Below are 256,268 nucleotides of genomic sequence, written 5' to 3' on the forward strand. Positions count from 1 at the left end.
ACCAAGTTCAATCAATAGTATTTTCTCTTAACAGCTCACTTCATACTGGAAGGTGTTAGGGTGTGTTTTTAATTCAGTGATACCAGAAAGTCATTGATGTACTACGGTATCTGAAAAGTTGACAACAACATAGTTGTATATCTTTCCTGTTGAGCATGTTTGACAGCATTTCTAATAAGAATAATTAAATGTATTCACTGCTTAGACATACAAAGCACCAAAACTGAGTATTTTAAGGACCTATTTCTGATTATTTTTCATACTTTCAGACTGATTACACAACAACAAATATTTTGCTTGTTTTCTAGCCCTGAAGAAAACTGGCAGAGAGACTTAGAAATGGCATGTAGATACTAACCTTACTCATTGCAATAGACTTAAATTGACAAAGTCCCTCTATGGGCAATGAAACGTGTCCAGCAGCCAACAAAAATCTGACTGCTTAAGAGATGTGCTTTCCAACAGGTATGAAGCAAAATTTGAGGAAACAATTAAAAACCTTCTGTCAGTTACACCTGCATCAGTCAGGAATAATTTCACTGACATACTGCATCAATTTATAAAAATGACTGCAAAATGCAGCACATTTGTTTCAAAAAGCCTTGAAAATATTTGCTTTATGAAAGTCATTTTCACATGGATTCCACCGCAGTAAGAACACTCGGAAGAACAGCTCTTGGTGTTGTTGAAGAAAAAAACACGGAAAGAAAAGAAACTCTCACAGCTTCCCACACTGTCTAATCTTTTAATCTTTGAGAAGATTAGAGCTTGTAACTACCACCTGATCAGGATGATGAAATTCTACTAAGGCAATTGATTATCAAAAGTGCAAAGCAGAACCAAGGCTTTCATATTTATGAAAAGCATAAACCCCTCTGCTACTAAAGCCTTTTCAAAAGACTTCTCAGTTGCACAGGAAGGTTCTAAGTCCTTACAATTTTAATCAAAAGAGTAGCAAAAGCAATAGAAAAACATTGGCTGACCAAGAACCCATGTTTCAACTGTTGTTTTAGAAGTCTGTTAGAAGTTAAACACACTTAAGACATATTATACTACTTCCATGAATTCATAATAGAACAGGTGCTATAAATTCCAGACCACAAAGACTGAAGTATTGTACAGTCTTAATTTGCATCACAATACAAGAAAGAAAATTTTTGAACCACTGACTGTACATCGGTTGGACACTTAATTTAGGCTACGGATTTTCCAAAGGACTCTTTCATTCACTAATTGAGTAGGCTAACAATTTCAGCATCCCAGTTGCAGAAAATCTATTAGAACACCAAAAATGAAAAATTACCAACATGTAAAAAGCCTGTGATCTCTTTCTGATCTGTTTAAACGTTAATTAGGAACAGTGAGAAAAAAATCTGTGTTAGGTCATAAAATTGCCAGAATGACAGATCATAAAGTCATTGCTTCTGTATGCCAGCTTAGAATTTAAAAGACATTTACTAATTCACAGTCATGAGCCTCCATACAACACTTAACAGCTTAATCCTTTAATTTCTCACATCACTTTTACTTAGTTATGAGGTGTTCTGGGTTGGAGCCCTTGCGAGCAAGGATCTAAAGGATCAGCGTTGAACAGCAACGCTTGAGAAGAGGCTAAGAAAGAACGAAAGGCAGCCAGCTGCAAGGAGATACTGCTCATCCTTTCAGACGCAGAAAGCTGTGAGTACAGACGGTCTTTCACCCCATCGTACTTCACAAAAACTAACTCAAGTCGAGCAGACGAAAGGCACAAAGGAACTCCGGGAGGTGTACGGCAATTTAAAAAAAAAAAAAAAAAACAAAAAACAAAACAAAACAATCCCCCCCATCTTTCTGAGGGGGTGTCTGTTCTCCGGCCGAAGGGTACACGCACCCCGACGGGCTTGGCTAGGCGCGTCCCCCTCCAGCGAGGCACAGGGGCGGCCAGGACCTGCACACTTACCGCACTCGCCAGCTCCGCGCCCAGGCAGAGGAGCAGCAGCACCAGCACCCTGCAGGGAGGCAAAGGGACGGAGTCAGCGGCGGGGCCGGGCGGGCACCGCGGGGAGGGGGGGAGCCGCGCCTCGGCACTCACCCTGCGGCCGACGGGCCGGGGGCGCGGCCCATGCTGCGGGCACCGGCTCCGCGCCGCCGGAGGAAGAGGAGGGCCCGGCGCCGTCAGGCCCCCTGCGCGGTGCGGCCGCTTCGCCGGCTCCTTCGCCTCGCCCTCCACAACGGAGGACTTCGGGTGCGTCGCCCCGAGGGAGCGGCCGGGCTGGCCACGCCGGCGCTGCCCGTGCGGGGGTCGGTCACCGCTCAGCCCCCTCAGGGCGCCCGCGCCTTCCGCTCCCCCGTGCCGTGCCACAGCGTGCCCGGGCAGAAAGTTTGCGCGGTCTTCGCTGAGGCGTCGCACCTGAGCAGAGCCGGGCGGGACGCGACCGGAAGGGGCGAGCCTGCACCGGGCGCCCCTCAGCCCCACGCCCCACCGCCCGCCCTTCGCTGAGGTGCGACCCGGCACTGCCAGCAGCTCCCCTCTTGCCCTCGCGCACCGAGGTGCCTCCGCCGGAGAAAATAGTCCGGGGTCTAGCGCCCGCCCGCCCGGTGGAGGTATGGGGCGGGGAGAGGCGGGCGCCCGCCCTTCGAGCCGACAAAACCCCGGCGGCCAGGAGGAAGGGTAGTGGCAGCGGCGGGGAATCAGAGCCCCCTTGGAGCGCGGCGGCAGCCCTGCAGTCCTGCTCCGCACACCACGCGCGCACCCTCCGCCCGCCCACGGTGCGGATGAATACAGTGGGGCAAGTAGTCCCGGGAGGACTTGAGCTGGGAGAAGCGGGCGAGCGCGGCAGAGGGGCGGGCGCTGGCGTCGGGGCGGCCGGCGGGAGCCGCCTGGAGGGAGCCGCGCTGCCCCGCCGGGCTATGCCCGCGCCGCAGGGCCAGCTCCGGAGTGCCTGAGCGGGCAGGATGGAGCCGCGGTGGCGGAGCCGCAGCCTGGCTGCCAGCTGCCTGGTGCTGCTGCTGGGGTGCTGGGGGCCGGAGGAGGCGGGAGCGGCGGTGAGTGCGGGGCGTCCTCCTTGTTCTTCTCAGGCGCCGCTGTCCCCGCCGGGCGCGGCGGCAGCGCGGAGCCTCGGGGGGAGCTTTCGGATCCCTTCAGGAATGGGGAGGCTGGGGGGGGGCTCCCCGGTGGCCGCCGGCCGCGCTGGGGCTGGGGGGTCGTAGCGGGCCGCGGCCCCTGACAGGAGCGCGGGGAGACGAGCCCGGGCTGCGGGCGGGGGGGTCTCTCGCCTCGCTGCCCTCAGGTGTTGGGGACTCCTGGCCGGCCCCGCTCCGGGCAAAGGCTCCTCGGCGCTGCCGCCGTCGGACCGGCTGCCCCCGCTACCCGCCGGCTCGGCTGAGGAGGAAGCCCGGGAGAGCTTTGTGTGCGCTCTGGACCCGCTGTTCCTCCAGAACAAAGGAGGGAAAAGCCCCTTCACCTCCCCCCTCCAAAAGACCTTGGTGAAGAGGTGTCTGAGCTCTGGCCAGTGAGCCTTCACCTGCAGCTGTAAGTCACACCTGGGCGCGGCAGGGAGCTGGAGGCTCGCGGGCACGGCTTGCTGGAGGGCTACGGGCTGTAACTTGGTTTTCCCGAGGGCTGTATTTCTGCTCGCCTAAAACCCGAGTTGAGGTGCGAGCCGGGACGGTAGGTGCGTGCGGTGTCGCAGAGGGCGCGCAGTAGGTGGCCTGGAGGAGAATATTGTTTTCTCTCTTTGGGAGAGGGATGCTCTCCCAGCTTCCCTGGAGCGGCTGGGCCTTGAAACCGAGAGGAGGGAGAGGTGGTCGCTAGCTTCCTGCTTCACCGTACTTAAGACCTTTGGCTGTTAAAAGGCTTGTATTTTACCGTGGGTTAATTTCAGATTTTTACAGTCCCTGCCTCTGACTTAACTTTTTTTAGTTTTACACAGAAGGGAAAATGAATCCGGATTTCTGTTGTTTAGGATTACTCTCTAGTTGAAAAGTCATAATGGTATGGTTATGGGTGTAGAATATCTTTGTGCTACTCCCCCTCTTCTGATTTTGTAGTTAAAGCTGACAAAATCTTATTTGTCTTGAACTCTCCTTTGAAGTGCATTCCTTTACAGTGAAACTTTGTAGACCTTTCATCTGCCCTTCCAAAAAGCAAAGACTAGCCATAATATGCTCCTTTCTTCTTCTACCCCCCCTTTTTACCATGTCCAGGTGTGTACCCAAGTGTAAGTGATACTGCTGTGCCACCAGTGCTTACCGATTTGGAGAACAGCTTGTCCCCATGTTGTCTGTAATGCTAGTTCTGCTGCTGTTAAGTAGCACATCACCCTAGGCTACCTCCCATAACTTTCACCTCCAAAGAACGATCCAGTTGGTCCCACCTACAGGACTTTGCTGTTTTAGCAGGTGGGGGTTGAAGTTGGTGAGGTTTGTGTATATAAATGTGTCACCTTTTTCAGGAAAGCACCCAAGCAGTTTTGTGTGTGCAGTTGGTGGGAATCTGTGGGGTCCAGGAGGGGAACTGTTCTGGGCTGACCATGTGGGCAGTCCTCAGCCTTGGGAGAAATGAAGAAGGGAGAAGAGACAATGGTGGAGTTCCTGGTTCTCAACACAATCTTGTGCTACAGCCTCGCATTTAGGATGAGTCCGCCTGGGGATTTACTACACCATGATGAGATGAGATGAGATTAACTGAAAGGTCTAATGGCTTCTCAATACTTTGGTGTTCTGATGTCCTTGAATCTCCTGTGATGACAACACTAAATGATGCTGATCCGCAATAAGGATTTATTTTTCTCATTGTTAGAAAGGGTTGAATTAACACTGTAGCGCTAGGCTTGGTACACGCTGTTTCTTCTGTGAAATTCGTTTTAGGACCTTGTGTCAGAATCCTCCCCTTTCCCCCAACAGGATAAATCCAGAGGGATGAGTTCAAGTTGTTCTGGTGTCCTTATTAAAATAATATCTGAAACTGTTATTCAACCTAATAATATACATTTGAAATGCAAAAGTCATAATTTCTTTGCTCCGGATTGATCACATAGCCATATACACTATTTGAACAGTTACAAGGTGACAGAATATAGTTGAGAGTCATCTGCCAATATGGACATCCTAGGGGAATCCCAATGACTTCTTATAAAAAAAGAAATTGCCAAAACATGATACTCAAGTAAGGATGAATTTCGTTGTTCAGACTTTATTGCTCAGTTGCCATAGCTCATCATCTAACCTTGGTGAGTAGTATCTGGACTATGGTATGCACTCTTGTGCAGACCTGTTGTGGATGTAGAATGAAGCATGTAACTGCTGATGAACAGTGTAGAAGTAGCTGGGAGTCTGAGAATGGTCTGTCTTTAGAGTTGGAGAAGGAATGAGGTAGAAGATGGTGTCATCAGTGCATGCAGTGGGTTCAAGTTCCAGTGTAAAAAAAGGTGCTCATTTGTTGTATGCTTTCATCAGAGGATGTGAGTGCTTATAATGTATTTTAAGGGACAATAATATTAAGTGCCCTGGTGTTTTTAATATAAATCTATATACATGTTATATAAGCCAATTAGCTCTTCCTATAAGCAGATTTTTTTCCCATCCTAGCAGGTTTACACTTGCACCATTATAGAAAAGCGGTTGCAAGTTGTAACTGGGAAATCTATTTAATTAAAGAACCTAGATGGACTAGGTTCTTGATTTGTGCTAATTTGTGAAACTCAAGTGAAGTTTGTGACTGTCTATTGGTTTATATTGAAGAAAGTTTCCCTCATAGTTAAGGTTGAAGTTTTTAGAGTGTAAATAACTTTGTCAGCCCAAAAATTAAAGATGAAGTAACTCCTGTGATGTCTTTTTTTCTTTGCTTTCCATTATAACTCCAATTTGACTGATAATGTGGGGTTGAAATCAATTGTTCAAATATGGTAAGGCAGGCTGTCAAGACGGGTACCACTTGTGTTTAAGAAAGTAATGTACTATTCATGAAATTTCCCTAAGTTTGGTAGGAATTTTTTTCCTTTTGGAGGTTACCATGTATATAAATACATATATGTTACTATTTCATTACAGTGTACTTGATTAAATGGTTAATTTGTACATGATGGTCGTCTGTGTTTCTGTTTGTCCAAACTTTTTTATGGTAGTGGTGGTTATTTCCCATTTCATAACTGCCTATGGCTCTTTCTAGTTACAAAAGCTAGGTCTGTAAAAGCAGGAAGAAATGGATGCTGACTTTTAGGATTCAAAAAGTGTTTCATCCTGAAATTCCGTAGATGTGTCTTGATCAGTCATGCACAAGACTCAGTTTTGTAACATCAAGGCTCAAGCCTTCCTGCTTCCAACTTGTCATTTGTCATGTGTCTTGCTTTTCCTTAGTTAAAGATATATAGTATGAGTTGTATCTCAAGATGTGTTCTGGCATGTTCTAAAATACAAATAAATCAAAGGAGTCCTGAATGAAATCTAAGAGCCATTTGGATAACAATAGGATCTTTGCAGCTATGCATGCAAAATCGTTGTGTATCTTGTTCAGTTTTTCCACATGATGGAAACAGACTGATAGTTCAATGGAAACTCCTAGGCTTTAATCTTCCTGGTCATGAATGAATTGATCTACTTTTTTTTTTTTTCTAAAGTAGAAAGGGAAATTCTCCTAGGACAAAGTGTTAGTTTATTTAACAGGAAGTGTAAACTTGCATTGGTTTTACTAGAGCGTGTGGAAACTCTTCTGTTTTATAAAAGAACTGAAATCAGTTAGAACATCCCAACGGATCTAATATGCATATTTTCTGTCTGGGGCAAAGTGTGGTAAGGCATCTGTTCCGTACATACAGCAAAGATGTATTGTGCATTTTTACCTTTCATTCACTTAGATTAAAATGCTTCCTTCTCTCATTGTGCCAATTGTGTAAACTCTCCACTGATACCACCACGTAACAAGATACCTAGATAACACTCACTTATACGTTCTAGGAATAGTATTACGCAAGCATACTGAATGGAAAACAGCCTCTGCCAGCAGTGATAATACCAGACAAATTGCCTTGAATAAAGACATTTTTTGCTTATCTGTTTCATAAGGCTGTACGGACTCAGTAATGTTTAAAACCACTGGGGTGCTTGTAAGTTCTTTCTATGTGCAGTGTTTGGCTCTGATGCTGACTGCAGACTGTTCTGTGCTGTAAACCATCTCTTCTCAAGAGTACCTAAAATAAAACGTGTTCAGAAGATATAGTACTGGTAGTTCTAAGGATCCTTAAGGAGTATCCTTTACGCTCCTGTGAGAAGTTAGCAGTGCAATTAAACCTTATTAAGTGTCACTGGTACAGCGCAGTTTCTGAAAAATGAAATGTGCCGAGCATCCTGGTTATGTGATTGCTAAGTGTGTGGTATGTGGAGAAAAAGCTTCAACGTGATGTGACATTGTTAACAGAATAAACATAGCTGAGCTGAAGAGAAAAGGATCCTGTTACAATAAAATAATTGTAATATTTAAAAAAATTGTGTTGCAGTTGTCTGAAGTTTTTCTTGGAGAACTTGTTGTGAGGAGATGCAAGAAGCAAAAACTGGAGGATGGGATTTTAATTTTAGGAGAGATGGGTATTGGGCAATTAGATAATTGCAAAGCTATATAGCGAACGAAACATCTGAGCTTAAACTTGTTAATGCTTTAGTCTCCATCCCTCTAAAAGGCACGATACTTACAGTAATGTGTTAATAGACATATCTTTAATCTGCTTGTAAAATACTTTCATAAATGGGAGTCACACAATATCAAACTCTGCATTTCTGTTACCATGCTTTCAGTGGGAGGCTGGACTGAACCTCCTGAGGCCCCTTGCAGCCTGAATTATCCTGTAAATCTGAAATCATGCGAGAGTACAGTCATGGTCTAGGTGTACTTTCTGTTAAGACAACTTACATATCCTGTAGTCAAAAAGTAATCATAGTTGTGTAGTTAAATTGTGAGCTGGAAGGTTCATATTTACTTAAACGCTTTTTTAGCTGCAACTAGTCAAGAAGTCATCTCTTAAGCTGTCAGCACAGCAACATTCAGAATGTTAATTTTGTATTCCCCTTTTGTGGAGGGTGTCTTATGCAGTGTGTGTGTATGTATTATTCTGTTACAATGTAACAAAAAGAAATTGTAGTGGCAATATTGACAGTGAGGTTTTTTGTAGCTGAAGTGTGTGTGTGTGTTAGGACTCAAAAAGAGAGGAACTCTAAAGCTAAGGATTTCAGCTGACTTGAAGGCGATAGCCTTCAAGGCTCTTTGTTATTGCAGCTCCGTCGTTGGATTTCTGTCTTTGTCTCCTTCTCCAGTTTGGAGGGGAAGGAAAATAGCTTAATCTCATCTGTATTTTGTTTCTTTTACCTAATCTCTACAGAGAATTAAAATGTCAGAGTTTAATTTCAATCTTATTTCTCTCCTGTCACTGTAAAAGGCATCTGTGTGCAATGCACTTAAACTAGAACCAAAAGTAAAATAGCTGTTATCTACAAAATGATTCTTTTTATTGAGGTATATAGCTAGACCCGCAAAACTGTCCTACTGTGGTCTAGGATGACCCCACTGATAAGCTTTGCTGCTGCAGCACTGCTGAAAGCACTGCTTTTGCTCCTCTTAACTTTCCCTGAGATAAGCAAAGCTCTATTTGCTTTCCTGGCTGAAAATAGGCTGGTAAGTCTTTTTGCCAGCGTCTGTATCTGTCAGGACTTTCTGACGAAATATATTAAATGTGTCGGAAAGTGTTTTTATTCTAGGACTAACTTTAGTTGTTATCAATGTGGATTTTAGTTTTAAACCACACCATCAATTCAGAGAAAGATATTTATGTGGTACTGCTTCCTAGGGAATTTGAATGCTTTTAGAAACCAGACTTACGCAACCCTTAGTTGCAGCTGAGGTGTATGTATGTGGTAAATGCCACTTCTCGAGAGGGAGCGGTGAGCATGGAAGAAATCCTTGGTTTGTGTTAAAATGCTTCACTGGTATGAAACTAAGACTTTCATCTCTTTCCATCTCTTTCTCTACTGTAGTAGTTGTGTGTCTCATCTGCTTGTGTTGTATTTGGAGGTGTAGTTGTGGTAGAGAAGATCACCTTATTGTCTCTGGTAGAACAACTCAAAGGCTGGCTGGCTCATATGGGCCTCTTGCCTGAGGTTGAGGTAAGATGCTTCTGATTTGCTTCAGACTCACTTGAGACCCATGGCAAGTAATCAGTAGAGCTGTATTGGAATGGTTTCATTTAAGAGCTTGAGACTGTAGAGCAGTTCATGATAAAGGTAAAGCTTGGTAGAGGTCCTTCAGCTCAGAGTGTTTTGGGAAACACTGCTCTCGGTTATTTAAGTTGTAGTATCTTTTTAGTATTTTTCCATAGAAAACTAAGTAGAACTACATAGACTTTCCTTTTTAGCTTAATCTTCAGTTTGACTAAGTGCCTTTGTGTGGTTACTGGGCTAGACAAAAATACAAGAAACTTAATGTGCTAAACATAAAATTTGGCTTTATTTGGCAACCATGGTGATAAAGTGAAGCAACTTGCCAACATCTGTACTGAGAGAAAGGCAGTGAGCTCTGAATATCAACATTGTGTTTTGTTGGGGTTATTTTTGGTTTTGACAGAATCCTGCTTCTACTTAGAGCCTTTCAGGAACTTCAAGTACCTTAGAGGATTGGCAGCATTGAGTGGAAGGGCAGAAGCTTGTAGAAGATGTCAGAGATGTTGCATCTTTCATTTTTATAATCAGAGTTACCCGTACGCCACCTATAACTGGTAGTTAGGTGGCTGGGACGTCCAAGCATTCTTATAGCACCTGCTCAAATGCAAAATAGGTTTCTGATACATAAATGTGTGCACTGGTAATAAGCATTGGTATGTTGTATTTAATATAGTAAAGTGGAATTTGTATCCTTCTGTCAACAGGAGGAAATAAGATAACTGAGTTTCTCTTGCAACTCAAATCTTAAGAAAAATCTCTAAGCACTTGATAACAATAATGGATTTTGAATGATGTTTCAAGTTATTAATAAAGTGTTTGGAATAATCAGCTGCCTGGGTTTCATTCCCAAATTCTGATCTGGGAAGGTCATCACTTTCTACCCTATTACTTTGCTGAAGAGCCTCTGAAACCCTTGTGAAGAAAGGTGCTGGGTTTTTTGCTTGCCTGTCACACTATAGGCTGACAATCTTTTTTTTTTTTTTCTGTTATCAACTCCTTCATGCTGCTCTTACAGTAGGAGTTCTTTACTTTGCTGTTTTGATCTAGAAAGTTGTCACTTATGCTTCTTAGTTTGTATGCTAGTATAAACAGTGTGATGCGAAAATGGTGACTTGGAATCCAGGATTACTTAAAGACCAATGCCAGATACGCTTTTTTCATTCAACTGTGGACTTAACGGGTCCTGCTGTTTTAATAACTACTTGTTGCTTAACAAATTGATTTTATATTAAACACTTTCTGGCAGTATTTCTCATCTCCATGTGTTGAAAATAGTTCTGAGTCCATACATTTAACCTTTATGATAAACATTGTTTTCTTTGCTGTTTTCCTGGTAGTCATACTCTTGGCCTGCCCCTATTTTTTTAATCAAGCTAGGGAAATTCAGAGTAATGATTTTGAGGACATATGCTGGACTTCTCTGTATTTCTCCAGTACTCTAAAAAAATGTCCAAAGCTTACAGTGTGTTCAGAATAGTTAATTGTATTGCTGTCCATTCTGCTTCCTGGACTCTCTATCTCCTGTATTCTGGGTGAAAATATAACCAGCATTAGTTATTAATTACGTAAAGCTGTCAAGCTTAAACAACTGCTAATTCACCACTTGCATTTGATTATCTTTTTGGCTTCACCTTGTTAGCAATGAAGGCTAATGTTCCTTCATTAAGGAAGAAATCTGACAACTAATGAGGAAGAGACTATCTAGTGTCAATCTGGGTCTAGTAAATGCAGCATTGATTCGTCAGAACCAAACCTTTCTCTTTATGCGCTTAAGTCCTGCAGGTGTCTGAGAAAGGAAGAAAATGACCACTCTGGGCAATGAACTGCACTCTTTCTGCACCTTGAATTAAAGTAGCAGTTATTAAAACCCACAATTGAGAGGCTTTACTTCAAGCAATGAAAACTGAAGTGACCTGCATGCAAGGCTAGGCAAGCCTTCAGCTCCCAGAAAATTTGACTTCCTGACAAGAAATGCCACTGCAGAAAAACACTTGGGTGAAGGAGCTTATGAACTCAGTTTAAAAACCTTTTACAAATAATCCTTTTTGAGACAGTGATTTTTCTTGAGTCAACTAACTTTGAATCAACCTGTAATACCGAATGACAGCAGAAGCCATTCTTTCTGAAAGGCAAAGTAACTTCTAGCTTTCAGACAATACAAATTGACTTAATCAGGGAAAATACTTACTTTGAGTTAGTTTAAGAACACTTCTGCTGTATATTGAACCTTAAGGGGCAAAAGGTATTTGGAAGGAAAAGGAGGCTTCTTCACTGGACTGAAAAATAAGAATTTATATTGAACTTCTCTTATCTCTTTTCATCCAGTCACTGTGTAGTCAGACATGAGGACAAAACCTTGAGGTTTCTGCAGAGCAATTACTTTTTGTTAATTCTTAGGTCTATAAATACTTAAAACAACAAGCAGATGATCTAGAGAGGATGAGAAGTTGCAAGGCCCAGGTGTTTTTTGTTTTGATAGCTTAACTTCCAATATTTATTTGGCCCTTTCTTAATGGGGAAAGTAGTGCCATGAAGATCTCTAGAAGCCTGGGACAGTCTACCCAAGCAAACAGTGAAAACATCAGTACAAAAGCTGATATTTGTGTGGGTGGGGTTTTTTGTATTTTTGACTGAAAGTGTGTGTGTGTGTGTGTATATATATATGTCATCTTCTGATCCAGAAAGCTTATGGAAACTCCTTGGCAATAGGATTGGTGACATGCTTGCACATGCACAAAAAATCTTGAAAGTATCTCTTCTGTTCTAAAAGCTTTCAAACTCTTAAAGCAATAGTAGTAACAAAGTGTTAAAACATCTATGTCTAAAGTATGCATTTTTGTATCCTAAGTGAACCTAGAAAATTCCTCAACTTTAGGCTTGAATGAGAAAATGGTTGTTGACAGGTCTAGTCATGCTCAGAAAATATATTTTTAGAACATGAGCATACTATACCTAAGAGCAAGAATAATTAAGCAGGTCTCTTTAAAGAACCTTAAATTGCTAATATACTACAGAAGTAATTGTGAAGGAACAGCATAGCCAGTCACGTCAGTGATGGAAATAGTATTACTTTTTTCTTCTTTTTAAACAGCTGGACTAAGCAAAGGTGTGCAACATCAGTACAATGATGGATGGCTGCAAATGTATTGTAATAAATGTCATTGTAAGCTTCTCAGTGACTTTTTTGCCTTGATGACAGAAAATAGTAGGTTGTTAATTTTGGTAAAAGATTATTTAAAATAGCAAGGAGACTCTTAAACTTTCTGGTGTTGTTCCCAAGTGTACTAGAGACAAACTCTTAAGTTACCAAACACTGATCCTGAAAGAAGGATTGTATTATCGCCAGTTGCTAAAAGGATTCAGAAGACAAATACAGAAGGTGGATGTTTAAAGTGTAAAGATGAATCTCTGAGTGCTAATCATTATAAACTGATAATGAAGTCTGGAAAAATATTCTTCAGTTGTGCAAGATTTTGCTGCTCTTGAACGGCAGATTTTTTTTGGTCATCATAAATATATTGCATAAGAAGCTTCAGTTACTCGCCTGAGAACACTGTCATGCTGTGTCCTGGGAGAAAACTCATGTCCAAAAGAGTGCGTATATTCAAAATGCTGTAATCTTTGTACAGGTTTCTCTAGGTTTTTGGCTCTCTGCTTCAGACTAAGCATTTAATTTCATGTTTCATATTGTGATAACAGATACTGATCAAATGTTTGACATTACTTGATATCTGAAATGTGAGCTAAAGTTGTATCTTGGTAGTTCTTTCAGTACTGATTCTGCATTCCATTCAGCTTTGCAGAGCTGGGGACTTTCAGTAACTTTACTGTCTTCTCCTACGCTTGACTGGCGAGAGTAAGCATAGGAAACTGTACTGGGTTTGCGTGGCAATGTTTTGGTAGCAGGGGGCTGCAGAGGTGCTTTCTGTGAGAAGCTGCCAGAAGCTTCCCCTGTGTCTGATGGAGCCAATGCCAGTCGGCTCCAAGACAAACCTGCCACTGGCCGAGGCTGAGCCCATCAGCGATGGTGATAGTGCCTCTGGGACAACAGATTTAGGAAGGGGTGGGGGGGTGGAACTGCAGCACAACAGCAGCTGGGAGAGAGGAGCAAGAAGCCAGAAGCACTGGAGCTAGGGGAAGAGGGTGAGGAGGAAGGAACAGCAGAGACAATGTGTGAAGAAGTGGCTACAACCTTCATTCCCCATCCACCTGTGCCACTTGGGGGAAGGAGGCAGAGAAATTGGGAGTGAAGTTAGCCCAGGAAGAAGGGAAGGGTGGAGGGAAAGTGTTTTTAAGATTTGTTTTTTTCTCATCCTATTCTGACTTTTGGCAATAAATTAAACTAGTTATTCCCCAAGTTGAGTCCATTTTACCTGTGACGGTAATTGGTGAGTGATCTCTCCCTGTTCTTACCTTGACCCACCAGCCTTTTGCTATATTTTTATCTTCCCTGTCCAGCTGAGAAGGTGGAGTGATAGAGAGGCTTGGTGGACACCTGACATACAGCCAAAGTTAATGCCCAACAAAACCACTGTTGGATTAGACTCTGAATACTTTTGTTTACATATACGGATCAAATTTAAAACTGCTAAAATTCCAAGCTTGTCATTTTTTGCAGACTCATAGAAAAACTTTGATGGCAAGTATAATTCTCCTCCTCTGGAGGCTAGATTAAGTGACCTCTTGCTTGAAGCAGAGCTGTTCTCGAAGCTCTGTATTTGTTCTTCTGATAGTTGCAGACTAAGAACATTGCAACAGCATCTTCCATTCCAAACCTTGCTTGCTGTAGGATTACAGTTAAAACTTTGTGGAAATCCTCCATATTGAGTGTTTGCAATTAACCTACTGGTTACTGCAGGATGCAGAACATGCATCACAAACTTGCAGCAGGTTGTTTTCTTGGCATATGTTCAGCTCCAAATAGCACTTGTGGGAGTTGGTATACTCCCTGAAACAGAGTGCCTCAGGGAACACTTTCCTTTAGAGAAAGTGACTTTCTGTTTTGGAATGTGTACAAACACCAGGGGCTGTTTGTTACTCCTGCCAAGCTTCAGACTGAACTGCTGCTTGAGTTTTAATAATGCTTCAGGGCTATTTCCTATGAATGGATCTCCTCACTCTAATTATTGTGATAGGGTGTTGGAACCATGTCTGTGCTTTCCTTGCCTGCTCCCACCTTTTTTAAACTGACTGCGGTTTAGTGCAATGTTGCAAGGAAGTCAGCTTAGTGACATCCTCAGAAGTGGTCAGAGAACCATCTGAATGAGATACTTTAGGTTAGATGTGGTTAACTTGCTAATGAGTAACCTCCAGAGAGTGACCAAATAAAATCAGTTGCTGGAGAAAGTAATAAATAAATCTACATGTGTCAAAGCGAGGAGAAGCTTAATGCTACTGCTGAAGACTTCCTTCTTTCCCAAAACAAATGTTATTGAACTATTTACACAGCATCAATTGACAGTGACACTTTGCTTGCAAGTTTTAAGTGGATGCTATCCCTCTAACTATTTTGAAAAAGGAAGATTTGTGTTACACATTTCAATTTGTGTCTTTACTGAAGTACTATCTGGTAAGTTTTTTTTATATATTCATCATATTCCACTGAAATGTTTTTGTTACTGAACAGTTTAGGAGGAATACTCCATTGTGACTGCTTCTTAAAAATGTATCTTTTTTTTATGGTCTGGGGGGCAATAGAGACAAAATATGGAAGAAATTATTATAAAGGCATAGACATCAGTTTCTGTTTGAAACAAAAATGTAAAGTGTGTTTTCTTTCCCTCTGCACCCTCTTCCTCTAGCACTAGTCAGATTTATTTTGCCTTTCCTACAACTGGTACAATGTTAATACTTAGAAAAACTTGTTGGTTTTTTCAATGCTTTTTGTAAAGATCTTATCTGTAGTTCTTTTAGCTAGTTCTTTGTCATGGGTTCAGGGTTTTTTGAAGGTAGCAAGTCTGACCGGAGCGACTTAATTCCCAGGGCATGCTTTCTGTTTCATTATGATCAGTGCAAAGCAAATGCAGTGATTCTCAGGACAATGTAATATATAGCCTCTAGATGTAATTTCTCTAGTGTAAGGGAATGAAATCTATTTCTTCTAATCAAGTTTGAGTATTGAATTCCAAGATCTGTGCGTGCTAGATAGAATCATTTACTAGCGCTAGCCTGCAGCTGTCTCTTCCAGCATTTTAAAGGCAATAAAATACATTCAGGCCCTCTTTTGTTCTGCCCCTGTGTAGTAGTCTGTGGGACATCGCTGTTGTGATCCTCCGTATCACTAAAGGTCACTTTTTCATAGGAGGGTGCACCTTGCTCTGAAGCACCTCACTTGGTGACAGGTGCTCTAAGGTGACCCTGAGCTATTGCTAGCACATAGCCAATGCATTAGTAAATGAACTCGAGATGTGAACACTGGGGGCTACTCTTTATCTGCTGAAGTTAAGTATGTAAGATGTAGGCATCTGAGAGCTCCTGCTAAATATCCAACTCCTCAGCTTTAGGGATTTCTGAACCCATGTGGATAAAAGAAGAAAAGGGCCTCCCAACTGATAACGTCTTGATGCTCTGTTCTTTTGAAGTGCCTCTGACTTACAGGGACAGGGCAATTGCTTTGTCTTCATTGCCTTGCTTGTTTAACTGGGCCATCTTTAGTGCTGCTTATTCAACTTTGATTACCTGAGACTGGAGAGTAGCTTTTTATTAGTAGTAAGCAATATAGAGAAAGTGCTGCTTATAGCACTATCTTCAGATATTAAAACACAGATGCAGAGTATGCTGATGCTACAGGCATAAACAAATGATAAAACAGCTTTAACTGGAAGAACCTTGGAGCTATGATACTTGGTCCAAGAACTAAAGGAGAAAGAGTTGATAATCACCTCCACCACAAAAAAATCCCCCAGACACCCACCAAGTCTTAAGTGAGTTAAATCTTGTTCTGACGGTTAAGAGGGTGTGTACTTCTTCAGATAACATCTCAATGTGATATCACTGTGCACAGCTCTATTCTTTTTAGCATGTATGCTTGCTTAATCTTTGGTACTAATTGAGTGCTTTCAGGAGTTTAAAAATAGATGACAGTGGGGCTAGATTAATCTGAAATGCTGTTTTATTTTGTCTCTCCTTTCTTAGAGGTAGAAGTGGATTTCTGTTTTTGTGTGGTCTGCTTCATGCACTTGACACATGAAGGTGCAGTTGTCAGTGACAAATGACTGACATCTGTTAACAGGACTCAGGAATTGAAGCTTCCTCTATTGCATATTATATGGATGAAGGTGAGGAACAGGACATTTTCTGGGGAATTAGTCTGGAGCATGTATTTTTATTCCATTTCCTTAACCAGGAAAGTATTGAAAACAGACTGTCCAGAATGAGTGGTGTTACGACTGTATAATACTTGGCTTGCAAGCATATCTGAGGCTTACAAGCCTAGCTGACAGTTAGGTCTAGGTTTGTGTTACATGTGGACATGGTTATAGAAAGTGGCAACATCTAACACCTGTCACTTGGGAAAGGTCCTAAATGACTAGTAAATCTTAACCTGTAATCAGTACCATATGGCACTTCTTATTTGCAGCTGGAAAAAATCAGGAAGCCTCAAGAGGCTAGTGATTAGAGACTTGTGTGTAAAATTCAAGTAAAACTGAGACTTCCTGAAAAGCAAAGTGGCTTACTGTATACTGCCACTCACTGAATGTCAGGTACTTAATGCTTGTGTCTTAGTGCTAATGTTAGTTGCAGAAATGTGCAACTGGACAGAAAAGGATTAAGGCATGCCTAAAACAAAACATTCCTCTAATTTGCTATGTACTTAAGGAGTTCAGTTATGGTCTGTATAAAAGCTAGAGGATGGCTTGCACTCAGAGTTCAGCATTTAGAATTGAAATGAGTAGTAGCGAAGTGTAGACTGCCGATAGAGGTGGTATAAAACTTGTCCATCCCCAAAGCCTCCAATTCCAAAACTGAAAAGCCAACCAGAGTTACTATGTTTAGGTTGTTTCTCTATAATGCTGCCTACTTAAAGTTTCATGCAGGTGCTGTACCGCCTGCTGAAGAGGGAAATGTGGTGTTTGGCATCTGTCAGTTCATGAGCTTAGAGATGAAGTGCGCTAGAAGACCTCCTGGTAGTTTATATTCTGTCTTCTGTGCTATTTGTGCTATTTACCAAGAGGTGTACTTGCCAAATCTAAACATAGGTGCTTTTTAAGATACTGCCTCTGGATGGCAGCATAAAGGTAGTACTTAACCTGAGTTGCTATTAAAGGAAATCTTTGCAAATTCATACAGTGTGATGTGGAGCTGTTTGGAAGTTTGTGATCATTAGGACAGGAGTAAAAGTACTTGGCTTCTCAGGTCTCTTCAGTTTTGGCTTTGAAATGCTTGTCAGAAGGGCAGTGGAGCTTGATATGATTATTTTGCTTTCTGTGTGTCCCACCCAAAAAATGTACTACACTGAAGCCTATTCCTTGCCTTGTAAGACAGACCACAGAAATGTTAAGAGTTTTCAGAAGTGATGAGAACTGTCCATGTCCTTTTCCTTGCCTACAGCTGAGTGCAAGGCTGGCAGCACTCAGTAAAGCAAAGTGGCAACAATCATTTCCGAAGATGGAAGGCTTCGTAGAAAATGAGAACGAGCTACTGTGAGTTGCAAGGGCTAACTCTATTCCTTGTACTGCCTGCCTGCAGTTTCTTCATGTCCGGAAGAGTTCTGCCTTCCCCGTCTTAAAGCCAAGTATGGAGAAAGGGAGCAATGTCTGGGATAGCAGGGAAGTTGACTGCATGTCCAGCTGGGCTCTTGCACTTTCTGTCCTCTTCTCCGATTTAGGAATTGGATACAGAAAGATTCTGTCAGGCTGCAGTACCTCCTGTTCCAGGGGGGTAACTGCTGTCCGTGTTTGCTTGTTGCTTTCACCTTAGCTGTTAAAGGGAGGTGGGAACCTCTGACTTCTGGGAGGTTAAAAACTGTTTCTGTGTAAGCCGCTTCTTGCTGACTTGCAGCCCCTCCGGGGCTTGCTAGGATGAGTCTTTCCCCTTTTTTCTGTTTCTAGAAACACAGATCAGCAGTTCAGGCATCTGAATAGCCTGCCCTTCTGCTCCCCTTGTTTGCCAATTGACTCTTTTGTGCAGCAGCAGCTGCATGGCAGTCACTCGGCCTGCCGAAATCTGTAGGTGAGTGCTTCTACAGATCTTGTCTCTGAACTGTTCTTATGAGCTTCCAGGAAAGGAGAGAGAAATTGTTCCCTGTGTGGCTCTTAGGTTTATAGGGAGAAATCTTTATGGGCAAATAGTTGTGGTTTGGGCATGAATGAAAGTTAAACAAGCTTTTGGATATTGATTCAGTAAAGAGATTCTGACAGTTGTCTGTGGTTAGACTGTGTCAACTGGTCTAAGGAAAGATCTATTGCTCCAAATGTTGCCTTTATTTTAACTAGAAACTGCTGTGAATGATAACCTTTAGAGAGCTGTGTGTTAAAAAGCTATAATTAGTTCAGTTTAAAGCTGTAAAATTCTGTATCATTTTAGTACAAAGTACAGGCAGAAAAAATCAGTATTTAGAAAAGAGCTCACCTATTTCTTGTGGCACAATATCTTTAACATAGACGTACTTGCCTAAAGTTTTGCGTGTTCTGAAGGTAGTTCTGCCAAGGTTCTTTTTCTTATATTTTTGGTTTTTTAAAAGGTAGCCCTTTAATTGCAATAAAATCATAGTAACTGTGTTCTAAGAGAAAATTTATTGATCTGTAAATTTTCTGTATAATCAGAACATTTGTTTGGGCTGTAGTTGACCGACTAGATTTATTTGGTCTCTTACAGTTATGTTTCATGTTACTGCTATAACATAAACTATTTGGGTGTCTGAATAGCAAACAACCTAGTGCTACCCTTTAAGAGGAAAAAGTGTTGTTTATCCATCAGGTGTCTCAGAATCTGTTTTTGACCTGCCTCTGTTGTGCACTTATTCACAGTGGCCAGAACCATGGCTACTATAGCTGAGAGCTTCCTCTGCAAGCCTGAACAGATCTTGTATTGTGCAGACTTCAAAGAAAGATAGTACCTCAGGGTGTAACAGGTTAAATTACATGTCAGAAGTTCCCTTAAAAAAAAAAAAAAAGCTGGTCAAGAACTTCTGCAAGCATGTTTTGTCTCTTACATTTTAGACCATGAAACTTACTCTCTTAGTACCTTTAGCTAAGTAAATTGTGGGAAATGATTACTTAAAAAAGGGTATGTAATAATCTTTTAATTCAGATTGAGCTTTAGAAATGTTACTGCTAATAAATGTAATACTTTAGTGAGAAAAGAATGGCCATTTGCATTATGGGGGTGTGATGGCTTTGCCGTAGTTGACTTCATATAGATACTTGAGTAATAAACTTATCTACAGACCTGTACTCTTCTTAAGCCTAAAGAGCATGTGTGTGAAATCATGACTAGAACTCACAGTAACAGCTTTAACTCTGCTTGTCAAATCCCCCCAAAACCTTTTGTTTCTTGGTTATATTCATGTCCAGGCAAGTGAAAGGAAACTTGACTTGCTCAAGATAAATGGTGAAATCTTTGACCTGGATGGGTAGTAAATCCTTAGCTAGATAACTGTGTAGGTGTTTTGTTACACAGATCTTGGCAAGCTAATAAATGTGAGTATGTTCTTCAGGACCACCACCAACATAAAGCTTAATCTTTGTCCGCTTGGAACTTAAAGGCTGAATTTCTTTTCTGTTATAAATAGAGGTATGAATAATTGAATTTGAGACTTTTGCATGATTACAGCAGAAAGAGTACTGTAGGGCAAAGGCATTTGTAACTGATGCTTTCTGCATGTTGAATTTGCTGATTTTAATCAGAGTGAATTTCTAACAGCAGGGTCGGTCTTTATATTGGAAGAATTATCTAGAGAAAAAGGGAGCATAAATATTAACGTTAAAACATTGTTATGCTCCGGACTGGTAAGCTGTCATATTGGAATGCAGAGGGTGATGTTAGTAGCATGTAGGCGACTCCTGTAGCAGCTAGAATAACTATGCAAGGTATAGGATTTGAATCAATCCCAGTGGAGTCATTGAAAAAAAGTATGGGAACATACAAATACAGTACACAAACAGCAATTGCTGCATAATATGGCTGGAGTGCATATTAACATTTTTTTCTAGCCTTTGCTGCTTGTTCTCTTCCCTCACAAGCTGTGAAGTATTGTGCCACAGTTCAGTTATGCTTCTGTGATCAGAGCGTGTTGCAGAGTTTTAAAGTTGCTTTAAAATTCTGGCCAACTTCTCCTTGGCAGAATGTATTTCAGTGATTTCTGAGCATCTTTTTCCAGCTGGAGGGAACTTTTCTCACCTGTTGAGGTAGCGTACAATGTTGTGGTGTCAAGTAACTGTCTGGTTCCCTTCAGGACAACATCTGTTTATGAAGCTGGTGTGTGCCTACTAATCCCAACAGATGTTGCATGCTGAAGCTTGGTGTTCATTTAAATATGTCTGAAGGAGTCTTAATACATTATAGGCCATGCCAGCATTTAAAATCAGCGGCTGTACACAATCAGTTTTTGATTCTTACTTGACCTCTTGCTGCCACCGGAACTGAGCTGTCAAGAAAAGCATGTAGACTGTCAGTACAAACTACGTTGCTAGGTAGGTTTAGTAATGTCGCTATGCTGCTCTGGAAATGAGAGGGGTTATCAAATGGCAAATTCTGGATTCATGATGAAATAGTACATAAGGAGGATGTTGGAGCAAAGAAATTGCCCACTCTGTAGCTGTTCAGACTGTTTCTTGTTTCTTTCTTATCCAACTGTTAGATATCTGAATTGAGAATTTGTTTGTGAGCAATTTTGGGTCATGTCAGAAGTGATAATTTGCAGAGGCACCTTTATTGATTCACCTGCTGTGCTTCTGTAAGAAGTTGTGCCTCTTTCTCGTGATTATTAATTTCTAATTTGTAAATTTCAAGCTCTGTAAGTGGCTGGCTTCCCTCCCCATCCCTGTAATTTTTCTCATGGAAAGAGCGTTAAAATATTTTAACTCCTATATGTGCAAGTACTTATACATTATTTGAGTACTATTTTATACTTTAGTTTGGGGTTTTGGATATTCTCGACATGCGCACAAGTAATTGTTCAGTTTCCCTGCAGCTGCAAGTGTGTAATAATAAATTGCTTCTGAAGCACAACTAAATTTCCTATCTAAATCTTTTTTAGTTAGGCAGGTAATGTGTTGCTTAAATTGCACTGTGTTACTTTGATTCTGAGAAATTAAGGTATAAAGTCAGGCTAACCTACCTGAAGCCATTAACTAGTCCTCTATAACTTTTATTAACATGCTCTTAATAATCAGTGAAAGTGTCTTTTTTCCCTTCACAGTTTAGGAAGTCCCGAGTTGCTGTTCTCTCCAGGAACAGCATTCGTCTACCTGGTGGTTTTTGGACATGTTTTGTCTAATACTGTTGTGAATGGCAGCTGGGAGGTGGGGAAGGAGTGGAGTATGCTGAAGTTGCCTTGTAAATGGTATCTCTAGGTCTGCTGAGAAAGGAGGCGAACGTGCCCAACATGAGGCAGGCTTCTAGCCAAAACAAATTTTGAGCAAAAATTAGGTTTATTCCTTTCACCGAGCTGACTGTAACAAACCTGTGTCCAAGAGTAAGAAGTGACTTTGAAATCAAATATGTACTTTTTTCTTCAAACTGAAAAACAAAGAAACAAAAAAAAACATTCTGTTGGTGGCATAGAGCAGTTTTCCTCAGTCCATGTAAGGCACAAAAGACTGAGTTCTTTCTGGAAGAATTATCCTTTGACCAGTAAACCAATACCATCCCTCCTTTTATATACTAATGAAAAGAACTTGCACTGCACACATGGATTCAATGGGATAGAAGCTGTCAGGAAAATCCAATGAAAGGATTAGCTAAACTCAAATAGATTAATTAGAGCCCTTGATAATGTCTTGCTATGCGAAAATCACAGCAATGGCAATGATAGCAAGTTCATCTTTACAGGTACATGGTGGGGAGTGGGGGTGAGGCAACAGGAATACAGTAGGTAAGAAGCAAATCTGAGCAGTTTCTGTCTTGTTCTTAAAAGCTGCCTCGATTCCCTGTCCATCTTTGTGTCGCTGAAAATTGAAAGATTTTAATAGACATGGAGATTGTGACCAGCTCTTTATGATCAAACCACAGCTTGCTGTTAACAGGAAGTGTTTTATCATCTTCCCTGCCACATAAGACAATGTGTCCTACTGGCCAGAGCTAGGAATTGAACCACTATTGAACGCTTCTGGCTGCCTAATACAAGACAGGTAGCTTGTTCAGTTCCCCAACCTTTAACAAATGTACGAAGTGTAATTCAGAGTCCCACTGAGGTTTAGAATCACTTAATTTTCCATGTCTGGAAACCCAGTAAGTCACCTAACTTTCAGAACTAGTGATGGTTAAGCTGTTACAAAGGGCAAAACTACTGATCGTAGCTATCTAAACCTTGTTCTTAATACTTTCTAATGCTTGAAATTGTATCTGGTTTCTTTGTTTGATCAAGGTGTAGATAGCTTGTTGCTCCTGTGCAGAAGTAGTTCCAAGTGTTGCTATGCATAGTACAGAGCCTGGATTTTCTTTGCATTAATATGAGATACAGAATTAAATCTGTGACATCAGAAATCTTTAGCCTGTGGCTGCTGAGCGATTTTCAGACTTGTACTAGCTTGTTACGCAGTATGCATTCTCCTGTAGCACAATTTTTGTGTCTGTTTTCCCAAGTAAAAAAGGCCTTGAGATTATTGAAAAGTCTAAACAAGAAGAAAATTTGCACTTAGAATAGGTCATTAAGTATTAAGCTTTTTTTTTGTTGTGCCAACATGTTTTACTTTGTTTTTACACTATACTGCAATATGACCTGTACAAATTCTCAAGGATTTTCCTCTTGAAGCTGTTTAGTTAAAAAAAAAACACTTTAATTTGGTGGGGGTGGAAGTTGATGCAAATAAGAAACACAATCTGCCCAACACAGCTTTTGTACAGGAAGATAAGTGACTGCTGAGGGAATACTTCTTGATAAGCTTGTGGGTGAACAGATCTTCCCAGGATTTAAGCCAAGAATTACTACCGTTTGATTACAGTGGGTATTTGAAGAGTTTTGTGATTACAGACTTCTTTAGTTTCCCTTCACTGCTGTCTGGGAAAGACCATGTTCCCTTCCTGCAAGTAGTGCATCTGAACTGGATAGCCAAAACCATCTGTCAAAGAGTGTTCAGTGAGTATGCCTGACTCCTCAAGACAGGCTAATTGTATATGTTAAGAGGCTGCTCAAAGTGTAAGGAATCCAGTCTGAATATATATATATATTACTTTGGAAGACAGTCACAGGTTTTTAAAACAAACAAACAAAACTCCACATGCTATATTGATTGAATCAAAGCATTTTTTTTTAAACTACAAAGAGTAAGGAAGAGAAGCACTTTCCTGAAAATCTTTATACAATAAAATTTAGACACATTTTATCTTTCGGCATCGTATCCACTATTATTTATTGCCAGTGTATGCAAGAAAGGTGTTCCTTTGTCAGCTCTTTCAAAACTGTCAAAAGTCCTTGATTCTGAAGAAGCTGACTTACAGATCACTTCTCTTTGCTTTATTTTGGGGCACCCAGAGTTGAGAGGCTGAGTGTATGGGGAAGTGCTGGGACTTGAGAGAAAAAGGCTTCAGGGAGGGGGTGAATCTTCTGGCTGTTGTCTTGCTGCGTAGGAGGGCGTAGCAAAGATGGAGCCAGGCTCCTCTCATCCTACATAGGGTAAGAGGCAATGGATGCAAGTTGCAACACAGGGAATTCTGGTGAGATTTTGGGGTGGAGAAAAAGCTTCACTATGAAGGCAGTCAGACACCAGGATCAAGGGCCGAGAGAGGCTGTGGGATCTCCACCAGTGTAGTAACTCAACATGCAAGTGGACAAGGGCCTGTGCCACCTGCCCTAAATTGCCCTGCTTGGAGTGATTCCTTCCATAGCAAATTATTCCATGTTTCCATTTTGTTTATTAATTAGATCTATTTTGTGTAGTCTTCATGCTGACAGGATCAGTGTCAAAGATGCCTTAGCACTAACAATGTAGTTTTCTGTAGTTTTACTGTAGAGATACTATAGCAAAGGGTAGAGACTCAATTTCACTGTCTAAAAACTCACCTTCACAAAATTGTGTATATCTAATTCTTTTGTGAAGGGGCAATGTAATCTCAAACCATATTTTTCCCCTCCAGTTTCCTTTTTTCTCTGTTCACCCCAACAGTTCTCTTGTACCTGAAAACTCAGGAAATTTCTGTTAGAAGCATGCTCTTGGAGCTGTGAAGAAGACTCTTCTGTTCTGTAACCTAAATAAATTCTCCTTATACTGTGTAGGATCTTGGTCATGCTGTCTCTGTTTTATTTTAGCCTGTGTGTGTTTTGCCACTGCACACCTTTTTTGGTGGTTTTTAATGAGTACGGATTTATTTTTCCTCCCCCTGCCTCTTGGAGGCAGCAAAGGCTTCCATGTCACTTGCTGTGCTCACCTTGGAATGAGAAACGAGCACTACTGCACGGTGAGCTGGGTAACTTGCTTTGTGTCAGGCTTCTGCTGTAAGGCAAGGGAATGTTGCATGTAACTAAGGTTAATCCCTTTTAAATGAAGCTTTGTTAACAAGATTATTGCTTAAAACTGGTTCACAAGGAACTTGCTTTTTAAAAATTCACTTTTAAAAGCAGAAATGCTGATACCAGCTTCCCAGGATAACTTGAATTGAAGGGGAGCAGCAGAAGGGCATCTAGCCTAATGCCCTGCTCCAGACAAGGTCAGCTATGAGGACAGGCCATGTTACTCAGGGTTTTGTCTAGTCTGATCTCTGAAAAGCTAAACTGGCCCGTAAGATTCAATTTCACTTGAACCCTGTTAACTAAGAATTTTGAGTTTTCATGTACATGGAGATACCCTAATCATGTTGTGTAGTACTACTGCTGTACTGGAAACTCAGAGCTCTGCCTTTTACTGCAAGATGCTTTAGTTGATCCTGGGTTTGTGTAGCCCCAGGTGAATTAAGCTACTGTGGTGTTTTCAGTCTGATGCTTGGTGTAGTGTGTTTAGGCTGAGAGCCAGGACATTGCTAATGCCAGGTAGGTGATGGGTCATGTCTCTAAATGCTTCTGTGATAATGAAGACTAGAATTAAAGTGTGGGTGTACTTTAGATCTGACACACCAATTGGTCTCCTGCTAGACTGAAACTTTGTACATAATGTTCTCTGTAGAATACTGGAGGCAGGAAGGACTCCAAAGGATCAGCTTTTCAAACTTGTATATGCTGATTTTTTTTTTTTATTACAATGTCATGCATGTTCTCAGAACAAGTTAAACCCTGAAGTAATTCAGGTAGTGTATCTTCTAATGTGAGTCATGGTTTTAACTACAGATTTTTAAATTGATGACCACATGTATTATGTAGAGACGTTCTACAAAAAATTGTAATTTATTCTAGAAACTTTGCTTCTGTAAACACATCTGCTGATCTTTGAAATTAACATGGAGCTCTAATGAATATCCAGTGTTGGGGTGGGAGAGAAAGAATATAAGCTAAGCAAATGTAGTATGGAAATGTTACCAAACTTGGATCATCTTTGTGAATCAGGCTTCCATATCTCCCCCCTCTGACTCCTTAACATCTGGTTGTCACTCCCCTTATGCTAGGGACTCTTGTAGCTGACTTGTCATGCTTTGTAATGGCGTGTGAATACAGCTAGATGAAATTTAGGGGATTTTAAAAACCTTGTCTCAATAACTGAGCTGTGGAGGGAAGAATTAACTGTGTAAGTATTTTTCTATTAACTATCACAAGTATGCTCATAAGGTTCAGACTTGGTTAAACTCTTGTGCAAAACCTGACATCTACTGGTGGGAGCCATAACTGGACTCTTTTCAGTGTGGAGGCGTGTTCTGAAGAGCCTGTGTTATTGAAGTTCTGTCCCCTTTGGCCATAGGTGTTGGATTCTACCTTGCCCTAGATTAATTGGTGTTTAAGCATAAATTTAAAAGTCTAAAACTTCCAGGGAAACTGTAACTGTAATATATGTACAAGCATAGGTATTAATAAAGGCGATTGAAATTCCAGTTAACTGTATCTGGTTTGAACACATGTATAATGGATAGATGACAAACTTTGTAGGCTGACATTTTAGACTAACTTTTGTAATAGTGTTAAAGACTTCATATAGTCTTATGCTGATTAAAAATATCTAATTTTTTCTTATGTCTTTAAAGGCTTGTCATGGATGTACATCTTTATCCAAATGTGACTGCAGTGGAGTAAAAGGTGAAAAGGTAAATATCTCTCTTTTTATTTTTTTTTTCTGCTGGCAGGCAAACCCACAAACCACTGAGATATATGCCAACTTCAGATAACTGAAGCTTATGGATGATAGCTTTTTTCTTGTTTGTGTCTTGTTTTCTTTGACCATAGTGTGGGCATGCACCAAAGAGCACAGCTGTTACAGCAGCTTCAGGTATTGAGTCAGACTGACTGGTCCATCTGATGGTGTACAGAATTTCATATCGTTATTTTCTCAAGAATGGGGAATGATGGCACAAATTTCTCCAGATGTGTGGGAGTAAAAAACAGAAAATACACAAATTCTAGTAAAATAGAAAGAATTCCTGTTTACTGCCAAGGCCTGCCTACACTGAGTAGTTACTGTGGACACCCAAGGTGTGGATTGTACAATAATTGCTGGCTAGTAATGCTTCAGAGGGAATTTAAAGCCAGAGCATGTGTGAGTTGCTTTCCCACTTTCCTTGCATTGCCTGCTCATAAGTAGTTGACATTCACTAATGCGCTCCGAACTTGCGCTGTTCTTGCCTCAGAACTTGTATAGCTGTATTCTAAGATGATTGCTGCTGTTCTCTAGATGCTCAGCTGGACTGTGGAAGTGACACAATTCATGCACATCTTTCCCAACTTACATAGCTGCCACCCAAGGAAGCAGCTAAAGGCCAAACGTATTTTCGGATCAAGCGGAGTAAAAACCATCCCCAACTCAAAAAACAAGCCTGCATGGTTCAGTGCAACAGGCTGTTTTGGGCTGCTCAGCTGGTGTCCTAATGCCAACAGATGCATGTTGACACCTCGGAGCTTTCCTGCTTCCATGCAGCTTTGACTTTCCATCTCACTGCCTGAGCTTGATACATCTGCAGTACTTCGTGTTTCTATCACTGTTATTTCTTATTGTTTTACAATTTTCTCCTTTGAAGAAATGGCAGGTGCCCAGCATCTCTCTTAGTTACAATACAATGTAGATACACAGCTTGGTACTTGCCTGAATTGAGCCTTTGCTCAAGTGTGGGAGCCTAGTTGTAAGGAAACTGTGGTTAAATAGTTCCCATGTAACTGCTGCTGTCCCAGGGAATGCATGCGTTGTGATCGCTGCAAGCGGGAGAAACTGCTTGAAACGCCTCCACTCCTAGTCTTGTAAACAGTTTGCTTGAGATAGAATGGAGTCTTCTTAAAGATGTGAACAGATTAATAAAGTTTGAGCCTGTCTTATCAAACCACTTACCCTATCTTAGCAGATTCTGTAAGGGCTTCAGTGCTCTAGATTAATTTCTGACACATTTCAAAGGTGATTTTTGACATTGCATAAACAAGTATAACCTTGAATGAAAGAAAGTAATACAAAATAATCAGTCACTGCGTTGGCACCATAATGTGCTGACAGAATTTTACTGTTGGCTGAGGTTAAGCAAGGCAGATGTCCAAAATTCAGAGTAATGCCTGGTGCCACACCTGCCATCCAGATAGCTCCAGACAGATGAGATCATGCCTTGACATTTCCTTGCTTTTAGTTTGAGTATATTCCCAATTTACATAGCTAGTGAAGAACTGCACCCTGTTGATAGCAGACTTTCTGAGTTAGATTTGGTTAGCCAAAACATGAACCTGTCTGATGCATTTCTACAGGATCTTCAGATGCAGGTGGCCAAATCAGAAGTGTCCTAACACTAGTCACAGGACTATTTCAGGTTTAGTCTGAAGGCACATAAACCATTAGGCTTACCTTCCCAATACAGTTGTTGAAGGTACAGCTTTGAAGAACCTTTCTGTAATCCGGAGTTGGCCTTTTTGTGGACTAGGCACAGCTATTTTGTGAATTCAGTGAGCAAATGGGTATTGTCTGGCTAGTGTGGATAAGGAGAACCTAGAAGTAAATGTTCTGCCTTTCCAAGTAAAATCAAGTAATTATTTTCTCCCTGTGATTCAGCTTTCTCTTTATACTACTGTTACATATGCAGGGACCATGACCCACTCGATACATTCAAATCCTTCAGTGTCATTTAATGAAGTTGAGATAGTCACCTTTCTCTGGTAAAGAGTACCTTGGGACTGTGTGGAGTCAGAGGGACCTTTTTGTCCAATTACAGTCAACAACCAGAGCGTATGAGCCTTGTTCAAGATCAAGCTCTCAAGTGTCATGTATTGTGGGTATTGTTTCTACTCCTCCAGGCTGTCCTAGCTAATTATTAAGGAGAACTATACAGGAGAAACTCTTCTACATTTAGTTTCCAACCTCTGTTGGCCTTTTCTGGAGAGAATTGTAGCAGAAGAGTGACAAGCTTGATAACCTTTTGTGAAGAGAAAGTGAGGAAGCAGTAAAACGAGCATGACATCAGACCAAATATTTATATAATGATTCTGTATTTTCCTGGAAAATTCTTAGGGGGCTGCAAATTGATCAAAGTGTAACCTTTTAATAAAATAAAAAAACCAAAACACACAAACAGAGCTTCACCTCTAAGGCTGCTTTCTCTGTTTTTTTTTTTCTTATGTCTGAGCCCTTTTAGGGAAGGGATTATATGTCTCAGACTCCCACTTATTAAACTGATAGATGTAGGACAAGTTTCCATCCTTAAAATGGAAGATTTGCTATGAAATCTGAGAAGTGTGCTGCGTTTTCCACCTAAATCAAGGTAAACACAGCGTAATCCTGAGGCATGCCAGAGGGGTTTTGGTGGGTTGTTTTTTTTAAACAGTCCTTCAGAACCTTGCATACCACCATGCACATTATGTAAAGGAACAATGAAAAGCAAAGCCCGTATTTCTCAAGTATGGTGTGTTGCTAGTGGAACTGGTTTGATCATATGTGCACACACCCCATTATGTTAGTTGCCCTGTAATTATAAAACCCTCAGTATTTGATGCGTTGATGGATTCAGCAGTTCAGCTCTGGGGAACCACAAGAGTTTTCTGCCACTGCCATCCATAATGCTTTCTCTTATAAATTCTTTGGTTTACTTTTTTACAGCCCTAGAGTCTCATACTACTACAAGGCATCAAGGGCTATCTAAAGATGATTAGGTTGATCCATCACAGTTTACCACTTACACACTTGATGTAAGTTTCCAAACCTGATACTGTCTTCAACCCAACTTTCTTTATTCCACTTGAGTGTAAACTGTTGCTACAACAAGTTTCAGGCTTTGCTTTGTATTTGGCACTTGACATTTGGTGTTCCTGTTTCCTGTCTCCAGTGATCTCTGAACTAGAAGTCAAACTCTGTAGTTCCTTGCCTAATTGATCTATGAAGAGCCAAGGAGCTGTGTAAATGATCTTCCTGCTTTGATTCTCCCTTTGGGAGTATGACTATGTACTTCTAGAACTGCTGGAAGTCAGGCGTACGGAACCTGGTTCTGTATGGGGAAGACAGGAAAAGCCTTGTCAAGTGCACTTATTTGAGTCCTGTGCTTCTGTTCCACTGTTTCACATCTGGCCCACAACCAGCTTCCACATCCAAGTTGCTGTCCACTTGCATTAAGTCAACCAAGAAGTCCTGCTTTGCTCTACTTAGCAGAGCCTGATGCGTTCCTTTTGAGACTCAAAAGTAGCCTTCTTCCTAAGCATCCTAGCATTCCTTCGAGATATCCAAATTTCAACAGATCAAGTACAGTAATATAAATTGAACTGTTAACAAATAGGAGAACTATTTTCTTGTCTTGCCTTGGGGAGCCACAGCTCTTATGTAATCGCTTGTGTGCTGCCAGTGATTCCTGTTTAGCTCTGCCTCTGCCATGAGCCTGTATAGCATCAGTAGCATGTTACCTGTTGGAGAATCAAAGCACAGTAAGCGGCTTTCTGTTTTTGGAAGCCTGTAGTACAATAGCTGACAAAAATCAGTGCACTAAAGTTTTCTTCCTCTGCTCAGGCCCACCTTACTAAACTTAAATATAAAATGGGTAGTGTAAAATTCAAACATGTCTAAAATGGTATAACAAAGAAATTAGAGGAATTTACTGGAGAAGTTAATAATTGATTGCTGTGGTGTTACAGTAAGCTCCTCAGTAGTGAATTAGAGCTAGTAAGTATTAAAACTGAAGTAATTTATTAAGCTGCTACATACAGGTGCTTATAGGAATTGCTCTCACTTTTCAACTAGAAGTGTATAATTGCTTTTCACTTAAGGAACCAGATGATGATTGGGTTTTAAGTAAATATTGCTCAGCACTTTTGAGATTAACCTGCTTTAATACTTAAAAGCTGGTTCATGAGTAAAAGCTAGCTAAAGAAATATACACACACCATAAACACTGCACATGTAGGAATTTCTAAGACAAACCAGTAAGACTTGTAGATTATTGGGCTGGTTTTACCTCACCTGGAAACAAGATCCAAAGATGCCAATAAGATCAGCTCTACAGAGACTGGGGAGGAGGAGGGGGGTGGTGCTGAATCTCAGCTGCTCCAGCTGATGAAGGCAGAGCCAAGGGCTACAGCAAGCAAGCTGCATGCATCTTGGTGACAAAGAGGGCATGTACCCCAAGACTGCTGTGGTTTTGCTTTAAAGTAGTAGTATGTGCTGCTGCTGAAATAGGCTTTCATACCTTCCCTTAGCAGGTATTCCTGTTTCTCCCCTGGGGCTTGTGTGGCCATGTTCAGAGCTGTCAGTGAAGTGATCTCACTGAAAGCAAGTTTCTTTAACTAGGTTATTTTTCAGCCTGATCAGTCCCCTTGTGCAAGTTATGTTGCAGTACAACTATTTGTGTAGCTGTGACAGAAAAGTGTGGCTTAAGGTGGGGAGGGACCATGTTTTTCACAGCACCTAAGACACCGTCCCCCCCCAAATAACTGCAAATACATCATGCTGGTTTTGATGAGCAGGACTATGGGGTTCTACCCGTTCAAATTAAGTTAAATTGATTAAGAAGCTGCTCTTTAGTTATTACATATGGTTAGTCCATGGCCTTTTAAAAGAGAATTTCAGAAGGTGCTGAATTTACTGGGTTTGTTGATCACAGTGTAGGGGGTGCAGCTCCAAAGACTCATCTGGGTTGCAAGTTCCTGATATACGGTCTCATACAAGCTTGGTGCCTGGGATTCTCACACGAACAGCTTGTGATATCTGAGCTCTGAGGGCATTTCAGAAACTTTGCCTTTGAAGCAGATACAAGAAATCCATACCCCTAAAGGAAGAATATCTTCTTCTTGGTCTCTTCGGATGTATATTCTTGGAGCTCTGAGCCTCAGAAGAAAATTGTCAGTATATGTCCTCAAGACCCCTATTTGCTTCTGCCTTTATCACGCTAAAATTTAGTACAGATGTGACCCAAGCTCAGCTTTTCTTTTCAATGTTGGATACAAATTGCTAAGAAATGGTTAAAAATTCTCGTATTTTAACCACTTTGTCAAGAATAATTGGTGTTTGTGCTTCGTAAATGTTGGCCTGAACTGCACTAATATATGGCCCTGTTTTCTGAAAGGTTTACAACCCCAGCAAATGAAGCACTGACCATTAAACCTTGACTGTTCATCTTACAAAAGAAGACATAGATGGTATTCTGTAGAAATGTGATGTATTTTGAAGAATACAGGTTGTATCAGAGGGTATTTCTTTATTGCATTAAACTATATCTTTACCATTTGTGGCTGGTTGGTGTGTTTGTTTTGAGCAAGTGTCTTGATTCAATAGTATAGTTCTAATTCTGTGAAGTTAGTCGGTGTTCTTTAAGTTGAGGTAGAATTTATGTTGACTAGTATTAGAATCCGAGGCAGCTGTTATTTTCACCCTTATCGTTTAGAAAGGGAGTAAATAATACGGCTGTCTGTTGCATTACTTCTTCCATGCTGTATATCTTTTAATGTTGCTCTGGCAACAGTTTCTTCATGCAAAGCTCTCATTGTTGCTGCTCACTTTCAAAGTGGGCTTGGAAAATACTCATAGTTTCAATAGTGCAGTTTTCTAGCAGCATCTGTTGCCTCCTGTATTTCTCTTGCTTAACTGTTTGGCTTCACATGTCTCTCCTTCGCTCTAAAGGCCTTGGCTTCTCAGTTCTTTTACTGCTCAAAGTGGAGACCTCAGAGTAGTTGCATTTTAGAGAACAGTTCTCTAGCCTTAGATGACACACAAGGCCAACCCTCTGCTAAAAGTCTGCTCCAGTAACCATTTGCAGATGTTACTTTCTCTAACAAAAACGTGAAGAAGCTTGACCAAATTGAGATTAGTGGGCATTGTGTAGCCTAGCTAGCACGTGACACATCTGACATGCCTCTTGTGCACAGGTGTGTTTCCTTGGTGTGCGAACACAGCTCTTGCTAGAGCTTGCTCCACAGTTTGGCTCTGTCTAATGTTTTCCTTATTGGGCACTCCCAAATTCCTCATTCTCTCTCCTTCAGGGACACACTAACCCTTTCATATCCTGGCCTGAGATAGTAACACTCCTCCAGTCTTGCTTTTCAGATGAGGTCACACACCAGCTGCATAGCTGCATGCAAGAGCACAGTCTGGCACTCTGTGTGCAAGAACACAGTCTGGACCCTGACTGTCAAACTTAAGCTAGCCTGAATTTATGGTGCAATTTCAGCATTTCCACAGGGGAGAAAAGATGTCTATTCTGTACAAGAGAGCAGTATGTTTACATTTTAATTAATAGGAAACCAGCTTTAGCAGACCAGTTAATGAGCTGTCCATTCCTATACCCTAAATCCTTCAGAGTCTCACTGTATAGGTGGGACTAAGTACAGCTTAGTTGTTTCTTCTGTAAGGTTGCAGCTCTTGCTCGCACACACCCTTTTGTCTCTCATCCACAAGGTTTTCCTTTTGTGTTTCCAAGAAAGCAGTATAGCAGTTACTGGAAAAGAAGGCAGGAAGCCCTGTTACTTTCTCTGAAAATTTTTTTTGAGTTCTCAGCATCTTGTCAATGTTTTGAATGCAACTTCTAATTTCCTGTCCTGTCCCCCACAGTAGAATACAGAGCACCTACCTAAGTAGTGTAGTGAGAAAATTACGATTTAATACTGTGACTTAACACTACTGTCATACTGAATGCCTGCTGTCATGCTCAGCATACAGCTGCTTATAGGAAGTAAAGAGGAAAGGAGCAAAGCCTCAATATTGCCTTTTGTGTATTATGCTCAAGGCTGCAGTTAAATGCTTCTGTCTGCTTGCAATCCCCCGTTTTCAGTTCTCTGCCGCTGTCTTGAAGATGCGAGATCACTGGTTTGGTTCTTTCAGCTGACTGAGAAGAGCTAGGTGGGACCTCACAAGTTCCTAGAGAGTGCCATAGCTGGAAGACTGCCAGATAATAGATGTGGGAGCCACTACTCCCATTCTTGCTGCAGTGGTGCAAGAAAATAATAATTCAGGATGAATTACTTTAAAGAGAATGTGCAAAGGCCTTCATAATTCTACCAGTATGATTAAGGTGCTTGTTAGGATAGAGTGTTTCTTTGGCGGTTCCTGTAGCTGTCATTAAAAAATAATTGGGGTAAAGAAACAGAAGGCTTTGAGCAGGTAGGGACCAAACTTACCAACCAAACCCATCTATAGAGCAATAAGGAATACTGCTGAAAAACTGCCTGTTTCATAAGCAGTTATATATACTGGTGGATGTAACAGAGCTGTAGGAAATACCTGTTTACTCAGTTGAAAAGTGTGCCATAATATATATATATATATATATATGCACAAAAAGGTGTGTTCTGATATTTCTTAATGTTTCTGTATCATTTGAAACCCTAATATATATTGATTTTTGTTAATCATGACATATAAGGAATAAAAGTAAATGTTTTATGAATTTGCAGCTATGCATATTCTGAAACTGCAGGAAAGCGACATTGGTAATGTACACTAACAAGTTAGAGGGCAGCATATGATGGTAAATGTTATTTTTTACACTGCTGATTACCATGGCTAATTATTGCATAAATACTTAGCAAATATGGTTGCTGCTTGTGAGCTTAGATTTTAGTAGGAGGTGACAAATGAAGAGAAGAAGAAACCCTGTTTCTTTGCTGTCTTGTGTCTGTCTCACTTGATTTAGATTGTAAGCGTTTTGGGCTGGAACCCTGTGCATGTTCTGTGTTGGTACGCTATTTAGCTTACCGTGCATGACCAGGATCTTAGTTGGTTTTATATTTTGAATAATAATCTTACAACTGAAATAATAAACGTCAGTTAGTATAGCAGCAATCTACAGCCTTCTGAGAGTTTTTATAGGTATTGCAGCAGAGGTGAGTTTTCAGGAGAGACTTAGTAATTAATAAACCTATGTTTTTATAGGAAGAGAAGGGAGTTCTATGTATTTAAGCAGCACAGGAGAAACAGATGGTTGAATTATTTCAGTAAATAGGTGGTTTTAAATACTGGATAAACATCCTATGAAACCTGTTTCAGTGGTGCAATTAAAGTCAATGCATGTGTATGTTCAGGAATTTCTGTAGATGAGCAGGTGAGATGTTTAGTCACAGTGTTAGTTTGCCTGTTTTCCTACAGAAAATCAGAAAAATAATGTGTTTTCTGAATTTTTCTATCATAACTTGTGCTTTTGTCATGTTACACCTCCACTACCACCTGTTATTTTGTAGGGTGAAAGGGGATTCCCAGGCTTGGAAGGACAGCCAGGTTTGCCCGGATTTCCAGGACCAGAAGGACCAGCTGGTCCAAGAGGTTCAAAGGTAAGTCCCAATTTACTTGGTTAGCATGAAAATGCTAGGTAGCATTAGCTTGTTTGTAGTGCTGATCCTAAATCATTCCAGAACTCTTGGTTATCGTTGGTTTAATAATGAAAATCTTTAAATGTTGGCATATGACATAGGTGTTTGGTTTTGTTGGTTTGAATAGTCAACCGTAGGAAAAAGATTGCTGTAAGTTTCCTGTTCTTCAGCTACACACGTGCATGCAAACACCACGTGCGTGCTTGTATCCTTTCACTTGGTGCTGCAGATTAAGGTCAAAGAACAGGTTTGGCAAGGTGCTGTAATGTCGTTTTATTAGTCCTTGCAATAATGCACTCCATGGCTTGGTTTACCGAGAAGAGTGGTGTTGGGCCGTCAGCTGCCCGGAGGGGTCCCACCACACAGGTAAGCTCTGTTCTTTGCGCCTGGTGGCATTCCTGGGCTGGTGTTGGGTGGGGGATGCAAATGAAGGCCTCATTAAACCTGTGCAGAGACAACTGAGGAATGCTCCTGGCTTTCCCTGGAGGGTTCCAGTTTGTTTTTATTTGCTGCTGTATTACATCATTACACTCAGATGGTGTAATATAGCATTAAAATGTTAAAAAGCCTTCCTCCGAATGCATTTATATTTAATATACACAAGAATATCCAGGATCTGCTATTTCTTTTGTAAATGCACACAGTATAAACTAGCAGAAGGACATCAAAAAGAAGCAAAGAAAAAAATTTGTAGGTAATAAGAAACATGAGTGTACACTAAAAGGAAAGATGAATTGGATAAAACAAGAGTGAAACAACAGAGGGGTCTTGGACTAGAAATTTTGATTATATTTTTATTCCATAAATGCCATTTCTTCTCAAGATTTTGGTACAAAGTTCTGCATTATCATAATACAAAATAATGGTACGGTATCATTCACACTTAATCGTGTATCTCTTGTGCCCACAAGAGGTCAATGTAGGATATTTGATGAAAGCACATGACTGGTATCTGCTTACAAGCCATATTACACAGCTTTGATTTTTTTTTTAAAGACATTTCCTCTAAGTCATGGTTTATCAGCTGTAACAAATACTTTTCAATACAAAGTTCAACACCCAAAACAAAATACTTTTGAACTCTTTTACTCAGGAAATGACAACTAATATAAATTTTAGTTCACTTATAAACATGTAGAAGAAATTTTATCATGCTTACAGTTTAATTTGATAGAAAGGCAGACTGCAAACTTCAGTGTGGGGTTTTTTTTCATTTTGTTTGTTTTTTGGTTTTTGGGGTTTTTTTTAGGGTGATGATGGACTTCCAGGGCCTATTGGACCCAAAGGAATCAGAGTAAGTAATGGTGCAGTTATAGGATGATATATTGCAATTATGGCTAAAGACTGCCAGGCATTGAGTAGTGATTGATGGGGGGGGGGGAGGGGGGAGGGAATTAACTTAAATCTGAAGACTAATTTATCTACCAGCTAGAAGATATAGCATTACTTTTAATAAGTAATATAAGATTGCGTAGGTAATACAATCTTACATATTACTTGTATTACTCATTAGGGAGAGTATCCCAAATATTATTTGATTTGTTTTGCTATGCAGGACCTAAACGCAATCCAGTAACTTTGCTTCATTTTATTCTGAAGTAGACACAGTATACATAGGGTCGATATGGGAGAAGTTGATTTGTCTGGAAATCCTTTAGGTTTGCTTTTGCTTTTTTCCTTTTGTCAGACCCCTCAGCTGGTGACAATTGATACCTCTCTGACTTCGGTGGGACACATCCATTTTCCACACCATGAGTGTTCATTTATTTTCTTTATAAATCTACATACTATTACTTTAATTGTTCTGAATTGCCTTCTCTATGTTTTTGTGGATATTTTTCTGAAAGAAGGGTAAGAACCTTGATGGCTGTCCAGCATGGCATTCTTTTTTTACAGGTGATTCAGATGTTTCTATTTTTCTTTACTTACATATACACGAATATGTTGCATTTAGTAAAATCTTGGTAAATCCTTTTGCACATCCATTCATTCCGTACTGTTTAAGACGTTTGTGGTTAATTTCCTTCTAGGGACCGCCAGGGCTTCCAGGATTTCCAGGAACACCAGGACTTCCTGTGAGTAGGAAAGAGCTGTATAAATACAGATCTGTTCCATTTTGTCTTTCAGGCACAGAAGACAGTCCTACAGGCTAACTCTTCTTTGCTCTTTTCTACTTCAAAGGGATTGCCAGGACAAGATGGGCCACCAGGACCTCAGGGTATCCCAGGATGCAATGGAACAAAGGTGGAATCCCTCTAAAACTTGTAACAATGCAACAATAAGATGATAAAGAGCTCTTGTTCTCCTGGCTGCAGCCAATAGATTTAATTTATTATGTGCAGCAGTACTTGCTGTTACTGAGTTGTGCAGGTAATTCCCAGATAATTCAAACACACATCTGAGAGGTGTCGTGGTCTGGTGCTTAAATCACGAGTATTGCCAGAATTGCCAGCACCAAGACGCAACATTTATACTCTGCAGCCAATGTAGTTAAATTCTTTGTTCTAATCCTTATCTTTACAGCTAACAACTGAGAGGAGTGTCTGATAATTAGATCATATACTGCATCTCGTCTTTGTAGTAGACTCTTGCTACCAAGGAAAACTCGTTACCTAGCAGTGGGATTTTGTAATTATTAATAATATTGCATTGGAAATACTGATTCATTATCCTTGTTGGAAGGAGTACCTTTCATTCTAATATATTACTTAGCTTCAGGTTATGATGTTTCCACACAAGAAGTCAATCTTGCTGTAGCACTATGTGTGTTTTCCATCTCTGTAGTAGAGTACTTTACATGGAGGTATGTGGAAATATCTGAATATGGAAAGTTCTGTTTCAGTCAGTTGTGTGATTTAACAAACTGTTTGTCCTGTAGCTTGTTGTAATACAATTCACTACTCTGGAGCTATAAGCTAACAATGACACTGGGCTTTTCAGTCAAAATTCATTTATCTGTTTTTGTTATGTTTTGGTTTGCTTTTGGCTAATCGTTTTCCTCATCCCTAAGGGAGAGCGTGGATTCCCAGGCAGTCCAGGTTTTCCTGGTTTACAAGGGCCTCCTGTAAGTAAAAGATTTCCATATTAGCTGTAATACATTGAAAGACTTCTACTTAGATCTGTGAAAGATCAGATAAATATCAGCTTCTTTTTGCAGTTGGAGTTTTAATAAATAAGAATATAATAATTTTTTTATGGTTAATCAGAATATTTTAGTTGTCTAATAAGTGAGCTTTTCTGCTGCGTGCTGTGGTAAAGCTAATAAAAAGCGCTTTGAATTCTCACATGCTGAGATGCTTTGCCACCTGCTGAAAAATACGAATACATGCATATGTGTCAGAGAAGTAAGATCTTGATACTGTTATCCAGTACATCTAAAGGGTCTTACTGGTGATTAATGGGGCAGAAAAAAGTGTAGGGTGTTTTCATTATAAAACACAGGGGTGTACAGCAAAGTGACTGTCAGAATCAAAGTACAAAAGAAAGAAATGTAGTAGACAGGATGGATAGTAGGAGGCAATAAAGAAACAAATTACTGGGAAATGGAATCCCTTTAATGCTCAGCATTCACTATGAAAGTGTTTCTGTATTTTTTTCCATTTGGTTTTGAAGATCATAAAAATGTTATTTTCTCCTGTTTCATATCTTTTTTTAGATTGCTGTCTTTAATGCTTGCCTCATGGTATAGATCTGATTAATGTTTTGCAAATAACACACCAATGATTTGTTTCTATTGATATTTCTTTTGTTTTTTGTTTCTTTTAAACAAAGGGCCCCCCTGGTCTGCCAGGTATGAAGGTAAGTGTTCTGTACTTGCTCATCGAAGTACTAACCAGCCATGGGTGTGCAATGTGATCTGGCATAAGTAACCTGCTTGCTTTTATGCATGTTCATCCATTGGAATCTGGAGTGACATTCTGCAAAAAGCTGAGTGTTTCTAGGCAACACCAGTGCAACTAACTGGAAATTCTGTAGTAGCTTTACTTAATTAGGGTCAGTAGTTCAAGAAGTAGCAGACTGTTTTCTGAAGCTGGGTTCCTTGGGAGTGTGAGGGACAGTGTCTGCTTGTGGTGTGAGGCATCAAGTTAGAAAATGCCTATGAACGTGCAGATGCACCAGTAGTCTACCTGTGCATACTCAAGGATACTACTACAGACTAAGCAATAATAACTTAATATACCCAGTGAAGAGAATAGTCCAACGTCTTATGTTCCTTTTGGAAATGTGCTTTCTACTGTATAGTTCACTACATAGATGGCTTTTTCTCCTAATGTAAATAGTCTCATAATATGATTTTGGACCTTAAGGATCCCTTTTAATTTTTAAGGGTTTTTTGATTGTATCCTTGATCTATGTGAGCATGGGCCAAAACATCAGTTTTGGTTCAAATCTATTTGAAAGGAAACTTGACCCACAGATTTATTCCAGTAAACTCCTGAGAGGACAGCATAACACTGGTGCTGGGAAATGGTGACTGTTAAGCTGAATTGTTTTTCTCAGCTCCTTCTTTTCCCAATTGTTTTAAAGATACTAAAAGGCAAGCTGATCAGAACATACACTGTTAAAACAAAGATATTCCCTGAAATCAATAAGAAACTGTGCTTTGATACAGAACATGAAGCACAACTATTGTAACAGCATACTGTTGTGTCCTATCCGTTGCTTTCACATGAAGCTAGAATGTCTTTTTCTTTTGTGAAGCATTTGTTTTTCGATCCCCCAGTCTTTTGGAATTTAAATCAATGCTGATATATTTGTACATAGAAAAAGAGAGCTTTTAATAGTTGGTAGTTTAGCCATTTAAAGAATCCTCCAAATATGCAAGGATCTCTTCTAAAAACATCTATTCTTGGAGAATCTAGTACTTATATTAAAAAGTACTGCTAAGGTGTAGCATACCTCTGAGTCTTCAGAGCTACTGTGTGTCCTTTGGAGTCAGGTTTGTGACAAAGAATTGTAAAATGTACTATTTAGTAAAGCCAGCTCTTTTTCTTCTAGGGTGAAGCCGGTGAAATAATTACATCCTTGCTGCCAGGACAGAAGGGTGACCCAGGATTTCCAGGTCTTCCAGGGATACCTGTGAGTTGTGTAAAGTACTGTTAGGCGGTGTTTTGCCAAAAAGATAACATGAAAAGTATTTGCATTACAGCACAATTGGAACATTTGGTGCTAGGGGATCCAAATGTTTACATAAAGAAGTGGGGCTCGCATTTAAGGTACCTATAGTTTATAGCTTGAGGGAAAGTAAGGGCTTCCATATTGCTCTTAATTGGATGACCCACAGAGGCCAGAAAGGTCCCCTGGTCAGGAAAGTGGTATCCAGCAGACAGCAGTACTCGCAGTTACTGACTTGCTTTTCCTGTTTACCCTGCCTGTTCCTGCCTCCTAGACATTCTTTGTATCGGTTCTGGAGTTCCCTTCCCTGCTTCACCCTGAGGTCAAGCAAGTAACATCTGCCTTTCTGGGCTATAGCCACTATTTTGGATGGTGGGAAGAGAGGGTAATGTCTCAGCTGTTCTTCTCATGTTGCACCTCTTGAACAGCGTTTCTGTTCTCCCAGCAGTCTTCTGTGAAAACAGCTAGTGACTCCAGGCCCTGTGCTTCCCCACTGAGCCATTCATTGCTTTAGTGGAAGAACAAGGGGAGCAGAAAATGAGTCTATCGGCCTGGACTGGCCAGAAGCCAGAGACTCTCATTTCCTGGTACAGAGAGGCAAGCCCCAGGCTATTCTGACCAGACTGAGCCTGTTAGCATTTCTGTTCCTCTGATCTGTGCTTCCCTATTGTCTGTTTCTGGCTGGGAGAAATCACAAATACATAGTGTTTTGTTGTTCGCTCTCAGTGCATGAAGAGAAAGAAATAGCAAAAGTAGTTGAAAACAAACAAAAACGCATTCCCTTATCCAAGCCAAAGAGATGTGTGGATGTTGAGAGCAGAACACTCCTAACACGATGTAAACTCCTTTAGGCCTTTCCACAAGGACAGATTGGTAGGTTAGTGGTCAACTACTTTGATTTGACATGTATGGGGTGCAGCTGTTGGGTATTTTGACCTTGAAGGTCTCAGTGTTTTTTTCATAAAAAGGTGCCTTTCTCTCAGCCTCCTCCACTTTCTCAACAGGGCCCGCCCGGCGCTATGGGTGTACCAGGTCCAACTGGCCCTCCAGGGCCACCAGGTTTGACAGTAAGTTTCTTTATCCTGTTACCCATAAAGTGTTCAGTGTTGTTTCATGTCCTCAGTAGCAGGTCAGTAAAGTGCAAAGGTCTTGTACTCAAGACTTGTTATGAAGACAACAGCAACCATGCATTCAGTTCACCCTGGAGCTGCCACAGTGCACATTTAAATGTGATACATTTGAAACACTCATTCTGTTTCCAGGCCTCTTTTTGCTTTAAATCAGGCTGAATCTTTGTGCAGGCTCCTTATTTGTGTGAAACCTGAGGGACGTGTTTTAGCCTATTAGACCAGGATGATTCTTTTCTTAATGTTTAATACCTGACTGTTCATTTGGTTCTCTCACTCAAAGGAAGAACTAGTTTCTTACGTATTTGTGAAGTTGAATATGATGAGGAATAGCTGTCAGAGGAAGGCAAGGTGCCTTGTCAACATGGGTATAATGCACAGGAGTCAAAGTAGTACCATTGTTTTTTCTTTTTTTCCCCTCCACAAGGGGGCATGTAAAGTGCTTGGAAATTACTTTTTTTTTTTTTCCTGTTTCCTTTTTTAATAGGGACCTCCTGGTCCACCAGGGCTGCCAGGACCTAAGGTATTTTCTTTCCCTCGTTAATGGTGGTGGTGGACTGTTTTGTTTTGCTTTCTGTTCATTTGTGACTTCTAAGGGCTGACAAGTTATACTTTTTGCAGGGTAACATGGGTTTGAATTTCCAAGGACCCAAAGGTGAAAAAGTGAGTAGGTGATCAGGATGATATTTTTGCTTCTTACTTTCAAAATACTTGCGCGTGCCATTTTGGCTTATGTTGTCTGTAATAAACTGTCATCTTCTTGCACATTAGGGTGAACAAGGTCTTCAGGGACCTCCAGGGCCACCAGGACAAATTGGAGAGCAGAAGAGACCAAATGACATTGAGTTTCAGAAAGGAGATCAGGTGAGTGGGAAACTATATCCGTTTGCAAGGAGCATGTGACCAAGCTGCAGCCTCCATTGGTTTGGCCCATATATACTCGCATCCCGCTTACTGCCGAGGTTCTATTATTTTTCTCAAAGTACTGACTATTTCAGGCCTGAGCAGTTTTCCTTTAACAGAAGGCAAGCCAGTCACATTAGCTCAGTTACTTCCTTTAGTAAAATAACTATGCCTAAGAAACCCTCTTAAAGGAAGTTCACAGTAGCAGTAAAAGCAGTTAAAATATTCTCATTCCTTGGAACACGCAGACTGCAAAGCTGTCTGGGGATTTGGATTCCCGTTAAGTAACCAGCTTTGTCATCCATTGTGAAGAAGTCTTTCAAAAATTTTGACTCAATTTCTTCTTTTTTTTTTTTTTTTTTTCTTTTCTGTCTTTCATGATTCCCAAGATCTTTATTTCTTGTGGTCTGAATAAAGTGCTTTCCTTATTTCTGGCCTCTCAAAAGTAGGTATCAAACCATGTTATGACAGTAATCTCAAACTGTTGGTTTGATTTGTAGGGATCCTTCCCCACCCATAAATGCCAAGGCAGAGACAAACCAAACACTGAGACCTTTCTAGGATGACTGCACATTGCAAATGTACATCAGTGGATAGCCCTAGGGTGTGCCTTAGTGGTGCCTAATGTTCCTCTGAAAGGAAGGGTAACAAATGGTTTTGATCAAGATGGTGGGTGGAATTGTCCTACACCCTGCCAAAATAAAGTACTGCTGCGTACCAAAGCAGTAGGACAGAAGGTAAAGAGCAGCATTGTGTGTATCCTAGTTCTAAGAAAACTCAAGGTGACCTTTTGACCACACTATAGTTGAAGCAAAAACTCATCTGACTTTATTAGGGTCAGAGTCATTTGCTTCTGCCATCAGGGATCTCTGAAGGACTAATTATACTGGCATTATGTTACATAAATGTACATAATAAAAGTGTTCTAACTACACTTCTGTTAAAACACTAAGACTTCCAAACACAGTCTCAGTGCATTGCCTTTGACCAAAATTAAAAATTATTTCAGTTTAAAAATTTGTTTTTATTTCAATAAAGGTTATGCTTGGTAGTACACAATCAGTAAAAAATTTCAACATTACACTCATTTTTTTGCAAAGTACACATGAAGTTCTGGAGTGTACCTCTGCCTATGATCTCTTACTGAAAAATCAAGTGTATAGATGGGCTTGTAAATGTCTGGGAGGCCTCTAAGAAAGTAACAGAATCCTTTTGTGGATTCAATACCCTGTAACTTGTATTTAGGTTAATGATGAAGAGATTTAAGAATTTGTACAGAGGTGTAAGAAGACAAAGTAGACATTTTAACTTTTTAACACAGTGATCCTGTGACACTTTTCTGACAAACACACTATTGATCCTGATGGCCTCACAATTTCAACAAGTACCAGTGATCTAATGACTGTTGCTCCTGTAATTTCAGCAGGATCTGGCATTTGTTCTTTCTTTCCTTTTTTTCTTCTTTCTTTTTGTTATTATTTAGCAGCTGCAGGCCACTAAACCAGCTGCTGCAGTGCACGCAGGAGGCAGTTGTGTCTTAGTGAAGTGAATCATCTAAATAAACAGGATGAGTGGTTAATAAAATTATAGATGCACTTGAAGTTCCACACAAAGAAAAATAAATTTGAACTTTTACTGTTCATAGTACTTGGAAATCTAAATGACAGCAAAAAATGTTTCTATATTAAAAAAAAAAAATCAACTGAGCTGCTAGGGAGTGATGGAGGCTTTAATCCTCTTTTTCTTTGCCCATGCTTGACAGGGTATTCCAGGTGATCCAGGCCCACCAGGACTTCCTGGGCCACAAGGCCCTCCTGTGAGTAGTCCTCTTTTAGTACTTTTTAGTTGCATCTGTATCAGAATTGTAAATTCATTCTGCTCTGGCTTGTGGGCTCAGTTTAAGATGATGTTTGTGTATCCAGGGTCCTCCCGGTGGCGTAAAAGGTGAAAAAGGTGAGCAAGGAGAACCAGGCAAAAGAGTAAGTAGTTTAACCAAACATTTATCTTTCCAGTCAGTGTTATCTTTGAGAATTAAGCAAATGTTGAATTCACGTGGGGCCATCAGCCTCTGGGTAAGAGACTTCTTTTTGTTTTCCATAACCTGGCAAGCTTGTAGATGACACATCTGGTTCACGAAAGTGCTTCTAGCTATGGATCTCTCAGTGCTTTCCGCTAGAATTATCTACATGTCGATCTTAGTTTTGGGGGCAGGAGAAATGAATTGGAATGATGTTATCTGGTTACATGTGGAAACATTCTTCAAAGTTGTTGGACTGCTTGACTGAAGCAGTAATTTTCTCCTTCCTTTCGGAAAGGGTCTGCATTCAGTTTGCTGTGTACTGGATTAGCAAGCAGCATAAGATTGGTATATATTTAAGCTGGTCTATGTATACTCATTCTCAGTGGGTTTACTTGTGAGGTGAGTCACAAAACCAAGTCTCTGAACACTGCATTAAGACCAAAAGCCCATTTGTCACTTGCCAAGAGTCTACTTCAGTTTGTGTGCTATCTGGGGAGGGGATGAGTCAGGATAGCTGCATCTGAGGATAGCACAAGTCACTTTGTTCCTGTCTAGACTCAAATCTATCCTGGATATCACAGGTCAGAAAAGCTGAAGATGATGGTGGAAGTGCTAAGAAATAGGATGAAAATAATATGGGCTGGACCAGCAAAGAAAAGATAAGCTGCTCAAAGCATTCTGTATCTTCACTTTCACAGCTACTGTAGCTGTAGTTTCGTCAACATAATGGGCCCCTTTGAAAATAGAGACACAAGTCTTGCTCAGGTTAAATGGACAAAATATAAACACTGTTTAGAAGCATGTTGGTTATAGGTCTTCCGATTTCCATAAGAAAAGAATACAATGGAAATAAATGTTTGGTATTCTAGATAAAAAACTTCTTAGTTGCTGAGATTTATAGTAGAGTTTTCATTTGCCTTCTTTAAGGAACATAAGAAACGAGGCAGGTTTAAAAAGCCATAATTCTCATTCTATCTTGAGTAGGTTTTCAGTTGTATTTTCCAAGTTGCTTCTCTCTGCAAAAGTAAATGTGAACTGCATAAATTTGCAAAGATCCGAGAGGATAGAAGTCCTGAGGGGATATGGCAGATGCCCTTTGCCAAAAGCTTGTTTACCAACATTTTTGTTTGGTTTTATTACTCTGAATTTGGGCATGTTGCATACTTAAAGTGCAGTTTAGCTATTCAGTTACACTAAAGCTGCCTTTTAGGGCAGGACTCCATATGATTCTGTGTGGCTCAAACCCATTTCAGATACATTCATAAAAGTGGCAGTATATGTAGTCAAACAGGTAGTTCTGCAAATTCACAGGAAAGCTTACAACCTCATTTTTGAGAATCAGAACTCATCACTAATAATAAAGAATTCACAAATAACGTTATACTCCCATATGCTGTATCTGCGAGGTCTTACTGTCACCTTCTTGGTGACTGAGAGTTGATCTTGGCACTGTGGTGAAACTTAATCGTCTATTCTAGTTATGTTCCAGCAGGTGTCCCCCTTACATACTGCTTCTGTAGTGCTAACTGTGGAGTCCTATTTGTTTTGTCCAGTGAGTGCTCTGGAGTAGAGTGGATCTTGCACTACTTTTATTGGAGCAATGACAAATCTGTTCAGAGTATATGGTTTTTAGAAGTTACTTCTTTGAGCAGAATTGCACTATTTTTGTTAATATTCTTCAGAAAATTGCATTTGGTTTAAAGGAGAGTTAAAATTCAAACACAGAAATGGTTGTATTTAATTTTACCAGTCACATTATACTAATTTCCTAATTAAATATAGTGCTCTAGTGTTTAGGGAGTTAGGATCTGTTTTCCAGATAAAGAATTTCTCTAATGTTAGAATAAAGGGAGTTATTAAACACAGCAATAGTTAAAATCAGCGATAGTTAACTGGAGATCAGTTTGCACTGTATTCATACAACATTTCTTTGAGTCTTGTCATTGTTTTTGCTCTGGTTTTCTAAATGAAAATGTCAGTTTAGATAACGCCCATCAATTATACTTAGTTGAGGTCTGATGTATTTGTCACAAGGACTGCATTCTAGAGGAAGTTTTGTTTATTGAAAAATGGGAAATAAGTAATACTATTTCCATAAGAATTCTTCGCCACCAAAGCATTTTATTTTAATGCATGTTTATGTCTTTGAAGGGAAAGCCTGGTAAAGATGGGGAACCTGGTCAGCCTGGTAGGGATGTGAGTAACTCGTACATTTCTAATCTAAGCAGACTTCTTACAAGCTTTTCTGCTGATACGAAGAAGATTATCTTTCTCTTTTCTTGAAGGGTTTACCTGGTGGGCCTGGAATAGATGGTGCTCCAGGAAGAGAGGGTGAAAAGGTAAGCCAGGTGTTTTATCATTATTGTTACAGTAGCTTGAAAATTTGCCATCACTGAGTTCCATTCTGTCTGAGCAGTAATTGCATTGCCTATGCTGTTACAGTGTTGAGCAATGTTTGCAATAACTTTCTTGTGTACTAATGCACAGTATAAAAAGTGCTCTAAATTTCATTGGTAGGGTGAAAAAGGTGACACTGGTCCCCCTGGTCCTCCTGGAATTGTAAGTTGCTGATCCCTTCTTTTCTTTCTGCATTTGGTTGACAGTGTTGTCTCACCATAGTTCTTGGATGACTGTGAGTCCTATCTCCAGGCATCACAATAAAAGAACCCATAAAGATTTCATATATTTACTAATAGAAATGATTGTTTCCTTCTTTCAAGATAGATTCTGTGCTCTAGGATTTGCTAGGTTACAAACGCAAGGCTAGATTATAACCTCAGACCAGCAGAAATTCACAGCTTCACTTGAAGCCTATTCTAACCATGTTGGCTTGGCAGTAAAAGTGCCTCCTACTGGGGAGTGCTCTTTACTGGAATTTTACCTGGTAATTCAGTGGAGTGGGAGAAGCATCTGTCATTGGTATAAGGTTCAAAGTATGTTGAGATTTTTCTCCCTCGCATCTCTTTACCATTCCCATGACACTTTTCTTGGCAAGTTGTTTCACATGAACATGAAACATTTACAGGTCATTTCAAGACCAGGCATTGATGCAACAGTGGGACCAAAAGGTAGCAAAGGGTTGCCAGGACTTCCAGGAGCCAAAGGGGAGCGTGGATTCTCTGGTAGGCCAGGCCCACCTGGCTTGCCAGGTTCTCCAGGTAGGAGTGCAAGCGTTAAAATAAGCTATATGCTCAAATGTTTGAATGGATATTTAGCTTCAGTCTTTCACACTCCTTTTGAGAGACGGACTTGAGCAGAAAGTGAAGGCAGAACTATTTAGAGCTACTTTTGAGCTTAAAGGGTGGTCCTTAGCTTATGGGATTAATATGAGGAATTCTGAACATTCATTGCCCTTGCTGTGGTGAACAGAGGATGCTAATCATCAAGGCTGTTGAACAGATATTAGCTTAACAGTCTTAGAGGTAATTTATCTCATATCACTTACCTTGCATTCCACAGAGATAGTATTGTGTACCAGAAGTCTGGTACCTGGCCATCAAACCTAGTCTCTGCTGTACATTGGCCAGTGCTAAAGGAGGAGATGATCTGAGTCTACCTTCGGAGGGAGCGGTGACACCTGTATTTGCCTTATACATGCACAGAGAAGAACATTATGATTCTAATGTTACAGCTTGTAAATGTTCTTTTTTCCCCCAAGTTCTTCTTTTCATTAGTCCTGTTTTAGTATTTTTCCTTCGTAAACTTAGTTGTGGAGCCTCAGGTCAGTTTTTCAAACAAAAAACTCTGAGAATGCAAAATGTGCATATGTCAAACACTACACATCAACATGTAGTTTGATTCCATAGAAGAAATGTTATGGAGTACTTACATGGAAAGACACAGTCTTATCTGTAGCACATTATTCATCATTTATCATTGTCATTCTTGCAAAAAAGTGATTTAAATCTTTGAGCTAAGCAACTAAGTTCTTCCCATCTTAGGGATCACTACTGTTGGACCTCCTGGCCCACCTGGCTTACCTGGTGAGAGAGGACAGAAGGGAGATCCAGGTTTACCTGGAATTTCTATTCCTGGGCAACCAGGACTTGATGGACCACGAGGACCTCCAGGACCACCAGGTCCCCCAGGGCCACCTGCACCATCTGTTCCTTCTGGTAAGTGATGACAACATAGACATAAAGTAGAAGACACTGAACAGCTTTGACATTCATTCTTTTTTTTTTTTCTTTTTTCTTTTTTTTCTTTCTTTTTTTTTTTTTTTAATTGTACTTGCGAAAATGTAGTTTATCAGCAGCTGGAAGCCCATGAGATTCCAAGCTGTTCGTATACAGTCTCCAAGTCACTCCCGTTGCAAATCAGGACATTTGTAGGAGAATTCTAGCCTTAAGGACAATTACAGAATTTGGGTATTCAGTGGTGGGAGTTGCAGCCTGGCCTTATCATGCCTCCTTCTGCCTCAAGTGAGCCCTGCTGTGACTAATCTGTGCAATTCAGCTAGAGTGGAGGAGAAGAAATTGTCAGACCTGAGGGGCCTTTGTGCTGACTCGCAGAATAATGACAGTGCTCTGGGGCCAAGCAGATTTGGCCCAGATGTACAAAATAAAGTATTTTTCCAATTTATGTTACATCCTGTTTAATCCAACTAATGAAAATTCTATTAAAATTTGTGTGTAAAGCAGTAGATAACTACTTTGACACTGTCTTCAGTACATTTAGCTTTCGTGATACGGCCTAATAAAAGCTTGGAGGGACTATTCCCTTCTAAGAGTTATGATACCAGAAGAGTCAAAGGAGTAATTTTTCACATAATTCCAGTTTCATCTGATAAATATTCTAGTGTGTAGACCACACAAAATTAGCTTGGGAATGGACACTTTGGATGAAGGCTCTTAGCTCCTTTTTGGTGTAAGGGAAATGGGAGATGGAATATGAGAACTGGAAAGCTCTAGTGGAGAGAGGCTAACACGGTTCAGGGAGGAATCTGAAGTTCCCTCACTGAGGATATTTCATACGCATGCTTTTATGATATCAGGCTGAACAGCAGAATGTAGTGTAGAGATGGAAGTGTGCAGGCTGTGGGAAGTAGTCAGAGTTGAGGTTGTGAAGGAGAAGTGATGATAGTTGGGTAATATCACTGATTGTTTCCCTTTGAGTTTGGATTATATTGGTGGGTTTTCATTAGCAGTCTTCTGTCTGAAATGACAGAATGTTTGGTCTGTAATTGTGTGGGTATATTAGAATATCCACACAAATACTGGGAAGTACATTTGTGTACTGAATTACATGTAATAATTGATCATGTCAGTCTAACACAAACTGATCGTTACTCTCCTGATTCTCCTTAGGTGAAGGGTTATGTGAGCAGGGGCCGCAAGGTCCTCCAGGAATTCCAGGACAACCAGGCTTTACAGGGGAGCGAGGCCAAAAAGGTGCAGTGTCATGGCTGTCTTGTTTTTTCTTGTTTCGTTAAAGCTTGTCAAACAATGTAAAGCCTGCATTAAATAAGGGTAAACAGTCTGTTCCCAGTAGGACTGAGTGTGGGTATTTTCTGTTTCTAAGCAAGAAAGCTGTTTTATTTGGGCGTAGGATAGTGCCTCATCTAGTGTTAAAGCACAGGAATCTCTAAATGACTGAGGATACAACCAATGCTAGGGTCTAGCATGAATCATGATTAGCGTAAAATGGAACTTCACGTTTATGAGTATCTCCCAGGTAGATAGAAACTAAGTGCTTTGTAACAGCAGTTGCCAACTCTATGTGAAAAAGTTTATACTTCATTCATGAATAAATTTGACAGTTTTTATAGAAAGCAATATTGAAATTATAAATGCAAGATTCCTAATTTGAGTTGGTCAATCTACAATGAGTTTATTTGTTTGGTAAGCAAAAGAAAGACATCTTTAATGTGTATCCTTGTTTCCAAAAAGACAACCTTGCAATGAGGATGCTGATATGGGTAAGTGAGAATCTTTTCCTAGCTCAACCATGGACATCCTAGATGACTTTGGGCATCTCACTTAATTTTGTACTCCTTTCAAACAGAAGTCTTTTTTCTTGTGGAGATTGTAAAGATTAATTAATTAAGCTACATGAAGTGCTTAAATACTACATTGATGAATGTAAGAAAAGTCTGTTTGTGAAGGAAATTCCTAAACTTCTGGAAACCATTCTTTTTTTTTTTTTTTATGAAATAAGTTTAGCCTATTGTGAAATCAAGGAAACATTCCCAGTATTTATTTTGCACTCTAGGAGTTTAATTAAAATTTGAGATTTTGATATATGTGGTTTAGAGTTGTAGTTTGAAATGTCAAGTGCCTATTTTAGGAGAGGACTCTTTTGCTGAGAATAAGAGTCCAGAGTTTTATTTTTTATTATTTAAAGCATTTTTTTGTTTTAATTTATTTTGCACTATCCGAAATAAATTCTAGTCATATCTGGTATTGGTTGTCTGACTTCTAGCAACTGAAAGGCTTCAGTCTGGCCTTCATGGGGGAAGCTTTATAATATTTAAGAAGCCACATAATTATATAAGATAGTTATTTGGGACTTGGTGTTATAGATCAGTAGCAAGAAAACAATTGCTTTTGCGCTGAATTCTTTTAGTGTTTTTGAAGATCTGATGCTGAAGTATGCTTTTTCAATGCAAATCTTTTTAGGTGATCAAGGAGACACATGCTTCAATTGCATAGGAACTGGAATAACTGGGCCTCCTGGGGAGACAGGACCACCAGGACCTCCAGGTAGTCCAGGTAAGGCTGTAGTTTTCACTGTTTTGCTTAATATAGTCTATAAAGTCACTTTTGTATCTGAGTACCTGTGTATAATGCTAATGATATGCCTCTGTATTCTGTACAAATTCAGATGCATGGTTGCCAGCTCCGGTACATAGGTGGTGCATGTCCTGTTTTGCACAGCTGGGGAGTGTTAAGAAGAAACAGGCTGGATATGTGTAAAACAATCACTCTTTTTTAAAAAAAAAAAAAAATCTGATCTTTCAAACAAAGTTTTCTGATCAAAGACAGACTTGCAAGCATTCTGCATCTTTAAGTTTTATGGTCTGCTATAGGTTTAACTCAAAGAGAGAAATTAACTTGTACTACTTGCAGTTCCTGAAATGATAAAGGAGCTGGAGCTTTTTAAAAGTGTGAACATTTTTTAACACTACTGATTTAAATTAGAGCTGCAACTTTTATTCTGCTCAAATAAAATCAAGCTCTCCAAAAAACCCAGACTAAACCTTGCTTGGTTTTAAAATAACTTAGCTATTATCTTATGCAAACAACATGCTTGGTATTTACAGCTTCTATAGTTTTATGTTTTTCTTTTATGTTTTTCCGCATTACTCAGGTTCTCCTGGTTTTCCTGGACCAAAAGGTGAAAAGGGGCTTCCTGGATTAACTGGCCTTGTAGGGCCACCAGTAAGTGGTGGTGTTATGTTCTGGTGGGAAAACAGTGTCTCGTTTATCTTGCGTGTGTAGTAGATCTGTGCACGGTAGATATGAATTTTTGTCTAATACTTCTGGTTTTGTCCATAACTTCCTTGAATGCATAATTCTTATATTGTGTCAAACTCGAAGAGGGAGTGAAAGAAAAAGTAAAATGCTGATTTTTCTCTCTCTCTCTTTTTTTTTTTTTTTTTTCCTCTCCCCCCTTCTCAGGGATTCCCAGGGTCCCCAGGTGCTCCTGGGAGACCTGGTCCGAAAGGAGACCCAGGGGATGTCTTGACTTCTCCAAGAATGAAAGGTGACAAAGGGGACCCTGGCTTCCCAGGACCTCCAGGTCTTCCTGGCATAGATGGCACTCCTGGACGAGATGGACTGCCAGGTCTACCTGGCCCTAAGGGAGAGCCTGTGAGTTCCATTTTATGCTGTCTGATTGGACAGATATCTTAGGAAGTCCTGGATACATTTGACATAGTGCAGATACTGGCAGATGCAATTTCTTCTGGATGTGTCTAACGCAGTAATTTTCTTCAGTAGATGCCAATCTATTGATTATATGCAGACATACTTCCTGAATCTGTCAATGCTTCTAAAAATAAACTGAGACTTCTCCTGGGTAGTGTCAGATGGTCCCTTCTGCCATTGTCTACATTTCATCTATGTAGTATGAAGAATTAAGTAGCCAGATTTAGACCTTATCTCTACCGTGCTAGTAAGATGTAGGTGGCTAATGACCTTGAGAGCTAGAAGGATGGAAACTGCCAAAGAGTTTCAAAACAGAAGCAATGAAAGACTTTACTCGTTTGCCTAGTAAATACATGTTCCTCTTTCTCATCCTGCTGTTCCTTTTTTCAGGGCAGTGTTGCATTCAAAGGAGAAATGGGTATTCCAGGTGATCCAGGAATACCTGGTCTTCCTGGAGACAAAGGACTTCCTGGACCTCCTGGTTTTGGTCCACAAGGTCCACCCGGTGAAAAGGGCATCCAAGGTGTATCAGGCCGTCCAGGGCCTCCTGGAATTCCTGGTGAGTTGGCCTCTGTGTGCTTTTGAACAAAAGCTGTAAAATGAAGTTTTGCTTTTTGCTCCAGATAGTTCTCAGAGCATAATGCTGATTTTAACCTTTTCCCAAAGGCATTGTAAGACCTAGTATTTATAAGCTCTCTTACTGAAGGTCGTCACAGAATCATGAAGTGAGCAGAATTTGTGCTGTATTACTATAGGCACATGACTGGCCCTTCTGCTCTGACCTCCTTCTCAACTGACTATAGTGGAAATGCGTTGTAACAACCATCTGGCTTATGCTTGATAATACTGCAGCTACAACAGTTTTTGAAAACAAGGGTTTGCTTTGAACAAGTTTGCTTTTGTTACTTTCTTGTCCACTACGCAGATTCTGATCAGGTTGTGCTGGTGTCAGCTATGGAAAATACTATTTGTGTAATGGTACCTAGGAGGAAGCTAGAAAAATATAAGATTTCAAGAAAACCGTCTGAACATTAAAAAGTGCCTCTAAGCTTATAAATGCTGTATGGGGCTCAAGGACGGATAGCCTATTGGGTAAATTGTTGCTGGTGTTTATGTTCTTTGTAAGCTTGGAATGTGGCTAGCATCTTTTTCTGCTCAAAGGAAAACAGCAAAGAAACTCCTACTGAGTGATACGTATTTCTTCTCTTCGGTTCTAGGTCCAAAAGGTGACCCCGGCCAGACTATTACAGAACCAGGAGTTCCTGGCCCCCCTGGTTCTCCAGGAAGAAATGGTGACCCAGGTCTTCCAGGTAAAGCAGCAACTATATATCCAGGGAATTCCAAGAACTTTTTATTCTGACTGATTCTTGATAACTATGTTGATTTTCTTCTTTTTACAGGAGAACCTGGTCAGCCAGGTCAGCGTGGCTTACCAGGCATCCCAGGTGCAAAGGGAGAGCCGGGTATTCCTGGCATTGGACTTCCAGGTCCACCAGGTCCAAAAGGTATGTTTACAGCCATGTTACTGTATTGTACTGGCTGGAAGGAGGGACATAGAGAGTTGTGTCACTTTTTCGTAGCGAGTTGATTTCTGTCTCTAGAATCCTTTAAAAAATCTTTGTCTTGAATTTATACATCTTTATGATAGTTTCAGAAGTATCAGGAAGAAACCTGCTGAGCTCTTATTACTCTGTTCACTGTACTGCTCCTTCATGGTAGCTTACATTTTTCAATAAACCAAGGACACAAAACCAAAGGGTAAAACTTTGGGAAATGATGAATGTTTGAGCTTGAATCAATAAGTGATCTCCAAATGCCACCTCGAGATGTTAATGTTTCTGATGTGAACTGTTTGTAATTTTTGTTAGACCACAAACCATGCGGAATGCCCTCCTCTGAGAGGAGTCCCAGAGATCTTCTGTGGCAATGACTGTATACTCAAATGTTATCTCAGCCAAATGGGTACCCCTTAAGTGTGCTTGTGCAAGCACAGACCCTCTTTTCAGATATTACTTTTCATGGGCCCTAGACTTGTTTTAATGCTCTCTAGTGTCCCCTCCTCTGCTGCCCTAACCTTCATGTCATGTGTAGGTTTCCCAGGGACTCCAGGCCCCCCTGGAGCTCCAGGAACTCCGGGTCGCCCTGGTCTAGATGGACCTCCTGGACCACCTGGTTTCCCAGGACAGAAGGTCTGTGTTTGCTTGTTTAATATAAAACTTCACTTTCTTAGAGGTTGTTCTGTGTCAGTGGGAAGTTGGTGGGGACAATTTAATCTCCTGTTGTTAGCTTTTAATTGCGGGGAAGTCCCATTCTCGATTTAAGGTTTGAGTGAGGGTAGGAAAAAAGAAGTTGAACTCTAAGGTGATGGAAGTTTTTTCTTTGCTACTTTAGCATTTTTAGGAGAGGCTAAACTCAGAAAACCCCCTTTTAAAAAATTGTTAATTTGTTACAGGGGGATCGTGGTTTTGGAGTTCCAGGACCACCTGGACCCCCAGGACCACCGGGCACAAAAGGAGTTCAAGGACCTAAAGGTGATCCTGGCTTCCCAGGAAACCCTGGTCTCCCAGGCCGGGCAGGTTTCGATGGAACTCCAGGGCCCAAAGGTATGGAGTACTGTCCCCTTTTCTGTTTCCTATTAAACTTTAAAAAGTGTAGATGTGCTGGGAGTCATATGGCAGTTAAATACAAGCAGCGCTGACTTCAGAGAAATTACTTCAGGTCCGTTCTTCCAAATCAGAGACACCTGTGTAAATGGAAGTTTGTGTTCTCAAAAGACAAGCAAGCAAGGGAATAAATACCAATCTGTGGGTCAGTATCTGAAGGTCTGTATTCTACACACAAATCATGTTGATGTGGGGGTAAAACTTTTTCAACAGAATCCTTGTCATTTAGATGCGCTGTGCTTCAACAGGCAGAGGGATAGCAATTCACAAATTGCTACTGTTAATCATTGTCTGTATTGAACTGCAGAGTATGCCTGCTTTGCTGGAGAGCATCTGTGGAGTTTGATGTGGATTATGATGCAGTGACATGTCTCTGTGTAGCCTAGAAATAAAAACTGCATGCATTCCACACAGAATGAGGAAAAATCTCTGGCTTTCAGAAATGGCCTCTGAAGTGTGTTTTTTCCAGTGTCAGATCCATATTTGTTTGCATGCAAGGATGAGATTTCAAGTAAACATGTAGGCTCTCTGCTTCTGAAAGCAAGTACGCCTGAACTGAGTTCAATATTTAATTAAGCAAGAGTGTTCTTTTAGGTGACCCTGGACCAAGTGGACCACCAGGACTCCCAGGCCCACCAGGCATCCCTGGCATTAGTGGTCAAGGTCCACCTGGATCTCCAGGACCTCCGGGTCCTGTCGGCCCCCCAGGTAAAATTCGCGTGAATTGTACCCTTAGGTTACTTCTGACATACACCAGGCAGGTACACAGGACACTGAAGGTCCCACTGAACAGAAGGGCAAGGAAAGACAGAGGCTTCATGTCTATAAGCTTGGCTGTCTTGCCAGTCAAGCGGGCAAAACTTGGTGTGCTGTTTTTTTTACTGAAATCAGAAGTGGAATTACATTCAGCCCTGCCATTTGCACAACTTAGACAGGTCTCGGGGTGTAGAAGCCCACTTTGGAGAAGACTTTGAGCCTCAGCCAAAATTCTAAAAAGTGTTGTGCACAGATAGTGACAAAATCTCGGAAGGGGTTTATCGCGATGCTCTTCAGAAGACAGAAGGGAGCACAATGTCAGTGCAGAGGTTTTGGGGATGCAGAAGAGGAGGAAAACTGCCTTTAGCTGCCTATACTGTGCTGGCATTACATTGCTTTAAAATAGCAAGGTGATTCTTTAATGCCAAAGCAGTTTTCTAGCTTACAAAACTGTATTCCAAATTCACTGGGTGAGAGGTATTTTTAAGTAAATTTTTTACGTTATTATCTAGGAAATTAATTCCTGGTTTGGAAAAAAGTGGACTAACTCAATCCCCTATACAGTGCTATTTGTCCTCCCTCTACTTACATGGCGAGTGCAAAATCAAGGGAGTAATACAGGTTCTCCCTGATGTCGCTAGGCACTTTTTTATTGCGAATGGAAGCTGAAGCACAATTTAACTCTGTTAAAGTGGAAAGGAAGAAAGCATGATTATTCCAAACTATCTAGTTCATTATTTTGTAGAGGAGAAAATGTTCTCCAAGTAGTGCTGTGACACTGTTTCAACAAAAACCTGTCAGTAAAAGAGGTCATACACATTCATCTTGTCATAAGCACACTTGAGAAAGAACTTTAGAATTCCTCTTACAGAAATCTCTGAGTTCTGCGGTTCCTGATTCCCTCACACACTTTTTTCTGCAAAACCAACAAGTTTTATGAGTCCTGATAGGTTTAAAGTAGATTAACAAAGTAGAATCTAAGTACAGTGATAGTTAGGAATATGCTCTGAAGGGAGTTTGTCTTTTGTCTAAAATGACTGGTGACTGATGAAGATATGAAATTGTTCCATCTCTGTGCTCAAAGGGTACATGTGCATGCATGCACATCATTCTGTTCATAAAGTTTGTTCAGGGAAACTCCTTTTCCCCTTCATTCAGTGAATGGGCTTGCTGTGCACCAAATCCTCATGTTGCAGATGTGTGGCAGTCGCCACAGAGAGAACATTCTCTGTGGACTTGAGCATGTGTGTTGCTGGAACATTTCAAAACCCATCTGATTCTTGCCATGCCTGTATGACTGTTTACACTGCATGTTTGTGAAGCTACACTTTTTGAATTTGTTTGTATGCTAACACTGGGATTGGCATTGCCGTTTGTATGCTGTACTGGGACCAGTGCTGTTTAACATTTTCAACGATAACTTGGACAGCGAGATTGAGTGCACCCTCAGTAAGTTGGCAGACGACACCAAGCTGAGTGGTGCAGCTGACACACCAGAAGGATGGGATGCCATCCAGAACGACCTGGACAAACTCGAGAAATGGGCCTGTGTGAACCTCATGAGGTTCAACAAGGCCAAGTGCAAGGTCCTGCACCTGGGTCAGGGCAACCCCCGCTACTAATACAGACTGGGGGATGAGGGAATTGAGAGCAGCCCTGCAGAGAAGGACTTGGGGGTACTGGTGGATGAAAAGCTTGACGTGAGCCACCAATGTGTGATCGCAGCCCAGAAGGCCAACCATGTCCTGGGCTGCATCAAAAGAAGCGTGGCCAGCAGGTCGAGGGAGGTGATTCTGCCCCTCTACTGTGCTCTGGTGAGACCCCACCTGGAGTCCTGCATCCAGCTCTGCAACCCCCAGCACAAGAAGGATATGGAGCTGTTGGAGCGGGGCCAGAGGAGGCCACAATGATGATCTGAGGGCTGGAGCACCTCTCCTATGAGGACAGGCTGGGAGAGTTGGGGCTGTTCAGCCTGGAGAAGAGAAGGCTGCGGGGAGACCTTGTAGCAGCCTTCCATTATCTGAAGGGGGCCTATAGGAAAGATGGGGAAAATATTTTCAGCAGGGCTTGTTGCGACAGGACAAGGAGCAATGGCTTTAAACTAAGGGAGGGTAGATTTAGACTAGATGTAAGGAAGAAATTTTTTACAATGAGGGTGGTGAAACCCTGGAACAGATTGCCCGGACAAGTAGTGGAGGCCCCATCCCTGGAAACATTCAAGGCCAGGTTGGACAGAGCTCTGAGCAACCTGGTCTAGTTGAACATGTCCCTGCCTACTGCAGGGCGGTTGCGCTAGATGACCTCTAAAGGTCCCTTCCAACCCAAAGCATTCTAGGATTCTGTGATTGTTTGCAATGTGTGCTGAAAAGTTCATGGCCAGCTGTAAGACCATGGGTCACAGGTTGGTTGATCGCATTCAGATCTTTATGAACTGTGAGCTGAGATTCAGCAAGTACTTAACTTGGAGGTAGGCAAGCATTTGAGTCAGCAGGCCCATGGAGTTTGAGTTCTACTCATGTAAAGTGTGGGTCGTGTTTAAAGTATACTTTTTAACAAGTTTCCCAGTGGGGAAAGGAAAGTGTGATCCCTGCACCAGCACGCCTTGAATGGGTCCAGTGTTAAGGGGTAGGGACAGAAGGGGTTTGGACAATGTGCACAGCAGTTCCCTGAGCCAGCAGGTGGGTCCTCTGCTTGGCTTCCTGTGCTTACTATACTGTCCTGAACCTATGGCTGCACTTGAGGCTGGACTGAAACAGAAGGCAACAGGGTGTGTTTGAGGGGGATGGTAGGATGTATTGGTATAGTTTGAATATTCCATCCAGTGTGTGTTAATTTGTCTTCCTGTAACATCTGTTCTGGTGTTAGCCAGAACTTGATTTCATGAGATCACTGATTCATTCTGCAAAATACCAGTTTTGACAAATTCATAATTATCACTAGAGTAGGTGGATTTGAAATGCTTACATTTTTGCTCTTCACGTCTGTACTGACTAATCATTGTGGCTACTAACAGTGTAGTGGCTCTGAAATCTAGTGCATGGTTGAAGGTCCCACTTGAGAAGTCCTTGCATTTACCTTGGCACTGCTATTTCTCTGTTTTGTGCATTCCTATCTGCCATCCCTCGTTTGTTTTACTAGGCTGTTTTGATTCTGTTCCTTTATGCATTGTTAGGTAAAGTTTCTGGGGCTCTGTTTTCCAGGTAATTTGGAAAATTCTTGAAAGGGTTTCCCTGTTCAGAATTTCCTTTCTCTGCACCACCATTTCTTCAAACAGTTTACAGTAACTCAGTACTATTCTTTTTTTGGATGTGTAACAAATTACTTTAGAATTGATTGTGTTGTCTATGTTGTTCTAATGATGATATGGTTGCATTTTTGAGAACTAGAATTTCAAGTGGAATGAATTTCTATTTGAAAAAGTATCTTTACCATTGTAGATACGGAGTTTGTCCTGTTACTGGGTTATATATTGTTTTCTCTTTTTTTTTTTTTTTTTCCCCCACTTGCTGATAGAGACTGCTTAAACACAGAGCATGTGCAGTCCTTATCCATCCTCTGGTAGTGTTTTTTTCTCTGCAAAGTAAGCAGTTCCAGGCACATGACACCATAATTTTATGCAGTGATAAGCTGTTTCCAAGGGGGACCATGCTTATCATTAAATAAATGGAAGTCTACAGCCTATGCTGTCAAGAAATCTCGATTTGCCTGTTTAGTGTGCAAAGAACAGATATGACATCACTCTTAAACTTGTTCCTGCAGTCGAGAGCGGGGCTCACTGTTACAGAGTAATACTGCCTTGTAGTTAGTTACGAGGTTTTGGCGTGGTCTTGTCGTCATCTCGGTAGACTATGCTAGGGCACGTAACATGCTATTTGCTGTCTCTGTAGGTGTAACAATGTAAATTTGCGTCATAGAACTAAAAGAATGGGAAAAAATTATCTAGGGGCTTTTTGTGTTATAAATAAGCAGCATCGTTTGAAAATCTGTATTTGAAGGGATTTACCAGCATTGGTAGGGTGTACTCTGGTGTTCAGAAGGCTTCCAAGCCAGTATCAAGTAATGACAGTTTTGTGTAACAAACAGTTCAGAAAAAGCTTGTGCCCTAGTTGCAAAGAGAATACTAGACAAGGAGAGAGGGTAAAATAATTTTATTTTTAAAACATACCATCAATATTTGAAAAGATCTCACTGAGTCTCTTGTTTCTGCATACAGTGGTGGCTGCACTTTGAAAAAGATCTCCAAGTTTCCTTGTAGTCTGATTTCTCTTAGCTGCATTAGTGTTGTGTTCTTTGTACTTAAATCTGTTTTCGGTAACTGTAGAGTAGATTGTTTTCTTTGTTCTAACATGTATGTGCTTTATTTTGTTCCCTAACTTAACGACTGTTACAACTCCTTACTGCTACCTGTCTCAACTTCCTGATGAGCTCTAACTCCTTGGCTTTTGAACCTCAGGTTCCCCAGGTACTGTGGTTTCTTTACCAAAGCCTTTTCTTAACTTCAGATTTTAAGAATAATCCGTTTTTGTCAGCTACATTTCCAGACTGAGCATCTTCACTGGTACAGTGCACTGGAGGAAAACAAGCTGTCTGCTTGCTTCAGTAGTGCCTCAAGCCTCGGTATCATTAGCGTTAAACAATCTTAAGTGTATTTTGACACTTCATATTTTTCATTCAGGAAATGTAATGCAATGCAGAATTTAGCTATCCTTCAAAAATATTCAGCTGATGTTATCTTAGAATGTAGTAAAATGGAATCATTAATGGAAATATCCTTGTAAGAATCTCAGTACTGAATGATAAAATACAAACCAGTCTAATCAATCTTGACTTTTTGTTTTGTTAATCAGACTTAAAGGGTTGTTGAAGAGAGTTGTTGTTTTCCTTTTGAGATTTTTTTTAATTGTATTTGCCAAAACTTGGCAAAATTTTAGTAATGCTTCTCTTCAGGAGAATATGGCCTTTTAACACCTGGAAGCCATTAAAAAATAAATGGCTTTAGCAGAACCAGTGCTAGAAGTGGACTGCAGATAAAACTTAGCTATTCCTACAGTACTATGCTCAGAGACACACAGATCTCAGCCTTGCCTTACTTTTTGCTAACAGGTTGTGTCTTAACAACATTGTCTAGGGTTGCAGGGCATTCCAGGGGAGAAAGGGGATCCAGGTCCTCCAGGCTTCGACGTTCCTGGTCCTCCAGGTGACCAAGGAGCCCCAGGATATCCAGGGCCCCCTGGTCTTCCAGGGCCTCAGGGTTCACCTGGACCACCTGGCCAGGATGGAATACCTGGATTTCCAGGTAAGGTCACATTTTTTTACCTGTGGACAAAGACCAAAATGAAGTTGCAGGTGGATGCTCCTTATGCTTGGGCATGCTAGCTTAATGAGTTTCAAGGTTTATCCTATCCATTTAAAGTTGGTTACATGTAACCATTACATCTCATACTTTTTAAAAAAAATTGTAACAAAATTTGTTGCATTAAAATCCTTGTCACCTCTCCACTCTTCCCTGTAAGTTGATTTTGCACTTTATTCTCTTTCATAATTTTCAGACGTGACTTTGATCATCATCATTATGACGCTTTTCTAATTTATTTTGTGATTGTTTTTTTCTAGTCATTGCTACAATTTAGAAATAGAATTTGTTTAAAGGAAATAATTACAAATGCTATCAATTGGATCCAACACATAGTTTTAAATATTAATTTCCTTATTCTGTGTGTTAGACTATTTAGTTAAGACAGTCCATTTTGCCTGCTGAAACAGAAATCTCAAAAGTGAATTTTGAGATCTCTGTCTTTAGATAGAGAGGGTGATACAAAAGATTCTAAAAGTAGTGTATAACTAATTGTCTTTTTGGCTTTCAATAAATTCAAGTTTGCTTTCCAACAAGTATTTATGTTTCAAACCAGGGAACTAAACTTATTGGAGGTATAAAAATGCTTTCTACCATAAAGAACAGTGCACTGCACATTTTCTTCCCAGGACTTGACTGTAGAAAATTTGCCACAATTTTCAAGTGTCATTTTAGCTGATTTATATGTATACAAGAACTGGGTGCTTGTAATTCCCTTAAAACAGGCTTTATGTGCATGTTATTAAATACCATAAAGATGCGAGGAAGTGAAAGTTAGTTACCAATAAGTTCTGAGTTTTTGTTCAGAATGATAATGGTGATTCAATGTGTTTAGGTGCCAAAGGCGAGATGGGTGCCATGGGAGCTCCTGGTCCTCCAGGGCCTCCAGGAACTCCTGGAAGAAGTGGCCTGCCTGGATTGAAAGGTAATGTTTCTTTTATCTGCCCTGAAGAGAATGCAGAATGCTGTTTTCTGTGTCCTGTGTGGAAAGAGGCTTTGTAATACTAACATCTAGATCTTCACTACTGGGATCTGCCTGGGTTATCTTCTTTTGACAGTGCTGCTGTTCAGAATTGCTTTGCAGTTTTTTAAGCCATAGCATTCAGTCACTCTTTTTTCTTAATTGATGCCATGAAATGTTAGCTATTTTTAAAATATTACCTTTGGATTGATGGCATTGAAGTAGGGAAATATTTCTGAAGTATGTTCTAAAGTCTGCTTTAAGCAGCAGAAAGAAGAAAATCGGTAGCTTTGGGTTATGGAGTCATCCAGAATCAGGCCTATAGGTATCACAGAGAAACTGTTCTATCCCCATTTTCCCAACCCCCTTATTGGAGATGAATTTGGAGGAATTTGGTAGAAGAAAAACCCACTCGTCTCCCCAGAACAAGGAGGCTGTGAATGGAAAGCTGCTGTAGCTGTTGTAACTCCTCTGTGCTAGTGGCACAGTGTGGTGGGGCTCTGGGAGCTCGCTCGGTGTGGGTCACACAGACAGCTGCTTCCTCCAAGCTGGGCTGGTCAGAGCTGACAGACTGCAGCATACAGACGTGCCCATGCAGTCCGCTCACTCGGCTTTGTTCCAGGGCTTAAAGTGCCTAAGGTGGAGAACCTTGCATAAACTAACTGATCATTTAGTGAATTCCAATTTCATGAATAAACCATGGACTCCCTGTGTAAGAAAAAGCATTACAAATATATTAGCCTACATTAAGGATTGTATTTTTTTCCCTTTTCTTGTCTGTACCTACTGTAGGTAATAATGGATTACCTGGTCCGCCAGGGCCTCCTGGGCCGGTAGGACAGAAAGGCATCAAGGGTGAAGCAGGCCTGCCAGGTCCACCTGGAACAGTTGATCCGAAACAGCTAGGAGCAAAAGGAGAAAAAGGCGAGCCAGGTGTTCCAGGTACAGAACACTGCATATGGGTCTGGGGAGGTGGTTTGTCCTCTGCTGATGACAGTGACCTGTAACTGAATCCATTACAGATCATTCTTTCTTACAGAAAAATATAAACTCGGAATATAGAGGTGGCTTAAGGTTCTCTTATTTTAGACTTTTTTTTTAAGTGGTTCTAAGACCAAGTTACTCTGTATGCGTAGTTTGCAATGTCCTTGCTTGTTAACTGTTACCATTATTTGGCATATGGTGGTATTGCAATAGCACTAAGGTGCTTTCAGCAGGGTCACAGTTCAGTCTGCTAGGTGTTATTCCTAAGTGTGATGAGAGAGAGTTGTCATGGCTGCTGTGCTGGCTGCATTCCTGCTGTATCGCAGGCCCTTGGACCTTTGCCTGTAGGACGGAATTGCACATGTCATCCGCTCCAGATTCTCCCTTTGGGTATCTCTATAAGCTTACCCGCCCCTGAGCTAAATGTCATCTCTGTGTGTGTTTCTGCTCGGCAAGCTGGCAGCCTGGAAGGTTTTCTCAGTTCACTCAAGTTTGTTTTCCTTCCCACTTGCTTGCTCCCCCCCTTCAAGGGGTTCTGGTGTCTGCTTTGAACTCTAATTTAGTCTTGAGAAGAGTAAAAATATTCTACCCTAGAGAGAAGCAGAATGCCTTTCTCTAATATTGGCCCAGCCATTATTGTGCTAATTTGTCTATTGTATTAATTTCTGTGAAGCCTAGGTAGGATCTTAAGACACTTACCTTTTTTTTTTTCTTTTTTTTTTCCCCCTCTGTTAAGTAAGAGCTGTAGAGGGCAGTTTTTACTATGCCTGCACGGCAGCATAAAGTTATTGTATTGGGTAACACAACGTAGAATTTGTAAAAATCTGCTAAAACACCTGGATTACATTTTATAAGAGATCAGTCCCAAAGTGCTTCTGGTGTGCAATGTAATAAATATGTGTATAAATAATCTGGATGAATAGAGAGAGGTTAGCATGGAGAGGTTCGACCGTCCCTTCTGAATGAAGTATATTGGCATTAGTAAAGTTACTTTTTCCTCTGCTTACTTATATTGTTCCTGTTCCATCATAATTCTTAATTTTCCAGAAGCAAAATTTTGTGTTCTGCGATATTTCTCTTTGGTAAACTTAGGAGAATTATATTTACTGAAGAAAAAAACGTATTTGGATTTTTATTCACCTGTGGTTACATCTGATCTCTTAAGGTAAAAGAAAACATACAGTAGTAGTAATAGTAGTGAAAATACTGTGAATCTTTTTCCTTTGAGGTATTCCCGGTTTATCAGGACAGAAAGGTTATCAAGGTCTCCCAGGTGACCCAGGCCCACCGGGAATTAGTGGCCCACCGGGTGTGCCAGGATTGCCAGGTAAGTAAACAAGGCCTCAGATGGACAGTTTGGATGTGTAAGAATTTGTGTGCCTTTTTATCACATGGGCTCGGGATGTTAATCCAGGTATATCTAAGCAAAGCCTAGGGATTTACACTTAAAGCTGCAGCATTTAAAATCATTATCCAAACAACATGCTTTGAGCTCTTTCCTTCGAACAGACCCAGAAGCAGTTTTAAACTGATCCCACTGAAGATGAGGATAGCTTTTAGGATGACTGGGAAAGTGCTTACCCCTTGAGGGAGCAAACAGCGTGACTGCAGGATCTGCCTACAGGACTTGCCTGTTTCATATGTTTATTTCTAATATTGTTAGTCATTATACTCATACTTTGCAAATGGCCAAATGAATGTATTGCAACGGCTTTCTGGATGTCACGTCTCTGCTTTAAAGAATTGCAAGGATCCAGCAAACGAACTCGGTTTAGCACTGCTTCTTCCTACAGCTGTAACAATTTATCTGAAATCTTGAATATTTTCTCACTATGTCTAATGTAGGTCTTGCTCTAAATATCTTGTCAGGCTTGGGGAATTTTTTAACCATCCAGGACTCAAACTAGTTTGAGCATTGTAGGTTGCATGTGATTCTAGAATAGAAGCTACTGAATGCCTATTGCAGATGAGAAAGTGATAATGTGTTCGTTCTGCAGAGCAGCTCATGAGAGACCAAGTCGCACCAGTACTAAATTGTTTCAGATGGTTAGTAGATCATGGACTGAGATTTGACCCGTTTCATTAGACTAATCTTCAAAACAAAGAAGTTGTTGCCCTAGTCAAATCCTGGCTTGGAACAAACAGAGGATGTTTAATATTTCACTACAAATGGGTGTGAAAAAGCATGTAGGAGCAGTATGAGGCCTAAATCAACTCCAAATCCATCACAATTGTAACTAGATGACAAGCATATTCGTATGAGAATGCATGAATATCAGAAACTTTTAATTATTGCTGTTAATTAACTAAACACACAACTTTCCTAGGCATCAAGGGAGACACAGGCCTTCCTGGGCAGCCAGGACCAACAGGACCTCCAGGGTTAAAAGGTGCCATGGGAGAGATGGGCCTTCCAGGTTAGTTTCTGTGCTTGTATTTTACTTGATTTGGGCCAGGGTTTTCCTTTTGTATAGTACAAAGGTGGATCTGCTTGTGTGCAGTATCTAATTTAAATGGCAATGCAAATGAGGAATACAGAAAGCCCTACATGCACATTTGTTGAAATAGTACATAAGAAACTGGAAATACCTGTTAAAACAGAAAATGCAAATAGCAAATATATTGTAAATATATATTATTTTAAAGTGCTTATGGATGTAGAAGCAGAATGATCTACATTTTGTAACTTTCATACTTTTCTAGTTTCTCAGATTCTACTCTGTAAAAGTTCAGAAAAAAGATGATTCTGTAAACCCACCTGTCAAAAGACAGACATCAGACACAAGCAAAAGGGGAAGGAGAAAGTGAATTCCATTACTTAGAAAGATTGCTGAAACAAAAAAATCCAGTTTCTGAGGATTCTAATGTTAAATTGTGCCTAGATACTACAATGAGATATTTGGATTCGTGTAACTTAAGAATAAAAAAAGAAAGCTTAGAAATGGCACGCAAAAAGCCATGAGAAATTTTTAGATAACTGTTTTAGTTTGTTTTTAAAAATAAAAACACATTGGGTATTCAAAGCCAGCCAGTCAATTTTTTAGTCATTTCTAGTTCAGTTGCTGTAATTTGAGTGGTTTCTCTAAACCTCTGCAGAAGTTTTATTTATATTTATAGAACTTGTGTTTTGTCTTCTGGACAGGTCCCCCAGGGACTAAAGGCAGCCAAGGAATAGCAGGACGTCCAGGGCAGCCTGGGCCAGCAGGATTTCCTGGATTGAAAGGGGAGAAAGGTGACCCTGGTCTTTCAAGCCTCGGTATTCCTGGTCCCCCTGGACCAAAGGTACATTTACAAAATTCTTCAACAGAAAATTTGATGAGGAAATTAGATTGTGTTAATTTTTTTTAAACTATAACTTAATATATATTATGTATAACTGTCAATATGTATATAAATATATTAACAACAAGCAGGGTTGACTGGGGTTAGTTCTTTTCAGGTGGGAGCAAAAATTTCTAATTTTAAAGGTGAAAATATTTATATATGATTTAATCTGGTTAAAGGAGAAGATTTTTTACCAGACCTTTCAAGTTGGGTTCAGTTAGTAGCCTACTCTGCACTGTGACACCCACTGACATTTTGGTAGTTGGTAGTGATTTATACAATTAATATAATTGTTCCCATGTCTAATAAAGTAGTTAATGCTAAAAAAAAAAAGACAATATGCATTTAAAAATAAATGACTAAGGAGCTGATATATCATGATTATGCTGCTTAGAATTTTTAAGTCTATATAAAACATTTGCATGAACATGTACCTATATCATCCTTTCTGTCACCCACAAAAGTGACAAAAAGACCTACAGAGTACCTAGCAGCCTTCACTGATGCCTTACAATTGATGCTGAGCAGCAATTAATTTTGCAAAAACATGGCATGATTAAAGTTCCACAGATTTCTTTTTTCCTTCTCTATTACCACGGGATAAAAACCTCTGTCTCTTCTGAAAGAACACTTTTTTCTTTAACATAGGCCAGTTCTGAGGAAAAGCTATGATAGTCTTTACAAAATTGTAGGGGAAAACTGTTAAAATCTTTACAATTGCTGGTTCCAAATAGTTTTCTGTGTGAGGTGGTTAACATTAACTGGATATAAGGAGAAGTGTACACAATATAATAGTGACCTGTTTGTGATGGTGAGACTGGGAACATACAAGAAGGGCTTACTCCATCTTACAAAGACTGGTTTCTTATGTCTGCTTAATGTTTTCTAGGGTGATCGTGGTTTGTCTGGATACCCAGGTAGTCCAGGCAGTAAAGGTATAGCTGGAAATCCTGGTTTGCCTGGATTTCCAGGCAGTCCAGGTGCAAAAGGAGAACCAGGCCTTCCTGGATTCCCAGGTAATTCTGAACAAAATTTTTAAATTTTCTATATACAGTGGGTACTCGGTGGAGGGCTGCAGCTTCTTGCAAAGTTTCTAGCAGTCTGCTGCTTCTAAGTTATGTGCTGTTGGAATTGTCACTGCAACAGTAAGTCTGTGAATGCATGCAAGAGTGCCTTCTGAAATTATTCATCTGAGGGAATGTAGCAGTTGTGTTAGCTAATGCTCTCCACTCCCCACAGCAGTCAGACTCTCACCTCTTCTGACCCACAAAATACCTGTGTTTGGCTCCATATTATTCCTTCATGAATCAATAAAAAGTGTCATCAGGAAAACCGGGCTTTTTAAATAGCATTTATTTTGTAAAAAGATGTCCTAAAGGGAAATCTATTTTTGAAACATAATGAAATTAGGTCTTGCACCCTTCTCTAAAAACTATTAATAGAGATTTATTGATGGGTATATGTCAGTTCTTTCATTCTCAATTTAAAGAAACAGGGTTTTTACCTACGCTGCATTTGCAGCAGTAAAGACTGTTCTACAAGCATGCTTGAGCTGCTTTAATGTAGGAAGTTAGGAAATTTATAACAGTGTAGTCATGGCAGCAGGATGCTTAGAAGAGTACAAAACCAGGCTGTGAACCTGACAGTGTTTAACCTCTGCTTCATGTCATGCCTGAAAGTCTGCGAACAGTCAAAATGATGTGTTGAGACGCTACCTTGATCAGGCTCAGATCCTGTTCCGAACAGGCACACTGCAACAAATCGATTGTTTTTCCTACCTCCCACTCAGTGGATGCTGTAGGGGTGAGAATCCAGTGTAAATTCTAAGACCATTTTTATTAAGATCCTTTTTCGGGAAAGGAAAAAGAGGATTGGGGAAGGACTATCCAACCACAGTTCATAATGTTTTCAATTTGCTGTCAAGCAGAACTACCTGTCTCTGAAATGATAATTTCCTAGCAGGGTGCCAGGCTTCCTGTGTCCTTGGCCACGGGCACTCAACAATTGAGAAGACAGTATTGAGAGTAGCAGTAAGGACAGTTGTGCTACCATGTTTTGTTTCTGTGCATTCTTTGCTTTATAATTCATCTCCTTGATCAGCTGTACATCTGCAAAATGAGCACAAATATAGTATCTTGATACAATGAGCTTATTTGTTACTCAGCATCTCAGATCATAGCATTTCAAGATCTGATGAAAAGCCAGCTTTGTGCTTAATTTTATTGAAATGCCTGTACTTTACAGGGACGCCAGGAATTCCAGGACCAAAAGGTATCGAGGGGCCTCCAGGTAATCCTGGCCTGCCTGGACCGCCTGGGCCTGCAGGTGAGCATGAACAGTGCAGTGAAGGTCAGCTGCTTCTGTGAAAAGCATAACACAGGAAGCCACTTCCTTTCTTCTTATCTTTTTAACATCATGAAAATGCATCTATATGTGTATGGATGCTCAAACACCTTTGCACAGACATAGTTCACTGAAATTAAACAGAAAAGAAAGAAATTTTAACCTGCTCTTGACAACTTGTGTCTGCTGTCATAGTCATACCATTAACTATTGAAACAAAAAGTTAACTGTTTCAATATTTACCAGCTTGATTTATGTTAAGTATTCCAGTGGTCTAACCTGGTTTTATAGGAGCAAAATTCTAATTTATCTTAAAAGGAACTATTACATTATTTTTAGCAAACACTAACTGCTTAAAAGGTCACAGGTGTAAAAGCCTTTTCTGATTGTCGGGGGGAGAGAGAAAGGTTTTAATTTCAAGATTACACCCTTGTGAATTTGTTGTTATATTGTCACACTTTCAGATTCAGATGGTGGGCAGGGGGAGCTTTTTTTATTGCAGGTTAGGCATTACTGTGCTAATGCGTTCTGTCGCCCTTTTAGGTGATATTGGTCGTCCTGGCCCTCCTGGTCCTTCAGGGGAGAAGGGACAGCCTGGTCGAGACGGTATCCCTGGACCAGCTGGTCAGAAGGGCGAGCCAGGTTAGGTATCCTTGCTGTTTGTTTTCTCCTCTTCACTCTGCATTGTGTTGTTTTGCTTTCTCTATTCTATTTTTCCTATAACTGCCCATACACCCTCAAAGCTGCCTCTGTGGTTCCTAGCTGCTGAATGGTTCACAAAGCGTGCTGTCAACCTGCTAATGAAGCACAGGACAAGAATTCAATCAGCTCTTAGATTTTCATTACTAGAGTTCCACACCAGCCCCTGTTCCTGTATTCCATGATAGCTATATTGCTTCAACTCGGTTACAGAATGGATAAACAGTGTAATGTCTGCCTTGAAGATCGAACCCCAACCAAAAATACAAATGTATTAACTCTCAAAATCTGAAAGAGGATCTTGTGAATGGATGGAAATACTTACGAAAGTTACAGGTGCATTTTGTAGCAAAACCTGTCGTTTTGGTGTAGACTGGTGAGTGAATGAGAATCCTGGTAGTCTCAAGGAATCAGAGACTTGGACGAACTGCACTTTCATCATTTTCAGCCTCATATTCCTGTTCCTGGAGACCTGAAAGCTAAATGTTCATTATTTGCTGAATCTGCTTCTTTTCAGGTCTACCAGGTTTTGGGCGCCCAGGACCTCCAGGACTCCCAGGGTTGTCAGGTAAAGTTTCTCTGTTGTTCTTTGTTAAAAAAAGTGAATGTAAAATGTATCTATACACCAAAAAGAGAAGGGCATGTTGTAGGTTCTGCAACAACTGAATGCCATAGCAACAACTAAAACAACTCTTTTTTTCCCTCAGCAGACCATTTTCAATTAACCACAGTAATAAAGACACTCATTACTGACTACTGAATCTTGTAAATTAGCAGTTATGCAGACAGAATACATCCACACAGGATAACAGTCTACTGCATTGTGTGGAACTTAGCTGGTTTGTCTCAGTAAATAAAGCATTCATACAACAGATGACAAATGAAGCTGCTTTGAAAATAGAGCTGCTTGCTATATTTTGAAAAGCAACTTCACAATCTAAGTCACATTACTTTCCAGTAGCATTAAAGCTCCTGAATTCCTCAAGCTTATCTGAAAATTTTGCAAGTATGTCTTAACTTTCAGCAGTTACCCAAAAAAATTGTGAAGTCTTAATATTGACAGATTTCTTCACAGAAAGCGCTGCCTGCAGGCTTACAAGCTCAGAGGATGTTTAGGAATTACAGCCTTACTGAGAAGTAAAGTAAGACTTAGTAAGACCTTCTAACGTGTCAGAAGCTATAGCACTTTCTACTGCAAGAACTATTAGCCCTAACTCTTTTCTGAATGTTAGACCAATTTTATGCTGTCTCACTGCGCAAATGGGGTGAGTTGTGGCCAGACTTGCACCTTCTGCAGGAGAGAGACAATGGCTCTGCAAACTGGCATTTGGACTTTTTTGCATACCTATTTGTAGCAGCACTTATAAACGTGGCTGGTTTGGTTTTACAGGACAAAAAGGAGAACTGGGTTTACCCGGCCCACCAGGGCCCCCTGGACTTCCAGGTCTGAAGGGCGAACCAGGTTTCCATGGATTCCCTGGTCTACAGGGTCCACCAGGTCCACCAGGATTACCAGGGCCACCTCTGGAAGGTCCTAAAGGTAGCCCTGGCCCACCAGGTGTTCCAGGAAGGCCGGGTAAGAGCGTGATCCGTACCTATCAATATCTGCCAGTGCTTTCATATTTTGCTGGTAGGTTATCAGCCTTTAAACTTTCTCAATTTATTTGGATGGAGAAGTTCAAGCCTCATGGCATAGGTCTTAATGTTTGTGGGCAACCAGAGGATCTTGTTGCCAAAAGTAAGAGTATCTAAAAATAGCTTCAGTCTGATACCTGGCAGCAAAAATCGAATGCGTTAATAAACGGGAGATTCTCCGCATGCTGTCACAGTAATCATCTAGTGAGCACGATACCGACTTTTGAACATCTGATACCTTTGCAGTATTGTCACATGATCAGCAAACGTCATCGCGCACAAAAACCCAAAAGTAACAAACCCCATCATTTTAAGAGTCATGAAAATCAAATTCACGCTAGCATCACAGCATGATCAAATTGGATAGCTGCCTCTTCATCTTCGTGTCATGTAACATAAGTCATTGCTCCATTGTGTCATGTGGCTCCCACGGACTCAGTGCACCATCATGCCGTGCTCATCTTTCCACTCCACGTTTGCATTTTGTTCCTGCACCAACTAATTCTGGGAATGAAAAAACACTATACTGAGTTAACATTGCTGAGCAGCTCCCTGGCATGCATTAGAATTTGATTTATATTTTGTGTCATAGAATAGTTATTTGCATTTAGACGCTGCTCTTGAAAAATCTAACTTTAACGAACCTGTCGCAGCTCTGGCTCAAGCTTATTGCTGTATTGTGAGTCCAGAAGTACTTTGCCACCAAGACGACTCATCTCACTTAACATGCTTGAGATTCTCCTTCAAGGAGACTATTTTCAAACCAAGCTAGTGGTTGATTACAGTATTTTTTTTCTTTGCGTATTAATGGAGAAGTAATATTTTTATTTATTGCCCTCAAACTCTGACCTCAGATTTTTCTGTAATTCAAAGATTTGTTTGGGCAAAGTTAGTTTGGGGTTAGTACACTTGTAAAATGGCAAAGGAGAGTTTGGTTTTGCAGTACATACTTGGAAAGATTTTAAGATTCGCTTTTTCCTCATTCTTGCTTCTGATGCAGGAGGAGGCAATCCCACTGAAAAACGTTTTTAGAATGGAATATTATAAAAATATTTTCACTAGAACTGGAGTTGAGTAATGTTTGATTATTCTCAGTGTCAGTATGAGCTTTTCTCTTGTGCAGAGTAGGCTATGAACTCATCTATCCTAACTGTGTATTTAGAAATGAGTGATTCTAAACAACATTTGGTTTTAATTTATAACACCTTAAAACTGGGATGCTGCTTGCCAGTATAATGAGGTTTTCTTTTAGTCCTAGTAAAAATATTTGAATTGTGTTGTATCCGAAATCTGATTTTTATGTGACTGGTGTGGAACAATGCAGTGGGTTAATAATTCACTGTCAGTCACAATTTCTTCCTGGTTTGGTTAGTGGAAGGAGGAGTGTGTGCCTTCCTTTCTCCTGGAGGAACTTACTCCCAGGGGCTCTAACCAGTCAGTGGAGCATCCCTGCAGCCAGTTGGTAGTCCTAATTTGCTTTCCAATTTCCATGTGGCCTTGTCCTCTTCTGCCTAGTTGCTCGCTGGCAGGTAGGAGTATGGGACAAGTAATCCCTGCTCTGCTCACTGTGGTTAGAGTTGCAGCTGGGTCAGATGAGAGGAGTAAAGGGGTAAGAGATGGTGGGATGCTGGGCTTGAGCTTTGTAATTTAAGTGTGCCCAAATAAAGGCCTAAGACATCCTACGTGTCTTCCAGAGATAATTTTCCTGTATGTAGAGTGGTACAGGAATTAAAATTTTGGCACAGGAAGCTGATTGGTCCGTAAGGGCGTGGCTGATTGGTCCATGAGAATATAGGCTTTTGTTTTTAAAAGATTCTTATACAGAGGATATCTCCAAAGGCTAAAAAAAAAAATAAAAATAAAAATTTAAAAAGTGGTAAACCAGCTAAGCAGCTCCTGATGTATAATAAAACTACCAGCTGAGACACTGTGCTCTGCTGTAGTGTTGTTGGTTTTATGAAGCCTCTCATCCTGTTCAGTTCTCTGTATAAATTAGGTGCTAGGTGCTTACTGACTCTGATCAGCTGGGGAGGCAGAGGAGTGGTGGGGCTCATTTTGTGCAGTTTTATGTGTATTGGCAGGGAGGAAACAACCAGTGAGGTTCTGCTCAGCCATGTTCTCTCTCTCTCTCTCTCTTTTTCTTTCTTTCTTTATTTCCATTTTTGTTGCATGCAATGTATAAAGTAAAGCATTTGTTTTGCTCAGTTATGCGTGAACTAATGTGGATAAACCAAACTATTATTGCAGTTCTGGTACAATCAGCACTCCAGCCTTTTGTTTCAGAGGATAACAGTCTATTGTTGGAACGCTGATTTTGTAACATTTCAACATAAGGCAGCTAGTCATAAAAGCAGCTGTGTGGCTGTCAAATTACCCCCCTCCTGGGGACGTACATAAAACCAGAAGCTGTATACATATACTGTTTGTTGTTGGCTTCTGGATATATTCTAAGATTAGTAAAAGCGATGGAGTCAAATGTGATGTAGCGCTCTGACTTCAGTTGAGTTGTCCCTAAAACAAATGCTGATAGATGATGTTGGGACGCATTTATTAATTGATTATTAAATTAAGCCAATTTCCAGGGCAACACAACATTACTGTTACTCCACATGTCTATTTTCATTGCAATGAATAATAATAGTTTGGTGTTTTGCATACTGTATGTAAAGGAATATTGAGCTAAATCTAAAAAGAAAGGTTTAGTTGAATATGTTAGCTTGTTGATATTTCTAACAATTTTGATGTTTTTCCCCTTGTTCTAATGATGACCTTGGTGAACTCTGACCCCCTACTCCCAGGTCCCTCAGGTTAGCCCCTTAACTCCAAAATAATAACTTTGCATGAAAATGAATGTATATACTTTTGTAGCGTCTAAATGTAGATATGCTGAGTCATGTTTCAGACATACCTTTTAATTTGTGGTAGAAAAGAAAAGCTCAGAGTTGGTTTTCAGACTCTTCCTCCAGGTTGTTGTAGGACTGACAATGGAAGGGCAGAGTGTTGCTCTCCCCATGGTGGAAGATCATGTGGGTCCAGATCTGCAAGACTTTGAAAACTTGTTTTAGTATATTTATTCTTGGTGCAGTTGAAAACAATAATATACTGGTTTTCATCTTTTTTTAAAAAGCATCTTGCGCTGTCCTCCCACGTCTTTGCTGTATAATTGTGTTTTGCAGCTTGGGCAAGTGGCAGTATTCATTTTTATAACACCTGCTACTGTTGATTTTGGACACTCTCAAGTGACTTAAATAAATTAGATGTTTCTTTTATACCAACAGTGTCTGCAGGAAAATTTATACAGAATAACAGTGACGCTTTACGTTCCCAACTTAGAGCATTGTAACTTTCCAGTGCAGAGAAATCCTTATTTCCATTGTATTGCTTCACCAGCACGTTTAGAGAGAATGAGGAAAGCTCTTCCTTTAGTATGCATTTAATGAAAACGAAGCATACAGCCCTCCCCGCCCTAGCGCTAGGGCAGTGGAACAGGATTGATAAGAACATGGTGATTTTCACAAGCTTATTGTCATTTTAGCAGATCAGCATGTAGCACAAGCCAGCTCTTGGGAAGATTGTGAACATCTGTGTCTAGATTGAAAATGACTTGGTATATCTGTTTAATAAGAACGATGTCTTTAGGTTTTGCTATGATGACTTTCAAGAAGCAAAGAGCTGTCATGAAAATTCAATAATGGAATAAATTTAGTTTTTAGTATGCTGTCCTAAGCACTGTGAGGTGGCAAATGTGGTAGCCCCTGACGTTTGAATCCTAGCTTTATGCCGTCATACAAAAAAATGAATGTGGCTTTACCTTTTAATTTAACTGTGGCCACACAAGCAGTAACCACACTTTCAAAGTGCGTTACCATCATGGGTATGCAGAGGGCAACTTCTCAATTGCTTCATGTTTTGTTCTACCCTGTGACTGTGATCAGCCAGCATTCAATGATCAACAAGTACAGGACAGATTTATAAATCACAGCAAAACTTATCTCACTGTGAAATATAGTTTATAAGTACTAAACAGTAACAATACAATGTCCATGTCATTATTTTTAACAGCTGTATTACAGTTAGTATTTAAAATAATTTACAGAATGTGTAAGAAATAGTGCATTGAGGTAAACCTGATGTATTTATTATAGTTTTTAGCTGTAATTTGCATGGAGATATGTTGATATATTTCAATCATTTCACTGACATGAAAAATGCAAGTGGCACAGAAGCTAAAATACGTATGAATTCAGGAGCATGGTAGGGACAACCAGCTCACCTTTTGAAAGAGGACATTTAAATGATTTTTTTCTAAGGATGTTATCACATGCCATTCTCCACAATAACCTTAAAGAGGTAAATTAGCATCAACAATTTATTAATTTGTAAGTTCTGCTGTATTTTTGCTTATAGCATTTGCAACCCTTTTGATCCATATCAGTCCTGCTTACCATTATGGAGCAGGTATAAGCCTACTTTTCAGTCCTAGAATTGTAGTCATAGATAGTCAAGGCTCATACCCAATTACTGGTGCTAAGTCCTTCTGTTATTCACACTTTCCCCCTGCCCAAAGCAGAATTTTGCTCAAGAGCAAGCTGTCATTCACAGTCTACCTGCGTATCTGCCAGGCTTCAGGCCCTGTGATGGTGACTATTGTCAGTGAAATGGTTACACAGTCCAAACCCCGTTGTGCGTAGGACTAACCACTCGTAGGCCTCAGCTGTAATGTTAAAGCAATAACATATTCTTTAGTAAAGCTTTAAGTTTGCTGTTAAATGAAGTGTCAAATTAGTCTTAGCAGAGCCTAGTCACCAGAATAACTTGTATCTGAAAATACATATCATTGTGTATTCATGTCTGGTTTTATGCATGCATGTGGATTATATTGTAAATACAAAATATGCTGGTGAAATGGGTTGTTGTGTAGTGTATATGCTGTCATCTGTACTATTTCTAACTAGTAATCTTGTTTTGTACTGTGTGATGTCTGACCCTTCTAACATCGATCATTGGGCTTTGGTGAACTCTGATCCTTCCAGGTCTTCCAGGTTAGACTCTTAACTCGGTCAATTTATTTTACTACATTGCACTTGATGTAAGGGAAGCAGATGTTTTTCTGTAATTCTGTTAGTATCTTTTTAAGGACTGTGGTTACCCTGCAGACTGTATGTGTTTGATTAGCATGCCTCAGATGGTAACCTGTTATTATTTTGCATGTGTACAGTACTACACCAGTATAAAAGAGCAAAATGAACACAAAAAATCCTTGCATGATGGGATGTTTTCTGTAGCTGAAACTGCTACAGGATATGTGTGAAATCTGGTACAAAATTGCTGTTGATTTAAAAAGAAAAATTTTGGAAGGAATTCTATACTTAGATTTGCATGCAGAAGTACAGCTCATCAAATTTATCCACTGAATGTAGACTATGAGGATGTCAAAGGAGATGTTAAATTATTCAAGGTTGCAGAAGAATTGAAAATTCAGCACACTGATATTATTAGATTTGTTGTGCTACAAGGGAGAATGTCATGGCACTATCCTGCAAAGAGATCCTTCTGTTAATCCAATTATGAGATCCAGCTGGTAAAATGTTCTTAGCTGTTGCTGCACTTGCTTACAGTTTGTTTCACCACAAATTAATATCGGTTACATTCTGTTTAAATGGTGGCATAAAGATAGGGGTCTCATCTTTCAGTTCTCCAAATACCTAGGTTTCTTTTAAATCCACTGCTTTGCTTTGGATTAATGTGGCTGTAGCAAAGGGGAACATATTTAAAGACCAGCCCAGTTCTTCTGTTGGATATACACAGCATAATTCTACAAAGATAGACAAATCAGTTGCAGGGTGAGTCATTCAACACAAGTTTCTGCAACTCAGATGATTGATTAAGCAAGGCAGAATGATGGGCTTTCTGCTGCCCAGCAGTCAGTAGACAGCATAGACCGGGCTCCTCAACAGGTATGTCAAATTCTAACAGCAGAAAAGCAGCAATATTTTACATTGTTGAGACTGGATTTCAAAAGGAATTTGGTCTTTTAAAATAGCACTTAAGAGATGGTGAATGTGATGCAGATCAGCAGAGGGGATATTTGTACCATCTAATTTGGGGTTTCTTGGCTCCTACTAAAGGCACCAGTATGGTCATTGGTAAGCTTCTGACACAGGTGAGTTGCATGGCCTTCTGGAAGGACCTGCTTCTCTTCATCAGCTACATAAGGAGCCTTGGTTCCTGATTGGGGTAGTGCAAATAATCCCTCTATTTGTTTTCCTTTTAGTTTATCCTGAATTCAGCATTGAAATAGAGCTGGGAAGTCAAGCCAAAATATTTCTTTTTTTTTTTTTTTTACGCTGAAGGCACAAACTTGGGGAAAATGGTTGATGTGAACTGATATAGGTATATTTGTTCTGCAATGTTAAGGTCCGCCAGGCCCAGAAGGTCCACGAGGGCCACCAGGCAGTGGAGGACTTAAAGGGGAAAAAGGGAACCCGGGTCAACCTGGTCCACCTGGCCTGACAGGTCAAAAGGGAGATCAAGGACCACCTGGACGCCAGGTAGGACAAGAAATGGAGTTTTCCCCCAGTTTATTTTTAAATGCAATAAAAATGGAATATCTCTGGATGGAATATGCAGTTTATCATAGTAAAACTAAAGCCAAAATGTGGTAGCTAACACCCTGTCTTTTGGCAAGTAAGAGGGTCTTTTCCTTGATGTATCACCCAGCATCTGGGCAGGGTGTCCCAGTCATATTTCTGGGGGAGCTGGAGCTGTCACTGCACGCTTCATGTTACAGCGTTCTCTGACAGTGCCCAGTGCAGTAAGCAGAAGGCATGGCCTCAGCCCTTCAAAGCACTGGTTCACAGCCCCAAAGCGTGCTTATTTGTCCCCCAGCCACCTTTTCTGTCTATTTTTCTGAAACTGCTGAGGAGATGAGTGAATAACGTGAAGCTGTTCTGTTCAGGGGGATCCTGGTCGTCCAGGGCTGAATGGAATGAAGGGCGACCCCGGGGTTCCAGGCGTTCCAGGATTCCCAGGTATTCAACTGGGTATTCCCAGGTATTTAACTGGCATCTAAAGTGAAAACCTCCAGACACAGTAACAGCCCTTCGGGAGAAAAGTAGCCTGATTTTGTCCATTCTTGGGGCAGATTTTGTAAGACAGCATGTTCTTTCACTGTGTAACTGTGTGAATTTGATGTTTCAGGTATGAAGGGTCCCACTGGACCTGCAGGACCCCCTGGCCTCACAGGCAGTCAAGGACTGCCAGGCCCACCAGGTAGGAGTCCTCAGTAACCTCTTTGCCACTCTTGCTCCCCGCCAGCAGAATTTGTTACACAGATGCAGGACTGAGTCGGTCTCAGCAATGAAAGTAAAGAGAGCAACAGCTTAAACACAATTCCAGGCTATATATTTTAGCACTACAAGTAATCCTACCGTATTTTATACTCTGTATCACAGACTAACCACTGCAAGAACTGTCCTTTGGGGGAGGGGGGGGTGGTGTCACAAAGAGCACTTTTTTGCCTTGTATATACATTTATTCTTTGCATTGATAGAGCTCTTGGCTTCTGACTTTGCAATAAAGAATGACAGAAACTAATCCTCATGCTCTCTTCCACCTTGGTTTCTCTAATACTAAACTGCTTTTTCACAGGTCCACCAGGTTTACCAGGTACCATTGGACGAAGCATCGTTGTCAAAGGTGATGCTGGTCCCCCGGGTCCTCCAGGACAGCCTGGGTCGAAAGGGCCACCTGGATTGCCAGGGCCACAGGGTTTGCCAGGTACGATCCTAGGTAGCTGCAGACTAATGACTAAGACGTATAGCTGACTGCAGGCCGCAATGCGAGTCACTTGGCATAGGCTGCAGAGACAACCTACTGAATTCAGCAAGAGATAATAGGTAAATATGTAGGGGTCTACCATATAAATCTGATTTAATGTCTGTTCTTCTCTAATATATCATGAAGAAACAATAGATGAGTCCCAGACAATTTAAAGATGTCTGCAGTGAGATTTCAAGAGCTTTTATTTCACTTACGCATTTGTCTGTTCTAGGTCCAATTGGTCTCCCTGGTGACCCAGGGCGAGATGGACTACCTGGTTTTGATGGTCCAGCAGGACGTAAAGGAGAGAGAGGCCTTCCAGGCCAACCAGGTATGGTGCTTATCCTATGAGGACCCAGTGGAAAAAGAGTTGCAGGCTAATATTGGGAAGTGGGAATTCATGTGAATAATAATAAAATCATAAATTTAGGATTTCTTAATGCAAAAATATTACAAGCAGCTGAACGTACTTTGGTTTGGAATAGTCCTGTAACCAACACATTGCCGGTCATTGCTGAATAATATTGTAGAGTGCTTTATCTCAAGCTTAATGGCATCCCCTTTGCAGCACAGAAGATAATCAAGCTAATAAGAAAGAGAAGAGAGAGATTAGTAAAATAATTTTAATTTTGCATGGAAATCATGAATGGGGAAAACGAGTCTTCATAAAGGAGAGAATTTCGCCAAAGGCAGAGATCAGGCTACCGTGCAGCTATTGCTTAGATTTACTGAATTATGATTTGAGAAAAGAAATCAGACTGGGCCCTGGGGAAGTTTTCTAAAGATGATGATACATATTAAGTAGCTATATATTGCAAGCTGTGAGAAAAAGTATTAGAATTTAAACAGTTAAAATAGTACAAAAATCCATAATGTCTCTTTTTCCCTTTTCTCTGAGAAGCTCTATGATCTGTGAAATCCATTAGCATTATTTTTGTGAAAAAATTTAAATAATAATGGCTGCGGAATAACACAGTCTAAATATTTGTAGTTATGTTTCCTGATATTTTTGCTGTTCAAGAACAAATGCCTTTTTTGATGCCTTTCTCAGTCATACGACTCATTCTTGCTCTCGGTCAAGGTTGTTCTAGCCCGTTTCCACTTTTTGTAACCTACTTCAAAACTGACTGTAGCTTTTCTATTCATTTTGGTGGGCTTTGGCTCAGGTGCTATCATAGCATGCCCTAGAGTGAGACTTGCTTCTGTTTCTGGCTCTGCCATTTATTTTGTGATCTTGAACATGATGTTTCAACGTTATCTTATTAAGCTGCATACACAGATCTGTGGATCAGATGGAATTGGGAAGTGGATTTGGACTCATTTCTGTGGCTGTCATGTCCAATGCAGTTGTTATCTTAGTGCCTCATGGCTCTCGAACGTATTGAACTTCGCAATACCTCTACAACACAGGGAAGCTGCACCATTATTTTATAACTAGCTGTGACAGCCTCAGTGATTTAACCAAGCTTACGTGAAAATATAATTTGAGGAAGATAGTGTTAGCAGATACCCAACTCACAAGCACCTTAATCACAAGACTGTGCTACCTCTCAGAGCTACATTAGTCCTAAAAGAACAAGAAGTGGTGTTAATAAATACTGTGTGTTATGTTTCTCTTGTGTGAACAGGTTCACGAGGAATACAGGGACCTCCTGGCCCTGATGGCTTACAAGGCCCACCCGGTCCTCCTGGAACAGCTTCTGTTGCTCATGGATTCCTTATAACTCGGCACAGCCAGACCAGGGATACACCACTATGTCCACAAGGAACATCGAGAATATATGATGGATTCTCTCTTCTATATGTGCAAGGAAACGAGAGAGCACATGGCCAGGATTTGGGTGAGATATTTTGTGTGTTCTGTCTTTAAGGGGAAAGAGGTTGTAGCTGCTTCTTCAAATGCTCTGGCTTTCTGAAGATACGAGTCTTAGAGATTTTTTTAGGTGAGGATGGGGATTGCATGCTAAGATCTGCTACCTCCAGAAGCTGCACATTTTAATTCAGGATGAAAGAATGTAAATCAAAACTGAGAAGTTAAGTTTTTCCCACATGTGACAATCTGATAGCACATGCTGTGCGCTCACAGGTGGAGAGGAAGAATACACAATTACTGTTCTCAAAGAATTGCTATAAAAACCAATGAAGTGAAAACTTTGCCGTCACCTTTTATGCATCTTACTCTGTAGGTACTGCTGGGAGCTGTCTGAGACGTTTCAGCACCATGCCCTTCATGTTCTGCAACATCAACAATGTTTGTAATTTTGCGTCAAGAAATGACTATTCCTACTGGCTCTCAACTCCAGAGCCGATGCCGATGAGCATGGAGCCGCTGACTGGGCAAAGCATCCAGCCATTCATTAGCCGGTGAGACAAAGCAGGCTATCAGATCTCTCAGTATCTGGATAAATAGCACATCTTATCCGTGTATTTCCAACGTGTGGGTTGGATATTAGGAGATGAATCTGTCATGTTTTGCTCTGGGAAATACTAGGAAAATCGCTTGTTTTAAAGCATTTGTTGTCTGAAATGGTGTGTCTGCATGCAGCAGTGATAATTAGAGGCTGAAAGGCTGTAAGAATTCTCCTCGACTGAGGAAGCTATGTAGTCAGCAGCGCAAAGCCGCCATGGACAGGAAAGAGAAAATGAGAGCCATTAGCTCTAAAATAAAGGCATTCACTCGGAGACTTTGAGCTTCCAGTTTTTGTTTCAGGAACTGCTTCAGTATTTTACCCAATGGTTGTTAGTGGAAATACAGGCAGATTTTTCACTCAAAATACTGTCTTACTGCAGTTACAAAATACGTGAGAAGCAGAAGTCTAGATTAATAGGACAGCCTCTCACAGGCCAATTTTTTCTCCCTTTCTCTGGGTAAGAATTCTCACTAAAGCCTACTCCGATCACGTGTTTCTCTGATCCCTCCCCTGTGTCCAGATGCATTGTGTGTGAAGCTCCTGCTATGGTGATAGCTGTGCACAGTCAGACCATTCAGATTCCTCCGTGTCCTCAAGGCTGGGACTCCCTTTGGATTGGTTACTCTTTCATGATGGTAAGAACTGCTGCCTACTCCAGAAGTGTCCTCCACGAGCTGCTTTAGGACTTTGTTCACAGCTGTAACGGTTGTCATTCAAAAGACTTTACCTTCAATTACTAACCATGGCAGCCAAGATTAACAGTGATTTTTCCACTGCACAGAGCTCATTGTTACTGATATTTATGGAGGTGCCTGACACCACGTTATCTCAACCAAGAATGAACAGTGGCTCTTTTAGTAGCTGAATGCTGTGCTACTTAATTTTTAGCACCTACTGTAACATTCTTGTTTGTGTGTTTCCTTCTTCCACCCCTACACCAGCACACTAGTGCTGGAGCAGAGGGCTCTGGACAGGCCTTGGCATCACCTGGGTCCTGCTTAGAAGAATTCCGCTCAGCTCCGTTTATTGAATGCCATGGTCGTGGCACTTGTAATTACTACGCCAATTCATATAGTTTCTGGCTGGCAACTGTAGAGGTGTCAGAAATGTTCAGGTAAGAAAACTTGTTTCTGTATTCCACAATGAAAGCTTTGAAAACTGAATTTATTCCAAAGATCAAAAGAAATTTGTTTACCAGGGGTATAGGGAAATAATTTAGTGTGTTTTCCCCCTCACAACCAGTTTTTCAAGTGCTTCCTTGGTAAGCCTTTAATATTATGTAAAAAACTTGCTCAGGCACATTCTGTTTTGCAAGCAGTCAGATTCTTTTTATGTCAATTCTTATTCACATTTAGTAGTACCTTCTCTGAAAGCAATCCTACTGTAGTTACTGTATTTGGAGCCTAAAAGATCGATTTTGTTGGGTTTCTTTCTTGCCAAGCCTTTCAATTGAGTCAAATATTTGAAAAGGTAGTTCACAGACATACAAGGGACAGGTATGAAGGGCAAGATCCAACTCCACTTAAACCTTTTAAGGCAGACATTCCTATAACCTGTTTTTAAAAGTCTTGTGTGAAGGTTTCATACCCTCCATGGCAAGCATTTTTTCCAGTACTTTGCAGAAGAATGAGGATGACATTTTGGTGGCGAAGAAGCCAAGTGACATTCTTTCGTCAGCTTCTCTGCAGTCAGCACTTCAGCTGGAGTCTCTCAGCTCCTCAAACCTTTTCCCTTTCAACTTCAGTAGCAAAATGGTTTTTTTTCTTTGAAAAATCATCTTCTTTCATATAATAAATTGCTAGTGCCCTGTTTGTATATTGATAAAAACTTTGGAAATATTCCCCAGTGCCACCAAACTGAAAAATGTAGCTTTGTGGTACAGGACTGGCAATGTGCACTGTGTTTACATAGCAGTAGTGGCCCCTAAGTTGGTTTTGTCCAACACCTACAACTGTGATACTTAATGCAGTCATCACTCTAAGTTCTCAGGGTAGCTCATGAGTGGTAATTCCCTGGTGAAGACTGCCTGCTAACAACTACCCCACCCCTGCAAGTTTCCTTTCTCCCATAAACACAACTTCTTTTTTTAATTCTAATTTTTTTAAAGAAACTTTTAAGAATTGGACTTACTCTGTGTACACACATATTACGCAAATATGTTATATTGATCTCCCACCTCCCTACCCTTTTGGACTACAAATAAATAGTTCAGAAAAGCCAGCACTGAAGTACCAATCTCACTATAGTGGTATTTTTTATGGGTTGTTAAAGTACCCTTCAACTGAGAAGCCCAAAAGCTACAAAGACAGATGCCAGAAATGCTGTCTCAGATGTACAAAGTTCACCTTCCACTCGGTTTGGTGTTTGTGCTACATCCAGTGCCGAAGTGAAGCAGCCACTTAGCAGTCCTTGTGTGTGCGGACACTGGATGAACCTGCACATCTGTCACCTGGTGCTGAGGACACACAGAAAGATCACTCACTCATAGGGAGAACTCCTCAAATACAGGACTAGTTCCCCACTTACGTACTTCAGTATTACCTTAAACTGTGAATTAAGCAGAAGTTTAAAGGAACAGTTCTGTAAGCACAGAAGCAGCTAACCTAACCTTCCTTTTGTGTCTGTCACCCAGTAAACCTCAGTCAGAGACACTGAAAGCTGGAGACCTGAGGACGCGTATTAGTCGTTGTCAAGTTTGCATGAAGAAGACGTAACGTCTTGGAGAACGTTTATAAAACAGTTGAAAATTCCTAAGATGCACTGTCTTCCAGCTGCAACAATGGTGCTACTGTGCAGAAAGAAAAGAAAAAACAAATCCAAACTGTTTTAACCGTGCAAATTTAAGTGTACCTCACTCGTGCCAAACGAAGGGTTGTTTGGTACATATCTGACAACCGGACTCAGATGAAAGAATTGACCTCTTGGAAACAACGAAGAACACTTGAGGTTCAGAAAGGATCAGAAGATGAAATTTTTCATTTCTCTCCCCGTACCAAAATGGCACCTTTTTGATCAACCAAGAGAAGAAAGAAAAACGCGACGCACTGAGTATGTTTAAAATAACAAGACTGCAGTTTTGAAAAACATTTTTCATGGTGCTACTAACCTTACTGTATCCCAGGTTTTTAATATGAAATTTTAAGCTTATTTCTCTTTGTAAGTAATGAAATGTGTATATTGTGTAAACACCTTTTTAGTTGAAACTTTTGGTCATTTAGAAACAAACCAGACTGACATAAAAATGCTTATATCTAAAATTAAAACATACAGCAGTATTTTATTATGAAACTTGTGGTACAGAGAGAATTTACCCCTTATGCCAGTTTATTCAATAGTTCATTTCCTTCCTCGGTCGCCAACCTGATGTATTTTGGGGAATGCGCAATTATTCTGAAGTCATTTTGATCAGGGTTTTCAATGTTGTACACCATGCTATTGGTGGTTTTATTTGTGCTTAGAAATCCCAATCCACTTGAAAAGGGTTTTTTGTATCTTGTGAAGACATGTGAAATAATTAGCCATATTCTATATCCTTCTTTTCTGAATAAAAGTCACATTCACAGTTTAGTCATCAGTTTGGTTTAACAGAACCTGTTCCTTGGGAATAGCCAGTTACCAAAGCATTGAAGATTACGCTTACGTGAAACCTCTACTCTGAAGTGGTGACATGCATCTTATCCAAAATAGTATACACGCTAAGAAACCTTCTGAATAAAGTAAAGCATAAGCTGGTGGAAACTGATCTTCTCCTATTTACAAATTAATCTTTTAATCTTATGTGAATTTCTACACATCCACAATGTATTTACAGAATATACAGCAACTCTTGTGTATGTATAGTTCACATACGGCCTTGAAAGATGGTGCATGCAGTCTTTCTGATGTCACTTTGTAAGAATCCTGCTGTGTATGTCTTAAAGAATGTCACTCCTTGTGCAGTAGCTGGAAAGTGATCACTTTTTGTACGCATGACTCTTCAGCTTCTCTGGTCAGCGCTGTTTGATTTACCCTTCTGTTTAAACAGAGCTCCCTGACAAAGCCAGACTATTTGCCAAGTGATGGTACTTCAGTATTTGCGTTGTATGTTGCCACCTCAACTATCAATACAACTTAACTTGTGCATTAACATATGGCTTTATACAGGTGAGGTGTATTTGTTTATTGACCACTGTAATTTATCTGCTAATGGCTATCCATTCTTACCTTTCAGTTATCGTTGTAAACACAGAGCATCAGAAATCGCCTTGCTTTCTGCACATTTGACAAAAGACATAGGACTGGTGACTGACCAGGTGGCAGTGATTTATACAGTGAGATTGGTGCTGATTTCAAAAGCTTTCAACTAAGTATGCAAGTGAAGTTCTTTAGTTTAAAATGCAAAACATTAATAGCTTAGTCTTTTTTCAATTAGCTGCAGTTATACATGTTGGTAGAGTGGGCAATGCAGCAGTGTGCATCCTTCACCTCATTTTATTTTGGTTTTCTGATGCATCTAGAAATAAACTGAACCGGCTGCTACCTCCAAGTCAAGAACTTGTTACCAAGGCTGAAATAAAATAGTAAGTCTCCTCTTGTAAACACAAGCCCTTAACTTACTGCTGGCTCCCCAGAAGCCTAAAATGAACCTAGCAGCCTACCCCTAGCCCCAAAAAAGCAGAAGGGGAAAGGGCAGAACACATTTGTTCCAGTAGTGCATAAATGGTGCATCTTCCTAAGCTTTAAGCATCTCTTGCAGCACATAAAGCAAAGCCCACTGAATTGAAAAGAGAGGCAATCCCATTCCACTCTAAGGCAGCTAGCACCCAGAACAGCTAGTTTTGTGGCAGCTTTAGGTCCCAGACCTGCCAAGATGACGCAGAAAATGAAAATATGTGAGGGAGCTACGCTTGTGAAAGATATGTTCTCTGTTCTGTTCCTGTAGCTCTCACCCTGACCTGGAGGACAGCCCTGAACCGTAATCTGTTTCAGGCTGAACTTTCCAAATGGTCTGGTTTTTATTAAGAGAAAAGTGTCTAGAGAGGAAGCAGCAGAGATTCAAGAGATGTTGGTTTAATTCCCGTGGCACACTCTGTGCCTTAGAGCAGGTAAATCGCTTGACCTGGGTTGGATCGGAGTTACTGATCTACAAAAGAAAGCATGGTTGTCATTTTCGCCTACTTCTTCTCAACTGCTTAGACTGTAAGCTCTTTGGGGCAGAGACACGGAGGGGGCTCAAATGTTGGTTTGGGCCTCTAGGTGCTATCCATCAGTATATAAATATTAAACTACAGGTAAAAGCTTGTCTTTGCAGATTTGTTATTAAAAAAGTAAAAAAAAACGTGTTGAACATCAGAGCTTTACAATAGTCTTTGCCACAGCCTAAAGGTGCTCTGGCCCAGAACACCGCTTCTTCAGCTACCCCCAAGAACAAACCAGACTTCAGGAAAAAGAGCCTTAACTCACACGTTTCTTCCCTGACCGAATCATGTCAAATTAGCCCGGTTTAGTTAATCCTGAGCGGGAACCCAGCAGACAGCTGTATCTGGAAGCTGTACGGGGACAAGTTGCAGAGTGCGGCCACTCGAGGGCACCGCAGGGCTTTGGAAGCCGGCTGGGACAGGCACGCGGAGCTGCTGCAAGGCCCTGCACGCAGCCCTGACTTCAAGGGGACAAAAGCTCACTAGAAGGGGGAGCGCGGTTGCCTGTCTTTGCTCACTGCCCGGTTCTTGCAAGCTTGCTGCAGATGCTGTACGGTCAAGTGCAACTGGGCTGATGAGCGAAAAATGCTGTTCTCAAAAGGAATACAAGTTTGCAAAGCCTAGAAACAGTAACCTTATGCATAACTTGTTTTTTAATGAGCATATGCTGCTCTAGTATTAAAAAACAGGAGTTCTGCTTCAGAGAGGCTTTTCAGTATCTTCCTTCGCTCTGCTGAGTCCTGTTATAATCCTTGACTAAAAGCAAAAAGCTTCCTTCAACCTCAAATTCATTGCTAAGGTGGGATGTAAACTTCTGAAACAATTCTGCAGTCAAAGTACGCCCTATAAACCAAAGTGGGCCCACAAAGCAGTGCAGCCACGGCTCTACACGGTGACCCGGACCGCGACACGCAAGCTTTCTGCTTCAGCAGCTCTCCACCATGCAGCATCCCATCCTCTACCGTAAAGGTCAGGCCCCTCTATAGCAAGGATTTCTCGCATCAGAAAGTGCAGGAAATGCATATTTTTTAAAGTAGTTTCAGAATCTGAAAATGTGATATACTGAGTTTGCAAGCAACAAATGCTTGAGTTCTAAAATTTGATCTTCTGCAATTATTTTCTATATACTTTAATGCCTAGTTGAAGTATTTTGTAGTCAGTACTGCCTGAACTGTACAGCAGTGCCATCCCAGGGACACCACTGAGGGAAGGTCATTTTGCCAGATGTAGGACTGCACCGCAGTGAGCAGCATTGCATGTTTTTAACAGGTCCTTCGAGGAAAGTTACGCTTTAGACAACCCCGCGGTGCTGCTGGACACGTAATACTGCTCCTGCTCTGGCTGCTTCCACTGGCAGCACAAGCTGAAGACTACGCAAGAGACCAGAAGCAGGACGCTAGCGCTAATGCAAGGCGGCAGCAGCGAGGAGCTCCGGGGAGCAGTAACAGTGTTCCACATTTTAGATATAGGGTAGGTATCTACAACTATTAGCTTTTGAACAAAAGATTAACTCAACCCATTTTCAGCAGACAGGTGACCACTGCCTAAGAACAGCCTGAGCTGGCGGCGAGGTGAGGAGTAACTGGTTAGTAAAGCAGGCAGACTGCTGTCTTTAGTAAGGGTACTCGCTACAGCCCACGGGTGGAGTGCAGAATGGCGGCTGAGGCTGCTGTGCCAACGAGCAGCTTCAGTACCCCCTGAGCTACAGCTCCTCACACTCAGTCTCCTAGAACCATAACGCTTCTTTAAAGAGTTTTAAATTAACTCAATAACTCAGAAGAAAACCAAAGAAACTGAGCTTGGTGTTTCTTTCACAAAAGCAGAGTCGGGGGAAGAAGTTCTTACCTCCCAGATACACACAGCAAATTCAGTGCTCCCGCTCTCCCCCGAGACACGTTGCTTTGCAACCCTTCATGGAAAAATGAGGGGAGAAACTGCTTTGTATCTGCGGGAACGCTATCGCTATAGCCAAAAGAGGATGGAGGGATGCAAAAAATGCAACAGATTGCACTGTTACCTGGTAACCCTGAAAAGGTCCTTCTTCCCTGCTGCGAACCTCTCGTCCCCAGTTACTTCACTATTTCCAGTACCATATTGCTCAGTGAGATGTGAGATCCCTTGGAACTGGTCAATGGATTTCAGAACAAAAGACTTTTACTGTGTATACCAGTGACTGTATTCAAATTCAGATAGGAAGTCTAACTTGCCTTCTGGTTTTAATTGAGGGCTTTCGCCGTGCTTCAGAAGCAAGAAGAGAGTTCTGCCAATGATTCACCCAAAGGGGGTTGAAAAATTAGTGCAAAACTATGCCCTCCAGTCCCCCCGCCCAGAAAAAAAATCCCCCTCGAGCAGTCAGCCCATTTCAGACCCAACGCGACATTCAGTCAAAGGTCTCTCCAAGCAGTTACTGTGAGACTGCTGCAACAGTCCTGACAGTGTTTGGATAATTTTCACTGTTTGTTTACTGCTGGTAGGGCTGTTTCTGCCATCTATAAGAAGCGCTGTTTTCTTTTTCTTCCCAATACAGGCTATAAAATGAGGCCCTGGCTAAGGGGGCTGGTTTATTTGAGGAAAACCCTATTCTGACAGCAAACTTGACTTTTACAGGGCACTGTTTTAATGCGCTACTCTGAGTAACAGGGCAAGAATTAAATTGGGTACTTTGAAAGAAAGAGAAGCCTGATCCAAGACATTTCACAGTGATCACCCGTATTTATGGAGATCATATATGCTCACATCTATGGATGAAAACTCTTTCTACACAGAATTATTGACATATCCTTCATGTCAGTAAGGACTTTGAAAAGGCATTGTGTTTTGTTGCTATGTTCCAACTTCAGTTGTTTTTACAAGTGGGTGCATGACCTGAAATTACGAGATATCTATACGGGGTTTGCTTTTACATACCGAGACCTCATTTAACACATCTCAAAGCAAAGCACTGCTACAAAACTGAAAACAGCAAGCCACGCTGCTTCCCTTCTACCCTGAACTCTGAAGACAGGAACCCACGCGATCCCACACCGCTAAAAATTCCTTCCAAGACTAGTACCTTTTGATCATGAAACTTCCATACCCGGTCACGGACAAAGTTATGAACAAAAAATGGCCACAGTTTTCCACATTTAAAGCAGAAAAGGAAAGTATCGGGCACTGGTATTTTTTTTCCTTCAGGACCTCAGTTGTTTACCAGCACTACGAATCTGAGACAGAGAAAACTTCTGGGTGTTTTGCTGTATGTTACCTTTCACACCAAGTGGCAGAGAAAACAGGACAGACTGGGAATCACTCCCCTGGAATACGCTAAAAGCTTCTCCAAACCTTCAGGGACACAGCGTGACAAAACCACTGTAAGAAAAAAGCAGCCGCAGCAGGAGGAAACACGCTTCTGAGAGGAAAACACAAAACTTTGTTTAAAAATCAAACCCAGACATGGAGCTACATGAACACGTATTTACTGCAAGTAGCTCTATGGAAAGCCAAGTCAGATAAATATAAACACTATACAGAGCTTCAAGCCAGTCTCCCAGAACCGCAAACGCGATGTGTTTTACAAAGAAAACAACATAACAATATTTACAATGGAAGACAAAGCCAGATCAATCAGCTCAACTTTAAAACAGATCTGTGAAGCAGAAATAGCAAATATAATGAACAGTTTCAACCATATATGTTTTAGTTTGTACAGACAATAACTGTCCAATATCAAATTAAATTTACAGGACAAACATTGTTCTATCATTGGTATTTCTGTACTATACAGCAGCATAAACGGGTAGCTGGAAGGTAGTATATATAGTGATATGTTTTACATCACCTGAAAATGTTCTTCCAGCACAATACTGAATAAATTAGTTGCTGTAAACTAAGAGATTCAAAAAGATTGCATATTTATTATGCCGTACCTATTAGTATTTGTACCACTATACTTGAGGTTACCCATTTACTTATTTATTCAGCATTTAATAAATCAGTGCTGTATATTGTACAATGGCAGCCTCAGGGATCTAATAGGAAATAAGTACGTAACAAATTTCTTCAAAACAACCTTTTCCTTTCACATTAAATGTTTAGAACTGTCTTCATCCAAATTTTGATTTCTTAGAAAAGATGTAAAGCTTTATAAAAAGCTGTCTACATATTGCATTCTTAATTTACGAGACCAAACAAAAGCTATATGGCAAGACAGTATCATGGTCTGTAAGAGTGGTCGTATTTTGAATTAGTGTACGTTTAGCAGCAACGAGTAACTGTACCAACTTAAACTCCTCTTCCAGAATCAAAACCAGGTCTGTGCTTTTAAACCCTGTCACAAGTTTTCCCTGTCACTAGACACTGCATAAACTGATCGGTACCATGTTTCCAAAAAAAAAAAAGTCTTCATATTTTAGTGACATGTACATTTTAATACTACTCAAAAATAGATTTGGGTACACATCACCAAACAATCAATGCTGACAGTGTCTCATTTGTTACACGAACTGTACCAGCAATGTCAAGGTTGTATGGTGGAGGTGAGGCAGCCTGACCATCAGTTGTACAATATACACTGTGGAGGATTACCAGCTGTGTGGTGCAGTACAGCAGGAGGATTTGCATACCACTTCTAAACCCTTCAGTCATCGTCAGTGCCTTTTATTATGCATCGCATGTACCAACAACTAGTGTCATGCTCTTGAAGTTCATAGCAGTGTTAAAATCCTAAGTTCATTTCAACCCCAAAAAAAATTTCAGTACAAGAGTGAAGCACTTAAATTGTACAAAAATCAGGGCTTATTTTAAAAATGTCAAATAGTCATTGTTTGCATTTCCGTAAGTTGGATAAAGACAACTGATGAGCCGACATTTTACTTTTTTCCCCATTATGCCAGGAAGAAAGAACAAAAATAGTCCCAAACTAAAAGTGGGGCTTTGGTTGAAAGTAAGATCAATCAGGGGTGGTTTCCCTTTAACAAGCTACAGCTGAGAAATGTAATGCAGAAGTCACAAACGCTGGGTACAACTCTGCAGTTCTCTATTTGAATGCATGAACAAAAACCTCATTTTACACAATTCGTATTTATAAACAAATATCTTGAGGGTAAGAACAAAAACAATCTACAAGACAACCAGCCCATTAATCCTACTTTGTACATACCAAAATTCTGAGCAAAAAAAAAAAAAAAAATTCGGTTTAAGCTCTGACAGACATTTGATTTAAAATATTCTAGCCTATGATCAAGAAATACCTCTTGTACCATAAAAGCAAAACCTTAAAAAAAGAAAAAGAGGCAGAGGAGGTCTCTCCGTCTCAGACCAGTTCAGTCCCGCGGGTTCGCCCCCCACGCTCGTGTGCGCCTGTCCCTCCCTCCCTCCTTCCGCCCAGCCACCTGAAAAAATCCTGAACTGCCCAAGTATTTCTAAACAATACATGTTTTAAGCTAACCACTTGTTAATGTACCAGAGAAGCAAAACCCATGTTAAACAGACAATCAGAAACCAGCTTTGACTTCTCAGAATATAAATTAAAAAAACCAAAAAACATTAAAGGGAGAGGCAGGAGGAAGAAAGGGGCACACAGGGATCTCCCATCAGCATCCATGCTGCCTCCCGAATAGATAGGGCATGAAAGACCAAATTCCACCACCAAAGCACAGCTATGAAAAAAATCTCAATTCAAATTAATTCAACTGTAGAGAGCTGATGTCTATGAAGAAATTAATTAAAAGGATGTGTGTCTATGTCCGTGCTGGTGGAAATGAAAGTAGCCGGCTGGAGCTGAGCTTTGCTTCCAAAAGCACCACACAGTTTCTGGAGTTACCCGCAGAAAAGTCTTCTCTTCCAACAACGGTTTCCATGGCAATGCCGTCAGTCTGGAAAGGAAGGAGGGGGGGGAAAAGTCAGTGACATTTGAAATGCAAGTTATATTGGGAAAAAATGTTTTTTGTAGTGAGAAGAATCCATGGAGCCTCTCCATTGCAGAAGCGAGAGCTGCCGCCTGCCGAACACAGGCCCCTGGCATGGGCAGGGGCACTACCCAGTGACACCCCGCTCCGAAATCCGGAGCTGCCGAGCCCGACGCAGGCACCGAAGAGCCGCTGCCACCCCACAGCCGACACGTGGACGCCGGCCGGGAGCTCGGACCGCAGCCAGCACCGCGCTGCTAGCCCACGCGCCGCGGGGAGGATCAAAGCTTACAGCTACCCATCACCCGTTCCACTATCAGCATCTCATTTAACGAGATCTGGGTCCTCTCGGCGCGACGGGTGATGCAGCAGAGGCCACTCCTAAGCACGCAGCGCAGGATGGGCGCGGAGCAGCTCTCCTCGCCCCCATGCAATTAAGGTTGTGGCGAACACTCCCATTCACAGCAGGCACGGAACTGCAACATAAACACTCCCTGCCGCTCCAGCTCCAAACAAGGAGTGGCAAGTCATGACAGCCGCGTGCCCTGTCCTCAACTTTTCAGGAAAAAGCTCAATTTAGCTCTGATAAGAAACACCGCAGAGCATAGTTCTCCCTTTTTCAAGAAAGTGTCAGGAAAAGGCAACAGGTGGTACAAACGCACACAGCTATGGCGGACAGCAACTTGTACTGCTGTCAGCAAGAACCAGCGGCTTCAAACTGACTGGAAAAGGCAAAATACGAAGCACTCGGTAAAATGAGGGAGAAAAAAATCTGATCTGGTATCACAGAAAGATACAGTCGGGTGGCAAGGCAGAAGTGGAACCAGGAGACAGGATGACCTCAAAGCAGAACGCCAGCTCTGCCATTAGCCACACACATGCCCAGGTGCGAGCGACTCTTAACGGTTCCTAACACAGAAAAGCCTGGTGAAGGGATGCAAACGCTTTCTGCAGCGGCGGGAATGCCAGCTGAGGAAGACACGAACAGTCACTTTCCAGCTCACTACAAAACCCCCTCCACTCCCTAGAGAGCCAGTGCGAGCCCTGGTTTTCAGCCTGGAGGGGCACCACCAGCCACACCATCCGGTTACACCCTCTCCCAGCCCTGGCAGGCTGCCCTCTTCCACCAGCTTTGTCCTCTGGGCCAAGACTGCGGGCACTGTCCTCTGCCAGTCAGGTGGCTTTGGTCACCTTCTCTGCAAGGTCAGAGGTACGGGTCTGCGGGATCCAACTCCTGGTACTACAGGGAAAGAGGAGACAGCAGGTTGCTCTCATGGAGAAACAACAGCTGGGAAACCAGAACCACAGTCTACTTTTTCCCCTGGAAGCCACAGTACAAGCTCACTCGCTGCTCTGGGAGAGCTCGCTGCCGTTGAGAAGAACGGCGGCACGGGGAATACCTCACGACGAAGCACGGCGATGGCAGCATGGCCTGCTGGAATGAAAGAAGGGGTTTCGGAGCTTAATCCTGCCCGTGCTCTTCTGCAGGGTCACAAGGAAATCGGTTAAATCTCATTGCTAAAGAACGCAGAGTGCTCCACTACCTCTGCCACAGGAACATGCCGAGGAAAATGTGACCACCTACAGAACAACAAGCATTATGTATAATAACGCAAACCTGTATGTTCACTTACATAACCAAAGTACGCACACACAAACTCCACCCTGAGTTACAGCAGTTCTGCCTTCCGTCCAGCTAAAAACACTGTCCTTACAAAAGAATAAGAAAGAAAAAAAAATAAAGAATAAGAAAAGAACAAAGCTCAGATGAGTTGCACGGAGCAGCCCTGCCCCTGCCACTGCGGCTGGGACAGCCCCAGCTCCAGGCACAGGCTGCCCACTGCGCGGGGGAGAGAGGCGAGACCCCGGCAGGGCTGGAAGCGTGCAGAGGGGTCCTTCAACCTCAGAGAACACTCGTTTGTATCCCTACACGACCCACACCAAGGTCTGGGTTGCCGAGTTTCATTTTTCAAACACATAGTGATTTCAAAAATACAGTGACTTGCTTTTCCACAATTTGAGGAAGAGACAGCCAAAATACACCCGCAAGTCAGGAATCTCCATTTGTATTATTTCACAGACACTGTAAGATCACTACAAAAAGCTATTGCTCGTTACACACAGAGCGTGATGTGGTTAGCGATGGCTTGGTTTTCACAAAAGCCAAGTGAAGCTATTATTTTTGAAATGCTTTTCCTCTTTAGAAAAATATTGTTTTGTTGTAGGACCAAAGGATGAAAATATGCACCACAGCTTGCAATGAATCACGCTCAGCAGTGCATGCAGGTCAAACACTAAAACGGGTAAAGCTTCTACACTAAACTTATATTCGGTAAAAGTTAACATTTACCAGCATCCCCCACCCTTTCCTTGCTGTGGACCCACGAGCTTACATAAAAGGAACTTCAAAAACTGTCTCTGCTTTTGTCAGGACATTTTTCCTCCACGCCTAACATGCCAGGCACACCTGAAAGCTGTTGGACAAGTTATTCTAATCTCTCCAAGCACATCCCCAAAACATTCTGAACGAAGAGCAAAGGCCCAGCCATTTGAACCAGACACTCCCACGTGGCAGAACTCAGTATTTAAACCTAAAACTTTTTGAAGACTTCCATGAACTGATGGAAAATTACATTTAAGATACTTCAAGAGGAAGAGCTTAAAAGCAAAAAAAAAAAAAAACCTGCTTAACTCCTAAGGTTGATTCTCTGAGCAAGCCTGACGTAAGTCAGAAGGCAGCGTGACAATCAGTTCTAAAGCAAGCTCACCAGGTACCTCTGATCAGAGCCCAGACCAACACAGATTAACCTGTAAGAAACCAGCAGAAAGCAGCCTCAACTAAGTGTCCCTACAGCTTATAAATTCCTTGGATGTCCTGACTCAAATACAGAGTTTTACACCAGCGTAACGGCAAGCTCCCTGCAGAACCCCTCCTTCCCGAAACTCTGTGCTTGTTAAACAAGGTCTCATTAATTTGTCCCCCCTTCTCCCCATGATTATAAACCGTACTTCAGCATGTTTCCTCTTCATTTTTAAGCTAAAAAAGAATTGTGGGAACTGGAAATAAACACAAGGGAGTTTCACATAAACATTACCTACAAGCTGATAACAGTGTCATAAAGCCTTGAGTCTTTCAGACATGGAGTTATTGGTTGTCACCACTTCTCTAATCCCCTTATTAAAGCTGAAAATTTCAATACTGTAGCTGAAGCAGTACAGCTGGCTGGTGCCCTGAGTCATCAGCTCTTTTCTGGGATAAAAGCATCAAGCATTTATATATATATATAGGAACAGATATAAATTGAGAGATATACACGTATGTGAACACAGATATCTGTATTCGATAGAAAAGGCAAAAAGAAACTCGTGAAACTGGACCACATAAAAAGAAATCCCCTCTACAATCTAGGATGCGACCGAGCTCCTGCAAGCTCCCTGCCAGACAGCGTCTGCAGTCGGCACCACCCGTGAAGGTGGCACGCAGGAGTCTTCTCCTCGCTACAGCAGGACCACAGCCACCGGCCACCCACCACCAACCTCCAGGCACCAAAGCAACCCCGTGTCACCACTGGTGAGGTCGGTGTCCAGGTGCGAGCAGGGCCTTCAGCAGACCCAGGGACGGTTCCTGCGGTCGCAGCCACAAGCCCCTTCTGTGCCATGAAGTTGTAGGAGCTCCAGCTGAGGTAGCTTCCCCCAGCACGTCCTCCCGAGAAGATCTGCGCTGAACCCCTCGCCGAGCTGCACCCCACCTTTCAGTGCCACCACTGCTTGCCGGGAGCGAGCGGGAACCTCGGGGCTGCTCACACAGAGACAGCCCTACCCAGCACCACATGTGCACACACACCACAGGAAAAGTTGTTGGCCAAAGAGGTGTAAAATGGGTTTATGTGAGAACACCGCCGACGGCTGCTCTGCTGCCGATACCCGGACCTAATCTGTGGATTCCCACCTCTGTGGTTCCTTGCCATAACGATCCTTAGGAAGTGACATGGGTTTATCTAGCGAGGCTGCCAGACTGCTCACGTGTTTAGCTCCTTGGTGGCTCTTCTCTCCCAGCCCTGATCTTCTTCCATCTTTTGACTAGCCAGGGGGTGAAGGTAAACTAATGGAAGACATGAAATGCTCAAAGGAAACGACACAGCTCCCGTGAAGCTGGATGATCTGATTTCAGACTGCACAATGTAAGATTCATCCCCCAACAATTTTCTATGTTAACAGTACAAATATGAGAATTGATTGATAATAAAAACCAGATTATCATTTCATTACGGACACCATACAAATGTATTTAACTCGGCACTGGCTGAACAGCAACGGAAGCTGTCAGAGAAATGGATGAAATCACTCTTCTAAAAGGAAAACAAACTGCGTGATGCCAACGAGCTGGGAAGAGAGGAACAATGCCCACAAAGTAGCCCACCAGTCCCTTGGAGTTCTCAAAGCATAAATGCCACCAAACAAAATGCAGTGGCCAGATCGGACATGACAAGTTTGAAGATAACTTTCACATGCCCTGTAAACACACTGCTGTTCCTGGTCGGTCACGAGCTCTTCCAAGAAAATCTGCTCGGTCTACCAAAAAAAAATATATGCTGATAAGTGATCATTACAACAAAGCAAGGAGCAAAAAAACCCCTCTGCACTTTTGAAGCGGCCTAGAAATCCACTATTCTAAGGAGTTTTCACAGCACCCTACACTGGGCTTCTCTTGTTTATTCAAACTTCAGCTCCGTTAACAGATTCTACACAAAAGCTTCAGCCTTTATTCAAAATGGAGCTCCACCGCTTCGGCCCACCGAGAACAATACAAATCCAACTTCCCATGAACATTTCATCTGGGAAACGAGTCCAGAAAGCATCCAAACATTTGCACACATCACCTCTCAAAATATACAAGCAAAGTTTAGAAAATTAAAACAATATTCTCTTCATTACACAATTCTATTTAAATTCATCAGTTGAAGATGGGATCAGATTAGAAAACTACACGCAGCTGTCCGAATCTTTCTGAGGAACAAACAATCAGAGGAAAAGGATCGCAAGGGCAGAAGAGAAACTAAGAGGGCAAATATTTAAAATAGGATGGCAGTGTGCCATTGCTCAAAAATGTTTTCTTTAAAATTAGGGAACACACTGAGAAAGTGCTCTTCAAGTTTTCTATGCACAAACAATCTATAGTTTTATAAAAATTAGGGGCAGAGGATTAGATTAGACTTCATTCATTAGACTGCAAACCCAGTGTGTTCCATTTGAAGAGGTATCAGATGAGGCTATATCCAATTTACACTTCATTTCCTGCATCTGAATTATTACGGTCACACAAGTCAGGCCACTTTGAAACAAATCAAGAGGTTTCAAGAACGTAACGGACATACCCTAATTCTCTCAAAGAAACCCATCCTAAATAATATCTCTTTTTACAGGAAAGGCTTTTACTGACATAATTCTGCAACCAATTCCTAAAAGGATAAAAGCTTTGCATACAGAAGATATTTAAGATAATTAAATGATTAAAATCTCCATGTCAAAGACTAAGACCGCTTAATGCCTTCCGGAGAACACCGCTGAAGCTCTCCATTTCCTGAACTTCAGGTTAGGGGGAAATCAGAATGAATCTGACTTCGGCAGACCAAAAGCAGCAGCGCAGCCCTAGGCTCTCTCCTGCACACGGCCACACAATGTCCCCGTCGCTCAGGACGGCACCAAATCCCAGCACAACCCCAGGACACAACGTGCGCGTCCAAAAGCGTTTGGGTCGTGCCGCCAGAGCAGGGCAGGGGGACGGCAGTGCACGGCATTTCCAGCCTGCGCACGGTGTGCAGCTCAGGGGGACGGAGGCGATTTGCTCAAATATATTCTTCACAAATTAGAGAGAGCTTTTTTTTTTCTCCCCAAATCTTACCAAATACATAGTTACTATCCTCTGTCATTGTCCTATTTCTTCGAGTTCTCATTTTAATGGCATAGCTTTAGGCCTTGCTAGAGGCAAGCGGTGTTATTAGAGAAAAGCAGCATTCCTTCTTCACTTGCACACGCAGAGCCCAGGTCTGCAAACACAAATCCGAACAACCAACACATTTACCGTGGCCGCTGCATCTGCCGCTGCTGCACGCGGGCAGCCCGAGCACGGCCCTGACACACACAGACAACCTTGCTCAGGAAGCGTGTTCAGCTGCACGCTCACCATTAGGCACATATTTCACATACTTTCCTCATTCAACAACAAACTAACGACGCTTCAATTGAGCTAATGAATTTATTTTGTACCTACAATTTTACTGACTTTCCACAAGTAAAAACAGCAATTAGTTTTTAAAAAATCTGTTACATGACCCACTTTTCATTGGATAAACTATTTAAACACGGCGACCGGTAATAACACATCCCAGTATATCAGATTCCTCCTCAAGCTGTCTTTCTGAAATTTAGAAGATACTCTTCCCAATAATCCTTATCCACAACTGTTCATTCAAAACGCTTAGCAATTGCATGAGCGAAAATCCCCTCCCATGCTGTAAGATCATTTTTATTCCCTCTGCAGAAATGCCTTATCTTTTGCAACAGTGGCTGCTTTTTCTGTTTCAATAAACAGCAGTGTTGTTTCTAGGAAGGCCTTAAGCACACTCCCTCATTTCATCTCTTTTACTGATACTGTTCCTAGAACTGGGAAACTTGCGCGCAGTTTGGCAGTGCCTTAACACCAACTCTAACTGCGCTGGACAGCATGGCAAGAAGTTGTTGGGGGGGTTGGGGCTTTGGGGATTTTTGGTTGCTTGGTTGTTTTTAAACTAAATTTCTATTACAACATAACAAAACAATAGTAAAAATTAACTACTCTCCTCTTAAAAACACATAGAAGTTCAACATTTCAGATATTCATGTTGCAGGAGAATGAAAAAAAGTCCTGCTTTTTCAAAAGCACTCTCGTGGCAAGCGCGTGAGGTACTCCGACTGACCTCCCAAACTGCAGAAAACACAGCAAAATTGTACTCCCCCCAAAAATAATCTTGTTTGTGTGGCTTCTGACAACACCACCTGCTACAGCTCACCCTGCTCTCGCGACAAAGTGCAGCAGCCCCGGAGCACCGACAGGGAGGAACACGTTTCCCGCCTGTGCTCGTGCCGCGAACTGTTCGGGAAGAAAACAGCCATGACAAACAGCGACGCGGCACAGCACGCGCAGCTCCAGTGCCCTCGTTCAGAGAGGACGCGGAACAACCTGAAGAGTTTCAGAGTGGTGCAGAAAAACTCATCAAAGGTGTGAAACAGCTTCCCGGTGAGGAACAGCCAGGTAACATGGACCCTTCAGCTGGCAGAAGTATTGGGACATATCAGGAAATTTTTAAAAAGTCTCATATGGCAGGTCCCTGCTGCGCGCAGTACCGGAAGCTGCTGCCAGCACACTGCCCAAGTGCCTGGCAGGGGAGGATACAGCATCTACACAATCCTGAGGGGCATGCAGAGAGAAGATAGGGTTCATTATCTCTTCCAATACACAAACTAGGGGCTGCCAAACAAAGCCAGTACGGGGCAGGGTCCAAAAGAGACAGAGAGGTCTGCATGCAGCGCGCACTGCCTCTGGCCGCAGGCTGCTGTGGACACAAGGGGTTTAACACAGGATCAAAGAGAGATTGGAAAAGTACGTGGATTAAAGATCCATAAAGGATTATAAAACAGACAAACTACATCAGGCTCAGGAAATCCCCCAAGCTGAAGGGGAAAAAAAAAAAATCAGAGGCTGGGTGTATGTTTGTGGGGAAGTGTTATACACGCCTGCCCTGCTCCTGCTCTGCTGGGCGGTGTCTGCTTGCAGGCACAGGTCTTCAGTTCGAGTGAGCAAAACCATGGCCATAAACACAGCGAAGAGAAACGACAGTGTCACTCATGACTAATGAAACTGCTCCCCACCCTTCACATCACCTTTCCTGATATTTCCTTCCTGCAGAAAGTTTCACATGTTCTAATTCATCCGTTCACTCTTCCCAACCACTTCAGCCATCGGCGTTTGAAAGCATTCAGCACTACCTTTTCCTTTCACCTCTTTTCCTTTCACCTCTATTGCCATAAATGACTGTCAAAGGCAAAAAGTTACTACGCAGCCACGTACTCCAATGGTTACACCCTCCTCAGCCACGCTTTTTGCCTGTGCGTGCCTACACAAAAAAAATGTTTGGGATCAGCCGCTATCTGCTGCCACACACAGCAGTGGCACCCATCAACTTTTTACGTTTTCTAATCTTCACATTATTGAGTCTGCGTTAGCATTAGGATACCCAAACCCCTGGCTTACGCACGGGAGGAAGAAGAAAGGCTCAGATTGCATTGCATGCGCGAAACAAGGTCGCCTCAAATCACAGCACGCGCACAAGGGCCAAGGACAAGGCCTTCGGCCTCCAGGAGCAGCCCCAGAGCTCGCAAGGGACAGAGTTAAGGTGTGTGTCTACACGCAGACAAGTTTTAATCAACAGCGTGCAACTCCTGTTTAGTGTTTACCTTGTGGAACACGTCAACATTAATATTTCAATCATTTATAACCTCAACAGTGAATCAAGCCTTGCTGCTGCCACCACTTCCAGACTCACCCGCAACCGCTACAGCGTCTGTTCAACCTGCTCTGCCAACGCAGAAACAACACGACCTGCCCCCGTCAGAGCGATCGCCCTGCGCTCCCGCTTCCAGCAGCCGAGCGCAGCGCAGCAGCCATGAGCAGGCACCATCCGGACCTCCCCGCTCAGCGTCGGACTCCAAACACTGACACGCCGGTTACAAATCCTGAAGGTGAATGCATCTCCCAAGCCACACTGCCAGGAGATTGCCCAAATCCCAGAGACGCCACCTAAAAAGCCCTGCAAACAACAAGAGGGAACCAGCAGCAACGCCGAGGCAGGTCCATCACCCCAGCTGCCGCTGAAGCGGAGCCTCACAGAGGAAGCAGGTCCACGCGACAGTAACTGCCCAGGGATGCCGCGCAGGGTGATCCTGTGCTCTGGGACACCTTCCCGCACCCCTGCCTGCACCAAATCTACCAGTCACGTGGCTGCAGGAAAACTAACTCACAGAAAGGAAGAAGGAGAAAAAAAAAAAAAGAGGGGAAAAACCCCATCACGTTCCACAGCTAAAAGGGAGAAGTAAACACTGGGACACGCTCCTAACTCAGAGATACACATTGGCCTACATTGCTCTTACCAAGATTAATATCCTGGCCAGTGTTCTGACATTTACCTCATCCTTTTCAAGTCACTTAAGCCATTACAACCACTGTATTTATAGCTCGCTGCCTTCCATCGCTCCCTGCCATGTGCATACCCTTCCCAGTGCCTCTACCAGCTTCCTCTCCTGCAGCCGCTCTCCGGCAGCCTTTTATCTCTCTGCGGTTGACTCTTATCTTCACTCTGCCACTGGCAGCAGCCTTGATCTCTATCTCACTCTCCACCCCAGCACATTAAGTTTCATCCATCTCTCTAGTTTCATCTTTTAAATTGTAAGCTCCTTGGGACAGGGACCAACACATTTACATTTGCGGCAGGGTACACGGGACCTCCATCCCGCCTACCTGCTCCGGTTCTACAACCACTAGAAATCATGTCTGGAGCTACAAACTTCCATTAACTGATTCACTGTCGTAATATTGTCTGAACAACCTCAAGATCAAATCTGTTCATTTTTTCCAACTCATTTCTAACTGATTCCCTGTTCATCACAACCTGCAATTTAAAAGCATCTTGTTCTAAAAACAAGCAAACAAAAAAACCCACCCACCCCAATAAACACCACAGAGTTAAATACACATGGCAAATACCTCAAAGCGTCTGACATAACAAAAAAGCAAATATTCTGGAAGTTTGAACTCTGTGGATGTTACTACTGAAAACCAAAATAGCTTACAAATTTTTCTAACAGAATACCTCAAAATAAAAAAAAAAAAAAATCCATACAGCGAACAGTATCTTTTTTGGTCCTCTAACCCTAAGTTTCGACTTACGAAACTTTATTTTTAGACTTCCAGAACATAAAAGCATGTTCCTTTATCTGCATTGATGGAAGCTTTACCTGCCTCCAACCTGTGCTGAAGACCGCCCTCGGCCAACCCACCTGCAACCAGGCTCCGGTGACGTACACCAGGACAGCAGAGCTGCCCAGACGCCAGGAGAAGGTCTTCTGCACCGTCTGCCGGTTTCTCTGGGCCATTTTAGCTCAACTCTCGATCAGGTGCCGCAGAAGCGCCAATCCCTGTCCACAGCTTAAACAGGGGTTTCACACAAATATCGCATGGCTCACATCAATAGTTCTTCTTGGTGTAGTATGCAATAGGTCCCGATTTATCTAATGATGCGTCCGCTTCACTGTCCCTTAGAACGCTCCAAATTCCTGGTAGCCTGAGAGATCTGTGTGACAAGAAGCACTAGTTCCCAAAAAATAATCCAGGCTCAGCCCTTCCAGCATCAGGGAGAGTTACACTGCAAACTCAGCTGTTCAGCAAGAGCCACAAACAATCAAGCAAGCTGGTCTGGTGCAAGCAGGGGAACGGAATCACGCTATTCCCTGTGGAAGGTGGACAGCATTCATTAGTGCCTCAGTAAACTCAGAGGCAAATCTTACCAGCTTTCTTGCACACCTTTTGGTATTATTTCCCATGATTTTCAGAAAAAGAAAAAACCAGTTTGATATCCTCAGACATTCCACAAAATACTACTCTGCTAAAAGGGAAACCTTTCTCCAAGTAGGTAACATATTTATGAGCCTTTCACACCCTAACAAAAAGGAAACACTATTCTTACCTATTTTTTGCCCTGCATAATAATTCAATTTGATCCATACATTAGTTCGTAGTGTACATATGCTGTACAGTGAACACAAGCGCTAGTCACCTTTTAGCAGTAAAAGTTTTCAGTTTTCTGGAGTCACATTAAATTGGATCATCATATTGGAATTACAGCCAAATCTTAACTATATTAATTTCAGTATAAGCCATTTCATTCAAAAACCCCTTTTCCTCGGAGGATTAAAACACATTAGACCTTATACTTCACTCACAAATCACTGGCATGCAACACACGTGTACACACACACAAGCGGTCTCAATTGTTAGCATCCAACCACATAGCTAAATTAACAGAATAAAATAATGTTTTGAAATAAGCAACCTTTGCCCCTTAAGATACAGCTCAGGACTGAACCAGGGCAGAAAATTCTTACTAACAGTCTACTACGCTGCTGCTCTTGGGGTAACGCTACACCTGAAGCAAAATCTCCACAAACCCGAACACTTTCATGTTCAAGATCATTTAGATAAGATACTCGGCAACACCTCTAAAAGCCTTTGATGAGTCAGGGTAATTTACCCTCGTCTTCCCACTGCCCTCAACTATGTCACAAATCCCTGTTGATCAAGGTTCTCAACTACATCGTCAGGTCCCTAAGCCGAGTGACCTTTACGGAGACCCGGGGCTCGATTAAAACTAGAACGACTTTTTCCTTTTCCCCTACTTATTGCTCACTGGCTTGCTGTTAATATGCAAAAGCTAAATGTGAAAAAAAGTCAAACAGCGAATTTGCAGGGTGGGCCACAGGACAGCTCTTCAGCCAAGTCACTACACACCACCTCAGGATGAGTCACAAGGTGATGCTACATTTCTGGGACAAACAGCAGCGATAACACAGCCCCAGGCTCCAGAAAGCTGCACTCTCTCTCACCTGCCTTTCAGTTTTATCGCTCCGTTTCCCTCCCAGTTGAAGAATGCCACATCTGATCACAACAGTACTTAAAATAAAATTGTAGAGTTTGTTTCCTGCTTCGGACCAGAAAAACAAACTTGTTAGTGCAATCAACATACTGGACGCCATTCAGCATGTTTTTGGGCGCACCACAGATCCACAAACAGAGCACACAAGCACACACCACGGTACAACCCAGCACTACAAGCTCTTTTTAGCACCATCCAAAACCTCAAGGTATAAATCCTCCCCCCAGCAATCAGTATGAAGAAAACTTCTTAAAGATCCTTTCATAAAAAGCAAGCACACGCAGAGAAAAACACAAACCCTACTGCTAACATGCCCCCAGACATACAAACACCCCCTGAGAAACACCTGGTGACAAACCACCCCAGCAATCCTGGGCTGGACGCGCTGAACGAGCCCTGCACCCCTCCTGCTACTCCCACTGCCCCCCAGGCGACGGGGGCAAGGAGGGGCCCGCTGACAGCGGCGCAGGAGGTAGAAATGTGAAGTCTTAGAGGGAAAACTAAAAGGGTAATAATGCATTTAAGATTTTGCTAAAAGATTTAAAACAAAAAAAGGCAGTTTGAGTCAGTACCGGATTACTCCCAGAACTCCCCGCGCCCGGCAGCGGCGCTTCACCCTACCAGACAGCCACAAGCAGAAAGTTTCAGCCTTCCAAAAAAGACAGCCATGGCCATCAGCTGCAGCTATGGATTTACAGTCTGGAAAGCCAATTTCCAAAAGTATTTCAACACCAACTACAAACAAGCTTTCTCCCTCAGCGGCAGGGAAACATTCTTGTCTCAGATTCTCACCCAAGCCCAAGTAAAACCCGATTGATTCTTGGTCAAATAAGTCATAATTAGCTCACTCACGCTGCACGGCAAAAATCTGTTCTGCCTTCATCAGCTCATACACCACTTGAGAAAGTTACCCTGGGTATGTTTAAGCATAGCTCTAAGTCACTCAAGACAGTTAAAGCGGCATCTGTTACAGTAAGATTAGAATGGTTTGGGTTGTTTTTTTTTTTCAGCATTATTATCCCAGCATCACTCCAAAGATGTAGGGCACACAGCAGTGCTCGGATGTGCTTCAGTGGGGCTCTTCAAGTTATTTTTAAAAGGGCCTGTGCCTTAAGTATTCTGCTGATACAGAAGAGCCTCAGTTGGAAGCAAACTTTTAAAAACCACTAGTCTGAAACCCAAAAGGGGCACCAGTTATTTGCCTGGTATCCAGTAAACTGTAATTTACTATATTAGTAATAGCTAAAGCTTCCAGCTTCTGAGTTTCTCAAAGCATATATTGTCCATTATGTTCTTCAAGATTTTGCCTTTGAAATACGCAGGCTACCATAAAGGATCTGGACAATTCCGAACACAAGTTCTGCTTTACAGCTGTACTTGTCTTCCTTACTCTCAGCTCCCCAAAGCGTACACAACACTCTCGCCCAGTGCAGCACAGGAGGAGATTAAAAAGGTGAAGAACATATAAATTATAATCCCGCACTTTAGAGAACTTCTGAAAGAATATCTTAGCACAGCATTAGAATATCAGGTAGAGATAAGATTAAAGAGTGGGTGTAAAATAGGTAGGTTGATATCAAGCTGAAAATTACACTTACGCTGAACAGTCTGTTTTGGTGTCCAAGGTATCTTTGCAGGCTTAATATTTCTAATTAAATCTGAAGAAACTTGTACTATACAGGACCCATTATGAAGTTTATTACCGCCCCATTCTCATTATCCTCCTCAGTTTCTACAAGGTCCAATAACAAGGTATACATTAGCTAAGCCCTGTTTGAAGTAGCTTTAGTGTTCTGTACTCCTAGCACAAAATGTCATGACTCAGATTCATGCAATCAAAACTGTAAACCGCTTGCTTCAATATTGTGTAACAATTCTGTGACGAAACTGTTTTACTAATGACCTCCTTAAACTTCAAGCATTAAAAATCAGAACCTTATATTCTTCTTATCATCATCATTATCAACATAAAACCTAAGCTCAACTTTGCCTAAACTTAAAATAAAAGTTTAACAAGTCCGGCCTATTTACTATTTCAAGTTAGTGCCCTCCCCCTCCTCCATCCCCTCCTCCATCCATGTCATGAATGGAAAACGGGAAAAAAAAAAAAGTTTGATTCAGATCAGTGAACCTGAACGCGAAGTCGTTTGGGAATTGCAATGAGGGGGCAGCGATGCACTGGGAATCACTCCACCACCCTCCGAGTCAGGAGACGCGGAGTCACAGGACATGATATTCCATTTAGGCAAACAAAAACAAAACAGAAAAAGCAAACAATTGGAAGTTGGGAAGTGTTTTCCTTCCAGTAAAGAAGCAGTTTAGGGAGAAGAGACAAAGCTCTCTACCTGACAGAATTTCACACGTGTGGGATAGCTCCTTTCTAGGAAGTAAAGGGTAAAGGCATCTGCTAAGTATTTGCCTTAAGAATGGATTTAACCACAGAGCATTTTTCAGGCAGAGAGACCAAAAGAGTGGGGTGTAGAAGGAAAGAAAAGTCAGCACTCAGTTCTGCTAAAAGGCTCCAAAAGTACTAAAAAAAAACAGTTACACATAGGCACACTACACCCCTTCAGGATACACAAGGTTTAAGAGCAAAGTTTTATTTTCACCATTCAAAATGGAAGGTAAAAGTGTTTTTCTGGATTACAGGAAAACTTCTTCAATATTAAAATAAAAGCTTTATTGCAGCACAAACTGATAAACTGTTTAAAGAATACAGACTTCTAAAACTGTGCTTGCTACAGCTCAGACACGCTTTAGCATGTGAATGAAAACTGGTATCTTTCTAACCAAAAATTTTAAGTCCTTACTAAGAAACAGATGTACACCACCAAATTACCACACTATATTCAAGTTTGGCAAGCTGCTTTTAGCCAGGACTGCTCCGAAATCTGCTCACCGCTCCGTGAGCCACCCACAAGTGAGCAACCCCCACAGCCCACCTGCCCTCCCACTCCATCCCGCACACACTCCACGCTGCCTCTAACACGCCGCCAGGCCTTGGTCTGGAGCAGTGTTTGCTAATTTTGTTTTTCTTTTTAGGACTACAAAGAAACAACCAACCTAAGCTCTTACTATTCTCATGCTTAATTTCCTGCCAATGCCCCTGTTTTTATGCACAGAGTTTCTTTCACTTCACTTTAATACATGTTTCATTTCCAGAAAACTGCAATTCACAGCAAAAAACAGCAGCTGTGAGTCTCTTGCCCCCCTGCGACTTGTAACAGACAAGGGAAAACCCCCCAAGCACAGTGTACCAGCAGTAAGCAAAACGTTTGACATAAATACAATTTCTAAACACATTATCTCTTCAAAAAATATTTTTAAATGCAATATTTACAGTACAACTGAAATGAAATCAGCTCTCTTCTTTTTTTCCCCCCTCCTCCATTTTGTAAGAAGTTTTACCTCATAACACTGATTTTAGTCATATGAGGGGAATAAGATAAAGTAGCAATTCTACTGGTTTTGGGGTGCTTTACAAAAAAACCCAAAAAAACCCCACCCACAAACGGGCTGCAGCAATCAGTGAGCCTCTGACCTAGCAGACAAATCTTTGAAGTGCTGAAAGACTAACTCTGGAAAAAAGTACTTATTGGACTGGCAACTTTCAACGTCTTCTAAATTTGATTCCAACCAACAAAACAAAGCAGAGGAAAAAAAACCACTGAGGCAAACCACACATTTCTGAGCAGCCCCAAGCAGCGCTGCCAGACTTCGAATGGCATGCGAGCTGAGTCAGGCTTATACCTTCCACTATTAAAGGCTACACAATTTTAAGCTCCTGCGATACCTTCTGCCTTTAGACACTTCATTTTAGAGCGAAACTAGAAAAAAAAAACAACCTATCATTTCAGTGTTTAAGATTGCAATTAAAAATATAAAAGCCAGCAGAGCCTGCCCCTTTATTGCTTTCTCTGTTGACAGAGAAGTAGACAAATACCAATGTCCAACAGTGATTAAATATTTCCTCCTCGTACTCATCAATTATTGACTACACGTACGCTTGCAAAGAGAGGGAAACACCATTTCCAAGACACACAGTTTTCTATCGGGGTGGGTGAATTACTGTAAGGAGTTCAGTGGGTCACTAACACCAAAATAAGGATTATACGTCTAAAGTTACAGCCCAGCGCAGCGCTCGCACAAACACTGCTGCTCACTCAGCAGTCACGCGTAATACCACCACCAGCTAATTACTGTTTTTTGCTCCCGCCATGAGAGCACAGAGCTTATCACATGCATAGGAACGTCCCTCCTCTTTCCCTGTTCTTTCCCTCCACCCCCAACACCCCTATTTTTTACGCACACCTCAAGCTGTGTTACCTTGAGCCGGGTCAGACCACCGATCACTTGCAAGCTAGCAGCCTTCTCGCTCCGAAGCTTCAGGCCCTGGAGACCCCCCTCGGCCCCTGCCCTTTCTCTGCTGCAGGCACTCCTCAGCCGCAGACCCCTCCGCTCCGCTGGGCAGGGTTACAGCTCCGCTGAGCCCCTGGACGCTGCCACAGAGGGTGACGGTGGGGGGCTGCAGGAGCCCCCCAGCCCGGGCAGCCACCAGGACACGGCTCCTCCTGGAGACCAGAGCTCCACAGGAGCACACCAAGCCCTCAAGGGCAGAAACTGAGTTCTGTTTACCTAAGATTCAACTAAATAAATGCGAGCAGATTTGCACATTAAAAAAAACACCCTAAAACATGCATTTCACCTACAGTTATTGAAAGAAACAGATCTAAGCCCCAAATTTTTACGTCTAAACCCAAATTCGCAATTTGCAGCTTTCCCTACCCATGACACAGGTTACAAAGTATCAAGTTCATGAAAAGAAAAGAGTGAAGAGTCATCTGGTTAGAAGAAGGGAAGAAGAGGAAAACAAAAGTGAAGGGAAAAAAAGGAACTACCATTACCTCAGGACAACAATTCATAATACAAAATACAATTAATGTTTACGCTAGCAAAATTCTTTCATAGGAAGCCAGGGCAGCCGACGGTCTGACAACACCTCTGACTGCCCAGGAGAGTCACCTAAACCCTCCAGGCCAAAGACCACGTCCCCCTCCTCCACGAGGAGACTGGTTGTGCTAGAAGAAAAACAGTTGCCCCACTCCGCAGATCGCACATTAGTATTTAGTACAGAACCCAATTTCTACGGTTAAACAAGTACGAAAGGCAAGTACTGCCAAAGTTACGAACCTTTTCTCGCAGCGTGACACTTCAGACCGTCGGGTCTGCTGAAATCGATGCTCACGTAGGCTCCACTGTCCAAACCTGAAGTACCATTTTGGAGGTGGCAAGCGGGCACCGTCGTGCTTGCCTCGCAGCTTATGGGGTCATCGCGTAAATTCAGAGCGATGTAGTTTAAGCCATTCTGAAATCCAGTTGAGGTATCCCTGGACATTTTGCTTTCCTGACCATCAGAAATGTTTTCATCCGGTTTTAACCAAACATTGTCAAATGAGGCAGAGCTGTGTCTTTTGCTACTATCAGTAAAGAAAGAGGAGGAGGTCGTCACAGTCCCAGCAGAAGAGAACGTTTCAGAGCTGTGCCTCCTCCGGCCTTGAGGATCGGCTCGAATCACTTTCGGTCCCACGGGAGGTTCAGAGCCAGGAACAGAGAAGCTACTGCTACCAGCGTATCGATCGACAATGCACAGCCTATTAACTATGGAAGAAGGGCTATCAATCTTCACCCCGTTGTCGGATTCGGCGGCAAACGGCCGAGGCGGTGTTGCTGCCATGTTGAACGTCATCTCCGTGTAGTCATCAGTCCTGTTACTCGCCGTGCTAACGCAAGCAGTGCCAAATGACAGCCTAGCGTAGTCAGGATTTGGTTGGTTTCTAGGAATACTGGAACTTGCATAAATCGAAATATCTGTCAGAGAGTTAGACAGTTCCTTTGCTGCTTTCGGTGACTGCACATCCAAGTCAACACTCATATAATCAGAAAGCGGGGACTGTCTGTGGTCACTGCTCGAGCCTAGAGACGATGGCGATCCTTCTGCAGATAAGGAATATGGTGTATTACTCGCCTTTTCATTAAAATCAATATTGATGTATTCACCGGGACTCGCCGGCTCGGGCGGAACTGTACGATCATACATTCTTGGGATGGTATTACTCCCTCTCGTGCCCAGGGGGAGTCTCGTGGGCCTAGCAGCCCTGTTCTGCACAAGTCCTTCGTCTGCAGCCTTCACCGCCGGCGACTTGGAGATGCCGTTAGCCAGAGCCTCACTGTTGACCCCTTTTACATTTTCTGGTCCACCATACAACAGCTTTCCAGGTGAAGACATCGGAACGTATTCACTGTGGTCACCGTTTTGTCCTGATAATGCCTTAAAGCTTCGGGGCAAAGAAAAATAAGAACTGAAACCTTTGGAAACAGAAGCGGTGTGGATATAATTCGAATCACCGGGGTGCTTCGGACCCGAATTACCGGGTGACATATCCATATACTCATTGTTTACGATCTTCTCGTTACTTCCTTTAGAATTAAATCCAGTCAAAGGACTTCGTACGGGTGAAGAGCTAGCCTTTGGAAACATCATCATATATCCTCTGGAGTCAACCTGAGACGGCGACCATGCATTGTTAATTTGTTTTGGAACAGACACACTTTTAGGGGTCATTGGCAAATAATCGCTGTTGCTGGATAGAGAAGACGCAACTCCTGGCATCATTGGCATGTACCCATCATCCCTGGCTTTACTCCTGCTTTGGTTACATACAGAATCAAGGTTAGCATCACTGTACTCCAGTTCATGGCGATCTTTCAATTTAGATGTTTCAGAGTAAAGTAGTCGCCCGTGATTTCCCGCAGAATCCTCATCTAACGAAGCTGTGGTTTGTGTCATCTTCTGCTGCACTGCTACAGAAGTCGGTTTTGTCAGCGAGTAAGTTCTTTTCCTGAAACATTTTTCAGCCTCCATATAATCATCTCTTGAGCTATCATCTGCCTGTTGCTTACTCATGGACATGTACTCACTCAGACAGTTCTCTTCTCTGATGGGCGGCGTGTTTCCCAGGGAATCCGGTGTATTGCTCCTGACCCGAAAGTACCTGAAATCTCCAGGGCTGGAGCCATACTCGTCAGAAGAGATGAATCCCCCATCGCTCGGGGAACCACAAACGGATGAGCTAGAAGGCCTGGTCAACATGTCCGAGGCAGAGCCATGGCCACTACTGGAAGAAACGCTGATTGGACTTGTAGTGGAGGGAAAATGAGAAACGGGCAGGGAAGCAGACCTGGTGTGGTACGACGAGCTGAAAGCTGCCCTCACATACCTCCCACTCCCTTCTTGCCGGCCCAGATTCATCCTCGCGGTATTCAGGTGGATCAGACTCCCGGTCACTGACCTAAACGGTCTAGTCATGGTTCCTTCTCCTTCGCTGGATGTTCTGAAGCGATAGGAGTTGCTGCTTTTGGTGGTGGGAGGAGTCCCTCCAGCAACGCTCTCAGTTCTAGACCTTCTCTGCAAGCCCGTCTGGCTGGGGGGCAGGTTGCCCAGGTGCCTCCTGGTGGTGATGAAGGAGATGGGGTTGGTACCACTACCACCACCAGAAGACTGGCTCTTGCTTCGGGGCCTGAACTCTGCAAAGGCCTTTAGAGCCTTCATGGTCTCCAGAAAAGTCTCGTGCATGTTCTGGGCAACCACTGAATCGTCCACTTGCATCCAGAGCTCTCCCGGTCCAATGGAGGCAGATCTGCCCACTTCGATGAAGAAGAAGTTCTCCGAGTGTCCGCAGCGACGAATGTTCATGAGCTGCAAGTGGACGGAGGGCACCTCCGAGTTCAGCTTGACGAGGTGGATGGCCTTGCTGGAGAGGCACAGCCTGTACACACCAGTAAGGTTTTTCGTCTGTCCCAGCCCTTTGGGCTTCACATTGACCTGCCACACCTCCTTGAAGACGGTGCTGGGCCTCAGGGCGGCCCCGTAGTGCTCGTCATCCTCGTCCACCTGCTGATCAGCCTGGTCCTCCTGCTCCAGGAAGCCCCTCTTGCTGTGGCTCATGAGCTCGCTGATCGCCTGGTACCAGGCCTCCTGCTCGGCTTCGCTCTCAGCCAGCATGGCAAAGTACTCGTCCTTGGTGTACAGGGCGATAATGTGCTTGTGCTTGGCATCCGCCCGCCGGCTGACAGTGAAGCACTGGTAGAGGGGGATGACGCGCTTGGGCGGCGGGCAGCACAGCGAGGCCGCCCCGCCAGCCCCCGCCGCCCGCAAGCTGCTCTTGAACTTCTTCTCGCTGTCGTAGTATTCCAGCCGGGCGGGGGCCAGGTGGCTCTCGGCCCGCAGCACGAAGTACCGCTTGTGCCCGTGCTTCTGCTTCCGCAGGTACCCACGCTTCCTCACGTCCTCGCCGGCGGCGGGCGGCGGCGGCGGGGGGGGCCCGCGGCCCGCCGGGGGGGGCTGCCCGCCGCGGCCCGGTGCGAGGGGGCCCTCAGGGGCCGGGCCGAGCGAGGCGCTGGGCGAGCGGCGCAGCAGCAGCAGCAGGTGGTGGGGCTGAGGGGACGGGCAGCGGCCGCCCTCGCCCGCCGCCGGCTCCCCCTCGCCCGCCGCTGCGCCGGGCTCCTGCTGAGGCGCGGCTCCGCCTCCCGTGTGGCGGCCGCCCGGCTGCTCCTCCTCGCCGCCGCCGCCGCCGGGGCCATTCATCCCGCTCGCCATCTTAGGGGCCAGGCAGGGTCCGGAGCGCCGGGGAAGGGGGGCAGGGGGCGGGCGGCGGGAATCCGCCCTCACCGGGGAAGCGCCGGCCGCGCCGGGCCGCGCATGGGGAGCGGGCGGTGCCGCGCGCTGCCTGCCCGTGCCCACCCGTGCCCCCGCCCGCGCCCTCCCGCCGGCCCGCGCCGAGTCCGGCTACTGGCACTCACGCAGGCGGCCTCGGCGGCACCGCGGCGAAAACATCACGTGACCCCGCGGAGGGCGGGGGCGGGGCCCCGGGCGGAGCGAGGGCGGGGGCCGCGGCGGGGAGCCGGCCGGGCGGCCCGGTGGAGTGGCGAGGGGGGGGAGCGAATAGAGAACGGCGGCGCTTTCCCAGCGGCCCAATCAGCGGGGCGGAGGCGGTGGGGAGGCGGGCTTCGCCCCGCGCTGCCCGGGAGAGGCGGGGCGCCGGCGGATGGGCGGCGCGGTGGGCCAATGGAAGGCGGCGGTAGCCCCGGCCTGGCCGCGGTCTAGCGGGGTGTTTCCTGCGCGGGGGACGGGTGAGTGGGGAAAGAGGCGGGGCCGGCGCTGACTGGCGGGGAGGGATGAGCGGCCGGGGCGTTAGCCAATCCGCGCCTCACACACACAGCTAGGGGAGGCGGGGGCGGGGAGCGCTGCGCCTTCGGCGGCGCGAGTAACACGGAAGGCGGGGGCTTGGGCCGACGGGCAGGCCCCGCGGCCAATCAGCGGCAAAGCCCCGTCCGACGAGCGCTACCGGTTGACGTTGCCTTCGCCCGGCTCCTTTTCGGAGGGGCCTGCCCACCCCCGCGCGCGCGGCCGGGGGCGGCCCCGATTGGCTGGCGAGGAGCGGGGCGGGGGAGCGCGGCGCAGGGAGTAAACAACCCGTCAGCGCGCGGGCGGCCGTTGGGAGCCGCGTGCGGAAGCGGCGGGCGCCGCCGGCGGGGGAGGGGGTGGCGGCCGGGCGGGGCCGGGCCCTGCTGCGCGCGGAGGGGCGGTGGCGCGCGGGTCGCGCGCGTGACACGCACCCCCCCCTCCCCCGCCTCCGCCTGTCGCGTGCCCCGTCACCGCCCCGCCGGCCGGCGCTGCCCGGCGCCGACCCCGAGCTGGGGGCCGGGGCGAGGGACGGTGAGTGCGGGGCCAGCTCCTCCCGCTCCGCAGGCGGGCGGCGAGCCGGCACCCGCGCGCCCTGGGGTCCCCGTTCTGCCCCGGCGTCGGGCTGGGCGTTGCCAGCAGCGCGCGTGCCCCGCCATGTGGGAGCGGGGGAGGCCCTGGACCCGGCGCAGGCCCCGCCGCGCTCCTGTCGCCCTCTCCTAATTGATTCTTCCCTTGGCCGTGCCCTGTCCCGCCGCCCGGGCCGCGCAGGTGCCTGCTCACCTTCAATAAAAGTATACCTGATCTGAGTCAGGAGTTGGTGCGTATCGGTCACGGAAGGGTAAGGATCGTCTCTTGTCCCTAGCCAGTCGTTCTGACCGTACGTCTCTTCCCTAGTTCTCCCTTCTCGCTCGCGCACCACGCGCTCGGTTGCAAGGTCATTCTTTGTCTGTGGGGCGTCGTTCAGGTGACAACTCTCGCCAGTCCCCGATGCCGACTTCCACCACCCCCTCGTTCAGTTTCTGGATGAACAGCCCGCGTTTGCTTCCATGCTGCCCCTCGGATGTGGGAAAAGGTGGGGTGTGGAGTCCCCAGCACCTCGGTTTGGAAGCGGGGATGCCGAGTCTTGTGCCTGCCATATTGGTTGTTAACGCCTCGCTATTCCTGTGTACATCTCTGTTCCCTGTCTGTTTGCCGCCTGCTCATGCGTTCGAACGCCAATCCTGTCTTGTTTTGTGTTTTTACAGCGTCGAACACAATACGTTCTGGTCTGTGATTGTAGCTCCTCAGTGTTATGGCAATACAGTGAATAAATTGTAACTACAGAAACACAATTATTCCCAAAACAAGTAGGAAACTGAGATTAAATTTAGTTTCTAAAGAAACTTTTAAAGAAACTCAGACATGTTGGTATGACAACACACAAGTGAACACCCCAGTAACCTTCATTCTGCCGTGCGATGCTCTCACGCAATAGCTGGATGATTATATTGCACTATATTGTTGGCAGCCCTTGGCAGAATTAAACTGTGTTTTGAAGACGTTTTGCTTTTATTTTTCATTCTTTTCTACCAGGTCCATCAGTTGGGTGGGGCTGAGACTGCTTGTGCCTTTGCATATATTATTTGGATTTCTTTCTATACCTTTACATGAAAATTTAAAGTGGTTTTAAATACATTAAAGCCTTAATACTATAGAGCCAGGTGAACTGTCCCCGTCACATGCTTATTCCAGCTGGTTGCTGCAGGATACATGTGGGAGGAAGAAAGGAAACAATTTGGAAGAAAGGGCTTGGGTTTTCTGTTTTGTTCATGTTTTTTTTAGTCATCAACCTCTGGGCTTGCTTGACAGTAACTATGAATAAGCTGTCTCTGTACGTAAGAAGAAATGTATCGGTGTTTTCTGGTCTCTTGTAAAGTCTTTTGCTGTTACATTGCACTTGCAATGTCTTCACGAGGGAGTTGAGAAAGCAACCTGTGCATGATTCAGGCACGCAGAATTTTGGGGTGGTGGACGCGGTGATCAGACCCACGAGCAGCTGCGAAGAATAGAGCTAATAGAAACAGGTTTTTCTGATCAGCCCTCTCTGGCTTAAAAAGAGTACTTGGCGTTCCCATAAACTTAGATTGTTCATGCCTTTCTCTGTGGCTATTAGGAAATAATTCCCCAAACTGCAAACTAATCTTTAATTTGCATACTTTCATTAATAGGAAGAATAACTAATTTGTTTTATCTCTCTTCAAATAGATGTTGTTTGGAGTCTTTGATGCAGTCATTGAATCGAAGTTATTGATTTTCTGTAGTAACTATTTTTTATTTCTGTAGCTCATACAAAATATGTAAGAATACCCTGTTAGTATACGAGATCCTTGCATTCCTGAAATAATTGTCTAGATATGGGATAGGATCTAATTCTACTATCTTTTATGTCACAAGTGATTACAACTTTCACAAACCTTGGTAGGATTCTGTCTCACTGTTTCTCTGGCTGCTGGTCTAGCCCATAGTCGTAGTTTACTCTAGGAAGTCAGTGCCCCACTGTTACATGAACTCAGTTTTGTGTTCTTCAGTTTTGCTTACAGACACCAACACAGCCTGAGTATGAAATGCTTCCTTAACTGTGGTTGCATTATCGTCCAGCAACTGTAAAGGGAAACCAAGATCCCCTCTTCGTGTCTCTTGATCTTCATCAGACTTGAAGAACCTGTAGTTCTTCGAGCTGGAGGTGTGTTTGCTTTGTGTTTCATTTATTTGCTCCTTCTGCCCTACCGGGTGTCTGCGTGAGGCAGGCACTGTCAGAGACCAGAAATTTGAAACCATTTCTTTCATTACAGTTTCCACAAGTGCCTGTAACATCTATAATACGAAGTAATTAAGTGATTGGTAGTTGTGCTGTTGAGCTAAATGGAGGGCCATATGTGTCACCTGCTGTAGAAGTGTTGAGGGACAAGTAATGGGTTCCTGTAGGTGCTCGTGAAATTCCACAAAGAGCAATGTTATTAATTCAGTTAAGATGCAACAGGTAGATGGTTTTGGACACAATGCTGCGTGATTTACTGCTCATCTCTTCTAATTTCACCAGCCTATATTATGCCCATCCTCAGCTGCATCTACAGGAGTAATTACCTGATAAAAGACAATAAAGAAATCAGTTTTGTGGAGTAGTAAAACACAATCCTAGCTCAATCTTATACATGACGTGTTCATAAAAAGGCAAGGGACTCCAGATTACCTCTCTGTAGAAATTTAGAATAAAAATATCTCAGAAGTATTTAGCAACCAAAGGATGATGAGTGAAAGGTAAGCTTCCCAGTTTTTTATTTGACGTGTTACACTGTTTCACTAATTATAGATTTGTGTATGTTTCTAACATTTTATGAACTATTATAACTTAGTTCCCAAAATAAATTAACATAATTGTTCATAATGTATATTTACGGCCCAAACTCTTCCCCTAGAAGTCTCATTTTATCTTTACATCTCTGAAGTAGTCGTCTCTCGTTAACTGCTTAGCAGTTCTGTTCTCAGTATGGACATATTGGATTTTTACAAGGGGCAGAGTTAGCTCATGAAATCAAATAGAACAGCGGGTTTAAATAAATCAGTTGCAGCTAGGTTATTCTGCAAACAGGGAGACTTCCCAATTCATTGTACGTCAGTGGAACAAGAAAATGAAATGATTGTGACATTTCTTAACCAAGATCTGGAGGACAAAAATGCCTTCTGTTTAAGGCACAGATCGGGAATTCTAAGCTGTCGCTTCCATTTGCGGCAGGTTTGCCCTGCATCCCTGGTTGAATCTCTCAATCTATCTTGTTCTTCAGTTCCTTAGTCATTGAACGGAAATAAGAACTCCCCCCTTTCTCAAAAGAGTGTTTTTGGAGATAAAATATGCTAATGACTGAGAACCTGAGGTATTATGGTATGAAGGGTTATATAAAAATCATTGTCAAAGCCAACCTGAGGGCTTCCTTTATCCCTCGGAAGGCATAGAACCCACCGTGGGCCACGAGTCCCCTCAACGTGTGTTTTCCAAGCATGAGCTACATGAACGCTTGTTTCCCTCATCCAGGCCTTCCTTGCTGCGTTGAAATAAGATACCGGAACCTTCACAGCATTTATGATGATGCTCATTTATGAAAATGTACAGATTTGAATTTAAGATTTTTAGGCACAAAGATTAAAGGCAGACATATTAAAGAGTTGCCTGATTTAATTTAGAGGGAGCTGTAGGTGCTCGGCACCTCTCTGGTACTGAAGATGTGGCTGTTTACTTGTTCCACTATACCCCTTTCACCATCTATCTAATCCTCTCACAGAACTGTCTACAGAAAATACTCGGGCGCTTGGTGTCTTTACTGTTCTGTATAATTGGGGATAGTGTCACCATGCAGTGAAAAGAACCACAGAACGCTGTTTTTCACAGGCATATGCTCAAATTTGCAAAACGTTTTCTCACTGGTTCAGGAATGAACAGTGAGATTATTCTGCCTGTTTGTTTTCCTATTGATGGGTAGTTGCTATCTGGGCTGTATAGTCCTGATAGCTTCGGGATTATGTGAAATATTATGCAGCTACTTCAGGGAAAGCAACATTTGCGAAATGGTTTGTGGCCGTATGTCCAGGTCAGTAAGATACGGAGATCGCTAAAGCAACCAGACTTTTATTCACTAATTTCACAGATTGTCTTTGGAGAATAGCAGAGTGCAACAGAAATTAAAGATACCCGTTTATATAACTGGGAATAAAAAGTGGTATAATTAGTGTCGGTTTTCAAGTATTGATGGTAATGAGCAAACAGGACTGTTTTCATAAGGGAAAAGCATTTTTTCCTCAAATTGAGTGCAAATGAACCTTTCCTTTTACCTTCTTTGCTAATACATCGTATCCCCCAAAAAGGTGTTATATATTGATTAGCCAGCATGTCTTTAATTCTTTGACTTTAAAAAATTACTAGTGGAAGTTAAAGTAAATGCCCTCTAGACAGTTTGTAATTTAGAAATTTCAGCTTTATACTGGATGATAGAGCTGCTGCAATTATTATCTCCATCCTCGCTTTTAAAAATGCCTTAAGTTAAAAAAAATATATATATATTTTTGCCTGTCAGTTTTGGTTTTTGAGTTGGGAAGTTGCAAATAATGTGTGTCTTCCTCTTCTGGTGGAGGTTTCTTTAGCAGTAAAGGTAGGGAATAGAAGGTTGCAAACCATGTTTGTGTGTTTTATGTACTTGCTTTTTCCGATGACAGCTTCAGTTTTAGAGTGTCAATACCCGAATACCAGCGGAGGTCAGACTGGTTTTAACCGTCATTTCTCCAGCAGTGTCTGTCTCGGGGAACGAGTGCGCATATGCTTGTCTTAACCACAGCCACACCTCATGAATTGACTACTACATGTGCAGTTTTATGTGGTGCCGTTTTTTCGTTTAGCTTCTGTGTTTTCTTTTATTGTCTAATTGACAGAAATTGTCCTTTCTTTTAGGTATAAGAGAGCGAGAACGCTGTCTCATCAGTACAGTAAGATATATTGGATTTTTAATCTAGTCATGGCCAACAAAATAATTTTCTGAAAATAATTCCTGTGGAATCTCGTAATTGTATCTGAATTATCATTCTGTGTTATGTAAGGGCATGCATTTTAAATATTTATCAACAACTGAATTAGAACAAAAAGTTGGAATGCACAATTGTTAATTGACTAGCTCTTTATTTAGATTTCTTGTACTTTCTGATGCAAAAACATGGAGTAGATTCAGGTTTTGTTAAGATTGTGGTTGTGCGTAATGGAGCAACAGATGATCACCTGAGCTTAAGAAAAGTATCAGAAGCGAAAAGATTGTCTAACTTAAGGGAAAATATTTTAAAGAAGGAATCCTGGCATAGAGAATCCTTTTCTACATGGAAGCCAGTACTCCCATGTGTTGTTTTCTTTTTCAATTGAGTCTGAGCTTTCTGTTGGAAAAGTTGGTCTGGTATTTTTGCTGTATGATGTCTTTGACTGACAGCTCAGAAATGCCTCCACTTGTCATACAGAGGCAGCATCATCCGTTTGTGAGGATACCTGACCTCCTGTCAGTAAGAAATAATACTGTAACTTCACCATTAGTTTTTTCTTTTTATAAAAACAAACAGATGCGGTCAATTTGCATTGCAGAGCAAGTGCCAGCTTAGGGTAATGTTTCAGTCTTCTTCAGACAGTAAATATCTGTGGTAACTGCAGTAGTCAATGCATGGAAAAGTCAGGGTGAAGGTGCCTTTGCTCCTGACTGCATGGAGCCATTTTTACACATTTGCAGGAAAGGATGATAGTGCCTTTGCACATGTTTCTCTTACCTACACACTATTCTCTAAACACAGGCAGACAGTAATGGGGTTTTTTATGTCTCTTCACTCTACTGAACTGGGAATGATACAGGTTATATAGTAAATGACACCATGCCAAAAAACTTACCATTCTACAGCACAAATGCCTACAAAGAAGTAAGCTAATTGCCTAGAGCTCTGCAACAAAGCGTAGAGTGAAGCAAAGAACAGAGTTTCTTTCTGCCTGGGCTGCAAAGGGGATGTCTGCATCAGCATTTTAGGTTTAAGATCTCGCTTTTGAAGAGGACAGTCTTGGAGCGTGCAAACTGAATTCCTTTTTGATGGATCTAAACCAAAAAATGCATCCAGGAGTACAATCATCATGCATCTACGTTAGTGTTTTAGTTTGGATTCTAAGTTAACTTTTGAAATTCATTTTTTCATTTGTCCCTACCCACCTGCGTTGATTTGCAATGTGTAGCAGTCTTGGAGTGCACAAACTGAATCCCTTTCAGATTTAATTAGACCAAAAGCTGTGGTGCAGCAGCATGATGATGGATTATCCGTTCACTGAACCAGCCTGGAGCTCCTGTCAGGTAAACTGCAAATGCGTGTAGAGGGGATGTCAAGTTTTCAGCACCAACTCTTTGCCCTCCAGATCTGCTCCGCTGTCCCGCAGGCACTCCCGCAACAGACATACACCCGTAATGCCCTCCAGCTGCTAATGAACAGTCTGTCTGCGGGACCAGAGTAAAGTCAATATACAGTAAAACCCGGGAAATCTGTGTCGCGTGGAGTTGGTGTCCTCAGCACTGTGTTTATTTGTGTTGTACTGCATGGAGTGATGAGGAAGATAGCAGTGGGGCAGTTCAGGCTAGCAGGGAACCTCAGAGGGAGACATGAGGAGTAAACAAGGCAAATCACATTTTTGTTCTGTCCTTTCTGTGATCCATTGAAGAAAAGCTTTGCTGTGGACAAGCTGAAACCTTTGGTCTGTCGCGTCTCTTGGCAGAGTAGTGTAAACATTCAGTTTGTTGAATGCATTATCATTAGCTATCCGTCAACTATCCTGTGGGTTGGATACCTCAAGAAAGAGCTTTGTCAAAGTTGGTTTTATGAGGTCATCTAAAAATGTAGGTTTTGTTAAGCGCCTGGTCACACCTCACACCACTCTTCTCACCGGCTGCCTGCTGCTGTGGGAGCCCTGCCTGCGTCGCCACGCCGCTGCGGCGGGCGCAGAGGACGTGCCTGTCTGCCGGGCGGAGACCACCGCTGAGCTCCTCCTGGGAGCGAGGACCGCCGGCTGCACCCGCCTCGGGACCGGGCGGGGTGGAGACAGCCCACCCTTCTTCCCTTCCCTTCCCTTCCCCCGCGCCGCCGTCTAAGGGGACGGGGGTGGCGGGCGGCGGCAGCGCCCAGGTCTCGTCAGCGCCTCTCGCGAGAGCCGCGCGGCCGCCTGCCTGCCTGAGGAGCGCGGCGGGGCGGGCTGCGCGTGGGCGATGGAGGTGGGCACAGCTTCTACATCTGTTGTTAATATCAAATATATTAGTCGTGTTTAATTATTGCAGGAAATAATGCGTGGTGGTGCCCCTCACGGAGGCAGCGGCGTGAGCTCCATGGCACATTTCAGGACGCAGGGTGCGGTGGGATCTCTGCTTGCAGTCCGGAGGATCGGACAAAGCGTGGCCTTACCAGTTCAGAAGGAGCTCAGAGAGAAATGGTGACTCAGGCAGTCCTCTGAATCATATTTCCCCTGAGCCGTAGCATTGCACAAGCGGGGAGTGTGCCATCAGCCCTTTGCCAGATGAAGCATGTTCCCTCCCTCATGTCCAGTCAGCTCTCTCTGCTGACACAGAAGGGAGCAAAATGATGATTATGTTTACTTCTGATCCAATTTCCCCCAATATCTCCACTAGCTGATGGAAGGAAATAATGTCTCTTCGAGGCACAAATACAGGCTGGGCGGAGAATGGATTCAGAGCAGCCCTGAGGAGAAGGAGTTGGGGGTGCTGGTTGGCAAGAATCTCAGCATGACTGGGTAGTGTGTGCTGGCAGCCTAGCAGGCCAACCGTGCCCTGGGCTGCATCCCCAGCAGTGTGGGCACAGGGCGAGGGAGGGGATTCTGCCCCTCTGCCCTGCTCTGGTGAGACCCCCCGGGAGTCCTGTGCCCAGCTCTGGAGCCCTCAGCACAGGACAGACCTGGAGCTGTGGGAGTGGGGCCAGAGGAGGCCCCAGCCATGATCCGAGGGGCTGGAACCCCTCTGCTGGGAGGAAAGGCTGAGAGAGCTGGGGCTGGTCAGCCTGGGGAAGAGAAGGCTCTGGGGAGACCTTACTGTGGCCTTTCAGTACTTGAAGGTGCCCTATAAGAAAACTGGAGAGTTTTCTCCAAGGTCATGGAGGGATAGGACAAGGAGTAATGGCTTTAAACGGAAAGAGTGGAAATTTAGATTTAGATTAGATATAAGGAAGAAATTCTATACCTTGAGGGTGGTGAGGCATGGGAGCAGGTTGCCCAGAGAAGCTGTGGATGCCCCTTCTCTGCAAGTGTTCAAGGCCAGGTTGGATGCGGCTTTGAGCACCCTGGTGCAGTGGAAGGGGTCCCTGCCCATGGCAGAGGGGCTGGAACGAGATGATCCATAAGGTCTCTTCCAACCCAGACCATTCTGTGATTCTGTGAGGTTTGCTCATTAATAAACTGCCATTAGTGCAGCTTTCAGGAAGGATGGCGTGATGACACAATAGAACACAAGAATGCGTTACAACTTCCATACAGAACTTTGTGACCATCAGCTGCCTGGTGTATGTTTTACTGCTCATTTGTAGGTAGGTGGGACCCTGTACTCGTTTGTCAGGTCTGAAACTAATGCTTGTTCCTCGGGCACTCACTTTTCATCCTTTAGGAAGCAAATCTGTCACAATGAGAAAATATAAAAGCAACACCTGCACAGCTTGCAAAGTACCATTTGAGTTTGATTCCAGGCAGATTTGGCAACACTAATAATCACCAAGTAAAATACGTTTAAACAAATCTGAGTTCTTGGTATTTTTTTTCAAAAAACGAGTTGTACTCACATGCAGACCAACAAAACCAAATATTTCATGTGTATTAAATTTAAGAATTTAAGAATAGCATAAGCTAATAATCAGCTGCTCAGCTAATTAAGCTCTGCAGTGACTTTTAACAGATTCAGTCAGCAGATTTTACAGGTGAACAGTGATTTACATGCAAATAATTGAGATTATTAATTTTTTAGTATTAGGTCAGCTAGCAATGCAAAGGTCCATTGTTCTCAATGGTTAAAGAGATTAATGATTCTGGTAACCTACTGGGAATCAAGCACTTAGAATTCCTAATTCGGTAGCAACAGTAATTTTGTGTGAAGCCTGACAGTGAATAGTATTTATTTTCTTTCCTGGTTTATGAAAGAGGAGAATCTAAAGTAGATAGGATAGCACATGTTGAAATTAGTCATTTCAATATTAGACATCTATACTTTTCTAGTGAAATGTTAAGAAAATTTTAGCTGAACTTACAGGACAAATTATGCACCTATCAATATAGGAGGAAATGCATGAGGAAATATCAATTTGTTCAGCTTAGCCTGTAGGACTGCTTGGGTAAGCAGCTGCTCACCAACACAAATATAGATTGTGCAATCTAATTTTGAGCATGTAACTTGAAATTCCATTCTGTATGATCCTTACACCTACGTTTGTTCTTCAGAAAGAGCTTTCACAGATTCACAAGTAGTTTTCACAACAACTAAAAATTTTTACAAAAGAAAATAGTTAATAATAAAGCCAGGAAAAAAATTACGTTGCAATAAATTGAAACAACAGGAGATTGTCATGGAGTATTTGCTCTGTCTTCTGATCCTCAGTTGTCAGGGCTGTTCTGTTATTTTTGTTAGTATTTTATGCTTGCCAAGCTTTACTGTCCATCACTTCACAAAAAAAGCAGAATAGACCGAGTAATAAATTATCCTAATTATAAAAATTATTATGTGCCTGTGTTTTTTAGGAATCTGACAGTTATTATTAAAGCTATACCCTTACAGTGTAGACGGTAAAACTGATAAACCTGATCTAGGCCATCTCTATGAGTGGCATACCATGTGGCCAGTGAACCAGTGTTAGTCTGCTTCCATGGTATTACTCGCAGTTTTGCGGAGTTCTGAGAAGAGACGTTATCTATAGTGCCTTTTTAGGCAATTGTGGCATCACTTATGTGATTTGTTTTATATTGTACTTATTTTTAATACATCAGTATAGACTAACTCAACACTTTCATCCTGATGCATTATGGAGAATAGAGTAATTTTCCCCTATACCCACGGCTTGATGTGCGTGAGTGGGAGAGAGGAAAGAGTGTGTGTAAATATGTTGTATCAGTGCAAAAACAATCCCTTAATGCTTTTCCGGGCTTCCCTTACTACTGCGCTTTCAGTAATAGAATATTCTGTTACTTAGTACTGTTGGCAGTTCAGTGTAATTTCTGTCTATTTGAACAATAGGCAGCATAATGCCCTTTACCACAATATGAAGAATGAATAATAATACAGGGGCTCTGGGTCTCTAAATTATATTTCACACTAGATTAGAACAGACTTACCTCTTGTTTTTCATAAAGGCATTTGAAGTATTTGAAACAAAGTACTTCTTCATTTTTTTGAATAAAAACTTCTCCAAGATTTCTGTCCTAACACAGCTAAAATGTACAAGGTATGCATTTGTATCACTCCATTCCATAGCAATGTATTTCTCATCTCCAGGCAGTTTATAAAGGAATAGTGTTCAAAGGATTTCAAGATCTTGCCTAACATTCTGCTGTTGCTTTTTAAATCAGATTCTGAAGTCTTCATGTTCCAAATCGCAATTATTTTGGAATCTTGCAAAGTGAACATGGCATTGAATGCTAATCCCTGCAACATAAAGCACTGTATGATGTAATGAAACTGTATTTCATACAGTCTTACAAATAAATTATGTCCCAAATAACTTTATAAAATTCGTTATTATTTTTGTTTGTCTTTTAGATGGGTACTTACAGAACAAAACCAAGGGCATACATGTAAATGAGATAAATAACTTTAAAGAATGAACAAGTGCAACAGATAATACCCCATGTTTATCCTAATATACATATTTAAATGCCTATTGTTAGTTTGAGTACTTTTAGTTGTTAAATAAGTCAGAATATAAGCAGGTGGCAAGGAAGTACGCAGAAAAAGTCGTATTTTGATGTGATTCCTTCATAGTGATTACGCATTTGAGGGGTGTTGGCCATAATACCTTCTCTAGAAAATAAATAAAATAGCAATAAATAGCCACAATATTTCTCTGGAAAATTATTTAGTGACATTAATATTTCAGTTTGAATCAAGACATGACCATGTGCTTGTTCTGTAATAGGCTATAATTAGAAGGAATGCTAAAGCCTTCTAAATGCCTACTAAAACAGCAGGATGTGTCAAATGACCTGAAGCAAAGCAAAACAAGTAAGGAAGGCCATTATAAAAAGGCAACTAGCATACTGTTAGAAGAGGGGAGCAAATACAGGCCTCATACAGGTGGAAGTAACTCAAAATAGCCTTAGAACAACACTAACTTGTAACTGACAAGTGGATCGGGTCATCTTCCTTCTCCTTCCTTCCCTAAAGTTCACTACTTCTAGCCTTCGGGTTATTTTTATGTCCTTCTCTGTGGACCCACATAAAAGCGTTAATACAGCTGTGTGATTCAGAGACATCTGACAGTTTCTTCCAAGATGTCTCTTGCAAAGTTTTTCTCCAAAAAGAACCCGGATGATACTATTGGCTGAAGAGACAATTTGCGTTAGGGTATTTTTCTATTTGGTTTATAGATCTATATATCTATAGATCTAAAAATATTTATACAGTGGTAGTAACTTCATTTTCACACTCTGTTGCAAATCCACTGAGTTTTGACATACAATGTAAATTGTGTGGATTGTATTTAGATGATATACAGTATACAGACTGAAGAATATACCACATAAATTCCAGTCATTATATAATTAACAATACGGATTCACACACACATACATTCACATATATATATACACACACTAAAAATATATGTACATCCAGTAAAAGAAACGATATAGCCCAAACAATCAATTAAAAACAGGTCTGTGCAAGTGAGTCACTTGTTTAGAATCATGGTAAACTTAGAATCACCATGTACAGTCAAGTAAAGCAGCTGCCCTAATTGTGCAAACCTAGTTCTCAGTTTTGCTGAAATTAAAAAGCAGAAGAAGTATTTCCAATGACTGAAAGGACAAAAAATAAAGTAAACCTTTTGGTGTAGAAATAGTCAACGAATTAAGAGCACAGCTCAACCGATTGTTTAGTATGCTCAGAGTTTATTCAGCTCAGGCTGCTAACCCTGAAGTTTCTCTGTGGCTAAGGGAAAAAATGTAAATCAACATTCAATCTGTTATCATTTCTTTCATTCTAAAACCTAGTTCTTATTTGAGGATATTAGAGAGGGTACGCCTAGTCAATTATTTGCTCAGATATACAGAGACTGCTTTTCTTTCAGAAATTTGCACTGAAGTTACCTGCACCATTTGAAGATGTACCCAGGTACTCTCTATGCAGCAATCTGGAGCTGACTCAGAGCAGCTCAGTGCAAAAAAACAAAGTGACTAATCTCTTTGTAGAGTTGAGGCTTTGCAACTTTGCTCTGAGTCATCGTGACAACTCGAAGTGCCTAGACTGAGTACAGAAGTAAACAGATTCAAACAGAGCACTCGATTTCAAAACAAACATTACTTCTGGTCCTTCTGTCAGAATGACCTCGGTAATGCTATTTAACATCAAAATGTCGCGGATACGCAGGGTAGTTTAGAATCTCTGTAAGGCTATCAAAGTGGAATCTGAGAAGTTAAGGGAAAATGAGGAAAGAAAGAATGAAAGAAGGAAGGCAAAAATATTTTCTTATCCATTATGAATGCCACACGTGAAGAGAGTGGGAGCAATCATTTGTCTAGTAGTACAATCGGAACTGGAAGAATAAAACTGGAACTGGGAGCATTAGGATGTGCAGGGGAGAGGTAAGGGAGATCTTTAATAATTTGTCTGTTCTTGACACATTCTAGCCACCCTTAATTAGTCCTTCACGTTCTAAGATCAAATAAATAACTAATCAGTAACATCATGCTATCTTATTCAGTAAATCTTTCTCTTTGTGTTAAAAATTTGTGGTCCTCTATCTTAATGCTGCTATCTAAACGGTAAATATTAGCACGCTGGAATCTCTTCTGAAATGGATGAGTGGTTGGTCCTGCCACCTCCAAGTTACAGGAGCAGATCTTTCTTTCAGTGGCGCTAGTGCAAATAGGGAGAAGCAGACCTGAAGTTAATGATCTGCAAATTCAATATGGAAATAATGAGTTACTCTTGATTTGCTCTTGTGTAAGTAAGGGTAGTATTAGGCCCTATATATTTATTGAAAGATCATAAAATATATCATAACCATTTTGAAATCTTTACTAGAATGGGTCTGAGCATGTCTGTGCAGACCAACCCATGTTTTTCTGCCTGGAGTCCAAGATAGCCAGCCACGACCTAGCTCTGACTCAGAAGCGTTCGTTCTGTGCTGTCGCAGAGCTGAGAAACCCTATGTGGCATCCAGAAGCCATACAGGTATGTTAGTGTGATAGCGTGCCTGGACTAAGAAGTCCAACCGTTCAACAAGATTGCTTATCCCATGCACATTTTTTGTCCAAAGTTGTTTTCCCCCAGCGTAACATACAAGCAGCGCATGTTCGGGTCTGCCAGCGTGACTGTATAGTAGCGCCCAATATCCACATGCAAGGCATCTTCACTAGGGAACAAGTATTCCAGAACAGCAAAAAAACTTCATATAGAACTTACAAATAATGGGTATCTAAATTAATAGATTTAGTCATTAGATAATCAGCAGTAGCACTGAGTATATTACAGGGCTTGCTGTAATAATTGAGTTTATTACACATATACTATGACATCTCTGTAATTACAATATATGTATTTAGGTATTGAAAAAGATTTTTATAGAAATGGTGTCTCATTTAGTGTCTCACTTCATATAAGTTACAATTGCTGCAATAGTGAAAAAAGTAAATAAATCTAACAAAACTCCAGAAATGAGCAATGTTGAACGTCTTGTTCTTTGAGTCACAAAATTAGCAAGAGGTAACATGTTAATCACTTTAATGTTAAGAAAGCTAATAGGCATGTTAGTTTAAATGCTTTTGTGCTTGAGGTAGGATCATGTAATATCTCAGAAACAAAGCAGAGCTGGTCGTCGTCTGTACTTGAATGGGAGATGTGTAAGAAAAAGTCATCGTATTACGAGAAAGGATGTCGGTGGTTTCATCATTAGAGCTGAGTCAGTACTGAAGTCATGCTTGCTGTGGTGTTAAGGAAACATTCCACTGCCAGAATTGGATCCCAGATTCTTTCAGCGTTAGGCTTAAATTTGGATCCATGGTCTGGAAAGCTTTTTGTCTTGAATTTACATCAGTATCCTCATGACAACATTAGAACATGTGCAAAACTCGACAATGGGATGTAGCATTAAAGTAATATAAATAGACCAGTTATTATTAATTGCTCGATACCTTTTCTTTTGTCTTCAGCACAGGTCAGTAGGAGGATATGGTCATTATTACACTTTCTCTGTCGTATTTCTCTGTTGCTCCTAAATCTTTTACATGTAAAAAAAATCAAGAGGAAAATTGATGAAAGGAAAATGAAAAAAAAAGGGTAAATATTTATTGTCTCATAGATACAATACAAATATAAAACCCAGAAATAACACTTCAAATGGACTGAAAATTAGAATTGTAGAAAACCGTGATGGGAAGATAAAAGGACAGTCTGGTAATGGAAGGACTAAAGAAGATTTGATGGCATTTGAACAGAGTCAGTCCAAAAATTGTTTGAAATCTGTTAGTACATTAGTCAGTTATAATACAAGAAAGACAAACCTTTTCACGGAGAGTATAGTCATTGCACTTTTGAAATTGCATTCTTTCTGAAATAAAATTTGCTCCGAGTCTGAGCACTAGAATGTGATGTAAAATTCACCTTTGTTGATACACAGTTTCAGAACCACATTTTAGTCCAGAAATGATTCGTGGTTTTATTAGAATGAATTTGATTTTTCTTGGTTTTCCAAAGCTGCTTTGAAGTCCAAAGGATTTAAGTTCTGTGGATGGTTAGCTCTGTCTCTGACGTAGCTATCAACCTAATCTTTCAAACAAAAAAAAAAGCAGAGACAAATTTGGGACATAAATATCTTCAAGTAACATTGAGATTGCTGAAGATAAAAGGGAAAGTAAATTTCTGAAACTTTGGAAAATAAAAACTGCATGGAAATTTTCAATACGAAATCTTTTCCTCTATTCCTGTTTACTTTGCTCCTATTGATTAAATCCAAACTCCTTTATCTTCATCCAGAAAACTCCTGTTGCTACTCAGTTGAGAAACATATCCTCCACTGTTTCATCACATTTCTCTATCTTGAACTATCATTCCCTCCGTAGGAAATCAAGGCAGATTCCTGAAAGAAGAGGTCATTAATATTTCTTTAAAGATAGTACTGTTTACATCCTCTACACAGTGTTTGCTGTATTATCTGTTGTATTTCCTGTTGATGTGAGTAACTCAAAAGACAAGGCATGTAATACAGTGTATAATTAACCATTTCTGGCGTTGTTCTGTTTTTACTCCTGTGTAGTTGTTAGTGGGATAATGAAAACACTTTTTCAATCGTGGCCAGAGCAAATGCTTTATTATTGGACCCAAGAGACACTCTGCCATCCCAGTGTTTGTAGGTCTAAAAAGCACTCGCCTCAGAGGAATTTTGTCTTTTAATTACAGAAGACTCAGAATGTCTGAGATCCAGCAAAACCGCTCTCTCTCGAAATTGACCACATGTTTTTGAACCAGTGTTACACTTCTTGATAGAAGAGCAAAAAGAAACCATAATGTATAGTTACAAGGTCTGCGAATCAGTTTGTATGCACGTGGCAATAAGAGTTAAATATCATTAATTAAGTTAATTAACACTGTTATTGATCGTAAATCTGAAGATTTAAAAAACAGAGTAGTGTTTCATAATATCTTTTGGGAAAAGCATGACAAATACATCTGCAATCGGCTATCATTTCCTGACTCCTTAGGTGCTTTCTGGAAAGGTAATGTGATGTTTATAATGGGTTGTTGGATTATATTCGCACTTAAATCACTTAAACTATCTTTGCCTCTGCTTACTTACTTGGAAAGAAAAACAGTACTTTTATTGTTCCCAAATTTTTGGAGTGAAGGAAGTTGCTATATAGTAGGAGAAATGTTACTTTGACTGGGTGGGGTTTATTCGCAGACACTCTTTATTTCTTCTGTTTCATGGGAGAGCTGACAGAGATTAGTTTTGAAATGAATGCCAGATAACATTCTGCAACAACATCATGTCATCGTGGTATTTTTAAAATAATTATGTGTTGGAGTAATGAATAAGAACAGATAACAAAGAAGATTGCTGAAGGCTGCTCACATTTGCATGGGCAAAGCTAAAATACGTGTTTAATTGTACTAATTTGCAAACTTCTTGTAAGCAAATACTACATTTCTTAGGTAAACACGCTTGATTTTTTTATCCAATTGTAAATTAAAATTCATATTTTTACTATTCACACAGCTAATAAAATCGTCTCCTTCTGGTGCTTACAGTCCATTATAAAAATCTATCCACTGGAGCTGCTGCTGAGCGAGCTGACATGGAGTGGCAGAAGCACTGCTATTTTGGGAGTGGGTGCAGCCTCAAATGGGAGGCTAGGGTGGAGTCATGTGCTTGCGCATGGTAGTTAATTTTCCTTCTGCAAGCTATGGAAAGAGAATTCTATCTTACAGTTTTAAGAGCAAAAAGGGAGATAAAATTGTGCTTTCATCGCAAAAAAAATTACTTATAGTATGTCAGAGTGTATGAGTGTACTTCATTCTCCTTTCTGTGAGACTAATTCTGTTCTTAGCTGCCTAATCCATCTAGAGCAGCTTCACAGAAAGTCAGACCACTTAATAAAGGTAGGAAAGGCTTTACAATTGCTATTTATACTAAACTACAATTTCTGTACCTTGAAATTTGGTGTTTCTGTCAGTTTGTCACCTGCCTTATCTCTGCACTTTGGTGTCTTCACAGAAATACGAAACTGTATCTTTTTTCTAGGATCATATTTGTGAAATGATTTCTTGACTAATGTTACAGGAAATATTTCTGAATATTGTTTGACAAGCTACAACTGGTTACGATATCTAAAGTTGCTTTGCTAAAACTCAGATACAAATTTGCTCGAAAGTGAAGAACAGATGACAGAGACTGTAACTTTCTGATTCCAAATACAGTAGGGAAAGCCTACCCTGTTGAGCTGCTGATAAGAGCTGTATTCTTCACGAGCATCTTCTAAAACATTTTACACCCGTGGATGTTTGTATACAGTCTAAATTTGCTTGTCTAAATTATCATGAAAAAAATTGGTGCACTTTATTTCCATAGCTGTCGATAAATTTTTGGGCTCGCTGTTGAATCTATAGAATGCTAAAATAATTGGTTGTGATCTGTCTGCATGAATTTAAATGTTTGTGCATAGGTGACAATCAATGCATGAAAAATGTTAAGATGAAATTAGTGAAAGTGGCAATTTAAGAGGAATTGGATATTTAGAATTATAAAAAGGAAAGATAATAGAGTTTTTGTAAATGGCCTTCATTTTTCTGTGTTCCCATGTGTTTAGGATTTCATTTTAAGGGGATAAAGGGTGCCAGAGCCTGCCCACACAAGCAGAAGCAAGAGTGCCAAAGATTTAACACATTTCTCTAAATTTTAAAGCATCTAATAGAGCTGTTCTTCTGGATTTCCAGAAGGGGCAAGAATTTGGCCCTTTGGCAGTGTCTGTAATGAGAGAGACTCCTCTTGTGTACATTACCTGACCAAGAGGTGGTATAGTGCACTCTTGAGTCAACACAACTGTTCTGGCTTGTTTTTTAAATAGTTGCAGGGAGTTCACAGATGATTAGCTGACAACCAAGAATGAGACTCTAGAAATTATTGTTTAAGAGAATCCTAAGCTTTTGACTCACACACAAGAACAAGGTTTTATAAGAATAACAGAGGGGCACTGAGTTCATAAGTCAATCTATTGGGCTGGAATGCAGCGAGCTGTAGTCAGGGAACAACAGTAGCGCGCTCCAGAAGTTGATTGCTTTCTGTGACTTTGTGAAATATTTCAGATATTTCACAATTTCTTTTTTCTTTTTTTTTTTTTTAAAAAAGGTCTCTTTTATTAACAAAAAGCCAGGTATTTGCATCGAGGCTCTTGTGTAATAATGTATGTATCTACATGTGGCCTGTCTCCACTAGCTGTATAACATAGAGATAAAGCCCTAAGAAAAATGCATCAGAGAAGGGAAATAGCAACAGCTATTACTGGTTATAATGCTTCACAACTGGACAGAGCTGAGTAAGTGTGCAGCTCACTCCCAAGGCAGTCCAGAAGTACCTTTAGCAGAGTATTTGAAACACCTGCATTTTTATTGCCAATCCAATGATGTAGGTTTGATATGGAGCCACACTCAAACTGTTTACAAGTCATGTGTGACTCCAGAGCTGTATATATGTTGGTAATAATGTCTTACAAAGACAGACCTACAATGTTCATGACTATAGTGGATTAGAGCAAAAGACAAATAGATTTTTGTTGTTGTTGTTGTTGTTAATTTCTATCCTTTTAGGGACAGATCCTGCCCAGTCATTTGCTAATTAAAGGTCCGTAGTACACAGTCTAGTGTTAGTGATGCATGTCACAGAATCAGAATCACAGAATGGTAGGGGTTGGAAGGGACCTCTGTGGGTCACCCAGTCCAACCCCCTGCCGAAGCAGGGTCACCTACAGCAGGCTGCACAGGACCTTGTCCAGGCGGGTCTTGAATATCTCCAGAGAAGGAGACTCCACAACCTCCCTGGGCAGCCTGTTCCAGTGCTCCGTCACCCTCAGAGGGAAGAAGTTCTTCCTCATGTTCAGACGGAACTTCGGAACTAGACATTAAATAATTTTATAAAAGACTGGAAAAATATGTTAACAATATGTAAGAATGCAATTGTAAGCTTTCTGGGACAGTTTTTATTCAGGCAAAGCTGCAACTGAATGGTTTTCTAATCTTCTGTAGACAATAAATATGAATAGTTAAAAGATCAACTAAAATCAGTCTAAACTAAACTGTAAATGAAGATCAATATAAATAATTAAACTAAACAGATAAAGAATCTTGATTTCTAAATTCCTTTTAGATACTATGCAAATACAGACAAACCTTATTTTGAGAGGATATGCATGTGTCCTGTTAGGGAGATCCCATCTTATCTGCTGTAGACGTATAGAGAACATGGCACTTACACCTTATGAAGTGAACTTAATTCACAAAGATGCTGTGCTCAGCTCAGACATGCTGATAGGATCAGTCTCTCCAAAATTTTTAAGTGCATTTTATGACCATTTGCTTTTCCAGCAGTCCATCGGCTGTATCACAGCGCTATTTACCTCATAGTGAACTGAAGAAGTAATTTATTTTCAGTTGATAGAAAAGATTGGTATTTTAAATGCTGTATTTATCTTGCATTCAATCACTGGAATGCAAAATTTTATTTTCTGGGATGTTTATAATTTGTAAAATACAAAATATCCATATCTACTCTAAGAGAAAAAATGGACTTTTGTTTTTGCAGGAAGAGGATACAAGTCCCTATTTACAATAATATACTATTTTCCCTCTTCCATCCTGTTGTCAAGTAAGGCTCATTTCCCTTTTCATACAAGCTAGTAACTTTAAAGATATCATTTATCCTATCACAGAGGCAAACAGTGTTTACAATGAAAGCCTTTAGGCTAAATTCAGTTGCGGATCGGTTTAGTTGTATTTTAATAGACTACTTTTTGTGATTAACTGTAAATCACACTAGTTTAGCTTAAGAAAATGTTATATATGCTTCTTGAAATACTTCTTCCTTTTTTCTTTGCTGAAGGTATATCTTTGCTTGTAACTAAACTGTTAACACTGTATAATTTCAGTTTTGAAAACTAAAATAGTTTATAGATTTATTCATCATGAATTGAAATCACAAAGGAAAAAAGAAGTGATCCTGATAATTTTTATTTTCTTGCCTGTCTTTTCTAGAAATGGAAGACAACATGTGTGAAATTATTACATTTCTAGAGCATAGGAATTCGTCATTCTTGTTTTCTTTTACTTCCCTGTCAGTTTAGCAGCAACAGCAGGACTAAATAAAGTCAATCTTTGGATATATGAGATCTAACATTTATTGAATCATCAGTCACAATTCTTTGTTCTACATCAGCTGTGATTCTGTATTTTATGATCTCCTATCTAAATGTTAACCAGGGTTAGTAATGTTTAGTTTCCAAGATGGAATGTGATTGAGTGCTTTTAGTCTGTGTGGGCAGACTACCAGGAGAAAAAAGATAAACACACATGATAATACTAGATTGACTATTTTGCTTACAGTGATTTTGTTTGTTTCAGTATGTACGGGCTGGAATATCTGTTCACAAAGTAAGGTAGTTGTAAGTTCCAGAAGGAGAATGTGTCTATGGCTAAAAAGAGTGTGTTAGCGAAGTTACTGCACATCTGGATGAATAATACTTGTGGGTACTGGATGCTGCATAGAGCAAACAATGATTCATTCTCTTCTAATACACCTTTTCTTAAATAGGATGATTCATATCAATACTTCCCTACACTGTATTTTTATTTGTTACCGAAACCAGACTGCAAGACCCAACAGAAGATCGTTTCTGTTTGTCTAAAGACAGAGCTCTGTAGGAGTTTTTGTTGTTGTTTAATAGAACACACATATGAAAGTTGACAAAAATTTAAGTGCAGGTCTGATTTAGATTCTTAGCTGACAGAAATGCCATTTGCTTTTTTTCAGTACAGGCATACTACTGAATCCAAGATAACAGATTCTGCGAGTTAGGCTTGAGAGAATGCAAAAACTCAAGACCGTTTTACAAGTGCAGGCTGGGATTTAAGCAACAGAAGCACTAAGAACCTTTTTTTTGTCTGTTAATGTCCTACCACAGCTAAAGGAACAATCAAATTGTTCAACACCTTGTTGCTAGTTGCTACAAGACAAAAATGCAGTGCACCCGAAGGGCTAGATGAGGCAGTGGGTCTGTGATTCCTTTACCTTTTAGTCTAGAAATATGGTTTATGGGAAAAACGTACCTTTTATTCAGTTCTGTATCTAGATTTGAACATCACCAGGTCCATAATGTCAGTTCACAATGTACTTTTTATTTTTTTTAATGTTCATTTTACAGGCTTTGGCAAGGTGTAATGCTCCTTCCAGTTATCTTTCCCAACTTGAGAGTAATTTTTGCTTTGAGCTGTTACTGATGATTCTGCCCAGTAAGTACATCCTTCTTCTACAAATAATAAGCTGTTGTTAACAAAAAAAGCACAAAAGATCACTCTAAAAATGAAGAAGCAGTGCTTATTTTAAAATAGTGTTTTGCTGATTATGCACTTTGTCTCCTGTATATACTCTCAACTTTTCCCTATGCAATTCTCTACATATAATCACGGCGTGATATTAACCTTGGAAAGATGTCAGTGTTATGGGAAAGGAATCAGGAACAGAGGACTGAGAGTGCATAATTGGAAGCGGCATTTTTTCACAAAAGTAGCCACTGTGATGTCTGATCAAAAAAATAAATACATATTTGTCAAGCAAGGCTAGCCTGTGATTTCACAGACCTGATGGCAGGAAGGTTCTCTGCTGATACGGCAGCAGAGATTGAGCAAGACCTTCTACTTTGTAAGTACTGGAGTTGTAAGACACAAGCAAACAGTTTAATTTCTACAGCAGGAATTTGGAGATAGGATGTCAAAATTTTTAGGCTATTCCGTGACACAAAAGAGATTGGGAATGTGGGGGCAGGAGCTGACGGGCAGGGACACCAACATTTTTTGCCACAAGCTAATGGTAAGTAAGTTTAGCTGTAACATTAGGCTGCCCCTCAGCTGGTACACATCACAGTTTGGCTTTTCTTGAAAAAGCAGTTGGTAGTCTCAGTGGAGAAGCCTGATACTGGGTGGATTTAAAGCCTCGGTCTGCGTTCTTGCCTACAGAAATATTTCATCTGAAGGACCTTAGGGTATACTAGAAAGGTGATCTGAGAAGCTGGCGTGGTTGTTATGCTTGCCATGCCTAATCTGTGAGTAAACAGAGGGTCTCAATGATGTTTGCATGGTGCTGTGCAGTGCAGCGATAGCTCAGGTCCTGAAAGCAGTAGAGCTACGTTAACAGAGCACTCTGCTCAGGCTTAGTAGGTGAACAGCCTTTGAAAAACAGCTATACAGCTGCTTTGCCCAACGCTGTGCTGTGTAAACATGCCCTATAACCTCCAGGTCAAGCATAGCATAGGCAGTGGCAGGTATTTCTGCAGCGCCCTACATTGTACTGTGGGCAAATCTTTGGTTTCAGAAAATCTTAATTAATATGTTGTTATTAGATAAAAAAACACGATAGCTCCACTGTAAACTGCCCAGCATTCCTGAGTTGTTGTTATAATGGATGATTTGAGTCATCTTAAAACAAGGGTAGGGTTCTATTTGGTAGATTGCCTAAATGAATTCCCTGGCACCCCAGCTAGACTGCTTTTGGCACCTGAACTAACCCTATAAGACAGGTCTGAGTATTTTCATGATATATTTAGCCTGCAGGTCAGAGATACCCTATCCTTTTGACACCACTCTGATTCTATTAAACTACATTCCTTGTAACTAATAAATAAATAAATAATGAAACTTATATAATAAATAATAAAACATATAGAAAATATTCTAATTAACTTATGCTTGTTCATGCGAAGATTTTTCTAAGTTTTTTTTTGTTGAATTCTCTTACCTTGAATGACTTCCTGCACTCTGTCTTCAGTAGCTAGAACTGCTTTTTGTAAACTAATACAGCATTTTGGAAGTTCTCTAATCAGCCATCTACCATTCAAGTGCTCACGCAAGATCCCAGCTGCTAACTGATGTGCAATAGTTATGGCTAAATGAAGGTCTGTCTTGGAAATCTGTCTTAGTGATATGCAAGAGAAAGTATGCATAATGTTTCCCTCTCTTAGGATAATAATCCTACTGTGTTGAAAACTGTACCAGGCAAATTAATAGAAACTACTTAGAGTGGAGTAAGTTCACACAGTAGTAAATATTATATATTCAGGAAAGGTCAATTCAACTTTTGTCACAAATCTATTGAAATCTTTAAAGAAGTCATTGAGAATGTGAATGAGAAAAAAACTGTTGATACAGTCTACTTCTCTTTGTAAAAGCCAATTAAAAAATCCCACATGTCAAAGGCTCCTGTAGAAGTTCAACTGTCAGAGGTTAAGACAGAAGAAGAAGATCCTCACTTGGGTGAATAAGTGGTTAAAGGATAGAGGAAGAATCAACGATCAGTTTTCACAGAGGGTTGTAGCTGTAAGAGTAGGTAGCTCAGTGCTGTCTAGCCATCTGATTACTTACTCAGTTTTTTGAGCAGGTTTCACATATTTGTGAAAGACAAGGCCTTCCCTGAGATTTCAGTTTCTTGGACTGGGGGGAGTTAGACTAGAATTTGGAAAAGAAGTGCTACTCGAACTTTGCATCCTTAGATCTACAGAGAAAAACTGGCTCAAGCAGTTGCAGTAACAGTAATTAAAGTGTAATAAATGAGAGAACTTAATCATTTTTTTTACTTCATTTCTAATGTTTCATGTTTGTGAAACACATTAGTTCAGGCCAGTGTAATAGGAGATTCAAATTTTAGAGAGTCAAATTTTAGCCTTGCTCTAACTGTGCTTTAAGAACATACATAAACATGAATATAATTTTTAGTTGTGGGTTGAATCAGTGTACTAGACCACTTTTTCACAGAAACAGGATGAAGAATTGCAAGCACAAGAGGAGAATATCTTTTTTATTTGTACTGCTGTGGTAAGAGTCTCAATTAATAGTATATAGTATAATATCGAAATAATACAAATTGATAATACCTTTACTTGAGATCAAAAGAAAGGCGTAACATTTTTAAGGCCAACATTCAATTAAAAATAGCTGATACAGGTTTCTATTATGGTTTCCAAAACAAAAATGATAGTGATTACTTACTGATTGATTTGGAATCCCACTTCCACAGTAGGAGAAATTTTCACTAACTAAATTCCTAAATTTACTGCAGGGAGTTGAAAAAAAGACTCTGGTTTTATTTTAATATTCAGCTGCCTTAGGGCTTCAGAAAATGTATCAAAATAGAGGAGATAATCCATGGAGATACGGAAACTGGTAAGCAGCCAGCTCCAGTACGAACACCAGTGGGTACAATAAACAAATGATACAAGTAGTCAGGGGAAAGCCAGCTTGTGCTGGTGCTGTTGATAACTGTAAATGTAACAAATGTAACATGTAGGGGATGTTATCACTTCAGGTTGTCAGAAACAAGTCTTGGTTCTTTGTGAATAATTCCGACGGTTGCAAGACAAGGGACTCCTGAATAATCCCTTTAGGCGCCTGGGCCTTGGGAGAACAGGTATGCAAACTACAGAGATAAGGAGGCTGCAGGGTAATCTGAAGACCCCTGCCGAGAGACGCCAAACAAACATGTGCGATGGACATTACCATATATTAATGAATTCTCGGAAAAGGCATTACTATGATAAACATTTCTTGGAAACGTAATGAATATGTATGTTAACATAGCATAAATACCTAGTAACTGTGTCTCTTCGGTGCACACGTTTGGAGGAGAGATCCCCCGTGTGCCCGGCGCCGCAATAAAGAATACCTGCTTAATAGTCTGCTGACTATTGAGTCTTCAATTCCGGCTTTTCACGGCATCACTGTACAACTAGACTACAGAAGCATGACAGAAATGAAATTTTTAAAAAATCCAAGAAGCTGACTGGCTAACCAATGTATGTTCTCTCTCCTGTGTTCTCCAACATCTTTTCACAGTTCATTTACTCATTAATGTAAAAATAATGGGATATAGATGATGGTGCATGATTAAAATATTTGCATTCATACAATGCTGTTCTTTACTGAATGGCCTACTGAGGCTTTTGCTGTTTCAAAAGTCTGTTTAGGAAGCAAAACCATCCTGATTTAGATTTTTATTCTTTCCTAGATACTGTGGGCTGTACCTGCAATTGTGTGAATTGATCTAGTTCTGATTGTTTTTTAAGAATTTACTCTCCTTGGTATGAACACAGCACATCTTTGGGAGAGAAATCTAGATAGCTGGAAGCCTGCTGGAACAAAATCAGTAGTCAGTCCCCTGTGTGTTTTGGCATACCCTCTTCTGAAGCATCATATGGGATGTATCAATAGTAACACCGATGGACTGCAATTTAACAATTTTAGTCTTCTGTTTTGTATCTTTGTAATCACATTTTCTAACATTAAAAACTAGATAATTTTTGCAGGTCAATTTATTTGCGTGCCAGTCTACTCATTCATACTTAATATTCAGACTTCAAGTATTGGTTTTGCTTGTGTGATCTGAAAGCGACATTGAAATTGATCTGATCTGAAAAGAAAAAAAGCCTTTCTCCAACATTTGCTTAAGTATCTTTAAGTGCATTACTAAGCCAAATAGTTACGAATACGGCATTTCCTACTGTAGGACAATTTACAAGACAATCCAGGCAGTACTAATTTACAGCCAAAATACTACTTTACATTTTTTGAATATTTTACAGCAAAAATAAATCCTTCAACTGTATAAAATGTTACAAAAGGTGTTTTCGCTGATAAGCAAGCCAAGAGAAGCCCCCGAAGTGTGTGTTGCTGGATACTTGTGTGTTCCATCCAGTACCGCCGGCAGAGTGAGGCCACCCCCGGCAGCAGGGCACTGCTGAATTGGTATTCAGCTGTTATCATCCTAAAGCTAGATGTCTGCTCATTAAAAACGATTCAAATTCATTACTCTGCGGCCATTCTTTCCAAACTCCAGGCAGCTGTTCAGTGTGGCCGGGTGTCTGTGTGTGGGAGAGGTGCAGTCAGGAGGGGGAAGAGGGAGTTACCCAATTTCCCTTTAACTTCGGTGTTGTAAACAGAGCTTGGTTCTGCATACTGATTTCAGCAGGCAGCCAGTGTCAACGCTGACATTTTCAATCTCTTTTATGTCACATTAGCGGAAAGTGACCTGTTGTGTTTGTGGAAGCTCTGGAGTCCCGCGGGAGAGAAGGATCACTCAGTGCCGTGGCAGTCTGCCAAGCACAACTTGTTCTGAAACGCGGTGGTGCTGAGGAGTTGCATTATCAACTGAAACGTGGTGTCGGCTTAGCAGGAGATAGGTCTGACTGGTGGAGAGGTGAGTTGTTGTGACCGGCTTGTCCTCCGGGGTACATCACACTGCTGTGGCCTGGCTCTTCCCTCTTTCTTTTCTACTTACATGTTTGCTCGTCCTCTTCTTGGAGGTGGCCGCTACAGAGTTCAAAATTACGCCCTGTTCTAGCACTGTTCTGTATTCAGCATCTATTGTGCACACTGGGAATGGGGACCTTCGTTTATGAGTAGTTTCTTAAACTGCTAAATTGTTCAGCAGTCGTACGTTTTGTTCCAGTGATAACAAATGCTAAAAGTGCAAGATACTAACTTAAGTTTTATTTCTGGTATCCTATTTCTTTTGCCTGTTTTATGGAGGCCGAAGTACTGATACCATCTCATACACTAATAAGAATATGACAATAAATCCATCTAATCAATCAAGAATGATAAAGTAGTTTAGCCAGTAGGAAAGGGAAGTAGCTTAAATAAGTGTCTTGCAGGTGGAAAAGACATAATGTGTGCTAAGAATACAAATGCATTTGTATTGTTCCAAGAATTCCTGATTAACAAGAACAAACTGTGAGCAGACTAGGATTTACATCAGGAGGTCTTGAGTACTAATAGGAAAGGAGGTACTTCAACCCACAAAAAAAAAAGTGCTTACTACAGAAAGATGATATAAACCAAACTGTCAGGGAGATCAGAGTCATCTGATCTTTGTCCAAAGCTCCTCACATTTAGAACTTCTCATGGGCTTACTTTTATCTTCAGTCCTCGGATCTGTGACTCTACTTTGTAGACAAAAGCTGGACCGTGTATGCAGAACATAGGCTTTTATCACAGGGTGGGCAGTGAGACTCTGGCACCCAATACTTCACTGCTGCATGGGAACCACGGAAAATGGTGGCAATGTGGGGAAGTGTAAACCCTCTCTGTGTGATTGCACCGGGAGTCTGAGCTATACAGAGCTTGGCAGGCTTCACTGGCAGGAGCGGGCAGCATACCCTGCTTTCCCATCCCTGCTGGGGTGAGTTTGTGACTTACAAAGTCCCCTCATCATCCTCTGCAGGCTCTGGTGCTGCAGGACCAGGGCTCCACTGAGCTGAAGATGTAGAAGGGAAAGATGGGAGTTGTGGCAGAGGGCAGCGGCCAAGAGCCGAGTATGTGTTGATATGGTGTCTACATATAAAATACGTGAGTAAATACACTAGAATAAATTGGGTAAGGTAAGCAGATGGCTAAAAAATCTGGAGTTGAACAAATCTATATTAAAAGTCAGTATAAAATAAAAGGACTGAACATGTGGAGTAGACTTTCTGAGGAGACAGAATGAGTATTTGGGTGATATGCAAATAAATGTGGTTAATACACATTTATGCATAATATAACCTTCAGGACCCAGACAGAAGAGAAGAAAGGCCTAATCTGAAAAGAATGAGGCAGGTTAGTATGCCATTTTAAGGAAGAACTGATGGCCTCAGAATTGTTTGGAACAGTTTTTACAGATTTTGTTTGAATGCCTGAGTTAAAGCTTATGGAAATTCACATGAGCTTTTTCACTGACTGAGCTAAGCATCATATTTTACCGTTTGTTCACATTAGTGGCAAATACTAGATCATGAGCTGTAGGTTTCAGTTTAAAAAATACCTTTGCACTGTTCAATTATTTAATACTTTCTTAAATGAGGCAGTAAAAATGATGAGAAGCAGCTGGTAAGCTTTAAGCAATGTTAGCATATTTTTTGTACTGCAATTGCATACAGTGTCTGTCATTATTATCTGGATATGGGACATTCTCTGCTGGAGACATCTTTTTGAGGATCAAAATATCTTGTTAATATGAGGAATATTGTCAATGATAGAAAGAATATCAAAATAATAATTTTAAAGATTATCATAATTGTTGCATCATGATCTGAGTCCTAAATATTTACTCGTATCTGCACATTATGTTATAGAGACAGGTAATTTGCAGTGTTGGAAACTTCAAAAAATACTAAAGAAGAAAGATGATAATAGACATGTATAGAAAGAACTAAGCAGCAGAGCAACTGCAGCTGTCAAAGGCTGCAGGACTGCAAAATCTGTTATTTAAATTCAAGGACCTCAAGTGCAATAAGAAAACAAACATACAGAACACTGAAATACTAAAAATGTTGCACTTGATTATTTTTTACCTATTGTGCAGTTTTTAACAGGCCACATGAAGTCTGCAGAACCTGCAGCTCTAAAGACTGTTTTGTAAGGCACATTGTAAACGGGTTGGACTTTGATTTTTCAGCAGGCCTGTGTCTAGATATTACTTGTTAAAATCTCAGGCAAAGACATCGTATTCATCTGAGATTATAAGCGTATATTTATTTTGTAGCTTTTAAGTGTTGGCCTAAAGTGCCCTGCTGAAAATTGAAAGCAGTGAACACATCTTTTGCAAGTGCGTTGTGCCATTCTTATCAGAAATCTTATAACAACAATGCTGTTATTTTATATGTGTAAACACAATGGAAAATGCAATATTAATAAAGAACAATTTCGATTTAAAATTTTAAAGAATATGTTGTGAAGTGCAGTGTGGACTAAATGAGAATATAAATTATATGTCAGAATTAATTTTTATTTTCAAAATAGTGATTAAAATCAAACAATAAAGTGCAAAACTAAATCTAGCAATTACATAACCGTTGTGTTTACAAAAAGTGTGAGCTGACTCTGACGCAGTTTTAGTGAAGAATGGAATGTACAGACAACCTTGAATTCTTTACTTTCATTTAGTTTCATTTGGCAGTGTCGTTTTGTTCGTTAATTGTAGTCTTCTTAAATCATTGTTCTCTCAATCTTCCATAAAGTGTAACACACCCCACTTTGGGGTGTTGAGGGGATGACTGCATAGCTCAAACACACATACCCAGGGCTACGTGCACAGAATCCAAGCAGCCGAGGGGTTTCTGGAAAATGAAGTTGGAGCAAAAGGAGCACTTCATCAGGTCTGATTCCTCAGCCACACCCGGCGTGGAACTTTTCTTGAAGTCACGCACATTTTTATGAGATTTCTTGCCCTCATTTGCAGACTCCGGAGACCTAGAGAAACATCCAAACTTGCATGTGTTTGGATGAACTGAACCGTTTAATTTCTTAAGGTCTCAGACTAGAGGAGCAGATTATTTCTGAATTACGGGAAGCTTAGATCTAAAGTCAAATGCTTATATCACATTGAATTGTATCGTGTGTGGATAAAAAATGCCTGTTCTAGTGTCCTTAAAGCCAAATTCCCTCATGATCTAAGTCTTAAATTTTGATTGCCCTTGGAGAGTTATAAAGACACGCTGTTGGTAAACTAAGGGAAGTCTCCAGAAACACCCAGATGCACAGACTCCTCCAATATGTCCTTGCAGACTTTCGTGGTGATGATCAGCCATGTCTCTGCTGCCTGTTATTACAGATTCCACAAAGCAGCCTGCATTACCGCACCATCTTGCCAAAACCGCTTGCATTGTGCTGTGTACGGTCTGGCAGTTACTGAGGTGACATTTGGAAGCAATGTTGATATAATCCAGGAGTCTAGCCAAAGCCGATAGAAATCATTATATTTTCGTTTAAGCTTGAAACTGTTTTGTGTTTTAGTTTCCAACCTGTAAAATGGAAAAAATGCCACCTTTCTTCCAGATTTCCTTCTGTCTTTTTTAGATTGTATGTTTTCTTGGGCAGGTATATTTGTCAAATATTATCTAGTATATTAACTGCATAGTACCTGTGAAGATTTGAATTCCAATCTCAATTAGGTCTGCTACACTTTATGGTAATAAAAAAGATACTTTACTAGAGGTAAGCTGTAATGTATTTACAAGCTTTGTGTCTCTGATCTGTTCAGTCAAATACCAAGTTTCACCTCAAACTTGGAGAGCGGTTGTAACTGTTCTGTGTGATCACTACACTCACTGTGATGTGCTTATCAGCAATCTTCACTGCAGTCACGCATACTTCCTTTATTTTTTTAACTGTCTTTTTGATCTTTCTCCAGGCTTGCAGTTCTGTGACCGTTTCTGTTTTTATACCTAAGAGCAAAAGCTAAACAGGAGGAATATGATTAAGGATTTAGCATAAACCTATTAGATACTGTGTCATTAAAAGCAAAAAGCACTTCCCGTGAATCAGAACATCTATGCTATTAAAATGGATAAAAGTACAATAGAATTCTCAGATTTACTTAACATTTTTAAAAGAACAAAAATCCAGTGCTCTGTAGAGATAATGCCATGGGAACCAAAAAAAGGGGTATTTTATCTTGTTAATCAGAGATGTTACTATACAAATTCTTATATCTGATCTTCTTGGTACAAAACTGTATTATAAAGATTAGATGCTAAAAGCTTTGTTTAAATAACAATAGGGTCATCTTGCAAGCTGATACCCTCCCACCTCCCAGATGAAGAAGACAGACACTGAAGTGGAGCAAAACCGCTCTTACTCGCAAAAAAGGTAAATTTTCAAAATGGATTAAGTGTATAAGACCTCATCAGCATCATGTTCCCCCAGCTTCCTGCCACTGATACTGTGATCTTTCGTGGCATTACTCCAGTTCCATTGGGAATCACCTCTGGTGAGATCTTGAGCTATTAACTGCACTGTGCTGGCTTTGTGCTGATATTAATTAACTAAATCCAAATATTTTCAGCTTGCCAATATAATGAAGTTTAATTCATTACTGATACAGTGAAGGCAGCAGTCTTCTTATATATGTACAGCTTCATAGCTAGGCTTGTTTATGTTGTAAATTAGTAATTAAACTTAGTTGAGTTTCTGAATGATCAACCCTTCAAAGTTCAGCCTCTAACTACCTATAGTTGCTCTTAATTTGGAATGTTGGCATGTAAATTTAGACATGCCTCTCACCATTCCTTTCTAAAAATACATTGCTGTAAATCACTTTACCAGTCTGTCAAATGAATACTTACCTTTTTTCAGCCTAAGCATAATTTGGGAAGCTTAACTAACACTCCACAGTGTGGTACAACAGGTTTTTATTAGAGGTAAAAGCTCAAATAAAGAGTTAAGGATGAAACTCTGAGTGATTAAAAAAGCACCTTCACGTGGAAAGGACTGTAAATAAAGTGAGGGCATAAATGAACTTACTTTCATTCAGGTCTTCTTGCTGCAAGGGGCCTCGAGCATATCACATGCTTTTTCACTTTTAGAGGCCTTCTACGTAATACAAATTAAAACCAGGGCATGCCTTTTCTTAGAACCTCCGCCAGGCATTTTATTTTCATAGCTGTCAACTTTAAAATTGTGCTTTCCTCTTGCTGATGTTTTGATGGAGGTGGAAGAAAAGAGTGTGCGAGTGAACTCCGATTACTTGCAGGAAAAGCATTAGTCATTTGGACCGTTTTCTTTCTGTCCTGCAGGTTCCTGGCTGACCCTTTTACATGGAGGTGGGGGTGGGGAACAACATCAGTCTAGACAGAAGAGTCCGACAACTAGTTGTCCACTCGGGTTTCAGATTAGACATGAATAGCATTCAGCTTCTCACAGATGTTTGGCAGCCACTGTGCTTTCGGTCTGATTGCAAGCAGGATTTCTTCTGCCTGAAGAATGCAGTGACCAATAGACATACATAGACTCATAGAATAATGATTCCATCTGCTGTGGTTTAGATTTATCAACCAGAAAACTACAAGTTTTTAAAAGTGAGATCACTAGGCTTATAGTCTTAGTAAATATATTAAATTATTCAAACCTGGCAGATCTTGTTTTAAAGTTTGGGGGCTTGAATGTTTGTCTTATGTAGAATGACATTTGTCAGTAGATTTGGTCCAGGGATTAAATCAGTCGTTTAAAGTCAGGCTGTATCTGTAAAGGCTCTGCAAGGATTAGGAAAAACATAGAGTTAAAAACTATATGTATGCCCAGCCTACAAATAAAGGAATTGTTCAGTTTTCCATATATTACCTAATTTCAAAGATGGTAATCTAAAACCTGAGGCATTAAATACAACACTCTTGATTTCTCTTCGGACACTCAGAGCTTTACAGTTGCCAGTTACCATGTCAAATGAACAAAATGTTGTAGCTCAAGTTCAAAAGCACATCTCTTTTTTTCCCCTGTATCAAAGAAGAATCTAACTTAACAGCTAGGTGTTGAAAGGCTTTGATCTCATCTGAACACAGACAAAGGTGCAGGCTATCTCCATCTTCTCCCAAATTACAAGCCAAAAATAAATTCACTTAATGTTCACTGAAGCGAAAAAAAGGAGAAATAACACAGGTTGAACATCTTTTACTGAGTGTCTGAATATCATAGAATTTCCACAGAAGATGATGCAAGAATGATGACAGCAAAAGCAGTCCAGTGGCAAACAGGATAGTATATAAAGAAAATCTTACAGATTAAGCCTGGGATAGGGAAGTTTTACTCCATATGTAACTACAAGCTGATACTCTTCCATTGCTCAGCGTCCCAATAGCTCATTATAGTGGTTTATTTAGTTTATACTTCAAAATATACAATGAGAAAATTATGAGAAGCATATTGCTTCCTGTAAAGTTATCCCAAATGGGAAAGAACCCAACCATCCAAACCCCACTGTGGCCCTTAACAGGGATTCTGTGCTAAGAACTGTATTGGGCAATACAAACAGAAACAGTGCGCTTTAAAAAGGAAACAGAAAATGTAGGCTGAATGGCAGGAAGAACTTTGTGACAGAGAGACCTATTAGATTGTGAAATAGTCCCTGAGAATAACTGCTGGAAACAAAATCACTTGGAACATTCAGGAACTGATGAACAAAGTCTACTGGAAATACAAGGAAGGGGAGCATCATGCCTCTGCAGAGCAAAGAAATGCTTCTTTAATTATTGGGGACTATCGTTTATTACTTTGTACAGGTGATATCTCAGTATGTATAGCTGAAGTTTCTAGGTACTGTCACAATTCAAATAACACTAAAACAATTGGAAATGAAAACTAGTACAAGATACTCAAAGAAACTCATCAATGTGTTGTTCACAGTCAGGGTACATTCAGGATAAGAGCAGGTTAGTAAGGCATAAAACCAAGTAAATGTCTTAGCCTCACTTTTCTCTGTCCATCTTTGTTTGAAAATGTTTGCATTGTAACGGAAAAGAGGAGAGACTGGTTTAAAGAAGGACGGGGATTGTGTTACTTTGACTGACTTTTACAAACTTTAGACAACATTCTGAAAGGATAGAAATGCAAGAGGAGGACGTGGGTGAGTGGATACAAAGGACTGATTGGAATAACACTTCAAAGAAAATCCCAGCACTTATAAAATCAATTTTCCATGCTTACATACTATAATTACCTAGCTGTGATTTGTCAACAAAGCAGCAAAAACCTGTCCGCTGACCTAATTTTATGGGAACACCACTCAAAATACACGTTTGGAATGGCAAGTGCTTAAAGAATTATTCAAACAACAGACTAAGAATTATTCTGCTAGAAATGTGTAATTTTCTTGCATAATTTTCAATTATTTAAGTCAAGGAAAACCACAGCCTCCACAGGTTTTCAAGCTGCATACAGATGGAAATAGTTAAATAAGCAGTTTCTGATGTGTACAGTTGTTCCATTTTCCAACTTTTACATTTATGCTTCTGAGGCTGAGAATGCCATACATTCCTAGCCAACATGTGGCTGGAAAGGCAACATGTCCACTTCATCTGGAGTTGTGTGGGCCTTCTGTAGCTTTCAGCTCTAAGCAGGACTTCCAGAAATGAGAAGAATGGTGCCAGAATACAAAGAATATGTTTATTTATCTATATCTATAGTTAGTTAATTTTGGAGCATATTTATCTGTCTCCATAGTTAGTTAGTTTTGGAGCAGAACTAAATTATCAAGAAGTTTCTGGCAAAGAGAGGCAATAGGTACAAGGTCATCTAGGAGTCCATTCACAATTTTAGATGCTATTTGAGATAAGGCATATCGTAACTTACATTAAAAAATAACAGGAGGAACGAGGTTGTAATTCGAAGAAAGAAAATCTCAGGTTCAGAGAATCTAATAGTTTGTAATTTGAAGAAAGAAAATCCCAGGTTCAGAGAATCTAATAAACTAGCTTTTGAGCTAAGTTTCTTCAGTTTCATGACTTTTGTCAGGGGTGTGATCCCATTACCCTACAGTACAGTACCCTGTTAAAATGCTGGCTAACTTCATAAAAGCAGAGGCAATCTAATGGGTTTGATTTAGTGTTTGATTTAATGTTTAATTAAATGAATGTGGCAGAATATATACATTAAGGAGTGGTATAGAGTTAGCTTTCTAAATCTGTATTTTTGAAAGTATATGAATTTGCATTTATCCAGCTGTGATCCGCATTATTCTTCTGCCACTGAGTTCACACATCTATGACTCGTCTGAGGCCCGTCTCTGATGCCTAATAGCAGTGTCTTTCAAAAAACACGGGTGTTCACTGATAGGTGAGCAGATGCTCTGTGGAGCTGGAGGGAGCAGAGGGTGCTGCATCAGCCCTGGCAGAAGCGCTGACTGTTGGATTGCCCGTGCTTTTAGAATTGGTGTCAAAATAACATCCTGTGAAGTGGCAACACAGAGGAGCAAAACAAAAATTAAAAAATGGCTCCTAATCCTGTAAGATCAAGAGTCAGTTTCAAACATATGGCGATGTTAATTCATCTTCTATAATTACATAGTTACTGTATGTTATATTGAAGTTGCCAAGTATAAAAGCAAGGGCAAAGAACTGCCTAGGTAAAATTTTCCTGTAAAGTCTGAACAGCAAGAAATATACAGCTTCAGGCATGGAAGTATGATTCTTTCTTTAAAGAATGTCATTCCAGTTCTAACAGAGAATTACAAGCTATCTATAAATATCAGATCATAATAATTATCATAATAATCAGTATAGACAGACATTGATATTTCTTCTATAAATTTGTAAAATTTCCAAAGAGAGGCTCTGAATCTCTAGAAAATTATGTAGTTGTTTTAGAGAAGTAATATTCATATAGAACATTTTTCTGTTTCTCCAGAACCTGTGTTTTTTTAGTCTATGCCACATTTTTTAAGCCTTTTTTGCAAAGGTCCAACTGTTGCTGCTATCCACAAGTGAAGCAAATATTTCATTCTGTTCTTTTTCGGTATTATTCCGTAACGGACCGATTTGGGGAAATCTTTCGGTCCCATATAGACCTCTTCCTTTGTAGAAAAAATTTCATTAGATTATTATTACTGGTTCTTACTGAACTTTCTCCAGTCTGAAAAATGAAGGTAGATAGGTCACAGAGCTTTCTTAAGGCCATTGATTGATCCAGGCAGGATTGGAAATATGAAATTCCTGGCTTTTGCTACTGTACCCACACCACTAGACCACATATTTTTATGTCATGGAAAAGTAAACCAAATTACTTTGCAAGATTTGTTGATGTGTTGTTTCTCTTGCCCTGTTTGCATTGCTTTTTTGCTGTGGCAAGGTACAAGATTCAGATTTCAGAGTTAAAACTCAGCTTTTAATGAATCTGAAAACTAAAATCTTTTGAAGAATAATGTTTTTAATACCCCCAATATTCAGATTACTGCCAGATCAATCAGCATTTCAGCATAGGATGATACTGTTTTCTTCTGGCAGTAAGTAGCCCACATTATGACTTCACCTCTTAAATTTCCTCAGGAGGTTGGTTTTCACTAGAAGTGCAGTTTTTCCAAGCCATATTCGACTTAACCATATCATAATTTAGGAATTTAATTTGTTCCATATTCTTGCAACTGCTGCTCTCAGCAGTTGAGTGGATGGCAGTATTTTTTTGAAGCCTGGGAGCATAGTTTGTTTGCTTAGACTTTTATAGAATTTAAGAAATTAAAAAAAACCCAAATAATGAATCCACTTCTATATAAGTACTTACATGTGTGTGTGCATGTATGTAAGTACCTATATATATGTGTATTTTTTCTTCAAAAGTAACCTCTTTAATTTTTTATAATGTATTTGTATTATCATGCAGATACAGCCATTGCATGAAAAAAATTTCTTGTGTTATATGACATAGGCATAGGCAGGCTGTTCCACCCTTCCTGTAATAGTTTTCTGGGCAGGATGTTTGTCACAGGTTTTCTGAGACAATCGTAGCTATGCCCAGAGCTCTGCAGTATCTCAGCGCTTGTCGGAGCCGAGATGGTGAGTAACTACAAAGGGTATCACGGTAGTTCTAGTACAGCCTCATAAGGAAAGCATCTGAAGTGCTCTGCATGCACTGTGCTTTGATACAAATGTAGCTAAGAAAGAATTCAGAGGACGGGTGGAGGTGGACACGAAGACAGGTGAAGTCACTGGGGAGAGGCAAAGAGGAGCAGAGGACTGGAAAATGGTAAGAACAAGGAGCCTGGAGACCAGAATACAAAAATTTAAGAGAACTTAGAGGAGAAAGGGGGGAATGTACCGACAGGAATGTAGGAGGGGCTGGGCAGGGACCTTGGGGTTATTCTATCCGGAGGAAGATGTGTAGTAAGCTGCACGAAGTAGCTGCCAGGTTGGGCACATGTCTCGGGGTGGGCAGACAGCACCAACTAATGGCTCCACTGATGCTGCTGCAGCTGAAGCAGAGAGATCCGAAGGAGCAGGGCAGTGGAAAAGCCCCGTTTTATCACCCTTGCGTTCCAGGCTGATGAACTTTGATGCAATAAGGGACTGTGTCATGTCCATGTGAAGAGAGATCACTCCTCAGTGAAATATATCCTTTTCCGGAGAGCAAACATGACACTCAGATTGCATTAAGTGCTGCAGAAGGTGTTTTTGGCAAAGAAATGAGAATGCTACACGAGACTGAGGCAAATTAGATTAGAAGACTGTCTCACAAATTCAGTATGGCTCAAACTGACTCCAGAAAGCTATGGGAACTTTATTTATATTAATTGGTGGGGGTCTTTTTTATTTAAAGCAATATATGGCAGTTCAGGACTGATTCTTTGGTTTAGGTCCAGGAGGATGTGATATTGTTTATCACGTGAAAACAGCTGCTGCCTTTCTGCTTGTGTTCAGGAAACAGATAACTTTAATGATTCACGCCTCTTCACATTTATACACAAGAGCTGTGTCAAGCTCCTTGTAGCTGCTGCGCTCTCTCACATGTTGGGCTGAAGGCCAATATGGGATGCAAGAGCATGCATGATAAATACTGAAGATTCTGTGAAGTCCAAAATTCGTCTTCCTGCTGTGGGGATGAAGTGGGAAGGGAAAGAGCTTTCCCATTGTGCCACAGAAGTGCAGAATCACTTTTGGTTGCAGCCCTAGAAATTCTCTTTCACAGGAGAGGTACAGTGCAGGATTAAATGAGGTCATGCTTTCATCTCCCTCACACCTACTTCACTCTGGTGTGCAACAAACTGATAAGAACAGAGCTCTGTATCAGAAGTGTGTAATGGGGAAGAGGATGGAAGAGTGGAATAATAAGGGAGAGGCAGGAGGAGAGTTTAGGACCCTTGGCACCTCCCTCATGAAGGGAGTTCACAGTAGTTTGCAGTCAGGCAGTCTTCTGAGAAGAGATTTGCCTCTTGGCACTCTTGCAATTGTCCCTATAGCAGGAGATTGCTGGAGGTGCAACAGCGGAGGATTTGAGGAGCTCAAATGCAAACCTGTCTCTCGGTTTGATTTCCTGTTGCTTACGTGAATCTCCCAGAGACATTTTATGAATGAAGCTAGCCGCCTCCCACTTGTTGCTTCTACACAGGACAGGAAAGCAAATGTATTACTTTCCAAGGCGGGGATGGCAGAAGTCCAAACATATCTAACAGAGGAAGGAAGCAATCTTATCAGCCTTTCTGGCCCATTGCTAAAACCATAGAAGGAAATAATTCAGCTTTAAATGAGGAAAAGGAAGTCTTAGATACAATTTAGAAGTTGCCTTGGGAATTTTCATATCACATCAATGAAAAGTCACATACAATTAACCAAGCATTCCAGCCTGCATGAAGTGCTTTATTTGTGATATCAAAGCAGAACTATTTACAGTTTTTGACAAGCTTCTCCACAGTGAATCAGGTGATATTTTTCTGGCCTGTCTGCTTGGTCATATGCCTTTTATCTAAGCTCTTCTTTATGGAAAAAAAACCTGCAGCAACCATCCTGAAACATGTTTTTTTGCTCCATTCATGCCACAGAATCTAATTTTTAGTCACCATTACACATGGTGTATTTCGGCATGCGGGTCTTATTTTTAATTTGAAAATCTAATTATTTGTACTCAAAGCAAATAATAAACACGGTCACTTGGGTTTTTGTACCTAAACTGATATCTCTACTAGCACTGTGTCATGCCATGTAAAAATACTAGTTCAAGGTAGCGCTAGCTCATGAATCTCTGCAGTATACCTTATTTTACAAAATAGGCATATCCAGTGCCTCATGTTTTTTTCTAGCAAAGTAATCTATCACACTGTGATTGCTGTGATAATGGAAAACAAACATAATCCCAGTTTAATTAGTTGGGTTTAGAACTATTGCGAGTAGCTCAGAAAAGTCAGGGAAAAAAGGGACTCTGACATTGTTTGTTTAGGTCTATAGTCTGCAATAATTTGAGGCAGAGTAAGTTAATTTCAGACTAAAGCTTGAGATAAAGAACAAAATACAAATTCAGTCGAAACCAAAACATCACAGTATTTCAATTATATGGGTAGTTTGGGTTATAGCATGGGTTGTTTAATAAACAAATATTATTCTTTAGATGCTAAGATCCTGGTTAATGCTGAATACCTGTATCATCCTGCTAAAGTAACTATAATTCAGGGTGTCCAGTATTTAGACGTATTTTACAGTAGTCGTATAAGAATAAAATTAACCTAAAATAAAACAGAAGGCTCCACAAAGGCAGGACTTTCAATATATGGGTTGTATTTTTGTAATGAAATTCTTATGTTTGAACTTAGATAAGAAACTTCAAAGTTTGAGCAAGCCCTTGTCGATGCAGTGTGTTCCCTTCTGGCTGCTGACACAAACAAGCAAATTGAGTATGCAGATAATGCTGGGTTATATAAATTAAGTGTGAGTCTATGCATGCTTAAAATACACAGCAAGGAATAGTCAACAACACTATACTAATTTGAGTGTATCTTGAGAGTAAAACACATGTTTATTGACTCTCTGTGAAAGCCAGAAGCATATTCTTGCCAAACTCTTTCACTTGTGGACTTGATCATCTAGCAAACATTGCTCTGTTATTCCAGAAGATCTGATATTTTAAATTTCTGTTTGAATGTATTTGGTCTCATCATTCCATTTTCAGTCTTGTAATAGGTGACAACTGCAGTTACCATTGTGGGCAGGAGGTTTGAAGCGTAAATTTCTTTTTAGGAATTTAAATGTTTTTCTCTGAAAAAATGAGCAGATTGTCTACATGTACCTAGTAGTAAGTACATGGGATAGAGACCTGTATGCAATTCCTTCCCTCCTGGAATTAATACTGTGATGGGCACCTGAAAAATGGCCCAGATAGCAGAAAATGTGCTGCTTTCCTACTGATGTATTTTTCTGTTCTAATCAGGCTAAAATAGAATTCTGGCTGTTCTACCTACTTCATTGTTTACTTATTTGAAAGCTTCTTGTTTTGTTATCATGGACCCACTGTGTGGTTGTCAAGCCTGATTTATCAGAGCCCTGTTCACTGTGACCTTTAAAGTACAGCATGTTACTGTAGCAAAGTCAGTTTTCCAGTAACAGAGAAATTAATCAGTTGACATAGCCATGGCCTTTTACAGCTTGCAGAATTTATGGGGTCACAAGCTCTCTGTAGTGCTAGGCTGCAGGTCAGGAATACATGAGCTAAGTCAAATCTCAAAATGTCTCTCGTCTGTCCTGCTCCTACCTGTTACAATGTGAACGACGCTTTATATACAGCAGAGCTAGAAGTATATTGTTGAGCATCCACCAAAACAAAAAGAAAACCTTTAAGTTCTTACAGAATCAGCTGAACAGTTGTTTTCCATCTGTCAAAATGTGATAGTCCTGGTTGCTGGTCATTTTTCAGGTAAAAGAGGTAGAAACCAAAATATTCAATCATCCCATGCAGTCTCCAGTGTAGTCAAAACAAGCTCTACCAGAATGACAAATGCCACAGACCTTTGTCCAGTCAAGTGATTCCTTCTGCTCTGACAAGCTGCTGCAACGTATAACTTTTTTTTTTTTTTAGATGCTCAGACTGCCTCCCACTTTTGGTTGTCTGTAATTTAGGGCAGGACTCTAAAATAGAAAGGGGACACATCTGGGCAGTCTCCAAACAAGCTCAAATACATAACAGATGTAGTATAGAAAAGATCTTTGAGTTGTTTATAGGTGTAACATTTTGTCGTGTACATACATGTGTGTATATATGTCCTGATTGATTATTCAGCTTAAATGCTGAACAAGCTATGCCTTTAAATAGAAGGGATTTTTCAAAATACTTTTTTTTCAACCAAAACACAACACAAATTACACACTGAATTTCTGACAATATGTTTTACCCTAGACTGAAAAAAAGGGATGAACTATATAACGTGGAATTCCTGGTCACACTAATTCGGTTCACAGGAGCATGTAGTTGCTTTCCAAATACGTCTCCATACCAGAGAGTGATAAACAAATGGTAGAGAGCGCAAGACCTCTGTGTTAGTGCGGTTGCCTGAAACCCTCAGAAATCAGTGGATTGGAAGCTATTAAAATACAGCTTCTTTGTGTTATTTTTGGATTCTGGATCATTCCTTAAAATTAGATGACTTGTTTCACTTGTAACTAATACTGGTGGACATCTGGAGTAATTTCATTGACAGTTACTCAGGGATAGGTTAGAAGAGACCCATTCTATGCATGCTAATATCTTTATCTCCTGGAAATACTTAGCATCCCAAACGCTTATCCAAAAGCGTAGCAGCCCCTCATTTGAGTTTGTTTAATTCCTCTGTGCACAGCCTGTTCCAGCTGTGATGTTTTTTCAGCCTCAATAGAAAAAGGTAATTCGGACAGGTGTAGCACAGGTTTTAGTCTTCAATTAGGTCAAATTACAATTAAATCTGACAGTAAGAAATAGGTTAATTGCTTTAGACTCAATTTAACAAGATTTAGCCCTTGTATAAAAACACTTCTCTTATAGAAAAAAATAGCTTTTTTTATCTAGGTGAAGGAGGAGGGAAACTTTATTTTTAATATCACAATAAGAAAACTTTTATTTTTAATCTCTATAAGGAGACATTCAAATATTCAGATATTAAATAGTCAATATAAACCCTATGTCAAACCTGGCAAGGTATAATGTTTTACAGCTGACAGAAGACTTCTTTCTGAGCCATTCGTAGGAGCAGCTCAGGTAACCTATGGAAGAGACAACAGTCTTTTGCATGCTTTCAAAGACTGCAATTTTGAAAAAATCGCATTTATTTCACATTTTGCTTGAACTCACACAGTCTCACAAATGTTCTAGTCATTAGTAAGGACCAAGGACTGACCCGCTGTCTGCTTCTCTGCACTTCTTGTCTGATTGGGGAATGAGAAGAAGGAACATGGCAGATAGTTCTTGCTCTCTCATGAATGTGGCTAAGCCAGTGTAGGTCTCATTGTACCACAGCGTTACTCCCCAGTAGTTCATGCTTTATGCAATATGATTTTCATCAGGACTTTGGCTCTTGGTAATCAAGTATGCCCAATAACACACCCCAAATCTTGTTACATAGGCAGTTTAATCTTTCATATAATTGCTGAAGTGACTTAAACTGTGGGGGGAAAAAAAAAAGGTCTTAATAAGCCTGATAATTTCCTGTTGGACTTCACTGTACCATTAACTATCTCAGTTGTTTATAAAGCCTGCTTGACTTGTTGGTTTTATTGGAGACGAACCTATGCAGACTTCATGTGCTGCTAACTGAAATAAAAGGAATAGTAAAAATGCAAACATTTAATATGTCTTCTTGTGGACTTGCACATAAGACGTTTTATAGTAGGTGTTTCCCAGTTTATTGCTTCCCTACAATCAGTGCTGGAATAGCTCTGCCAAAACATTGACGGGAGATACGTTGTAAAGTATTTGCAGCTTCAAGAGCTAAAGGGAGGGTCGTGTTCTTCTGATTGATTATATATCCATTACACAGGAGAATGTGGCTCTCCTCTCTGAAAAAGCTAAAGCTTTGTTTCCCATCCAAGACTACATCTAGGTACCAGAAAACGTTTGTAATAATATATGAGATTAAGACCATATAAAAAAGGAAGAAGAATGAGAAAAGGTTGATGGGGGGAAGAAGAGGGTAGTTTGATTTCTCTGGCATGGAATTACATGTCTGGACTTTATCTAGCAAGCAGGTTTGACATTTATACTGTGTTTATCTCAGTGTGGCATCAGAGATCTGGATTTCTGTCTGTGTGACCATAGGAAAGTCACTTTGCTCCTCTGTGCCTCCATTTCCACCGTAACCTCTTATTTGTCTTCATTTAGAATTGAAGTTCTGTGGGGTTGGGTAGTGTGTTTGATTGTGCAACCCCTCAGGCATATATCTCAGACGCATCCTGATTAACTGATTACTGCTAATGAAATATTTTTATTTCCTCAGAAAGCTTTTAAGGACAGCAAAATATTGTTGAGGAAATGACAAATGCATTCTGTTTGTTTTTCATTAATTTACATATGCTATATGATTGACTTAAAAAAAATGCACTTCTGGTCAATCACATAGAATAGTCGAGCTCATGGCAGAAGTTGGTGAAGTGTTGTAGCCGGCTTTTTACAGCTTTGTGCAAGGAAGTGGAAAGAGGAAGGAACTGTGCAGAAGTTTGCTTCAAGAATACCAGGAATTTTAATAATTTCCTGTGTCAAGCCTGAGGGTCCTCCTCTACTATTCAGCAGTGACACTGTGTAAACAACAGTAGAGTAACCTCGAAAGACTAGTGAGCTCTCTAAGAATTAAATCCAAACTAGTATGCGACTTTTTTCAAACTATACTGGAGAAGCATACCAGAACCCTGTTCAAATTTTGGTGAAGAAAATGAAACCATGGTTCATATCAAAATCTGACTCATTTTAGCAGTGTGAGGTACTGAGAGCTGGGCTAGCAGTCTAGTGGTAATGCCACCACAAATTCACAAGGAGCCATTCAGTCTTTTGTTCTCCCGAGTAGCCAAGAATAAGGGAACCTTGCTACATGCAGTGTAAGGAACACGGAGAATTCCAGCACAGGAAATTATATGGAGAGGCCAATATGAAAGGGTCAGAAAAGCCTGTTTTTCCCAGGAATCCATGAAATAAAAAGTGAGAGAATAAATAAAAGGAGAACTTGCAAGCCTTTAACACAGATGGAGGATAAAAATCCTTTTTTCCAGAGCATGTTTCCTAGGGAATGGTAATAAGCTCTCTCTGTGGATAGCTTCCTCGGAGATGCTGGTGAATGGCCAGGGGACTTAGCTTGCAGTGGGAGTGTATAAGTAAGAAAACAGCTAGACAGTTTTTAATTTTAAAAATGTTAATTTTCATATTTTTAGAAGATTTAAGGTCTGGCTGGAAACATTATTTTTGTTACTGAAATTACTTGGCAATTCATATGGCTCTCTTGACTTCATATATGTATGTATTAGAACCAATAGCTGTTCAGTGATAGAATGCTCTGTAAAGGCTTTTTAAGTCAGAATTGTTTCATATTTGTTTCCAATTTGCATGGCAACAGGAAACTATCATGATCTATTTCTGTTTGCATGTGTATGCATATATGTGCATACAGGGATCTGAGAAATCCAATCACCCTGGAGGGATGCTGAGTATGTTCAGACTGCACAAGAGAGAGAAAGAGGCTGCCTGATAACTGGAGAAACCGTTTTATTCTGGGCAGGCAGGCAGGAAAGGGAGTGCAACATAAGCAAGACATTTCATTTGTGGTTGAATCCACAGATGAGCTATTGTAGAAAGTATTCTCCAAAACATGCTTACATGAGAGACGGGGCACGTGGTACTGATTAGATTTAGTACCAGCAGGGCAGTTTTATTACACAGAAACATTACAGTTTGAAAGCTGCAAACGTATTTTGGTGTCGGAAGGCTGTGCCTTTACTGTTACACTGCCTTAATGGGAATTAATGAAGCTTTGCACCTTCTCAGGAAGGGCTCAGCACCTTTTAGTTTTGACCAATGTTATAGTTGGAAAGATTCAAAGCTAGAGACAATGTTTTCTTTTAATACTCAAACATGCTGGAAAACAAAGGAGAAAGCATGCCTTGCATTCCACCGAAGTCAGTGGTTTCTGTCTCTTTTTGCACTTCAGATCACTTCCAGTCCACTTTGGCAGGAAAGGAAGAGCCTGTGTTTGAGCCTGCATTGTCTGCTTGCACACAGGGCTGTGACCTATCGGACAGGGATCGATGCAGCCCTTGTGCTACCATGCTGTTTCTGGTCTGTCTAGTCACCAGATGCCTTCTTGCCTATTAGTTGATAGATTAGCAATAAGAAAAAAGAGATTATAAAAAAGAAATGTACAGTCTTTTTTTTTTTTTTAATTTGGTCTTCTCCTGGCGTGCCACTGATTTGATTTACACTCATTTTATATAGAATATATCTAGAAGTTTAGTCAGTGGAACGTGTCGTTGGATTTATTCAGATACATTAGATCCATAAAAACACGAGAAGGAAAAAATCTGAGCATTCATTTATCTGAAAATGTCAGTAATTAAATACAAGCCTGGAAAACACAATGCCCAGAGGTTGTCCAGTATTGTTATTCTCAGAGAATCTTCTGAGCCTTGATATAACAACTGTTCTGGAAAATGTTGAGCACTGTTCTTTGTAATTATTTTTCTGCTAGAAACAGGTTTACACAGCAAATCAAAATTATTTTAGAATCAGTTTAATCAAATTAAGAAGGTTAAGAAATTAAATTTGTATATGTTGGATTTAACACAACATTTCAGCCTTTATTTGTCTGTTTTCTGCTTTTTACCTCCTCTCTTTTTTCTAGATTATAAATCAATGGAAGGCTAAATTTCCGGTCTAGACTTTGTTTCAGTGACTCTTTTTCCAAACCAGGGAGAATAGGAACAATAATAAAAATACAATAATAAAAAACACAGAAGACTCTCCACTAAGCATATAATTATTCCTCCAGTGTCAGTAATTCCTGATTGGATTCATGGTGATGAATGGAAGAATCCCTAACCGACTAACACTTTTTGATATAATTCCTCTTCCAGATGTCCCTTTATCCTTCGGCTTGTGAGAGTATTCTGCAAGATAGACAGTACCAAATCAGCATTTAATATATGACATTTTACTTGTTTTCTCATTGTTTGGGTTTACATATGGATTTAATTTGTTCATCTAACAAAAGTCAAGATAACATGAACACATATGATTTAGCAAATATGCAAGACTGTGTTATAAAAAAACCCTACGCTGCTTGCTAGAAGGAAGTGCCAGGGGCCCTCCCAACGTGAATTGTTAATTACTTTCCTCTTTAGCTGCCATAAAGAACTCATTAAATGCCAAATTATTTCCCTCAACAATGAGTAGCACTGGTTCCTCTTTGGTCTGTGTGCTTATTCGTTAAGAATTACAACTTCCTTAATTGATACATAGATTCAAAGGAAAAGGAAATCCAACAGTGAAGCTATTTTGGAGTCAGCTGTGGTCAAGGAAAACATAAAAAATATTCTTTAATGATGAAAACACAATTTAGTTTTCAGGCCCCAGAATCTAAAAAACAGCAGTATGAAACTTCCAAATGTCCTTACATTTGATTTTACTCTTCGGCTGAGGACATAGGAAATATCAGCCTGATGTGTCTGTTACTTCTTAAAATTCGAAATACTTTATAATGGGAGAGTCGAGTTATAGCTCTTCCTCCACTTGAATGAAAGCATTGCTTGAACAGCATTAGCACTTGTGTTTGTGAATGAGAAGTCTGAAAATACATTATTTGGGAAAGGTGGAGCAAAGATGGCATTACAGGAAGCATTTCAAAAGATACAATATAGTAGATGTATTTTGGGAAAGCACAGAAACTCAGAAGTCTGAGAAGTTAAACACGAAGAAAAATAAAGTAGAAGAGAAAAAATGAAAGAAAACAAAATAAAAGAGAAATAGTTTCATTAAAATATTTGCTGTCAAAGCATACACCTGGAATGTCTAAAGAAGAGCACATCCTGACAGTGTAACAGCTTAAACTCATTGAGGGTTTGCAGGTGCAAAGCCTGTGTACACTGAACGGGTCTGTCACACGTAGCGCTGACCTCTTCATGTTCCACAGAAGCCAAGAGGAATCGAAAGTTCTCAGTATGTTGCAAAATCAAACCCTTGAAAAGTCCAAGAGAAATAATACATGCTGGGAAAAAAATGAAATAGAAAAAAGAAACAGTCTTGATAGTAAAAAGATAGTGAGACACAGTACTGTGACAAAAAGTGATGTGGTGCTGCTCCTGAGCACAGCTGAAGGCAGCTGGAAGGTGGTGGGAGGACTTTGTCAAGGTTGTCTGTAGAGCAGGAGGAGCAAATGCCGTGAAAGGCCTTGTAACACAAAATATCTGCAATGTGAAAAGCTGGGCAAAGACAGACATAGCTCAGTGCCACACGAATAAGGTGAATAAAATACATACTGAGTCAATGGTAAGTTTTGTAACAGCTGGGCCGTGCTGGGATCGGATAACAGACTGTGGAGGTCACAGGATGGCTTTACACCCAACAGGCTCCGGCGGAAATCAGTGGCAACATTGTTAATAGCATGACATCACATCATGAACTTCGGCAATAACCCTGCCTGAGGTGCTCCTTGTTTGGGGTTTGTCAGGACTGACCCTCACCATGCTCTTTCACAACCCCAGACAGGAACTGCTAAATTGTAGTTACTGGTTTTAGCAGAACTTCTCTATATTGTACTGACAAATGTGCATTCGCTTCCTGTGCAGAAAAGTTTATTAAGGGGCAAAATAACAAACCGTGTGATTGTCAACATCATCATTTCATATTCGCCATGGCTCTGGCCACACCTCTGTTTTCTCTAGTCACACCAATTTTCTGGGTGTTGCTTTTGGGAAGTACAAAGACTGAATGCTCTGCCTGCACAATAACAGAGTGCTCAGGCCACTGTTACTGTTTTGATTCATGTTGCATTGCTTTTGTAAGTACAGTCAGTAACTTCCGATCTATTTTCTCACAGAACGTACAGCACAACCTGAGCCTGATTTTCGGGAGCCTGCATTGCTAGTAGACAATAGCATATGGTAGATTCATCTGACATGTTGTTATATTTTCCTATACTAACCTTTCTGGGGAGGGAAAAATAAATAACTGTTTGACACACACACAAGGAATGTTGGTCTGCAACCCAGGTCAATGTAAGCCTAGAAAATTCCTCTTGGTTTTATTGCTGGCATTCTCATGAACAGCGTTCTGTGCCTGTTATCTGGTCAGATGAATACTTTTTCTGTTATTTCAAGACATTCCAGTACATTAAGCTTAAAGTTGTCATTGATGTGTATGCAGTTTATAAAATAACGTTACCATTACCTCACCATTTCACTTTGCAAGAAGATATCCTCCCTCCTAGCGTTCTGCAGTACACAGTGTGATGTACTCCTCCCAGTGATTTTCCCTCAGTAAAATCTATGACTGTGGTTTTCTTAGTAATTGAATTACTATGCTGAAACAGTTGCTGATTTCTTCACATTTCTGCTGAGGATCAGTGTGAAAGGTTATTTGGTTAGGTGCTCTCTGACTTAGAGCAACGGAATCTGTACACAGTAGTTCGCTATCTACTTCATTTCAAAAGCACCCAAAACCCCCATTGCTCTCTTAACAGTCTGGGCCTCTGTAGCAAAATTTTGTCCCAAAACTGGTGATCTCAGCAGCTGGACTCCATACTAGCAACCACTGCCAAGGGCTGGAGTGTAGGAGCTGCTTCTTGCTGATGTTGAGAAGACGGTGTTGCTTGTTGCTGCTGCTCCCCCTGTTCCTACTTTCTTGCTTTCCATCTGTTCCAGCAGTGGACCGTGTGGCTCTTAACACATCCCCAGCCATCCTTGTGCCTGGATGTGGATGATCTTTTTCACCTTCCCAAATTTTCATACTGCAGTCATCAGTGAAGCCAGGAGCATGGTCAGGCACGGGTGCACTACAACATCATCTTGCCAACCTGCTGTCCTCAATTCCAGAGATGAAGAGTGCAAACACAATTTCTTCTCTGCCAGCTGGAGAGAGCAAGGATTTTCTAGTTCTTTTCCTTCTGAAGATCTTGTCTGTTTTGTTGTCGCATGGACACATCTGACGTGGTGGGTCTTTGGAACAACGATTTTGATTTTTAACATGGCAGTGCTGTGTGTTCTGATGAATCCAAACAGCAGGCAGCAGGCAGCCATCGCCTCCTGAGAACCCTCACAGCTAAAAGCCCTTTTCTGTCTGCTAACGCAATGCAACCAAGCTGTTTGGCTTCCTGCCTTTGGGGAACTGAGGCTGGGACACTAGCAAAGACATGTGGAAAAGAAGAAATGTAAACAAAATGCAGAAATGTATGTGAATGAAGGCGGGGGATGAGGTGCTGAAAAGAAGAGAGGGGGCTAAGTCATGAAATTTCCATGAGAAGGCAGGCTGAGAAGGAGAAGGCACAAAAAGCACCAAAGCTAAGGAAGAAAGTTAAAAGAATCAATGGAGAGATGTAAAACCCAGTTCTGGCCAACAAACTATCAGGATGAGTAAAGAACACCAGGCAGAAGCAGCTTACCTTTCGATTTTTGTGCTATGCTGCTGAGAGGTCTTTGCAAAGTGGAGAGTCTTGAATGCGTACCTGGTGCGCTGGGTAACTGCTGGGAGGATTCCCTCTTGGAGCAGTGTGAAAAGGGTGTCTCTCCTTTTTTGGTATCACTTTCATCTGGAAAGAAACCTATGTTTCTGTTCCAAAAGTGCCTCAAGAATCGAAATACCATGAGGTAAGTAGAAACAATTGTGAGATGAGAGACAAGTACCTGGAAGTTTCTTTGCAAATCACTGGTTTAGACACAGAAAGCAGGTTGGTCCTCATCATTAGTGTTACCATCTTCCTTCCAAGTTCGTCATGAAACTTAATTATTGGACAGAGGCTTCTAACTTTAATCCTTATCAGGGAACAAATAAAAATAGACTGTACTCCAGGAGCTAGACTCCCAGCTCAGTGAGTAATTACTTTGATTTCAGGATTTACAACAATGTAACTGCTCGCAATATTTTCTCTCTTCCTGTGTTCAGATTGTTTTGTCTATGCAAGCTTCCATGTTTGGACTTACAAATGCAAAGGCATATTTTATTACGGGATGCAAATTAATATTTTCTCCTACACTTTCAAGGCAGTGGCACAAGGCACTGGCACCCTCTCATCTGTTAGGAAGCAGCCTCGTTGCCCGAGTTTTCAGGGGCTGGATGTCCACCAACCAGTGCAAACAAGAGAGAGGGGTCAGTTTATTTGGAATAGCTGCCAGTGTTGCGGCGAGTAAACCTGTGCCATTTCAGGGCCCCTGCAGTGACAGATGTCACGCGTCACACAGAGGTCGTGCCAGCCAGAGGATGCAGATACAGGCTTAGGTTCAAAACATGGCAAATTTATTATTGTTCAAGGGGCTGTGTTATTTCACAACTCTCTTGCAGCTCGAATTTTCCCAAAATAGCCTATCCTTATGCCTATCGCTTTAGTCTAAGACACATTTAAAAAGCTGTATACAGACTTGGGGTTACGGGTTGAAAACTTAGCTAAAATTATTTATTTTGAAGCATCATCACTACATGACCCCAAGGAATTGACCTGATTTTTTACAGGACTAGTGAATTCTTTTCTAATAGAATGGGTGGAGGGAGGGGGGGCGGTCAGCAGAATTTATTGCTCACATACAACCTGTTCAGAGCTTGACTGTTATATCTACATCCTATCCAGGAAGATGGAAGTGTTGTTCATGTTAATAAATTATATTTTGTCTATAAACTTCCATTATCAAATGAGTAGACATTACATGCACCTACCCTAAGCCTAAAATCCTTAATCATTTAATTTGTTTTAAATTGTACTGCTGATCCATAGAACATCCACACAGGTTCACCAGTGTAACTCAGTAGACTTTGGGTCTATCGCTGCAAAATTCACAGAAATTTATCTGGAAGGTCATGTAGTCCATGTCGGACTTTTTTAAGCTTCTTGCCATTTTATACAAGCATCTGATTTCTGTAAAGAATCCGAACGAGCTGCTATAAGAAAACAATTTGAAGTAACCTGAGAGCATCGACAGAACGTTGCTCTTTCTAGGATCTTATCCTCTAAACCTTCCTCCATGTAAAGCAACGTGTTATCATTATAGTTAAATCCTTCCCTGGGAGATAAGCGAAATTATAATTTCTCATTGCCTGCTTTAGGATGCTGTATAATTTCTGACCTGCGTACACGCGGTCTCAAAAGTCAGACAGACATGTAAAGCAACTCACACGAAGATTTTTCACAGTAGTAGGCAGATGGTATCTACAGGAGACATACTCTGACAGTGCAGAAATGAACAGAAAGCCCCATGCATTTTACTTCACAGATCCTTTGCAGTCTCCTGACCCTACTGTCTGAATTAGAATTGCCTTAGACTTTCTAGTTCAGAGTTTGTTTACAGCACTGGCTTCTTCTTGTTCTTGATAGCTGTTCAAGGTTGTAAAGATCTGTCTAAAAATAAAAATTAGAACATGTCCCTTGTGCACATTTCTGTCTCCTTTCTCAAATGAGACCAACCAGAAAGCAACTGACACTCATTCTCAGAGTCTTGGTTGAATATAGAGCATTGCTGAGTACACCGGGGCACCAGTGAGCGCTGCTCTCCATGCACAATGGCTGCGTGACTCATTCTGGCAAAAGACTTGCAGTATAACCTGAGCTAAGTTGCTAGGAAGAGATGTTCTTTTTGCGGAACTCTTTGTGACAGGAAAAATAGAAGTACGTACCCAATGCGCATAGAAGCCTTCAGAGATCAGTGATAGAATTTCCTTGGTTCTCAACAGTCTGCAACGTCTGGGGCATGTAATGTAAATACTGCCAAAATTCCCTTTCCGTATTAATCTATCGGGCTCTTGCATGTTCCAGAGCCCACTTTAAATTATTAGCATCATTGTGAATTTAAGCGTATTTTGTTCTTTTTTGGCAGCTGAGTGTGCTAAGATGCCTGACATCACTGTCATTTTACCTTCTTGTCTTTCCACTTGAAAATTAAAAAGAACTTGGAAGCATTTATTCTGATTATGGACGTGCCACACAATCTTATTTCAAATATCTGTGAATATAAAAATAATTCACTTTTTGGGTATTTTCTTACACTTTTGCATTAATTGTGTTCATGAGACACTCAAAGGTACTGTCTGTGTTTGAAGAGCCTTTATTACAATATGATTTCCAAATTTCAGTAATACTATTTTCTCTTGTTTTCATGGCTAGGATGTTAGACAGAGACCGAATATAGTAAAAAGCTGTAGCTCTGTGTGGGATGTGTGTAGCCTCTTTTAGGTAGCTTAAGAAAACATTTTGATATTCAAGAACATTCCCCCACAATGTTCTTGAAAATATCTAACATTTTGTACAATCTGCTGCATTCCAAAAGGAAAAAATATTCCATAATGTTGTCTGACCTTTACATAAATGTTCTTCTTCCCTCTCCTTTTGTTCCTTCTATCTCAAGAATAGGTGTTTTAATAATGAGCAGGAATAATCACTAAAGACACAAGTATCATCTCTTTCTCCTTCTAGAGGAGTCTGTCGGTTTGATTTTTTGCAGGTTCTCATCATCATTTCATCAAAGATCTACCAGATTGCACCAGACGCCCCAGCTGGACCCCATGCGGTTGCTGGTTCTGTTGCTCTCCCAGTTAGAGAGCTGTGATGTTTAATCAGATCCCATTTTTTGAGGAATAACATTTTGGGTGACTTGTTATGATAAGTCCACACTGTTCATCCAAAAAGGACCATTTAAAAAATTGCCTATGTAGTATTCTTTAGCTTAATCCAAAAAAAATAAGCAAACCTGTTAGGAGGCATCAGCAAGCCGTGGATGCGTGCAGCTGAGAGGAGAGCAGGTCATTCCCAAGGATGGAGCTATTCTGCTTGTGTAGCGGACGCTCTCTGCCCTGGAGTTTTGTAAAACACACATGCGTCGGACAGGGCCCGCTGTTAGTGGAAAGGTTGTTTGAAGAGAGCTTTCCTGTCTGTTGACTTGCTGTATGTTATGAGCAGCTTAAGTTAACATGCTGAGTATTTTCTCTCGTGCCATATTCTCCTGTGCCACAAACAGTGCTTACAAAGAAGTAATTAGGTGGATAATTGTCTGGCAGGTACTCTCTCTGCTAACAAGGTTTCCCATCCATTACGTGCTTTACTGATTCTATTATTACCTATTGCAATATACTTTAAAAGCAATTTTTTCAGGATGCATCTTGATCTACTTTTTTCATTACCTTCACTCCTAGTGCTCATCTCTTACAGTTCATTAAACATCAGTTTTGATGGGTACACTGCTGTTCTCTCAGTTCTTCAGAGATATTACATGACTGTCTTCAATTTCCACATTTTCTTGTTACTCACATTTGTATGGTGATTTCATCAACTCTCATCTTCAAAGCTCGTCTGTGCTCAGAAGTTTTTCAGGTCTACCTCTCCATTTCTAAGCATTCTCCTATCACATAATGTTGCTTCATTTCCTGTTGAGTATCTCCTTTGCAGGAAACACCACCACAGTCCTCCTTGTTGCTCAACCCTGTAATAACGCACTGCTTCATTCATCTAGTATTCAAATTCCACTGCTTCATGCAAAACTTTCTCTAATAACATTTCTAATAAACGTACTTGTTCTTTCCCCACAGCTGTGACTCTCTAAGGGCACTGCCCAGCCCAGACTGTTGTAACATATTCCATACTTTCCATGATCCGGAATTTCTCTCTCCCTTCTCCCCCATAGTTTGTATAAAATGTATTTGTTAGTCTCATGTTCTTAGCCTTGCGATTCAACCAGATCCTTCCATCTTCTCTGCCACATGATCTGATCAGCGAAACACTACTTTCTGCCTCCTCTTACTGAGGTGTCCTTAGCTCACAGTGAACCACCTTGAACTTGACCTTTTTGGAGATGCTACAGGACCTGTAATTTTAACCAGAGTTGCACAGCTGCACAAAATCCCATTCGGGAACCTTGCACATATGTAAGAAAAAATGCTCAAAACCTAAGGACAGGAACAAAATGTAACATTTTCCAGTATTTCTAACCCCGCAGAGAATCCCTGATGACAAACTTAACAGGCAATGGTTTGTGTCAGACAATATGACAGCTATTGAGCAAACAGCTGTTGCTCCAGATGGAATATGTGTGACAGCTGGTGGGTCCAGGTGCATCGCTCTGGAATAAATCAGCAGAGCATTGGCATGTTGGTTTATTCTTGGCTGCTTTGATGGCACTTCCACCAGTTTCTTGGATGCTCTGCTCTCAATCCTTAAGAAACCACCTTTTGCACAATGGTGTATTAATGTGTTGAGATTTAAGTAATAGGGAGAGGATTTACAGTGATGATTAACAGATAAGAATTTAGGGACACAGCCTAGTCTATGAGCATATTCATCTTGTTTTTTTAAAACATGATTACAGGAGATGTTTGCTTTTCCTGTACCTTGTCTTTTAGATATTCTTAAGTTGTTCAGAAGCAGAGAGAACCTTTTACCTACTGATTGCTTATCTGTATCCTCATTTTCCTGATCGGGACACTGAGTCAGGTGCAGCAATGGCTGAACCTCTATGGAGGAAGCTGTCTACTTTCTGAGAACTGAACTAGAATCAGTAATAAATGCCACCTAGGTCCCTGAATAAGTTGGACGGATTTGACTGGAGGTTTAAATGTGTAAGGTTCTACAGCCTGTTACCAGCACCCTGAATCATCCTATTATCTGATCTGTTTTAGTGCCTAAAAGGGAAGAATATCTCCCAGTATCCCCACAAAATAATCTTGAAATATAAATCCAAAGGTTATCTAGGAAATCCCTTGTGTTTCTGACTCATTTGGTTTGGTCGTCTTTTTTCTGAGGAGAGACTGCATATCTTTGAACAACTTCTCAAGAGAACAGTGACATGGAGAAACAGTATTTTTAAAGGTGATAATCCCTTTCCTTGCTTTGATATAGACTGTGAGGGAATGCAGAAAAACAATTTACAAAATGTCTTACGGCTTGTTTTTTTCTGAGTATTTATCTTTCTTGGCTGTTTGGTGATAAAATTGTAAAGGTTCTTATAAATTACTCACAGCCTGTGTTCCCCCCATACTTACTACTATGCTTTAAAAATATATTCCTCACTAGCAGACTAGTAAAATCATGTGAGTTAAGAATCAGATTTAGTGTTCTTTGGTGAATCAGTACTTACGCTGCAGCAGTGCAGATTTTGTTTTTAATAACTGGAGTGGGAATGAGAATTCATCCTACTGAGTGTTTGATAAATGCAGTAAAAATGTTGCAGGAAGATTCACATGCTTTCTTGTACAAGAGATCCATTCCCAAGGTTGTAGCTTGTCAATAGAAAAACAGATGAGGCCTTTCTGTAAGGGGTTACACACTGACCTAGCTTTGGGTCTCCATAAAGAAAGAGAACCTGTGGAAGAGCAGGGGTAAAAAGGAAACTTGTGTCTGGGCTTGCTCTTAATCCCTTCTTCTCATCTTTGGGACCAACCATCATTATTTTAATGGATATTCCTTAAAATGATTGGAGGGGGAGGGACACTCGCAGTCAGACTTTACATTTTACTTTTGGCTGAGGGCTGAGAATATTTGGGAAAAAGAAGATCAGATGGTATCCTCTGTGCAAGTCTTCACTGGCAAGGATGGCAGACTTAGTGTTTTGTCACTGAGGAGCACAGAAGAGCGGCAGCCTTGGTGTGACACTGACATCTGACAGTTCCAGAATCTCCATGGCTATCCCACCTCTACACTGACAACTTCAAAGGAATGTAAAGAATTCACATGCCAAGAAACCTGCATTTAACATATGGGGGTTATCTGTTTAGAAAAAGGTTTATCTTCTCCCCATGAAGTGTAGAAAGTAAGTTGTTAATGTACTTCACTGCCAGAGAGCAAACTGCTCTTGCAACCAAGGAGAACTAGGCTGCTGGCCAGAAGTGTGACAATGATTTTGTGGAGCTGAGACAAATCCCTGGAAGTGCTTCTGCATGGCCTACGTCTTACCTGAGTAGATCTGATTGGAGGGTATATTTGTAGTATAAAGGAAAACACAAATGAGAACCAGCTCATTTTGTACAGTTCCTCTTCATTACTGACAACCCTTCCTGTTAAAAGGCTTGTGAATAAGCAACTTTTCTTATTGTTCAAGCAGCCATCTTTTTTCATATATGTTTCACCAACATGGTTACTGTCTCCTTGAGCCATTTATAGGTACAAAATAGCACACCCTCTGATGCTAGAATTTACCCTTTGGGCTCCAAGCTGAGTCTCCCGTTGTACAAGGCTAGAAGGAAGAGCGGGAGAAAAACTGCTTGTGAAATACAAACAGAAAAATTCCAAATGTTCAGGTCTATTCCAATTGATCTACTCGGAGAAATCCTAATGCATGGTTCCAGTTAACAGCTGTTGTAGGACCAACAGGGGGAACTCGCACCTGTTTTGCGAGTTGTCCCAAAATGACAGTAATTATTTTTATTTTTTAAAAAGTGATAACAAAAGCAATGATATGTTGAAATTGTAACTGGGGGAATATCCTGCCCAAAATAATAGAGCTATTTTAAGTGGCAGTACATTTGGTACCTAACCTGCTTGATATTTTAACTTTGTCTGTATTTGTCTTTAATTTGAAATTGCTCTGATGTCTATTGATTAGTTTCATCTGAAACGCAAGCATCTGTTACAAAATATTGACTTTTGCATCACCTTTTAGCTAAGTAGGTTAATTGAATGGTGCTTGGGGAAATTATTTCAAATGCAGCCTCTGGCTAGTATTTGTCTTCAAAGAGCTGATGGAATTGTTTGACATTTAGCCAAGATAGCTGCTAAAACTGGAGCTTGAGCAATGAGGCTGTGTAACTGAGGTCGTGATTAAAGTTACATTTTGAAGAAACTTCGTTTATTCCCTATTTAGACAAAACAAACCAAAGGCCAGATCTGGCCTCCATTAGAGTTAGCAGGAGTTTTGCCATTGTTTTAACAGTTGACTGCTGGACTATGGATATCTTAGGGAACACTCGGTACCACTGTCCTTGCCGCTTAAGTTAGCACAGAGCACTGAACTGTCATACAAACCCACCTGTATTTACAGTGGTGTTTTGTGTTGTACATCTATGTGGTACTCAGGTCAAAATAGTTTCTTTTGGTTCCAGGTTTTAGTACAAATTCAAAACCCAGTCTGGGTTTCAGTCAACACTTAGCAGTGTGCTTATATACCAAGTAACAAGTGTTGCCTCATTAAAATGAGACAGCAGGTTTCTAACACTTCACCTTCTCAAATATCGAAAGGAAAAAGAAAGAATATTTTGTCAGTTGAATCCCACTGAATATTCCTAGTAGTTTTACATTTATTTCTGAAACATTCTGGAAGAGACAATAATGTGATAAAGCACTTTTTAAAAATTACCCCTTTTCTAAAAAGTGCCCTGTAAAATGTTGATGACAAATTGTAAAGAATAGATCCTTGCTGCAAAATAATAACAGTCTCCCACCATCCGCAGAGCTGTATATCTGCCAGGAACAATCAATATTATCGAAGCATTGAAAATACAATCAGAAAAAGAGGTGCTAAGTGATTCGTTTCTCCTTTCTGTGGTCTGTGTTTTTGTAGCTCTTGTCTAAGTGTTCCACTAACATCAGGTTGCATTCCAACTACCTTTCTTCAAATATTTGTGAAGCAAAAGGTGTATGAGTCAGCATTTTGGGGTGATAATGCTTATCTTGTGTTGTATGTCCCTTAGTGGATGCTTGCTTTCGGTTGTCATTCTGTTGCAGTTAGCTAGGTGGTTCCAGGCATTCCTACACCCTGTTTGTCTTTGGGCTTTGCCTTTGCTTTACTCTGCACATGAAAAGGACCGCAGAAATGGACTGCTAGATGAGGATGAGTCGGTTTCAGTGACGATTTCTTTTCCTTCTCCAGACACTGAAGACTTTTGTATATAATTAATATGCTCCACTTATTTAGTTTGTTGATTTCATTAATCTATAATTGAAAGATATATGGATGAAGCTTGTGGAATGTAAGTTAGCAAGCTATCACGATAAGAGAAGCAGGTTGTAAAGCCCAATACAATATTTTTTCCTATATAATTTAACAAGTAACTCGATAGATAAAAATAGGCGTACTGGCTTTGCCAATGAAATTTAACTGTTTTCCAGTCAATGTGTCATAATCTATATAATGAAGAAGGATGAAACAGATTTCATTTTATATCTCTGAAGCAATTTAGTTGTTTATACTTGTAGTGAGAAGCGAATTAATCTACTTTAGTGTTACCTTTCATCAGTACTCTGCTGTCCACATTCCCCAAGTGAAAACAGCGAGCTTGATTCTTTCCTCACATTAAGAACTGCATTCCAACCTCATTGCTTTTACTATGTAATTCCTAATTAGTCTGATGTGAGATTAAAATTATCAGGTCAGTGTGTTCAACATTTAGGAGAGACCACCCTAGACTTCAGTGAGTTTATATATGCTCTCAGTGTGGGTTGTTGTCTCATGATGGAAGAGAATTTTTGAGCAGAAGACGTGCCAACAAGCATCATGGTCTATAGTAAGTTAATGAGTGTTCTTTCGCTATATTGATGCTATCCCATTAAAAGTATATGGCTTCTCAGGTATAAATTTAGATAAAATAGGCTTCCAGGCAGTCAGATATGCTGTCAAAATAGATTTCATACATACATAAATATTGAAAATACCTCGCCTGTCTAACTAGAAGAGCTCCCATTATACAAACTGGAAGAGTGTTTAAAAAATCACTACAATACTGCAACTACTTCTGCTGCCTGCTTGGTGTTCACAGTTTTCCCAGCTTGGCTGTAAACCTCTGCAGTCAGTTTTGTTTATTCACTTTTTGACTTGCCGGGTGTGCTTCCACAGCTGCTGTAAGCTCACCTAGGTGCCTGCTGCTGCCAGAAAGGGCAGTCCTGCCCTAAGCGTATGCTTCCATCACCTTCCTTGTGCCAGTATAGACGAGGGGAATGGACTGAAACTCAGCCCAACAACAGCATGGTTTTCAGCCAGATCAGTTCTGTGATCAGTCTCAGCAAATATCTGTCCAAATGCAGGCAGAAAGGAAGCAACGGGAATGCACAGCCGAGGACAGCACAGGAGAAAAAATGGGACCACAGGTTTTTGGCAGTGGGTTGCATCAGATTCCAGTGGCAGCCACAGGGTATCGCTTCACAGCATGGCATGAGCTGGCAGAACAGCGCGTTGGTGCTCTTCTCAGCTGTCTTCCCTCCCTCCCTTCTCATCCCAGTTACTTAGGTTTATTTGCCAGCTATCGCTTGCAAGACCGCTCTCTGATCCATTTGAGCTTGCCAAGTATATGGAGGGTATGAAAAGGTGGCATCTTCCACAGTTTTAGTTAATTAAATTAGCTCTGTGAAAGGTCGGAACAGAGGGGACAGATAGAGAGCAAGGAAAGTCCGAAAGAAAGGTATGCTGCTTTCACTGCCACAGCTGATTGTAGAACCACAATTCCGATGCTCAGACAGTGCTAAATATTTGATGGTATTCAGGGAATAAACGTAAAACATCTTCGTACAAATCTGAATTAATGTACTCCATTAATAATCATATAGGATTTTCTGAAGTCTTCTATTTATACAAAAAAGCAAGTGACAAAACTCTTTATTTCCAGCTAGAAGTAAATGGTTCTTCACTGAAAATGATTCCTTAAATGGTCACAGGTATGTTTGGCCTGGAGAAATATTAGTTAGCATTTGACTGTTGTTAAGTCATCCTACTAACCGGTTAATTGTTGTGGCCTACCTACTGATGCCCAGCATTCAAGTCTGAGCCAAATATAAATGGAGCTCAGAATATCCTACAAGCTGACCTGAACTAACAATTTCAGACAGCAAATAGACCATAATCCTAGCCCTGCAGGCCGTTCCCAGCTGAGTGAACTTTGCTCAGTAGTTTTATTAAATCTATAATGTGGAGTGGTTAGTGCTCCATCTATAGCTGATCCAAAAATTATTCATAAAAATTTGTTTTTAATGAAAATTGATTTTAAGCTGAATTAGACTATTCTCAAAAGACGTCTCTTTTCTGAAGGGGAAAAGATATTGGGGGAAAAAACCAGACACCTGAAAATTGGGAAGACAAATTGCTTTTGACCACAAGCATATGAAAATTTGTTCACAAACAAAACTTCCTTATTTCTTGTTGGTGTTTCTGACTTTAAAAAATGCTTTTTTAATTGAAAGTAAAAATGTTCTGTTACTCCTAAAGATCTGATAATCTGACCTGGACAGAAGGAGGGGACAGTGATGGCCATAAGTCTCACAGTGCCTTTGTTTTCAGATTCTGATGGTCCCCGGTGCAATTTAGAACAGGTTTAGATGTTGTGTTGTAGCTCAGATTTTTTATTCTAGCTTTCCATAAGTTGGGAAGCAAAGTGCTACTGCCTTCGAAACTAAAGTTGTCTTGTTCTGCCTCCGAGCCTGATAAACATCTCCTAGGGTGAGGTCTAGAACTGGGCTCATTTCACTAGGGCTCCAAAACTGGAGATGCTTCCCAGTATTTTATGTACCGAATTTTTCCTCAGAATGCAATCTGGCTCTGTAAAGGCAAGTTATGTAAAGGGAAAACTGGACACAAGAAAGACATTCTTCTTTCCAGGCATTAGTGAAAACTGAGCAGTACTAGAGGGAGACAGGAGAAAGGACCAGCTGAACTACTGCAGCTACAATGCTTGCAGCCCCGATGAGAAGTGATTATGGAGCGTGCTTCTTCAGTGCACGTGGATTAAAGAAAACCATGGTCATGTCCTGCAAGTGATGCTTGTTAAAATCCTTCCCAGCTGATATGTATGATGCAAGGCATTGTATAGGTTATTTTATACTGCAGATATCTTGATAATAGCTACCTGCAACATTTTTGTTCTGTCTATACAGGACACAGCTGGGAGCTGATACTACACTCCCAAGCGATACAATATACTGCTGAAGCTGTGATCAAAATTTCAGTCTAAAATTTTGAGATAAAAGGACAAGTGCAAACAGAAGTACCTTACAAACCTTAAAGGCAAGACTGTAGGCTCCATCCCTCTAGTATATAAATATGTCTGTGTGCATATATACACCCTTCAGCTATCAGCTTGCTACATTTAACTATCATGGAGTCCACTGTAATACAAATACATTTACCTAGATTTTACTTATGTATGGCCAGATTTTCATAAGAGCTCAAATGCTGTTTCATTACCTAATGAAATGGATAGGATTTAAATATTTCTTTAGCAACTGTGGTGACACTTTGAACTGACCTGTTCTGAAAATTCATCCCCACTTGGGAGTGCTTTGGCACAGATTGAAGTAGAACAGTTATTTGTACTTGACTTCACCATATCCCAGTGGGTCAGCGGAACCGTTATCACTTCAATATACAGCAAGTCCTGTTTTTCTTTAAAAAACAAGAGGGTATTTGTCAGGATAAGAGTCATTACATTCCTCCAGTTCTGGTATGACAGGAACTGGGGGTGGTGTGGTGCGTAGTCCAGAGTCCCCACGGGACTGTAACAAACACAGGTTCTGCCTGGGTCTATCCAGAGTAATACGCCTTGTATGTTGAGAATGAACTGGCCAAACTGGGCCTTCTCAAGTCCACTGTAGTTTAACAAATCCAGCCTCCGGCTTTAGCAGCACTTTTGTATCCAGCATATCCAGCATATACGTTGAAGTGTGAATGTGCTGAGCACCTGAGACCTACTCCCAGTTCCCATTAAAATCAACAGATCAAGTCTTTCAGTTCTCGTTCAGCCTGTGCTCAGGCAAAACCCTCGAACAGTGAGTCATGATCCCACTTCATAGGCATCGCGTTAATCAGAACCTGTCTGGATTTGGCTCGTGTCAGTTGCTTCCCTTGCTTTAGGAGACAGTTCCTTAAACTTCTGTACATCTGGGTAACATTACTACCATTTTGGTAACCTTAGCAAAAGTTGAGAATACTGTGTTTCACAAGGACCATTCGCTATTCAGAAAGATTCATGGTCTTAGAGAATAGCACACCTGACCTACATGATTGCATGAGAGCTTTTAAAGATTCTGCTTTACCAGCTGGAAATCTGAAGTGTTGTGTGAATCACTGACCTTGAGGGAATTCTTCTGGTAAATGTCACTGTACCTGCTAAATCTTTGAACTGTTAACTGGACATTGCTAACAAGGATGCTGTGTGTGGCGTGTGATCAGTGAAGGCTGATAAACCTAACAATGAGAGAGTGAACCTACCAGGTTAATTTTAATCACTGATGTAGGCCATGGAGCATTTCTTTGCAAGAACTTTGTCTTCTGCTGCCTCCTGGACTTGCCCTTCAGTGTCATGTACAACATCGCAGTGAGATTTTGAACCTGCAGAGTTCAATTGTCTTATGATTTCAGTAACATTACATACAACCTGAATCAGTAAATTAAAAAGCATAGTAGTTTGTTGGGTTCTTTTAATAGAGGATACTCTATTTGAAATCAGTCAGTGTTAATTATGTAACCTTAAAAGGGAATAAATTATAAGCTCTTGAAAATGATGAACACATTACTCTAAATCCAATGAGATTATTTGCAAAACTAAGGACTATTCATTTTATCAAGGGTAATCAGGATGTATAGACCTCATTTTAGTCTGTTACTGAAGTCCTTACAGAAATATCACAGATTTATGTGACACAGTACAAGGTTAGTTTGAAAAGTGGCCTAGCAATATGCAGTCTGGCTTCATTTTTGCATAGATACTAATGCAAGTGCACATAATTGTCATGTGAGGATTCTATGGGAAAAATGTGAACTCTTTTCATCTTGTTGGAGATTGAATTCTTCTTTCATTCTGCAGTCATTATTTGCCCAGTATCAAAATAATTCACAATAAAAATTATGCATTTTGTCAGTGATTCTGAAATTACCCAGCGCTTTGCTATAAATTTTAATTTATTTTAATTGATCAGCTGATGAAAACAAAAGAAAATCTGGCCTAATCTTGATGGCTGAATGCATTTCTGAAAGATGAATACATTTTTACTTAACATTAGTTATGGTATTTTGCAGTCATTTCCAAGAATTACTTCCTGTCTCCGTGCAGACGTGGAGATACGCCATCCTATTTACCATTTCATTGTGATTACAATTTTAATTCATTGTTCTTAGCATCGGCTGTTTGGGAAGATTTGCAGCAACTAATAATTTTAAAGGTTAATATTATTGATTAGAGAATCAAAAATACCCCAGATGTCTAAGTTCATCTCACAGGTGTAATAGCTGATCCAAGCTATTTCAACAGAGCTACAATTTTTGCCTCTGATTTGGTCTGCAAGACCTAAACTAACTCAAAATTTCCCTTCCATATGGTAAGTGGGTGTAGTAGAGCTGCATATTCTGGGAGCCATCTTCAGATGTAAAGGTATTTTGATTAGTTATCTTGCTGTAAACTGTTTGAACTCTGCACGGGAGCTCAGTGTCCTTGCTGCTGAGTCGTCCTGGCATTTCTATCTTACGTGTTCCTCCTGGAGTACAACGCCTTGGGGAGCACGGGTAAGTTGGCTTGAGCTATTGGAGATAAAGGCTGAGAAAGTGTTAGGAATATCTGGGCTTCTGAAGAAAAATTACGAGTTGCACTTGGTTGTTACTTGAGCTAAATCCGAATGTATATTTAGGGACTGCTTGGGCAATATATAGTATGGCTATAATTTGTTCAACACAAAGTGAAATTCTGTCTGGTCAAACTACTGTTAAACACCCAAATTAAAAGTTTGCTCAAGGGAAAGCAAGGGAAGGGAGGAGTCTTGCAGAAAATCTTTGCTATACTTCAGACGGATTCCTTTATTTCCTCTGCAAATGATACTTTCTAAGTAAAGAAAACGTGTTTTCAGAGAGTCAGATTTCGGTGTTAGTGTTCTGGAATTCTAATTGTGCTCAATCAGAAAAAATGCCAGCAAAATGCTACCAAGTTTTCTAGTAGCTGGGTTGGGTGAAGAAGTGAAAGAACGTGAGCAGAGACTCTTATTATTCCACTAACGTCATTTGGAATGGTACTTAGAGTTACACGTTTAAATAAACTGTTTCATATAAAAACTACTTAACTGCTTCCAAGTATGGTAATTCTAGAATCATGGATTAGCAAAATCTGAATTTTTAAGGAAATCACTTAGTGGAAGAAGAACTGTTCACTAGCAAGGCTCTTTACCTCCACGATTCTTATCTCTGTTGAAGAACTAATAAATTTGTGAAGAATAACTTCTCCTTAAAGAACTGTGTTGAGTCTACCCTAATGTGTTGTGTTTATCCAAAAACCTACCAATTCTGTTCTTTAGTACAATTTCTACCAATTTGCATAGGGCAGCCATCAGATTTACAGGTCCATCTTGGAGATTTTTTTTAGAAAGTTGGCCTCAAATTTGCCACCTTCCATTCCTTCAGGACAGAGCCTATCGTAAATAACAGACTTGACACCATGGTTAGTGTGTCCCTTAGGAGCACATAATCTTGCGTAGAACTCGTCACTCTTTGTTTTATGGGTTTGTTCCAACACCTTTTGTACTGACATTCCACTTCACGACAGAGACGCTGTTTCATTCCCTTTTAGGCAAAGCTCTGATATAACACACTTCAGAAACTCCTTCCTGGTGATCAAAGACATGAAGGGTTTGTTTAGCTTCCTACTGCAGCCTTGTCTTTTTTGGTGCGTACTGATCGCTTGTTGGCCTTACAGACTTTCTGGCAAGATTCCTTGCCTTTGATGTGTCTGAAAACGGATTTCATTCGTAGTGTTTCTGCCTTAGTAAAATGTTTCTCAGAACTATTTTTTATTTGCCTTACTTCCTTTTAAAATCTTGCTAGCCAAACTTTATGGGGTTTTTTTTCCTCTATTTGGAAACAACTAGATTTTTTGGAGAATGTCTCTGTACTTCTAATTCTCCACATGAAGCAGTCTGCACTTTTCTGGTCTTTTGTAAAGCATGTCCGCTAAGTAATGCTAAGTAATTTGTCCTGAGTATCCCATATTTCTAATGCTGTTAAGCAGTTTCCACACCACCTGCAAATATTGTACAGTTCTTGCTGCTCTTGTTTTTTAATTAAATACTGGAGTGATGGTTTTATTTTTTTTTTTTAATCTCTGTTTTTCCAAGAAGTTTAGACTGGAATTTTGGCCACTGTTGTGAGCCATTGAGTGCCTCTTTCACATAAATATTTTGAACTGGGTCTTGCATACTGCTTGGTGTTAAGGAAGAATTTTTCATCTTGTTGTTTTCCCCAATTAGCTGATCTCAGCAAGAAGTTATGAGTCTAAAATTATATCCAAAATTTTGTGTCATCTTCAGAAGTAGCTGAGAATGACTTTCACACCCATGTTTTCACTTCACCTTCCTTTTAACATATTGCTTCACCGAGTAATAACTGGTGCTAAGGCAGGCAGGTAATAAGGCATAGTCAGTCTTCAAATTATCTGCCTCTCTAACGTGGAGAGTCTGCAGTGAATCCTGCTGAGAAACGTTCTTCTGATTAACTGTTGCCAAAGAAACTGTAATGATCCCACTGTGTCAAGTATTTCTGAATGAAAAAAGTATACGTAGAGAAAAATCCTGACCTGACAAAGAAGGCTTGTGAACTAATTAGCTACTTCAGTTTCTACTGTTTCTGATTTTGTTCTCTGTATATGAATTCTGTTGTTTGCGCAGCCATTGATAAATGAATTTATAATCTTTTTCCCTCAGATGCCCAGTTTAATGTGTTTGAATAATACAAAGAAGTTTGCACAATCTGCCAGCAACGAGGCTTGTGCTAAGCCTGTTGCTCTTCCAGGTTTCACAGACGCACGGGAGTAAATGAAGAGGCTTTTGCAGATACTTACCTCACACCTATTGCTTTGCCCAGATTGGTCACAGTCTCTGTGATAACACAGACAAAATTCCTTCATTCCACTAGGATTTACAGTGGTTATTTCCTACAAATCTGATTTATAGAAAAGGAACATGACACTACCTTTTTAGACATTGTTATCAATACGATGAAAATAAACATGAAATAGATAATCGACACATCAGAATGGAGTGATTTGTTTTGTGTTTTACACTGATAGATCTCAAAATGGAGTAAAGATGTTGATATGATGAACGTAAAAGATTAGAACTGCAGTTTTCAGTTCTGCGATTGTGTCCCTTTGTGACTTTCAACAAACCATATATAATGTCAGTGCCTTGCTTTTTTATTTGGAGATTGATGATTGCTCTTCTTTGTAGAAGAGAGGTTTTATGAAGGACTTTTATTACTTTGAGGCAAACAGATAATATGGTGATATAGTGACACTTGAGATTTTACAGGGGAGGATGTTTGAACTTTCGTATTAAGCAATCTTTGCTGGGATATGCTGTTTCATAGCGATACAACCCCTACACAGCAATGACAGATGAGGATACAGCTGAGACTGCTGGATGTGATCCAATATACCAAAGGGCACAGCCTCAGATGCCCGACCCTACCTCAGCCCACTCCCAGCAGCCCTGTCACAGATGCACCTTCCATTCCCGGAGTGTTTATCACCGTCAGGACATGATTTCTTCCCCGTCAGCTCCACATCATCTTTAGTAGTTAATCACCAACCTCCTGAGTCTCATCCAGCCTTTTCCTGTTATGCACTGCATGATGAAGATTTAACCAGCCAGCCTTACGACCCAGCGCGTTCCAGGAAAACATCCCAAGTTTCCTTCATGCCCTCGCTCGGCTCCCTCCCCACGGCAGGAGCGTCCTGCTGTGCCGGCACAGCAGCCGGGGACCTTGGGAAGCCTCTGCCTCAAGTGATGGCAAACACTGGGAGAAAAGGTGTACGTAGGAGAAGCACAGAGAGATCTAAAACACATAGGCAATCAGGGGCACAGTGCGTAACTGACCTATTTCTACATCCACGGTGTTCAAGACACAGTGTATGGTACCTATGGCTGTGTTCTGTGACAGCAAGTTGCACGTGAGTAACTAACCTGTGCGATTTTCCACCCCAGTTATTGTATGTTAGGCATCTTTATCCTTGTTTGCATTCACAAGTTAACATGTAGACCACTTCAATAACACCAACTGCTTGGAGCAAAGCATGCAAGACTTCTTGAATGTTTTCATGACTCTGGAAGATGTTATAGAATCACGGAATCATAGAATGGTTTGGGTTGGAAGGGACTTATAGATCATCTGGTTGCAGCACTCCTGCCATGACCAAGGACATCTCCCACCAGCCCAGGGTGCTCAGAGCTCCATCCAACCTGGCCTTGAACCCTGCCAGGGAGGGGGCAGCCACAGCTTCTCTGGGCGGCCTGGGCCAGGGCCTCACCACCCTCACGGTGAAGAATTTCTCCCTAATATCTCATCTAAATCTGCCCTCTTTCAGTTTAGAGCTGTTCCCCCTTGTCCTGTCACTGCACACCCTTGTGAAAAGCCCCTCTCCATCCTTCCTGTAGCCCCTCCAGGCACTGGCAGCTGCTCTAAGGTCACCCCGGAGCCTCCTCTCCTCCAGGCTGAGCATCCCCAGCTCTCCCAGCCTTTCCTCACAGCAGAGGTGCTCCAACCCCCGGATCATCTCCGTGGCCTCCTCTGGCCCGGCTCCACCACATCCACGTCCTCCTTATGTTGGGACCCCAGAGCTCGAAGCCTGCTGAAGCACCCGAACTCACGGGGGTTCGTTCATGAAAATATTAATTGACCCCCGGCGCGCCGCACAACCGCCGCTGCAATCCCCCATCCAAAATGCGTTTCGGTTCCGCCCCGGGACGGACGTCGGGCCCCGGGCCGCGGCGGAACGTTTCTCGCGGGGCGAAGCGCAGGGCCGGAAGTGGCGGGCCCCGCGCGCGGCGCACATCCGGCGTCCTCCCGCCGCCCGAGCAGGCCCGCGCGTCCTCCTCGCCGCCTCATGGCCGCCTCCGTGGTGAGTCGCCGGGCCGGGCCGGACCGGGCCGAGCTTCGGCTGAGGCCGCCGACGGGGAACCGCCGATGCGTTTCGGAGGGGGAGCCTGGAGCGGCGGAGGGTGGGAGGCGGGCGGGGAGTGGAGTGTGCGCGGCCCCGCCTGCCTCTTGGGCCCCGCCGCTCCCGGGGTCCCTCGGCGGGTCCCTGCCCCGCGGCCGCAGCATTCTGTGTGGTGAGCCGGCGTAGGCTGCCTGCCTGCTTGGACGGGTCCTCAGAGGATTCAAGGGTTTTTTTCTGGTTTGTTTGGTTGTTTGGTGTTTCTTTTTAAATTATGCCTTTTCTGTGAAATGCTAGAGAGAAGGATTCCCGAGTGAGGTGATGAGAGATTGGAACAGGAGCCCGAAGAAACTGTGAGATCTCCATCCTCGGAGATGTTTAAACGTGACGGGAGATGGGACCCTGAGTAGTTGGATCTGACTTTGACGTTAGATCAAGCTCTGAGTTTGGCTCTGCTTTGAACAGGGATTTGGAGCGGATGATCTCCAGCAGTTTCTTCCAACCTAAATTATTCTCAGAATTTAAAAACATATTCCAGGCTATGGTTATTAGAACTTGTCTGGAGTAACAAAACTAACGAACCTTATTTTCCATTTAACGTACATGGCAGGTACCCTAACAGCTCATTCCAGTCTCCTGGTGTTTCTCTGATGCTCTCCCTCACAGCCCTTCTCTGTGTGGCAGCTAAATGATGATACGTTTGGCTGCGGGTTAGGAAGTCTAGGTGTGCAAGTGTGTCCTGGTTGAGAGGTAGCAGCCGTCTACTCTGAATAACTTAACAGGCCGAGTTACAATCACTGTTCTCTTACTGGGAGGTCTAATACTCTTTGTTGCCCAGTGCCAAAGAGTTTCTCTTGGCACTTGCTGGACTACAGCATCTTTAAGACTACTTTCTCATATTTGTTTGGAATTGGCCTGTGGATTCAGAAATTGCTGGAAGATAGGAAGGAGAAGAGCAGGCTCATGTCCTTACAGAGGGAGATCAAAAGAATAATCTGTAATAAGACGAGAGTATTTGGTTTTGTGGAGCAAGCAGGGATAGTTTGATAGGCTGGTAAGTGTTACGCGGTATGGAGGTTTCTCTGGATAAAAGTGTTTGTTGTGGTAATACTGGAGGATTTCTTGGTAGTTCTGGTGTATATTCATTAAAGACTGCCAAGAAAATATAAGTAGTTAAATTGTGAAGTACTGATTTGCAAGTGTTGAGAATATAATGCTGAAATAGAACAATGATAAATGGTAGTACTTTAAATTATTGTACTAGAACCAAATGCAATTCTACAGATGTATGGACAGGAAATACAGAATCGCCGCTTTCCAGGATGTCGCAGCTTAAGGTCTGTAGGAGACAAAGGGCCAAACAGCTAAACAAACCAAACAAACAACCAAATGAGATCACCGTGCGGTGGTGTGACAGCCAACGCTGTTACTTTTGGATGAATAGAAACAGAGATGTAAGGAAGATAGCAAGATGTGAGGATTGCTTGGTTTTCACCTGTGGGTATAGCATTTAAGTGACTGATACTGGAATGCATCCAGCGTGTGGGCATGTTCTCTCATTTTAATATCTATATGTCCAATTATGTATATTATTACCTGTTATATATGTATGTATAAAGGTGTTTTAAAAAATTAGACTGTGGTGGCAGTGTGATGGGGCTCTGCTGATTTTCAGAAATACATTGAGTGAATCTCATTCCTTAACTTTGTTTCAGAACAGCCACCACAGCAACAAGTGTTTTCACTGAATGCTTGCATGTTCACACCACTTGCAGCCAGCTGTAGCCCATTTTTCAATGTAAATATTTACCATTTAAATATGAGAAATATGTCAGCGTTCAAAATGAATGTTGAAACAGTCACCTGGCTAAAAGCTGATACCTCCTGCAAGTAGAAAAGGAGTTTGGAATCAATTTCAACATTATTTGACGTAATCTTTCAGTGGAGATGGAAAAGACTAACCAAAGTGACTTGTTGGAGAAATTGCACAGATGACTAGGTTGCATAAAATCACCTAAATTAACTAAGTATGATTAATTAAGTATGATTTCTTCTCTCCAGGATTTCAAAACGTACGTGGATCAAGCATGTAGAGCTGCAGATGAGTTTGTCAACATTTATTATGAAACGATGGATAAGAGAAGAAGGGTATGTAGATATTTTGACAATAGTTGGAACTGTCTTGTGCAGTTTTTGCTTGCTTTTCTAACTAGCATTGCTCTTGAAAACACGGGACAGTTGGTTACCATGTGTTGTATTGGCCAGGTTGAGACCTCTGTTCCTCTTGGACTCCCCTGTAGAGGATTCTTTGTGTTACTGTGCAGCATTGCTGTAAAAGGGGCCCTTGTAGAAAGTGCCTTAGGCTTCTTTATGATAGTAGTTCAGCTCGTGTCCAGCTGTGCTTTACAGGTGCAGGATTTGTCAGTACAGGCAGATAAAACCTACTTTATTTGTCTCTGAGGTCAGGATTTAGCTCTTTTTTTTTTTTTTCAAGCTTCTTTTGGTAGCCGTTATTACACTTCTGTTTCTGGGAGTCTGCGGGAGTGCCTGAGGATAAAGTGGAAACAGCTCGATCGGGCTCTGAAAGTCTTCATGGACCACATTGATGTGGTATCATGTAACAAATATTTGCACCAAAAGAGAGCTGTGGAGATTGATGTATTGTAATTGTAATTTAGTAACTCTTAGATTATGTGAAAATATCAGCAGTTGCGTGTTACTTCATTGTCACTTTGAGCATTAGTAGGTTAGGCGGAGATGTATCAACAGCTTGAAGGAGAGTTAGGCTGTTACTCAGCTGCCTAGGGAACATTTGGGAAGTTTAGGTCTGCTGCTGCAGATAACTGTCCTTTGTAAGTTTCCACTCTTACTGATCTTGTTCACTTTTTTTTTAAACCTGAAATTACACTTTCCTGACATAATCTGTTCTGCGTGCACCACCACCCCACCCCCCAGCAAACCAGCAATAAACTTATTATGGAGAGGTAGCACTATCCTTTTGTTAGCAACTAGTTCAGTTCTATCAGCAGCTTTGTTAAACGAATCTCATCAGTATTTAAATTTGGAGGCATATGAGTCACCATGCAACTTATAAAGAAGAATGTGTTTCAGTTAGTTTTAATTCTTGGTCAGGAGCACTGATTGTTAAAAGGAGGTGATATTTCAGGAGGACATTTTATCTGTTGAAGTAACGGCAAAAATCAGTAATTCACAACATAAGGAGCAGGTTGAGGGAGGGGATTCTGCCTCTCTGCCCCGTTCTGCTGAGACCCCCCCGGGAGTCCTGTGCCCAGCTCTGGAGCCCTCAGCACAGGGCAGACCTGGAGCTGTTGCAGTGGGGCCGGAGGAGGCCCCAGTCATGATCCGAGGGCTGGAACCCCTCTGCTGGGAGGAAAAGCTGGGAGAGCTGGGGCTGTTCAGCCTGGAGAGGAGAAGGCTCCAGGGAGACCTTAGAGCAGCTGCCAGTGCCTGGAGGGGTCTGTAAGAAAGCTGGAGAGGAACTTTATACAAGACCATGGAGTGATAGGACAAGGGGTAATGGCTTTAAACTGAAAGAGGGTAGGTTTAGATTAGATATAAAGAAAAAAATAATTACCATGAGGGTGGTGAGGCCCTGGCCCAGGTTGCCCAGAGAAGCTGTGGCTGCCCCCTCCCTGGCAGTGTTGAAGGCCAGGTTGGATGGAGCTCTGAGCACCTTGGGCTGGTGGAAGGGGTCCCTGCCCATGGCAGGGGGTTTGGAACCAGATGATCTGTAAGGTCCCCTGCAACCCAAATCATTATCTGATTCAAAGAATATTGTTTTGTGTGTTGTCCATTGTATGTGTTTACACATTTCCCTCAAATATATCTTTTCATAATCACTCAGGCTTTATCAAGACTTTATTTGGACAAAGCAACGTTAGTTTGGAATGGTAACGCAGTGTCCGGGCCAGAAGAACTGAACAAATTTTTTGAAATGTTGCCATCTAGTGAATTCCAGGTTAATGTGTTGGACTGCCAGCCCGTTCATGGTAAGGTTGCGTTACAATTTACTTAATTATTTTTCAGTCTTTTTATAACTGTTGAAAATGAACTGCAATTATTGCAGTGCTTAGTATTTCTTTTGGAACAAGCTTAGAGAAAATACTGAGTTGTACATAAAGCACAAATGAAGAAATGCAGCAACTCCACACTTTTTCTCATGTCTGGGCAGATATTTTAAGGACTTTTTTGTTAAGATCATATTCAGATGTGATGTATTTCCATGTATTGAAAAAGTCTGGCTTATCAGGTTACGTTGTCCTTGACGATGTCTAAGAGTCAAGAGACCTCTACTGTAGCCTCTGATAATGACTTGCAGTATAATGTGGAACAAATCATTAACCTGTATGTACTTTGATTTCTTTACATGTAGAATAGATGATGTTCTTGAGATTTGTGGTTAACAACTGCTAAAAAAAAGGCTTACATAATTGAGAAGTTAAATTACTTCTAATGCATATTTTGGGAATATAAGTAAGCAAAAAGCTTGTGGTCGAGCATGCTTGCTTTGCTCTGCTGTGAAAAAGATATAATCTCTAGTAGTGGGGGGAAAAAGTGTATGCAACTTTACAAATATATATATGTGTGTATCTCAAACAATGAGAGCTTATTCTAAGCAAAAACTGAGGTGTTTGTTGTAGTCCTCCAAAATGAAAAACGTGAGATGCCAATAGAAAAGCCATTAAAAAGCAGTGCTGGTGAGTGAATACACCATTGTCTGTATAGAAATGATGCAACAAAACTGTACTTTCCATGAACGTGTAACCAGTTGTTACCCTATAACTAGCATAACAAGAATCGAATGAAACTTCTGTGTACATTTCCTACTTCTTTACCTGTTAGTCTTTGAGTTGTTTTCTTTATACTTCTCCTTGTGAAGAGCAAGCTACTCAAGGCCAGACAACAGTCCTCGTGGTGACAAGTGGGACAGTAAAATTTGATGGCGACAAGCAGCGCTACTTCAATCAGAACTTCTTGCTGACAGCGCAAGCCACACCTACCAACACAGTGTGGAAGATCGCCAGTGACTGTTTCCGCTTTCAGGACTGGGCCAGTTAGTGAGGGTTGGCTACGGGGAGTGACCTCTCTCATCCGACGTGTTGAAGCTAGCTGTACGGACAGCCGTTCTCCACGCATGGGAAACTCTCGCTCTTCGTGTTGCTTCTGTCCTTCTGGAAGGTCTACAGGTGTTTCGGGGTAGATCCCAATGACCATGGATTTAATAGTCAACAATCTTAAGATGTGAGAGGTTGCTCGCGTTAGTTGAACCTAATAAAATGCTGAAGGCGGTGAGCTGTGTTGGAATCATTCCTAAAATGCCTTACGTGGCAGCTATGCTGCCACTTCCAGACTTCTTGTATGTAATGCTGAAACGCTACTGTTTGAACACAAAATACTTTTCATGTACAATTCTGACCAAACATGTAATCTTTTCAATTTGAAAAGATTCGTTTTTACAGTAGCATCTTCTTCCCTCTTTTGAAGAAGATGCTTATGGCATGTAGATAGAATTCTCAAAGCTACCTACTCTTGGTTGTAAGAGCCTAGGAAGGATTGACAATGATTTCTACTGCTTGTGAAAGTAGCAAATACAGCTTCTGAGTATGTAATCTGCCAAATAATCCATTGGAAAGCTAATGGCACTTCTCTGATACAAAGGGACTAAACAATCTCATCAGGTTTCCTTTTGGCTTGAACTTCTCAGGCTTTGGTTGGGGTTAATTTGCATCGATTTGTATGTAGGGCATGCTGAATGATTCAGAGCTCCTATGCCAACAACTCTTGTCTCATGCATGTGAAGGACTTCAAACTGGTGATTTTTCTTTTGAAGTCTTACAGCGTAAGAAATTGGTCAGTTACATGATTTCTGTTTGCTTTAACTGTTAATTCTGTTGCTATAAAGTTTGGATTATTTTTCCCGTATTCAGTCTACAAGTTTTGAATCCCTACTCTCTTTTCAGGGAACATTGTAGTAAAAAAGTGGCACTGAAAGTGTGTATTACTGTGAAGCCTTTGATTTTTCTCTTCAGTACTGTTATTCAGAACAGGTGTTCTGATTCTTTTCAGCTTAGAAGAACAGCTCTGAACACAAATACCATCTTCCTCTCATGTAGATTTTTACTGTAGTTTTCGTGTTCTTCTTAAATATTACCTTTAATTTGGGGGGTGTGTGTGTCTTGCTTTAAATTTGCAGTTAAAAGCTTTCAACTGCTTTAAAATAGTTTTCAAGACTGCAGGTTAAGACTGTTCATCTTTACTTAGGAACATAGCAGTAAATCTGAATATCAGCAGATTGCTTTCAAACTGGTACGTTTCTTTTTTAAGCAGTTAAAGAAAATCAAAATTTAGCTATATGTGTGAGAGTACACTTGCTTGTAACTGAAAATACGTGAGGGGAACTTGTAACTCTGGTCTTAATATATGTTGCAATGGCAGCAGCAGCCTGAATACAAAAGCAGTTATGACTGCAGCTCACTTGTTTTTATGACTTAAATTGGGAAAACTGTGAAAATGAGCAATATCTAACTGGCGTAAAACGTGTAGTTTGTGATATAATCCCACAAAGAATGGGATGTTTAGGTGAAATGGATGGGTTTATTTCCTTTTAAGGCACTCTAGTCTTTACATCGTTAAGCTAGAATTAGTAAACTGTCTCTGTTCGGAAGCTGTTTATGTTCTGAACTGTTGTGTAACTATTTTTCAGTCTGACAAATATGAATTCCTGTAAAACAATGCAAGAAGCCCAGAATTTTTGAAAACTGTAAATACTGTAAATACATTGTTATTTCTGTATGTACTGAAGAAAGGATTGCTCTATTTAATTACTGTTTGTTCTTAACAGAATATGCAATGTTCATATATTTGTATTTCTTCTACAAATTTGAAAAGAAAACCATAAATTTGCCTATTACTCATACAGCGTTGTTGAATGGTGACACTGGCATGGTGTGCTTTTCTGTTTTTTGGGTTTTTTTTTTAATTTGCTGTTAGTTATATAAGTAGTGTTACAGATCATCTTTGTATACACAAGACACATTTTGATTTTTGAAATGTGGTGATGGGTGCAACTGTAGCATTTGCTTATTGAACTCTGAGGGCACTCACCAGGCAGTCACACTTGTATCTGTACCTGATAAGCTGGTTCTGGGAATAAATACTTACTGGATATTTTTATTAAGTTTTGGTTTGTATAGTAGTTGTTAAGCTTTTTCTTAGGCAGATTGGGAGATTCAGAATATATGAGTCAATGTTTCAGTCAAATGTTGTTCTTATTTTCATGCTATTCAAATGCAGGCTGCTTTTAAATCTGACTTCTGCAATTAATACTAAAAAAAACCCCAACGGAACAAAAAAAGCCACCACTACCTGGAACATTACTTGGGAAACATGCTAACTGGTCTAGCTGGACAAACCCAGTTTAAACTCTTGCTTAGTAAGATGTGTAGTTGCAGTTGGACTTGGTGTGCATACAGGGGGTTTTGGGGAGAAATGCATTAGAACATGGTTGCTTCAGCCTAGGGAGAAGTGCCAGTTACGCGCTGCCTGTTCCATCGTCTGTGGTGAGGATCGCTTCGGGTGATTCAGTACTACCGTGATTAGTTTTATAACTGAAAATACTGTTTTACAAAATATTCTTATGGTGCATACTGAGTGATAACTTAGCTATTAGATTAAATCAGTGATTTTTACAACTGAGTAATTAACAGTACAAAAAAATCTCTCCATACTAGCTGGAGAAGTTAGGGATGCTGCAGGTCTGCGCTCCTTGTTAGAACTTCTGTGCTGAAATGAGCAGAAGAGAACATAGGAATGATTATTGTTCCGTTCAGTACAAAACTATCTGGCTGGTTTAGTGTTCCCTGTTGCTGACTGTGTTGTGATATCCAAAATTTACAGCGGGCATCTAGAAAGTGAACATGCTTATGCTCTATACTGTCAACAGGAGTTAATACTGCCATTTTTTGCTGTTTGATACCAAGTTACTCATGTACAACGGGTCAGTGAAACAAAGCCAGCTGAAGAGCGAAGCACTTCCGCATACTAAATTGTGGCTACTGAAAACTTGCTGGATCTTCTCCTTTGTGTATGTTCCCTGTGTTGTCTTCATCCGTCACTGCTTTTACGTTGCTTTGTTCTTTTGGCCTACTACAGTTAAATTGACTTAAAATACTTGTGCTGTTTCTTGGAATGGAGAAGTGATTTGTTCTGATGGTGTGAGTGATTTGTTCTAATAGTTTTGATGTGCATGTGCTTCCTTATCCTGATCGGAGAAGAGCACATGATAAAGAAATGCTGTTTTATCAGTAACTTTCCACACTTGAATATATTTTGTAAGTTTTTAAAATTGTTTAAGAGCTCTTGTAAAATTAATTTTACAAAAAAAAAAACAAACCAAAAACCTACCTGATGTTCTGCTTTTTTTATTATTATTAGAAGTTTTCATAGTTTGTTCTTATGATATTAAAAGTGAAAGAAAGAATTTGTGGCTTCCTTATCGTTACTGCTTGTGTTCTAGGTGTAAGTTAAGTGTTCCAATAGTAGCAGCATGGTCCCAGGGCACTGCAGAATGTGCTGGCTACGAGCTCTTTGTCAGTGCTGCAGTAAAAAAACGTGTTTGGAAGAATGTAGCAAATGCCTCACCAGGAGCACTGTCAAGCAGTAGACAGTGTTGAACTGGGTGGAGTGACAATCTCAGATTGACGGTTCGCTCTAAAATTTTCTGAAGTTTAGACTGCTGTCCGACAAACACCTGGACAAAGTCCAGCAAAACATGTGCCAGATCCTTGGATTGTAAATGTTTTCGCTGAGAACATATTGTTGGGCCTCAGCTGTTTCTCTGCTAAGAAGAAGTGAAACACTCAAATAAGGAATGGTTCATGTGATAACTCTGGTGATTTATTCACTTCATTTTTCTGTTTAAAACATCAGATTACTAATGAACATTTACACAGTGTAGACAGCAGCTTTTAGTTGCTGGCAATGAGAAGATAAGGATGCTAGTGCAAGGTCAATTTTTGCGTGGAAACATCCGTTTTTTTCTGGAAGCATGTTCTAGAAACAATGCCAAATATATTGTAAACTTCTTGCTGTGTTTGAAGGTGTAGATTTCAGTGAGGCTTTGCAAGCAGTCACTTTTTGTAATTATCCCGAGCAAGGCTCTGACAGCTGATGCAGAGTTAAAGGTTTAGGAATGCTGGGGAAAATAAATCACAGTTAGGGCCAAAACAGAAGATATTTTTGCATGTGTGTTGAAAGTGAATCCAGAAATTGCTCTTTCAATATTCCCTCTGGGCTGAAGAAAAGAATAGTTAAGTCTGTCTAAAGCAGCTTTTCTGTTGTGGTCCTAACTGAGAAGTGGGAGGTCATTGATAGCTGAGCATATTCCTTCGGAAGGCTGGGTTTAATAATATAAATAAATCTAACTTATATTTTGTGTCCAGTGATTGAATGGACTATGGAGACTAAATGGCCATTTTGCCCTGCATCAGTAATACAAGTGCCTTAGAACATACTAGTGATGGAAAAAAGTGTGTTGAATTTCACTGGGTGATTTTTGTCGTCTTACGATCTAATTCAGTTCAGTCCCAGTGGGTTTGCAGCTTCATGGGTTTTTTAAGGTTTCCAACCAGTACACAATGTATTGTACTTAATAAAAACATAAATTAATGTTGCTGCTGGGCTTAATGCTTATTTATCAAAGTCTCTGTATGCCACAATATGCATTCCTCTTAGGTGTGAAGTACTTTGGTCTGTGTATTCATGCCAACAGAGTAAGAATGAACTTAATGTGGGCTTGCTTTACCCGTTCTGCAATGTAACCTTCTGTCAGCTGCAGCATGTTCCCGGGTTCTGAGCGTTTAAAGCACATTCTTGTTCAGGACTCAACATATCCTTGCTGAATCCTGAGGCTCATCTGGATGGAACTATCCATATGGGCATTGTGGGTTCTTTGTGTAACTGAGTTGGTATTAGGAGGGTTGAATTCCTAGTGGGCTGAAGCTTTGCTGCTCTGAAAGGCTGAACTTTGTTACGTTTCTCCCAGTGCTGGGGCAGTGGTGCTCAGTAGGGCGGTCTAACCTGGTTTCATAGGGTTCCTTGTTCCCAGCTGACCATCACGGGTGTTGCTTTCATTGGAGAGTCTTCAAGAAACTGAGGGCTTTGTTCAAGTGGATAGTTCTGTTGTCACTTAGATCCCACAAGACTCGTAACTCCCCTCTGTAACTATCCCGTGGTACGCTTTCCTCTTTAGTTTGTGGTTTAATGGAATTTAAAACAGTATGTGGAGCGTAACAAAAAATGGTATTGTGTGTTTACGGGAGAAAGATAAACTGTAAATCTGCACTGAAAAATATTTTGTATCTTTACAGTTACAGGTTCTACATCATCTTGATAGTAATAATACAAATAAACAAGGGGTTTGTGATTCTATGATTCTAAATGCAATTACAGTTTGCGTAGTGGTCTTCCCCTGGTTATTATTCCCTAATGATTGGTCAGATGTGAGACAGGTATACGGAATAACAATTTTTAGTTTCTTGCAGACTTACTGCACCCAAAAATTACACTGAGGTATAAATACAGGCAATAATAAATTTGCACTATCTTTAGGACATTACATAGATCATTCTGAGGTTTGTGACCTCATACAGGCAGGGAGGCAGGTAAGTTTTTCTGTCCTAAATCTGGGAATATTGTTGCTTACCTTTGCACTCCTTGCTTTCTCTAAGTCAGGAGGTATGTATGCGTACTTTGAAGCCTACATTCATAGAATCATGGAATCAAAGAATGGTTTTGGGCTGGAAGGGACCTTTAAAGGCCATCTAGTCCAACCCCCCTGCCATGGGCCGGGACATCTTCAACCAGACCAGGTTGCTCAGAGCCCCATCCAACCTGGCCTTGAATGTTTCCAGGGATGGGGCAGCGGCCACCTCTCTGGGCAACCTGTGCCAGGGGTTTCACCACCCTCATAGTAATGAATTTCTTCCTTATAGCCAGTCTAAATCTACCCTCTTTGAGTTTAAAACCATTATCCTTTGTGCCGTTGCAGCAGGCCCTGCTAAAAAGTTTGTCCTCATCTTTCTTGTAAGCCCCTTTTAAGTACTGAAAGGCTGCAGTAAGGTCTGCCCAGAGCCTTCTCTTCCCCAGGCAGAACAGCCCCAGCTCTCCCAGCTTTTCCTCCCAGCAGAGGGGTTCCAGCCCTCGGATCATGGCTGGGGCCTCCTCTGGCCCTGCTCCAACAGCTCCAGCTCTGTCCTGTGTTGAGGGCTCCAGAGCTGGGCACAGGACTCCCGGGGGGTCTCACCAGAGCAGGGCAGAGGGGCAGAATCCCCTCCCTCGCCCTGTGCCCACACTGCTGGGGATGCAGCCCAGGGCACGGTTGCCTTCTGGTCTGCCAGCGCATACTGCTGGGCCATGGCCAGCTTTTCATCCACCCGTACCCCCAAGGCCTTCTCTTGAGGACTGCTCTCAATCCCTTCACCCCCCAGCCTGTAGTGATAGCAGGGGCTGCCCCGACCCAGATTCGGGACCCTGCACTTGGCCTTGTTGACCCTCGTGAGGTTCACATGGGCCCACTTCTCGAGCTTGTCCAGGTCCCTCTGATGGCATCCCATCCCTCAGGCGTGTCGACCGCACCACTCGGCTTGGTGTCATCTGCAGACTTGCTGAGGGTACACTTGATCCCCCTGTCTGGGTCACTGATAAAGATATTAAACTGGTCCCAGTACAGACCCCTGAGGGACACCACTCATCACTGATCTCCATCCAGACATCTGGATGCCTTCCTGACCTCATTCCTACACAACCGGGCAGTGTCCCTATACAGAATCCTGAAAAATAATCTACTAGAGACAGCGTGAATATTAGAAATGCATGAAGTGAATAAACACATGTATATAGCCAACTGCGTTTGTATATTTAAGTACTTGTAGATACATATTGTATTTAAGCGATTCTGTATGTATGGTGCGTGTCTTGTTCCAGTGGAAGCTACAGTTGATGCGTGATGCTGTTACCTTCTTTAAACACCAGGTTGAACTGTAACTACGAGAATAGATGGACTAATGTAAATCACGAATTACTGCAGTTCACCGAGACCTTGTGATTCTTTCAGGTACTGAAAGGTACAGATAGAACAGCAGATAATTAGATGTTTTCTTAGTGACTTGGCAGGAGGTCTTGTGCTTTCCTTATTTGCGAACTGCGTAATGAAGGGTAAACTTATTCACAAGGGCAGCCCTTTTTTTTCAGGCAGGATGCAAATACAGTATGTTGCACATGCTTTGCATTTCGGGGGGGTGGGGGAGAGAAATGGATTATGAAGATAGATACATAATCAGTGGTGTTTGTTGGACACTGACTCAGAGGGACTGCCACAACCATCTTTCAGATTTATCTATAGGATGAAGCACTGGAAAGCAGTTAGTAACCAGCTGATACTAAATAAAACGTGTCAAGCACACATTTTAGTGTCCAGTGCATCGAAGCTTTGATGTGTGCAGATCTCATACTCAGAAAGCTGTAACAGCCCTTCCCATGTCCTGGTCTAATCTAGCTGAGTGCCGCGGCAGCAGTTAGCACTCTAGTTCCCAAAGACCTGCTGAGCTCTCCGGCTGTAATGCCCGAGTCCTGCTGATGGGCAGCGGCCAGGCAGAAAAAGAGAAGTTAATCACCAAGACAGGTTAAATAATAAAAGGTTTTGGCTATGCATAATGATCCTCTCATTCTTACAGGGGGAAACTTCGGTTGTGGTCAGCTTAATTCTGATTGTACTTAAGGAAATCCTCGCAGAAAATCTAGTGGGGCTGATATGGTGTTGTAGTTATCCCAGTGTGAAAGTTCATTAGACAGCTTCTGCATCGTAAGGTGTGTGTGGGGGTGTGTGTGGGGGTGTGGGTGGGTGGGTGGGGGGGTGTGTGTCTGTGTCTGTGTGTGTGGGGGTGTCTGCGTGTGTCTGTGTGTGTGTGTGTGTGTGTGTGTCTGTGTCTGTGTGTGTGGGGGTGTCTGCGTGTGTGTCTGTGTGTGTGTGTGTGTGTCTGTGTGTCTGTGTGTGTCTGTGTGTCTGTGTCTGTGTCTGTGTGTGCGTGTGTGTGTGTGTGCGCGTGTGTGTGTGCGTGTGTGTGTGTGTGTGTGCGTGTGTGTGTGCGCGTGCGTGTGCGTGTGCGTGTGTGTGTGTGTGTAAAGTCCAGCCTGACGTTATCTCTTGCATTTTCCAGAGATGCTGTCTGAATCCTTGCAGATGGAGGTAGCTGACTGGAACTTTTTCTGTTGCCCAACTACTTGATAGGGGATTTTAAGAATATTGGCAGTTTGTTGGTTTCTCTGGCATCCGTTTTTCTGCATGATGCTGACCACTACGTTTTCTTTGCTGAGCTAAAGCTTTCCCATACATCTACTAACATAATGCTGCCATATAGTACTACTGCATACACTCCCATTCAGATTGTTTCTGGAGCTTGAATTTTTTCCTCGCCTCATACTTTTCAATTATTAAAATGTTGAGGTATGCACAAGATACTCTTTGAAATCTGATGATACTTTATAATTTGGTATATGGATGCTGCAGTCTTTTTCTACAGTGGCAAAGCTGACTTGGTACTGCCAGTACTCTTGAGGATTGTTTTTATTTTTAAACTCGCCACTTCAGGTATGCAGTTTACAATGATTCCCCACAAAGTTACCGTAGAGACAGCAAGATGCGGCAGTTGCCAAATACAGGAAGAACTTAAGAGCCTTTTGCTGTTGGAAGGAATATGCATGAGCGTTATATTGGAAACCGCAGTCTATAACATAAAAATCCTCCTTCAAAGTTAATGTCAAAGCTGCTTTTTCCTGCAGCGTAGGTCGAATAAAATCCAAACAGTAGTTTGGACGGTGTAGCGCAGCATTCCTAGTGAAGGTGCTTGTTCCCTGGAATTGTTCGCTAATCTTTGCCGGAAAAAACCCCACCCCAAACGCAAACCAAGAAATGCTGGACTGCGGACATGGCTGGAACGTCGGAACCAGCCTTTGCCTGCCTGGGCTTTTTGCAGAAAGCACATGCTGTATGTGGTTTTAATCTTAAGGTTTAATTCGTACAAAGCTGTTCTTGGCATTACACCTCTCTGTGCGTGGAAGGGTGTTACCGACGGCTTAAAAAGTTCCTGTGCGTCGGCAACGCCGCGGCACCGAGGTGAGGTACTGATGCTCTCCTCGGGGGAACAGCTTCAGTTTCTGAGCTCCTTCTGTTTCCATAAACGCAGCCGTGTACGCTAAGACAATCCGGCTGGGACGGAACCAGAGCTGACCCTTCGCCCGCTGTGCCTGGCGTAACTACCCGCGCTCTGCGGGGCAGGAGGAACGGTGGAGCGGCTTTTCGTGACGGGAAACGCTGCTGGCACCGACAGCACTGCGCCCAGGTAGCAGGTAAAGGCGGCGGCGTTAGACCGAGGTCTGGAGAGGACCGGTGAGAGGGGTCTCTGTGCCGACGCCGCGCCGCCGTCCGTTGCGGGGAAGCGGCAGGAATCGATCCGCAGCGCCGGGGAGCGGCGCTGGCCGCGGGAGAGGCTGCGAGCCCGGCGCTCGTCCCGCTGTGCCCGCCGCGGTCCCGGCCCGCCGCAGTCCCCCCGCCGCTCCCGCCGCCCCGGGCCGCGCTCACACCAGCCGCTGGCCCTCGCCCGGGCCGCCCTGCTCGCCCGGCTGCCCCGCTCCGCCGCGGCCCCAGTCGCGCTCGATGTAGAGGTGGTAGGGGTCGTGCTTGGACTCCAGCTTCCGCGAGCGGGTGTAGGCCAGGATGAGCCCGCCGGCCAGGCAGCCGTAGAACACCATGATGAGCAGGATGTACAGCGAGCCGTCCGCCCCCGGCCCGGAGCCCGCCGCCGGCGGGGCGAGCGCGTCGGCGCTGGCGTTGCCGCCGCGGCGCAGCTCCCTCAGCAGCGCGCCCAGCAGCGCCGGCAGCCGCCGCGGTTCGCTGCAGTCCATGGCGGGACGGCGGCGGGGAGGCGGCGCCCCGCCCTGAGGGGAGCGGCCGGGAGGCGGGCTGCGCGCCGAGCGGCGGGCAGCGCCCCGGAGCCGGAGGGCACCGTGCGGTGGGACCGCGCCTGGCTGAGGCGGCAAGGCCGAGCGCCGAGCCCTCCGCCCCGGCGGGGAGCGCCCGGCCTTTCTGAGGGCCCCTTCGCTTCCCGGCACGGCCGCGCTGCTTCCGCGCTAGGAGGGATGAAATAATCTGACTCTGCTGGAGAGAGCCCAGCGGAGGGCTGCGAGGATGAGGAGGAGACTGGAGGAGAGGCTGAGGGAGCTGGGCTTGTTCAGCCTGGAGAAGAGAAGGCTGAGAGGGGACCTTAGAAATGCCTATAAATATCTGCAGGGTGGGGGTCAGGAGGACGGGTCCAGACTCTTTCCAGTGGTGCCCAGCGACAGGACAAGGGGCAACGGGCACAAACTGAAGCAGAGGAAGTTCCAGGTGAACATGAGGAAGAACTTCTTCCCTCTGAGGGTGATGGAGCCCTGGCCCAGGCTGCCCAAGGAGGCTGTGGAGTCTCCTTCTCTGGAGATATTCAAGACCCGCCTGGACGCGGTCCTGTGCAGCCTGCTCTGGGTGACCCTGCTTGGGCAGGGGGTTGGACTGGGTGACCCACAGAGGTCCCTGCCAATCCCCACCATTCTGGGTTTCTGTGATTCTGTAAAGGTGCGGCTGGGAGTGAGCAGCCATGTAGGAAGGAGCTGAGCCCCCAGGAGCGGGTCCTGCCCGGGTGAGACCGACCAGCTCTGAGGGAACAGGAGAACTGAGGACAATCTTCATTTCACCTGGAGAACGGCGAACGGAGATCCCTTCACAGGCTCCCTGAAGTACCTAAGCAAGATATTTCACCAAAGTTAAAACGCTTGGGAAAAGGCAAAATAAACCCACGAAGGAGCTGGTTGTAGTCACTGGAGCTTTGGCACCGGAGCCCTGCCTGCCGAGGCCACCTGGCAGCACACTGCGAGGCCTGGTGCTCCAGGAGCGTGGCCGCCCGGCACAGGAAAGCACAGCATGGGCCGAACCGCAGCAGACTCAGGGATCGGATTTGCTGTTGAGGGGCGCGTTGCGGAGAAAAGCAAGGAGGTGTTGCTTGGAAAGGTGTTGGCTGCAGGAGTTTGAGCAGCAGCAGCTGTGGTGGTCAGACACCCAGAGGCAGGAGTCATTGCAGTAATTAAAACACTTGGTAATTAGCTGAAGAGGATCTGTTCCTGGAGGAGAAAGGCCTGGAGAACACTGTTGGCAGGTTGGGTTCTGGGCTGTTCCCTGTATGGCTGTGTTGGAGAGGTCCTGAAGCTGCAGCAGACAGGCAAGTTGCCTTAGTTATAATTTTTTTTTTTCCCCCTGCCAAAGCTCTGTGCCCATAGCTATGCGTTTTTTGAAATCCTGTGAATGCTCTGAGGGCCTTGGATTTTCCCTGCTCCCAGGTTGTTTATCTGGTAACTTTTCTGAATTCGGGTGTCATCATGCGTATAGGCGCACGCGGCAGTTGCATGTGTTACGGATTCACAATCTCTCCAGCATTTAGAGTAGTTTTTAAATTGTGCAGTTTCTTTGTCTGTTTGTCCAAGAACTTCTTCCCTCTGAGGGTGACGGAGCCCTGGCCCAGGCTGCCCAGGGAGGCTGTGGAGTCTCCTTCTCTGGAGATATTCAAGACCTGCCTGAATGTGGTCCTGTGCAGCCTGCTCTGGGTGACCCTGCTTGGGCAGGGGGTTGGGCTGGGTGACTCACAGAGGGCCCTTCCAACCCCCACCATTCTAGGATTCTGTTTCCAGGAGGTGGCTAGGGCTGATCGTTGTGTTGCCGCCCCATTTTCTTCTCCTTGCTTCCAGGGAAAGTGATGTATTTGAACAGCAGACCAGAAAGAGTGCCTATCTGTAAGGGCAGCTGGAAAGGCAAGTTGGTGTGGTATTGACTGGGGCTTTTCTGTGTAAACAGCACCAGGCAAGGGTGCAGTCCTGCTGGGTTAGGTTTCAAAAGAATAGCAGCTGGTTTTTCCATAGTGCTGCTCTTTTAGCCTTGAAGTTGCTCTGGAAGAAATACTAGTTAAAAGGGATGTTTCTGCGACAACATATTCTCCCTCCTATTTTTTTCTTTTTCTCCTAAGAGTTGCGATTCATTCTCGTTGCTTCATCAGCAAAATATGCCTGAGAAACCCTCTGATTTAAGGATAGTTACTCCCTCCCCAGCATCAGGGGCATTTACAAGCTATAGGGTGCGAGTGAGAGATTGTTGCTTAGCCAGCAAGACATGTTTCTGTTGTGCGTGTGAGTCCTTTTACAAAATCATGTCTCTTTCAAGCAAAATTTTTGGCTCAGATATGTTGCAAGCATCTTGCATTTTCATTATCTGTGGGTGACTTACTGAAATTGTATTGGTGGCTAGATAGTGGAAACAAAATAGAAAATACAATAGATCATAGTTTTTACTACAGTTAGAAGGGCTGAAAATCTGTTTAGAATCTCAAGAGAATCAAAAACCAGGGTCTGATAGATTTTTCTTCACCCAATGCCAGATTTTAATTTGCTTTTCTGCAGTACATGTTTTTTGTTGGTGTGAATGATCTTCTTGCTATCTTTCCTCTGAAAGTAAGGACTCTGCTTGCCAGAAAAACACTTAGGGCGGGCTGTATGTAGGTTAAAACAGAGTCAGGGTGACTTGTTAGAAACTGGGTTGTGGTGTAGCATTTCTTCGCAGAGCTCCTTAAGAAGTCACTGCCACCTCCTGTGCATTTCCGTCCCTCACAGCGATATGGTTACCGTGCTACTGCAAGTGTGCAGAGATCCAGATTTTTAAAATAACGAGGGAAAAAAGTCACAAGGTGAGAGCTACACTATTGCATAAAGACAGACACATTCTGGAATGCAGTGGCGTTACAGGCTTTGGGAGGTAACTGCCCTCCGCTGCACAGGGCAGCTGGGGCAGGTATTGTATTTTGCACAGAGAGTTTAAAATATAGAGACAGAGTGGCCCTGGTTAAATGACCCTGATTAAATTTTATAAAAACAGGCTGATGGGGAGAGGTTGGGTTTGCTTAGAGTTGCAAGACAGAAAGTGAAGTAGAGCAGGCAGCTCTGGAGAACAGTGATCCATTCTTTGTGTTCACTCCCTGGGGGAGCACCGTAAGTAATAAGCTGATCTGTATCCAACGGGAAAGGTTCAGGTTAGATACCGCGTTGTTTAAAACAAATAAAAACCTCAACAGCACCTCCCAGGACTGGGATTTTTGTCAAGTGCTGGAACAATATGTGGACTCGTTACCCGAAGTCATAGTTGGGATAGTTTTATGCTTAAATAGGCTCAACAGTACCATAGGCCTCTTAGAAGTAGTCCAATGCTGTTTCAAGTCAAGAACTGCTAAATTACTTCCCCCACCACATCCTTATCTGTGTTTTCAAAAAGGAAAACTTACACGGCATCTTTTTGCTTTAGCATTTTAATGATATGAGATCATGTCTTGGAGCAGTAGGTATTCATGCTCAGGCTCTGGATTTTCAGAAATAACGGGGATCGTGTGGATGTGGTGGGCACACTTCTGTAACAGGAGACTGGTGAGGGTAAATGCAGAAATAAGCATGGGGAACAAACACATAGAGACTTCTGGTATCTCTGTTAATCTCAGCATTAACCAGGCTATTGATGTTTCAAAGTGGGAGAACAAGTGAAAAATGCAACAGGGTTTTTGGTTTTGTTTTGTCTTTTCTTTAAAAGCATAGGTGAGGACGCTGAGGGTCAGACACTGTGCCCAGAGCTCTGTTAGTCTAATTTAATTAGCATTGGTCTAAGGTTAAGACTTACACACTTCCAGCTAAAGACAGTTTTGGACAAACTACTCGTGATATTCAGCTTTGTTAAAACACTTTGTCAATATAGAACGGATCTGATTTTCTTCAAAACATGTCTCTTGCCAGTAAAGGTGTAGCAACAATCTAGATACTACAGCTCCCAGTAGCAAAGCAGTGGTGCAAACACCACCCCATTTCTGTCAAACTCATCCAAATTAAATTACATGAAAATGACAGATCACCAATAAATGTGTGTTTAGTACAGTCAGTCAGCCCTATTCCTCCATGGCTGATGTAATCCCATCATGTTACGGAAAAAAAAAGCAATCAGTAATGTACTTTGCAGCAGCCCTGAGTCCACTGGAAATGTGTTTTGTTTATTAATCCAGGAAAGTTCACGCGACTGTAGAATACCTGACTTTCACTCTGCGTGCCTCATTCAGAATTTGATGTAAGCAGTGACTGCAGGTTGTATTTGCTAAGTCACCTTTGTGGCATTTTATGAAAAAGAAGCACAAGATTTATTATTTTTAAGCTTCTCATGTTTAAATTTTAGCCTCCAGAAGAGAAATGGATTTACTCTCATGTAAATGGAGCTTAGCCATTAGGCAGGCTCAGTAACAAAAAAAAAAAAAACCAAAACCCCACACCAAAACTAAATACATAATGAGAATTTATTTCTTGCGTTAGCATGTAATTGCAAAACATCACTAATTTCTCATTAGAATACATGTGGTTATTTGAAACTATAATTCTGGGATGTGGTAGATTTGGGGGAGCTTTTTTGACTGAAAATTAGTGACCCACGTTCTCGACTCGTGTCCTGTTCCTCACCCAGCCAGAAGGTGTTCGACGGGAACTGCAGTGCAACATCTTGGCGTACCTGGCAGGCGGCTCTCTACATCGCGTCACGCTCGCAGTTCTCCCATGTTGTAATAGACACTAAAATTGCATTGGGTTGCTTAAACACCACCTCACCTACTCTTAAGGGAATAACTCATTACTTTCTCTGTTTGTACTCTTTTTTTTTTTTCTTGATCCCCCTTGCAAGCCATTTGATGACATCGTACTGTTACGTGCTGCATCACTGTTACTTTACGTACAGGAACCAGGTCTCCTCTTCCAGCCCTGACTTGTTCAGTATTTAGTAAGGAATTATTTTAAAGTTCTGTGTTTCTTTTAAATTACCTAATCATAAATGTCACTTAGCATAAACTTACCCTCTATTCCTCCTTTTCCACTGGTGACCACACCTTTGTGCCTTTGTTAGGGTAACTTTGTATGTAGTTGAGGGCTAATGATCGCTTGTTATGTGCCATTCTTCAGGCCTGCTACACTCAGCTGGAATCTTCCTTCATAGATCAAGCTTTCTCGTCCCACTGTTCGTGTAGTTATACTCTGACTTTCTCTAGATACCCCATGTTTTTTGAAGTAGAGGACCTACATATGATCTTGTATCAGACATGCCTGCACTGGATTTTGTTGCTGTTTGAACTTGTTTCTCAGATTTAGGAGAATAAATTTAAATTATGAACCCATTTTCTGAAGAACCTGCAGCTACTTTGAGCTTTCTGGAACCTTCACATTCAGTAAATTAACTGCTCCCTCGCACTTCAGTCCTGTGTTGTACATCCTTTCAGTCAAGCCCAGGATATCGTCTGTAACTATCATGTAACAGTTCTGAAGCCATGTACTGTCACTTCATCTGCATCCTAGTCCCTTATTTTTAAGGGCAAGAATGACATTCTTGCTCATTCACTCTTCTGACTTCTCCACAAGCTCTGTCACAAAAGGATTTAGAATTCATTAAAAATACGGATAAAGCTCTTGCCAAACTGCAAGTATTATATCTGAAAATAATCCCTATATTTGGAGCCTGCCGGATGTAATCCTTCCCCCTCTCCAAAAATGCTTGAAAAGCTGATGTGTATCAAATTGTCTTTTGCAGCACATCGACATTTAGCTCATTTCTTAAAACTGGGCCCAATCTGGGCTTTGTTTTCAACATCTGTAGCGTGTACTCGCTGCTGCTTTTGAGAAGTTCTTCTACAGTATGCTCAGTTTCAGAGAGAACGCAAGGCGCCAAACAGTAACTAGAGACAACTTGTGCAACGTATAAAGATCTGTCAGAACACAAACTTGTTGAACCATTTGAATTGTATTTCACTTTTGAAATGTTAACATTGTGCACGTATACATGTATGTACTGAAAATAGCAATCCTCAGTCAGCCAAGACACCGAAGATACCTGCAGTCTAGATAAAATATATTTCATATAAATACATTCATGGTTTGGAAAAAAAAAAAAAAATCATACAACCTGCTGACAGACTCAAGTGCAAGTAGCTTTCTTACATGTATTTCACTTCCGTGATGCTAACAGGCTGACTAAAGACTCTTTAATTGTCACCAATTTTAAACATGGAAAATCTGGTAACGTGGCTCCAGGATCAAGTCATTTAAAAAGTCGCTACTGGCACAGGAAGTATTTCCTTTTGTCATAAACCATCTGTATGTGTCTTAAAAAAAAAATAAAACATTTTTTTAAGAACAGCTATTCCCTCATTCCTTTTAGCGACTGCTGTAGTTCCACGCACGACTAGATACAGTCAGCTTCACATACCAGATTTTCTTTTTCCCTTTCCCCTCGGGGTTCTTGGAAGATGAGCTGGCAGTGTTCTGGACTGGCCAGAGAAAGTTATGCATGGGGAAATTTAAAGTTGGTCCCAAGGAGAAGGGACGGTTTAATTAATGAGTATATAGCCATGATTTATTTTTGCCAAAATCTGTTTGAACTGGAAAAAAAGAAAAATACACATACATGCGATAAAGGAAAAACTTGCTCCGAAACTGCAAGCTAGTGTGTTCAAGGAGCATCATACAAAATCTTACTTTCTGTACAGTGACAATACCAAATAATTTTTCTTCTTAACCATCATATACACAACACAAATATTATGAATAGAAATCTATAAATACTTTAAAATGAATTTGTAATATATAGCAGTTGAGGGCCACACCTGTACAAAATAGAAGCAACATATATAAAACGATTAAGAAAGTGCAAAGTAGAACAGTATCAAGAGCCTCCACTTTTTACAGCATTTGCAGTTCAAGTGTGAAGAGTGAGCAGGGATGCGGGAGCTCAGTTACAATTCAAAAGAAGACACAGTACAGGTTTCTGCACGCAAAGTGATGAACTGTTATTACATCTTCCCACTTCTTCACATCTATGACTTCCAGTTAGTAAGAGAACATTTTAATAATGAATTTCTGTAAAGAGTGATTTGTCCCTTTTTCTGAGTTCCATAAAACAAAGCTCACCTGGTCATAGGCTACTTTGCCGTAAGTAAAACAAGACAACACGGGGAAACTGCTGTTGGTTTCTGGTTGCCGTGTTATGCTTACCGTCTTTAAAAGGTGAACGGAAATACCTTTCCATGAAGTGAATACGACATTTGGACCCTGATCCTCTAAATTACATACAGGTAACCTGTCCCATTACTCACATGTATCTGAAGGTCTAGAGGATCAGTGCCTTAAAAACAAACCCACCAACCTAAAAAAAAACCTAACAAAACCCAAAACTCCTTTGAGTCTCAAATCTGCTGAGAGACAACAGCCCATCAATTCCACTGTTGTTTGCCGGTCAAGATGCAAGTTCTGCATTCTGCATTCAGGTGATGATTTCTCATCAGTACCTCCTGTAGCAGCGCAAGTCTTTCTTTTATGCTGTGTGACCTAGTGGAAAGCTCTGCTTGAATTAAAATACAGTGGCAAGTAGAAATGTATTTGATAAGTTGGAAGTTGAAATAGTTAATTCAATGCTCTTGAATAAAATTTCAAATAACTTGTTTTTAGAAAGCTTTTCAGTTCACCTTCATTTTAGTAAGTGTACTTTAAATTCTTTTTTAGGCACTGTAAATAGTCAAGACACTAACTGATGTGCAGACGAGTCTATCCATTCTCAAGCAGTGCATTATTAGTGATCTCTAGCAAGTTCTTGACTAATGTCATCTTGGTTTTGTTTTCAAATGCAGAAGGGTAGACTTCAAATACTTTTTTTCCCCCTCCCTCGCTACGTATCTTACTATGACAGAAGAGTCATCACAATTACATTAATTTTTCTCTTTGAAATATAGGCCAGACTTCTGTATGAATTAAAGAGAAGCTGCAAGCAGTCTGAATATGCTAGAGAAACAATAAAATTACCTGGTCATACTGCTTCACATAATGATGTCTGTCTCAAAACTGGACATGATCACATGAAACTATGAAGACCATCAGTGTCTACTCTGCTAATAATTAAGAATTTGGAGTCTATGATATTCTCTGTTGTACTCAACAGAGATTATAGAAACATTCATCCATTTGGTATATTTTCTAAGTGTGTGATCTCTACGGTATACACAGACCTCTAAAGCTGAGGCATGAGAACTGTCTGGTCATCTGCACAACTGTCTGGTCAACATAACTTGTTTATTTGCCTCCATACATTCTTTCGATGTCGTTGAGGTAATGGTTTTTCAGTTCTTTCCTTTTCAGCTTGAAAGCGTCTGTTACTAACCCAGTCTCTGGGGTCCACGGTTCAGGGCTTAACCGTACTTTGATGGGTATTTCAAACCTTTCTAATTTCACTGCAGGGACAAGAAGAAACAAATGTGTGACTGTGATTACATAGCCAAATGAAATACGAATTCATGCTACCTAAGAATTCACGGTGAGCACCCGGTAGCTTGTATAATATGGTGTCCTACTTAATAAAGTAACCTTACAGAAGGGCCACAAGCAAATTTAATCTTGCACCAATGCTGAGTGCTGGTTAGTGTGCAAACACTCTTAACAACACACTGTACTTACAGCTTGTGTTGGATGTGACAGTGCAAAATCTAAAGCTTGCAACAAGTAGCTGTGCGGCACGAAGATCTGAGAGTACTGTCACAAGAGGATTTGCTGAGATCTAGAGCTGGATCTCTATTATAGGAATGTAGCACTAAATTAACTCAGACTAATTGGATGTGCTTTGTATTTAAATTATAATGAAGTACTTCTATGCTTTCTGTGGCTGAATGATTCTTTCCCAAATTTTTCTTCCTAAGAGTTTGTTCATAGTTCAAAATAAAGGGACTGCTCTGTATTTTTGTTACATTAGTTGCTTATCTTCCCTTCAGCTGGAAGCAGCGGCTTGGCTCATGCACAGCCCCGTTGCAACCAAAGCTGCTTCTCTCCCTTGCCCAGGCAAGGGGCCAAAGAAGGGCAAGCAAGGGAGCAGGGCAGGGAGCTGCTGCCCGTGTACAATAATACTTGATGGACTTTGCTACCGGCTCCTGCACGCAGGCCTACAACAGGATGCCACGTAGCCGTGCAGCTGTATTTCTAGGCCAGTCTGCGGTAGTGGGGCCTCCAGGTGGCAGCAAGGGGAGGACACTGGGAGCTCTGGGCTGGCCACCTGGCCTAGGAGCAGCTCTGGCTCTCGCTCTGCACTGGGATTGACGTGTACGGTTTCCTTCAGTTATGTATATGATGCCTGCTCGTGGTGAAGGTGCATTACATTCTGCTAAAAATGAGAATGATCTCTCTAAAATATAGCTTGAGAGAAAAAAATTATAAATACAAATATATAAAATATAATAAAATGTTAAAAAATTATAAAATATAAATAAAATAATAAATTACAAATACATAAAATATAGACAGTAGAATTTAGATATAAGAAAGAAATTCTTTACTATGAGAGTGGTGAGGCCCTGGCCCAGGTTGCCCAGAGAAGCTGTGGCTGCCCCTCCCTGGCAGTGTTCAAGGCCAGGCTGGATGGAGCTCTGAGCACCCTGATCTGGTGGAAGATGTCCCTGCTTATGGCAGGGGGGTTGGAACCAGATGATCTATAAGATCCCTTCCAACCCAAACCATTCTATGATTCTATGAAAACAGTTTTGGAAAAAAGTTTCAAATAAATTAGTGGTATCTCGAATAGTAGATCACCATCTAGAAGGTAGAAAGAATGTATAAGCAAAGATTACGAATAAGCAAAGCCATATGGATAGTAACGTTTCTTGTTCATGATAGAAAAACACAGATCAAAATGTTTAAACCCAAGTCTGAGACCTATGGATTGATTTTTTCTTTGTTTTTAGAGTCAAGACTTAACATGCCTTTTATTCTTGTTTTCTCGGTTTCAAAAGGCAGATTCTCCTCTCTAAAGTTCGAGAGGCAGTGCTTGGTGTGTGCTTAAGTCTAGTTTTACTACTTCCTTGTATGAGGTGCCAAGTGCTTCAGAGACTTTTTTCCTCAGTTAGTTTGTGAATTTTTTGGCCCCAGAAAGGAGTGATGGATGAGGCTGTTGATCACTCAGTGCCACAGCAAGGAATAGCAGGCTCTTAAGCCATTACAACCACAAGGACTGTGGTTGCTGAAAGCTGCAGAGGACAAACTTGCATGTGGGAAAAAGAACTTTAAAATCTCTTGCTTAACTCATTTTCTTACCAGCAAATGTCTTGTAACTTACCTTCCTAACTGACAGCTCTTTTGGACCTTATTTTAACTGTATTAGACAAGCAACTTGTCTCTAGAATTTAGTTGAAAAAAAATATCTCAGATTTTTTTAAAAAATAAAAAAAGATTAAGTAGCTAATATGACCAAAAAATATGTCAGTTCCTGGGGTAACAGGCAACAATCTGATGTGGTCTTTGCCTCTGACTGAACCATTCCATTTTGGCAGATACAGAGGCAACAGGAAGAAGGAGGAGCAGTTAGTGAGGAAAAGTGACAATTTTTACTGGATAAGCACCATGAGATTGGCTAGCAGAGTGTGCCGCTTTACTTACTCTTGTTTGCCACTTCTTTAATCTCTCGCAGTATCTCAGCTTCCACTGTAGGATTGTTACAAATCTCTGCCCAGGTTCCACTGATGCCTTTCTGCTCAGCTAATTCCGTCAGCTTCTTCTGATTAGGAACCACAAAACTGATCACGTAAGACTGGTCGCTACCACAGGGTGGCAAGAGAAGGAAAGGAAGAAAGAGCCAAATGGTTGAGACTTCCATTTCAGGGCGTAAAATGCTCACTTGATGTCAGATACACAGATCCACAGCTTTTTGAACTGTAGGTATTCCCCCATAGAGAATCCTTCCTGTACATTAAGTCTTCACAACTGATGACTTATCAAAGGTATTCTAAATTGTTTTACAACATTAGGCTTGATTGGTATCATGCTTTGCTGTAGTTTCACGAGTGCACATCTCAGTTTAGCCTCCCAGCTACACCCAGTGCTTAGCTACTTCTCTTCAGTATCCCTTCGTGTAGTGTGTTTAAGTTGAGGGGAGGGAGAGGAGAGAGTGGGACTATTTCCAAAACTCAGTGGAGAGCTTTGGATCAGGTGCAAAGTGTCCAGATTATCCTTTCTCTGGTATTCAGACAGAAAGCCAAAACACATGATGAAAATAATGATACCTGTTTGGGGATGGGATGGAACTGAGTCTGTTAGAATAGGGGAAATGCCAACAGAAAAACTTAGGTCATTTCCTCAGCTTTTGGGGAATCTGAGCACCTGTGCTGCTTCAGAGATGCTGTTTATAACGTGCACACTGGGAGGGGGGTTTGTTCAGTGGAAACCACGGAAAACCAGAGTTCATCATCAGAGAAGTGGGTCAGAGCCTGTATTTCATGTTTACCCTAAATGGAGTTTCTAAATTAATACCACTCTTACCTTTTGGCATAAGCACAGATATTGTCAATCAATGGACAGTTTTTCAGTGCTGCCTCTACTTTGCCCAGAGATACATATTCTCCTGCTTGTAGCTTTACCAAGTCTTTCTTGCGATCTAGGAGTCGAGGGAGAAGGGAAAAAAAAATTAATCAAACTTGTTCCATTTTTACACTTCTGCATTTCCACACGCATTTGCAAAGCCACTATATATATATTTTGTGCAAAGCTATACAAGATTCTTAACAAACATGAATTACACCAGCTTACTAAAATTTTAAAGCAGCTAGTAGCATGTAGATATTCTGCCAGCTTTATAAAAGCTTCTGTAGCGCTACACTTGTTGTCACACAACTTGTTTGAAAGTGATGGGGACGCTGATTTTTAAAGCTTTGTAATTCATACCAAAAATTAATCTTGCATTTATTCTTTAAAGTCCATGTCCTAAATTTACATAGTGATAATGTTACAGAAAATGGCATCACTTACAAAATTTTCCTACAGCTGTGAGGACTTTCGGGAACGTGATTTACACTGTGATTCTGCAAGCAGGTAACCTTAAGTAGACTAGCCCTGGCAAAGCCAACAGGATTAATAGCATGCTTATAATTATGTTTAGTCAAGATCTTGTAATATATTAAGATATCAAAAATTGAGGCCAACCTATGATCTGCAGACACCCATCCGGATGAAATTCCCCTATATCTCCTGTACAGAACCATCGCTGACCGTTCTCATCAATGGAGAACTCTTCTGTTGTCTTCTCTTCATTTTTAAAATATCCCATCGAGACATTAGGTCCACCAATTACAATTTCTCCTCTAGGATTAGGCTTGTCTTTATTAGTATAGCCCCCTGAAAGCAAGAAAATCCCCACACAGTTATTTTTAACTCATATATTCTGCTGCCAGAAATTGATGACTGTTATAAAAGATTCAGAACAATTACTTCATATGCTACACCGAGCTAGGCAGACAGGCAAAGAAACCAGCTAAACAGTGATTACGTTACTCTAAAATAAAAATGTTTAATACTCTCACCTTCTTGCCAGTCTCTCAATTTTATTTCACAACAAATAAGAGGAGCTCCAACTCTGCCAGTGCTGTAATCAGCAACTTGGGGAGACAACAAAGAAGAACACAAAGATTTTTGTCATTTGAAATATACACTCAAACCATAAATAAGGCGGTACCTTATCTCAAGTTACTTTACTGCAGTTAAGAACTACAGCTAGTTTGACTTTACAGAAAAACCCCACCAAACCCTCATCTATAGATGTATCTTAAATTATGTATTTCCAGAAGCATTTAAGTACCTTCTGTAATTGTTCCAGCTCCACATGTTTCCGTTAGTCCATAGCCTTGACCAACTGGACAGCAAAAACAGATGTTCATGAACCGTTGTGTCTGAGGTGAGAGTGGTGCTCCTCCAGAAAGCATCATACGGACATTCCCTCCCAGTAGTGCCTTTACTTTTTTGAACAGTAGTCTTGAAAGAAGGAAAAAAACATTAAAAATCACTAACTTGGGTCACTTTTATAAAAAGACATAAACCTTCTTCCTTCCTATCCTTCCCTAAAAATAACCTAATTAGTCATAGGTTTTAGTGGACAAGGATAATCAAAACCATTCCTTCTTGTGTAACACTTGAAGATGGCAGAATTCCTGTAATTTAGCTAAACAAACATTCCAGTTTTATTACTTAAAAAAAAGCAATCCAAAGAAAACTAACTAGTCATCTGTTCTGAAAATTAGTCATTCCTACCATTAAATATTTTATCAGTTTCCAGTAAGAACTTGGATTATTTCCGTTAGTCATTAGATTGTATTTGCGTGTTGGATGAGCACTGTCTGATGTCAGATAGCTTAGATGATTATTCTTTTAGACTGTCTAAATAACTGCTGAGGAAAAAGGACTGGGAAACTTGGACCGTGAATTATACTTACACGTTGCAAAGAGGTGCATCGTATCCCCTCTTGATTTGTTCCAATTTGTAGTCATAGCCTATCTTGAACAGCGTTCTCTGAATATAGTTCATCTCTTGAACTTTACTCATGACATTTTTATAAATTCTGTCCATTATTTCCTACAAAGTGTTAAAAAAGCAAGGAAAATCACCACATAGATTAGACTAGTGTGTGCAAATTAACTTCCATGTTAAAAATAAAATTAAAAGCCCTACTACTCTTCCTTTAAAATGGATGATAAAGTAAGAAATGTCTGCATCATTGGTTAGGCAATGCTTAACTATAATGCCTTTAATGTGTGATCAGTCAGTTTATGGACCATCGCAGCTGGGAGCTATGTGAAATGGGTGGAATGAAGTATTGAAAATGCAGTAGGAAATTAGTGACGTAGCCTTACTTTTCTCCATTTGCTTTTTTCCTCCTCACCCCAGCATTGCTAGGGAGGAAGAACCCTCATGCTGTAGTGTATACCTTATGACAGAAAGCTTGCCTTGAATTAGGCAGATGGGTAAGTCAAGGGCAAGTAATTGAGTAACCATTGCAGGCCTTCAGGCACACTGCAGTAATTCGTAGTATCCCTTGCGTTTCTACAGACTGCTTTCTAAACCTCTGATTTGGTTTTAAGATACTTGCCACCCCTCATTCTGCAGATGTCTTCTCTATCAACCACAGCCACGAATCTTGGGTAACATGCCATAGTGTAATAAAACATGCTGTGTTATATTGCTTACGTTACCGATAACCCCTTAACCTGTACTTAAAATGTGACAAACTGATTTAGAAAATGTTGAACTCAAGTTTAGGTACTCTCTTTGCTGAAGGTTGGTATATGCCATGTAAGATTCACCACGTGTAGGAGTCCCAATGCTGGACTTTATCCACGGCAATTGGCAAGCACAAGGGAATGAACCAAGAGGTTTCATTTCACCACTTCCTTTTCCAGGAGAAGTTTTTCAACTTTCAGAGCGGCATGGTTGCAGTAATTCTAGTTACCCAACAAAAAACCCCCACAATTCTGTCACAGACGAGAAATTAATTTCCATTAAAATAATAAGCCTAGCATCACTAAAATACACAGAACTTAAAGTAAATAGTGCTCAGGCAGGTGAAGTATTTAACAGACGTTTGAGTAGTGGCTCCTTCAAGTTCATTACAGAGCACAAAGCTTTGAAGTATTTATGTGCTTTCTAACAAAAGTCAGACTGAAAAGCAAGCTATGAAAATGAGGTACTTTGAAACATCAGAGATCAAAATACTAAAGTCTTATTCGAAACCACTCCATTAGTGTGTTTGATTAGGTCCTTCAGATCTTCATGACTGGGATTTAGACAAACTGGAATTTCAGAGTAACATTATGCTATTTTCAGCCCAGTTTACCTGCAGAATATCATCTAATATTTCCAAAAGCCAGTCAAATATCTTAAAGCACAATTAACTGTAGCTTTTTGGAAAGACTACAGAGGCATGACAAGGTATTCAGAATTACAAAGGCTGGAAGGAACTATTAACCCTTAGTACAAATTTCTGATTGAATCAAATATTTAAAAGTATTTGTATCTCTGGATTCTGTTAGAATTATTTTCCATTTCATTCCTTATACGCTCTAATCACTGGTGATGTTGTTATGTTTTGATGATAACAAGACGACAATAGTTCTAAGAAAAGAAATATTTATTAGATGATGTTACGTAGGTGGTGTTCCTACTAGCACTTTCTGAAGGCTTTTCCTCTTTGCTGCAGATTGTTGAACTCTAGAGCCTGTATGCTGTCAACTGAAAATGGATCATCGGCTTCAATTTTGTTTTTTCTCTGCTAACTTCTTTGTGGCAGTACATCCATAGAATCAAGACATTTTAGGTGGGGTTCAGCATTATCACTGTTCTGCAGTTAATTCATATGAAGCTGTCTGTATGGACTTTCCTTTTTTTTTTTGCACATGCATGAAATACAATCAAAAAGGGATTATGACCATATTTAAAATTTACACTGTTTTTGCCAGTAGTGTAGCATTTTAATTTTCCCAAGGAAATAAATATAAATGGATATTTTCCAAAAAGCTGGGTTTCTCAGACATCTGAATTTTCACTCAGTTAATTATTAAGAAAAAGTCCAAGCCTATATATATGGTTATTATTTTATGAAACAAAAAATGCAAGTGAGTCATTGACTTAAAAAGTCTCGGCTGTTCCCAAAAGATGCTGCAGAACAACCCAATCCAACCAAAACTCACTATTCCTAAATGAGATTAACTCCTCCTACTCGCCCACCACCACCATGTGGCAAAAGCTGGTGCTACCAGCCTTAGGAACCACAGACATGATGTGACCATCGAAGAAGCACACGTGCTTCCAGGACGTATAAGAAGGTTCTTGCATTAGAAAGACAAACATTTGTGTATTTTTTGGATAGCATGAAGGCCCTGTGGAATGCAGAAGCCTGGTCACCCAAAGACCAACATAAGCTACAGAAGCACTAGGAGTTCAGTCTCCTGATCACTTTTTCTTCTAAGAGGAGGCTAAGCATGGCCTGCTTACCCCAGGAACAGCACGAGAGACTTAGCCTAAGTGTTACCGTGGAGACGAGCAGCTGGGATGGAGCATCCCAACAGCTATGGCAGCACGGCTTAAGCTGCTGAGCTCTGTAGCTCAGCCGAGCGCCCATATCTGAAAGTGTCAATCTTAGCCAAAGCCACCCTGCCTCCTCCCCATGCAAAAAGGAGTTTCAGATGGTGAATGCTGAAGACTTTCTGTATCCTGCTGTTGCATCAGTAGCCCAGTGAAACTTCACTTGTAACTACTGAAACGCATTTACAGTCTTGGATCAAAAAAAGTCTTGGCTTCAGCATACAGATACTCTTGTGCTCATCTGCAGCATCACTACTCGGTTCAAGCAATGACAACTGGAATTTCTATATTCTGCTTTTTTCCCAGTTAGTGACAGTTACTTATACATGAAGAGGAAAAAAATGTTAGTAAATAGATTTTTCTAGCATGAACAAGATAGAAAGCATAATTTTTTTTTTTTTGCTAAACGTATCTGCTTCTGCATACTTACAGGCACAGCTGCCATCAGTGTAGGCTTGAGTACAGTACAGTCTCCTTTGCTTCCCTTCTTAATTTTACTTGACTGTAATAAGGAAAAAAAGTCAGTTTATGAAGCTGAAAACCAAGCAGCTCTTTAGAAAAGGACTAAAAAAAAAAGAGGGAGATATATTAGCAAGTCATTTGTTTACATCTCTTCCCTCCAAAAAACATTTCCTGTGTAAACATTTTTTTTTCCCCCCATTGTGATGGAAAAAGTCATGATTAACAACAATTTCAACCAAAATACTAGATGTTTTACAAGCCCAACCCGGTTAAGTCCACTTTGTATAGCTTTCTCTTACTTCCTCTCTCCTCCGTCTTTCCCCCAGGAGTTTCTTTTGCCTGATGCAATCTCTGTATCAGCAAAACATACAGCAGTGTCCTTTTCCAGCTTAATTTGCTCTTATTTATCTTAATTGTTAAACAGAAAAAGGAAAAGGACTAAATAGAAGAATTACAATAGTTGGATAAAGAACTGATAAAGTGAGAACAAAAACTTAAAATCACTTTAAACAGTCTTATGTTTAGCTAATCTATTAATAGCTGTTCTTATCCTGATATCCAGTGGATAATGCTATACGCATTTATTAGGTTTTCTTTTAGATTTCCTAAGTATCATAAAAGTAAAGCTTTTAATAAAATTTATATGGTATGACCTGCTACTATAGTTCACCAGGAACGTTAATTTGCACCATTTTCTGAAAAAAAAATTACATTTCTGTAGTGTGCTGTATACATCAGCATTTCTTTACTGAAAGAGGGCAGCCAAGCAAGGAGAATGCGGACTGCGAAAGCTAAAGTCTGCGTTTGCGTCCCCCCTGCCCCTCACCTGATCCGACAGTGTCAGCGGAGAGGAATAGCCAATCCTGCAGCCGTAAGTGATGCAAGAAATTTCTGCTGTCAATTCTAATACATGGGCCAGAGGCAAGTAACCGATGTACGTATCCTTGGGTCTAGGGAAGGAAAGGAGTATGTCATTAACAGTGATGCACAAGGGGACCGAAAATACTGTTTGACAGTTTTATTGTGTGCTTAGTTATTGCTTTTTGAAAGACTGGGCTCACAAGCGAGACTGATCCTTCTGCACACAAGAAGGGTGCGATTTCACACTACAGTTTATGAACAAAATGGGGAAAATCCTACTGTACCGAAATGAGTATGAATTACAGGATTTTCCTTGCTTTCTAGAAAACTCAAAGATTCTGCTATTTCTTCTCCTTGTGGGACATTTCATCCCAGGTACCAAATTAAGGATAAAATCACTATATTTTAAAATAATCACCAATGATTTACAAATCCTTCACAGCCATCATAGCATCTCCTTCTAAAATAGAGTTAGTAGAAGGAGAGCTGATCACTGAAGTATTGAGATTTATTTCAGGAAATAATTGCTCAGATTTCTCAGCAAGAAACTTAGAGCTGTCACTTAACAGAAGGTTTCAGGATCAAGTCAGAACTGGTTTTATATTTCATCGCAAAAGGTGTTTAGCAACATAGCCTATTTCGGCTATTACACCCTTCATGAATGCAGTGACACAAACACCCACAGTCGTGAAAAAATTCCTCAGAATATTAGTGTGAGGGAGTTTGCAGTTGGTTTTGCTGTTGTCAGTGCACAGTTTATTACTTTTCTGCTCATTTCAGTGAAGTGTACTTGAGCAGAGTCCGCAATACGTGTGTTATCCATCCAGCAGTGGTTATCTCTAGATCAGCGGACGTGGACATAAACTCTGACATGCTTCCTAAAGTGATTCCAGCTGCCTGAATCTAAAAAAGATTCCCAAGTTTGACTAGATGAGGAATCTCCTTCTCTGGTGGCATCTTCTGATGCACAGAAAGAGTGCAAAAGTCCATCACAGACCTAAAGCTAAGGGTAATTATTAAAAAGTAGAAACAGCATCTGAGATGAGTTAGAAGGGCATCCTTTTCAAACAACAGGGTGAGTTCACAAACACCAGATATATTTCTTATAAATTAAAGATCAGTGGGCTCACAATAAAATGAAGAAATTTGGTAACACCTGATGCCAGCAACAGACTTGTTATAAACCTGTGTGCTATTGGAGGTTCTGTTTTATCTCTCCATACCCATGACAACTAAGTGTTTCTTACCCCAGTCCAGGTATTCTCTCGCACTGTCCCGTCATTCCAGCTATTAGGTTTTTATGCATCATCATCACTCCTTTAGGTCTCCCAGTAGAGCCACTCGTGTACATTACTAAAGCTAAGTCTGTAGGAACAGGTCTGCTTGGCAGAATGCTTGCTACAAAATGCAGGAGAAAAATTGTTATCGATTCTTATCTACTTTCTAAATTGTTACTTCTGTAATTAATCAACGTGAAAATGTCTGTAATCAACCAGTGTGAAACGGGTGCTTCAGCAAAGGTAAGCACAGCGGGCTGCGAAGTGGTCAGGGTGGATGCAGATGAGGAGAGCAGTGGTCTGATTTTAGGAGGAAGAGAGTGAAGGCAGATTTCGAAAGGCATTTGGGCATCTACGAAATCTGGGTGATAATTTTGCCATTCTGTCTTACAACTGACTGAAAGTTTCCTAGAAAAGGCCTTCTGAAGGCCAGGTAAACCTGTCAAGGGCAGTGAAGGGGAAAAATACAGTATTGGAGAGAAACAACAGGCTGAGGGAAAAAACAAAACAAAAACAAACCCCTAAAAGCTGCAAGTCAGCTTTTCTGTCAATCCCTCTTTCAGAGCCAAGGTTGTAGAGCTAAGGCTACTTTTTTCTTTTTCTTAAATGAACCTTCCTCAGGTCAGCTGCTAGTTAGTGGAAAAACAATAAGCTTGTAACACTTGACTTTCGGTTTTTGTTTTAATCCCTTGGTATTTATTTTTAGGATGAAAACTATCAGCTTTCATGGCTTTCACAGCTAGAGAGGCAGCAGGATTGTCTGCAAGGGAAGCAGGTTTTTAGTGAATAAAAACCCACAAAACACCACCTCTCAAAGTAACTGCTGGTTAGTATCCAGACCTTAAGCTGATCAAAGATAAGCAGTTGTAATTAACGTGTGCTTCCCTGCAAAAAGCTCCTTTGCCACTTTATCTCCTCTTTTACTCAAGAGAGAGGAGAGCTGGCTAAGCACAGACGGCTGATTTAAGGAAAAGAGATGATCAAGGTTGGGTTTTCCTTCCTTAAAGCAGATGTTTACAGCCCCTCCTGGCTGCCCAACATGGCAAGGGATGTAACAGTTATTCCTCTAGCCCAACGTGCTTTTAGCGATAGGTTGGTTAAAAAAAAAAAAAAAGACAGACATTTCCAAGCCAACAAGCCAAAAAAATCCTCAAGGGCTTTCAGCTCTTTTCTTAGGAAAAATAGTGAAGATGAATAAAAGGTAAAAGTAGCAGAAAATGGAACACTACACTGGATTCTATTTCACCTTGTAAAACAAATCTGGAGACTTAAAATTAACTTATCCTGGTTATGGTTTAGAAGTTAAAGTTTTATCCTGCAATACCTGACACTTGAACAAAGGTGCAGGACAATAAATAGAGATCAAACAAATTTTCCATTTATTTAAAGGAAGCCAGAGGATAAACTGGCAATCTGCCACAGCCTTTGTGTTAGAGACCTGCGTGGGTGGGGTTTTTCTGCTATGCATCCCTCTTAACCTAGGGTCTGATTTCACTGTTAACGTTGCTTAGTTAGTTCTCTGTGAAGTGAGATTCACTTACAGTTTTCTGGGTTGGCTCCCAGCTCTTCTACTGTCTGCATACTATGAATCTCCACATTTTCAGGGTATTCCGATTTATTGATACTCTTCTTGTCCACATAAATGATATGTTTAAGACAGGAGACTTGTGGCAATGCAGTCTGTAAAGAGAAATGACATTTTTAGCACTGACTGCACTGTGAAATTATTATATGGTTGCTTGTAAGCAGGTGAAGCTGGTCCCAAGTTACCTTAAGTTTGCTCTCAAGAAGTTCTATGCTGGTCACCAGATATGACGCTCCGCACTCATTGAGACCATAGGTTACTGCCTCTTCACCCAGGGTGGCGTACAGCGTAACAACTGTTACAGTAGGGAGAACATGAAAGAAATGTTAAAGTCATACTAAATGCAAAAGCTCTTGCTTTAGCTCACTGGAAAGCACTGTGGGAGGAGCAGCGGGGATAAAATTAGCTCAGTGAGGAATTTTCTAATTTGGAAACAAAACAGCTTTTAATTTTTCCACATCAGAATTTTATGCCACAAGAGACCTCTGGAATGAGGACAGTTGTACAGGAAGCGTTTCTTTACCGAGAGGGTGGTCAAACCCTGGCACAGGCTTCCTAGAGAGGTGGTCGACACCCCAAGCCTGTCACTGTTTAAAAGGCATTTGGGCAATGCCCTTAATACTGTGATTTAACTTTTGGGCAGCCCTGAAGAGGTCAGGCTGGACTAGACCGTTGTAGGTCCCTTCCAACTGAAAGAGTCTATTCTATAGAAGAGAAATCATCAAAATAAAGAGATCCACCAAAACCCAACAACAATGCACTACGCAATCGCACAGTAAGCAGTTGGGAACGTGTTCTGCCCCGAGCTCTCTGCAAGCAGAACTTGGGGGAGAGGTGACACAAAACACTGCAGGGCACCAGTCACAGCTCAAAGCTGTGCACCCCTACAAGCAGCTCTTTCAGCAGCATCAGCTACTTTGCTTGCTCCCATGAGATTATTGATGGGGGCAAGGCAGAGAATCAGATGAAGGAATCAGACTTTTTCATGTTGCTAGATTATTTTTAACCCTGTCTGGCTACAGTGATGCCATTAAGTGCCCCACAGGCACCAAGGAGTTCTCCTCTTCCCATCATCTCTCTGTTGAAAAAAAAAATACCTTCCTTTAGTATTGTCTCAATATCTATATCAAATATAGATATTTAGCTATCTCAAACTCTAACCTCCAAAGCCTATTAAAGGAATTTAATATTCCTGTGAAATAGGGTTCATGTGGAAGGGACAAAAAGGGAGTGATACTATATAGCTGATTCTCCCTGCCTCTCAAAGCATGAGGATCGAGATCGAATTAACCATCCTCTCCTCCTTCAGTAGTAATGTCAGCTCTTCCGTTACTGCCCTTTAACAGCCTCTCTGCACACTCTGCTGTACGACCTGCTCCTCGCACACTCAGCGACCACTAATACTGGAAGAAACACAGGCAGCCTGGTGTAAGCAAAAACACAAGGCGGCAACAAAACTAAGTTATGGGTCATAGTGTGTCGTACGCAGACTGGGCACGCGAGTGCGTAGTGACCTTTGCCACTTCACTGAGAAGTTTGTACTCATTAAGTCAGATTAGCGATTTTTGACACCTTAAATAAAATTAGAAAAAGAAAAAACCCATATACATAATTGTGATGAAGTTGAGCGGCTTAAAAATGTCACCCAAAACTCCTCAGACTGGGATATGATTTTGATTACTCTACCATTCTTCTGTCTGCTAAGAACCATTTTGTGTTTTGGATGCATAAGTCAGGATACAGACAGAAAATACTATAAAAACATTCCACATTTTGGGGGGGAGAAATGCAACTACAGACATTTTTGTAGTATTAAAAAAAAAAAAAACCAACGCTTGAATAGTAAGTGTACTGTTCTGTCATTCTAACACCTAGAACATTACTATGATAAAATCAGAAAAAACAGTCTCATAAGTATGAGTAAGTTAATTCTGGGGATCTCTGCAATGCATAAAAATAGACTGGAAACTTCTAAAAATCAGACCATAGGCAGAGTAAGTTTATGAAATTCTTATACCATCAGTGACAGGACTGTCAGGTTCAAAATACTTAACAGCCAAACCACTGCTGAGAAATGGTCCTAAACTACACTGGAAGTAAACAAGTTCAGCACTCACGAGGGAAGTTGTACTTGAAGCAGGTGAGAGCTGCAATCATCCATTCTGCTCGAGTCTCACAGAATATGACAACAGTGCTCTTTGGGGTTAGTCCCAGGGCGGTCAGTCCACTCCCCAAGCGATTCACTTTCTCATTTACTTCTTCATAGGATAGCCATCTGTAAGTTCCTAAAATTAACTGGTGAGGAAAACAAATAAATTGTGATGACAAGAAGCCTAAGGTACAGCTCTACAGGCTTATGTGAGTTGGTGCATAACACTGCAAGCACACATGCTGCCATTCATTAAAAGAAAAAAAAAAACCCTTTCATTTTTCTTGAAGTAGAATAAATAGTGCATCCTGTATTCTGTTATTAACTACTATAAAATGGATGTTTTATATCATGAGGTGATGATTAAGGAAGACCTCCATTGCTGAGGCAAGATGCAGAGCAGCTCAAAACCAAGTCAGAATTAAGTACAAAATCGTAAGGTTTACCTTTTTGAACACTTTTCCATTTGGTTGCATTTCATTTTCTTCACTCAGTATTTCTCTGGTCCCAAGACAGTCCTTCTTCCCAAACTTTGCTAACGCATGGTCAAACAGCTTGTCCAGTGTGTCTGCTCCAGGAATGTTTATGGTTGCTAGTGAGTCAAGATGAGTGACAGAACGGTAGGGGCTTCCAGGTTTGTCCGAGATGGGCTTAGCTTTCAAACGTTTTGCCATAGCCTTTTTCTTCTTAGCATTGGTAAGAAAATACCACGGAATAAATACTAGCACACTGTACACAGATATCAACAAGTACACAGGCAGCAAGAGAATGGCACGTATTTCGAGCCTAAGTTTCATTGCAGGTATTTGAAAATCTCTTATTGTGTTCTGAAGCAGGCAAGAGCAAAGCAGCAGTGCGGTATGGTGTAGGAAGAAGCAACAGTGAGCGAAGCTTAGGTAGTTCTGTTTCAGAGCGACTGCTAAAATTTTAGTAACCTTCGAGAGCCAACAGTGGACACCTGTGGGTGAAGACCAGAGCCAAGCATAGAGCAGGAAAAAAAAAAGAAAAAAGAATTAGTTAGTAATATTACAGTCAGTCCATTAGTTTTAGTCCTTCTAAGAGTTCACTTCAAATGCATCAAGACAAAGGAGACTGAAGTAACTGATTTAAGAGGCAGGTACGCTGCGTGATACAGCAGTGTACTGCTCTGAAGAAAGAGGATGAATCTTTTCCATACTTGTTTGTTGCATCCACAAATATTTACTTTTCAAAGGCTTTTCCCCACTATCTCTGTTTGAATAGTTCAGGGCTGCTGAGATGAAGTCTGTCCTTCGCTTCATAATATTGTGTTTAAGCTACTTGAGTAATGCTACAGTTGTGTAATTATGGGAAAGGTCAACACTTGTTTTCCTCCTAAATATTTGTACCACGGAGAAGAGATACAGTAGGTTACTGCTTTTCAGAATATTATATCCACTTATATTCAGGTTAAAATGTATCTTGATACAGAGCCCTCAAAATTCTACATGTTGTAATCCAAAAACTATATAATATTCCAAAATTGCTTTATTAACTTTGCCCCAGCAACTGAATTTTTAATCTATTACTTTTCAACTATGAATGTCAGACTCTTGGAAAGGGGTTACACAGATTTGCTTCTTCCCCTCCAAAAACTACTTCAATATATGCATTTCAGAGCTCCAGGTATGGAAAATGGAATCCAATTTGACCCATTCAATCCAGTTAAAGCACAGTTTGGCAAGATTTTGTCTGCATGTCAGAAATCTTTCCTCATTAAGGAGAACTGGGCCTGAATAAAGACCGAAGGTGAGCGGGAGGAAAACAAAAGCATGGTAGTGCGCCGCAGCTGTGGCACTGGTCTGTAACCAGTCTGCACTGGCACGTCAAAGATGCAGGATCTTATCTTCACCCGGCTGGCATGCAAACACGGCATGCAAACACATCACGAACGACGCACACAGCAGGAGCACCGGAAGGCAAAGGTGCACTAGCAAAGGAGCAGTACCTCGGCCACACCGGGGAGTACCACTGACTAGCTTATCGCAAAGCCCAGTCTCTCCTGGACAGAATCTGATAAACAGAACGGATGAGAACAGGGGCATTTTCAGGGCTCCATCAAGAATTAAAAGAATGTGGGCACACCTCAAAATATACCTTTATTAACATATTTGCCGCCCTCGGGTGATGAGGGAGGCTACACTTAACGTTTCACGTTAAACAAGACAACTGCCACTAACAGCATAACAGAAATCTATTAATAGGCTGTTGGGTTTTTTAATAAGATTTCAAAAATCTGCCGTTGTGTTGTAGCCAATTTCAACAGCATTTAATGTAATGCAAGATTAAGAGATCTGCAGATACTTAAAATAACATGATCACGCTAATTTTTAAAATGAAATATATGGAATAAAATTACTGTTGAATGATAGTATAACGTACTAAACTAAGCTGAGTTGCTCAGAAAGAAAGAATATTCTGAATACTTCTTTTTATAAAAATTATATGCTTGTTCTGGTCTAGTTAACCTCCTCATCATCCGCTACTCAGCAGTCAAACCTCAGCAGAAGAGATATCATTTCACTTCCCTAAGTTCCAGTTCTCTAAAATGAAGGTTTACTGGTTTATAATCTTGCATATTTTCATTCCAGTTAATTCAGTGCTCCAAAAGCAGCAGTTGAGCTTGTATTTAAAACAAAAGCCAACCACAGCGCTAAGACCACAGTAAGACAGCCTCAGTGCGTGCCCATGATTAGCCGCAATGCTGCACGTTAAAATAAACCCCATGGAGAGCTCTCGCTGCTCTTCACCTGCCAGCAAAAAGCGTATCAGCAGACTTGATGGACTAATGCAAACAATTCAATATAACGAGACAGTACTGTAGCTTTTATTCAGGCTGAGTAGTAGCTTCTTCAGAAGTAGTCCTACCGGTAAAAAAACTAATAATAAAATAATCAAGAACTGACTAATTTAGAAATGGAGGAGAGGAATGGGCTCATATTTACTTAAATTCTTTAGCCAATGTTCTGGAGTGACCGATACTATAAAAAGACATTTACTTCAACTTTTCCGTTCAATTTAATCTCCTGTAGATTAATTTTATAAGTTTTCTTTAAGCTATTCAGCAGCTTGTATAACACTGAACAACCATAAAATTTTCAGAGTATTTTCCGTGTATGTGTTATTACAACAGATACAAAGAACTGAAAATCATATTTCCACACACTGATTTTCTTACTACTTTCTAATTAAATCTATATTACCTAATGGTATCTGTTAATATATATTTATTGCAAGTATCTCCTCTTTCCACTGCTATTTTCAACTCTTGCATTTGGGCAACAGTGAATTGAACTGCAGTCTCTGGGGTAAGAGCTGTCCCTTTTTTTACCATATCTAAAATGATGGGGACCTGCTCCTCCTGTCATCTAAGCACTGATGAGATGCAAACAACACAGGGAACTAACAGCACCGTCATGATTTAAACGGGTATTTCACAACATCCAATTCACATTTTATTACTGATTACCAACACTAAGGCTGTAAAATGGAACTAGGTTGCAGAATGGATTGTGAGACTATGTGTGAAAAGAGGACGGTGTTTGAAAAACTGCATCCTACTGATGTCATCTACGAATCCTCTCTACATGCGTGAAGCGTGTGCGTTTATATGTGAGATGATGTTCAAGCTGGTGAAGCAACAAAACTCAATTCAGTGCTGAATGCTAACTTAAGAACTTCTACAGTTTACTGGAACAACTTTCTAACATGCTAAAAAACCTCATCAGAATTTTCAAAACACTGCCTTAAATAATAAAGTCATGATAAAAAAGTCTTCATGGGAAAGAATGTTTGTTTTGTCCTAAAACCGGCACCCTGCTGAAATCACTTTTAACATTTCAATTTTAAGTACAAACACACTTGGTACGCTTACAGCCAGTTACGCTAACGTTCACATTAGGAAAGTTAAAGGTTGCATTTCTGCAATTCAATTTCAGATTCGTTTGAAATACTTTTAAAAGTGTTTATAAAACCAGGTAACTTAGCTAATTTGTACACATTTGTGGTGATTTTAAATGTTTTTATCTTGACAAAAATCAGTTGTAATTCTTAATAGACATCAGCTGGAAAACCTCAGTAAGTCCCAAAAAGACAAAATTGGCTTTTTCATTTTAATATATTCGTATAAAACCCTGACACATATGCACACATACACACACAGAGGTGTACTTACAAGGTACCTGACAGTGATGCCGGGGTCGTTTTCAGTGTCGATTAGATCTATATTAAAACAGAAAAAAGGGAAGTATTAGAGGTTGGGAATTGTTTTGCCTTGCAGAAAGGAGGAATCTTTCGAATTTCTACCCTAATGCTCCTGAAGAAGAATAGCCTATGAATTTAGACAGAGGTGGCACATGCTACCCATACAAAAGGAGAGCAATAATATTATTGGAAAAGACTAAGCTTGCAAATTACAGCGTACAGAGAAAGATGAAGTTACCCGAAAGGAGTTTAATTTTTATGCCCCCCCCCCCCCATTTAAACATATTCTGAATAAAGCTATGAACAGAAGCTTAATTTAAGAAAAAAAAGAAAAGGCAAGAAAGAGACTTTCAGCCTCTATATGGTCCATTCTTCTGTCTCAGAGTGATAGAAGGGATTGTGAGAAACGTGAATCAAGGGCAGCAGCAAGAAGACCTTTATCATTCTTGATGGATGAGCGTCAGTAGAAGCACCAATGAAAAAAAGATGCCTGCGTGTAATTATGCAGATGTGGCTTCAAAAAGTATTCTCTTCAACTACTTGGTTTTAGATATAGAAAGTTTTTAACTGATGTTTAACCTAGTTATATTTTATTAGCCTTCCCCATAAGTCTAAGATTTCAATCAAGGTACCAGTTTTTACAGACAGAAACTGTTAAACTATTTTCTCTTGAAATATGAAATAAGAAGCACAATAGTGTTTTTACTGTTACTGGCACTTGTGTGGGGCTGTGTAAGATTTTTATCCACAACAGGACCATCCCAAACTTTTGCCAAATAAATAGAATATAATATTTAAAATATTTTAAATAAATTATCATATTTTAATGCATAACAGACTGACATACCGAACTTGCAAAAGAACCGCCATACCAATTAATTCCGTTTGGTCAGAAGCCAAACTTAGCTATTCAAATTACACCTTATGCCTTCAATCTCTTATTTAAGTTTAATTAGACTTTAAGAGACAGGATGAGACGCAATGTTCACGTTGATGCACCATCAAGGATACCTTCAAGGCAAGCCAACCACATATTACTAAAGTTTAACAGTTATGTCCTCTTTCCTCATAAATAAAAAAAAGTAGCACTCATGAAAAATTTCACTGTATCAAAATAAAACTGTTATGTAATACTAGAATATTTAGAATACGTAATATTTTATATTGATGTACAAAGGTCATTATTTCTCTTAATTGTGCAATCTAGCTAACCTACTTAGACACTTATCTATCTACTTTGGAAACAGCAGAGCTTCCAGTTCTTGATGTAGGAAATGCACATTCCCAGCAACAGCTACCAGTGAGTCTCAGGCATGACTGCAGTCTAAGAAAAAACCAGACCAAACAAAAAGAAATGTTGTTTCTCTCCTAGACAGAAGTGTTTTCAGCATCTCCAAAGGATTTTTCTCAGGTGAATAAGCTTCCAGCAATTTGAAATGGTAATTCTCTAGACTAGAGTTCATTTATCATTTGCAATGGTATGTGTTACAGTGTTCGTATTAGGAAGCTCAGTCATGAGGCAGCATTTTCCTTATTACTATTATATGCTGGGTGTTTACAAAAATTCTATAGTCCAAGCTTACTACAGAAAACAAATACCCGATGCAAATGCTCATACAAGTACTGAACTGACACTGTATTTTACGGACTGCCACAGATGGAAGAGATGTTCTTTGAATATCATCTGACTTTGATATCCTCAATTACAAGCTTCAGAGACAGATAATACACAACGTGATTCTTGTCCTGAAGCCAGGGCCACAGAACAAAGCCTGAAATCAGAGCACAGGTTCTAGAACAGAAGAGGGACTCCTCTTTTCGTAATTTTTCATGAATTTAAGTGAAAATGTAAGAAACAACTGGCAACTATTTTTTTTTGTAATATAGAAAAATAGCTTTTAAGTAGTCACAAAAGCTTATGGGACTAAGTAAGAGCAAAAGTGTGCGTGGGGAACAGGGAGAGGGTTTATGCTTCTGAAGCGACTTCACATGGGAGGAAATGCCCTAATCTTCTCTGCACTGAACTATTCAGACAGAACAGAATCAACTTACCCAGCATTCGCACACACTACTAGAATTTCTAAGTGTAACTCAAAACCTGAAGTACCACCTGTGGCTAGAAATTTTATCCTATGCAGTTTAATTTTAATAAGGCAGCAAATGATTATTTTCATTAGGAAAGGCTTTAATTAGTCCAAGCCCAAAACACTGTAAAGGTTTAATATTGAAAGTATATGAATGACTGTTTACTGTCCTTCCCCTTGTGTTAAAAAGCTTGCCAGGGATCCACTTGACTATGTAACAGCATCATTACAAGAAAACATACTTCTTTTTCTATCTACTTCAAACATTCATTGCAACTTTTAAAATGTTTTTTCATTGTGTTGGGGAAGTCTTCTAGTAAGAAGTATGACATTAGACAGAAAAAAGGGTAGTATTTTAGTCTGTGAAGAAAAGCTGGAATCTGCAAAGCAAGAAGTTGTTTAAAAACACCGGAGGAAGTCCTGGTTCGCCTGCAACCGAGCGCTTGCCAGCTTCAAATGGAGACACAATTCTGGCATTAGCGTAAGTGCTCAGGGTTGACTCCTTTCAGGAAGTTCTGACATCTTCCAAAACAATGCAGTATGAATAAGTAACAACTATTTCCAGAATTTCTCTAGCATTCAGGCAGATCTAAATGTCTTGCCAACCACAGTAAGCATTCATGATTTGTGAGTGGAAAGGTGGTTCTACACAGTGAAAAAAACCCCAAGTTGACCTGAATAAGGAAATTGGTTATTAGTTTCAGTCCGGTTTTGGAAGGGAATTTAATCAATATCTAGTAGTCCTGAATTTGTTCCAGTACTAGACCTGAAAGAGCCTAGGATTCCAAAAAGAAATTACGGGAAGACTGACAAATATCACATTGCCAGGAGGATGTAGCAAGCTTAAACACAATAAACAAATGAGTGCATACTACCAGGCTCTCTACAAATTTTGATCTTCCAGACTTATCCCTGTCACACACAAGAATGAGAGAACATTTCTACAGATGAGAAGACTGTGATTAAATAGCAATAGGAGTTAGAAGAACCTTGTGGCTCATTACAACTTCTGGGGTTAGAAGGACTGAAGGAAGAAAAACTAAGGGAAATGATTCAGTTTTTACATCATGTCAGTGCTTTTATGAAAACAAACTCCGACAATGTTAATGAAAGTTACTCATGGTAGAAAAGAAAAAAGTACACGAGGTCCAATTTTTGTTCCTTTCTCACAGGCAGATTTCTACATATTTTCCTCTTACACAATTTTGTACGTCAAAGGGCAATGAAAACTCCCGAGGTAATCTAATCAAACGGCAGCAGGTTTCCGAAGTACTTCTGTGCTCTGTCAATGCAAAAGGAGCTCAAAGCCTGAGAGGTTTGGAGAGCTCTTACTATGTCTGCACGGCATAAATACAAGTGCCTGCGTCCCAGCAAACATGGAGAGGGGAAAGCCAGATATAGTGGGCCCTGACAGAAGTCGAGGGTCCCTGTTTAAATACATACATTCTATCCGAAATCACAAAAACACAAGTAGTATCAGGAAATCTTGTTTATCTTACTGCTGCTTAAAAAGTAGTTAATACAATGTTTTACTTAGCTACTAAACAAAGATCAGATTTATTTTTGGTTTCAAGAAAAGTATTATTGTTGTCCCTTATATTCACTATTTCTGTTTTACTACCTCAGAACATATATGCGCTTAATGTCAGTCAGGAAAAGAAAAATCAATTTATAAGTGTCAAGTACATCTATTGCTGCAACAACTACCGTAATGGAAACCAGGCCAGCTGCGCTTACCCAGTATTTCTCAATTATCTAACAGACTGGCGTGAAACACTCTCTCCCCTAATCTTGTAACATAAGGGCAAGCAAATATTTGGTGAAAGGTTAAGAGCTGTGTGTGCCCCGAAGGCAGAAAACACAAAAAGCCAAGGCAAGATTCCGCAACTGCAAACTGTCCATTGAGAATACACTGAACTGGGAAGTATTATTTCCTCTAGACCCACCTCTGTGACTTCTGCCTCATTAAATTCTACCCAGAATCTGCACTGTAAATACCCGAGCTCATTCACTCCAGCGCTTCCTCTCTCACAAGCCCGTGCTCAAGCCGTGCTGGTTATGCCGTGATCTGATTGAAAGCACACAAGTTTTCAGGTCAATCCAATTCATGCTACAGGATTGTGAATAGCAAACTCGGCTGTTTCAACAGGTTTTTGCAGTGAAGGAAGTGAGAGAGAGGCATCCTTATGTTTCACTAGCATTTTAGTTAATGAACATGGTAAGGACTTGTACAGAGAGCATTTCAGAAGGGGAGGGAAAAGGAGAAAATCTGCAACTGAAAAATACTGATACTACCTCAAAACTGCTCCAACATCTACAAAATATACTTTCACTAAAGGGCACAAAAATTAAAAAGGAAAACACATAATCTATACTAATAGAGCAGTATTTCAGCTTGATCTCCTCAACTTATACCCCAACCTCATCAGGCATTATGGCCAATGTTGCTCTTAGTCCGATGTTCCAACAGCAGAGATAAGCGATTGTACTGTTTCCACCCAGCTTCTCAAAACAAGCACTCGAAAAGGCAGGCAGCACGATCAAGGACAAATTTTAGAGGATATGTGGCTGTGGAAGTTCTCCAGCAAAAGCTACGTAAACAGTCAAGTAAGAATTGATAATCCCTTTCTTCCCGTATGTAACACCAAATGGACAGACTGACTCGTCCTGTGTTTAGCCACACACTCATCTGGCAGCGGGAAGGCTGCGCCTTGCACGGCTCTCCTGACGCAGCTAGCGAGATTTAGGTTACCGTCATCTTCTAATTTTCTGCTTCTTTCTCAGTACTAGTAAACTGCTTTGCAAAATACAGAAGTGGTGGCCTCTCCTAAGATTGCTGAAGTATAGTTTAGAAGATCAAATCAGTTTAAGACCTACAAACGTAAAGGCCTGTTTGCTACATCTTCCGTAACATTTTTCTTGCCTGCAAACACTGTCCTTTCAGAAATTTGATACCCAAAGTCAAATAATCCCCTAATATATACAATTTATACTAAAGCCAGTTTCATACGCTAAAAAAAAAAGGTTTGTCGCTCGCTTCCCCACATGAAAATCATGCCTCCTTTGGGTACAGACTTGGTAAGTTCAAGCTTTTTGAAAACCTTCTCTTATTTTAGGCAACTTGGGATAAACTCCAAAGCCTGTTACTGCACCTGTTGTTTTGGAGCGTGTTGTAACAGGAGATCTGTGCAATCACCTATAGTGTATCGGTTTGAACACAGACTGGAGATCAGTTCCCCTCTTTACCTTTGTTTTATTTTTAAGCATTACAAATGAAGCAGGTTAAATTAATAAAAAAAGCTTACAGAACATCCAGACTATTCTGTATAGGTCTGAATCATGGACTGTTTGGTCTCTAGCCTAATATGTAACTACAAGGAAGCATTTACACCTAATTTTTATAACCTGATTATGTTTAAACTTTTCATTTTTAACTTGACAATGTGACTGAAGATACCAATTACAGGCCAAAAAAAGATAGTTCAGTTAGAAAAGGGACAAGTAAAACAATGCAAAAGCACAAGTGAGACTTCACGCTGAACTTCAAGACCTTCCCTCCATTTTTTCTGTGCGGAATACAGGCACCTGAAAACTGGCACACTGTTCTGTGGGCGTCTAGAAGTCAAGCAATTCTACTTGGCATTGAAAGGGACTAGTAACACTCACACAAGTTACCTCTGTCGGGTAACGTCTTAAACTATGCCACCATTTCATCTCAGCAGTAAATGGACAGTCTAGATCTTGCTTCTGTCTCCTAACTGGAACACACCTGGCATAAAGCAGGAATTTACTCGAAGCTGGGTTTCTTATCATAACCGTGGTTTTCTTCATTTTCAGGGGACAATAAAAGTACATAACTGATGCGCTGGTGTTTTACAGTCTTCAAAGTCAGATGTAATATTCCTGCTTCTGTACTATTAATGGATGTGTGATGGGGGGTACTGCAGATAGAAAGCACAAATGTGACTTGTGTAACTAATACTTTGCTTCTAAGTGCTAGGTGCTTTCCTGGGTCTAGTGAGAGTTTATTTTTATCTGTTTTTGACTTACTGTCAGTATTAGGAACATATGCATGGAGAACAGGTTGCTTACGAATTAGGGTGCTCATCTCCCATCTTATGTTAGTATCCTATGCTTATGGTAATCATTCCAACAACATCCTTCCTCAGTGGAAGGAAATGAGGACATCAGGTGCTTTCTGTTTTACACGTAAAGATGGAGGACTACAGGAATAATCTCCATGGCTAAAAGTTTTTTTTAAATTACCTAGAGACAATGTATTTATGCTTATACCTGTTGGATACAACTGCTTCCCCGATTCCTGGAAGACATGCATTCAAGTTCAGATTCTGATCAAGTCATGGTATTAGGGTTGGACAAACGTTAATGACATTTTACAAACCAAGGCAAGAAATTCATTAATGACGTTACCCTAGTTGCACAGATTAAATATTAACACTTATTTCCTGGCCTCCAATCTGGTATGTTACCAAACATCTGCACAACATGACTGAAAAGGAATTGTACACACTCTTGTGATGACGCACTAGAAATACTTAAAAGTAAAATGGCATTTCCCAATACAAAATAAAATAGTAACATGAATCTACTGCTACATAGGAACAAAAGTTAGGAGAAAGTAAACACTGAATCATTCTTTTCTAAATAGGATTCAGCTAACAGATTTGTCTGACCAAGGCTTAGTAATATGAACACAGGAGAGCCAGTCATTAAAAGCTACTTCCTTTATTTATAAATTTCACAAAATCTAGCGGCATTGCTCTGTAGTAACCTTTTTGTGAAAGGAGCAACTCAAAGAGTAAAATGTTAAAGTGCATGAGCACAAGTCCAGTGTCTGGCAGCCAAACACGCAATGCAGTGACAGAAACCATCACAATTCCTCTTAATGCTCCATTGAGAGAGTCCAGTGACGTTAACCTCCTGCCTTCTGTTGAAATCCAGACACGAGAACGGACTACGCCAGCTTCTCCCTTTACTGTAGTTACCCTGACAGATTAGATACTTCTCTTTCAATGTCTTCCCAGCAGTGACTGTTGTATAATTTAACAGACTAAAGTTCTAAATAGAATTCTGTTTACTTCAGAAAACCTGACTGTCTCTTCAGCTTTCATTTTGACAAGAAATTCTGCCACCAATTTTATATTTACCTTTATTGCTTTTCAAAAACCCCATCGTCTCTCATCAGTGGCGTTAGGTTGCTTTCTTCTCAGACGTTGGTCATAATTTAGGTAGTGAAATTAAACATGTACTTAAAAAAAAAGGAGGGGGAAGGGGGAAGAGAAGCAAGTGTTCCCCCTCATGTACTGCATTAGCAGTCTTTTGCTTACCAAAAAGTGCACTGGGGGCTGGGGAGGGATTTTCTAAAGTTCTTACGGGTTCTTCAAAATTCTGTGGGGACAGTGAACAAGAGGAGCACCAGAGTTGGGAAACAGACTTTCCCTTTTCCCTTAGGAGATCACATCCAAATGCAAACTCCTCCCTTTTTTTGTGACTAAACAAAAAGAATTTGGCTTTCTTAATTGCAATATAAAGAAATTCTCTCCTTGCAGATGTTCTGATATACAGATGACTGGGTGTGCAGTGCAACAATACAAGTTTAAGAAAACTGTCCCCACCCATGGTCATCTGAGATGGTAGCCCCTGAGATTTCAAGCATGAGTCATCTCTGTTTTTCATGGTGTAACTAGTTAAGCAGAGGAAAATGGTTTGAGAGTCAATAAAAATTAGGAGCATTGGCAGCAAGCATATTTTAATCTTTCGCACAATCACAGTATTTTCCAGTGAAAAAGCAATGATGTGTTTTGTATGTTTAAGGAACTGAATTTTACTGTAGTCTGAATGCAAAATTTTAGCACGGTCTGTTGCTGGGTTTGTGGTGAACATATCCTATCACTTTCTAGCCAGACACACCTAGATTCATCTCTAGAGATCCGCCATCTCTAGAGCCATACTTGGAATTCCCAGGTAAAGATTTACCTAAGACAGGACTTCACGCTGCAACTTTTTGCTTGCTTTACTCTAAACTTTTGGTGAACAAACTTGCTTTCTGCTACTTTCATGTGCTTTATGATAGACTGAGGTATCCTTAAGTTACATTTTAATAACATTATTTGGCAACTCAAGTATTCCTTTTTATAAGGAAGATGTGGAGGTGTAGAATGGGGATGAGTTGTACATGGATAATAAAACAATGCAGCGTTTACCAGTTTAGTCAGAGAAGGTGGGGATTTTACCCACCACCAAGGGAGATAATACTGGTGATGGCATTTCCTACCAGGGAAGGCAATCGTACTGACTTACTATATCATAACAGTTCTTTGACTTTTATCCACACTTCAAAGAGGAAGTGAGATGACCAAGCAAATTTCAGTACATTTTCTCCCACAAGGCAAAGTGCACATTCAAGTTTTTAGATTTAACAGCTCTAAACACTATTTTGTTCAATCTTCTGAGCAGCGTAACACCACCAAAACAGGAAAACAATGCAAAAGTAGTCCGAACATAAACATTCATACCAAGACAGGAGAACCAGGTAGAAACCAGCACAATTCTCAGAGAAAAGAAGTTAAAAAAATGGAGAAAAAGATGACCTCTGAGAGAGTTTTAAACAGTGAGGTTCTGAACTTTACTACCCCTTAATACACATGCATGCACATTTATCACACTTCTTATTTACCGAGACCAACATGCTGGTTCAAGGTGTACAGTTTCAGAGGCGAGCAGCTTTTCACGTTCTTAGCCCAAAATACCCCAGCAGCTTTTGCAAAGCAGCAGAGGCCAGGCTTCCAGGACTGGCTCGCAACATTACATGCTCAGAGCCTGAGCTAGAAGCAGAGACAGCACCGAGCAAGCCGGCTGCAGGCAAGGAGGTGCGTAACCGTATTATCACATGATTGCGCCTGTGCTAATACGTCCTACCCCTCAGCAAAACCTCCTCGCGCAGGACAGCTGTGTACCAGCACAGCCAGAGCTTCCGAAAAGAATTTGTTCAAGCCCTGCCAGCTCAAAAGACATGAAAAAAGCTTGCGCGACTTTGCAGCAGACCACACAGCTAAAACTCAGGTGGCTTGATGGCACGACTTGATATTTAGGTAACTAGATCATTTTTAATATGAATAAAGCAGGAGTCACGGTAGCCACTGCAGAAGAAAGAAACTGTTTGCACAGCTCTAGACTAAACAGACAGTAAAGTGGTCTTAGACTTAACAAATTCTGAAGGAAGCACGAAGAGGAAACTGACGCTGTTGACCATTCATTCAACTTATTTTTAGAAACTTTTTTTCTCTGCAAAAGGGACAGAAAAATCCTTAGCGTGAGGCAGTGCATAACAACAGCAACTTATGGTTAGTAATAAAAAAAGATATCATTTAATTTGTTAACAAATGCAGTGATACTCAAAAAGCTAACATTGTCAGAAAACATTTCCATTTTCAACTTAAAAATACACAGTCCCGACTCCAAGTCTATCAGTATTTGGACTGATCATTACAGTGATGGTAGGACAAGGTTCCCTGTCAAAAGGTTCTAGTAAGAGTTACTGAAGTGCCCACTCCCTAGTTATTGTCAATCTTCTTGCTTACTAGCATACAAAAACTCATCACTCTTACCTTTAATGCAACTGCAATTCAAATGTTTCTAGGTAAGTAGGTCGATAAATTCATGAAAAATCGAAAAAAGTAAATAGTGAAAATTCTAGGCATCTCTTAGGTTATAAACATCTCTAAACAGACCATTCAAGCCAAGGTTTTCCTGGATTGGTAATACGAGCTTTCTCAGCTGTTTGTTGTCAATACCACTTGTACAATTGCAAAATACTACCTGCCACCAGAAAACACGGAACAGGCTGATCATGTACGTTACTTTAGGTTAGGGGATACCACTAGAAACTCATTACGTTATCAGTCTCAAGTGCTATATTTTCACCTAAATTCTATGTTCTGAGTGCCTTCAGATGTTGGAACGATGCAAGATTCTGCCAAACACTGTTCCTGACACAAAGGTTTAAAATTTACTCTTGGTTAAAACCAGCATTATGACATTAAACTGCTTTTAATAGCATCAACTTTAAAAAAGCTTACCTCTCTTAAAGATAAATCTACTTAATGCTACCCAAGTTACAGAAATATTTTTCATGTTCAGCTTTTTAAGGAAAGGTAAACTTATAAACTAAGAGGTAATACATAACAAACCTATAAAACTGTTTTGTTACCTTAGAGAAACAGCCAAGAGAAACCTTATCTGCTGTGGCTTCTCGGAGAATAAGATCACATACCCCCCTTTTACATTTGCATCCAATGTCTGTGCACAGACCATGCTTCATAAAGGCAGGAAAACAAACGTTAAAACACTTGGTGCGGTCCACCAAGTATAAGTATGAAATCTCATACTTCTCATACTTGGTGCGGTCCTAAAATCTCATACTTCAGGTATAAAGTAGTATCAGCATACACACAAGCCATGTTTGTATCTTATTTTCATGCATATATTCCAGACACCATGATCCGACCGCCGTGAAAGCGCCATGTGCGTTCAGGTAACACAGAGGTTTCCCCAAAGCCCTGCTCCCCCTGCCATGAACCCTGCTGCTTCTGCTTGCTCACCTCTCTCTCCCCCCACTGCAGCTCAGACTCATTTGACCCAGGCTAAATGAGGATTATTTTCCAAACAACAGCAACTTTTTAAGTGGGTGTAGGTTATACCTGAAAACCTGCAATATTTTTACATTAGGAACGGAGAGAGAAAGACTACAAGGCTGGCCACCAGCTGGTCTTTTTGAGATCACATTACCAAATGAAAAGAGCCTCACACTTGTTTCTCACTGTTCTGTGTATGTGATTATCATTCGGCAAACCATCTGTGAGCGTTCAAATAACCTGAACTTGGCTCAAGGCTAGAACAAGTTTTTAGCTTCAGTTACATTACACTAAAATTCCCGCACTGTTTAGCATGCTGTCTTCTTCAGTCAAACTTTATGGAACTGTAATGTACACTGCAAAGGTATTGTTACTTAAAGGCATGCAAGAAAAATATGCCTGAAAGAGCAAGCTTCAGCGAAACACCAAAATACCTATACAGCTTCTCTTATACGAACTTGAAAAGCAAGGATAATGTCCAATCCATGAACAAGCCAGACTGAGGACTGACAATCCCAGAATGGCAAAAAAGCAGCCTACTCCTAGGATGCTCTCCATGGTTTTCTACGGCATAATCTTGCTCCGATCCCTGTTCTAACTCCCACTTTCTTGCTCTGCGTTTTACTGAGGAACAGCAAGCTTAGTTTCACCTTGCAGTTGTTCCTCTTCCCTGTGGTGATAATATTTCATAATGAAAGCACTTCTCATAGAATGACAGAATGGTTTGGGTTGGAAAAAGACCATCTCCTTCCAACCCCCCTGCCATGAGCAGGGACCCCTTCCACCAGACCAGGGTGCTCAACGCCCCGTCCAGCCTGGCCTTGAACACTGCCAGGGAGGGGGCAGCCACAGCTTCTCTGGGCAGCATGGGCCAGTGCCTCACCACCCTCATGGGGAAGAATTTCTTTCTTATGTGTAATCTAAACCTACCCTCTTTCAGTTTAAAGCCATTACCCCTTGTCCTATCACTCCAAGCCCTTGTAAAAAGTCCCTCTCCAGCTCTCTCACAGGCTCCTCCAGGCACTGGCAAGCCGCTGTAAGGTCTCCCCGGAGCCTTCTCTTCCCCAGGCTGAACAGCCTCAGCTCTCCCAGCCTTTCCTCAAAGAAGAGGTGCTCCAGCCCAAGTTGTTCAAACAGAGGAGCTCACAAAAATGCAAAACTATTTGCATGCTTATGAAATAAACAGAGAATCCATTTTCATAATGAAAATTTGTTTTGGTTTCGGCTGCCGCCGGCAACAAAAGCACCACGCGGCCGCCCCTCCCCCTGCCGTGGTGCGGAGGAGAATGGAAAGAAACAGTCAGAAACTGGTGGGTCGGGATAAGGGCAGTTTAACAGAACAGCAGACAAAGGGAACAGGAACAACGACGATACAGATAAGGAGAAAATAGGACCCAAACTCACACAACAGACCCGCTCGCTCAGACAGGACCGGCGCCGCGCGCTCCCCAGCCGCTCCCCAGCCTCGAGTGAGTCCCCGCCGCACTGCCCCCGCCCTGGAACCCCGCATGATGTCACAGGGTATGGAATACCGGGCTCTGTTTGGCCAGGTGGGGTCAGCCCCCGCCCCCCGGCTGTGCCCCTTCCTGGAGTCCGGTGGAAATTAGCCCTGTCCTGGCCAAACCCAGGACAAAATTAAACACATCTGTCTAACAAAGGCACAAAACCAAGGCTATCTTAAATTCAGCATTAAATTATACTGTGTAAATAGACAGTATGAATCATCTGTATGTACAGCTGTCTTCACGGAAAGCAGCGTGCAAAGTGACAAACTAATGGGCCACTGCGGACAGACAGAAACTGCGCCATCCCCGCTTCTGACTTCTGTGTCTGGTGCGAAAAGACCAGACACCACAAACCAGAATCTCTTGCTTGTTTTTTATTTTTTCCTTTCCATTGCTATATCACTTTGCCGTAATTTGACATTTCCACTAGCTGCAGATTTACTGTCCCAACTCTGCTATGTAACATTCAAAGCTATCGAAAATACTGTTGTAAAACTACACTTTACCTATATAGCGTTGTGATTCTTTCAGTATGTATGCTTTCATTGTGGAAAAAACCAAAACCAAACCAAGAAGTGCCATCCTAAGAACACAAGGAGGTTAGTACTTAAAGCAAATTTTATGATATAACACAACTTGAGCAAATTACTTTATTGACCTGACATAAACGTGACCTCAGTGGAACAGAGACTTCAACAGAGAAGCGAGAACAGTGCAATAAGCCTGCTGGTTCTCTATCAGAGTCTTCCAGTTCAGGTTCATGGCAGCCAACTCAATTCAAACGTGGACTGCGGTGATCTCGCTTTGACCGTTCCCTCAGGCTGTAAATTTTGCAGGCAACCAATTATATATAACTTATAAACAGAGCCAGGGGTCTGACGTAGCTCCCTATTCGTTTGCTCAAGTGCCCGTGCAAGGGAGGAAGAGGTAACCTCCATTCACTCCAGCTCACACGGAATTACTTGCATCTTTACAATGTAGCTTTGTAAGCACTTTAAATAAGCATGAAAGCCAGCTACTGCTGGAAGAAGTTGCCTACACCCATTTTTCACTATCCCAGCCTGTCCCTTCCCTTTTGCCAGGAGCCAGAGCGAGTGAGTGAGTGCTGGCTGAAGCTTTCGCAAGCTTCGTGTGTTCATGGAAGTGCGGTATGGGCAAAAAAAGCAACCAGAAGCTGTAGCGTGATAACTAACCTAATCTTATCTTTATTGGAAGCTAAAAAAAACCCCTCAAAACCCCTTCCCAAACACTGAAATGTCTTGTTAAAATTTTATTTAGATTAATTTTATGTAGTCCAAAATATGCATAATTTGTTATTTATTGAAGGTCAGGAGTTAGTAATCTTCCTAATCCAAAGTGGCTGTATGGTACAGGAAACAGCAGCTGGCCACCAAGTTGAGTTTAAGCTGTGACGTGAATGCCCTCATTCATAAACTCTGGGGTTTTTGCTACGAGCCAACATTCAGCGCGCAGTGATGTGCAGTTTCCAGCCCCTCAGACTTCACCGCATATTTGAAGTAGTGACATTTCATAGGCTGCTCAACTCCTCTGGCTTCCAAGACAAAACGTGTTGAGAAGGACTCACTGGGTGTTCTGCTTCTCATGTGCCTTAGGTAAACTGAACGTAGTAAGATCCCTTCAAAAATGACTGCGTGTATAACTACTAGAGAGGAAACAACAAAGTACCTGATGGATTGCTCAGGCAATATGAAGTGTTTCAGGAGGTCTGACCAGTTACATCAATTTGCCTTTTTTTTTTTCCAGCAAGATACTTGCACCCTCTTACCAGCAACTATCACAATACAGGCTCCTTGTAGTCTCACCACTGTCTTCACTCAACCCTACGAACTCACCTGATGGCAGCACTCATTTAAACATGGCCAGATTCATTCCACTGTATGGGCCACTTGCCATAAATATGTGCAGAATTGTGAACTGCAACATTGTGTGAAGTTAGATCAAATGCTTTGTAGTACCTGCTCATCTGTAGCCTACTCTGACAGGCAGCGAGCGCTCTTCGTGTTCCACCCAGTGTGAGAAACCGCCCCTGCAGAGCATTAGATGAATACTCATTATTTACAGTCTAATGTTTCTCTACACACAACTTTCTTAGAAGGCTTTTTGGTTCCAGTTGTACAAGGGGCTCCTAGTGTACAGAAATACGCATAATAAAATTTACAAAGTAGTAGCTTAATCCAAATACCAAAACTGACTTGTAGCCAGATGAGCGATCATTACATGAACACAAAAATAAAATATTTTTATTTTGGGAAAGTTCTTATTTTAGGAAATACTGTTGTATATGAAGCTTGCTAATGACCAGAGTAAGCTGGATGTAGAATGAGTAACTCGGTTGCTCAGTTTCCAGAAACACAGCATACCTTTAGCTTTCTCTTTAAAAGACCAGCGAGGGTTGACTGTAGTTTCAGGCTCGCTGGTACATGTTATCCTGAACCAAGGAGTGTAGTTCATATGTTATTGTAGAGTGGCTAATACAAAAAATTCGAGGATGGGAATCAACAGGTAGGGAGGGCAGAGAGAGGATGGAACGCAGAACATCTCTCTCCAGTGCCTGCGGCAGGCTCTTGGTAGGAGCTGCCTGCCCCAGGCATGGAGTCAGCCCCTCTTGGCTGCCTGCTGCTGGGGCCTTTGGCTTCCACAGCGAGAGGTGGGCATGTTGGAAAATAATCATGTGAAAAGCCATCGGATATGGCAGAATGGCAGTGTTTCTGTCTGTAAAAGCATCTGTGCAACCGAGGGACAGCAAGAAAAATTCACTCGCACTAGCGGACTGCTAAAGAACACAAGCGCAGGTGTGAAGCCTGTTCTTGCTGTGATACGTAACCAAGATTTTCTGGCAGCCAGGAAAGAAGAGCCTTAGGGCACCCGTGTGCTCCGCAGAACCCATTTAGTTGTTTGGTATTGCTTTTCCAAACTGAACTGGGAAACACGAAGCAAACAGGCTTATAACTACCGACACTGAATGGAATTTCTCTTTGCGGTGTCACATACTGAATATTATAATTTATTCAGTTTCTCTCTGTGCTAATAGTTTTCTACTCCTGTCGGCAGGATTTGTGCAAACGAGGGTCTGGTGGGCAGAGGCATGGCTAAAAAAGCAGCTGTTTGGGAATGCAAGGAAATAACATGAAGAAATCAGCAGCAGCCCTTGCGTGCTTGACATTTCTTTGGAGTTGCATTGTTCAAGGGTCAGAAATGTCAGCATGGAAGTGAAGGTGCTTTGGGGCACTCAGTCCCCGATGACCCCAACCGCAGCAGCCCAGAGGCGTCAAACCGCACGCCGGTGCGCAGACAGGCATTCCTGCTCACAGAGCGAGCGTGGAAGAACCACACTCAGTACGACGCGTAGCTGAAGGAACTACTGCTCGAGTCACACTGCAAGCACGCAAACCAGCAGTTCTATAAACTCGACATCTAACTGCAGTAACCGCACTCGACGCTGAGGAACTGCACATACAGAGGAAAACCTCAGTGAAGGTGCAGCTCAGAACGCACGTCCCGTATCTCACAATGCGTAGAACAGCGGTTTAGAAGAAAACCAACCATCCTTTCATGTTACTTGAATCTATAGTTGTGCTTCCTAGAATGTAAGTCACATTTAGTAGGCTTTGTTTAAATTTAAAATGCTACACAGCTGGGTAATGCACCCAGCTAAGTAGAACAAGGATCAGATTTCACCATACTAATACTAATTTCACTTTAAAATGGGTTGCACAGTATCATAAAAGAACAAAAAATTCCCCAAACAGGTCTGCTGTACAGATCTAACAAGTAATTTTGCAAAACATAACTATTAGATAGACGTTAAGAAAAATTTTTTGTCGGCCATGCTTATACTACCACAAAAGCACAATGGGGTAGGCCAAACATGACACTAACAGATATTTTAAAATTAAATATTTAAATTTTCAATAAATGTATATTTAGAGAATCTGATGAACACAAGCATTTCTGTAACTGTCTTGGTATTACTCACAATCTTTTTTCAGTAATAAGGAGAGTTAAAACACAATACCACTTCAGAGTTACTAAAATAATAATTTAAAAGACTCTTTAGTCCAAATTTTAAGAGTACAAGTAGTGGAATGTAATGTGCTATTTTAAGTCTGTCCTTGTCCTGTCAACTTAAATTCACATTGAATTTATAAATTCACAGGCTTTCAAGCATACCTAGATATTTTTTTTGATTGATACAGACATTAATATTCTAACTGCCATTCTACACCTATGCTATAAAACATTCCCAGTGATCAGCGTGTGGAACTACGGGCACTTTCCCTGCACACTAACAAAAGTGATGAGCAAAAATCATGAGACGAGCTGCAGCGTCATCACACAGTGTAAAACAAATGTGCATACAGGTATTCTGCTCTGGTTTTTGACACTTCACAGCTGCTATTGACAGCCCAATGAATTTATAATAAGAATTAAAAAAGAAATGTAAATCTGTTGCCTAATAGGCAAGTTACAAATATGCTTTTAGAAAAAGATGCTCAACTGATGAAGCAGTATCATACTTTAAGGAATCAACAGTCACATTAATATACCTTGGAGAAAATCCTAGTTCATTAGCTTTGTCCTCACTGAACACCACTGGTACTCAAGTGTAACAGATTTAAGAGTCTCGGATTTAAAGTGATAACCAGGGATCCACCTCGGATCACTTTAAATCCGAGACTCTTAAATCTGTGATAATTGGTGGATCCCTTTATCTCTACCCTGGAGATAAAGATATCTCACCTTGAAGCCCAGTGAACTCCCAGCTGCACAATATCCATCAGTTTGGCATCTGTACTACAAAAAACATGCAAAATTTAAATACAGGAAAAAAGATATTTTCTCAATACCTAGGATTCCTTACAAAACACTTAGGTGAAAAGTACTCTTTGATTTCGATGAAAAGTCCACGTGCTTAGCTCTATCTGAAGCAAAGAAAGAGGAAACAATTCCTCATGTCCTTCATATTGCACAGCCATTAATCCAAAAGCAAAGCAAATAAAACGCGGGCTGCCTTTTTGCTGTGATAGCATTAGCTCCAGCCTTACTTCTATCATAAGCAACTTGTGTACATGAGCTTTAAAAATCACCCACTATACAAACTGACATTCTGGCAGCGCGCTGGCTAGAGCGGAGCATTTCCCACCCCTCCCAGCCCCATGCCCGCAGTCACCTTTCCTTACTTGTTCTGCTCCTCCATTTCCCAAGACTGCCTGTGCTATTTATTTCCTTACTGAAAAATGGCTCAGTGTGCCTTCTGAGTTTTCTACTATATTTGGGATCATCTTAAAATGTACAATAACTCTCCAGCCAATTGCACCAACACGCTCCTCATAACTAACCTCTGCAGAAGATCGAGCTCAAGCCGGCACCGAGTTTAGTCCTGGCTCAAAAGCAGCATGGAAGCCTGAAGAGCAGAGAGGCTTCTTATCTAGGGCAACAACAGCAGCATAAGGAATTTCCACCCGCACCACTCGTTCCTAACCTCTGTATCATGCGCTCAGTCAGGTAAATAATGTTATGTTTATCTGGCACATGATTAAAGCCATATCTTGATTACAAGTACACTCGGTATGAACCACTAGGTAGGAACTGATAGCCCGAAGAAGAAATGGGGCAGGGAAGGCAGATCTACCGTAGTTTATCTAACTTCTGTCTGATTATTTTTGTTGATCTCGGCCAAGCGGCTCAGTGTGGATCACACGAGGGACCTACTGCAGAAAAGAAAACTGAAACCACATTTCCCAAGCAATTCTGGCACCTGGCCAGCAGTCTTCCTCTTTGCAAGCCCAAGTCTTATTCCATGCGGCATCTTTTAGTTCACATTCGTATAAAACAAGCAAAGACTTCTTGCAGTTCCAGCATATCTGGGATTAAGGCAAGGTTCTCCCCATCCACTGCTCCGACCACAAAGCGGTCTGTGAGAGAGGGCCTTGCTCCACATCCACCATAGATCATTATAGAAACTCATCACACCACTTCCAGTGTGTGTTTTATTTTCAGTGTGGTGCAAGTTACTCTGAGCAGCCACTGAAGAAATAACTAGTGCTGCGTTCAGCTTTCATTTTGACGTGCCTGTCTACCGAGTTCAAGGTTTTGAGGAAATATGCAGTTACCAAGAGTGTCAACGGATCGTGAACAGTCCTAATTTCCCTCCCCCACCTCCAACCAAAAAAACCAAGGGAACAAGAGAAAAGCAATAGCAACTGTTAATAATTCCTATCCACTGCAAAGCATAGCTCTACTGGCAGAGGAGAAATAGTCTCTTCAGCTTTCCCTTGGGCCCTTCCGTACAGCTAGCCTATTCCAGTCAGCACCTTCCAAATGGAAGTGTGACGGAGAGCGATCCCGATTACAGGGAGAAGAGGAGGTAACTTTGAAACGAAGAGGAACGCCACAACAGTCACTGTCTAGCTGCTGTAGAAAGCAGGAAAATTAAACAGCATGGCCAACTTTTGAGATATGCCTTCCATGAAAAGGGCAGAAGACATGGCACCGTCTAAATAACGATCCAGTATATGAACAAATGGAACAAAACCATAAATTTTGTTTCTCAGAAAACTGCTTCCCTCCTTCCACGAAACTTCCTTCTCTCCCGAGAAAATAAATGTCCTGAAGCATAGTGACTACAGGCTTAGTTACATATACAATGAAGATTTCCCTTAATAACGAACTCCAACTCTTTTTTAGCTTAAGTAATTCCTTATTAAGAAGTTTTCTTATAAGCAAGCACTCATTCATTTGTTGTGTTAGCTACCTATCTCTATTAATCATTAACTGCAATAGATTTTGCATGTTTACTTGGCTCAGGCTACTGTTTAATATTTCATTTGGATATTAATTCAAAATAGTGTAATAGGCTGCACCTGTTTTACTACATACATATCTTAACATCACTTGGAATATATTTGTATCCAATGCCTTGCCTTAGTGCGTTGTTCAAGAGCGGTTTCTCTAGTTTTATAAGAGGGCTGAAGCATAACCCTCGTGTCAGAAGGAGGTGTCATCCCCTGAACACTGCTAATTTATCATGCTGAAGATTTACAGCTGCTGATAGCGTCAGATTATTGAATCAGCAGACGGTGGGCGGCCCTGCCACTTGCTCGCACTGCATGCGTCGCAGATAGTGTTGGAGGTAATACGTGAGTAAAGTTTGCATGAGATGCAAATACCTGAATAATTAACAGGACCACAGCGGGGTTCTCTCGGGGCAGGGCTGCCTGGTCTGTTTTGAGTTTGTACAATTCTGGAGTTTAGGACCATAATGAAGGGGAACTGGAAAATACAAAAAAAAAGACTGGGAAGTTAAAAATACATCAAATACTTTTAAAAATAACTTTTATGTGGAAATATTTAAAGCTTCTGTAGGACTGTATTAAAACACAGACTTCGTATCCGTGCGTGAAGAGCATGGAAAAAAACAAAACCATGCAATCTTTCTGATACTGCGGAACACTGCCAGCTATGTCTCTTGTTTGGGAAAAAGGACTAATTTGGAGATTTAATTGTTTAAAATGCAAGGTTTTCACATCTTAGGGGAAAAAAACCACAAACGTTTCAATTAGTCTGAGATGACAAATCTGAGAGATTCAAGAAGTACAAGAATTAAAAGGAAAAGACTGTATGTTTCTAATTGCTATTTGTAGCTTTATTTGCTAATTCTTGCCCTTCAAATTGGCAAGGCTATAAATGCAAATCTGTCTATAACGTTAAACAACAAAGCACGTCATATTCATATTTTCATGCTACAGCTGTCCGGGATGACGAAAGCATCACTGTAAGGCCAGCCGTTACCTGTAACCTAACAACCACCCGTTACAGCCATCGGACTCCAGCTGCCCACCGACCGCACACGCCACCATCCTCAATTTACACCACATTTCTCCAAAACCTCCATCTGTATTTTTTTAAGCGAGGATGCTCGATTAAAAGAATGAAACAGTAAACTCACAAAGGGGGTTACGGGAGCGGATGGTTCCAAAGTCGCCGTAATTATTTCGTTCAAGCCTGAGGTGTGGGAGCAGCGGTGCCTGCGGGACGCCGAGCCCGGCCCCGCAGCCCCGCTGCGGGGATGGGGGTCTCAGGGGAAGCGGAGAAGCAGAGGCTCAGCCCGCCTCCCGCCGCTCCTCCACAGCCGGCCCTGCGGCGCGGAGCGGGGAAACGCGCCCGGCGCTGAACCGCATCTCCCCGCGCGGCATCAGCATCACGCCATCCCCGCGGCCCAGCCTCCCGCCCCGCAGCCCGGGGAGGAGGGGGGGGGGGGCCGGCCCCCGGCGGTGCTGCTGACGGGGACGGCGGCGGGAGGAGGCGGCGCCGCACCGCTGCCGCCATCGGAGGATGCTGCGGAGGGCGGGGGAGAGCGGAGCCTCCCGGCTCGCTCCCGCCCGCCGGCCCGGGCCCCAGGGCACCGCGCTGCCGGCAGCGGGGGCGCCGAGCCCGGGCGCGTCCCCCCGGCTGCGGGGAGGCCGGGAGTGAGCCGACCCCGCGTCACCCGCCCGGCTCCTTCCCTCAGCTGACCCCGCTGCCTCCGCCCAGGCGGGCGGCAGCCGCGGTCCCACCCCCGGCGGGGGCGGAGGACGGGCCGGCGGGGAGCGGAGTCCCCGCAGCCCGCCCCGCATCCCTCCCGCCGCTCCCCGCCGCAGGGCCCGCACTCACCTCGCTGCCCAGCGCGGAACGGGGCCGGCGGCTCCGCCGGCTGCTAAAATGGCTGAGGGAGCGGGGGGGGGGGGGGGGGGGGGCGGGGGGAGGAGCGAGCCCTCGCTCAGCCGGCTCCGCCGGCCAATCCGCCCGCCGCATGCTGCTGACGCGGAGGGAGGGGCCGGGACCCCGGCGGTGTGTCCTGCCGCGGGGCTCTGCCGGGCCGGCGGGGGGGGGACGAGGCGGCGGGAGCGCCGTTACCCGCGCCGGTGTCCGGTCTGCTGCGTTACCCGGCCCAGGCCGGAGCCGCGGGCACAGGCAGCGGCCGCCCCAGCGCCGCCAGCCGCCCCGCTCGCCTCGGCGGGGACGCCGCTCGCCCGGTCGTCCGGGCCGGAGTGGACAGCGCGGGGGTCTCAGCCGGCCATGCCTGCAGACAGCCTGGAGACCACAGCCTGGTGACCACCCTCTGGAGGCCACCACCTGGAGACCACTGCCTGGAGACCACCACCTGGAGACCATCCTCTGAAGACCACCACCTGAAAACCACTGCGTGGTGACCATTCTCTGGAGACTGCTGTGTGGTGACCAGTGCCTGGAGACCACCCTCTGGAGACCGTCTTCTGAAGACCATCCTCTGGAGACCACCATGTGGTGACCACCACCTGGAGACCACCACCTGGAGACCACTGCCTGGTGACCACCCGCTGGAGACCATCCTCTGGAGACCACTACCTGGAGACCACCCGCTGGAGACCAGCACCTGGTGACCACCTGCTGGAGACCACCGAGCTGTGTCTGAGACCCCCATGGTCTTCACTCAGAACACAAGAAACAGGCTCTCCGTCAGCAGCCCTGACGAGAGCAACTGCGATTACTCACGGTGCGGTTCAGAAAGCCCGAGGCCACAAATATCGCCGTGATTCATGGAAGCGTTTGCCAGATGGTTTTACATCTTTTGGAGTCTGAGGCTTCTTCAGGAGAGAACTAGCCCAGAATAACTAGCTCTTGACAGGACACATGGCTGCTTCCTAACAACGTGTAAAGAAGAAACATTTCATGCCCCATCTACGCTGAGCAGACATCCAGCACCATCCTCCCCCAGCCTGTATGTAGTGGGACAGAGTGTGAAAAAAGCACAATTACAAAACAAGCCACAGCTATATTTAGTAATGAGAGTTTGCTCCTATGAAAAACAACGCCTTGCAGGAGGCCAAAAATTTTCCAGCAACAACTGCGCATGCCGTGTGGATGTTAGATTTAATAGCGCTCATTCTCGGAGAAGCAAAAAGCGCGTCGCTTCCTTAGCTGGAGGCTGAACGGAATCGCTCTGTGGCTTGCACTTTGCTCGGGCTGTATGAATTTTAGGGCAGTCCATTATTACTCTCACTTTGTTCTAATTTGTTTCATCCCCCATCATTTTGCTTAGTGTCGAATCATCACTAATGAGAGGGCCTGGATTGTGCAAGATGCCCAAGGGCATATCTGTTTCATACAGACTACATTTTTTTTTTTTAATCATCTAACCTGCCTGTGCTTAGGAAAGGTTAGGCAAACAAACTTGCTGCAGATTTTGTTCCCAGCTAAAACACTGACACATTACCCTATTTCCTGAATCTTTCTCGTAAATAGTACATGTGTAAGAGAATATATCTGTAATTTCTTCCAACTATTTTATACTTCCTATCGTCTCTGGGCTGGGATTTCCCTGCTAGCACGTGAGGCAGCGCGTCTCGTGCGGAAGCAGCTGGAGCGCTGGCACGGCCGCGGCGACCAAGCTAGCACAGTCCGCTGCTTCCAGCGGCGGCTGCTCATCTCCTGGGAAGGCGACCAGTTCTGCAGCTCAGAGACTTTTAACTGAAAGGAGTCTATTTCTGCTCCTGATAGACAAATTAATGGAAGAGAAATCCAGTTGATTTCTTAGTCCACATAAGCTTCTGCCATCTACAGCTTGATGCAGTTCCACAGTTGAACTTCATGCTGGGTGAAAATCACTGCTGTGTCTGTTGAGCCTTCTGTCTGGTATTGCCATTTGATGTCCCTTGACTTCTGAGTTAATTAACTGTGAATTGTCATTCTCTCTTGACCGTCTCCGTGCCACTCCTTGTTTTGTAGGTTTGTATCACAGATGCCTTGCACCGCTACCCCTCTTCTAGGCTGACAAGTCTAACGGTTTCTAGGTGCAGTTTCATAGTGCCTCCAACAGATTGAAGTCGGAGCTCCCAAGTCTCTACCTCAGACTGCACATTCTTGCTCCCAAATGGACTGCAAGTGCTCCAGGTTGTGCAGTGAAACTCTTCCCTCACCTCTTCCTTTGTGCCCTCCCTGTTGGAGACCTTACCAAGCCATGGGACCTCCTTATCGACCCCTTCTTGCCCCTGGACAAACTGGCCTGGTGTGCCACAGTGAGGAGCTCATTGGGGAGTCCTGGTGCCTGCGGGGCTTGTCCACTCGTGGCCCCTAGCTGGGCACCACTGAATGACACCCAGGTTCAGGGGCGTTGCTGGGGCTGCTCAGCAGAGTGCTTTGTTTCAGGAGGACGAACATCTAAGTCAAAGAACTGAGTTCAGCGAAGCTGGAAACAAATTTTGGTTCATTACAATCTAAGGAAAAAACATAACCTGTCAGGTTATAGTTAGAATAATGAGTCCTAAAATTAAACTTATTACAGGGAGGGTATCCAAGCGAAGAGTCAGATGTGCTTTGTTCTGTGGAGGCTTTAGAAACGGCGCTATGGGAAACCTTCCCCTAGCTACAAGCGTGCAAATGCCTAACTGAATTATGTAGCAGCTGCTCTTTTATTTGTCGTAAGAAATAATTATGTTTAAGCTAGTTCTTTGAACGCTTTCAAAAATTCTTTTTTGAAAGCAAAGCAGAAGCAGATTTATTTGCTCTCTAGAAATAAAGCTATGGCCAACTAGCAGTAGCCTGAGGAGAAGTGGAATGCTTCCAAAGGGTTCAAAACAGGTAGCTAAGAGAAGCACACCTATTGTCAGAAAGCTTACGTTGACTACAAGAGCTCAGAAACACCTTTGCAAACATTTTAGGAGCCCACAAACCAAATTTAAAACTGCCTTTATGTGACAGTGTGTCACATTGTCTCTAAAACCAAATCTGACTGAAAGGATTCTCGTTTTCTCCCGTGTTGCAACTGCTTTGTGTCTTCCCAGTAAGAAAACCCCAGCAGTGGTCTCTGGGGAATGTGATCAGTCTAACAGAACTTCCCAGACAGCACAGCTGTTTTGTACCAGCGCTAATTTTTATCATTATCAGAGAGGTCACAAAGAAGCGGGAGAAAGGTATGTTGAGAAGAGACCAAGGCCAGTCGGGAAGTTCTCTGGTTTTCACCCGTGATTCAGGGCAAGCTTGGAAACAGTCAACAGCTTCTCACCTCATTCCTGATACCAGCAGAGGGGTTGCATAATGTTAGCACTTTTAATCTAAGTAATAAATCAATATTTGGAGCCCCGCGCCTTGTTTGTTTATAGCAGGAGCAGTTACTAGTGAAATCAACTATTTCTTTGATACAATCCTGTTTCTTCACAGAGCGTACAGATAGAACCAAAACAACGGAAACCAAATTTTGTACACAAACTTTGCCATTTTGTAGCAAGCACTCTCCAAAAAAAGTTGCCTCAGTTTTGTCTCAGGCTGGTACAGTTTTAATATATTCCTTTTTCTGTTTTGCTTTTTTTTTTTAAATTGTATTTCTGCTACTTCTCAATAAACTTGGAGCACATCACAAGAAGCCGAAGCACATTAGACCCCCACGTTAACTCTGCTCATCAGGAGTAACATGCCTTTGTGCACGCTAGGTCTGTTTAAACCGACGCTCAGGTTTTACAAGAAAACGCAGCAAAACCAACATAGCTGTCAGTGATAGGCATTTGGTGACACGAAGGGTTACTGAGCTCTCCAGAGAGGTGCGTTTCAAGGAGGAATTTCCAGTAGGGGGAACTGAGGGGTGGCCTGCTGGGCCTATTTCCATGTGTGTGAATTGTTTTGTTCTTTGATGCTTTTTGTTCAAGCTAGTTCCATTGCCTTCTTACCCGTATACGTGAAGTCAGGTTGGAAATTATCTACAAATCTGTTTATAACAGTTGCCATAAAATAACAGATTTCTATATTCTACATGAAGAATAAAGAAATCTTTATCACGTCTAGGATCTACAGCCAACATACTGGGCCTCTTAGGGAAGGAGCAGGGGGAAAGCAAGGACAAAGTTTGATAGGTCTTCTGAGCTAAAAAGCTTTAATCAGTTTTGTTACCTGATCTACACAAATACGACTTCTGATTCTGAGTCATTATGTAGGAAAATGTATGGCAGCGTGCATGCGTTGGACACATCCTTGCATTACGTGATGAAATTTTTGTGGCATATTCCATGCATGAAACAGAAACATGTGCCTGCTTGCAGACATAACATTTGTGTTCTGTAAAAACAGCCCATTCCTTACCTGCTCAGATCCCTGCAGCATTCAGAGCGATTTTCTTTTCCAGAGGTAACACCTGACAGTAACTTGCTGCCTGCTTAGGCAGCAAGAGAGACAGCTTATTGTGGTACCACCCAGGTGCCGATCAGGCCCCACACCACCTAAGTACCTGCAGCATTTCAGAGGCTGGGATACACTCAATTAATTCACCAGATACCTGCAGTAGGTATCGATAGGTACAGCCCAGCAGGCTTCAAGGTTCCATAGCCCTGAGAGCAGACGCGTTCACGGGTTTGCGTCTGGATTTTGATTCTTTCACCCAAGCTGGCACCTGGTTATTTAATGATCTCGGGTCAAATCAGTGCTGCCTAGACAGTACCGTTGACATCGGGAGGTTTGCACACCACATAAAGTCAAAGGAGAATGCAGTTTCAGTGATGTCTCACTGTATGGTCTAACTGAAAAGCTTTAGAGCCATAGAACCTAAATAGGATGCTATACGGACGTGGAATTCCTGACCAAAGAATACACCTTTTAAGAAAGGAAAGCAGTATTGACAGAGATGTTTCTGATCTATCTAGGGAAAGATCGGGCGCTCTAAATTGAATTTTGCTGGTGCAAGCATTTAAATGTCTTACTAGTAGAGCAGATGCAACTGTACAATCATTAGATCACTGTACGAAACAAAGTACCTAAAATTGATTTTCTGGACTTTAGAGGGAACTTGGAACAGTCATTACAGGAAGGACTTCAAGTCATTCTCGCATAACAGAACATGTTCTCGTGCTGCCTAGAGACATTCAAAAGAAAGAAAATAAAATGCCATAAAAAGGAAATGTTTTCTTAATTTTTCACAGGATCCAGTCTGAAGTGCACAACCACAGTTTGCAATAGCCATAATAGGCCAGGCTTACTATAAGGAGCCCGTTGGATTAGGATAGATTATGGCTAAAAATATGGCTAAATAATTGTCTTCTTCTGGTCTGTTCCACACTCTCCTCATCAGGATCTCTTGAGTCTTACAGCTTCCTTTAAGGGAATCACAACATTTTAAACACCATGGTGCCCTAATTTAGTATGAAACCTTTTGGGGAATTCATCAGAGCAAAGACTAAAGTTCAGTGAGGACCCCCGACCTCAATGCTTTTTTCTATTTCCGTGTGCCGCCACAGCAGAAGTTCGTCTTGCCAGACACGGCAAGGCCAGCCTCCTAATCGATGCTTTTTTCCACAGGTAGATTTTTTTGTGTGTGTTTAGAACCAAGATAGCAAAAAAGATCATTTGTTCGCCTTAGCTTTGTTCTAATTTGTCATCTGAGCTCAATTTTTATAAAAATATGAATAACACAAGCCCAAATCACATATGCCTGTGGACTGGCTGCCACTTCAAGTACATTTCTGAGGAATATGTAATCGGCAAGTGCTGACAGTATCCCCTGCTGGGCTCCCGTACAAAGTGTTCTCACCGTCGCATGTGCACACACTCCTCCGAATTTGTAATGTGAGGAGTAATGTTGGTAAGACTGGAATGACTCAACTGACTGCTTATCTGTTTGTAGTCATTCCTGTAAGTTCGAGGGGCAAATATACAGCAGTAGATTTGCATGAAGGACAGACATAATCTTCCGTCCAAAGCATGTTTTGGTGCATGAAGGGATACTTACTTATTTTAGAATAGCTGTCTTCCCGTGTAACAATTTAATGATTACACAAAGATTAAATGGTGCGTTTCTTTGTTTATTGATGCTTCATTTCTTAAAGCAAAAAACATAAATCAGCTCGTAGTCCTTAACACTGACAGACGATGAGCTCTTTTCTATACTTATTCATGTAAAATCACATCTGAGACTAATTTCTGAAAATTATTTGGGGATAAATTGACAACCTACTTATGCAAGTCTCATAAAATCTTTAGTTGTGAACTCCCTTGTGTGTTTTTTTTAAACAAACTGTAAATGACTCTTGGAACATCTGTTTCTATGATTAAACACTCCTATAAGAATCAGAACGAACTGATCCTGCTTTCACCAGATATACTTGCTTTTTGTTTTGGAGATCGCTGTGCCCAGAAGGTAAAATTACGGTGTCACAACACAAAACTCCAGCCCAAAGACAGAGGTATTAGATATGCTTTGCAGCAACTAGGTAGCCTTCCAGCCTTAAAATACTCTACACATGCTGTCAACATTACAGCAAGCTGCCAGTCTGCCCTGACATGCTCCAGCCGCTCTGCTTCAGCTTGTTGCTGAGCTGGCACGGGACTCCTTATGAGATAGTCCTGCAGCTTCCATTCTCCCTGTCATCATTTACAAGATGGAGTGGCTGCCACTCTCATTTACCCAGCTTGTCAAAATGTCAGGGGTTTTCTGGAATTCAGATTATATTATTTTCATTCTGTCTTTGCAGCAAAACTTCCAGTCGTGTCTTGTTTTTTCTAGCACAACTTCTTTCTTCAGAGGCTGATTGATTGCTGCATCATTTCCCATCAGTCCAGCAGAATGGCCTCAGCAGCACTGTGGACCATTGAAAAAAGAACACAGATTCCAGGAGAAGAGCCTTTAAAATGTTACTCTTTTTTTCTCGGTCACCTTTTGCAGACCCTTTAGAAGTCACCCACAGAACACTCCCCACATTTATCTCTCCCATCCCCATTTGGCTGTATGGGCTCTTGCTTACATGGACAAAGGTACCAGACTAACAGGTTCCTACCTCCTTGTTAGCATTTTTCGGTCAACAAGTCAACATTTCTTTTGCATAGGAACTTCACTGTCAACGTCTTTGGGTCTAAACTGATCTGTTTCTGTTCATGGACATCTGTGGGACACAAAATGTCCATCCGTGAAAAGAAAGAAGTGACATACAAAGATGAGACGTATACTTTAACACAGTGTCTTTCAAACAGATATTTGAATTCTTAACTTAAAAAGTACTCGCCGTGAGATCGAGGATTTGACTTGGCACTCAGATTTGTAGAGTAAAGGCACTTTTAATGCAGAGTCCATGTGAACTTCAGTCTGCAACACTGCAGTGAAGTTAACAAAACTGTGACTGTTTTAAATGCTTGCACTTGTGACATTGACTTCCCTTTTGCTGTTGAACAGAAGAGAATTCTACTTACACAATCTGTTCGTCGTATCAGAACTACTTGCACATGCTGTTCCGCAGGTTTATAAGTAATGTCATATATGCAAGAAATATTAGTAAGAATATGCTTCATGTACTCAATCCTAATGACTATGCTTCCACTTCTGTCAGTAGTTCTATTACAAGTTGATTCCTGGAGCCAATTATTGAATTTATTCACATGGCACTCTATATGCAAATTGATCGCAGAAATAATTGTTACTGTCGTATAGAAGAAGCAAACGCTTGTGAATGAAACCTAGGTCTGAATATTCGCAGGCGCTGGAGCTGAGCTGGGGAGCGACTGCAGCCTGAGGTGTTCTCTGCTCCCGCTGGTCTTGTACTCAGAATTCAAAACTGCCTGAAAGTAGACACCATCACGTTATCCGTAACGGTATCTGGCTCCAAAGGCCAGCTCCGATATCAGCATTACAGGCGGCTGACAAATACCACGATAACAGTTTCTTTTTGTTCGGGTGAATAGTATCACTTACAGACCGATTTTCCTACTGGACAATGATCGTTAAGAAAGATGATGCTAGGGGAGTTTCAGCTTTAGCCCATGTTGCCCAAATAATTTAACTTCTTCATTAATATACAATAGAAGCATCTTCAAATAAAAGACTTGTAGCAGTTTGAGAAAATTAGAAGGTAATGCAAAAACAGGCAGGGTAACAAAAGGACATTACGTTCACCAGAGGAACAGCCTGCGCAATTCCATCTCTTACCAAGTTTTGGAATACGATTTTCATGACTTGTTCCAACTTTATCACTGGACCTAACAAGAGAAGTTACTCTTCACAGGCTTTGCCTTGCTTATCTTCTGATTATCACGGCCACAAGCAGCACTATGGCTTTTTTTGCTGTCAGCGTTATTGATCAGTATTTGCAGTAGACACCCTTCAGGAGAAAAGTCAAGAGTGGCATCAGTCTTAGCTTAGGACAACGGAGCACAGCAGTGGTAGCGTCTTTCCTCTTCACGGTGTAAGTATCAGTTCTGCCTGCAGAGGTTGTTCAGCAAGCTCTGGAAACCCCAAGTGCAGAGTATGTAGTGGAGGACTATGTGCTAGTTCTCGGAATTTGAAGGGTTGCTTAAAACCAAGCAGGTATATTTCCAAGATATATTTTCACACTGGATTTCTGTATGTTCAGGTAAGCTCTGAACTCCAAAAATACCAGCTACATCTGCCTTGGGCTGGTGTAGTAAGTTCATTCCTTCTTATGAGCAGATTTCACAAATTCTATCATTTGGAGCACATCACAGAACGTAATTTCACTCTTTTCCCTTTTTATCTCTGCTATCGAAGTTCGGTTTATATGTGAACACACTCCTTTATAAAGTCATTTGCTCTGACTATTTCTTTTTCCTTATGAATCCAGCCTGCAATCAGCTTCCATTGAACTTAACTGCAAACGTCCAGTGCCGTCACAGGGAACGTGTTGGTGTCCGTGCTCCCCACTGGAGCCCTGGCTGGCTGGGAGGAGGGGGCAGACCATCCCTCAGACATCCCACAAGCTTTGCAATGCTTTTTGAGCAGCTGGAGTGCAAACAGCTGGTTCTAAATGCTGCAGAACTGTTAAAACACCTTGAGCAGAAAGCTTCCAAGGCAATTAATCAGGAAAGACCATGATTCAGCAGTCAGCTTCAAACCAGGGCTCTTCCTGCGCAGGAGGAACGATGTCGCGTTTTCCAGTGACAGAGGAAACTCCTTCTTTATAGTGACCCAATTCCAGCATCCCTGGGTTTGTCAGTCTGTCTGTCTGTCTGTTTGTTTTTCAATGAACTCCAGAAAAAGCAAGCGTTAGCTAGAGATCATGGGTAAAGGAGAAAAAAAGAAAGGAAGCCCAGCAATGTCTTTTTAGATTAGGAACCTTCAAATATAAAGAAAGGGACAGAAGTGGTGTTTGAGGCTACCCATCCCACAGCAGCACCACTGGAAACAGGTCTGAGCCCACGGCCCCGCACAGCCCGGCCCTATGCTGAAAGGACTTGCGTTTGGACTCCGATGGGTGAGTAAATGCAAACGTCGAATCACGAGAGTCCGTTTTCAGCTTGTTAATGGGAAATCTTTTAGAAACCAGTACCTGGAGGATCTGTAAGATACAGACATAGTTTTTAGGCAGTCTGTGTGTATGTTGGATAGACTTTGCAACCTACATGTCATTTACCTTTCCGTAGTAGAAACCAGCCTTTCTTCATCTGGAATTTTGGCGTCACTTTTAACTCCTAAGAAACGTTCACTCAGCGATTCATTCTTTGGGACACAGATCCTTTGTCTTGGACTGGCTGGTTTACTTTCAAAGTTACCTGTTAATCTTGCACAGTGGGGGCTTATTCCCTAAAATTAAAGCATGCAATTCATATTCCCTCTGGGAAGCAGTATCAAAGAAACGAAAGAGCCGAGAACTTCCAGATGCGGCTTCTTCTCGTCACAGACCGCAAATCTAGATTGCTTGCAGATTTTGATCCCTGTTGTGTTCCCCATAAAGGGGGAGAAAAGGAACACGGGCAGCAACGCCACCGTGCTTTAATGAGCTGTGAGTGTAGTGATTGGCATCAGTAACCTCCAAGTTCTGCCACTAAAATAAACTGCTTATCCTTCCAATTTAGGGCTACTGGTAACTCAGAGATGCTGTGAAATTTTAGTAGGTAATGTCAATAATCTAATCTAAAGATGCATGAAGTGGTTATTACAACATGGAGTGGGGAGAAGACCCACTCCTGTGAGTTTCTTACTCAGCTGAGCAGAGAGCCTTTCTCCTTAGACGCTCGGGAGGTACTCAAATATCACCATGCCAAGTATGATGTAGAAACAAACCAACAAAACCGATGAGGTAAACTGGATTGTCAAAATACTCCCATTGTATTTTACTTCCAATATTTTGAAAGGTAAATGTGAAACATTTTTTATGACTGAAAGTGGAGTGACATTGCTGACGTGGCTGACCACTACAGAACTGCTGTAGCTACCTACTCTGTTTTCAGTTTGATTTTATCTTGTCTGATTTGATTGTAATGTGGCATTCCAGTACGGGTCCGAATGACACCAGCATAAACTGTGCTCCTGAGTGTTGCTCTTCTCTCAATGTTCAGTCTATCCACAGTGGTACGGATGGCAACCAAACATTTAACTACAAGTTTTCACAACAGTGTCTGCAATACCTTGTAATTCCAGGTACCATCTTTTATCAAAATGCTTCTTAGTATTAGCCCATAAAGTACAGAGAATGTAGAAATATTGAAACACCTCTGACTTTTGTACCACAATTAGGAAGTCTGAAACTTCAGCTTGAGCATTTGACACAAGGCTTCTGAAGAGCAGAGAATTAAAGGCTACATCCTTATTCGGTGTCATGCTGACGTTCACTTCCTTTCCCAGAAATGGCTGACCACAGGAGAGAAAGCCCATAGACTGAAATACTGCTGTGCAGAATCAAGAGTTACCCCTGTGAACAGCAGGTCTACTGAAGCCTACCTGTTTTTCTAAATAGATTTGAATTCCTAGCTCTTTTTCTTCCATGGATTCCTTGTTTAATAAGGGCTGACCTCTCATTGCACAACTTGCGCTGTTAATATAAAAGATCATTCAGCATTGTTTGACATTTCCATGATAAACCAGGTTGCTGTGTGACTCTGCACATACAAATCCTGTATATATGAAATTTTGACCCAATATAAAATTCTTTTCAAAAAAGCAAATTGATCTCAAGTTTAAAAACACCCTCAGGCCTTTAACTCGCTAAGTCACGTGTAGCTGTTCACACTGTCGTACAGAAGTCTTCTGGTGAACTTCAGCCCACGCACAGGGTTAAAAACAACATAAAGCTTGTGAGGTGGGGTGCCTTTTCCTCACAGAGCTTTTACAGTGAAGTCTTGGGTCAGTCCTTGCTGTCTTGTGAAAGAAGCTTTGTCCAGTGCCTCAGGTAGAAATTTCAGATGAGAAAGAACACACCAGTCTTAAATTTGTCCAGTAAATTGTCCAAATTTACTTGCAAAATTAGATTTATAATCGATGCTACTGTTTCTTCCTTTCACCCCTATTAATCATTTCAAATGTTAAACACTTTTATACTCCTCTCCAATATGCTACAATGCATTTAAAATGCATATAGTACTTGCAGTATAGTGGAAGCACTACAAACAGAAATAACACTCTGATTTCCAGACATCTCCTTTTACTTCTGCTACTCATTTAACGGTCAGCCTGTCACTTAATTTCTGAGACTTCTATCCAATTTTCTATTTTTTATGCAGTAAAACCAGCAAATGCTACCTGAATGCAATTCCTATTACTTTACACCCCATGCACAAAATTTAGGACCTTTCACAATTCATCTTGCAAATCGACCTAATGAAACCTGGGGAAGCTATCACACAAAGCAAAAGAACAAGGACAGATATTTCCACAGAAGCAGGACTCCATGAGAACTGGATCAGGCACTTAATGAGCTTCCACTGACTTTAGCAGCACAGGGCTCTGTCCTTACTAAGAGGCCACCAACTTAGATGACTGAAATATTATCAAATATTATCAAATTAATCTCCAGTATGACCCCACTGACTTCTCTGGTGCCACACTGGGCACTAGTCTGGCCCAGAGGCTACAGCAAATGTTGGCACAAACGTAAGGGAGTTCAGGGAAAATGGTAGAGGATTTGTGATGAAGAGGAGGCTTAAACAGTTTTAAACCAACCACCCAAGATTTAACTTTAGACTAATTATTTTTCTATGGTATAACTTAACGGCAATTCCTCTTAATACTGGATGAAAAAATTTTAAATAGGCTGGCCATATTCAGTACCACGGGAGGTCTACAGTAATAATACCAATCAAGCCTGATAATCTCATAAGTCTGTAGCTCTAAGACATTCCCCTGGGTGTTAGGCAATACGTTAGCCGAATACTGAACTGTGCAATTCGGGCAAATCAACAAATAAATACTTTTAGCAGAGCAAGATTAAAATGCCTGCCATTAGCCCAAAATAACCATAAATAAATGCTGTTACGTTTTTATCTAATCAACGTATTCCCAGAAGGATTCCTGCTTCCCCTCCCCAGTCTAGGTGAGAAACCTGAACCAGGATGTGTAATATTCAGTGATAACATCAAGTTTTCTAGGCCTGCCTGGAGGCGGAATGGGTGCCAGTGCTGGAGCCGATGAGTGGACTTTCAGAGAATTCT

At 41.6% G+C, this 256,268-nt stretch overlaps 5 protein-coding genes across 16 annotated transcripts; 2 read left to right on the plus strand and 3 right to left on the minus strand.

Moving 5' to 3' along the window:
• The first annotated feature begins 2,934 nt into the window (after window positions 1-2,934).
• On the plus strand, window positions 2,935-86,414 carry COL4A5 (collagen type IV alpha 5 chain). Its single transcript, XM_075435549.1, has 51 exons — window positions 2,935-3,024; window positions 26,449-26,508; window positions 35,039-35,128; window positions 36,417-36,461; window positions 37,198-37,242; window positions 37,349-37,411; window positions 38,178-38,231; window positions 38,939-38,965; window positions 40,166-40,246; window positions 41,287-41,349; window positions 41,897-41,932; window positions 42,031-42,072; window positions 42,181-42,273; window positions 44,075-44,128; window positions 44,235-44,291; window positions 46,484-46,528; window positions 46,618-46,671; window positions 46,850-46,891; window positions 47,358-47,490; window positions 48,274-48,447; window positions 49,639-49,722; window positions 50,950-51,042; window positions 51,641-51,711; window positions 51,952-52,143; window positions 52,591-52,759; window positions 53,418-53,510; window positions 53,601-53,705; window positions 54,292-54,389; window positions 54,653-54,803; window positions 55,458-55,571; window positions 60,748-60,915; window positions 61,808-61,897; window positions 62,726-62,875; window positions 64,146-64,244; window positions 65,245-65,334; window positions 66,060-66,199; window positions 67,131-67,257; window positions 68,486-68,566; window positions 69,128-69,226; window positions 69,801-69,851; window positions 70,674-70,859; window positions 77,336-77,469; window positions 77,877-77,949; window positions 78,119-78,190; window positions 78,569-78,697; window positions 78,972-79,070; window positions 80,368-80,580; window positions 80,926-81,103; window positions 81,671-81,785; window positions 82,092-82,264; window positions 83,783-86,414. The coding sequence occupies exons 1-51, from the start codon at window positions 2,935-2,937 to the stop codon at window positions 83,862-83,864; spliced, it is 5,067 nt and encodes a 1,688-aa protein (XP_075291664.1). The 3' UTR covers window positions 83,865-86,414.
• Window positions 86,415-89,719: 3,305 nt separating this feature from the next.
• Window positions 89,720-112,753, minus strand: IRS4 (insulin receptor substrate 4). The gene is made up of 2 exons (XM_009945215.2): window positions 109,147-112,753; window positions 89,720-92,179 (listed from the first exon to the last, which is right to left on the minus strand). Exons 1-2 carry the CDS (start codon window positions 112,610-112,612, stop codon window positions 92,175-92,177), a joined length of 3,471 nt encoding a protein of 1,156 aa, XP_009943517.2. The 5' UTR covers window positions 112,613-112,753; the 3' UTR covers window positions 89,720-92,174.
• Window positions 112,754-113,124: 371 nt separating this feature from the next.
• NXT2 (nuclear transport factor 2 like export factor 2) lies at window positions 113,125-187,813 on the plus strand. 5 transcript variants are annotated; one of them, XM_075435547.1, is made up of 4 exons: window positions 113,125-113,145; window positions 183,049-183,135; window positions 184,853-184,997; window positions 185,888-187,813. In XM_075435547.1, exons 2-4 carry the CDS (start codon window positions 183,118-183,120, stop codon window positions 186,064-186,066), a joined length of 342 nt encoding a protein of 113 aa, XP_075291662.1. In that variant the 5' UTR covers window positions 113,125-113,145; window positions 183,049-183,117; the 3' UTR covers window positions 186,067-187,813. The 5 variants fall into 5 exon arrangements, with proteins under 5 accessions (XP_075291662.1, XP_075291661.1, XP_075291663.1 ...); XM_075435546.1 differs by lacking the exon at window positions 113,125-113,145 and adding an exon at window positions 150,014-150,038; XM_075435548.1 differs by lacking the exon at window positions 113,125-113,145 and adding an exon at window positions 176,558-176,576.
• Window positions 187,814-195,639: 7,826 nt separating this feature from the next.
• KCNE5 (potassium voltage-gated channel subfamily E regulatory subunit 5) lies at window positions 195,640-195,966 on the minus strand. Its single transcript, XM_075435912.1, has one exon. The coding sequence runs from the start codon at window positions 195,964-195,966 to the stop codon at window positions 195,640-195,642; it is 327 nt and encodes a 108-aa protein (XP_075292027.1).
• A 5,961-nt stretch (window positions 195,967-201,927) lies between these two features.
• On the minus strand, window positions 201,928-243,616 carry ACSL4 (acyl-CoA synthetase long chain family member 4). Of its 8 annotated transcripts, none has more exons than XM_075435279.1 (17): window positions 243,552-243,597; window positions 242,069-242,171; window positions 222,607-222,653; window positions 218,861-219,100; window positions 218,383-218,560; window positions 216,451-216,560; window positions 216,222-216,360; window positions 214,651-214,801; window positions 213,369-213,492; window positions 212,511-212,582; window positions 209,436-209,575; window positions 208,805-208,977; window positions 208,530-208,604; window positions 208,153-208,344; window positions 207,493-207,607; window positions 206,614-206,771; window positions 201,928-204,425 (listed from the first exon to the last, which is right to left on the minus strand). In XM_075435279.1, exons 2-17 carry the CDS (start codon window positions 242,157-242,159, stop codon window positions 204,268-204,270), a joined length of 2,163 nt encoding a protein of 720 aa, XP_075291394.1. In that variant the 5' UTR covers window positions 242,160-242,171; window positions 243,552-243,597; the 3' UTR covers window positions 201,928-204,267. The 8 variants fall into 8 exon arrangements, with proteins under 8 accessions (XP_075291394.1, XP_075291393.1, XP_075291399.1 ...); XM_075435278.1 differs by lacking the exon at window positions 243,552-243,597 and adding an exon at window positions 242,848-243,159; XM_075435284.1 differs by lacking the exon at window positions 242,069-242,171 and having other exon boundaries at window positions 243,552-243,616.
• Between the last annotated feature and the right edge of the window lie 12,652 nt (window positions 243,617-256,268).

This window comes from Opisthocomus hoazin, chromosome 14 (genome assembly GCF_030867145.1).
Source record: "Opisthocomus hoazin isolate bOpiHoa1 chromosome 14, bOpiHoa1.hap1, whole genome shotgun sequence".
In the NCBI taxonomy this organism is placed as follows: Eukaryota; Metazoa; Chordata; class Aves; order Opisthocomiformes; family Opisthocomidae; genus Opisthocomus; species Opisthocomus hoazin.

What these genes read in the sequence shown, in the direction of transcription:
- COL4A5 (XM_075435549.1), top strand. Translation starts at nt 2,935, where the DNA reads ATGGAGCCGCGGTGGCGGAGCCGCAGCCTGGCTGCCAGCTGCCTGGTG. An exon ending in AGGACCTCCAGGTAGTCCAG is followed by an intron (nt 51,043 to 51,640) that starts GTAAGGCTGTAG and finishes CGCATTACTCAG; the next exon opens with GTTCTCCTGGTTTTCCTGGA. An exon ending in AGGACTCCCAGGGTTGTCAG is followed by an intron (nt 69,852 to 70,673) that starts GTAAAGTTTCTC and finishes TTGGTTTTACAG; the next exon opens with GACAAAAAGGAGAACTGGGT.
- IRS4 (XM_009945215.2), bottom strand. Translation starts at nt 112,612, where the DNA reads ATGGCGAGCGGGATGAATGGCCCCGGCGGCGGCGGCGGCGAGGAGGAG.
- NXT2 (XM_009945216.2), top strand. Translation starts at nt 183,031, where the DNA reads ATGATTTCTTCTCTCCAGGATTTCAAAACGTACGTGGATCAAGCATGT. An exon ending in CGATGGATAAGAGAAGAAGG is followed by an intron (nt 183,136 to 184,852) that starts GTATGTAGATAT and finishes ATAATCACTCAG; the next exon opens with GCTTTATCAAGACTTTATTT. An exon ending in GGACTGCCAGCCCGTTCATG is followed by an intron (nt 184,998 to 185,887) that starts GTAAGGTTGCGT and finishes CTCCTTGTGAAG; the next exon opens with AGCAAGCTACTCAAGGCCAG.
- KCNE5 (XM_075435912.1), bottom strand. Translation starts at nt 195,966, where the DNA reads ATGGACTGCAGCGAACCGCGGCGGCTGCCGGCGCTGCTGGGCGCGCTG.
- ACSL4 (XM_075435279.1), bottom strand. Translation starts at nt 242,159, where the DNA reads ATGGTCCTAAACTCCAGAATTGTACAAACTCAAAACAGACCAGGCAGC. An exon ending in CTTCAAGTACAACTTCCCTC is followed by an intron (nt 216,561 to 218,382) that starts GTGAGTGCTGAA and finishes CTACTGTAACAG; the next exon opens with TTGTTACGCTGTACGCCACC. An exon ending in ATCTGTGCTTATGCCAAAAG is followed by an intron (nt 206,772 to 207,492) that starts GTAAGAGTGGTA and finishes ACCCTGTGGTAG; the next exon opens with CGACCAGTCTTACGTGATCA.